Source organism: Heptranchias perlo, chromosome 1 (genome assembly GCF_035084215.1).
Source record: "Heptranchias perlo isolate sHepPer1 chromosome 1, sHepPer1.hap1, whole genome shotgun sequence".
Lineage (NCBI taxonomy): Eukaryota > Metazoa > Chordata > Chondrichthyes > Hexanchiformes > Hexanchidae > Heptranchias > Heptranchias perlo.
In genome coordinates, this window is record NC_090325.1 from 102,225,478 (window position 1) to 102,474,050 (window position 248,573).

The following is a 248,573-nucleotide window of genomic DNA, read 5'->3' on the forward strand; positions in this document are numbered from 1 at the left end:
GGGCTTAGCACATCGGCTTTAGCGAGGCAGTACAGCACTTGAATGAATAAATGCAGACTAATTGATTCTATCCTTTCACCAACATGATCTAGCCACGAGCACAGACTGTTTTGGATTTTCTTTGATTTAGTTGTTCTTGGGTGGCTTTGGAATGCTAAACTCAGTAAAAAGGGAGGGGGAGGTGCAGTGATAACACCATCTCACCACTACCAGTAAAAAATTACACCAGAATTCTCCTCCAGAAATAGCACTATACTAGTTTAAAGCCCATCTGGAGCCGTGCAACCACATTTAAATAATCAAGTGTCCATGGCCAACTCCATTTTCTGCAACTTCTGCCCCAATCCTAACCAATACCGCCACTATATGGGGTAGGTTTTCATCTTCACTACCTGGATGATAATCTGGAAGAGTATAAAAACTGCAAATACTGGAAATCAGAAACAAAAACAGAAAACTCTGGTCAGTCAGCAGCTGTGGTGAGAAGAGACAAGTTAACGTTTTTGGGCTACAACCATTCATCAGAACTGAAAAATGAATAAGCATTTAAGCAGAATCAGAACAAAGGGGAGGGGGAGGCAAAAAAAGTATCAGTGGATGGATCTATAATCGGCTTAAAAGAAAAAATGAGATTGTTATCATAGCCCTGGCGATATTTTTCCTGGATTCCCCCCCTGAAGGTATGATGCCCTTCACAACTGTACAAGGCATTCTTCACTCTTGATAACTCCACCATGGCAAAACTGACAATATAACCTTCCTTGCTCATTATTGCCTGATTAAACAACAGTGGAGATTGATGATGCATAAGAAACAAAACTACAGGAACAAAATAAGCTGTTCTGTTATCACTGCTGTAGCAATAATGACTTAGATTAGGTGGAACTGAGATTAATTAAAGTGGGTTTGGTTCACTGACAGCTACACATTAACCAATTTCTGGAAACCAGTATATACACGATACAGAGCTCAAAATTATTTGACCTGTGTTACAAATTGATTTCGTTCTAAGTCTGAGAAAACAATATAGATGCTGGTCCAAAATTATAATGCACCAATTCTGGAAAACAAAGGAGGGGCAACATTATTGGAACAAGAAGAGACTGGCCTAGGAATTCGATCGCATCCAAAAATGGTCGTGCAGGGGCGGGGCGCCCGCTGCACATGTCTGTTCACGTAGTTGCAGGGACCACATGCAATTGGTGCTGGAATCTCATTATACTGAGCCTGGCTTGCAGCCATCTCTACCTATGCCGCGTATTGGCTGCGCGCCCATTTTGGTGGGGGGGGGGCAGGAAATCGAGCGTCACTGACGACACTTAAAGGCAGCCAGCACCTTTGAAAGCAGAGAAGCACTGTGGCTGCAGGCAGCAGGAAATGCTGGAAACTGGCGGACATTGCTTCAGGAACTGCAGAAAGGACAGCCAGATTCTCCAATGCTGCTTTGGAGGCCCTTATGCAGGCAGTTGACAGGAGGAGGGAGATCCTGGCCGAGAAATTCAATCACACCGGAAAACGGGAGTGCAGGGGTCGAGATGCATGCTACATGCACCTGTTCACATTTGTATAAGGACCACGTGCAATTGGTGCTGTCTGCTCATTATAACGAGTCATGCGCGCCAGCATTACCCACATTATTCATTGCCTGCGTGGCTGTTTGGGGGCCGTGGGAAATTGGGCTTGACTGATGCCACTCTAGAGACCATGGTCATGGCCGGGAATGCTTCTGAAGAGAGAAATGACCTGCTGATCGGACCCTCAGATTCTCTGATGCCGCTTTGGAGGCCCTGGTCCAGGCAGTGGACTGGAGAAGGGAGATCTTGGACTCTTACATGCCCATTTCACGCCTGAAAAACACGCGAGCGCTATCCAATTTCTAGGCCATTGTGTTTATTCTTATTTTTCATTGTTTTTCCCTTTTAATTTTTCTGTATATTTGTTTTTTTGTCCCTTTTTCCTGTTTTTACAGTGCCCTTGTTTTTAATTTTCCTTTTTTGCATTTTTTTCTACTGCTGGTAACCTTTATTTTTTTCTAATGTTCTCTCATTTTCACATTTGTTCTCCCCTTTATACTCTTCTAATTCTTTTACGTGATATTTCCAGCTTCACTCCCTGTAAGTTTCTTTAGATTTACATCCTGAGGATAATAACTCAAAAGTAGTTGCAGTATGTTCTTCAAAAGTTCAGTTATTTTGTTTGTTGACTAGTGTTGGCCAGGTAAGTTTAGTTAATACAATGGCCATGGTCTCTGGAGTAAAGTGATAACGCCAGTGAGAATTGCCTCTATTTCATTGAATACTTCTGATTGTTGGACTACTTCACACTACTGCTATCACCTTTTCCTGGAATTAAAATAACTAAAATACACAGATTGGGGCTTGCTTGATAGTTCAGTAGGTAAATGCATTCCCAGTCATAAGGGCCAGTTGGGTCCTAAGTTTGATCCCTGTCTGTGCTCAATTAGCTAATCTGAGACAAACTGTAGTGTCACATATAAAACTGTGCTTGCTGATGCTCAGGTTCATTGACTAGACACACATGAAGGATGATCATTTGGGAGGGGGGCTGCCGACATCCATGGAACAGCATCCAGCGTTGGAGTCAGCACCTTCAGGAGAGGTAAGGACAGGAAAAATAGTTAGATCAAAAATTTTCCAAACTAAGTTTAACCAAGCGTATTGAAAAAATTGTCAGTGAAATGAATACAGAGCTCAATTGTCTAAATTTTAAACAGCTCAAATTGTTTAAGACATTTACTTCAGCAAAAGAAATCTCTCAAATCTTCCATGACCTAAACAAGTTAAAGATGTTTAAAGTCGTTTCAGAAAGCCACTAAAGACTTCTTCATGAAGACCTAAATTGTAAACACAGCTAAAACAAAAACATTTTACTTCAGGAAAAAAAAATCTAATGGTAAACAGCTTAAAATGTTTTAGGCAACTTAGCTCAGAAAATTCTATATTTCTTAGATTTTAAAGAACTTTACCTCAGAAAAAACAATCTCAGAACACAGACATCCGCACACCACAAGGAACTGACTCCAACTATCACTGCACAGTCCTAATCACTGTGCACAACTTCTGTATTTCTCAGCAGTGACATGGACTATTATGAGGTAATTCCATAAACAAATGTTTTAACTAAAGTAATTGAAATTACTTACCCATTTTAGAAACATAGAAAATAGGAGCAGGAGTAGGCCATTTGGCCCTTCGAGCCTGCTCCGCCATTCAATATGAACGTGGCTGATCCTCTATCTCGATACCATATTCCCGCTCTCTCCCCATACCTCTTGATGCCTTTTGTGTCAAGAAATCTATCTCCTTCTTAAATATATTCAGTGACTTGGCCTCCACAGCCTCCTGTGGTAGAGAATTCCACAGGTTCACCACCCTCTGAGTGAAGAAATTTCTCCTCATCTCAGTCCTAAATGTCCTACCCTGTATCATTAGACTGTGACCCCTCGTTCTGGACCCCCCAGCCAGGGGAAACATCCTCCCTGCATCTAGTCTATCTAGCCCTGTCAGAATTTTGTAAGTTTCAATGAGATCCCCTCTCATTCTTCTAAACTCTAGTGAATACAGGCTGAGTCGACCCAATCTCTCCTCATACGACAGTCCTGCCATCCCAGGAATCAGTCTGGTGAACCTTTGCTGCACTCCCTCTATGGCAAGTATATCCTTTCTTAGTTAAGGAGACCAAAACTGCATTAATACTCCAGGTGTAGTCTCACCAAGGCTCTGTATAACTGCAGTAAGACATCCTTGCACCTGTAATCAAATCCTCTTGCAATGAAGTCCAACATACCATCTGCCTTCCTAACTGCTTGCTGCACCTGCATGTTTGCTTTCAGTGACTAGTGTACAAGGACACCCAGGTTCCTTTGTACATCAACATTTCCCAATCTATCACCATTTAAATAATACTCTGCCTTTCTGTTTTTCCTTCCGAAGTGGATAACTTCACATTTATCCACATTATACCGCATCTGCCATGTATTTGCCCACTCACTCAACTTGTCTAAATCGCCTAAATCCTCCTCACAACTCACGATCCCACCTAGTTTTGTGTAGTAAGCAAACTTGGAAATGTTACATTTGGTTCCCTCATCCAAATCATTGATACATATTGTGAATAGCTGGGTCCCAAGCACGATCCCTGCCGTACCCCACTAGTCACCACCTGCCACCCCAAAAACAACCCATTTATTCCTACTCTGCTTCCTGACTGTTAACCAATTCTCAATCCATGCCAGTATATTCCCCCCAATCCCATATGCTTTAATTTTGCACACTAACCTCTTGTGTGGGAACTTAACAAAAGCCTTCTGAAAATCAAAGTACACCACATCCACTGGTTCTCCCCTATCTATTCTACTAGTTACCTCCTCAAAAAACTCCAGTAGATTTGTTAAGCATGATTTCCCTTTCATAAACCCATGCTGACTTTGTCCAATCCCGTTAATGCCTTCCAAGTGTTCTGTTATAACATCCTTTATAATAGACTCTAGCATTTTCCCCACTACTGATGTTAGGCTAACTGGTCTGTAATTCCCTATTTTTTTCTCTCCCTCCTTTTTTAAATAGTGGGGTTACATTTGCCACCCTCCAATCTGTAGGAACTATTCCAGGGTCTATAGAATTTTGGAAGATGACCACCAATGCATCCACTATTTCCAGGGCCACTTCCTTTAGTACTCTGGGATGTAGATTATAAGGCCTGGGGATTTGTCAGCCTTTAGCCCCATTAATTTCTCTAGCACTTTTTTTTACTAATACTGATTTCCTTCAGTTCCTCCCTCTCACTAGACCCTTGGTTCCCTAACATTTCCGGGAGGTTATTTGTGAAGACAGAACCAAAGTATGTGTTTAATTGTTCTGCCATTTCCCTGTTCCCCATTATAATTTCCCCCATTTCTGACTGTAAGGGACCTACATTTGTCTTCACTAATCTTTTTCTCTTGACATATTAATAGAAATTTTTACAGTCAGTTTTTATGTTCCCTGCTAGTTTACTCTCATACTCTACTTTTCCCCTCTTAATCAATCTCTTTGTTCTCCTTTGCTGAATTCTAAACTGCTCTCAATCCTCAGGCTTGCCACTTTTTCTGGCAATTTTATATGTCTCCTTGGGACTATCTTAGTGGTATAAACTGGGCGACATGGACATGTTGGGCCGAAGGGCCTGTTTCCATGTTGTAAACTTCTATGATTCTATGATTCTAACGCTATCCCTACTTTCTTTTGTAAGCCACGGTTGAGCCACCTTTCCTGTTTTATTTTTGCGGCAGACAGGAATGAATAATTGTTGTAATTCCTGCACACGTTCTTTAAATATTAGCTATTGCCTATCCACCATCATCCCTTTTAGTAAAGTTCCTCAATCTATCCTAGCCAACTCACACCTCATACTTTCGTAAATTCCTTTTAGATTCAGGACCCTAGTTTCAGATTCAACTACTTCACTCTCCATCTTAATGAGGAATTCCATCATGCTATGGTCGCTCTTCCCTAAGGGACCCCGCACAACAAGATTGTTAATTAATCCTTTCTCATTGCACAATATCCAGTCTAGGATCGCCTGTTCTCTAGTTGGTTCCTCAACGTATTGGTCTAGAAATCTATCACATACACACTCCAGGAATTCCTCCCCCACAGTATTATTGTTAATTTGGTTTGACCAATCTAATGTAGATTAAAGTCTCCCATGATTATAGTTGTACCCTTCTTGCAAGCGTCTCTAATTTCTTGTTTAATGCTCTCCCCTACATCTCCACTACTGTTTGGGGGCCTATAGACAACCCTCTCCAACGTTTTCTGCCCCTTCTCTTAGCTCCACCCATACAGATTCCACATTGTGATTTTCCGAGCCAATATCCTTCCTCGCTATTGCATTGATTTCCTCCTTTACTAGCAACGCTACCCCATCTCCTTTCCCTTTTTGCCTGTCCTTCCTAAATATTGAATACCCCTGGATGTTCAGTTCCCATCCTTGGTCACCCTGCAGCCGTGTCTCCGTAATCGCCACAAAATCGTACCCGTTAATATTTATCTGCGCTGTTAATTCATCTACCTTATTGTGAATGCTTCGCGCATTAAGACACAATGGGCTCGATATTGCCAGGGCTGCGGGTTCGCGGTGGGGGGGCTATGGGCGAAATCAGTCTGCCCTGCGCGCGATCGCAGCCTAATTGGATCCACTTACCTGGTCTTCCGGGTTCCCCACTGCTGAGCTGTGCAACGGGCGAACTGCACATGCGCAGTAAGGTCTGTCAGCTGGAGGAGCTCTATTTAAAGGGGCAGTTCTCCACTGACAGATGCTGCAACAAATAGGAAAAAATACAGCATGGAGCAGCCCAGGGGGAAGGGTGCTTCTAGTTTTAATGATGCCTCATTCCAGGTATCATTGGATGGGGTGAGGAGGAGGGGGAGGACAGAGATCTTCCCCCCGGCGGGCGGGAGGAAGCGGCCTGCCTCTGCCACCAGGAAGGCCTGGCTCGAGGTGGCAGAGAAGGTCACCTGCACCGCCAACATATCGCCCACCTGCATACAGTGCAGGAGGCGCTGCAATGACCTAAGTAGGTCAGCCAAAGTGAGTACACTTACTCATTCCCCTACACTCCGTCTGCCACATCACTGCCCCCACCCCACATCTGCTTCTGCACTGCCAACACTACTCTGTCACATCACCCCTCACACCCACTCAAACCTCAGCCTCATCTTACCTGCACTTACTCACCTCGCCAGTACTCATCCCGCCACTACCACTCAACCCAATCCTCATACAATCTCATGGCTCTATCTCATACTCACCCTCTCATGCATCTCTTTCACAGTCAGCCTCACTCAACCTGCCACTACCTGTGCTGCAGCCACAGGGCATGCATCACATATGTGCAGTAGGAAGCGTAAGGCAAACGTGTTGTGAGCATGAAGGGGATGCACAAGGGTATTTGAGGGTTCGTCATGGTTTTTACTTATATTTAATTTCTGACCAACTCACATCACATATTATATTGTCACCACTACTGCCACGTCTTTGCGAATCTTGTCTGGTTTGTGCAATAATGTCCTTTCCTGAGGATCACTATGAAGACCCACACCTGATGCCACCCATTGTGTCACTGCAGAGTGGGTGTAGGTGTATTTGCAGGGCTCTTTTGTGCAGACGACTGAGAGACGTCGGCGATGTCCCCGGTGGCACCCTGGAAGGATGCGGAGGAGAAGTTGTTGAGGGCAGTGGTGACTTTGACAGCGACAGGTAAGAAGATGGTGCTCGGGCCAGCCGGGAGCAGCTCGGCATGAAGGAGGCTGCAGATGTCCACGACTACATGTCGAGTGACTCTGAGCCTCTGTGTGCACTGCTGCTCAGAGAGGTGCAGGAAGCTGAGCCTCGGTCTGTGGACCCTGTGGAGAGGGTAGTGCCCCCTGCGACGCATCTCTTTCTGCTGTTGCCTTCCCTCCTGCTGTGCAGGTGGATGTGTCACAGCACTGTGTTGTGGGGCTCCACGTGTCAGAGGTGGACGGGCGTGGCCGGCGAGGCTGGTGATGCTGTTCGCCCTCCGAGGAGGTCATGACTGCAGCTACGGCGGCCCCCATCCGGAAGATGTACATCTGAGGGGGTCCGCAAGGTAGGTACATGTCTCTGGACCCCGGGGTAAGTGTGTAAGTTGGTGAATTTGATTGTCAGGAGGAGGGTGGTGGAGGCCAAACTTTGTCCTAAGTGACAGAGTGGCCTCCTGCAATGGGTGAGGGTCTCCCCCCCCCCCACCCCCCCCCACCACACCTGTCAAATGGACCTTTGCAGCTGCCACAGGCTGATAGCTGCAACACGTCCATTTGAACTGGGAGTGTTTCCCCCAGTATGGGAAACAGTCCCAGTTGTTTCTAAAATCCTGAAATATTCCCTTAATCAGGTCTGTTAATGATCTGAAATAGCAAGGTAAATACTCTTAAGTGACACCCCGCTGGCTTTAATTGCCTGCGGGAGTCCCACATGTGGGGGCTGCGTGCGCGCGTCTGTGGGGAACCCAGAAGTGGAGCTGGGCTCCCGACCCGCTCCAGGATTCCCCGATTTTTGGAGCCCCCCCCCGCCAGGAACGCACCTGATAGCAGGTGCTAAAATAGAGCCCCATGCCTTTAGACTTGTCTTTTTAAGATTGCTAGTCATCTTAGTATTATTTTGCACTATGGCCCTATTTATTTTTCGCCCTTGTTTTCTCTGCCTTTCACTATTGCTTCTTCCCTTTCTGTCTTTTGTTTCTATCCCTGTTACCCCCTCCTCTGTCTCCCTGCTCAGGTTCCCATCCCCCTGCCATTCTAGTTTAAACCGTCCCCAATAGCACTAGCTAATACACCCGCGAGGACATTGGTCCCGGTCCTGCTCGGATGTAACCTGTCCCGCGTGTACAGGTCCCACCATCCCCAGAACCGGTCCCAGTGTCCCAGGAATCTAAATCCCTCCCTCCTACACCATCCCTGCAGCCACACATTCATCTGGTCTATTCTCCTGTTCCTATACTCACTAGCACGTGGCACTGGTAGTAATCCTGAGAGCACTACCTTTGAGGTCCTGCTTTTTAATTTATCTCCTAACTCCTTAAATTCACCTTGCAGGACCTCATCCCTTTTTTTACCTGTGTTGGTACCGATACGGACCACGACTACTGGCTGTTCACCCTCCCCCTCCAGAATGCTCTGCAGCCGCTCCGTGACATCCTTGACCCGAGCACCGTGGAGGCAACATACCATCCTGGAGTCACGTCTGCGGCCGCAGAAACGCCTATCTGTTCCCCTTACAATTGAATCCCCTATCACTATAGCCCTGCCACTCTTATTCCTCCCCTCCTGTGCAGCAGAGCCACCCGTGGTGCCCCGAACTTGGCTCTTGCTGCTTTCCCCTGATAAGCCATCTCCCCCAACAGTATCCAAAGCGGTTGAGAGGGAGATGGCCCCAGGGGACTCCTGCTCTATCTGCCTAGTCCTTTTACTCTGCCTGACGGTCACCCATTTCCTTTCTGCCTGTGTAATCTTTACCTGCGGTGTGACCACCTCACTGAACGTGCTATCCATGATAGTCTCAGCATCGCGGTTGCTCCACAGTGAATCCACATGCTTCAATCTGATTAGTTAATGGGATACACAGCTGCTTGCCCTGTTCACACAGGTCCCAGATGCCCGGGAGAGGGCACCGTGCTGGATTGAGGGTCCCATGAGAGGAACTTGCCGTGAAAAAGCCCATGAAAAGTCTACGGGCAAGTGCAAGTCCATCGAACGGCGGGCGCCATTTGTTCGCCGCTCAGAGCAAAATCCAGCCCAATAACTTCTGGAGGGAGCACATATATCATTAAATTTCTTATGTCTGTGCACACTTCCTCTAAGCTTATTATAAATTCCCATGTCCACATTTATATTAGAAACTGCCAATGAAAAGATGTCACGCTGTGATTGCACCCCCTTCCATTACAAATGTAGACGTCAAAATTAAAGTGGGAATACATAAAAGTAAGGATAGAATGTGAAACTTTAAATGGAGAATGAGTTATGTCTCCACACCCTGGTAGAATTATCCCCCACCTTGTAATCCCACTTCACCTGACGACTATACTTGCTTGATTCCCCCTGCGCAATGTTATGCGAGATTAATTAGTATATATAATATATAAGCACAGAACCAGTGAAGATCTCTAATCCCACTGCCCTGTTCTCTCCCCATAGCCCCTGTATCTCTATGCTACACATCTTTATCCAATCAATCCCTGCGGCACAGTATTCAATGCTCCAAGAAATTTCTTCTAACCTCTCGCCTCACTCTTAGTGATAATTTTAAATTAATGACTCCAAAAACAAATCACCTCACATTTATCTGCATTAGATTGCATCTGCTATCTGTGTTCCCATTCTGATAACCTATTTGCCAAATCCCGTACTTTTGTGTTATCAGCAAATTTTGAGATTTTATTCCCTATACCCATTGGAAAATCAGCTACATATACCAAAAACAAAAGAGGACCAAACACTAACTCCTGGGAACTGTTCACTTCCAACAGTTCTCCAATCCAAGTAATACCCAATTACCCAATTGTGTGCCTTCTGTATGCGCCCCGCTACTAAATGTCTTTGTTTCCTGCATGATGTCACCTCTCTCCCCTGGTAAAGCACAGTGAAACATTTGTCTTTGTGAAGAGCCCTACAAATGTAAGTTGTTCCTGTATCCTCCATGAGTAAGTTTCATTATTTTCTGTTACAAGTCAGAAGATCTTGCAGTGGTGGTGTATTTCAATACAGAGGGGGGAAACATTGGCGTCTACATTTGTCCCATCCCAACAAGCATGTTTTTTTGCCAGTGTCAATTGGAGCCATGGAGAGGTTTCCAGGTGAGACCCTTTCCATTCAGAGATGCAGATAGGGAGCGACTATGGAGAATAAAATTAGGATCAATTAATTTAAAACAAAATGCACATGCAGGTACATGCAGTACAAGATCCATACCTATGGGTATGGTAGCATAGTGGTTATGTTACTGGACTAGTAATCCAGAGTTATGAGTTCAAATCATGCTATGGCAGCTGGCAAATTTAAACAAATTTAAATTCAATTAATTAAATAAAATTCTAGAATCAAAAAAAAACTAGTATCAGTAACGGTGGCCGTGAAACTACCGGATTGTAGTAAAAACCCATCTGGTTCACTAATGTCCTTTAGGGCAGGAAACATGCCGTCCTTACCCAGTCTGGCCTATATGTAACTCCAGACCCACAGCAATGTGGTTGATTCTTAATTGCCCTCTGAAATGGCCTAGCAAGCCACTCCGTTGTAAAATCTCGCGACAAAAAGTCATAATAAGAATAAAACCAGACGGACCACCCGGCATCGGACCATCTAGGCACCGGACACGACAAAGACAAACCAAGCCCAGTCGACCCTGCAAAGTCCTCCTCACTAACATCTGGGGACTTGTGCCAAAATTGGGAGAGCTGTCCCACAGACTAGTCAAGCAACGGCCTGACATAGCCATACTCACAGAATCATACCTTTCAGCCAACCTCCCAGACTCTTCCATCACCATGCCTGGGTACATTCTGTCCCACCGGCAGGACAGACCCACCAGAGGTGGCTGTACATTGATACACAGTCAGGAGGGAGTGGCCCTGGGATTCCTCAACATTGACTCCAGACCCCATGAAATCTCATGGCATCAGGTCAAACATGGGCAAGGAAACCTCCTGCTGATTACCACCTACCGTCCTCCCTCAGCTGATGAATCAGTCCTCCTCCAGGTTGAACACCACTTGGAGGAAGCACTGAGGGTAGCAAGGGCACAGAATTTACTCTAGGTGGGGGACTTCAATGTCCATCACCAAGAGCGGCTCGGTAGCACCACAATTGACTGAGCTGGCCAAGTCCTGAAGGACACAGCTGCCAGACTGAGCCTGCGGCAGGTGGTGAGCGAAACAACACGAGGGAAAAACATACTTGACCTCGTCCTCGCCAATCTACTTGTCGCAGATGCATCTGTCCTGGACAGTGTTGGTAGGACTAACCACCGCACAGTCCTTGTGGAGACCAAGTCCCGTCTTTGCACTGAGGACACTATCCAACATGTTGTGTGGCACTACCACCGTGCTAAATGGGATAGATTCAGAACAGATCTAGCAGCTCAAAACTGAACATCCATGAGGCGCTGTGGGCCATCAGCAGCAGCAGATTTGTATTCCAGCACAATCTGTAACCTCATGGCCCGGCATATTCCTCGCTCTACCATTACCAACAAGCCAGGGGATCAACCCTGGTTCAATGAGGAGTGTAGAAGAGCATGCCAGGAGCAGCACCAGGTGTACCTAAAAAGGAGGTGCCAACCTGGTGAAGCTACAACGCAGGACTACATGCATGCTAAACAGCGGTAGCAACATGCTATAGACAGAGCTAAGCAATTCCACAACCAATGGATCAGATCAAAGCTCTGCAGTCCTGCCACATCCAGTCATGAATGGTGGTGGACAGTTAAACAACTAATGGAAGGAGGAGGCTCTGTAAACATCCCCATCCTCAATGATGGCAGAGTCCAGCACGTGAGTGCAAAAGACAAGGCTAAAGCGTTTGCAACCATCTTCAGCCAGAAGTGCCAAGTAGATGATCCATCTCTGCCTCCTCCCGATATCCCCACCATCACGGAAGCCAGTCTTCAGCCAGTTCGATTCACTCCACGTGATATCAAGAAACGGCTGAGTATACTGGATACAGCAAAGGCAATGGGCCCCGACAAACATCCCGGCTGAAGCCTTGTGCTCCAGAACTAGCCGCGCCTGTAGTCAAACTGTTCCAGTACAGCTACAACACTGGCATCTACCCGACAATGTGAAAAATTGCCCAGGTATGTCCTGTCCACAAAAAGCAGGACAAATCCAATCCGGCCAATTATCGCCCCATCAGTCTACTCTCAATCATCAGCAAAATGATGGGAAGTGTCGTCGACAGTGCTATCAAGCGGCACTTACTCACCAATAATCTGCTCCCCGACGCTCAGTTTGGGTTCCGCCAGGATCACTCAGCTCCAGACCTCATTACCAAACATGGACAAAAGAGCTGAACTCCAGAGGGGAGGTGAGAGTGACACTCTTGACATCAAGGCAGCATTTGACCGAGTGTGGCACCAAGGAGCCCTAGTAAAATTGAAGTCAATGGGAATCAGGGGGAAAACTCTCCAGTGGTCGGAGTCATACCTAGCACAAAGGAAAATAGTAGTGGTTGTCGGAGGCCAATCATCTCAGCCCCAGGACATTGCTGCAGGAGTTCCACAGGGCAGTGTCCTCGGCCCAACCATCTTCAGCTGCTTCATCAATGACCTTCCCTCCATCATAAGGTCAGAAATGGGGATGTTCGCTGATGATTGCACAGTGTTCAGTTCCATTCACAACCCCACAGATAATGAAGCAGTCCGAGCCTGCATGCAGCAAGACCTGGACAACATCCAGGCATAGGCTGATAAGTGGCAAGTAACATTCACGCCAGACTAGTGCCAGGCAATGACCATCTCCAACAAGAGAGAATCTAACCACCTCCCCTTGACATTACCATTGCCGAATCCCCCACATCAACATCCTGGGGGTCACCAATGACCAGAAACTTAACTGGACCAGCCACATAAATACTGTGGCTACAAGAACAGGTCAGAGGCTGGGTATTCTGCGGCAAGTGACTCACCTCCTGACTCCCCAAAGCCTTTCCACCATCTACAAGGCACAAGTCAGGAGTGTGAAGGAATACTCTCCACTTGCCTGGATGAGTGCAGCTCCAACAACACTCAAGAAGCTCAACACCATCCAGGACAAAGCAGCCCGCTTGATTGGTACCCCATCCACCACCCTAGAAATTCACTCCCTCCAACACCGGTGCACTGTGGCTGCACTGTGCACCATCCACAGGATGCATTGCAGCAACTCGCCAAGGCTTCATCGACAGCACCTCCCAAACCCGCGACCTCTACCACCTAGAAGGACAAGGGCAGCAAGCACATGGGAACAACACCACCTGCACGTTCCCCTCCAAGTCACTCACCATCCCGACTTGGAAATATATCGCCGTTCCTTTATCGTCACTGGGTCAAAATCCTGGAACTCCCTACCTAACAGCACTGTGGGAGAACCTTCACCACATGGACTGCAGCAGTTCAAGAAGGTGGCTCACCACCACCTTCTCAAGGGCAATTAGGGAAGGGCAATAAATGCTGGCCACGCCAGGGACGCCCACATCCCATGAACGAATAATATAAAAATGATTCACCTCAAGGTGCCATTTGCAGGAGTTGTCGAGCAGAGCTAAGGCACTGCCTCACAGGAAGGGACGCAGGGCTGGGTCACCTTGGGCCCATTTCACGCATCTGCTGATAGCCTGGGAACCTGCCTTATTGGGCAGGGAATTACATTGCACAAAAAAGATGCAAATGAAGCTAATAATGGAAGATGGGTGAATTAAATAAAACAAAACTTTAAAAAGGGTCTATATTTCTTATTATCCCATCTACCCTTTCAGGGAAATAATTGTACTAAAGGGGTTTTCCTGAATAGTTCGACATTGTCCACACTCACTTTAAAATGAACAGCAATCTGAAAATAAAAACAGCAAAATAATCACTTTTAAAATAAAGTTGAAAATAGTGTAAAACAAGTATTGATACAAGTAAGATAGATAAGAAACAGCAAGAAAAATAAAACAAAGAAGTTCCTGCCATGCTAATGTGTTATTGGAAGCATTTAAAGGAACAATGTATTTTCCATAACATACATTCAATGAACTTTTCTAAATTATAATTTTGAAATACATTTTTTTTAAATTAAGAGGCTCCATCTAGCGGGTGCTGAATCATTTCACTTTCTTCTTACACTTAACAATGGCATAAAACTTCAATTATATAAGCTTTCCATTGAAATTAAGACAACAGGAAGGCCTTGATTTTTACCGGGGAGAGGGTGCGGGAAGGGCGTACGGGAGCCCACTACTGGGCAGCGCAACCGGACAGGTCGGGGACATGGCGGCCTGCTGATCTTAATGGTTAGGCCTCATTTAAATAGAACTGCCTGGAGTATTGCCCAATACCTGGACAGATTCACTACCTGGCTGGAGGGCGGGAGCGGGAAGTTAGCCGCAGGGGGCCGCAGTCGGGGACCCATTATTTTAAAGACCTCTATCAGTTCTCCTCTTAGCCTTTTCTTTTCCAGAGAAAACAGCCCCAGCCTGCTTAATCTTTCCTGATAGTTGCATCCTCTCAATTCTGGTAACATCCTTGTAAATCTTTTCCACCCTTTCTCCAGTGCTTCAATATCCTTTTTATAGTATGGAGACTGGAACTGTACACAGTACTCTAAATGCGATCTAACCAACGTTACCTCCCTGCTAAATTTAACATTACCTCCCTGTTTTGGTATTTTATTCCTCTAGAAATGAACCCCAGTACTTTGTTTGCATTCTTTATGGCCGTATCAACTTCCGTTGCTACTTATAGCGATTTATGTGCCTGTATTCCCAGATCCCTCTGCTCCTCTATCACATTTAATTTCTTAACTTCCAAGGAATAGGTGACCTCCTTATTTCTCCTACCAAAATGAACCACCTCACACATCGCTATATTGAATTTCATTTATCATTTATCCACCACTTTGCAAGCCCATCTATGTCTTCCTGTATTTTGGTACAGTCCACCACGTTATTAGTTATGCCCACCCCCACCCCCACCCCCAATTTGGTATCATCTGCAAATATCAGCACCAAGGGGGCTAAATTGAGCCGCGTAGTGCTCATTGTGTAGGCATTACGCGGACTCTTAAGTACCGAAAATGGCGTCCGAGATGCGTGCGCAGGACGCCATATTGGTAAAGACGTTTATGCACGCGGACCTAACGAACACCGGCAGCATGTAAAGTGGGGAGATTATGCGGTAGATCAGTGTGCAACACTGATTTAAAGGGACAGATGCGATTTTGGAACTCCATGCTCCAGCCAGTGCACTGTCTTAATCTCGCACAGCTGAACAGGCCTTAAACGGAATGGAGGACCCCCACCAGCGCTATTTAAAGGGATCATGCAGGAGTTACAGGTTTGTTGCTGGATTATTGCTTCTGGCTGCTGATGCATTTGTACCTGTTTTTGGAGGTCTCCAATACTTGAATACTAGGACAAAGGGACATAGCCTAAAAATTAGAGCCAGGACTTTCAGGAGTGAAGTTAGGAAACGCTTCTACATGCAAAGGGTGGGAGAAGGTGCAACTCTCTTCCGCAAATGGCAGTTGATGCTAGCTCAGCTGTTAATTTTAAATCTGAGATTGATAGAATTTTGTTCACCAAAGGTATTAAGGGATATATGGAGTTAGGTCACAGATCAGCCATGATTTCATTGAATGGTGGAACAGGCTTGAGGGGCTAAATGGCCTATTCCTTTCCTATCATCCTATGTTCTGATAATAAAGTTTCAATAGTCTACAGGTGGGCTGGCTAGCTGACAGGCAACAGCAAGGGCACTGGTAGAGTGGTAGGGGTGGGACAGGAATGCGGTCATCCTGAGAGAGGACAGCAGGTTCATGTTCCATGGAGCCACTGACACTTGCTGCCTCCTGTTTTGCACCACCTTTTCTTGCAAGAAAGCAGGAAGTGTGTTGATGAGCGTTCTGCAAGATGTTTGGGTGATGTGGGTGTCATGGTTGAATAGCTGCCAGTGTGTGTGACCTGTGAGTTGTGGGTGCGTGGTTTGCAATAGTGGTAATGTGTGAGGGTGAGATGCAGCATCTGATTGGAAGAGTTGAGTACTGATTGAAAGAGTTTGTTGGTAGGTGGGTGATGGGGGGTGTAGTGTGTGGAGCAGTGGATGCGGCTAATGGTGCAGTTGGTCGGATATGCCACTTGACAGTTGAACTCACGCACCTTGACCACTCGTGTCAAATCATTGAACTTCTTCCTGCACTGCATCCATGTTCGTGGTGCTATGCTCCTGGCATTGACCTCATCCACTACTGCCTCCCATTGCCTTGGGAGCATATCTCTGGAGACCCTCTTGCCCCTCTGCGGATATAGGATACCCTTCCTTCTGTCCACCTCTTGCACCAAGGTCTCTAGTGCATCATCAGAGAAGCTTGGTACACGCTCTCTCGCAGCCCGGTACACACTCAGATCCGCAGATTGGTGGGGTCTGGCATACAGATTGGAGGATGTAGGATGTTGTAGTGCACAACCTTTATTCAATGTTTTGAAAGAACTCAACAGTTTGTAAACATAAGGACGGGACCTGCATCTGTGTTTTATGTGTGCGATTTCTGATCTCCATTCAGACCCTTATATTTTGAAAATATAAGAGTCCCGCAAACTTTGAGCAGCCAAGTTGTTGCTCATTAAAAATTCCAGAGTTCCCATCATCTCCATGCTTCACTATATTGCAGCACAGATTCACTTCACCATTGACTTCCACCACTTCATGAAGCCACAGTGCACCTCTCCTTTAAGAGGTGCAGGCTGCCTTTAAGTGGTGCTAGCCACTCGCGATACCTGGGCCCCCAGCTGATGAGCAGTCAATCAACAGCGCAGGTAGTGCTGGCTGCATGCAGCAATCATGTAAAACAGCAGGCAGCGCCAATATTACGTTCTGCCTGCATCTCAACGACCGGGAGCGGGTTCATCACGCACTGCGATCCCAACAGCCATTTTCGGGGGTTGACTAATTTAACCCCCATATCTCCAATTCCCAAGTCCAAATCATTCCAGTTGTGAGCCTTCGCTCAGTGGTGGCACTCTTGCCTGAGCCCATAGGTTGTGGGTTCAAGCCCAACTCCAGGGGGCAAATTTTAACCCCACGAACGGGTGAGTTGGAGACGGGTGGGAAGGTAAAAATTGTAAAAAACTAAAACTCGACCCCAACCTGCCCACTTTCAGTTTTAACAGAGCGGGAGGGGTTGGCGGGGGGGGGTGGTTGAGGGGCGGGAGATCAACCTATTCAGGTCCTGCGGGCCTCCATTTTGACAGCTTTTTTATTTTTAGCTCCTGGAGGCTGGGATTCCTGGGCCTACTGCTTCACACCACATAAGAGGAAGCGAGAAGGCTTGGATCAGCAGGTAAGTGCCTTTATTGCACTGCTTGTGGGCCAGGAGGAGCAGGAGTGCTGCCTTCAGGCCCATCAAGCCTACCTGCCCAAATCCCACACACGCAATCGACCGACCCCTCCCTCCCATGTCCGACCCCCCCCCACCACCCGATGACTCCCCCTGATGACTGAACCCTCCCCCGATGATTCCCCCCGATGACTGGCCACACCCCCACCCCATCATTTAAGACTTACCTGCTGGCATCCGCTCCCTGGCTGATCTCCCATCCAACTGATGACCAGCCTATCAATCTGGCTGGCCTGTCATGCAGGAAACCTACAAAAAAAATGAAAGGCGTCCCTACATCTCATCCCCTTCCCAGCTCCCAGTTAAAATTTACCCCCAGAAATCTGAGCACATAATCTAGGCTGGCACTTCTGTGAAGTATTGAGGGAGTACTGCACCATCCGGAGGTGCCGTCTTTCCGACGATACAGAATGGTAGAAGATCTTCCGGCAGTATTCCAAGAAAAGCAGATGAGTTCTCCTGATGTCCTGGCCAACTTATATCCCTCAACCAATACCTAAAATAGATAGTCCGGTTATCTATTTCATTGTTGTTTGTGGGAGCTTGCTGTGTGCAAATTGGCTGCCGGAATTCCTACATTACAACAGTGACATTATTTCAAAAGTACTTTGTTGGCTGTAAAGTACTTTGGGATGTCCTGAGGTCATGAAAGGTGCTGTATAAATCAAAGTCTTTCAAGTCTTTCTATTTACGTACATGGTGAACAACAGCAGTCCCTGCACAGATCTCTGCGGGACACCACTTTCTACTTTCTGGCAGTCCCAGAAACTTCCCTTAATTCCTGACATACATAAATTTAACACTTAAAAATATTTTAAACATACTCTTTTCCATCTGCACCTCATCAGGTGGATGTATATATTGGGCCAGATTTTGCCGTAGCAGGGATTCTAAAGGCACGTGCCGTTAGTTAAGCTTGCCCTTCCACATTTAGGTTTTTAATTTTTTTTGTGTGGCAAGTTGCTGAAAGTACGAGGTGATAACGGGGCAGTGACGGAAACAGGGCATCTGGGACCTGAGTGAACAGGGCAAGCAACTATGTATCTCCTTAACCAATCAGATTGTGCAATTAACAAACAGCGCAAGGACTGAGAAGGAAGTGTAAATTAGAGTGGGTGAATTCAACGTCAAATCAGGTACAGAAAGAGAAATAAAGAGAGGGAAAGACTGGATTAAGAGTCAGAAAAGAGACAGAAAGGAAGTTAAAAAAATTAATTTTAAGTATTTAAAATCTCCAACAATACCTGAAGCAATGAGACTCCACACTTGTAATAGTTAATTTTCAAGCCAGAGAGGTTGATTGGCAGTGATTAACACTTATCATGTCATTAAAAGGGTACTTGACACTTGAAATGACAAGACTTAACTTTCTGTGGCCAGTTTAGTGCGTACCTATTGCGAAAATACAGCACCTTCATCCCATTTAATTCATTTCAATGGTGAGGCAGTCAGCCAGATGCCATTTTCCTGAAGCTAAAGGTGGAGCGGGACAACACAGAAAGCAAACTTTTGGATATCTGTGTTTGACCATGCATCTGCCCCTCACCTGAAGTTGCTGCACCATTTGCGCATAAATAACAGAGCGCCATTAGCCTCATGGTTAGTTTGACAGCAAATTGTGGCCCATACATTAATTTTAAAACCTTAAACAATTTTTTTTATCAGTGACAAAGGCAACAGAAGTAAGGCTGCGATGCATCCGCCACCTTGTCTGATGTTGGACCTTTTAGCCTTGTGTTGGCTGCACAGAGTTGCCACAATGAACCGCACCGTGAGCGCCCGCAGCCGCGCGCCCCTGAGACCGCGTTCAATGCGCAGGCGCAGATGTGCCTCGCTCGCGGCGGGCCGCCGCCGCCAAGGAAGGTGTGCGCATGTGCGGGAGCGCCAGTTGCGGATTTAAAAGTGATCGGCGGTGAGCGGCGCTCGAGTTGAGAGCAGGGCCCAGGTAAAGAGCAGCGATAGGCGGCCGGAGTGCTTCACCATCCCCAGGCCAGGCCAGGCGAGGCGCCTTCCTCTCTACCCGTTGTTGTCGTCCTGTTCGAGCTGTCGGTCGGACAGAGGACCGCCCCCCCCCCCCCCCCCCGAGCGAGGAGCTGTCAGCTGCTCATCTCCTGTCCCAGCCTTGCAGGCCTGACCTGACCCGACCCGACTTGTAGCAGCTTGTCCCCAATACGGCGGATTCAGGCCGCAAACGGACAGAAACCGGCGGACAAACCCCTCCCCTCGAGCCGGCGTGCAGAGGTCAAGCTTTGCCTGCCGCCCCCCCCCCCCCCCCCCCGACTGAATCCCTCCTGCTGCAACAGTCCTCCATTCACTAGGAGGGGCGCTCAGTTGCTTTTCTTTAAATATAGAATCATAGAAAGGTTACAGCACGGAAAGAGGCCATTCGGCCCATCGAGTCCATGCTGGCTCTATGCAAGAGCAATCCAGTTAGTCCCACTCTCCCCCACCCCCCGCGACCCCTTTCCCCCTGACACTGTATTTTTTTTCTTTCAAGTACTTATCCAGCTCCTTTTTGAAGGCCATGATTGAATCTGCCTCCATGTCCACTGTGTGATCTGTTTGTTTATGTACATAGCAGAATGAATACCTTTTTATAATCAGTGGTAATGTTGCAAATATATTATAAAGCAGGGTAGTTACAGATCCTGTAATAAGAAATTGCCCCCATTTGTTGGTTTTGTGCAGCTGCATCAGATCCACGTGTAAACACAGTTGTTTTAAAGTTGCTTTTTGTGAAAGCACTGTAGTATTTAAAGAATGAAACAGCTTTGCTAGACTGTAGCCTGGGTATGAATGGTTCAGTGTTTGCAGCCAATAAAATGCAGCTGCTGCTTTGCCAAGCTGTTAGAGATGTGGGCAAATGCCACTTCTGTTGTTGGTCTGTATTGCTTCTAGTGGCACTAGCTCTGCCTCATTGTTTTTAGACTTTAAGGCAGTTGTTGGTAGCAAAGTGAATGGGATATAAGAGTGACACATGTTGCACACACCTTTAAATGTATTTAATGTGTTACTTAGGTGTCAATTGTAAACAATTTTACAACACCAAGTTATAGTCCAACAATTTTATTTGAAATTCACAAGCTTTCGAAGGCTTCCTCCTTCCTCAGGTGAATGTGGAAATGAAATCCTTGAACCCTTCGCATTTATAAATCACAGAACTATACCTGGTGATTACAGAGTCTTTCCAACTGCCCGTTGCCAAGGCAATCACAGTACGCAGACAGAGAGGTGTTACCTACAGGGCCACCGAATATACAAACAACCAAAAAAAAAAAAGAGAGAGAGAGGCAGAAACATCCGGAAGGAAGAGAAAGATAGCAAATGACCTGTTATATTAAAAACAGATAACTTTTGTTCGCTGGTGGGGTTACGTGTAGCGTGGCATGAACCCAAGATCCAGGTTGAGGCCGTCCTCATGGGTGCGGAACTTGGCTATCAATTTCTGCTCGACGATTTTGCGTTGTCGTGTGTCTTGAAGGCCGCCTTGGAGTACGCTTACCCGAAGGTCGGTGGCTGAATGTCCTTGACTGCTGAAGTGTTCCCCGACTGGGAGGGAACCCTCCTGTCTGGCGATTGTTGCGCGGTGTCCGTTCATCCGTTGTCACAACGTCTGCATGGTCTCGCCAATGTACCATGCTCTGGGGCATCCTTTCCTGCAACGTATGAGGTAGACAACGTTGGCCGAGTCACAGGAGTATTTCAGGAGAACAGCGTCCACGACACCACACAACCCTGCCACGGTAACCTCTGCAAGACATGCCAGATCATCGACACAGATACCACCATCACACGAGAGGACACCACCCACCAGGTGCATGGTTCATACTCCTGTGACTCGGCCAACGTTGTCTACCTCATACGTTGCAGGAAAGGATGCCCCAGAGCATGGTACATTGGCGAGACCATGCAGATGCTGCGACAATGGATGAACGGACACCGCGCAACAATCGCCAGACAGGAGGGTTCCCTCCCAGTCGGGGAACACTTCAGCAGTCAGGGACATTCAGCCACCGACCTTCGGGTAAGCATACTCCAAGGCGGCCTTCGAGACACACGACAACGCAAAATCGTCGAGCAGAAATTGATAGCCAAGTTCCGCACCCATGAGGACGGCCTCAACCGGGATCTTGGGTTCATGTCACGCTACACGTAACCCCACCAGCGAACAAAAGTTATCTTTTTAATATAACGGGTCATTTGCTGTCTTTCTCTTCCTTCTGGATGTTTCTATGTTTCTGCCTCTCTCTGTTTTTTTTTGGTTGTTTGTATGTTCGGTGGCCCTGTAGGTAACACCTCTCTGTCTGCACACTGTGATTGCCTTGGCAACGGGCAGTTGGAAAGACTTTCTGTAATCACCAGGTATTGTTCTGTGATTTATAAATGCGAAGGGTTCAAGGATTTCATTTCCACATTCACCTGAGGAACGAGGAAGCCTCTGAAAGCTTGTGAATTTCAAATAAAATTGTTGGACTATAACTTGGTGTTGTAAAATTGTTTACAATTGTCAACCCCAGTCCATCACCGGCATTTCCACATCATTACTTAGGTGTCAACCATGGTTTAGTGATAGCACTCTAGCCTTTGAGTCAGAAGGTTGTGGGTTCAAGCCCCACTCCAGAGACTTGAGCACAAAATCTAGGCTGACACTCCCAGTGCTGTCTTTCGGATGAGATATTAAACCAGGTGCTCTCTGAGGTGGGCATAAAAGATCCCATGGCATTATTTTGAAGAAGAGCAGTGGAGTTCTCCCTTTTGTCCTGGCCAATATTTATCCCTCAACCAACATCACTAAAAACAGATGATCTGGTCATTATCACATTGTTGTTTGTGGGATTTTGCTGTGTGCAAATTGGCTGCTGCGTTTCCTACATTACAACAGTGACTTCACTTCAAAAGTAAAGTGCTTTGGGATGTCCTGAGTTTGTGAAAGGTGCTATATAAATGCAAGTTTCATTGTTCTTTCCAGGTACATCAAATAATTCACTTTGATACCAATATGCTTTATAAAATCTATTTTATTTAAAGAAATAAATGCATATGCATTGCAAATAAAGTCACTACACAGTCTTTCTTACTTATAGGGAATACAATGGCAAAATGGGGTTGTTGATACAGTTCAGCACATACTGAAAGTCCCATGCTTCTGGAGGACAATATAACAGCATCCCTTGGGCTTAGTTAGATTAGGAAGGATTAAAGATAATACCTGTGCAGAAAGGGGTCTTGTGGGTTTGGGATGTTGCCCCAAAGCCCAGTCAGATGGAAGACAATTTATTTTCCTTACAGATATTCTGATGAAGGGCATACATGCAAAATGTTATCTTGTCTTTTCTCTTTACAGATGTTGACGAACCTGTATATTTTCAGCATTTCTGTTTGTATTTAAAAAGTCTCTGTTTTTAGGTTTAAAAATGTGCTATTTAGGACTTGAAGTTGCAGGTGAAGTTCATACATTACCAGTTCTGACTGGTGCATGTCTGTACAGATGTTTCACCAGCATACTTATCATGGAAAGGAATGCTTCTTGTAATTAACAGTGATAGATGTGCAAGATTACATAATGTCAGTGGGCATCGTTCTTCAATAGGGAGGCCCAATAGACACAGGTCTGGATCTTCAGGAATTGAGAGTCTCTGACCTCCTAGACAACTATCCATAATGACTGGATGCGGGGGCATAACAAGCATATTCAATGATGCTCGCAGAAGAATTTTGTGCAATATTTTGGAGATGTGCAGTACAGGTGATTTGTTATCCTGAGCTGGCCTTATTTCATTCTGCTGAAGGTGGTAGTTGTAAAGATTTGTTTTCATGTTGTCTTTTGATCCGGAGTAAAACATCAAGCATGGGTGGAAATGTGTTTGAGGGTGTTGATTGGGTATTTTGGGTACAGTTCTGGTGAATCAACTCTTGGAGCTTTTGCAGCAGTGCGAGTTTAATTTGGAGGTAGCAGTATTAGTCATATGGGTAAGGTGGAATTCTCCATCCCTTATCATGAGCCTATTTAGTGGTACCTTTAACAAATTTGTTTTGAAAATTCATGTAAACCATATTTCCACCATCCTTTGTGCTGGTCTGGATAAAAGGAAAGAGATATCTGAGGTTAGAGCCCTTGCTCATCAGTGTTGCCATACTGGCTGAAGACTAACAAAGGGCTTCGTGTAGTGTCTTTCTCCCACAAAAGTTCAAATAACATGGTCCCAAGTTCCTAAATTACTCAAGAACTGATGAGGCTTCTTGAAATTATTATTTTGGAACTGCTTTAAAGAAAGAACTTCCATTTATATAGTGCCTTATTATGCCTCAAAAATATCTGTAAGCGCTTCGCACTATGAATTGCTGTGATTTGCAGTCATTGTTATGCAGGTGGAAGTGCTGGTAAGAAATCAAGTATTGCACTACTGTACTCGTTCTGCTGATTGATCCATTTTGCTTCTGTGTTATTTCTGTGAGTTACAACTATCTGTAGGTATGGGATGCCCCAGGCAAGACTTATGCCCTCAGTTTTGGAATAATTAAACTACTGTACTGAAAGTCAGCAACTCTTTGAATTTTTGGGGGGAGGAAATTGGGTAGTGAGGCAGAATGATTAGTTATCTAGAGTAGAGTGTAATTGGCATTTAGCAATATTTTGTGTTTGGCTCCTCCAAGCGGAGATGTGGGTGTGAAGGATGCGGACGATGTGGGTATGGTTCTTAATGAATACTTTGCATCTGTCTTCACAAAAGAGGGGGACGATGCAGAGTTTCTAGTTGAGGAGGAGTGTGAAATATTAGATGGGATAAACATAGTGAGAGAGGAAGTATTAAAGGGTTTAGCATCTTTGAAAGTAAAGAAATCGGCAGGCTCAGATGAAATGTATCCCAGGCTGTTAAGAGAAGCAAGGGAGGAAATAGCGGAGGTTCCGACCATCATTTTCCAATCCTCCCTGGCTACAGGCGTGGTGCCGGAGGATTGGAAGACTGCTAACGTTGTACCACTGTTTAAAAAGGGAGAAAAAAAAGAGGCCGAGTAGTTACAGGCCAGTCAGTCTAACCTCGGTGGTGGGCAAATTATTGGAATTAATTCTGAGGGATAGCATAAATCGTCATTTAAAAAGGCACAGGTTAATCAAAGACAGTCAGCATGGATTTGTTAAGGGAAGGTCGTGTCTGACTAACTTGATTGAATTTTTTTGAGGCGGTCACACGGAGGGTCGATGAGGGTAATGCGTTTGATGTAGTGTACATGGATTTTAGCAAGGCTTTTGACGAGGTCCTACGTGGTATACTAGTCAAAAAAGTAGAAGCCCATGGGATCCAAGGGAAAGTGGCAAGTTGGATCCAAAATTGGCTCAGTGGCAGGAAGCAAAGGGTAATGGTTGACGGGTGTTTTTGCGACTGGAAGGCTGTTTCCAGTGGGGTTCTGCAAGGCTCAGTACTAGGTCCCTTGCTTTTTGTGGTATATATTAATGATTTGGACTTGAATGTGGGGGGCTTGATCAAGAAGTTTGCAGGTGATACAAAAATTGGCTATGTAGTTGATAGTAAGAAGGAAAGCTGTAGACTGCAGGAAGATATCAATGGATGGTCAGGTGGGCAGAAAAGTGGCAAATGGAATTCAATCCAGAGAAGTGTGAGGTAATGCATTTGGGGAGGGCAAACAAGACAAAAGAAAGGAGTACACAATAAATGGGAAGATACTGAGAGGTGTAGAGGAAGAGAGGGACCTTGGAGTGCATGTCCACAGATCCCTGAAGGTAGCAGGACAGTTAGATAGGTGGTTAAAAAGGCATAGGGGATACTTTCCTTTATTAGCCGAGGCATAGAATATAAGTGTACGGAGTCGTACAACACCAGGTTATAATCCAACAGCTTTATTTGAAATCACAAGCTTTCGGAGCTTTGCTCCTTCGTCAGGTCAGACTCACCTGACGAAGGAGCAAAGCTCCGAAAGCTTGTGATTTCAAATAAAGCTGTTGGACTATAACCTGGTGTTGTACGACTCTGTACATTTGTCCACCCCGGTCCATCACCGGCATCTCCACATCATAGAATATAAGAGCAGGGAGGTTATGCTAAAACTGTATGAAACATTGGTTAGGCCACAGCTTGAATAACGTATACAGTTCTGGTCACCACATTACAGGAAAGATGTGATTGCACTAGAGAGGGTACAGAGGAGATTTTTGAGGATGTTGCCAGGGCTGGAGAATTTTAGCTATGAGAAAAGATTGGATAGGCTGGGGTTGTTTTCTTTGGAACTAAGGAGGCTGAGGGGAGATTTAATTGAGGTACATAAAATTATGATGGGACTAGATAGAATGGATAGGAAGGACCTATTTCCCTTAGCAGAGAGGTCAGTGACCAGGGGGCATAGATTTAAAGTAATTAGTAGAAGGATTAGAGGGGAGCTGAGGAGAATTTTTTTCACCCAGAGGGTGGTGGGGGGCCTGGAACTCACTCCCTGAAAGGGTGGTAGAGGCAGGAACCCTCAACTCATTTAAAAAGTACTTGGATGTACACTTGAAGTGCCGTAACCTACAGGGCTGCGGCCAAGTGCTGGAAAGTGGGATTAGGCTGGGTAGCTCTATTTTGTCCGGCACGGACACGATGGGCTGAATGGCCTCCTTCTGTGCCTTAACTTTCTATGATTCTATGATTCCATAGATGTCTGAGTTCACACACTTGCTTGCAGCTAGAAGCACAATGTTGAGGACTTAGAAGAGGGGTGTATGAGGGCATCCTTGTCTGGGCCCTCACTGGAGCCATTAATGTGGGTGAGTCTAATCCATTTCCTAAGCATGTGATTAGGGCAATTCACCTGATTACAATGAGAAGGAATTCTACCTGGTTGAATGTTTTCTTTGCTTCCAGAGAGGATACAAAGTAGAGAGGGAAGTTGTTGCTTTTGCAATGGTGCACAACAATGAGTAGACATCTGGTTTTGCCTCTGTAATGATAGTCCCTGTATAAAGTCAGTGTGGACTAAATTGAGATGGCTGTAGCCAATCTAGTGGCTAGGATCATTTTTAAGCATGGACATGGGCTTATAGGATGAACAGAGGATGGGGTCCGTGGCCTTTTGGTATAATTTTAGTTTTCTCAAGTGTCTGGGAGAATGTCTATCTGTTTGACGTGGTGGAAAGGTTTCAGTAGGAAGCATGCTAGTTTGGGGAACATCAGAGTTTCCTGAGTAGTTATCGCCTCCAGGAACTATCTCGGACAGGAGGTTTTGTATTCCACTTGGATTGCCTTGGCTCAGATTAGAGAGTCCGTTATCTGTGCCTTCTATTGGGAGAGGGGGAAGGTTGACAAGATAGTGGGTTAATGCCTAGGGATTGATCTGGTACTCTGAGGTCTATAGCGAGGTATAGACATCCACCAACTCTTTCTTTATTTCACTTAGTTAACCCTCTGTGTTAATTGATGCACTTGCTGTAGATTGTATGCTAGTATCCCTGTCTTGCCACAATGAGGGATTGTCCATCCTAATGGTTGGCACACGGACAACCTGGAAGGTGTCATTATGAAAAGGCAAACACAGTATCATGTTTGCAATCTGTGTCATTCTTGCTGAATATGTCACTCTTTACATTTCTGCTGTTTACATTTCTATGCTGTGTTTAATTTCATGGACTGGTGCTGACTCACTTATTTTTTACTGACAGAATCATTGTCATGCCAGCATTTCGACAAGTTGGAGAGAAGCAACTTCCGAATGAAATACTTTACATGGTGTGGTCCCCTAAGCGGGACCTCATTGCCCTTGCTAACAAAGCTGGAGAGGTAACTGATTTCTTGTGTTATTATTGTACCAGCAAATTGAATCATAATTGTGATATGAATATAATCATACATTTAAATACAGTATTAGGATTACTTAAAACATTAGTACAAGTCTAGATCATAAACAAAATGGGATAATCATTGTTAGTGGGCATTCGCCATTTTTTACACGGTAACGTGTCTGGCAATGATAATTCACAATCTCCCACGTCACTTCTTCAGGTAACTTAGATGATTGGATGTTTTATAAGAACAGGAGTGTTATATCATGTAATGCATAATGTAGTACTCTGCCATGAAGGTGGAGATTATCCTTCTAAGGCTACAAAGTCTGATTGATGTTAAGTAAACACAGACTCAGTTCGGGGAATTTTGAGAATTAGAAAATGTTTCTAAGTTTCAGGCCCCAGATCAATGACTGGCTTTCTTTAACGATTGTTTTACCCCTGCAGCAAATTGTGATGCTTGGAATGTAATGGATGTGTAAAACACGTCAATACTACATAGTTAAAGATACAGAAGAGTAATAAAATCCACAATGAAAATCTTTGTATTTCAGCAGTTACGATATATTTTACTGCACATACTATTTGGTGTTTTAGCAGAGTTTTTGTTATTGGCTTACCCAGAAATTAACAACTTCTGAATATGATGTTAACACACTCTGAAGCATTTGATTACTGTTTGCTTCACTTTTAGTGCTGAACATTATAAAGTAGGATGAGAGTAATATTCTGTGCCGATGGAGGAAAGGCACGTTTAAGATTTTTCTTAACTTTGGTTTACAAAATTTCAGGGTAGTTCATTTAATTAAGCTGTATACTTTAATATGGAACTGGTGATGGACAGCTAATATTGAAATTCTGCAACAAATAATCAGTCGTATTTGTATAGCTTTTAAACTGTATGCCGTTTTAGTAATTAGAAGAGCATGGCAGATATATTGGCGTGGTTGATAGAAACGCACAATTTTAGTTCTCCTAGTTGCAATTTGACTCAGTTTTCCAGACAGTATGAGATACAAGAAGAGATGCAATAGCAAATGTTACAGTGTATGACCTAGAGATAGCACAGAGGTTGACGGAACAAGTGGCCTGAGGATGTATTTCCACAATTTCCTATGTAGCACATTGTGAATGGTTAGAAATAACTAGTTGGTAATTAGATTGTGCTTTATTCTGGGGTTCAGTTGCGACCATAAACCACAGGGGAGAAGCTCCAGTGAAGATATTCTATGAACCCTGAGGTTAAATTTGAACAAGGCTGGCTAAGAAGACGGCAGTGAGTTTGTGGAAAAATTGGAGGAGAAAAATAAAATCTATTGCGAGCCTTTTAAAACCTACTATAGCTGTATTCCCGTGATCCTAATGGAAATTGGATTTTTTTTAAATGTCAAATACTTGGAAGTGCATAGAGGTTCAGTAATGCACTGAGTTAGCACACTGCCCTTTAATCACTGCTAGGTGGATTTGATGGTCCTACTCGTCTGCACCTTGGTTAATTCATGATGTTGTGGTTCGGTAATTAGACAGCAGACTAGTATAAATAAGTCTTATGGTTCCTAGTGAAACCTGAAAACTAATGTTCACAATGTGCAAAGCTTGTGGTTTGACAATGACATCTGTATTGTACAGAGGTACAGTAGTTATTTTGGTCACTAGAAGTATAGAAACTTATGAAAATAAACTCTGTTGCAATCTGTGGGAAGCACAATAAAATAATCTAGTGTCAATAAAATTGATATAGCTATTTTCTCTAACCTTTTGTACTGCTTTTTTATGAACGGTATACATGATAGCCCTTAGAATTTCAACACTGAATTAAATTTTCTTCTGCAGCTCAAACACCAGTAGTGGTGAGGTAACCTTAATGTGAAAGTATCAACAACAAACATGTTGCACCATTTTCCTACTTACATTATAAGAATTGACTGTGCTAATTAGTTTAGAGGGAACTAAATTTGTGCAAAATGAACAAAGCTCTTTCAAAGAGCCAGCACAGACACGATGGGCCGAATGGCCACCTCCAGTGCTGTATTATTCTATGATTCTAAACTGGATAGTAATGTTGCGATAGTGAAGGAAAGGAAATGAACATCTTATAACATATACATGAAAACACTTCAGGATTGCAGTGATTCCTTGTGGCTGATTAATAGACTTCACCTCATCCAAAACTCTGTTACCCATATCCTATCCTGCACTAAGCCCCGCTTGAATCCCAGAACTTATGTTATTTGTCCAACAAAAAAAAAAATTCTTGATTTGGTCCTGGGCAATGAAGCGGGGTGAAACGCTTATCTGAGAGTACGAGAATATTTGAGAAAGAGCAACCACAATGTAAAAATAGAAGATTATGATGAAAAGTCACAGCGTGCTAGATTGGAAAAGGCAATGTTCAGTGAGATAAGAAGGGATCATGTTCAAGTTAAATGGGCAGAAAAGTTAACAAACAGGTTGATGGATCAGCAGTGGGGAATCTTCAAACATGAGATGGATAGATTACAACATAAATATATTCATACAAGGCAAAGAGCAGGTACATCAAAGAATAGATTGAAACTAAACTGAAACTTAAAAAGAAAACATCTGATAAATGTAGCACTAACAATGCTAAAGAAAATCATGAGGTTAAATCTAAAAACTGGATGAGACACTCATAGTATATTAGAACAGAGTACCATAGAAAATTTTTGTTTCATTTTTAGGTTTTGCTTCATCGTCTAGCCCACTTTCAGCGTGTGTGGAGCTTGGCACCTAATGAAAACACAGGGAAAGAAGTAACATCATTAGCATGGAGGCCAGATGGAAAAGGTAAAATACCAAATGCACCAGATTTCATGACCTCATATACTGTAGTTGTTAAATTGTGTAAGTTGGTAATAAACCCATTTTTGTTTTTCTAATAGTTTTAGCCTTTAGTCTCGCAGACACTCGGCGAATTGTTCTATGTGACGTGGAAAAAGCAGAGATCCTACATTTTTTCACCTTGGAAAACATAGTCACCTGCATGCACTGGACTGAGGTGACCGATCAAAAAAGGTAACCAAGAACATAAGCTCAGTCCTCAATGCAATTATGTTGATTCAATTTATTTTTATAACTTGTTTTTGCAAAAGTAAAATCCAATGTCTGATATTTTGAGGCATTCAGGACTAAAATGCTACTTTATGAGGGAAAATTGGATAGGTTCTATTATTGGGCGGGGGTAGCACGATCCACTATTACCCCGCACCCAATAGCCCATGCACAGGCAGGATGAGACTTTCGTCATGCAAGCAGCGTTCCGAATCAGCGTTAAACGAGCATTCAATGCAATTTGCACTTTCCACCAGCAGGAGGTGCTCCAATCTCTTAAAGGAAGGCTGTCTCTTAAAAATCTCTTAAATAACAGGTACCAGCTACCTTTGCTGAAAATAACAGTCTGAACGGAGATCAGACATTGCACACGTAAAACACAGATGCAGGTCCCGTCCCTATGTTTACAAACTGATGAGTTATGTTAAAACATTGAATAAAGGTTGCGTGCTACTAAATCCCACATCCACCAATCTGCATGCCAGACCTCACCAATCTGTCGATCTGAGTTTCTACCAGGCCTGCGAGAGTGCGTGCACCAAGGTTCTCTGCTGATGCTCTAGAGGCCTTAGTGCAAGAGGTGGACAGGAGGAAGGACATGCTATATCGGGGGGGGGGGGGGGGGAGGGGGTGAGGGGTGCAAGAGGCCCTCCAGATATATGCCCAAAAGGTAGTGGGAGGCAGCAGGGGACGAAGTCAATGCCAGGCGCATGGCATCATGAACATGGATGCAGTGCAGGAAGAAGTTCAATGCTTTGACAAGAGTGGTCAAGGTGAGTGAGGTCATGTGGCATCTCCTACCGACTGCACCACTAGCCGCAACCACTGGTCCATGCAATACACCCCCATCCCCAAATACCAACAAACTCTTTCCATCAGTACTCAACTCTTCCAACCGGATGCTTCCTATAACCCTTACACATTACCACTGTTGCAAGCCGCCCACCCACAACTCACAGACCACACACACTGGCAGCCATTCAACCATGACAAGCACACCACCCAGGCACACGTCCCATTTTCTTTCATGAGAAGGTGGCGCATATCAGGAGGTAGCAAGTGGCAGTGGCATTTAGCCTCTCAAACCTGTTCCACCATTCAGTGAGATCATGGTGGACCTATCACCTCACTGCATATACCTGCCGTAGCCCCATATCCCTTAATTTGGTTGACATACAGGAAACAGAGAGTAGGAATAAACGGATCTTTTTCCGGGTGGCAGGCAGCAACTAATGGGGTACCGCAGGGATCAGTGCTTGGGCCCCAGCTATTCACGATATATATCAATGATTTGGATGAGGGAACTAAATGTAACATTTCCAAGTTTGCAGACGACACAAAGCTGGGGTGGAATGTGAGCTATGAGGAGGATGCAAAGAGGCTCCAATGTGATTTAGACAAGTTGGGTGAGTGGGCAAGAACATGGCAGACGCAGTATAACGTGGATAAATGTGAGGTTATCCACTTTGGTTGTAAAAACAGAAAGGCAGATTATTATCTGAATGGTGATAGATTGGGAAAAGAAGAAATGCAACGAGACCTTGGTGTCCTTGTACACCAGTCGCTGAAAGTGAGCATTCAGGTGCAGCGAGCAGTTAGGAGGGCGAATGGTATGTTGGCCTTCATTGCAAGAGGATTTGAGTACAGGAGCAGGGATGTCTTACTGCAGTTATACAGGGCCTTGGTGAGACCACATCTGGAGTATTGTGTGCAGTTTTGGTCTCCTTATCTGAGGAAGGATGTCCTTACCATGGAGCGAGTGCAACGAAGGTTTACCAGACTGATTCCTGGGATGGCAGGACTGACGTATGAAGAGAGATTGGGTCGACTAGGCCTATATTCACTAGAGTTTAGAAGAATGAGAGGCGATCTCATCGAAACATATAAAATTCTAACAGGACTAGACAGACTAGATACAGGGAGGATGTTCCCGATGGATGGGGAGTCCATAACCAGGGGTCACAGTCTCAGGATAAGGGGTATGCCATTTAGAACCGAGATGAGGAAAAATTTCTTCACTCAGTGGGTGGTGAACCTGTGGAATTCTCTACCACAGAAGGCAGTGGAGGCCAAGTCATTAAATATATTCAAGAAGGAGATAGATATATTTCTTAATGCTAAAGTGATCAAGGGATATGGGGAAAAAGCAGGAACAGGGTACTGAGTTAGACAATCAGCCATGATCATTTTGAATGGCGGAGCAGGGCCGAATGGCCTAATCTTGCCCCTATTTTCTATGATTCTATGATTAATACCCTTGGTTCACAGAAATCTCTCAATCTCAGATTTAGAATTCACAATTGAGCTAGCGTCAACTGCCGTTTGCAGAGTTGTGTTCCAAACTTCTCCCACCCTTTTTGTGTAGAAGCATTTCCTAACTTCACTCCTGCACGTCCTGGCTCTAAATGTTAGGCTATGTCCCCTCGTCCTAGTATTCAAGTATAGGAGACCTCCAAAAACAGTTACAAATGTCTCGGCAGCCCAAAGCAATAATCCAGCCACTAACCTGTAAATCCTGCATGGTCACTTTAAATAGCGCTGGTGGAGATCCTCCAGGCACTCTGAGACGCATTCAGATGGTTGGGGTTAAGACTGTGCGTGAGTTGAATCCCAAAATGGTGTCTATCACTTTAAATCAGCGATTGTATCCATTTTCTTCTTACTTTACATGCTTCTGGTGTTCGGTATTTGCACATGTGCTAACTCCTATACCAAGATGGCGTCCGGCGCACGTCATCTTTGAAACGTGAGTGCGCAGCCCATATGCCATCTTGGATGTTGGAGAGGCCGTGTAGCGCTGAAACAACGGGTGCTACAAGGCCCAATTTAATTCCCTATATGTCTTCAAAGTGGACAGCATTTTTAAAAAGTTTTGCTAATTGGTTGGAAGGGAGCATATTTTATCTTGAAAGCGCTCTCCCAATATTTTTGTTGAACAGATATTTTTGTTTTTGATTACAGTAAGAATTGTTGGGGATAAGGAAAGGCCAATTGGTCCATTGATATTTAACCCTTCATTGTTCTGACTTTGCCAGCTTAGCATCCAGCTTTATTTTAAACGTTCCTTATGCTTTTATCTTATTGTAGGAAGAAGGTGAGTGAAGTCTTATGTTGGGGAAGATTTCCTATGTGCAACAAAATCATAAACCCATTCGTTATAATCAGGTTTACATATAATGCACTGAGAAAACTTTCCCCCATGGTGGAAAAATCCTAGACCACTGCTGTCTGTATCATAATGAGTGGTCAGAGAATAATGTTTTTTTATTCTGTCAGTGCAGTATGACTGCAAGTAACATTAATAAATCATATGATCATTTGGGCAGACATGCTGTGAAGAGACCAATAAAAATATATAGGAATAAAATATAAGCTCCCAGAGGGACTCCTCTCTAAAGAAGGGGGAAAAAGTAGATGTAGCTATTTCAGGTTGGCCTTTAATATTTACTGTTTTTAACACTTCTTTCCAGTGCCACTCCCTCAATCAGTTTAATAGACGAGGAAGGAAGCCTTTTCTTGCCCAAGTTGCCTGCACTCCCAAAAAGGTAAATTTAATGAGATGTGACTAAAATTTATGAGACCAATGAAATGCCATTATCATACTAGTGTTTGAATAGTAAGGTGAATTTACTTGTCAATGCTATTCTACAATTTTATTTTGTTGTGAATAGCTGAATAAAAATTGCTATACTTGAAATGCTTTCAAAGATTTATTGTGGAAGTAATACAACTAATGCACAATTACATCTTGGGCTTCTGCAATCAAGATAACTAATTTTGGACTGTCTTGCTTCCTGGGGTGCCCAAAAGTATCTCATTGAGTGTTTGGAGCACTCAAGCAAAAAAAAAAGTTTGATCTGATTGCTCTAATTGTAGCCACAGAAACTTCAATATTGTGGTTCACTACAGCTGAAAAACTGACCCTATATAGTGTTGCTCAACCAAACGAAGAGCAGCTTTTACTGATGTGGATCTCGGCACTAAAATGAATAATTTTTTTTATTCGTTCATGGGATGTGGGCGTCGCTGGCGAGGCCGGCATTTATTGCCCATCCCCAATTGCCCTTGAGAAGGAGCCTGTATGTATAGGAGAAAAGTTAAGTTTATCATTTAAACATATCTAAGAAAATACATAAAATAAGAGATAAATACAGATAAGAAATAATATAAAATCCAATTTAAAATAGAAAGTATAGAAAAAAGAAACGGGAAAAATCAAGATGGTAGGGCAGAGTAAATTTTTGATATTTTAATAAAAGTATACAATTTAGTGCTGGTCATTAGCAAAGGAATAAAGCAATTTAGGAATCTCAGCAGTATTACTGTAACATTTGATTCTTCAGGGTCATTGTACGAGCTGGAGTGTTTTTTTTAAATAGCCAGCTCAAGGACTACAGAATTCCCTGGAGCTCTTGGAAGTCTATTTGTTTGAGTAGATTAAATAAGTCACAAGTGAGATCCAAGTGGTGCTATGGTGATGCTTTGTGTTTAGTGTCATGATCTAATTCTTAAGTATTTCAGCTGTATGATTGTTACACCTATAAGTATTCAAATGAATTTAAATTTTAAAAAATGATTGTGATTTTTATCAGTGCTACTCCCATTCTGTGAAGGTTAGAAATATAGATGGATGGTGCTGAGATGGATTTAAAATTGGCTGATCATTCTCCTTGAAGAATGATGAGAGAGGAGTCTTGCAGGGCTTGGTATTGGGACAGATATTCTTCAACATTTTTATAAATGACCCAGAAGAGGATACCAGTAGCTTCATCTCAAAGCTTGTGGATGGCATAGGACAAATGTAATGTTATTGGGGCTGTATTTGCTCCTAAATTTTAATTTAGCTATTTACTTAGAGCATTTATGAAATTGAGTATCTTAGTGAAAGGCTGCTCAAATTATATAATAGGAAAGAATCAAAGTACCTCTATAATTCCAGTTATAAAGAATAGTTTTTAAAGTTAGTTTGTGATATAAAAATAAGACTGAGTTGGGTGGGGAAGGGAAGGGGCTTCCTGATCTACTTCTGGAAAATGTTTCAGATTAACTCTTTATTTCGCTGCTCCGTCACATTTTCACTTATTTTAAATGATTATTATAATTGTAAAATTATTTTAAGGATTTGAAATACTGCAGTCAAGGTACTTTATATTATTTTTTTCTAATGTATATGTATTTTGTTTTTCCTTTATCTTAACAGTTACAGTACCTCTGCAAAGATTTTCAGGTATGTCTAGATGTACCTTTGAATTACATTGTTTTTTTTAAAAAATAAGCTTTAGCTGTTTAACTGGATACTAACATGCATTTTCTCTTTTTATTTTTAGTGAAGAAAAATCAGATGAAGTCACTAAGCTTTTAGGTGACAAAAGGTATTTTTCTTTCCCATCCCCAAAAAGAGATTTCTTAATAATGTGTGTAATTTGACTGCTGAAAAGAACGTGACCAAACTGTTAATGTATTCTGTTTGATGCAGCATGTAACAATAACAAAATTGCACTCTCAGAAATTACATGTTCCAAAGCTGTGCAATTACTTAATTTCATTAGTTGCCATTATGTAACCTGCTACTTGCCAAACCAAGCCTGGATGTTGTCCAGGTACTATGCTGGCCTGGGCTACATCACCAGTGGAGGTGCTGAACACTGTAGAATCATCAGCGAACAACCCCACTTATGATGAAGAGAAGTTCATTGATCAAGTAGCTGAAGATGATTGGGCAAGGAAACTGCCCTGAGGAACTCCTACAGCGATGTCCTGGGGCTGTGATGTTTGGCTTTGACAACCACAACCATTTTCCTTTGTGTCAACTATGACTACAGCCACTAGATCATTTTCCCTTTGACCCCCATTGACCTCAGTTTTGCTAGGGCTTCTTGGTGTTAGACTCAGTCGAATGCTACCGTGACTTCGTGGACAGCTACTGTCACCTCTCCTCTGGCATTTAGCTCCATGTATGGTTCCAGACTGTGATGAAGTCTGGAGTCGAGGGTCCTCCTGATAGCATGGCCAAGATTAGGAATGCAGTACATGAAGAATCATGGAACAAATCTATTTTTTTTTATTCGTTCATGGGATGTGGCCGTCGCTGGCAAGGCCAGCATTTATTGCCCATCCCTAATTGCCCTTGAGAAGGTGGTGGTGAGCCGCCTTCTTGAACCGCTGCAGTCTGTCTGGTGAAGGTTCTCCCACAGTGCTGTTAGGAAGGGAGTTCCAGGATTTTGACCCAGTGACGATGAAGGAACGGCAATATATTTCCAAGTCGGGATGGTGTGTGACTTGGAGGGGAATGTGCAGGTGGTGTTGTTCCCATGTGCCTGCTGCTCTTGTCCTTCTAGGCGGTAGAGGTCGCGGGTTTGGGAGGTGCTGTCGAAGAAGCCTTGGTGAGTTGCTGCAGTGCATCCTGTGGATGGTACACATGGCAGCCACAGTGCGCCGGTGGTGAAGGGAGTGAATGTTTAGGGTGGTGATGGAATCATACCGAGCACAAAGGAAAATGTAGTGGTTGTTGGAGGCCAATCGTCTCAGCCCCAGGACATTGCTGCAGGAGTTCCTCAGGGCAGTGTCCCAGGCCCAGCCATCTTCAGCTGCTTCATCTATGACCTTCCCTCCATCATAAGATCAGAAATGGTGATGTTCGCTGATGGTTGCACAGTGTTCAGTTCCATTCGCAACCCTTCAAATAATGAAGCAGTCCGAGCCCGCATGCCGCAAGACCTGGACAACATCCAGGCTTGGGCTGATAAGTGGCAAGTAACATTCGTGCCAGGCAATGACCATCTCCAACAAGAGAGAGTCTAACCACCACCCCTTGACATTCAACGGCATTACCATCGCCAAATCCCCCACCATCAACATCCTGGGGATCACCATTGACCAGAAACTTAACTGGACCAGCCATATAAATACTGCGGCTACAAGAGCAGGTCAGAGGCTGGGTATTCTGCGGCGAGTGACTCACCTCCTGACTCCCCAAAGCCTTTCCACCATCTACAAGGCGCAAGTCAGGAGTGTGATGGAATACTCTCCACTTGCCTGGATGAGTGCAGCTCCAACAACACTCAAGAAGCTCAACACCATCCAGGACAAAGCAGCCCGCTTGATTGGCACCCCATCCACCACCCTAAACATTCACTCCCTTCACCACCGGCGCACAGTGGCTGCAGTGTGTACCATCCAAAGGATGCACTGCAGCAACTCGCCAAGGCTTCTTCGACAGCACCTCCCAAACCTGCGACCTCTACCACTTAGAAGGACAAGGGCAGCAGGCACATGGGAACGACACCACCTGCACATTCCCCTCCAAGTCACACACCATCCCGACTTGGAAATATATCGTCGTTGGGTCAAAATCCTGGAGCTCCTTTCCTAACAGCACTATGGGAGAACCTTCACCACACGGACTGCAGCGGTTCAAGAAGGCGGCTCACCACGACCTTCTTAAGGGCAATTAGGGATGGGCAATAAATGCCGGCCTTGCCAGTGACGCCCACATCCCATGAACAAATTAAAAAAAAGAATACCCAGCCTATGACCTGCTCTTGTAGCCACAGTATTTATATGGCTGGTCCAGTTAAGTTTCTGGTCAATGGTGACCCCCAGGACGTTGATGGTGGGGGATTCGGCGATGGTAATGCCGTTGAATGTCAAGGGGAGGTGGTTAGACTCTCTCTTGTTGGGGATGGTCATTGCCTGGCACTTGTCTGGCGCGAATGTTACTTGCCACATATCAGCCCAAGCCTGGATGTTGTCCAGGTCTTGCTGCATGCAGACTCGGACTGCTTCATTATCTGAGGGGTTGCGAATGGAGCTGAACACTGTGCAATCATCAGCAAACATCCCCATTTCTGACCTTATGATGGAGGGAAGGTCATTGATGAAGCAGCTGAAGATGGTTGGGCCAAGGACACTGCCCTGAGGAACTCCTGCAGCAATGTCCTGGGGCTGAGATGATTGTCCTCCAACAACCACTACCATCTTCCTTTGTGTTTGGTACGACTCCAGCCACTGGAGAGTTTTCCCCCTGATTCCCATTGACTTCAATTTTACTAGGGCTCCTTGGTGCCACACTCAGTCAAATGCTGCCTTGATGTCAAGGGCAGTCACTCTCACCTCACCTCTGGAATTCAGCTCTTTTGTCCATGTTTGAACCAAGGCTGTAATGAGGTCTGGCGCTGAGTGGTCCTGGCGGAACCCAAACTGAGCACTGGTGAGCAGGTTATTGCCGCTTGATATCACTGTCGACGGCACCTTCCATCACTTTGCTGATAATTGAGAGTAGACTGATGGGGCGATAATTGGCCATATTGGATTTGTCCTGCTTTTTGTGGACAGGACATACCTGGGCAATTTTCCACATTGTTGGGTAGATGCCAGTGTTGTAGCTGTACTGGAACAGCTTGGCTAGAGGCAAGGCTAGTTCTGGAGCGCAAGTCTTCTGCACTACAGCCGGATGCTGTTGGGGCCCATAGCCTTTGCTGTACCCAGTGCACTCAGCCGTTTCTTGATATCACATGGAGTGAATCGAATTGGCTGAAGACTGGCTTCTGTGATGATGGGGATATCGGGAGGAGGCCGAGATGGATCATCCACTTGGCACTTACTGGCTGAAGATGGTTGCAAACGCATCAGCCTTGTCTTTTGCACTCATGTGCTGGGCTCTGCCATCATAGAGGATGGGGATGTTTACAGAGCCTCCTCCTCCCGTTAGTTGTTTAATTGTCCACCACCATTCATGACTGGATGTGGCAGAGCTGCAGAGCTTTGATCTGATCCGTTGGTTGTGGAATCACTTAGCTCTGTCTATAGCATGTTGCTTCCACTGTTTAGCATGCATGTAGTCCTGAGTTGTAGCTTCTACCATTCTTGTATAAATCGTATGTACACCAGTGTATTACGTACGCCATTGCAATGTTTTTTTCTCTACTTCCTCCACTTCCCAGTCTTCCTTATATATAATTCTTGATAGATTCAGGAGTCAGAAGGCACTTAGTAACAGAAGGCCAGGACTATCTGCACGTTTTGCTCTAGGGAAAGAGTTTCTGTTCATTCCTAAATTGTGTTATGTGAAGAGTGCATTTTTCATTGAAATAGCTTGCTGGTGTATAAGCAGCTACAGTGGAGCAGTATATGATACAGAAATATTGTCCAAAATACAGAATTGTAATTGAACAACCTAGTGTCATTCATGGACTAGCAGAATTTATCTTTGGAGACTCTTTCTCACATTGTCTTATTGAAAAATGTTTGTTACTGCCATATTATTAGAAAGAATTAACTGGTTACTGAAGAAAATGAATAGTACCCTTCGAATAGATTTGGTACAATTTTAATTTTCTGTTCTTTTCCTACCAGGCTAAATGCCCTTGTTCTTGGGGGAGATTCTGGATTCATTGAATTGTATGCATATGGAATGTACAAGATTGCAACAGTAACACAGGTATGACAGCTTTTGCACGCAGTTTATTTTGTGAAAATAGTAGAGCCGAGTGTCTTGTGGCCCCAAAGCCTGGATGTTAGTTAGGTGCAATGCACCTGACATGTACCACGCCTCACCAAACCAGATTTGTGTGTTAGGTCATTTCCATGGCCTCGAGGTTCCCTTGATAGGGCTTAGCGCCTGAAATCGTGGAAGGAAAGTCTTCTGCTGCTGCAGGCCTAATCACCATGGTCAGTGTCTTTTGGCACAATCTTTTCAGCAGCCAAAAAGCCTCCAGCACTGATCCCTGACCCAGTTGCCTCAATATTAGCGGGAAGGCGGGTTGGCAGCGGGGGGGGGGGGGGGGGCGGTGATTGGGCGCGTGGCAAACCTGCATGAACCAAACTTACCGTTTCCCACGCGATCGCATGTTGATTGATGGTGGTTATCGTCCTTTCCGGGTTTCGCGCCCGGCAGTTAGCCTGATTGACAGGAGCTGCAATGTTTGGGGGGGCGGCGGGAAAGAGAGAGAGCCAGATGTTATCTGGCGCTGGAACGGAAGACTGAGGCGGGGGTGAGGGTTCGGGAGGGGAGAGGGGGAAGATCAGGAGGGTGAGATCGGGAGGGTGAAGAGGGGGACATCGGAGCGGAAGACATCGGACATCAGAGCAGGTTTCAAAGGTAGGTGCATTCAGTGTTTTCACTTCATTGCATGGTTTTTTATTTAATTAATTTTGTTTCTTTTTCCCTGATCCGGCCCTTCATGCCTGCTTTCAAATGAGGTACATTTGGCTCTTTAACTGTCATCTTGCTGGCTTTAATTGCCGGAGGCCCCCCCCTGCCCCCAACGCACCGGATTTGCCTCCTAAAATCACCGCCAGTGTCTCTGTATAGAAACAAAGGGACTTGCTTTTTGGTCCTGCCTTTTGGCTGCCTGCCCCTGCCCTATCTACTTGCAGTGTCTAAGACTCATTTTTTCTGGGTGCCCCTCAAAATGTACACTAGCAATACAAGAGAAGAATGAGGTGGGAAGGCCAGGGCCCCTCTCTTTCACCACCCCCCCGCCCCCCCACATATCATTTACTGGCAACCCTTTGTGCCCACTGGGTCTCTGTCCCCTCTTCCTGTGTTTTTCACCCAAGGAATAAGCATCCCTCAGGCACGAATGATAGGCAACAGCCATATAGCTTCTTAGTTGCTTACATAAGTGCTATTATTTTATGAAACATTTGTGATGTTTTTGCATTTTTGACATTAATTTGCAAGCTCCTATTTTCCATCTGTGGCTTGTTACCAGCTGTAATTTCAAGTTGCTCCAACTACAATTCTGGAGATGAACATCTCGCTGGGTATATCTCCCTATTTAGTGACTTTGGAGAAGGATTTGAGGGGGATGTTTACATCCTGAGTTGGTCTTGTTGCACTCATCCTTATCCAACTATCCATGTATACAGACCAAATCACATCTACCTAGATGCGACTAAGGAGATCTGCCTTCGCTACTTGCGATTCACTGGAGAGGTAATCACAGAAATATGCTGTCTCCTAGAGCCAGACCTTCAAGTTCTGCTAGTGGCTGTCCAGGTTGCCTCTGCCTTGAATGTTTACACAGCTGGTTCCGTTCAAGCAACAGCAGGGGATATCTGCCAAATTTCACAAATAGTAGAGCACTGATACATAAAGCAAGTGACAGGTGCTCTGTTTAGCATGGCTAACTCCTTCATTACTTTTCTGATGGAAATCAGCCTACAAGGACAACAGAGCCCTGGTCTTGTATTGTGTAGCACATTTCCCCAAGGGTATTATTGATCGTGCGCGTGCATCTGTACAATCCCCACACCCCCATCCCACAGATTTCATGACCAGAGAGGGGTTCCATCAATTAATGTGCAGCTAGTCTGATTATAGGCACACAATTATGCAGGTCATTGTTTGCTAAAATGGTAAGACTGTTGACGCCCTTATTGTTTTCTAAAATCTATGGTGCCACCATTATTTGAATGTGTAGGATGACTGGATGGATTGCTCCTCAGGGAACAAGGATATCATCCAGCCTTGACTCATGACCCCCTTGAGACTGTCATGATCAACAGCAGTATAGTGAATTATATAATCAATATAATGAAGCACACGCAGACCCTAGAATCATGGTGAAGCATATCTCAGGAGTGTCGAAACAAAGATTCAGCTGCTTGGACAGATCATCAATAACAACAGCTAGCATTTATATAGTACCATTAACATGGAAAAGCATCCCAAAGCATTTCACAGTGGTGTAATCGGACAAAAATAGATGCCGAGCCAAAGAATGGAGGGGTGACCAAAAGCTTAGCTAGGCTTTAAGGAGCATCTCAAAGGAGGAGAGGGAGGTGCAGAGGTGAAGGAGTTTAGGGAGGGAATCCCAGAGCATGGGGGTTAGATGGCTGAAAGCACTGCACCAATGGTGAGACAAAGGGAGTGGGAGATCAGGGAGTGTTGCAGTGTAGCACAACTAAGTTCTCAAAGATCATAAGAACATAAGAAATAGGAGCACAAGTAGGCCATCCAGCCTCTCAAGCCTGCTCTGCCATTCAACAAGATCATAGCTGATCTTCTACCTCAATGCCATATCCCCATATCCCTTGATGCCTTTAATATCTAGAAATCTATCGATCTCTCTTTTGAATGTACTCAATGACTGAGCCCCCACAGGCCTCTGGGGTAGAGAATTCCAAAGATTCACCACCCTCTGAGTGAAGAAATTTCTCCTCATTTCAGTCCTAAATGGCCTATCCCTTATTCTGAGAATGTGACTGCTGGTTCTAGATTCCCCAGTCAGGGGAAACATCCTCCTTGCATCTACTCTGTCGAGCCCTGTAAGAATTTTGTATGTTTCAATGAGATCACCTCTCATTCTTCTAAACTCTAGAGAATACAGGCCTAGTCTACTCCATTTCTCCTCATACGACAATCCCTCCATCCCAGGAATCAGTCTGGTGAGCCTTCGTTGCACTCTATGGCAAGTATATCCTTCCTTAGATATGGAGACCAAAATTGTACACAATACTCCAGGTGCGGTCTCACCAAGGCCCTATATAATTGCAGTAAGACATCTTTACTCCTGTACTCAAATCCTCTTGTAATAAAGGCCAACATACCATTTGCCTTCCTAATTGCTTGCTGCACCTGCATGTTAGCTTTCAGTGACTCATGTACAAGGACACCCAGGTCCCTTTGAATATTAACATTTCCCAATTTCTCACCATTTAAAAAATACACTGCATTTTTTTTTCCTACCAAAGTGGATAACTCCACATTTTTCCACATTATATTCCATCTGCCATGTTCTTGCCCATTCACTTAGCCTGTCTATATCCTCTTGAAACCTCTTTGCATCCTCTTCACAACTCACATTCCCACCTTTGTATCATTACCAAACTTGGAAATATTACATTTGGTCCCCTCATCCAAATCATTGATATAGATTGTGAATAGCTGGGGCCCAAGCACCGATCCCTGCAGTACCCCACTAGTCACAGTCTGCCAACTTGAAAAAGACCCGTTTCTTCCTACTCTCTGTTTTCTGTCTGTAAACCAATTCTCAATCCATGCCAATTCTCAATCAGTATATTACCCCCAATTCCATATGCTCTAACTTTGTTCACCAACCTCATGTGTGGGACCTTATCGAAAGCCTTCTGAAAATACAAATACACAACATCCACTGATTACCCCTTATCTATTCTACTAGTTACATCCTCAAAGAACTCCAATAGGTTTGTCAAACATGATTTCCCTTTCATAAATTCATGTTGACTCTGCCAAATCCTATTATTATTTTCTAAGTGTCCTGTTATCACATCCTTTATAATAGATTCTAGCATTTTCCCTACTACTGATGTCTGTAGTTCCCTGTTTTCTCTCTCCCTCCTCTCTTTAATAGTGGGGTTACATTTGCTACCCTCCAATGGCAGGAACCGTTCCAGAATCTATCGAATTTTGGAAGACGACAACCAATGCATCCACTATCTCTATAGCCACCTCTTTCAAAACCATGGGATATAGATCATCAGGTCCTTGGGATTTATCGACTTTCAGTCCCATTAATTTCTCTAGTACTATCTTTTCACTAATACTAATTTCTTTCAATTCCTCATTCTCGCCAGACCCTTGGTTCTCTATTATTTCTGGGAGATTTTTTGTGTCTTCTTCCGTGAAGACAGACACATAGGGCCCGATTTTAGCAGGCCTGCGGGTTCCCAGCGGGTGGTCCTTCAGGAGCGTGGAAAACGCGGACGACTAATTGAGTGCGCCCCCCGCGCGATCGCGGGATAATTGATCACATTAAGCCGTGGTTCCGGGTTCTCCGCTCCCCAGCTGCGTGCCGGCGGGCTGCGCATGCGCAATACCGTTTTCGCGATGGAGGAGCTCCACTTAAAGGGGCAGTCCCCCAAAGCCCCTCCTGCTGCAAGCAAGAGGCAACACAGGATAGCGCAACCCAGGGGCAAGGCTGCGCCACGCTTCTCCGACCTCGCGCTGCAGCTGCTGCTGGAGGGTGTGAGGAGGAGGAGGGACACGCTGTTGCCGGCGGACGGACGCAAGTGCCCTGGCTCCATCACCAGGAAGGCATGGGCAGAGGTGGCGGCGGAGGTCAGCAGCAGGGCCAACACCCCCAGGACATGGGAGCAGTGCCGCAAGCGGTTCAATGACCTCACTAGGTCCGGCAAGGTGAGTACACCAACGCACCCTCCCACAACCCGTCCCCACCATCACGCCAAACATATCACAACCCCTCCTGCAGAGCCACCACAGCGCTCCCGCAGCAATCCTCACAGCCACTCACTCACCATCCTCGCCGTGCCCGCAAGTACCCACCGTCCCTGTCCCCACCCGAACACTACCACACACCCCAATCCCCATGCAATGGGATGGGCATGTGGCACATGCATCCTCCCATCCATCTGCCCCACGCTCAACCCACCCACACCGATGCTCGATGCGTCTCACTATGCAATATGCACTCACTCACGCATCTGTGTTTTGCCTTGACAGGAGAAGAGATGCAAGAACAACCGAGAAAGGGCCCGCACCGGAGGGGACCCGCCGCACGTGGTCGAACTGACGGATGCAGAGGTGGAGGCACTCGACCTCACCGGCACGCAACATTGCCTCTCTGTTGCGGATGGCGAGTCTGGCGCTGCAGAAACGGCCGGTAAGGGAAAGCTGACACTCAACACTCATGATCGCGAGTGACCGTATCATCACCTGGCATCAGGCGCACCGTAACGTTTGTGCAAATGCCTCATAGTGCCCTCTGTTCTCTTGCAGGGCCGTCTGCGAGCGCTGTGTGCGAGGAGGGCGATTCCTCAGAGGACATGCCGGTCTCTGAGGGTGCATCGTCACATATGAGCCAACCATCCACCAGCGCAGAGACACGCACCTCGGTGGGTCCCCCTCGCCAACTAGTTGGGGTTGCACTTGGTGATTCACCGCGCACGTGTGAGCATGAGCAGACCCTGGTGGCAGGGGCAGCCGCGGAGGGTCCGCGTCGGTGGGAGCACTCATCTCCAGGCTCTGCTCAGCCAGACCCAGATGCTGAACCCAGGGGGCCACCAGTCAAAAGGAGAGTCGTCGAGGGGCACCAGCTAATTGCCGAGGTACTGGGAGAGGTGCCGCGCGCATTGTCCACAATTGCGCAGGTGATGGAGGAGTCCAACTCCTGCATGCGGGTATTGGTGGCGCAGGTACAGGAGGGTACCGGCGACACAGTGTCGCGGGTAGGTGTGGGAGCGTCTGCGGTGGAGGACAGGCTAGCCTCCCTCGAGCGTCACGCACAGCTCCACATCGAGTCCGTGCAGGCCCTGACAACGGCTGTACGGATTCAGGGTGAGCAACATTCCGCCGCCATAAACAGGCTGACGGATACACTTGCAAGGCCTCACACATGCCACCCAAACTGTCGTCCAGCAGGGTGGAAGGGGTGATGTGGGCCGAGGCCACGAGAGGGATGATGGTGAACGGGGACATGGAAGCGGGGACGCTTCTTAAGGTGCCCCCACGTCCCACCTGTTGCCCCCCTCTCAACCAGTACCCGCAATGGTGCCTCCTCTCCAGGTGGCCGAGTCTGCCCCTGCACAGGTGCAGGAGGAGCAGTCTATGGAGGTGCCCTCACGGGCACCGAAACCCAGGGGCCGTCGGCCCAAAGCATCTACCCGGTCAGGGCAAGAACAGGAGCAACCTGCCACTACCTCTGCTGGAGCCACAGGGGTAGCACCACGTAGGGGTACCCGGAAACGAAAGCCAAAGGCGTTATAATCACAAAGGGAATGCACCAGGGTGTCTGTTAATTTGTACACTTTTTGTTTATAGTATTGCACCATGTACATATTAAACACTATCGTTCTCACCACTCCTGCCACCTCTCGTCCATTCTTCTGCGGCCTGTGCAATAGGTGCGTTCCGTGCAGCCCATCATGACGGCGAACACCTGCTGCCGCCCATTGGGCACACTGCTGTGGGTGCAGGAGTACTGGCAACACTCTTCAGTGGAGGGGGCTGGTATGGCCCCTCGCATGTGCAGGTGAGGAGATGCGAACGCCTCGCACTGTCTGACTCTAGGAGAACCGTTGACATATGAGTGCCTCCCTGGCCTGGCGAGCATCCCGGAGAGCCGGTGTTCGGCGCATGGGTCGTACATCATCCTCTGGCGCGTCCTCCTCCTCCCCCCCCCCCCCCTCCTCCTCCTCCTCCACCTCCACCTCCTCATCGCCGTCCTCAATGTGGGTGGCGGGTGTGGATGGGGCCTCCTCCAGCGGCACCCCTCTCTGTTGGGCCATGTTGTGCAGGGCACAGCAGACAACTATGATTCGTCCCACTCTGAATGGTGTGTATTGGAGCGCTCCCCCAGAACGATCAAGGCACCCGAAGCGCATCTTGAGCAGCCCTATGGTCTGCTCAATTGTAGACCTGGTAGCAGTGTGGCTGTCATTGTACCGACGCTCCAGCTCGGTGATGGGGTTCCTCAGAGGTGTCATGAGCCACGTGTGTAGGGGATACCCCTTGTCGCCGAGGAGCCAGCCGTTGCCGGTGTTGGGTGCGTGGAAGAGGGGCGGGACGGTGGACTCCCTGAGGACGAAGGCATCGTGGCAGCTGCCGGGGTATCTGCCGCACACGTGTAGGAATCTCTGGCGGTGGTCACAGATGAGCTGCGCGTTCATGGAGTGATACCCCTTCCTGTTGATGAACAGCCCTGGCTCATGCGGAGGTGCCCGTATTGCGATGTGGGTGCAGTCGATTACACCCTGTACCCGTGGGAAGCCAGCCATGGCATGGAATCCAACCGCCCTCTCCATCTGGCTGCGCTCGTCCATGGCGAAGTTGATGTAGTGCGAGGCCCTGCGGAACAACCCATCGGTGACCTGCCTTATGCACTTGTGTGCAGACGACTGACAGACCCCGGTGATGTCCCCGGTGGCACCCTGGAAGGATCCGGATGCGAAGAAGTTGAGGGCAGTGGTGACTTTGACGGCGACAGGTAAGAAGATGTTGCTTGGTTCATCCGGGCGCAGCTCGTCGTTAAGGAGGCTGCAGATGTCACCGACTACCTGGCAATTGACTCTGAGCCGCCGTATCCACTGCTCCTCGGAGAGGTTCATGAAGCTGAGCCTCAGTCTGTCGACCCTGTGTGGAGGGTAGTGCCTCCTGCGACGCATCTCTCTCTGCGGTTGCCCTCCCTCCTGCTGTGCAGGTGGGTGTGCCACAGCACCGTGTTGGGGGGCTCCACGTCGCTGAGGCGGACTGCGTGGACTGTGGGGCTGCTGGGGCTGGTCATGCTGTTCGTCCTCCGAGGATGTCAACGCACCACCCATCTGGCAGGTGTTGGTCTGAGGGGTTGTGCAGGGTAGGTAGGTGTTTCCTCGCACTGGGGCTGCGGTTTCACGTCGGTGTTTCCTCTGGCTTGGAGGGGGGTGGTGGAGGGCAGGGGTTGCCCTATGTGACGCGGTGGCCTCCTACGTGGGCGAGGGCTCCCCCCCCCCCCCCCCCCCTTGTGGAGTGCACCTTGGCAGCTGCCACAGACTGCTGGCTGCAACACGTCCGGTTGGAGTGAGACTGTTTCCCCCAGTGTGGGAAACAGTCTCGGTTGAAGGTAAAATCCCACACTTCCTATTAAGACAGCTGAATCAGGTCATTTAATGACCTCAACAAGCAAGGTAAATACACTCAAGTGGCATCCCGCTGGCTTTAATTGCCTGCGGGATTCCCACCAGCGGGGGCTGCGCACGCACCCCCGCACGTCAGCGCGGAACCCGGAAGTGGGCGGGATTGAGGCGCGATCTGGTGATGCACCTGGATATCGCGATTTTCGACGCCCCCCCGCCGGGAACGCACCCGGAACCCGCTGGTAAAATCGAGCCCAAAGTATTTGTTTAATTTCTCTGTCATTTCCTTATTCCCATCTCTGTCTATAAGGGACCCACATTTGCCTTCGCCAGTCTTTTCCTTTTTACATACCTATAGAAGCTTTTACAGTCCGTCTTTATGTTTCTCACTAGTTTGCTCTCATATTCTGTTTTCCCTTTATCAATTTCTTGGTCCTCCTTTGCTGAATTCTAAAATTCTAAAATGCTCCCAATCTTCAGGCTTACTGCTTTTTACGGCGACTTTATATGCCTCTTCCTTTGATTTAATACTATCTTTAATTTCTCTTGTTAGCCATGGTTGGACCACTTTTCCTGTTGGGTTTTTGTGCCTTAAAGGAATATATATTTGTTGCAAATTATGTATTCTTTAAATGCTTACCATTGCCTGTCTACCGTCATACCTTTTAATGTAGTTCCCCAATCAACCACAGCCAACTTGCGCTTCATACCTTTGTCGTTTCCTTTGTTTAGATTTAAGACCCGAGTTTCAGATTGAACTACATCACTTTCAAACTTAATGAAGAATTCTATCATATTATGGTCACTCTTCCCTAAGGCTTCCTTTACAACAAAATTATTAATTAACCCTTTCTCATTGCACAATACCAGGTCTAAAATAGCCTGATCCCAAGTTGGTTCTTCAACATACTGATCTAGAAAACCATCTTGTATACATTCCAAGAATTGGTCCTCCACAGTGTTAGTGCTAATTTGGTTTGCCCAATCTATATGTAGATGAAAGTCCCCCATGATTACTGTATTACCTGTGTTACATGCACTTCCAATTTCCTGCTTTATACCGTGCCCTACATTACCATTACTGTTTGGTGGCCTATAAACGACTCCCACCAATATTTTCTGCCCCTTGATGTTTCTTAGCTCCATCCAAACTGATTCTACATCTTGATCGTCTGAGCCAATATCCTTTCTCACTTTCGTACTGATCTCTTCCTTTATTAACAGTGCTACCCCACCTCCTTTTCCTTTTTGCCTGTCCTTCCAAAATGTTGAATATCCTTGAATATTCAGTTCCCAGCCTTGGTCAGCCTGCAGCCACGTCTCCGTAATGGCAATTAGATCATACCCATTTACTTCTATTTGTGCGATCAATTCATCTACCTTGTTGCAAATGCTGCGTGCATTCAGATAAAATGCCTTTAATTTTGCCTTTTTAACATTTTTTCCTATTTTGAACTTATTTCCTGCTGGCCGTTGTTTCTGCTGCCTTCCAATTTCACTTACTACTTTTCTGCCTTCCACTTCCAGCTTTGTTATTCTCTCTTCTGAATCACCCCCCTGCAATGTTAGTTTAAACCCTCCCCAACAGCAGTAGCAAACCTCCCCGCAAGGATATTGGTCCCGGTCCTGTTGAAGTGCAACCCGTCCGGCTTGTATAGGTCCCACCTCCCCCAGAACCGTCCCCAATGCCCCAGGAATCTAAAGCCCTCACTCTTGCACCATCTCTCCAGCCACGCATTCATCTGCTCTATCCTCCTAGTTCTGTGCTCACTAGCACGTGGCACTGGGATCATAGTTAACCTTTTGTGTATTTCACAACTTTCGTCAGTCAAAAAAATAATACGGGATCTTGATAAATTGGGCCAGTGGGCCGATGAATGGCAGATGGAGTTTAATTTAGATAAATGTGAGGTGATGCATTTTGGTAGATCAAATCGGGCCAGGACCTACTCCGTTAATGGTAGGGTGTTGGGGAGAGTTATAGAACAAAGAGATCTAGGAGTACAGGTTCATAGCTCCTTGAAAGTGGAGTCACAGGTGGATAGGGTGGTGAAGAAGGCATTCAGCATGCTTGGTTTCATTGGTCAGAACATTGAATACAGGAGTTGGGATGTCTTGTTGAAGTTGTACAAGACATTAGTTAGGCCACACTTGGAATACTGTGTACAGTTCTGGTCACCCTATTATAGAAAGGATATTATTAAACTAGAAAGAGTGCAGAAAAGATTTACTAGGATGCTACCGGGACTTGATGGTTTGACTTATAGGGAGAGGTTGGACAGACTGAGACTTTTTTCCCTGGAGAGTAGGAGGTTTAGGGGTGATCTTATAGAAGTCTATAAAATAATGAGGGGCATAGATAAGGTAGATAGTCAAAATCTTTTCCCAAAGGCAGGGGAGTCTATAACGAGGGGGCATAGATTTAAGGTGAGAGGGGAGAGATACAAAAGGGTCCAGAGGGGCAATTTTTTCACTCAAAGGGTGGTGAGTGTCTGGAACGAGCTGCCAGAGGCAGTAGTAGAGGCGGGTACAATTTTGTCTTTTAAAAAGCATTTGGACAGTTACATGAGTAAGATGGGTATAGAGGGATATGGGCCAAGTGCAGGCAATTGGGACTAGCTTAGTGGTATAAACTGGGCGACATGGACATGTTGGGCCGAAGGGCCTGTTTCCATGTTGTAAACTTCTATGATTCTATGTTTCGGTTGGACGAGGGGGACACAGACTGAGAATGAAGATGTGCCTACTGAATCAGGCATTGGTGCAAACTGAGCATTAGAAGTATTTCACATTTACTTCTGGTCACATGGAGCTTCTGCCGAAAGTAGTCAGGAGCTTCATTTTAATGCTAAAATGACATTTAAATTAATAATCAAAGCACTCAATTTTCCATATTTCACGCTGTAAATTGGACATTCAAGGTTGCTAGGCTCTGTTCTGATAATTCACTCTTAAATCATAATTTCTACCATTTGTGGATTCAGAATCTTTGAGCCTGCACTATAAGATTATTGGCATTTTCTTCCTGTTCTTTAGTTTGGACCCCACTTTATTTTCTTACTATTTCTGCCAAGGATTTTGACGCTATCATTTTCATATGTTGCCATTTAAATTTTTAAAGTGTGTGATTTCCAATGAGAATACCTCTTGTGGCACCAAATACCTCTACAAGAGGTAGTACAATTGGAGGAAGAAGAGGTGGCCCAAATAAAGGATGCCAGGCAGATGAGATTACACCAGTGGTGGACTTGCCACACTAGCCATTAACTCGCCAACCCACATATATCAACAGAGGTGGACTTACCTGGATTTGTCTGAGGAACTGTGTCTTCGTAGGCTGTAGCACATAAGCATAGGCTGCAGTTCATAGGCGAGGCTATGATAGGGTTATGCTGAATTTTGCGATCTGACCTCCAGCCCAAACTCCACCGCCAGCATGGCACTGGCAGTGGTTATTAGGGTGTCCACAGTCCTCAATTTTTTACATATTGGGCTCTTTCTAGGGAGTCACAAGTAACATTCAGAAACATGCCAGTCAGCAGAATACAGATGCGTATAGCAGGTGGTTGATGCATTGTTTGCAAGTCCATTGCACTTCCTATGTATGAACATCCAGCAGCAACAGCATGAAAGTGCTCTGCATTTTTCTAAATGGCAGAATTCTCCAGAGTCCGGGGCGTAACTGACATTGCTCATGTGGCTCAATGAGCTGTGGCCCGCAATTCAAATGTATTGATGAACTGCTCGGTCTACCACCCATTCAACATGGAGCTTATTTGTGATCATCAACATAGAATCCAGTGCAAGTCAATGCTCCATTTCTAGGCAGCAGTCATGATGTGTTTGTCTTGATGCCATTCACAGCGCCTCCAGTATTTCAGACAGACAGAAGAATGCTAGCATAGGCTCCTGGGTGGCCAAGGGTATCCCCTAAAATCTTGCCTTATGGGGCATGATTTTAAATGGGGAAGAACGGGTGGGTTGGGGGCAGGTAGTAAAATATTTCTAAAACCCGCTCCCCAACCCACCTCCAACGCACCCATTTCTGGTTTTAACAGAGGCAGGAAGAGAGACGGGCAACCGACCCGCTCTCAGGAGGCGGGTCAGTCAGTAAAAGTTTTCAAGGAGACAGCGGGCCTCCATTTTTTACAGATTTTTTTGTTTTTTAACCCCTGAGGGTCGGGATTCCCGGGCCTTCTACTTCATGCCACGTGAGAGGAGGTAAGAAGGCTCAGAACTGCAGGTAAGTTCATTTATAGCACAACTTGTGGGTCCAGAAGAGCAGGAGTACCTCCCCCAGGCCCAACAAGCCTACCTGCAGCGACCCCGCCCCCGGCGATCTCCGACCGCCCCCGCGCCGCCCCCGGCGAACTCCACGCCCAATGACCCCTGAGGACTGATCCACCCAACCCCCATGTAACACTTACCTCTTTACGTCTTCCCACTGGCTGCTCTCCCCTTCAACTGAGACCAGCCTGTTGTCCGGGAATCATACAAAAAAAATTAAAAGACGTCTTCACGTCAAAATGGTACGGATGTCCGGGAAACCGTATTTCCAGGTTTCCCGTCAGGAATTCCGCCAGCATCCTTGATATAATCATGCCCGTGACACTTCTGAAATAGCTGCGAACATCGGCAGAGTGCTGATACAGTGAGGTACATGCAGCCATAAGTATTATTGTCTGTTAGCATCTTGAAGCAGCGGTTGACAGGCTTGCTTCAATACAGTTTGACAAAAGTATCTAGCATCAGAATCATCTACATACAATGAGTTATAGTCCAGCAATTTTATTTTAAATTCACAAGCTTTCGGAGATTTTCTCCTTCCTCAGGCAAACATTTGCCTGAGGAAGGAGAAAATCTCCGAAAGCTTGTGAATTTAAAATAAAATTGCTGGACTATAACTTGGTGTTGTAAAATTGTTTACAATTGTCAACCCCAGTCCATCACCGGCATCTCCACATCATACATACAATGAGGCAGAAGCAACACAGAGCTGCGGGAAGACGAGGACAGCCAGGAAGTGGGCACCATGATCAGGAATCTGCCTGAAGGCTACTAGACTCTTGGATGCCACCTTCTCATAAGTATCCAATCCATCCAAAGCATCAGCAATTCACAGTGGCCAAATTCACCCTTGCCTACATTACCAGTTGCAACATTTAAACTGCTGTGGATCCTATTCCTTCTGAATGCTAAAACATTATCCAACAATATACGAAGAACACTCTGAACAGAGTATTGGAGGAGGCTTTTGAAGCCAATAGTACAATTATGTTCAAGAGGCAACAAATAGTTTCTTAAGAAAGGGAAGGGACTGAGTGCTATGGTGAAGTTGTAAGTTGTGGGATTCAGATTAGCCAAAAATGGCCTGTTCCAAAAAATTCTTATGTTTTGCCATGTTTTTTTGAGAGAACATTTTGTGTCTTTATTTAGAAAATGGATAGTGAAACATATTTCAGTGTTGTACTAAAAATTATTTCCTCCTGCAGATTGCAGGCCGTTGTCTGGATCTTTGCTTGTCTAGTGACCTGAAAGCGTTATCTGTAATCACAGAAGTTCAACTATCCAAGGAACCGGAGCCAATTATCAGTTATTTTCAGGTAGGATTCCTGACCTTTGTTCAGAAATGTATGACTTATCTAATCAACTTGGTTTAGGCTTGTATAATTAACAAAATGTATTTGTGCTAATGGCCATGTCCTTGTAGCTATGCAAATCTGAAGGCTGTTACACTTAATGTGCCAGTATGGTTGGTTAGGATATCAAATTTAGTGAGTTGCTGAAGCTTGCATTAAGCTGTAATTATTTTGTTGAGCCTCGGTTATCAATTATGAGTATTGTGTGGAATTCAAGAGGTTATTTCAACAAAAGTAGTCATTTTGAAACAGAATGTTGACTTTCTTTTATATGATCTTATCATTTGTTTACACAGTTGGATACCACTTTGCTCTCAGATTGTTTGCCTGAGGTAACTCGGATGGCCCGGAAGTTCACTCATATTTCAACACTCCTCCAGGTACAGTCCAAAGTCGCCAATCTGAACTGGTTGTGATCAACACCTTGAAGATTAATTGTTCAGAGTATTGAACTTGTCTGCCTTTCCATATAATTTCTTGTGTCTGAAGCCTTACACGGGAACTTTTTTAATTGGCAACAATCTGTCACGTATATTAAGGATTTTATTTTGGCTTCCCTTTCTGACTGGTTCAGTGAACCAATTAGATTATACTAGGCGCAAAAAATAGTTCAGCTTGCATTCAGCCACTAATACACCTTGTCACTTAACGAAGTACAATCACCTACCAAACATTGAAGAACAAAACAGGTAAGTTGTAACCTCTTTAACACCTCTAGCACACTGTGGACCCCATAGCCACGAGCATTGACTGTTGCTACTTCCTTACTTGCCAGGCCTTTTTTCCTTCAGGAGGAGGAGCCCAACAGGATCAGCCTCTGTTTGCTACTCAAAGCATGTTGTGAAATAGTTTAGCATGTCCACCTCTTCATTGTGACTAGACCAAGTCTTGATTGGTGATGCAATATTATCATCCTCTGCATCAATAGGTGTGTTTTCGTTTTGAATAATTCCATGGTGTTTATCATTAATTATGATTTGATACTCTGGTTCACCAGCATCACAAGTCTCAGCATTCCTGCAGGCCACCTTGGATGGTAGAGTCTATGTCCTGAAACTCCTGTTCCAGGTGGAGCAACTCATACCATTGCTTTGGTGTGCACCTGTCTCCTGGTCAAGATCAACAAGCTTCTTCCACCATTTAGCAATAGCGACTTTCTCAACATTTTCCAGATACTACTAATTATATGAACAGCATTCTGCAAGATGTAATGTGATGTTATAGAGTGCTTTATTTGCAATAGCATTGCAGTAATGTGAGAGAGTAGGATCATCATGTTCTAAAATCTTGTATTGGGAATCAAAATGCAGCACTGATTTTTTTTTAGTTTAACTGTAGAAGTTTTTCATTCTATTGTATATAGCTCTTAATTTAACCTCCAGAATGCTGCCAATTTTAGAAACTTGTTTCAGCAGAGCCCACTGTGGTATGCGCTGACAAGTTATCTCCTTGAGTAGCTGGGGTGCTTGATGTTGCATTCAAAAAGATGAAAGACTGACTTAATCCAGTCAATGATGTGACAAGATAAATTTTCAGTGTCCAAAGCCAGTGTGAATAATTTCTGAAAATGTGGGTCCCAGCTCCAATATTCTGGGTGGAGACTTAGAGCATGATTTTTACATGGAGCTGGGAACTCAGCGGATGGGTAGATAATTGCGTGGGAAACCCGGAAGTAATTTGAGTGCGTCTGAATCTACAATTGCAACAAAATTGAAGGCACTTACTTTTACTTCTGGGTTTCGAGTCTCCAAGCTGTGCAGCGGGTGTACTACGCACCCACGTGACATGATCTGAAGTCCACTATTTAAAGGGCCAATGCAAAAATGAATTTTGGAGCAGAAAGGAGGAAATAAAGGTATGGAAGCACATAAGGGAAAGGCAGCACCCAGGTTCTTGGATGCATCCCTTGAAGTACTGCTGGGTGCTGTGAGAAGCAGGAGGGAGGTCTTGTACCCAAGTGATCAGAGGAAGAAACTTGGTTCTGCCACCAAGAAGGCATGGCTGGAGGTGGCAGAAGACGTCAGCAGCAGGAGCATGGTGCCCAGGTCTTGGCTGCAGTGCAGGAAGCGTTTTAATGGCCTAACCAGGTCAGGAAAAGTGAGTGCATTTGCTGAATCATCCACGTCCTGTGTTGTGCACCGCCCCCCCCACTCTGTGTTGGAATGCCTATTCCATCACATCATTCCTCACACCCACTTAAGTTTCAACATCAACTATCCTTCACTTTCTATGTACTTCCTCACCTCTCCATTTGTGCACCCACCACTGGCACTTCCCCCATCCTGATGCAGTGTGATGCATCTGTCTGATAGTCACCCTCTGGTGCATCGGTTTCATAGTCAGCCTCACCCAAAGCAATGCATCCATCGGGTGAATGCGACACCTTCAGTCACTCACAGGTCTGTTCTTTCTACCCTTGTAGGAAAAGAGAGCACAAAACGCAAGGGAGAAGACTAGGACTAGAGGTGGACCTCCACAAATGGAGGCCATGGAAATAAGTGGGACAGTTACATCACTATCCATCGGAGATGGAGAGACTAGAAACCCGCAGATGGCTGATGACAGGACTTTAACATCTTTCACACACAAGATGAATTTATTTCATTAATGACCGAAATATAACAGACATAAGAACATAAGAAATAGGAGCAGGAGTAGGCCATACGGCCCCTCGAGCCTGCTCCGTCATTCAATCAGATCGTGGCTGATCTTCGACCTCAACTCCACTTTCCCGCCTGATCCCCATATGCCTTGATTTCCCTAGAAATCCATCTCAGCCTTGAATATATTCAATGACTCAGCATTGACAGCTCTTTGGAGTAGAGAATTCCAAAGATTCACAACCCTCTGCGTGAAGAAATTCCTCCTCATCTCATGGCCGACCCCTTATCCTGTGACTATGCCCCCTAGTTCCAGACTCTCCAGCCAGGGGAAACAATCTCTCAGCATCTACCCTGTCAAACCCCCTCATAATCTTATATGTTTCAATGAGATCACCTCTCATTCTTCTGAACTTCAAAGAGTATAGGCCCATTCTACTCAACCTCTCTTCAGAGGACAACCCTCTCATCCCAGGAATTAATCTAGTGAACCTCCGTTGCACCGCCTCTAAGGCAAGTATATCCTTCCTTTGGAGACCAAAACTGTACGCAGTACTCCAGGTGAGGTCTCACCAATGCCCTGTACAACTGTAGTAAAATTTCCTTACTCTTGTCCCTCAACCCACTTGTAATAAAGGCCAACATGCCATTTGCTTTCCTAATTGCCTGCTGTGCTTGCATACTAACTTTTTGTGTTTCTTGTACAAGGACACCCAAGTCTCTCTGGACACCAACATTTAATAGTTTCTCACCATTTTAAAAAAATATTCTGTTTTTCTATTCTTCCTACCAAAGTGAATAACCTCACATTTCCCCACATTATACTCCATCTGCCACCTTGTTGCCCACTCACTTAACCAGTCTATATCCCTTTGCAGACCCTTTGTGTCCTCCTCACAGCTTACTTTCCCTCAGTATGGTGATTGGAAAGATTGTCACTTTGCCATTGAATAATTAATATTGCTTTCTGTTGTCATCCAGGACCGTCACAAATTCAAGAAGAATGTGGTGAGATGGAAAACATAGATTCCTCAGAGGACCTCATTCCTTCTGAGGGTGCATCATCACAGGACATACAGCCATGCACCAAGCAGATACTGGCATTTCAGTGGGCCCTATTAGCCAGATAGTTGGTTTGTCACCTGTTGATGCACCACTCAAGTGAGCACGAGCTGACACTGGTGGCAGGGGTAGCTGTGGAGAGTCTGCATCGGAGGATGCACTCCTCTCCAAGGTCTGCTCAGCTGGACACAGATGCTGAACCCCGGGGCCATTGTTGAGAAGGAGAATGATTGAGGTACAGATTAATTTTGCGATGTACTGGAAAAAGTGCCATGCACACTATCCACAATAGCGGAGCGGGTGGAAGAGTCCAACTCCAACACTAGTGGATTGGTGATGCAGGTAAGTGCGAGAATATAATGGAGAGAGTGGCAGCCTCCATTGAGCTTCAAGCACGGCTCTCAAATGAGCCTATGCAGGCCATGACAACGGCTGTGCAGACTTTGGACGCCAACATGTCTACCGCCTTAAGCAGGCTGACAGATACCTTATCTGTGGCCTCACAACGTGGCACAATTGTTCACCAAACTGTTAACCAGCAGTTTGGCGCTGGCCCGGGAGAGGGACGATGGCGAAAGCGGATATGGAAGTGGAGACTCTACTCAAAGCGCTCCCATGTCTCACCCATTGCCCCCCCCCACCTTCAACCAGTACCCGAAATGTTGCCTCCTCTCCCGATGGCCGAGTCTGTCCCTGTACAGGTACAGGTGGAGCAGTCTTTGGCGGGGCCATAACGGGCTCCAAAACCCAAAGGCCATAGGTCAAGAGCATCTCAGCAGTCAGGGCAGTATTTGATAAGCCTTCCACTACCTCCACAGGGGATGCACCATGTAAAAGAGGTGGAAAGCATACATTTAAGCAATTGTAGTTCACCAAGGATATGCACAAGGGTGTGTGAAGAAATGTTATGTTGCTAATTTATCTTTTTTTTAAATATTGGTGCAATAAATATTTTGATTATCAGCACTTCCAAGTCTTGGACATTATTGCGTCCCAAATGTGAAGTCGCCCTTTCATTTGCTTCGTTATGAATGCCAATACATGTCAGGACCCATTGGACGGGTTGAAGGGCTGTTTTGTGCAAAGGGTGGGTGGGGAGGGGATTGATTGTAGCGTTGGTGGTGGTTGTTCCAGGTGGCCTGAGTATCTCAATTTCTTTATTTTGCAACTCTCGTTATGAGAATCTGTTAGAGAAGAGGACATCCCTGGCATCATGGGCAGCCATGTGCATGGCGGGTCTGGCTATGGGTGCCCCCTCTTCATTTTCCTCCTTCTCATTGTCCTCGTCCTCCTCATCCGCTTCCTCCTCTTCAGTGTTGCCACCAGCGGAGGATGTTTGACGAACTCCGTCGTCGTCCTCCACCTGTAAACCTCTCTGTTGCGCTATGTTGTGCGGGACGCAGCACACCACTATGATTCTGGACACCTTCGCTGGTGAGCACTGAAGGGCTCCACCAGATCTATCCAGGCACCCGAAGCACAAGATCAACATGCCTATGACTTGCTCAGTGACACACCTGGTGGTCCACTGTTGTGCCTTGTTGGTGGGGTTCCTCACGCAGTTGTCATGATCTACGTCTGCAGGGGATATCCCATGTCTCCAATGAGCCAGCCCTTAAGTCTGTCCCCTGTCTGGAAGAGGTCTAGAATGTTGGACTGGCGCAAAATGAATGAATCATGACAGCTGCCAGGGAATCTGGCACACACCTGCAGAAATCTCTTCTTGTGGTTCCACACCAGCTGCACTGGTGGAGTGATAGCCCTTTCGGTTTATGAAGATCCTGGCTCATGTGGTGGTCCTCAGATTGCTACGCATGTGCAATCGATTGCGCCCTGCACCTGTGGGAAGCCAGCCAGAGAGATGAAAACCACTGCCCACTCAGTCTGGATGATGTCGTCGCAGGGGAATTTCACGTAGTCGGATGCCTTGGCAAACAAGCCATCCGTCACCTGCCTTATACATTTATGTACAGACAATTGACACACCCTGGAGATGTCACCGGTGACACCCTGGAAGGTTCCGGAAGCGAAGAAATTGAGGGCAGTGATGACTTTAACTGTGACTGGCAATGCGTGGCCATCAGGTCCAGCCGGGAGCAGCTCTTCCTGAAGGAGGCTCCAGATGTCCACGACCACCTGCCAACTCAATCTGAACCTGCGTAGGCACTGATCCTCAGAGGCCCAGGAAGATCAGCCCCTGCCTGAATACCCTGTCACGTGGGTAGTGCCTCCTGCACATCGACCCCTCTGCTGGTCCCCTCACTGCTGTTCTCCAGGTCCTTATTGCACACCTCTGTCTTGTGCACCAGCAGATCCCACCACAGCACGACAAGGCTGACTTGGATGTTCATTTTCCTCCTCCTCAGATGTCCTTTGGTATACATCCATTGCACCCCCATCCTGATCTTGTCAGTCTGAGAGGCTCTAACGTCTTCCTAAAGCTGCCTCATCAAAGAACTCTCAGCCTCAACACGAGAAGAACTCTCAGCCAAACGTTTGCCTGAGTGTACTGAGAGACCAGCGGAAATCCTTGAACTTTTATTGAGATGTGTCAATCACAGGTTTAAAGGACCAAATCAACTTCAGCATGAACCTTGCCTCCGTTTCACTGGTGAGTTTGAGAAGCCATGGGAAACCCGTGCAGGTAAGGTAAAATTAGTTTCAGGTTCAGAATCCACAAAAAATTACCTACCGTAAGTATTTGAAGTAGGTAAATTGCCCCTTTATCCGCCCACCGGCATTTACAGGGAACCTGACTTCTGGATTTCGGATGTGCGCACACATCCAAACATCCCTGGGTTAAACCCAGAAGTGGGCATGTTGGAGCCGGGTTGCGGTCCCGCTGTTGAAATTTACAATTTTGACTACCCACCCGCCCCCAGTCCACCTGTTTTTGGGGGTTAAAATTACCCCCTTAGCAGCAGTGGGGGAGGGGAGGCAAGTAAACCATTTAAACATTAAAAAACACACAAAACTGTAGAAATTTTAAGATCTATAAATATAAGATTGCTTTTGCAGTACGTACTTGTAAGTGAAGTTAAAATCTTAAAAATGGAAAGAGAAAGGGTAAAAGAGAAGACCATATTGCTTAAAACTTCATTTTAGAATTATAAAGTTTATTATATTAATAAAGCTACTCCTAGAGAATCCATAATGGCCCAATAGATAAATTCATTATTTGTGTAGTACTGAACCTTACAGACCATACAGACCAGGGTTCAATTCCTGGTCTGTGCTGAAAAGCCACTGCAATTGGCCTCCGTGCTTCTGGCCCACGGACGAGGCAAAAAAACCATCAGCTGGGATTACTGCTCCAGATCAGTATCCATTCAGTCTTTCTGAAAAGTGCAATGTATGTATGTCTGGTTACAACAGGATTGGGTTCTGCAATGATAGCTTCCCACTGTTAAGTAGCCTCCTTACATACAATGCCAAGGTTAATGCATATATAATGATCACTTGGATGAGGTAACATTCAGGAAGCTACTCCTAACATCAGAGCAGCTTTATTACTGTAATATTAGGATATGTTCATATTTATACAGCACAAGTTAAAATCCTGAAAAAATGATCAACATGCTGGCAGTATAAGGGTCAAGTGCTGTATAATTTACTTAATGTAATTGTGTTTTGGACACCTGTTAGAATTAGCACCATTTGCTTAAGAAATAGTTAATCTTGACAGGCTTTTTAATGGAGGTGGAGAGGTGAAACTAGATCCAAAGTTTTTGCCTTGGTAAAATGCAGGTCATGGCATAGACTGTAATTTCAACACTGGAACTAGAAGATATCATTGTGAATACAAGCCTCAGCTTGCCTTTGTTCAGAGTCTTTTTGGTCATCTGTGAGTGGGAGTTTCTGGCAAGGAAATCAAAGAGCAATATTAAGAAAATACACAGAGTAACCCAGTGGATGACCTGCACTGGCCCCTGGACAGGCAATATAATGGCAAAAAATGTAAAAGTTACTAGATTGGATATTTTAATAAAGTGATAAACTGTTATTAAAAAAAGTTAACCTTGGTGGTGTTCACCATCATTTCTTTATAGTTATCTTTTTTGTTCTTTTTTTTTAAACTGATAGTACCAAAAGCTGTCTTTGGCCTGCATGTGTGAAGCCTGGGAGGATATTTTAATGCAAATGGACTTAAGACTGACAAAGTTTGTACAGGTCAGTAGTGGTGTAAATAATAATTATATTTTAGTTGTGCTATGTATTAAATTTTGTTTCTAAAATTTTCTGTAGTACCTACAGTGAAAATCATGTCCTTTAACAGTTTTAAGAACATAAGGAATAGGAGCAAGAGCAGGAGTAGGCCATACAGCCCCTCGAGCCTGCTCCTCCATTCAATAAAATCATGGCTGATCTTTGACCTCAACTCCCCTTTCCCGCCCGATCCCCATATCCCTTGATTCCCTTAGAGTCCAAAAATTTTCAGATTTTAAAATGCATTAATTAACTCTAGGACTAGCCTTGCATTTTTGCTTCATGTCCAGTTTTTCAATGTATGCAAAAGTGCTTACATCTTTGCTAAGACTGCCTTCTACTTTGCTACAACACTGCACATTTCTGTTGCATTGGTACAAGACAAGACAGCAATTTTGATGCTGAAGGGAGTACCTTTATGTACTATTATATAGAATAATGGAGGAGAGTATTTGCAAGGAAAATAATTTCATCAAAGGGAGTTCAGATAGCATAAATTGAGAAAGAGAAGCTTAATATAGACTGGGCAAATCAAATTGGCAAAAGTAGATTGGAGGACGAGTTCATGGAATGCATTCAAGACAGTTTTCTAGAACAACATGTTGAGGAACCAACTAGGGAACAGGTCATTTTAGATCTAGTATTGTGTAATGAGACAGGGTTAATTAATAATCTTATAGTTGAGGATCCTCTGGGGAAGAGCGATCATAATATGGTAGAATTTTATGTTAATTCCGAAACTAGGGTCTTAAATTTAAACAAAGCCAATTACGTAGGTCTGAGGGGTGAGTTGGCTAAGGTAGATTGGGAAATTAGATTAAAAGATATGGTAAATAAGCAATGGTGAACATTTAAAGAAATAGTTCATAATTCTCAACAAATATACATTCCATTGAGGAATTAAAAACACCATGGAGAAAATGATCCATCCGTGGCTAACTAAAGAAGTTAAGGATAATATTAGATTAAAAGAAGAGGCTTATAGTGTTGCCAAGAAATGTAGTAAGCCTGAGGATTGAGAAAGCTTTAGAAACCAGGAAAGGATGACCAAAAAATTGATAAAGAGGGAGAAAATAGAGTGTGAGAGTAAACTAGCAAGAAATATAAAAACAGATTACAAGAGCTTCTACAAGTATGTGAAAAGGAAGAAAGTAGCGAAAGTAAAAGTGGGTCCCTTAGAGGCTGAGACAGGAGAAATTATAATGGAGAATAAGGAAATGGCAGAGACGTTAAACAAATATTTTGTATCTGCAAGTAGGAGACACAAAATACATAACCAGAAATAGTGGGGAACCAAGGGTCCAACGAGAGCGAGGATCTTAAAGTAATTAATATTAGTAACGATAAAGTACTAGAGAAATTAATGGTACTAAAAGCCGACAAATCCCCTGGACCTGATGGCCTACATCCCAGGGTTCTAAAAGAGGTGGCTACAGAGATGGTTGAAGCATTGGTTGTGATCTTCCAAAATTCCCTAGATTCTAGAATGGTCCCAGTGGATTGGAAGGTAGCAAATGTAACGCTGCTATTCGAGAAAGGAGAGAGAGAAAAAACAGGGAACTAAAGGCCAGTTAGCCTGACATCAGTCATCGGGAAAATGCTGGAATCCATTATTAAGGATGTGGTAACGGCACGTAGAAAATCAAAGTATGATTATGCAGAGTAAGCATGGTTTTATGGATGGGAAGTCGTGTTTGACAAATCTATTAGAGTTTTTGAGGGTGTAACTAGCAGGGTAGACAAAGGGGAACCAATGGATGTAATATATTTCGATTTTCAAAAGGAATTCGATAAGGTGTGACACAAAAGGTTGTTACACAAGATAAGGACTCATGGGGTTGGGGGTAACATATTAGCATGGATAAAGGATTGGTTAACGGACAGAAAACAGAGAGTAGAAATAAATGGGTCATTTTCAGGTTGGCAGGTTGTAACTAGTGGGGTGCCACAAGGATCAGTGCTTGGGCCTCAGCTATTTACAATCTATACTAATAACTTAGATGAAGGGACCAAGTATAATGTATCCCAGTTTGCTGATGATACAAAGCTAGATGGGAAAGTAAGCTGTGTGGAGGACACAGAGTCTCCAAAGGGATATAGACAGGTTAAGTGAGTGGGCAAGAAGGTGGCAGGTAGAGTATAGTGTGGAGAAAAGTGAGGTCATTCACTTTGGTAGGAAGAATAGAAAAACATAATATTTTTTAAATGGTGAGAAACTATTAAATGTTGGTGTTCAGAGGGATTTGGGTGTCCTTGTACACGAAACACAGAAAGCTAACAAGCAGGTACAACAAACAATTAGGAAGGCAAATGGTGTGTTGGCCTTTATTGCAAGGGGTTTGGAGAACAAGAGTAAGGAAGTCTTGCTGCAATTGTACAGGGCTTTGGTGACACCACACCTGGAGTACTGTGTACAGTTTTGGTCTCTTTACCTAAGGAAGGATATACTTGCTTTAGAGGTGGTGCAACAAAGGTTCACCATATTGATTCCTTGGATGAGAGGGTTGTTCTGTGAGGAGAGATTGAGTAAAATGGGCCTATACTGTCTGGAGTTTAGAAGAATGATCTCATTAAAACATAAGATTTTAACAGGGTAGATGCTTGAGAGGCTGTTTTCGCTGGCTGGAGAGTCTAGAACTAGGGGGCATATTGTCAGGACAAGCGGTCGGCCATTTAATACTGAGATGAGGAAAAGTTTCTTCATTCAGAGGGTTGTGAATCTTTGTAATTCTCTACCCCAGAGGGCTTTGGATACTGAGTCATTGAGCATATTCAAGACAGAGATCGATAGATTTTTGAACTCTAGGGGAATCAAGGGATTTGGGGATGGGCGGGAAAGTGGAGTTGAGATAGAAGATCAGCCATGATCTTATTGAATGGCGGAGCAGGCTCAAGGGGCTTTATGGCCTACTCCTGCTCCTATTTCTTCTTATCTTCCTAATGGAAGAGCTTTTCATTATAACAGCATTGTTGCCCTGTATCTCCAAGGCATTCAAAGACTAAGTCATTGCACCCACTTACTATTGTAGATGGTCATGTAGAATACCTGCACTGTGACATCAAAACATGATGTGTCAGCTTGCCAAATATGCCTTGGCCTGCACCTATAAAGACCGTTTGAATTGAATGTTTTGTTTCCTCCTGTAAAATAAAATTAAGGAAAATAAATCCTGAGAAAAAAAATCTTGGAAATGCTTCTGAAAGACTAGGAGAAAGGCATTGATTTACTGGAGAAGTGTCCCCTTAATCAGAATATTCGAGCTTCTGGAGGCATTCAATACTCAGATTGCCCAGAGCTTGAACACAGTAGCTCCGGATGTCCCTGCATCCAGGATGGAGCCTTTTTTCTGAATCTTGGAAAGCCCCTACAACATGGCTTTCATTGGATTTGCTAAGTCCACCTCCCTGTGGACCACTGCCCAAGGAGTTTGAGATGAATTGTGAAAGCAATATGGAACTAGGGCCAAAGTAATTAGAATTTAGTGATTCTGCTGCATCTCTACAGAGACCCTGTTTACTAATTCAGCAGTCATGTTTCAGGTTCTCTCCCGTCATAGTAAGGTGACTATGCAGGACATGAATTCTGTATTGTTCAAATGTGAGTCCAAGCATTTGAACTTCCTGGGCAAGCAAGAATTTCTGTTTATCAAGTCCATTGGGTTGGGTTCGCTCATCAGCAAATATCACAGCTTCAGGCTATGTTGAAAATGCTGCAAGATCTTCTTGACAACTAAATCCTACACAAACTCCATTCCCTCGCCACTGATTCCATTTGCCTCCCCAGCCACAATCTCAGGCTTAACCAGACTGTAATGACCATATACTCCCTCACAAAGACCGTCTATATCCACCTCTGTAATATAAACAGGAACTGCTGGAAATACTCAGTAGGTCAGGCAGTATCTATGGAGAGGAAAACCAAGTTAAAGTTTCAGGTTGATGACCTTTTGTCAGAACTCACCTCCGTAACATTGCTCGTCTCTGCTCCTACCTCAGTCCATCTGTTGCTGAAACCCTCAGCCATGCTTTTGTCACCTCCAGACCGTACTATTCCAATGCTGTCCTGGACTCCACTCTACATTGGCTCCTGTTTGACCAAACCTGCATTTTAAAATTCTCATCCTCGTGTTCAAATCCCTCAAGACCTCGCCCCTCCCTGTCTCTGTAATCTCCTCCAGCCCTACAACTTTTTAAGAACTTACTTTCTCCAATTCTGGCCTTTTACACAACCCCCACTCCCTTCGCCCCACCAGTGGGGATAATCCTTCAGCCATCTAGGCCCTAAACTCTGGAATTTCCTCCCTAAACCTCTCTGCCTCTCCATCTCTCTCCTCCTTTAAGACCCTCCTTAAAACATACCTTTTTAATTAAGCTTTTAGTCACCCCTCCTAATTTCTTCTTTGGCTCAGTATCAATTTTTGTGTGGTTATGTTCCTGTGAAGCATCTTGGGATGTTTTCCTATGTTAAAGGCGCTATATAAATGCTAGTTCCATTGATTGAGGACCGTTGGGAATTTGCAGCTTTTCCAACTTCCTTTAACAAGGATGGTACTTTTGTCTTGTAACTGCTGGAAGCCTTTAAAGAACACCAACAGTGGTTAAAGGTGATTACTATGACCAACATGTGCCAGTCTGCCCATCTGATTACTGCAAAGTTTCTATTGCTGTGTAATAGCCTATACTGCAGGCGGTCCATCAACAGGACTTGAGGACTGCTGTGGTCGGATTTTTAAAAGGAATGAGACTGGAACCACTTGCATGATTGAGAGTATAAAGGTCTTGAGAGTAGGACAATTTCAGTGATTTTAAGCCCACCCCCCCCTCCTCCCCGCTGGATGATGGAGCTAAGGTACAGAGAAGGGGAGTAGGGAAAAACCAGGGAACTACAGGCCAGTGAGCCTAACATCAGTGGTAGGAAAATTATTGGAAAAAATTCTGAAGGACAAAATTAGTCTCCACTTGGAGAAGCAAGGATTAATCAGGGATAGTCAACATGGCTTTGTCAAGGGAAGATCATGTCTGACTAATTTGATTGAATTTTTTGAGGGGGTGACTCGGCGTGTGGATGAGGGTAACGCAGTGGATGTGGTATACATGGATTTCAGTAAGGCCTTCGATAAAGTCCCCCACAGGAGACTGGTCAAGAAGGTACGAGCCCATGGAATCCAGGGTGCCTTGGCACTTTGGATACAAAACTGGCTTAGTGGCAGATCGTTCACCTGAGGAAGGAGGTAGCCTCCGAAAGCTTGTGAATTTAAAATAAAATTGCTGGACTATAACTTGGTGTTGTAAAATTGTTTACAATTAGTGGCAGAAGGCAGAGGGTGATGGTCGAAGGTTGTTTTTGTGACTGGAAGCCTGTGGCCAGTGGGGTACCACAGGGATCGGTGCTGGGTCCCTTGCTGTTTGTGGTCTACATTAATGACTTGGATATGAATGTAAAAGGTATGATCAGTAAGTTCGCTGATGATACAAAAATTGGTAGGGTGGTAAATAGTGAGGAGGATAGCCTCAGTCTGCAGGACGATATAGATGGGTTGGTCAGATGGGCGGAACAGTGGCAAATGGAATTTAACCCGGAAAAGTGCGAGGTGATGAACTTTGGAGGGACTAACAAGGCAAGGGAATACACAATGAATGGGAGGACCCTAGGCAAGACAGAGGGTCAGAGGGATCTTGGTGTGCAAGTTCACAGATCCCTGAAGGCGGCGGAACAGGTAGATAAGGTGGTAAAGAAGGCATATGGGATACTTGCCTTTATTAGCCGAGGCATAGAATATAAGAGCAAGGAGGTTATGATGGAGCTGTATAAAACACTGGTTAGGCCACAGCTGGAGTACTGTGTGCAGTTCTGGTCGCCACACTACAGGAAGGATGTGATCGCTTTGGAGAGGGTGCAGAGGAGATTCACCAGGATGTTACCAGAGCTGGAGCGCTTCAGCTATGAAGAGAGACTGGGAAGATTGGGTTTGTTTTCCTTGGAGCAGAGGAGGCTGAGGGGGGACATGATTGAGGTGTACAAAATTATGAGGGGCACAGATAGGATGGATACTAAGGAGCTTTTTCCCTTCGTTGAGGGTTCTATAACAAGGGGACATAGATTCAAGGTAAAAGGCGGGAGGTTTAGAGGGGATTTGAGAAAGAACTTTTTCACCCAGAGGGTGGTTGGAGTCTGGAACTCACTGCCTGAAAGGGTTGTGGAGGCAGGAACCCTCACAACATTCAAGAAGCATTTGGATGAGCACTTGAAATGCCATAGCATACAAGGCTACGGACCAAATGCTGGAATATGGGATTAGAGTAGACAGGGCTGATGGCCGGCGCGGACACGATGGGCCGAAGGGCCTCTATCCGTACTCTATGACTCTATGACTCTCTATGAGAAGCAATCTTCATCCAAAGAGAAAGCAAAGCTATATGAAAGGTCAGTAGTTTTTAATATGACTTTCTACTTAGAAAGTCTGGGCGCTACATTGGGCCACGTACCGCCCCTTGTGTACTCCCAAGCCCTGAAAATGGCGTCCGAGATTCATGCGCACACTTCCAGCGTGACGTGTGCAGGATGCCATATTGGTAAAGGCGTTTGCGCAGGTGCACCTAACAAACACTGGCAGCAAGTAAAGTAGGGAGATTATGACCTAAATCAGTGTGCAACGCTGATTTAAAGGACCATGATGTGGAGATGCCGGTGATGGACTGGGGTGGACAAATGTAAGGAGTCTTACAACACCAGGTTAGAGTCCAACAGCTGTATTTAAAATCACAAGCTTTCGGAGGCTTTCTCCTTCGTCAGGTGAGAAGGAGAAAGCCTCCGAAAGCTTGTGATTTTAAATACAGCTGTTGGACTATAACCTGGTGTTGTAAGACTCCTTATATTTGATTTAAAGGGACCACTGCTATATTGGAACTCCTCACTCCAGCCAATGTCCTGTCTTTACCTCGGACAGCTGAACAGATCATAAATGCCATGGAGGACCCCCCACCAGCACTATTTAAAGGGATCATGCAGGAGTTACAGGTTTGTTGCTGGATTATTGCTTCTGGCTGCTGATGCATTAGCACTTATTTTTGGAGGTCTCCTATACTTGAATACTAGGACTAGGGGACATAGCCTAAAAATTAGAGCCAGGACCTTCAGGAGTGAAGTTAGGAAACACTTCTACATGCAAATGCTGGTAGACATTTGGAACTCTCGTCTGTAAATGGCAGTTGATGCTAGCTCAATTGTTAATTTGAAGTCTGAGATTGATGGATTTTTGATAACCAAAGGTATTAAGGGATATGGGGCTAAGGTGGGTATATGGAGTTAGGTCACAGATCAACCATGATCTCAGTGAGTGGCAGAACAGGCCTGAAGGGCTAAATGGCCTACTCCTGTTCCTATCTTCCTATGTTCTGATAATAAAGTTTCATTACTCTGCAGGGCTTAGGCTGGCTAGTGGACAGGCAACACCAAGGGCACTGGCGGAGTGGAAGGGGTGGGACAGAAATGCTGTCATCCTGAGAGTGGACAGCAGATTCATGTTCCATGGAGCCACTGCCACTTGCTGCCTCCTGTTATGCGCCACCTTCTCCTGCATGAAAGCAGGAAGTGTGTCTCTGGGTGTCCTGCCAGATGTTTGGGTGATGTGGTTGTCATGGTTGAATAGCTGCCGGTGTTTGTGAGTTGTGGGTGTGCGGCTTGCAACAGTGGTAATGTGTGAAGGTGAGATGAAGCATCTGATTGGAAGAATTGAGTACTGGTTGAAAGAGTTTGTTGGTAGGTGGGTGATGGCGGGTGTAGTGTGTGGAGCAGTGGATGCAGCTAGTGGTACAATCAGTCGGATATGCCACTTAACAGTTGAATTCGTGTCAAACCATTGAACTGCATCCATGTTCGTGGTGCTATGCTGCTGGCATTGACCTCGTCCCCTAAGGCCTTCCGCTGTCTCGGGACCATATGTCTGTAGAGGTCTCTTGCCCCCTTGCAGATAAAGGATGTCCCGCCTTCTGTCCACCTCTGGCACCAAGACTTCTAATGCATCACCAGAGGATCTTGGTGCATGCTTTCTCGCAGGCCCGGTACACACTCAGATCGCAAATTGGTGGGGTCTGGTGTGTAGATTGGAGGATGTGGGATGTAGTTGTGAGCAACCTTTAATCAATATTTTAAAATAAATCAAGTTTTTAAACATAAGGAAGGGACCTGCATCTGTGTTTTACATGTGCGATGTCTGATCTCTGTTCAGACCCTTATCTTATATTTTGAAAATATAAGAGTCCTGCAAATTTTGATTAGCCAAGTTGTTGCTCATTAACAATTCTAGAGTTCCTATCATCTCCATGCTTCACTGTATTGCAGCACAGATTCACTTCATCATTGACTTCCACCACTTCCTGTAGCCACAGTGCACCTCCCCTTTAAGAGATGCAGGCTGCCTTTAAGTGGTGCTAGCCACTCCCGATATCTGGGCCCTCTGCTGGTGCTTGCAGCCACTCAACAACAGAACTAGTGTTGGCTGCACCTCAACGACGGATGCGGGTTAATAGTGCACCACGATCCCAGCGCCCATTTTCGGGGGTTAACTAACTTAACCCCCTGTGAGTTTATCGCAGACATACTTTGGGTAATTTGTTGAATAACATCCAAAATGTGTGTTTTAATATTATCTTCCATTATTTTGAGCTCAGAGGTGGGGGGCGGGGGGTAGGGAGGGAGTCTCTGGTGTGAAATTATATATCACAGAATCTTCAATTTTATATTTTTGTTTCAGGAAAAAAATACAAAAACTTCAGTGCAGGAAGAATTCATGCAACTGCTGATGTGGGGTAAAGCTAGGTAGGTTTGTTGTGGCAATTTGCCTCATGAACATTTTAACAAACTCTCTTATAATGGCACATGAATGTTCATGACAATTTGGTTGCCAGCCACATTAATATTAAGATTGAGTACATGTGGAACAATCTTGTGATTTTTAAAAAAGATGATTAGATAAACCACTGTTTCAGTATCTTTTGTATGTAAAGGTTTTGTGTATAGCATGTCCATTTCAATACATGACTTGCTATGTCTATTTCCATCATGGGTGGGTGTCAAAGCTCTTAAAATTACTTGTCTTCATTGTTTTATAGCTTCTTTGTTTATAGCTTTTATTTGTATATTTTCTTTTGATTTGCCTATTCTGCCCAAGTGATCCCATTGACATATATAAGTGACCTGGACTTGGGTATAGAGGCTATAATTTCAAAGTTTGCAGATGGCACAAAACTCAGAAATGTAGTAAACAACATGGAGGATAGTAATAGACTTCAGGAGGACATAAACAGACTAGTGAAATGGGCAGACACATGGCAGATGAAATTTAATGCAGAGAAATGTGAAGTGATGCATTTTGGTAAGAATGAGGAGGCAATATAAACTAAATGGTACAGTTTTAAAGAGGGTGCATGAACAGAGAGACCTGGAGATAAACGCACACAAACCTTTGAAGGTGACTGGACAAGTAGAGAAGGCTGTTTTTAAAAAAAAAAGCATACATGATCCTGAGCTTTATAAACAGAGGCATAGAGTACAAAAGCAAGGAAGTTATGCTAAACCTTTATAAAACACTGATTAGGCCTCAGCTGGAGTATTGTGTCCAATTCTGGGCACCACATTTTAGGAAGGATGTCAAGAGGGTGCAGAAGAGATTTACTGGAATGGTACCAGGGATGAGGGACTTCAGTTATGTGGAGAGACTGGAGAAGCTGGGGTTGTTCTCCTTGGAGCAAAGAAGGTTAAGAGAAGATTTGATGGAGGTGTTCAAAATCACGAAGGTTTTTTTTTATTCGTTCATGGGATGTGGGCGTCGCTGGCGAGGCCGGCATTTATTGCCCATCCCTAATCGCCCTTGAGAAGGTGGTGGTGAGCCGCCTTCTTGAACCACTGCAGTCTGTGTGGTGAAGGTTCTCGCACAGTGCTGTTAGGAAGGGAGCTCCAGGATTTTGACCCAGCGACGATGAAGGAACGGCGATATCGTTCCAAGTCGGGATGGTGTGTGACTTGGAGGGGAATGTGCAGGTGGTGTTTTTCCCATGTACCTGCTGCTCTTGTCCTTCTAGGTGGTAGAGGTCGCGGGTTTGGGAGGTGCCGTCGAAGAAGCCTTGGCGACTTGCTGCAGTGCATCCTGTGGATGGTACACACTGCAGCCACAGTGCGCCGGTGGTGGAAGGGGTGCCAGTCAAGCAGGCTGCTTTGTCCTGGATTGTGTTGAGCTTCTTGAGTGTTGTTGGAGCTGCACTCATCCAGGCAAGTGGAGAGTATTCCATCACACTCCTGACTTGTGCCTTGTAGATAGTGGAAAGACTTTGGGGAGTCAGGAGGTGAGTCACTCGCCGCAAAATACCCAGCCTCTGACCTGCTCTTGTAGCCACAGTATTTATGTGGCTGGTCCAGTTAAGTTTCTGGTCAATGGTGACCCCCAGGATGTTGATGGTGGGGGATTCGGCGATGGTAATGCCGTTGAATGTCAAGGGGAGGTGGTTAGACACTCTCTTGTTGGAGATGGTCATTGCCTGGCACTTGTCTGGCACGAATGTTACTTGCCACTTATCAGCCCAAGCCTGGATGTTGTCCAGGTCTTGCTGTATGCGGGCTCGGACTGCTTCATTATTTGAGGGATTGCGAATGGAACGGAACACTGTGCAATCATCAGCGAACACCCCCATTTCTGACCTAATGAAGGAGGGAAGGTCATTGATGAAGCAGCTGAAGATGATTGGGCCTAGGAAACTGCCCTGAGGAACTCCTGCAGCAATGCCCTGGGGCTGAGATGATTGGCCTCCAACAACCACTATCATCTTCCTTTGTGCTAGCTTTGACTCCAGTCACTGGAGAGTTTTCCCCCGATTCCCACTGACTTCAATTTTACTAGGGCTCCTTGGTGCCACACTCGGTCAAATGCTGCCTTGATGTCAAGGGCAGTCACTCACCTCACCTCTAGAATTCAGCTCTTTTGTCCATGTCCGGACCAAGGCTGTGATGAGGTCTGGAGCCAAGAGTAAATAAGGACAAACTGTTTCCAGTGGCAGAAGGATCGATAACCAGAGGTCACAGATTTAAGGTAATTGGCAAAAGAACCAGACGCAACATGAGGAAGCATTTTTTTTCGCAGTGAGTTGTAATGATCTGGAATTCACTGCCTGAATGGGTGATGGAAGCAGATTTAATAACTTTCAAAAGGGAATCAGATAAATACTTGAAGGGAAAATATTACAGGGCTATGGGGAAAGAGCCGGGGAGTGGGACTAATTGGATGGCTCCACCAAAGAGTCCTCACAATGAGCTGAATGGCCTCTTTCTGTGCTGTATCATTCCAGGATACTAAATCCCTCCTGATCGTCCTAACTCCATCTACAGCCCTGCCACCAACTTTATGCTGTTTCGTAATCTTTTAATCCAACTTTGATTCTTTTTCTTTTACTTATAGTTTCCTCTATTTAAGCTCCCAATTAACCAATTCATTAATTGCCTCACGTCTGCTCTGTTGATGCTGGTTTTATTTAATTTATTTTGGGAAAGCCTGTTCCCCGAGGCCGAAGATCAATTTTATTTAATTAAGTTGGAAAGATGCTTACTGTTTCCCTGAAGGCCAAATTAATTAACTAATTAATTTGGGAGATTCCTGCCAAAGTCCAATTTGATTTAATGAATTGGGAGGGGGGGGGCCTCCTTCTCTCACCCTTACTTTTAAATGGTCAACCTACCAAAGGCTCATTTTATTTAATTTTAGAAATACATGTTTGCAGAGTCTTTTGTTGTAAGTCAGCAACCCGACAAAAGCTGTTATTTAATGAATTAATTTGAGTGAGGCCATTCTCTAAGGCCACTTTTCCACTTCCTCGCTGATCTTACTCCATTCTTTATCTCCATACCTCTTCATTTCCATTTATTTATTTAATCTGATGGCCTTCATCCCCCTTTTCTTCACATTTATTTTACTTAGCTCCATTGTTTCCATTTATGTACTTATTTCCATATGTTTGAGCTCTGCCCTCTCCCTGTTCCTCTGTGGCTACCTATGTCCACTTTAAGCCAGTTCCTCCCTCTGTTTCCATGTGGCTCCCTATCCACTATTTCTCTCTGGTCCTCTATACCCATTCTTCCATTGATATGTACCCCTCTCCAACTGTATTTATTGCAAACTGCAATCCTTACCTGTGTCCCAACCTACACTCTGCCTTTCCCCAAATGCCAGTACCACACTGATGCCCACTACAACTTCAGATACCCACTGTCTACCCAGTATATATTGCCTTTCTCCAAACTATTCCCTTCCCCCTCTTTCTTACTGACCCCAACTATCATTACCCACCTAATACCCACTATGCATCATCAAAACTTCTTAGTTCTCCCTTTCCCAGTCCTCACTATCCTTCTACATCAACTACTCATTATGCCCATTTGCACTTTGTAACTACTTCCTTCGCAATTACTCACTTCGCCCAACTTAATTCTTAAGTCCATGCCACTCACCTTAATTATTCATTACTACAATCTCTAGCAAATACTCCCTAACCACAGTGCTCCCTATCATGCCCCTTCTTACCCTTTCACTATTTAGGGTACTGTACTCTTTCCCCCTCCCCCCCACTTAATCTTCACTGCTTTCGTCCTCAACTACTCATTAACCTTCAGTGGTCCTCATTTCCTCAGTCACTTAAGCTACTCCCATATCATCTCCCAAAATGTGAAAAGACCAAAAGCTCCTCCCCAAACCCTATATTCTCTCATTTAATGTCACCAACAACACATCATGTCCATGTAATTATAAAACACTTTATTCTCTGACCTCCCATCAGCAACATTATGTGATAGATATATAAAATGTTGTTTTGAGCAAGATGCTGACCTAAATTTGAAAAGGAAATAACTCAGTGTTTGCAACCGTTACTTGATTTTGAAAACGCATCTGGGGGTGGGGGGAAGAGATTTCTGCTGTTAGCTATTTATAGCAAAATTGTAAATATATTCTCCATACACACATTTGCAATTTTGCTGTAGCGAGCAGTGAAAATCTTCTCTCTTGGTGACTAAACCATATTGATGCTTATGGGCTTAGGGCTCAAAATTGATTATCATGTAGCTTGCAGTTGAGCAGTTTATTACAAAGTATTGGGTAGAAATGGACAAGTAATCAAGACTTTTCCATTTTCTGGCAGTAACTCATACTTTTTGTTTTGTTTATAGTCCAGAGTTGCAGTCTTTGTTAATGAACCAGCTAACAGTTAAGGTGAGTGTATTGAAGGATCTAATTACAGAATGAGGAGAAATTCTCTGAATAAATTTTCTTGTAGTGATTTTGAATGTGCCGTTGTAAATGTCTATGGTACGGATTTCATGTCTTCATCCTAATTTCTTGATCCTTCCATTTGTGATAGGTAGAGTTGGTGGTTACTTTTTTGCCTAAACAAACATTTTGCTTTCTTTAAAACTAACAGGGTTTAAAGAAGCTTGGCCAGTCCATAGAGTCATCTTATTCTAGTATTCAAAAACTGGTTATTAGTCATTTACAAAGGTAGGGTATCATTATCCTTTTTTAATTGAGGAAGTGGGACTGTGTATATAGTTTGGGGTTATTTATTAGACTAAATTACATTTCCACGCCTTTACACTAGGTAATAGCTGTAACATATGCTTTGTCTTAACTTAAATGGTTTGTTCACATCACATTGCAATTCGCGTGAATTCTTAAGCAAATATTTTGAATATTTCCTGTGTTATTGCCAGTTTTAAAAAAACAAAGAATGCCATACTCAAAATGTTGGCTGTAAGTTTGTCAACTGAATGATATCTCGAGGAAAGATCAAAAAAATATATTTTGGAATGGAATGTAACAATGAACGGTTTGCTGCTGCATTCATACTACAGGTTATCATTGGTGTGTAGTGATTTCAGCTTTGCACTGACACTAAACTTATGGGTCAGGATTTTCCAGTTGTTCTTGCTTGGGGGTCATTTTTCTTGGGACCGTAACTCCATCTACCATAGAAATGCACTCTTGATCCCAACCAAATTTCTAGCCCCAGGGTCATTTACACGATGGAGGTGGGCTCCACAGCCTCCACTAGGAATTCAATTGAAATTGAAGTGAATCATTGCAGGGGCAGACCTCCGAGGCTTGCAGCACCGGAAGGATGAGCTGCCGGTGAAATGGTAGAAATGTTTTGAAAAATTTTCACCCTCGTGCCCTGTGCAGAGCCACACTCTTACCCTCATATTTGCAACATATTCTGCGCTGCTGAGCCAGGCCTGACCACTGGGAAATGGGAGCAATTTTCAAATCTGCTAAATAATCAATGGATAGCAGATTTAAAAATCCAAGTCATTTGGTGTAAATCAGGTGCCAAGGTCCCAAACTGACTGAAACAAAGTGGAGTGAGCTTCCTCCTCCACGGTGTCCCCTCCACTTCGCCCCAGGGTTGGCTAACCGGTCGGCAACTGACTATGGATACAGACTGACTATGGATACAGATTGCACGCATCAATGCAGGCACCGGAATGGAATACACCCAAAAAAGGAAGCCTAGGAATTTGGCTGTTAAAACAATCAGACCTCCAGGAGGGAAGGCATTCAAATTCAATAGTGGTACAGAACATGCCACTTCGTAGAAACAATGTTAAAAGTTAATCATTAAACTGGGGTGAACTATTTGTTAAGTCTGTACAACACTGCTAACATATTTAAAACTAAATGAAAGCAGTTTTGTTACAAACAGTCAACTTGCACTGAGAGTTTCTTGTTTCAACATGCAGTAGGGTGGATTTTCCGATCGGCCAATTAACAGACATAAAGCTGACGTAACTAGTTGGAAAAACAAGATGAGATCCATTGTAAATCTGAGAAGCATGACTGCTCTTGGACTGTTGGGGTATAGCTTTATTTACCCCAGTTATAATTTAACCTGTCACAGTCATTCACTAAAATTAAATACCAGACTGCACAATTGGATTGATTACTTCATTGGCAAAATTTCAAATGAGTAATAAAACCAATTGCTACTCCAGCTTGTGATCTAGTTTTAAATCAAATGTATGTACTTGTCCAGGAATACTTTGACCCATGTAGGAAAGGAAGACAAGTAATTGGAAATATATCGCCGTTCCTTCATTGTCGCTGGGTCAAAATCCTGGAACTCCCTACTGTGGGAGAACCTTCACCACACGGACTGCAGCGGTTCAAGAAGGGGCTCACCACCACCTTCTCAAGGGCAAATAGGGATGGGCAATAAATGCTGGCCTCACCAGCGACGCCCACATCCCATGAACGAATAAAAAAGAAAATTACATTGACCCTATTTTTCACTACCAACATGAAAAAAACATTTGCTACAATGCAGTTTTTTTTATTGATGTGGGCGACACTGGAAAGCAGTATTTACTGCCCGTCCCTGGGTGGCAGGTTTCTCTCCCTAAAGGACAGAAGCGAGCCAGTTGAGTTTTTACAACAATCTGGTAGCTTTCATATTCATTCATTCTGGTACTGGCCCACAAAATACAAGATTTATAGAAATTGGTTTCACAATTTGCTAGGGTGGGATTTAAACTCACGACCTGAGCGTGAGTTTAAATCCCACCCTAGCAAATTGTCCTGCACCATATACTACCATAACTTATTACACCAATTGGAAAAATTATCCATCTTGGTCCTAAATGACCTCATTACGTCAAATTTACAGAAGGCAATTCAGTCCATGTGACCTTTTGCACATAACTTTTTATTTTTACACACAGTAGGTTTTCCCTGGTTGACCACTAAACAGGTGTAAAGCAGATAGACAAAAGGGGGTTAATTTTAAACCTCAAGAACGGGGGTGGGGGCGGGAGGGGGGGTTGCTGGTGGTCAGTATAAATTGTTGCTTTCATCAGCGGGACCGCAACCCGGCTCCAAAGCGCCACTTCCAGGTTTAACCCAGGGTGTCTGGATGCACGCGCGAGCGCAGCCGAAACTCAGAAGTCGTGTTCCCTGTTAATGCCGATGGGCGGATCGTTAAAGGGACAATTTACCTACTTCAAATACTTACGGTAGGTAAGTTTTTGTCGATTCTGAACCTGAAACTAATTTTACCTTACTACACGGGTTACCCATGGCTTCTCAAACTCGCCAGTGAAACGGAGGCGAGATTCATGAAGAAGTTGATTTGGCCCTTCAAACCCATGATTGATACATCCCATGAAAAGCTCAGGGATTGCAGCTGGTCTCTCAGTTCTCTCAGGCAAATGTTTGACTGAGAGTTTTTTCTGTTGGGTTTCTATTCACTTTTCCAACCGTCACGCAATTAAATTTTAAAAACTGAAGATAATCACTTGTTAACATCCTGAATCAATGGTGAGTGTGAGCATAAGCTTATACTTCATCCCTTTCTCTGATTTTCTCCTTCTCTATCATATCTGCTGTCATAAATCTATTTTCCACACCAGAGTTCCTAAAGGTCCTTCTTTTTCCTCAGTTGAGTCTTCCCTCAGCAGTGGTTGACATGCCCTTTGATTGAATCCACCATAATACCCATATGCAGCGGAATATAACTGCCAGGGACATCCGTCATGGTTTTCACCCTTTAATGCTAATGCTAGTGCTGTATGGAAGTTCAAAATATGAAAGTTACTTATATTGCACTGATCATGAAATCCCTTTTCTTCTCTCCCTCTCCCATTCTCCCTCTCTCTTTCTCCCCATCTCTTTCATTTTCCCTCTCTCCTCTCCCTTGACATCCTCCTCTCCCCTAATCTCTCCCTCACCTCACCCTCTATCTGCCCTCTTTTGCCTCTCCCTCACTGCCTCTCCCTTCCCTACCTTTCTTCTCCCCCTCACTCAGTCTGCCTTCACTATTTTCACCCTTTCCCTTTCTCTTACCCCTCCCCTCCCTGCCTTGGTTCAAATATCTCCCTTGGTTGACGTGAAAAGTTGCATTGGTTTTGACTCCCCGTGTGCAATGCCATGGGAAATCAACTAGCAAAAACTGCAACCAATGAAAACAAATCTCTCCCCTGCAGCACCACCATTGCATCACTTTCTACATCCCCTGGTAGAATAATAAACGTTGCCTCCACACAACTGAGCAAAAAAAATAAAAATAAAAACCCACCCACTGAGCAAAGATTGGGAATCAAGCCAATGAGTATATATCCAGAAATGACCATACGGCCAAATGGATCTCCACATCATACGACCACAAGCACATAACAGAAATTCCAGGTTAGGACAACAAACCTTCTCCTCTCTGCCACTAAGCAGAAATTCTGGCATAGGATCACTAACTCTCATTCACCCCCATCTCAGAAATTTCTGGTTAGGATATTAAATCAGTCTTCATGTCGAGACCCCTCCCCCCACCGTGGTCGAGACCCCTCCCCATGTCCTCCACAGTCCACGATCTCTCCCTCCTCTCCGATTCCCAGCTGCTTTCCCTCACGACAGCCTGTCAATCTGGTTGGCTGGCTGGCCCACGGAAAACCCAAAAGAGAAATCAATTGCCTTCAATTGAGTTGCGAACGCAGAATCCAGCGCGCTCACTTTTTAAAAATTCGTTCATGGGATGTGGGCGTCGCTGGCAAGGCCAGCATTTATTGCCCATCTCTAATTGCCCTTGAGAAGGTGGTGGTGAACCGCCTTCTTGAACCGCTGCAGTTGGTGTGGTGAAGGTTCTCCTACAGTGCTGTTAGGTAGGGAGTTCCAGGATTTTGACCCAGCGATGATGAAGGAACAGCGATATATTTCCAAGTCGGGATGGTGTGTGTCTTGGAGGATAACGTGCAGGTGGTGTTTGCCCTTGTCCTTCGAGGTGGTAGAGGTCGTGGGTTTGGGAGGTGCTGTCGAAGAAGTCTTGGCGCATTGCTGCAGTGCATCCTGTAGATGGTACGCACTGTAGCCACGGTGCGCCAGGTTGACTTGCGGGGTAATCTGCCTACCCACTCAGTTCCCAGCTCCATGCTAAAATCATGCCCAAGGTGATTGAAAAATGAGCCGAATTCCATTACAATAGATTTCCACCCATTTAACATTCATTCCAGTTTTCTGGTGAGGTTTTATATTGGTGGCAGAAGTTTAACCAGTTTGCAGTTAATTATGTTCTAAATGGTGTCACTGACGCCTAATTATAAGTCCATTCCAGGCGTACTTCATTGTCCCAGAGCGCTTTACAGTCATTCTTAAAGTCATGAAAGGCACTATAGCAATGCAAGTTCTTTCTTTAGTAAGGCTGTAGGTATAAGTGTGGGGGTCTGGAGTTTATGAAGTTCCATTTAGTGGTAGACGTATGAAGCTACTGGTGTGATTGTTACATAATGATGATGCCCAAATAATGAGTGTGTGATGTACACAAAATTTAATGTCGATGGAGATAATAGGTTTTTAGAATTGTAACAGTTTATTTTCACAGTAGCTTAAGTATCCTACTACATACGAATTAAGAGCAGGAGTAAGCTATTCGGCCCCTCGAGCCTGCTCTGCCATTTGATAAGATCATGGCTGATCTGATTGTGACCTCAACCCTACTTTCCCGTCTACCTACTATAACCTTTGACTCCCTTGTTAATCAGGAATCTATCTAACTCAGCCTTAAAAATATTCAATGACCCTGCCTCTCTGGGGAAGGGAGTTCCACAGACTCACGACCCTCTGAGAGAAAAAATTTCTCATAACCTCCGTCTTAAATGGGAGACCCCTTATTTTTAAACTGTGGCCCACAAGGGGAAACATCCCCTCAACATCTACTCCTTCTAGTCCCCTCAGGATCTTATGTTTCAATAAGATCACCTCTCATTCTTCTAAACTCCAGTGTATACAGGCCCAACTTGTCCAACCTTTCCTCATAAGATAACCCCCTCATCCCAGGAATCAGTCAAGTAAACCTTCTCTGAACCGCTTCTAAAGCACTTATGTCCTTTCTTAAATAAGGAGACCAAAACTGCACACAGTATTCTAGATGTGGTCTCACCAATGCCCTGTACAAATGTAGCAAAACATCTCTACTTTTATATTCCATTCCCCTTGCAATAAATTACAACATTCCATTTGCCTTCCTAATCACTTGCTGTACCTGCATACTAACTTTTTGTGATTCATGTACGAGGACATCCAGATCCCTCTGTACCTCAGAGTTCTGAAATCTCTCTCCATTTAAATAAGATACTGCTTTTCTATTCCCCCTGCCAAAGTGGACACGTTCACATTTTCCCACATTATACTCCATCTGCCAAATTTTTGCTTACTCACTTAACCTATCTTTATCCCTTTGCAGACTCCTTGGGCTCGATATTACCAGGGCGGCGGGTTTGCGGCGGGGAGGTCTATTGGGCGCGTGGGTAACGCATCCGGTGAAATCAGTCAGCCCCGCGCGCAATCGCAGGCTGATTGGATCCACTTACCTGGTCTTCCGGGTTCCCCGCTGCTGAGCTGTGCGTCGGGCGGACTGCGCATGCACAGTAAGGTCTGTCAGCTGGAGGAGCTCTATTTAAAGGGGCAGTCCTCCACTGACTGATGCTGCAAGAAATAGGAAACATTACAGCATGGAGCAGCCCAGGGGGAAGGCTGGTCCCAGGTTTAATGATGCCTCACTCCAGGTATCATTAGATGGGGTGAGGAGGAGGGGGAGGACAGAGATTTCCCCCCCCCCCCAAGCGGGGCGGGAGGAAGTGGCCTGCCTCTGCCACCCAGAAGGCCTGGCTCGAGGTGGCAGAGGAGGTCACCTGCACCACTAACATATCGCCCACCTGCAAAAAGTGCAGGAGGCGCTTCAATGACCTAAGTAGGTCAGCGAAAGTGAGTACACTTACTCATTCCTTTACACTCCGTCTGCCACATCACCGCCCCCACCCCACACCTCCTTCTGCACTGCCAACATTACTCTGTCACATCACCCCTCACACCCACTCAAAGCTCATCCTCATCTTACCTGCACTTACTCATCTCGCCAGTACTCATCCCGTCACTACCACTCAACCCAATCCTCATACAATCTCATGGCTCTATCTCAAACTCACCTGCCACTACCGTGCTGCAGCCACAGGGCATGCATCACATGTGCAGTAGGCAGCGTAAGGCAAACGTGTCATGAGCATGAAGGGGATGCACGAGGGTGTTTGAGGGTTTGTCATGGTTTTTACTTATATTTAATTTCCGATCAACCACATCACATATTGGCACCACTACTGCCACGTCTTTGTGAATCTTGTCTGGTTTGTGCAATAATGCCCTTTCCTGGGGATCACAATGAAGACCCACAACTGATGCCACCCATTGTGTCACTGCAGAATGGGTGTAGGTGTATTTGCAGGGCTCTTTTGTGCAGACGACTGAGAGACGTCGGCGATGTCCCCGGTGGCACCCTGGAAGGATGCGGAGGAGAAGTTGTTGAGGGCAGTGATGACTTTGACAGCGACAGGTAAGAAGATGGTGCTCGGGCCAGCCGGGAGCAGCTTGGCATGAAGGAGGCTGCAGATGTCCACGACATCATGTCGAGTGACTCTGAGCCTCCGTGTGCACTGCTGCTCAGAGAGGTCCAGGAAGCTGAGCCTCGGTCTGTGGACCCTGTGGCGAGGGTAGTGCCCTCTGCGACGCATCTCTCTCTGCGGTTGCCCTCCCTCCTGCTGTACAGGTGGATGTGTCACAGCACTGTGTTGTGGAGCTCCACGTGTCAGAGGTGGCCGGCGAGGCTGGTGATGCTGTTCGCCCTCCGAGGAGGTCATGACTGCAGCTACGCCGGCCCCCATCCGGAAGATGTACATCTGAGGGGGGGTCCGCAAGGTAGGTACATGTGTCTGGACACCAGGGTAAGTGTGCAAGTTGGTGAATTTTGTTGTTAGGAGGAGGGTGGTGTGGAGGCCAAACTTTGTCCAAAGAGACAGAGTGGCCTCCTGCAATGAGTGAGGGTCTCCCCGCTCCCCCCCCCCACCCCAGCTGCCACAGGCTGATGGCTGTAACACGTCCATTTGAACTGGGAGTGTTTCCCCCAGTATGGGAAACAGTCCCAGTTGTTTGCAAAATCCCACCCCATGTAAAATATCTCCTTAATCAAGTCTCTAAACGACCTGAAATACCTAAATAAATAGCTTAAGTGGCACCCCGCTGGCTTTAATTGCCTGCGGGAGTCCCACAGCGGGGGCTGCACGCACACGTCAGCGCATCCGTGGGAAACCCGGAAGTGGGCGGGTTGGAGCCGGGCTCCCGACCCGCCCCGGGAATCCCCAATTTTTGGAGCCCCCCCCCCCCACCCCGCCTGGAACGCACCCGATAGCGGGTGCTAAAATCGACCCCCTTATGTCCTCTTCAGAACTTACTTTCCTACCTACTGTATCTGTTAATAATTTCAGGATGCAGAATTAAGTTATGATTTGCAATCTTTTCTTTTATCTTGTTAAGCTGATTTTCTTATTTTGTCTTTCTGTCTTGCTGTCACACACAGTGGTTCGGAGGCTCTCCTGTACCATTTAAATGAGCTAAAGGGAATGGCTATGTGGAAACAGAAATACCAACCTTTAGGGTTAGATGTGCCAGCCATAGAAGGTACATTCTAAATGTTTTTAAGCCTTTAAATGCTGAATACTATTTCAGTTTTACAAAGTATCTGACCTTTATGGTAAAACAATAAAAAAAATAACTTTGTGAGTATTAAGGAACTGTAGAAGTCTTTATTCTCGGTGTTGTTTAAATTACTTGTTTTACTTCTGTGCAGAATTCTGTTGTTTAAAATAGATATTCTTGATATTTTAAACATTTGTTTGTGAACTACAAAGTGCGAGGATTGCACTAATGACATTAATTTCTTTTTTTAAAGGAATGCGCTCAAGGTGCTCTATCCTTGAATTTTACAAATTCTCCTTTCTTTTTGTTTACTATTCACACACTGGCTGACCTCTTTATTGGAGCTATTATTGATTAATTCCTGGCTTGTATTGAGGTATTATGTGCCAACATAACACACACCATTTTTTTGGCTGATGAGACACAGAGGCAGCCTGCTCCCAGGACTTATTCAGTGCTTCTCTGTTTGACCTAGGTATTATCACATGTTACAATTACAGGTGTAAACGCAATCCAGGGTCACTTGCAGTCCAATTACAATCTCCATTACACTCCCCAAGCACTTAATGTTAAGACACGGAAACTTGCAGTTTAGGAATCAAGGCCATAACACTGTCTTACCACTCATTGATGTGCATATTGGAACACCACCAAATCACCACATTTTGTTGTTTTATTTGTCAGTACTTGTCCTAAGCAAATTATTTGTTCTCTTTCAAAGATGCCATAAATGCTGTGGGAACATTTATCCTGAAAGCAAATGAGCTGTTACAGTAAGTACAAATGAAAGAAGGTGAGATGTATGTGCGTGCTTCTTTGTATACAGAAGCTGGTTCACCAGTAGCAAGTGAAAAGTGCAATTGGGCAGCCAGTATTACCTTAGCTGTAACAACAGTGAATGATGAGAAATGAGTGCCTTGCAAAGATAGGTAGGTACCTGTGGTTACTCCTGTGGAATGGCCTACTCCTGCTCCTATCTGTTATGGTCTTATGGTTGAAACCCATAGTTCAGGGTGTGACAAATTCTGTAATGTATGGCATACTAAAGGATTATAGGTCGAAGTACATTTAAATAAGTACTCTTATTATTCCTACATATGTAGCTATTTTCTTAAAAAAAAACTTCCACCTGTTAAAAATATTGTCCTGCACGGCACCCCCGAGAAATTCTGACATTTCAAGTTGAGTGAAGACATTGATTCCTTCTCTCTGTTGTCAATGAAAAGGTAATCTGAAAGGATGTAGAGCAGCATATTTTTGGTAATGCATCTAACTTATATGAATAATATTTTAGTATTAAATATGAACTTTTCATAAGAGTTAGCAGTTGAGGGCATTTGCTTGAAAACCCAAATGAGGTTAGGTTTCAAAATTGTCAATGGATTTTCAAAGAAAATGGCAGAGGAAGAGGGAAAATAGGCATTAAAGGAGAAGTTGGGACGTAAATTCAAAGGACTTATCGATAAAAGATGAAGTGTAGCAGGAGGGAAGATATTAGGGGCATACTTGGAAATGAGGGAAATTAATTTTTTCTATGTGTACTTCAATATTTGGGTGCTATCGTATAGACTGTTTAGAATAACGCTTATAAATGGTGAAAGCAAAATTGGCAAAAGTCAAATGCGTGCACACATTTTCAGGCACCTCTTTTGTCCTCCTACTGGGAAGTGTCCCAAGTTGTAAAGGGGGTGGCTTTACCAGCAGAAAGATGAACAATCTCTCCTCCCCCTTGAAAGAGGAGGCCTGAACCTTAGTCCACTCCCCGGTGCAATGAGTGAAGGAAAGTGCCGTAGTAAGCTAAGAGCCTCCACACCATTGAGCCTAGTGTGAATTCTTATCTAAATTAGACTGAACCCCCCCACCCCCCTCATAACGCAGCTGGAGCACTTGAGCAGCTTTTCAGTCACAGCAAGAGTGTTAGGAACAGCCTTAAAAAGAAATGTTAATTGTCCTCCTGGGTGGCCCTTTCTTTCCAACAGGGCCAGCCTTTGTCATTCCACTTCCATTTGTTTGGCCTCCAAAGAACTAATCAGAAGGGCTGTTTTGCCCAACTGATTTTACTACTAAAAAAGCCAACCATCTAAGTGCAGCCAGCAGTCCTTTACTTGTTCCTGGCACCTGATGATATGACCCGACATTTGTGGCGCTCCCAGTGCACCATGTGCTAAACCCCAGGAGTGGCACAGAAATATTTCGCTGAGTTGACCCCTTGTTACTATCATGGTCAAATCATTTATAAAATAATTCCAAGAGTTCTTAATGTGTATGTATATATATTGAACCTGATTTTATACAATTCCTCCCCCTCCCCTCTACCTAATGGTCCATCTTTTATTAAATGGAAGTGTGGAAAATTTGTCACTGTCTCCTATAAACTTGAATCTTCATTGCTGCTTTCCCTGCTGGGTGGTGCTACACCATATCAGAAACCAAGAAATATTGGTTGGAACTGAAAATTAGTCACAAGTGAAAAAGATAATGGAACTAAATGTAGAATTCCATAGAATTTACCAAAGTAATTTAATGACCAATTCCAAAATACTATCTTTAATACAGGATTTGAATGCAACCATTAATAAGAAATTTGATTATAATATTAAGATGTCCTGTTCTCTTTCAGGGTTATAGACAGTAGTATGAAAAGCTTCAAGGCATTTTTCCGATGGCTATATGCAGGTGAAGAAAAACTCATTTACTTCCACATTCTATTTAACACTGCAGTTCTATCATAGTGTCATTTTTAATGTTGCATCATTTGTGGGCCCTTGACTTAGATCCAGCTAGCAAGATGGAATGAAAGATGAGCTGTTAAGCAGAAGAGTCTAATTCAGCATTATTAGTACTACTTTGGACAAGGTTTAAGCACATTATGCGCATTGTCAGCATGATTTAAGAGGAGCTGCACCAGAAATGGATATGTTTGACGTTACTGAATGCAGAGTTGGAAAAATGTTCACTGCATTATCATCTTTCACTGATAGAAATTGTCAACAAAAGTAAAGCATGGTCAGAGGTTGGTAGCGGACTTGTTTTTAAAACCGATTTTGTGCAGTTCCATATTGTCAGTTAAGTAAATATTTAACCAATCAATCATCATGAAAAAACTTGATTCTGGTCATCACTAACCAAAAAATGAATAAATATAGTGAGCCAGCTTTAGAGCAATTGTTTTCCAGGAAAAAGCTGATTGCAAACAATCTTGAAATTAATGAAAAGCTCTGATTTAATGAAGAAATTGTATTTTATATCTGCATTCTGTTATATATTTCTCATATACTTTCAAAAATTTGTTCTCAAGATATGGGGGACACTGGCAAGACTGCATTTATTGCCCGTCTCTAGTTGCCCTGAGAAGGTGGTGGTGGGCCTTCTTGAACCGCTGCAGTCCTTGCAGTGATGGTGCATCCATGATATTGACCCAGGAATGATGAAGGAACAGCGATATATGTCTAAGTCAGGATGGTGTGTGACTTGAAGGGAACTTTAAGGTGATGGTGTTCCCGCAGTGTTGCTGCTCTTGGTGGCTGAAGTTTAAGTGGGGGAGGTGTGTAGATGTAACCTTGGTGAGTTGCTGCAGTGCATCCTGTAAAAAAATACATACTGCAGTCACAATGTGCCAGTGATGAAGGGGATAGATATCGAGTCCAGTGGCAGGGCTACCGATCAAGCAAACTACTCTATGCTGGATGCTGTCAAGTTTCTTGAGTGTACTCATCCATGTAAGCTTCTAATCAATGGTAACCCCAAGATGTTGATGATGGGAGCTTTGGCAGTGGTGATGCTAAGTACTGCTGTAGGTGAACTGAACTGAATACTATGGAATCATCAGTGAACAGCTCAACTCCTGACATGATGAAGGTGAAGATGGTTGGGCTGAAGACATTTTCCTGAGGAGCTCCTGCAGCAATGGCCTAGGGCTTCGATGTCTTGCCTCCAACGACCACAACCAATTTCCTTCATTGTCAGATATTACTCCAACCACAGAAGGGTTTTCCCATTTACCTCAGTTTTACTAGGGTTCCTTAGTGCCATACTTGGTCAAATACTGCCATGATGTCAAAGTCAGTCACTCTGGAATTCAGTAAGTACTATACATTGAGCACCTCAGTCTCATTCCCATTAGAGTCTCATTCCTTCAGGTATTAATGAAGATTTAAAAAATCTTCATTAATACCTCTGGAATTCAGTAAGTACTATACATTGAGCACCTCAGCGTCATTTTCTGCAACAAGCCCATCAAATTCTGCATGAGAATGTAAATTGTGTTTCACGTCTGTCCAGAGTTAATGACAGAAACTGCTAGAAAGCACTCAGCAGGTCAGACAGCAATTTCTATTTTTGTTTCAGATTTCCACCATCCGCATTATTTGCTTTTGCTTCAGGGTTAAAGACAACTCAATATAATAAATATTTTTAAAATACCACCTCAATATAGTACGTTTTTAAAAATATATACACAACTTTTTTTTAGCTAAAAAATCAATTATTTTAAACTATTCTAGGTTCCAGTAAGTAGCCCATGAGCTTCTCAGATGTTTACAATAATGGCTGCCCCTTAACCTCTAGTTGTCTAAGTTGATTTTTCACCTAACAACGTGAGGTTAAGTAGCAGCTTGCTAAACTGATCATTTTGTTTCAAGTGGCAGTAAGTGCAGCATTGTGTCTCATAATAGTGTGAGTAGATAAGTATTATCTGAACATTTTAATGAAAAAAAGATACAATATTGCTACAAATGCTAATCGTATGTGGTAATCAGACTCATTTTGTTTTTCAGCAATGTTGAGGATGTCTGATGATCATGTTTTGCCAGAGCTAAACAAGGTAAATTGCAGGAGTTCATTCAAAGCTGCAGAGTTGCATTGTGATTTGTAATATCAACAACAGCTAAAACAACCTGCATTTTTACAGGGCCAGATTTTGCTGCATCAGCCATTAGTTAGACCTGCCCTTGCACCCATCAGCTCAAAACACTTTTGCTTACAAAGTTGCTGAAAGTGTGAGCTGATAACAGCGGAGCAAGGGAAACAGGGCATCTTGGACCTGAGTGGTTAAGGAGATACACAGTTGCTTGCCCTATTCAATCAGATTGAAGGATTGAGGAATGAACAGCGGAAGGACTGAAAAGGAAGTAAATTATAGTGCATTAATTCAATGTGAAATCAGGTACAGAAAGAGAAATAGAGAGGGAAAGAAAGATTGGATTAAGAGAGAAAAAGGAGACAGAAAGGAAACGTTAAAAACATTTTTTACATTTTTTTAAATCTTCATTAATACCTGAAGGAATGAGACTCTAAATTTGTAATAGTTAATTTTCAGTGCCAGAGAGGTTGACTGGCAGTAATTAACACTTGTCACGTTGTCAAAAGGGTACTTAGACTTGAAATGGCAAGACTTAACTTTCTGTGGCGAATTTAGTTCGAATCTACCAGGCAAATACAGCAACTTCATGACGTTCAGTGCATGTCAATGACGAGGCAGACAGTGAAATACCGTTTTTGCGAAGCTAACAGCAGAGCAGCACAACTCGGACAGCAACTTTTGAATATTGGCATTTAACTGCGTATCTACTCCTCGCCTAAAATTGCTGTACCATTTACACTTAAATGACGGCAAACACCATTAGCCACACCATTAATTTGACAGCAAAATCTGGTTCATAGTATTGTTAACAGAGGAATCTTCCAAGGTGCTTCCAAGACGCGGATGGCAAAAAAAATGACACCTAAACCAAAAGAGATACTAGGAGGAGTGACCAAAAACCTAGTCATATAAGTGTGTTTTGAAGGAGGAGAGGGAGATGGAGACGCAGAGGGCTTTAGGGAGGAAATTCCAAAGAGTAGGGCTTAGGCAGCTGAAGGCGTAGCCGCCAATGGTGGGTTGAAAGGGATGGGGAGATGCACAAGAGGCCAGTCAAAGGAACAGAGAGTTTAGGGAGGATATTATAGGGCTGGAGAAGTTTAGAGATGAGAAGTGAAGCCAAGGTGAGATTTAAACACGAGCATAAGTGATGCTGCTTTGCGGCCTAGCAGTAAGGAAGGCCTAACCTGGCAGGTCTCAGTACAGGTAGGAAAATTGAAGATTTTTTCCCAAGAATTTTATTTTGAAGTAAGTGGGAGTTAAATTGGTTGACCCCCGAAAACAGGCGCTGGGATCAGGGTGCGCAATTAACTCACGTGTGGTCGTTGAGATGCAGGCAGCACGTAACATTCGTGTTGCCTGTGGTTTTACATGATTGCTGCGTGCAGCCAGCACAGCTATTGAGTGGCTGTTCACCAGCAGGGAGCCCAGACATCACAAGAGGCTACCACTTAAAGGCGGCTAGCACCACTTAAAGGCAGCCTGCACCTCTTAAAGGGGTGGTGCACTATGGCTGGTAGAAGTCAATGATGAAGTCAATCTGTGCTGCAAGATAGTGAAGCATGGTAATGAAGGGAATTATGGAATTTTTAATGAGCAGCAACTTGGCTGCTCAAAGTTTGCGGGACTCTTATATTTTCAAAGTATAAGATATGGGTCTGAACGGAGATCAGACATCGCACATGTAAAACACAGATACAGGTCCTGTCCTTAAGTTTACAAATTGTTGAGTTCCTTCAAAACAGTGAATAAAGGTTGCTCACAACTACATCCCATATCCTCCAATCTGCACACCAGACCCCGCCGATCTGAGTTTGTACTGGGCCGGCGAGAGAGCGTGCACCAAGGTTCTCTGATGATACATTAGAGGCCTTGGTGCAAGAGGTGGACAGAAGGAGGGGCATCCTATGTCCACAGTGGAGCAAGAGGCTCTCCAGACATATGCTCCCGAGGCAGTAGGGGACAAGGTCAATGCCAGGAGCATAGCACCACGAACATGGATGCAGTGCAGGAAGAAGTGCAGTGATTTGACATGAGTGGTCAAGGACCGTGAGTTCAACTGTCAAGTGGCATATCCGACCAACTGCACCACTAGCTGCATCCACTGCGCCACACACTACACCCACCTACCAACAAACTCTTTCAATCAGTACTCAATATTTCCAATCAGATGCTTCATCTCACCTTCACACATTACCACTGTTGCAAGCTGCACACCCACAACAAACAGGTCACACACATTGGGAGCTATTCAACCATGACAGCCATGTCACCCAAACATCTTGCAGGATGCTCACCGACACACTTCCTGCTTTCTTGCAGGAGAAGGTGGCGCATAACAGGAGGCAGCAAGTGGCAGTGGCTCCATGGAACATGAACCTGCTGTCCTCTCTCAGGATGACAGCATTCCTGTGCCACTCTGCCAGTGCCCTTGCTATTGCCTATCAGCAGACCACTCCCTGTAGAATATTGAAACTATATTATAGGAACAGGAGTAGGGCATTTAGCCCCTCAAGCCTGTTCTACCATTCAAGGAGAGCATGGCTGTTCTGTGCACTAACTCCATATTCCTGCCTTAGCCCCATATCCCTTAATATCTGTGGTTAACAAAAAGCTATCAATCTCAGATTTAAAATTAACAATTGAGCTAGCATCAACTGCCATTTGCAGAAGATAGTTCCAAACTTCTACCACCCTTTGCATGTAGATGCGTTTTCTAACATCACACCTGAAAGTCCTGGCTCTAATTTCTAGTCTATGTCCCTTCGTCCTAGTATTCATATTTTGGAGAACTCCAAAAACAGGTGCAAATGCAACAGCATCCAGAAGCAATAATCCAGCAACGAACCTGTAACTCCTGTATGATCCCTTTAAATAACTCGGTGGCGTTTAAGACCTGTTCAGCTGTGCAAGGTTAAGACAGTGGAATTCCAAAATCGCATCTGTCCCTTTAAATCAGCGTTGCACACTGATCTACCGCATAATCTTCCAACTTTACATGCTGCCGGTGTTTGTTAAGTGCGGGTGCGCAATCACCCTTACCAATATGACATCCTGCGCACATCATGCCGGAAGTGTACGTGCACATCTCGGATGTCACTTTCGGTGCTTGGGAGTCCGCGTAGCACCTACACAACAGGCGCTATGTGGCCCAATTTAGCCCTCTATAAAATGGGGAAGTACATGGAATAAAAAAGGCACTACTTCGCCTCCTCAAAATTTTCTTCCATTTTAAGACTTGGTCCTTGAAAGGTGGACAAAATAACCAAATGTGAAACACTGCCTATCATTGACCAACTGTCTCTTGTACAGATTTAACCAAGCTACACCTATACTGTAAGAAAAAGAAAACATCTAGAAGTCTGAAACAAAAACAAAATGCTGAAAATACACAGCAAGCCAGTGAGCCTGTAAAGATAAAAGACAGGTTAACATTTCGGGTGTGTAACCCTTCAACGGAACAGAACTATGGTGTAATTTGTTGCTTCCAAAGAATGCTGAACTTTATTAAGTAAAATTAGTCTTTGTTTTTGGAAGAAAGTTAAATGGCAAATCAGTGTAAACCATATCATTAGACACCAACTTAAAAGTGTAAATCCAGGATGGTGGAACTATTGAAGACTATTCAATCGAAAGGAAACTTAGTTGTTTACTATTTACATCAATCCCTTGATTTTAATTTTCTTTTTTTGAAAACACAGATGACACATAGAGATGTAGCCTTTGTTGCTGACTTCCTGTCTGAACACTTTAAAGAGGTACATTTTTAAGTGTAATTATTCCTCATTCATTCAGTTTCCATACAAAGCTAGGATTTACAATTATCCATTGGAGGAAAGGGGGAAGTGCCAAAGAACTCTACTCCTTTAGGAAATTCATGACCTTCCAGAGCCTTGCTGTAAAATCATGTATCTACAACATTCTCTGTAGTAATTCAGTAAGGACTTTTTGGTAGTTTTGATATTTTTTGACAGTTTCATTCAAAGGTTACCAATGCCACCTTGTTGGCCAATGATTGTTCTTGGAATTTCCATTCCTAGGAAAAGGACTCTTTTTGGTAAGCAAATTGAAGCTACCTTGGAGGGCTTCTAAAAGCACCAATGACGCTATTCCCAATATGGCTTCTCAAATATGTAGCCTGTCCATTTCAGCAAACAGTCCTCCTAATTGTCTTTGAGGGCAAGCACCCATCCTTTCAGGCCAAAAGAAACTTTCTGACAGCGTTCAAATAATCCATTTAATGTGGACAGCAAGGATCATCATTTATCTTCCTGTGTCATTCAATGACAGGGCAGAAGCTGGCAGGGAAAGTTAGAGTTCATTCTACTTGCATTCCATAGGCCAACTTATTGAGGACTTTTTCTCTACTATCTGTAAGTCAGTTAACAGGAGTACACTTTCAACAAGCATTATTGTCTTAAGTTGACAACTCAAGGTAATGGAGCATTAAAGCAATATGGTGCTTTAAGGCAGCCGTAACATTTAGATCCACTGCCTGTTTCTGTCCTCCTTTACATAAGAACATAAGAAATAGGAGCAGGAGTAGGCCAATCGGCCCCTTGAGCCTGCTCCGCCATTCAATAAGATCATGGCTGATCTGATCCTAACCTCAAATCTAAATTCATGTCCAATTTCCTGCCCGCTCCCCGTAACCCCTAATTCCCTTTACTTCTACATGATTTGGTATGATCCTAATTGTGTGTGAAAACAGAAGATGCGGAGACTTCTGGATTACCTACTAGATAGGTCTGGTCTTCCCCTTTCATCTGAATGTTCACCCTCTTGACCTGGCTACACCTTGATTCTTCTCTTCATGTGGTGCTGTTTGGAGCTGTTGGGTTTATTTTGTGTTATATTGCTCACACTGTCACTTGAGGTCAGTACTGCCTCCTTCAGCCAAAAACGTAAAGGTATAGTTCAGAATGAGGCTTTGTATACAATGGTGTGGAGAAAAATCACCTTAATAACAAGACTAAAACATGAATCTCTGAAAGGTCATTGATTTCTTTTCCCTCTGAATAATAGTAAATCCTAATTCTCATTAGAGATTGAACAGCTGTCAAATAATGAGGAAGGGCATACCTATTAGGTAATCTCAGATTTTCAAGAAGTGCAGTTCAGTTTATTTAGATAAATTATGCTAGTGATTTTCAGTATACTGATGCTTATATAATTGTGGGAATATAAACTGAGGGAATGCAACCTTTTCATGTTGGATAAAAGTACAATTTTGATTATAATCTATACCACAGTTGTTCTTGTAGATTATTTAGCAGAAAATGTCACTGTGCTGATTTTCAATCAAGTTTTGTCTCTTATTTCTTGAAGGCACCAGAGCTTTATGATCAAAAGGGTCAATATTTTAATGTGGAGAGAGTTGGCCAGGTATGCCATTTTTCTAATAATTAAGCTTTGTCTGGCTTAATATTTGGTGATACTGATTTTCAAAATACTGAAGTATTTTAAATCATGTATTTTTAATTTACATCAATAGTGTGTCTTAAGTGTCTTACTTTCTGTTTACAACTTGAGAATGATGTGCTGAATTTTTATTCAAGTTTACAAGTCAATAGGAGAAAAAGGACTGGTATTTCCCATAATTATTTTACAATGTTTAGCATACTGTATACATTGTAGTTGAAGCCTGAAGAAATTTTAGATAACTTATGTATTCTTGTAAGTGTGCAATTGAACTTTGATTGATTTTGATTAAGCTGCAAAAGAATAAATGTTATTTGCATCTATTATATTTCACTCCTCTCCAGAAAGTCATGCCTTCTGGGTATTTCAGTATTGAATTGGACATTGTTTAACTCTGCACAGTTGCAATTTATGTTTTTGCAGTATTTAAAAGATGAGGATGATGACTTAGTAACTCCTCCAGAGACTGAAGGAAATCCATGGTTTTCCTTCTTACAAAACAGTGTCCATCTTAAAGGTACAAATATTGTTTAGTACTTCTAATTCAAAGTTTGTGTTAAAAGGGAGACTAAACTCTAGGACTTGGGGGTTAAAATCTAGATCAGACTGTTTTATGGGTTGATAGTTTTCTCTGCTAGCAGTTTGAATAGCCACAAATAAGTTTCTAATGCCATGGTCCTAATTTAGCACAAATTGACAATTCTACTAAGGCTAATGTTAACTGGAAAATATCCTACTTCTGCTTCAAGGGTTACAAAATGACACAAAATTAATTTAAAACAGAAGTTTATTGTATTAGTATGCTGTTTTATAATTGGTTTCTGTTACAAATTCCCGGTCTGTACTCTTGAGTTCAACATCACTGATGTAAGCAGACTCCGCGTTCCCTATGAACAGGAGTGTAGCTTTACTACCCAGTATCGAGTTACCTGGGAAGCATAACAATAAGATCCCTCATTGTTTGTATTGGATGCTGTGATTTTGCTTGTGCTGCCACATGCATTTCTTCTACCTTTCAGCAAGTAGACTGAAAAACACTCTAGTGGAACAAAGCCAATTGTAAACCAACTAATTTATTCTACATATACTGTATGATGAACAAAATACCGTTTTCACAGCATGATTTGCCAATTTCCTATTGCTCCCCATAACAGCAAAATAATAAATTAGGTGAACTTTGCCCATTTGATATGGCCCTTCCTCACTTTATAACTCAGCATTGCTGAGCTACCTGGCAATAACTTTAGAAAGTGAGGTGCCTCTTCCTCTCTCTATGTTCCAGACTCAAACTGAACCAGAGAGAGAGAGAGAGACTGACCCACAAAAGTGAACCTTTCACCCATCCCTCAGCTATCTTGGTCGAGAAACCTCCCCCATTGGTATCAGGGTTCTGTGGTATAAGTTTTTAGTCTTTCTTTCCCTCTGATATTCTTTTCAGACTCCTGACATACAAAATACTAAATTTAACTTCCAATACAGATATTTAATTTGTATTTGTATTTTAATCTAATAATCATGTATTTTGCTCCCAATTGTTAGCTCATTAGTGATATAGTACCAGGATAGTTAACATAATTTTTAAATTTTGTTTGCAGAAAGCCCCTTGCTTTTTCCATATTTTCCCAAGAAATCACTACATTATGTTAAAAGGCTAGTGGAAGGACAGATTGATAGTTGCCTACAAAAACCAGCTGTAAGTAGTCCATCATAAACTCAACTTTTTTTTACAATGAAACCATGACAAAATTAGTTTCAAAATTTTCCTTTTAAATTTTTTTGGTTTCTTTCATAGGAAGTGATTGGAAATTCTGTACGTCAGGTTGTCTACATGCCTCTGTATAAGCTACATCCAAGGTAAAACTTCATTTTTATGTTTGCTACAAGAAAAGGAGCAATTTAATTTTTGAACTGTATTAAATGCCAAAAAGTATAATTATTGAAATTGAAACAAAGCCCTTACTGTATAGTAACTTTGAGTCCCAGCACAACTAGCTACTATTTTAATGGAGTGGTTTCCATTCTTTGTTGAAATTAACAGTATGTTCTTGTTAATATACTTGTGTTTCTGTTTAATTTCAGTGAGGGTGTTGTGCCCAGATTTTCAATGCCTTCGTTGTAAGTTCACTGGTATATTTAACTGTTAAGTGTTCATTTTCATTCAACCATTTATGGAATTGAGATATAAAAGTTTCCTCTGTAGCTTTGGTTTTTCCACTTTTTCTGGCAGCCAAACTGAAACCTGCTGTATGTTTCCTTTATAGTTGGAATGATAAGTCTTCAAATCTACAGTATGTAGTGTTTACAATGCACAGCATTGAATCCTCTAGAATCTACATTATGCGAAGACCCACAGACCTTTCAAGGTGAGAATTGCTGCAAAATGTGATATTTGCAACTCATGCATTCTGTAATTTCCATGAATTATTTTTCTGATTCTATGGAAATTGCATGGGAATGTTTTTTTTTATTCATTCATGGGATATGGGCATTGCTGGTAAGGCCAGCATTTATTGCCCATCCCTAATTGCCCTTGAGAAGGTGGTGGTGAGCTGCCTTCTTGAACTGCTGCAGTTCGTGTGGTGAAGGTTATCCCACAGTGCTGTTAGGAAGGGAGTTCCAGGATTTTGACCCAGCGACGATGAAGGAACGGCGATATATTTCCAAGTCGGGACGGTGTGCGACTTGGGGAATGTGCAAGTGGTGTTGTTCCCATATGGCTGCAGCCCTTGCCCTCTAGGTGGTAGAGGTCGCGGGTTTGGGAGGGGCTGTCGAAGAAGCCTTCGCGAGTTGCTGCAGTGCATCCTGTAGATGGTACACACTGCAGCCATGGTGCGCCGGTGGTGAAGGGAGTGAATGTTTAGGGTGGTGAATGGGGTGCCAATCAAGCGGGCTGCTTTGTCCTGGATGGTGTTGAGCTTCTTGAGTGTTGTTGGAGCTGCACTCATCCAGGCAAGTGGAGAGTATTCCATCACACTCCTGACTTGTGCCTTGTAGATGATGGAAAGACTTTGGGGAATCAGGAGGTGAGTCACTTGCTGTAGAATACCCAGCCTCTGACCTGCTCTTGTAGCCACAGTATTTATGTGGCTGGTCCAGTTAAGTTTCTGGTCAATGGTGACCCCCCAGGATGTTGATGGTGGGGGATTTGGCGATGGTAATCCCGTTGTATGTCAAAGGGGAGGTGGTTAGACTCTCTCTTGTTGGAGATGATCATTGTCTGGCGCGAATATTACTTGCCACTTATCAGCCCAAGCCTGGATGTTGTCCAGGTCTTGCTGCATGCGGGCACGGACTGCTTCATTATCTGTTTTTTTAAATAAACATTTTAAACCCAAAACATGAAGCAACAGTGTATGATTAAATATGTAATTATCTTTATCTAATTAACTTGCCACTTTTGAGATATGTAGCCCACTTGTTTATAAATCACATCCTACAGATCTGTACAGCGTAATACATGTGCTCAACTGCCCATGATCAGCAGAGAAATTCTGTTGATCTCTAGATATATGTGTAAAAAAGTTAGAAAACATCCAGCTTTAGCTGCCAAAACAGTCCCCAAGATTGTCTAGTCATTCTGCGTGGTGATCTAAAAATAACTGTAAAACATAAATAATCACTGTGCCACTCGTTCTGTAGCAACTTTGCACCATAATGTATTCAAGGTAACAGCTGCTCGTCCATTAGCCCACCATCTAATTTACTAAATGTCCATTGCTAAGAAATGCTATTTTTAAAAGCTGTTCAGTTCACCAAGCCCACTTCTATTTTGTTTTTGCTATTTTTTCTGCCAGTTCTTGAAACCCTGCTGAAGGCATTGCATGTGGTTTGATTAGCGCTAAGCACTCTCAGTACCTTGCCCAAGTGATTGTTGTTTATGTGTGAGCTTTAGCGAGTGTTGACCAGCTATTTAACTGCAGGAACATCACAGTTGAGCCCAATCCTATCCGCAGACACACATTTTCAACAGAGATCACTGAGTAGTCATCAGGAGATCTGGCTGATTTCCCTTTCACCAATCCAGGTGTGCTGGGGCCAGTTGTAGTGCCCCTAATGGAAGCCAGTGAAATGAGCTTGGATAATTTCAACCCAATAACTGGTGTGCATACATCCATGGCACAAAACTGCTCACACTCTGGCACAAATTACACTAAATTTGCCATCCCTAAAAGGCCCAAAGATGGATATTGTAGAAATTAGAATTTTTTTTATTGATGCAGTGGAAGATGCTCTTCTGAAGTTGAGTTTAAGGCTTATGTTTTCCCATATTAGGAAGGACTGCACTTGTCTGTGGTATACGTGGCCTGGGAGTACTCAATGTTAGCGCTAAGTTCCAGAAATGGAAAAGTATTACCACAGACACCCCTCACTTTAGTGAGCATAAATTTAGTTTCATTAGAAAATATTCTTTGAAGTTCTAAACATTTTATGTCTATCTTAATAATGTTTTAATGAAATGTTCTGACTAGATTGGATTTCAGCCATAGTTTAACTTAAACATTTCATGGTAAGGGAGAGATTTTTAATTTCAGAAATGTGAAGATTGTCTTGAATACTGATCTGAATAAAGAAATATTTGGATTTTTTAATACAATATATTAATGTTCACCCAGGTAAATTCTTAAGGACTTTAGCTTAAATTTAAATTTTCCTATTTGTGATGGTTTTTACAGATCTGTTTCTAACTCGCTGCTTGCTATAGAGTTTGGAGATTTTTTATGTAGCAGCAGAAATGAGAGTAACAAGGAAAGGTGAGTTTCCTATTATGTTTTACTATGTTCTGCTTGTTCATATTTTCTAACATGAGACCTAGAGGAACTTTGGCTGTAAATATTTGGACTTGTAAAATCATTTTGAATTATTCTAAGATATGATGTACCGAAATGATTTAGTAAGGGAGGTATTTGTGTATGCAGCTTTACCGCGCACACTTTGAAGGGTAACTGTTCACCCACTTCTGCTTCTGCTTTAGTGCCAACTGCTGAGCATGTATGTTACAAATTGAGCAGGCTAATAAAAAGAAAAAAAAGTCAAATGCTGGAAATCTGAAATAAATACAGAAAATGCTGGAAATAAAGAGTAGGTCTGTAGGCATCTGTAAAGAGATTGTGATGTTTCGGGTGTGTACACTTTATCAGAGCAAATTGAGCAAGGCATACAATATATCCAGACAGGAGCTGATGTTTGATAAGATAAAACGTGTTAGTGAAAGAAGGCCAAGTATTCATATTCTGTATGTGGTCATATAAACAGTTTACCTTTCTGACCAAAATGAGTACAACTTCTAGTGTGATGCACCAGTGTTGTCTTTAGCATTATGGGACAGGAACTCACCATAAGTAATGTAAGCAAATTAACAGTAATGAAGAAAATAATGGCACTAAAGAGTGACAAATCCCCAGGACCAGATAGTTTCCATCCCAGAGTTTTAAAGGAAATAGGTGAGAACATTGCAGAAGCCCTAACTATAATCTTCCAAAGTTCTCTCGATTCAGGAACCGTTCCTTTGGGTTGGAAAATTGCATATATCACTCCGCTATTTAAGAAAGGTGAGAGATGGAAACCAGGGAATTATAGACCAGTTAGCCTAACATCGTCAGGAAATTACTAGCGTCTATAATTAAGGATAGAGTGACTGAACACCTTGAAAATTTTCAGCTGATCAGAGAGAGCCAGCATGGATTTGTAAAGGGTAGGTCATGCTTGATGAACCTGATTAAATTTTTTGAAGAGGTGACTAAATAGTGGACAGGGGAATGTCTATGGATGTTATTTATGAGGACTTCCAGAAGGCATTCGATAAAATCCTTCATAAGAGACTGTTAGCTAAAGTTGAAGCTCATGGAATTGAGGGCAAATTATTGACCTGGTTAGAAAATTGACTGAGTGGCAGGAGACAGAGAGTAGGTATAATGGACAGGTACCCAAATTGGTAGGATGTGACTAGTGGTGTCTCACAGTGATCTGTGTTGTGTCCTCAGCTATTCACTATATTTATTAATGACTTAGATGATGGGATAGAGAGCCACATATCCAAGTTTGCCAGTGTCACAAAGATAGGCAGCATTGTAAGCAGTGTATAGGTGGAAGCATAAAATTACAGCGAGATATTAATAGATTAAGTGAATGGGCAAAACTGTGGCAAATGGATTTCACTGTAGGCAAGTGTGAGGTCATCCAATTTGGACCTAAAAAGGATAGATCAGAGTACTTCCTAAATGGTGAAAAGCTCGAAACAGTGGAAATCCAAAGAAGCTTTGGTGTCCATGTACATAAATCATTAAAATGTCATGGATGGGTACAGAAAATAATCAAAAAAGCTAATGGAATGCTGGCCTTTATATCTAGAGGACTAGGATACAAGGGGGTAGAAGTTATGCTACGGATATACAAAGCCCTGGTTAGACCACACCTGGAGTACTATGTTCCGTTCTGGGCACTGCACCTTAGGAAGGATATATTGGCCTTGGAGGCAGTGCAGCGTAGATTACAAGAATGATACCTGGACTCCAAGGTTTAAATTATGAGGAGAGATTACACAAACAAGGGTTGTATTTCCTGGAATTTAGAAGATTAAGAGATGATTTGATGGGAATTTTCAAGATATTATGGGGAACTGATGGGATAGATAGAGAGAAACTATTTCTGCTGGTTGGGGAGTCTAGGACTAGGGGACATAGCCTAAAAATTAGAGCCAGGACTTTCAGGAGTGAAGTTAGGAAACAAGTCTACATGCAGAAGGCAGTAGAAGTTTGGAACTCTTTTCCGCAAATGGCAGTTGATACTAGCTCAGTTATCAATTTTAAATCTGAGATTGATAGATTTTTGTTAACCAAAGGTATTAAGGGAAATGGGCTACGGCGCATATATGGAGTTAGGTCACAGAGCAGCCATGATCTCATTGAATGGTGGAACAGGCTTAAGGGGCTAAATGACCTACTCCTGCTCCTATGTGTACTGAGGCTATTGATTGTACACTGTGGAATCCACATAGCGCATGAAAGAAGCACAATGCAAGTAAATGCCAAAATACCATGAAATATTTTAAATTTGTTTTTTCCACCGTATAATTACTTGCATATACTGTAAGATCCATTTAGGTTACTCAGTTTAAAAAAAAACTAACATGGATGTGGTCTGACATTTTAATTACAAAGAAATGGTGCAGTTTTATTTACTCTGATGTTGAATTGAAGTAAAACCTCTTGTCTTTGGACACAAACTATTTGTTGGGAGGTTTACAGCATCACTGAATATGGAACTTCACTTAGTTTACTGAGGTAAAGAAAAATTCATTGTCTGTCTACATGTGAACTGAACAGGTGCATGAGTATAACTGCCAGTGCAAATCGATTTGTATACTCATACAGGGTTGTTGTAATGTAAATGTAGCTAAAGAGGAGTTTGTTTATTTTTCTTTTTGAAATAAAAACTAGCAATCTTTTGTTTTTTCATATAGTTTTGTTGTACATACAAATCAAGTCTGCTGGTACATTAAAAATCTATATCTGTCAAATGGACCAATATAAACATAGGATTTTAATCTATTCCCTTCAACCGTAGAGATTCCAGATAAGTATAACACTTTTTGGCAAATCAGTTAGGTTAACGGGATTTGATAGAACTGAATTCCACAGGCCATTGTAATCTTGAACTGAGCATCAAGACAGAAGAAACCCTGGGAGCTCTTTATTGATGGGCATTTCAAATCAAACTAGAATATGCATGGTCACCCACAAGTCATAACGTGGTTAGAATATAATACTGTACTTTTAAAAGGTCTAATCCAGTACAAGTAGTACTTTTTCTGTTACACTGTGCCTGTGTACATGTTTTTGTAAACCTGGGATTTTAGAATTTATAAAAGTAACATTAAAAATGTGTTTCCTTTACAATACAAAAGCAAACTAGCATTTAAAGATATTTTCAAATCTTGGTCTTGAGTGTTTTTTTAAGATCTAAACATCCTTCAAATTGAAATCTAACCTGAATAAATGCAATCTGCCTGACTGAATTATCAGCTGTAAGAACATAAGAAATAGGAGCAGGAATAGGCCATACAACCCCTCGAGCCTGCTCCACCATTCAATCAGACCATGGCTGATCTTCGACCTCAACGATCCCCATGTCCCTTGATTCCCCTAGAGTCCAAAAACCTATCCATCTCAGCCTTGAATACATTCAGTGACTCAGCATCCACAGCCCTCTGGGGTAGAGAATTCCAAAGATTCACAACCCTCTCCATAAAGAAATTCCTCCTCATCTCAGTCTTGAATGACCGACCCCTTATCCTGCGACTATGCCCCTTAGTTCAAGACTCTCTAGCCAGAAGAAATGTTTGTTGATTGTTTTGAGTCTATTTTGTGTTGCTATATAGGTTTGATACTAGATCCATAACAACATGCAGTCATGCAAGTAATGATAAACAAGTGAAGATAACTATTGTCAGCTTACACTTTTTAATTAGTGTTGGCTTTGAACAAGCTTAATTAATTCTAATTCATCTGAAACCAGTTGGTGCAGATCATGTTTACTCTTCCTAATTATTTTAAATCAGTCTTCAAATATTTTCTTTTGTCTGATTTCTTCTCATACTATTTTTCTGTTTATTCCTATACATTGTCCTTTTGTCTTTATTTTTGTTTCTCTTTGCTTTTTTCCTTTTGTTTTCAATGCTTTTGTCTGATTTTTTTTAGTTTATTATCACTATTTTTGTTTCTTTCCCTTCTAGTTTTTCTCCATTCTTCCTTTTAGTGTATAAGCCAACCCAAATCAGTAAAAATTTGCCAACCCTCTTGGTTTAGACTGTGACTTGTCCTTGTCCTAGAAGATTTCCACAATCTCCTAAAACATTCTTCCTGAATGCACCCAAACCTCCTTGATTGCAGGCAAGGAACACTGCATGAGGCATCTAAGTGATGTACATGCTGACCAAATGAGCTATCAAAGCAACTGTTCCATTTAAATCCAGGAATGTTAGTGTGTAAACCTGTCATATCCACTGTGCCAGGCATTCCCCAGCTCTATCCCTGTAATCTCTAAAGCTTAGAACAGTCTGTCAACCAGACACATGCCACTGATGCTTCCTTTAACACTGTCAACCATGACTCAGTGGTAGCATCTTGCCTCTGAATCAGAAGGGCGTTAAACTAGACTGACACTTCATTGCAGTACTGAGGGAGTACCGCACTGTTGGAAATGCTGTCTTTGAGATGACATGTTAAATCAAGGTCCCACCTGCCAGCTCAGATGAATGTGAAAGATCCCATAGCACTATTTGAAAAAGAGCAGGGAAGTTCTGCCGGTGTCCTGGCCAAAATTTATCTCTCAACCAACATAATTTAAAAAAAACAGATTATCTGGTTATCTGTCTCATTGTTGTTTGCAGAGCTTTGCTGTGTGAAAATTGGCAGTTGCCTACATTACAACAGTGACTACACTTCAAAAGTACTTAATTGACTCTGGGACTTTGGGGCATGTGAAAGGTGTTATATAAATGCAAGTTTTTTCTTTAATACAGTGGCCCATCCATTATCTGACTTCTTGATTATCTGCCAGTGTTGTTATGGATCGACCTTCTACATTAAATATCAATGCAAAATGCACTTTAAAATAGCCTATAAAATTCAAGAATTTTTTGCATGACAAAAGTCTTGTGTGCGACGTCACCTCAATACACAGCATGTTAGCACCATTCTTCAGTTAGACATAAATTAACCTCACAGCCTAAGATTGAATTCAGTTTGTTGCTTGTCTACATTCCCTTGAATAGAATATTACCAAATGGGTTTTAAATATTTCTTCTGAGTATACTGTAAATAGAGTTCTGTGTTTCCACAGTCTTCTCCATTTCTACTTTATAACACTGAGGAAAGCTGTAGTAGTTGAAAGACTAAGACTAACGCAGGCAGTACAGACTAGGGCTTAGGGAATGATATAGCTGGGTTTTTCAGTTCTGAAAAGTCGGATTATTTGCTTTCTTTTAGTCAGTTCAGTTTTTTGGACGTTGGTTTTTATGATGATGAAATGCTGACAGTACTATTGAAGGGGCACATAGACAAAGAAGAAAAAGGTCGAATCTTGACACAGCTACCACTATCGTCAATTTACATCAATGAAGAAACTGAGGACGAATTGTGCTTGGATACTGGTAAAAGGTAATACTTGAACTATATCAATGCCAGGCTTGACATTCAAATCCTGCATGTTTTGTACTAAGCTCAAAAATTTAGATATCTTATCTCTGTGTCAGTGTGTAATGCTGTAATGTTATAGTGGCTGCTCAACCAATCAGATCTCTAAAACATAAATCAATTGGATCCCATAACTGTATGACCAGCGACCATTCAAACTCTAGAACCAGTTCTGGTATCATTTTTGTGACTAATCCAATCACCTTGCAACAACAACAAAAAATCTGTGGTATACAGCTGCAATAACCATTCCTCACCCATGCCCTATATACCGCTAAAATAAAAATTGCAACATAATAAACACACAAAATTCAACAGATCTGAAAGAATACAAACTTACCCAGCGTAACTTTTGATTGCTCTAACAATTTTGCACCGTATGACCTGTAGCACTCCACCACACCTCATGAATGCCCCCAACTTTGAGAACACCCTCACCTAATATTTAATGATCCATCCCAGCTCCTTCAGCTGTAGCATGGAATTCCCCTGAAGAAAAATAAGTAAATTTGGGAGCTTGCTGAAGAACAATAATTAAATAAAGTCACAAGAGCCTTGTAGCTCCAGATGAATTCCTGACCAGTTATTCTTGAGGAAAACAGATATATCAACCAGGGTAGATGAAGTACAATTGTACAGCAAATCAAATCTTAATGCAACCGTGGATGGAGAGGAACAATAATGAACTAAAGTAATATCAGACACAGGGAGGGCAAGGATTTAGTGCTTAAAGAGACAAAGTTTGGAGGCGGAGAGAGCAAGGAACAATGTCTGAGCATGGCTCTGAGCATGGCATGCTGGAGCATTTACCAGCTACAGCAGTATGAGGTAAGAACTCAATCTATATCAATTCATTTAGACAGGCTGGGTGAGTGGGCGGAGATTTGGCAGATGCAATACAATATTGGAAAATGTGAGGTTATGCACTTTGGCAGGAAAAATCAGAGAGCAAGTTATTATATTAATGGCAAGAAACTGGAAAGTACTGCAGTACAAAGGGATCTGGGGGTCCTAGTGCAAGAAAATCAAAAAGTTAGTATGCAGGTGCAGCAGGTGATCAAGAAGGCCAACGGAATGTTGGCGTTTATTGCTAGGGGGATAGAATATAAAAACAGGGAGGTATTGCTGCAGTTATATAAGGTATTGGTGAGACCGCACCTGGAATACTGCATACAGTTTTGGTGTCCATACTTAAGAAAATACATACTTGCTCTCGAGGCAGTACAAAGAAGGTTCACTCGGTTAATCCCGGGGATAAGGGGGCGGACATATGAGGAGAGGTTGAGTAGATTGGGACTCTACTCATTGGAGTTCAGAAGAATGAGAGGCGATCTTATTGAAACATATAAGATTGTGAAGGGGCTTGATCGGGTGGATGCGGTGAGGATGTTCCCAGGGATGGGTGAAACTAGAACTAGGGGGCATAATCTTAGAATAAGGGGCTGCTCTTTCAAAACTGAGATGAGGAGAAACTTCTTCACTCAGAGGGTAGTAGGTCTGTGGAATTTGCTGCCCCAGGAAGCTGTGGAAGCTACATCATTGAATAAATTTAAAGCAGAAATAGACAGTTCCCTAGAAGTAAAGGGAATTAGGGGTTACGGGGAGCGGGCAGGAAATTGGACATGAATTTAGATTTGAGGTTAGGATCAGATCAGCCATGATCTTATTGAATGGCGGAGCAGGCTCGAAGGGCCGATTGGCCTACTCCTGCTCCTATTTCTTATGTTCTTATGAGCCACACCTTGGAAGAGTAACTGGTTTAATCTAAAATGGAGTTGTAATACTGTAACATTTGACTGATTATCTGTTAAATATTTATCTTCATGGTGTATCTTATCAAAATAATCTATTTAATCACAGAAATATGTTTGCTGTAAAAAATTAGATGGTAAAAGGGAGATTTACAGTTGTTGCACTTGTAATTTTACACAAAAGCTTTTGTAACTTGCAACCTCAAAGTAGTTTCACTTTCTTCTCATTCCACTTTCTCTGATATCTGTATCCTACTTTTACTTAGTACTTTCTGAAAAACAAGCCTAAATAGAATAAGAATCGAGAATAAAGGTAAAATGTCTGTTGCCCAAACTATTCAGCCAGAGGTTGAATATTACAAGACATTGCTACCTAAAACATTTTGTTCTTGTGCTGACAGAAATTATCTAAACCAAAAGGTTTTTTTTCCACAAAATCTGCAAAATATATGTCCTATAAACAATTTACATAATCAGAGGCTGTTATTTATAGATGAACAAAAAGCCTGAATATTATTTCCCATCGAAAGGTCATGTTGCCTTTTAATTTAAAAAAGGCGGGGGGGGGGGGGGGCATTTTCTGTCATGTAAATTTTCTGCCAGCACAGTTGTGCTTCATGACATTATATATAAAATTATTCAGTGAAGTTTAAAAATGTTGTATACGAGAGCAGTATGCTGATATTTCTCGTACCTGTTTTTAAATTATTATTTTTTATTCTTAACCTTGTCATTGCTTTACAACAGAATAACCAGGCAGTAGTGTTATTGTAAAATCTCCCACGAATCACATTTTATAATTGGATTACCTTAATGTATTTCATTAGTTTCAAGTGGTAGATATAACAATGTTTTTAAAATTTTAATAAATGAGTCTATAATGTACATCCATATAATATGAAGAAAGTTTTTAAAGAGCCACAGTCCCTGTGAGTTTCCTCAATTTTAAAGTGACTGATCTTTTTTTTTATTCGTTCACGGGATGTGGGCGTCGCTGGCAAGGCCGGCATTTATTGCCCATCCCTAATTGCCCTCGAGAAGGTGGTGGTGAGCCGCCTTGTTGAACCGCTGCAGTCTGTGTGGTGACGGTTCTCCCACAGTGCTGTTAGGAAGGGAGTTCCAGGATTTTGACCCAGCGACAATGAAGGAACGGCGATATATTTCCAAGTCGGGATGGTGTGTGACTTGGAGGGGAACGTGCAGGTGGTGTTGTTCCCATGCGCCTGCTGCCCTTGTCCTTCTAGGTGATAGAGGTCGCGGGTTTGGGAGGTGCTGTCGAAGAAGCCTTGGCGAGTTGCTGCAGTGCATCCTGTGGATGGTGCACACTGCAGCCACAGTGCGCCGGTGGTGAAGGGAGTGAATGTTTAGGGTGGTGGATGGGGTGCCAATCAAGCGGGCTGCTTTATCTTGGATGGTGTCGAGCTTCTTGAGTGTTGTTGGAGCTGCACTCATCCAGGCAAGTGGAGATTATTCCATCACACTCCTGACTTGTGCCTTGTAGATGGTGGAAAGGCTTTGGGGAGTCAGGAGGTGAGTCACTCGCCGCAGAATACCCAGCCTTAATATATGTAAACTACAATTAAAGAGTGAGGAAGGAAAAGGAATGTCACTTCAGTCATGGTTTGATCGTATAACTCCCGCTCCAACTCCCAACAAAATAATTTTTGTGTAGCTCTCAAAGACAGCAGTTTGCAATAGGATCTACGGGATAAACCAAAAGTTTGAAAATGAGTAAATGAATACTCTGTTCTCCCTTTTTACACATTTGTGTATCCTACTTTTACTTCAAGAGAAGTACTTTCAGAAAAGCAAATCTAAATTAAAGGCAACATGCCCTTTCAATGGGAAAGAACATTCAGTCTTTTTGTTCATCCATAACCAACAGCCTCCAATTATGTAAATTGTTTATAGGACATATATTTTGCAGATTTTGTGGGCAAAAAACCTTTTAATTCAGATAATTTCTGGCAGCATTTTGTCTCCAGAACAAAATGTTTTAGGTTGCAATGTCTTGTAATATTCAACCTTTAACCGAATTTTTTTTTTACTCATTAATGGGATGTGGGCATCGCTGGCAAGGCCAGCATTTATTGCCCATCCCTAATTGCCCTTGAACCGCTGCAGTCCATGTGGTGAAGGTTCTCCACATTGCTGTTAGGTAGGGAGTTCCAGGACTTTGACCCAGCAACGATGAAGGAACAGCAGTATATTTCCAAGTTCAGTAGCTTGGGCAACAGACATTTTATCTTTATTCTCTATTCTTATTCTATTTAGGCTTTCTTTTCTTGAAGTAAAAGCAGGATACATAAAGTGAAAATGATAAACAATGTTTTCAATTCCCATCTATCTAAACCATAAAAGAAATCATAAAGGCCCTACTAAACAAAAGCGTCAGTCCTAGATGTTATTGTTTGTGATGCCATGTCGAGTTTCAGTACAGTATTCTGAATTGATTTTTGGTTTTATTTACAGGCTGGATGAGCAGACCGATCAAATTCCTGTTCAAACAGTAACTGTTGAAAATCAATCTCGGACTTTAGAGAATATGAAAGCGCAGTATGTTGCTGTAAATGGTATTCGTAAGGTGTCCTGTGTGGTAAGAGGCTCTTCAACAAACCTATACTTATATTTCAACTTTAACTTTGTCCTCTAGCCTTAAAGGCCTGGTATCTGGAGGCTGATTGGTACGAGTGGCTGTGAATGAGGATGGAAACTCCCTATTGTACTTTTCCAGTCCCTGAGATGGCAGTCTTGTACAAATGTGCCTAAAGGTTTTTTTTATTTGTTACGTTATTAGAAAACCACAGGAACTTTGCTAGGGACTGAAAATGTACTACAATGATCTTGTCAGACATTCTAGAGCCAATAAAGTTGAAAATTCAGCAAACTTGCCAGTACCTGAGGTTCTAGGTGTGCTGAGGACTCCAAATTAGTTCTAACTGGGAACTCACGCTATTCCAGTTGTCCATTGACCGATCATTCTAACTACACACTATAGCTGTCAGGAACAAAGAGTTCATGAGTTAACTCGTTTTATAATTTAACAGTTGCATCTAGACTTCATCTTGTGCCTAATCAAGCATTATTGTTATTTAAAGTAGTTCCTGTTGTGGGTGCCAGGTGAAAAGATTAAAGGGCAAAGTTACTCTACATTTTCCAGTTTTCTCCTCTTCTCATCGAAAGATGATGATTCATCCTGTAGGACAGGTACTCTTTCCTCATCAAAGTAACTGTCTTCCATAAGTAAACCTAGACAGTGAGTTCGATGGGCTGTTAGTCCATGGAGTGCTTGCAGATTGTAACCAGTAACTTCGATGATAATGATGGCGACTTCTGCAATACTTCATCTGTTTTAGAAATCTACAGCCACGATGTGTCTGAAACTTTTCTCAATCACTGGTTAATCTACAGTACTTGAAATTGTCTTTTAAATAGCTATGTAGATGTTATGACATTTAACTGGGGTTGTATTTGATAAATATTTATTTGAAAAAAGCTTCTTCCCAAGGATTAAAATACTACCACATGGTATAGAATGTAATGAGTATGCACACATGATCTCCCACGGACTGTTGGGGCAAAGTGTAAATCAGAAGTAGTGTTCTTATCCATGGCAAGGCAGGGAAAACTGACGGCAAGTTGAGCCCCAAAACATGATGCCTGCATACCCTGCAAATTTAAAGATATTACAGGGGAACTTAAAGAAGAGGAGAGAGAAAAAAATTATTTAAATTAAAGGATTACGGTGATGAAGGAGAACGAGGGTTTCATTATATAGCCATATAGGGCCACTGCTCCAATTTGATAAATATTAATGACCTGGACTTAGATGTACAGGACATAATTTCATAATTTGCAGATGACACGACACTCAGAAATGTAATAAACAGTGCGGACGATATTAACAGACTTCAGGAGGACATAAACAGACTGGTGAAATGGGCAGACACATGGCAGAAGCAATTGAACGCAGAGAAGTGTGAAGTGGTGTATTTTGGTAGGAAGAATGAGGAGAGGCAATATAAACTAAATGGTACAGTTTTAAAGAGGGTGCAGGAACAGAGAGACTGGGAGGTACATGTACACAAATCTTTGAAGGTGGCTGGACAAGTAGAGACGGCTGTTTTTTTTTTAAAAAGCATATGGGATCGTTGGCTTTATAAAGAGAGACATTGGGCTCAATTTTGAAATGGTGGCGGGTTGGCGGGAGGGGGCGTGAAGGTGCGCGTGACGAACCCAAATTTAAAAAAAAATCTTCACTTTTCCAACGCGATCGAGATGTAATTGAAGTTGATTAAAGTTGTTTCCGGGTTTCGCGCCTGATTGACAGGCTGGCTGCCGACAGGAGCTGCAACGCGGAGGGGGGTAGAGAGAGAGACATCATCCGGCACTGGAACAGAGTGTGGAGGGCGCTGAAGATCGGGGTGGGGGGGGGGTGGTGGGGGAGATCGGGGAGGGGGAGATCGGAGAGGGAGACATCGGGGGCGGAGAAGGACATCGGAGCAGGGTGAAAAGGTAGGTTTATTTTGTTTTTTTAACTTTGAGCAATGGTTTTTTATTTAATTTATTTCATTTATTTTTGCCTTATCCGGCCTTTCATGTCTGGTTTCACCAGTCGTGAATCGGAAGCCATGGGAAAGCCGCCCAGGTAAGTTGAAAATCGTTTTAACTTTCTACTATTCAGAAATAAAGTACCTTAAGTACCTCAATGAGGTACATTTGGTTCTTTAACTATCGTCCCGCCAACTTTAATTGCCGGCGGGACTTCCGGATTCGTGAATCGTGCGCACACGGGTGCGTCTGTGGCAACCCCGGAAATCGGCGGGCTGGAGCCGGCTTCCGAACCCACTCGGGATTTTCGCAGCCCCCAACGCACCCGCAATTTGATTTTAAAATTGAGCCCATAGAGTACAAAAGCAAGGAAGTTATGCTAAACCTTTATAAATCACTGGTTAAGCCCTAGCTGGAGTATTGTCAGTTCTGAGCACCACACCTTAGGAAGGATGTTAAGGCCTTAGAAAGGGTGCAGTGGAGATTTACTAGAATGGTACCAGGGATGTGGGACTTCAGTTATGTGGAGAGACTAGAGAAGCTGGGGTTGTTCTCCTTAGAACAGAGAAGGTTAGGGGAAGATTTAATAGAGTGTTCAAAATCATGAAGGGCTTTGATAGAGTAAATAAGGAGAAACTGTTTCTAGTGGCAAAAGGACTGGTGACCAGAGGATACAGATTTAAAATAATTGCCAAAAGAACCAGAGGCAAGATGAGGAGAATTTTTTTAAACGGCGAGTTGTAATGATCTGGAATGCAATGCTGGAAAGGCTGGTGGAAGCAGACTCAATAATAACTTTCAAAAGGGAATTGAATAAATACTTGAAAGGGAAAAATTTGCAGGGCTTTGGGGTAAGGGCAGGGGAATGGGACTAATTGGATAGCTCCTTTAAAAGAGCAGGCACAGGCACAATGGGCCAAATGGCCTCCATATGTGCTGTATCATTCTATGATTCTGTATGATATAGCCACTTTTAGCTATTGTATTTCACGGTACATGCAGCTATTACAGTAATATACGTTGAGATCTCCATACTTGTGCTGATCCAGCATAAAACCAGCACAGATCCCAGGACAGGGAGTATTTATACCAGGTTTGAAGTAGGGTTTAATCCTGAGGGCTTTCACTGAAGTTTTAAATGTATAAGGTTATAAATGTATTAGCTGCCAGACTGAGCCTGCGGCAGGTGGTGAGCGAACCAACACGAGGGAAAAACCTACTTGACCTCGTCCTCACCAATCTACCTGTCGCAGATGCATCTGTCCATGACTGTATTAGTAGGAGTGACCACCGCACTGTCCTCGTGGAGACGAAGTCCCGTCTTCGCACTGAGGACACCATCTAACGTGTTGTGTGGCATTATCACTGTGCTAAATGGGATAGACTCAGAACTGATGTGGCAGCTCAAAACTGGATATCCATGAGGCACTGTGGGCCATCAATAGCAGCAAAATTGTATTCCAGCACAATCTGTAACCTCATGGCCCCGCATATTCCTCACTCTACCATTATCAGGGGATCAATCCTGGTTCAATGAGGAGTGTAGAAGAGCATGCCAGGAGCAACACCAGGCGTACCTAAAAATGAGGTGCCAACCTGGTGAAGCTACAACACAGGACTACATGCATGCTAAACAGCGGAAGCAACATGCTATACACAGAGCTAAGCGAGTCCACAACCAACGGATCAGATCAAAGCTCTGCAGTCCTGCCACGTCCAGTCGTGAATAGTGGTGGACAATTAAACAACTAACGAGGGGAGGAGGCTCTGTAAACATACCCGTCCTCAATGATGGCGGAGTCCAGCACGTGAGTGCAAAAGACAAGGCTGAAGCATTTGCAACCATCTTCAGCCAGTAGTGCCGAGTGGATGATCCATCTCTGCCTCCTCCCGATATTCCCACCATCACAGAAGCCAGTCTTCAGCCAATTCGATTCATTCCACGTGTTATCAAGAAACGGCTGAGTGCACCGGATTCAGTAAAGGCTATAGTGCTGAAGACTTGTGCTCCAGAACTAGCCGTGCCTCGAGCCAAATTGTTCCAGTACAGCTACAACACTGGCATCTACCCGACAATGTGGAAAATTGTCCAGGTATGTCCTGTCCACAAAAAGCAGGACAAATTAAATCCGGCCAATTACCGCTCCATCAGCCTACTTTCAATCATCAGCAAAGCGATGGAAGGTGTCGTCGACAGTGTTATCAAGCGGCACTTACTCACCAATAACTCGCTCACCGATGCTGAGTTTGGGTTCTGCCAGGACCACTCAACTCCAGACCTCATTACAGCCTTGGTCCAAACATGGACAAAAGAGCTCAATATCAGAGGTGAGGTGAGAGTGACTGCCCTTGACATCAAGGCAGCATTTGACCGAATGTGGCACCAAGGAGCCCGAGTAAAATTGAAGTCAATGGGAATCAGGGGGAAAACTCTCCAGTGGCTGGAGTCATACCTAGCACAAAGGAAGATGGTAGTGCTTGTTGGAGGACAATCATCTCAGCGCCAGGACATTTCTGCAGGAGTTCCTCAGGGCAGTGTCCTTGGCCCAACCATCTTCAGCTGCTTCATCAATGACCTTCCCTCCATCATAAGGTCAGAAATGGGGATGTTCGTTGATGATTGCACAGTGTTCAGTTCCATTCACAACCCTTCAGATAATGAAGCAGTCCGAGCCCGCATGCAGCAAGACCTGGACAATATCCAGACGTGGGCTGATAAGTGGCAAGTAACATTCGCGCCAGACAAGTGCCAGGCAATGACCATCTCCAACAAGAGAGAGTCTAACCACCTCCCCTTGACATTCAACGGCATTACCATCGCCGAATCCCCCACCATCAACATCCTGGGGGGTCACCATTGACCCGAAACTTAACTGGACCAGCCATATAAATACTGTGGCTACAAGAGCAGGTCAGAGACTGGGTATTCTGCGGCAAGTGACTCTCCTCCTGACTCCCCAAAGCCTTTCCACCATCTACAAGGCACGGATCAGGAGTGTGATGGAATACTCTCCACTTGCCTGGATGAGTGCAGCTCCAACAACACTCAAGAAGCTCGACACCATCCAGGACAAAGCAGCCCGCTTGATTGGCACCCCATCCATCACCCTAAACATTCACTCCCTTCACCACCGGCGCACCGTGGCTGCAGTGTGTACCATCCTGCAGCAACTTGCCAAGGCTTCTTCGACAGCACCTCCCAAACCCGCGACCTCTACCCACCTAGAAGGACAAAGGCAGCAGGCACATGGGAACAACAACACCTGCACGTTCCCCTCCAAGTCACACACCATCCCAACTTGGAAATATATCGCCGTTCCTTCATCATCGCTTGGTCAAAATTCTGGAACTCCCTTCCTAACAGTACTTATGAGAGAACCTTCACCACACGGACTGCAGCAGTTCAAGAAGGCAGCTCACCACCACCTTCTCAAGGGCAATTAGGGATGGACAATAAATGCTGGCCGTACCAGCGATGCCCACATGCCAGGAACGAATAGAAAAAAGGTTTGTGCCAGCACACTGTAAATGGGACGAACGATGTGGTAAGCTTCGGGTAAATATATATATTTTTTTTAAAAAAACCTTTTGACTTTTGCCTTCATGTTTGAGTAAAACCGGAAATAGAGCAGCCACATAATTTAAAAATACTCTAATGCCAAAAATTCTTTGTTTTAGAATTTTGTTACTCTCTCGCTTTTCTTAGTGTATCCATGTGCATGTTTCTAAACTTTTTGTATCTATGTAAATCTGAATTTCTTAAATATGATATGATTCCTAACTGACACAGCCATGTTTTTTTTTCATTTTTTTTAATAGGTACCCTCACATTGTACCCACTCTGTAATTACTAATGGCCCAGATTTTGCTGTCAAAATAATGGTGAAGCTAATGGCACCCACTATTATTTATGCGCAAATGGTTCAGCAGCTTCAGGCAAAGGGCAGATGCACGGTTAAACTCAAATATCCAAAAGCTGCTGTCTAAGTTGTGCTGCTCCGCCGTTAGCTTTGCGAAATCGGCATCTCACTGTCGGCATCACCATTGAAATGCATTGAACAGCGTGAAGTTGCTGTATTTGCGCGGTAGATACAAACTAAACTCGCTGCAGAAAGTTAGGGCTGGTTTGAAGTGACACAAGGAGCCATTAAAGGTCCATGTATATTTTATTTAGCCTGGATTCAGACAAAGGGAACTTTTTAGCTGTCAGCACGTAGTTAAAAGAACTTATGTGTTAATTACTGCCAATCAACCTCTCTAAGTGAAAATTAACCATTGCAAGTGTGGAGTCTCATTCTTTCAGGTTTTAATTGTTGCTGGAGATTTTAAATTGTGAAATTCTAAATTTAAAAAATGTTTTTTTTACTTTTCCTTTCTGTCTCTTCTTCCTCAAACCAATCTTTCTTTCCTGCTCTTTATATCTCTTTCTGTATCTGATTTGACATTGAATTCACCTACTCTAATTTACACTTCCTTCTCTGTCCCTGCGCTGTTAATTTCATAATCCTTCAATCTGATTGGTTAAGGAGATACACAGTTGCTTGACCTGTTCACTCAGGTCCTAGATGCGACATTATCAGTTCACACTTTCAGCAACTTGCCACATAAAAAAATTAAAAACCTAAACAGGCAAGGGCAAGTCTAACTAATGGCAGACGCCATTAGATGCCCTGGCACTGCAAATTATGGCCCGTTATGTACCTAAACATTTAATGAAAAATTAAGCATTTCTATTTGCATGTATATAAAACATCATCAAGTTTCTATGATTTTCTGAACTAGGTACATAGAATGGCTGTGTTCATTAACTAACCCTGTATTTAACATAATTCCACAGCTCAGTTCAAACTTGCGACATGTGCGTGTTTTTGAAATGGATGTAGAAGATGATGGAGAGGTGGATGAGGAGGAGGAAGAACCAGAGTCTCAAGATGTCAGTGGGACGAAGGAAGAGATGGAAGAGACGGTGAATGCTCGAGATGATTCTGATGTCAATGAAGCTGCCAGTGTCGAGAACCCAGTGTTGCCTGAGGATGATGCATCCAGCCTGGAGTCTGTACCTGGAACCTGGAGTTAGTTTGTTATATGTAAACTGCTGTCAAGTTTCAATCCGCAGTGAAAAAGACTGCACGAGCCTGCCCAGTACTGACCCAGTTTATGCTTTTTACACATTAGAGGTGAATATATACTTTGTCAATACTGGCTGGTGCAATTTGCAGTGCACTCTTTGCACAGTTTATATTACATTGCATGTACTGTGAACGTCAATAATTTAAAAAATAAATTTCAGCTGCAGCAGTGAAATTGAGACTGTTCTTCACTTTTGGAAGTTATTTGAATCCACCCTGACTGATCAGATGAAAGTAAAGGTGCTATGCGAATTCAGTTTGCACTGTTTGAGCCTAGTTTCTAGTGGGTGTGACCCCCAAGAGGGGCCAAAATGATGAGTATGGAAAATGGAAATGTTGCCCAGGTACAGTAGAGGGCGCTGTTCAAATTTGGAGCGAAGCAGCACTTGGGGAGGTTTTCGTGTGTGCACGTGCTCGGTGTAGTGAGATCGTAAGCCCGTTCTTTATAAATGCATTTATAATTTCACTAAAGCTAGCACACAGAGGAAATATTCCCCTCCATTGTTAGAGAGAACAGAGTACGATTTATTCTGCAGCTGTCTGTGACACTGGGTACTTGAAAAGGCAAAGTGCTCCACTAATATATTTCACCTTAATAAGCACAAAAAGTTATAAGGAGGGAGTATAATTCTATCAGAATGGTGTAGGCCTTTCTGACTAATTATTCTTCTGTTGTACAGATAAAAAAACAAACACGCAGAATAATCCATTTATGTGCTGCTGAAATTTTGACATTACCATATGAATGAATCTAATGTTTTGCTGCAGTATTTTCTGTATGATTATTTAAAAACTTTTAATTAAATTGGAGTATAGAATCAGTCTTCTCAGCCATCTGAATTGTGTTGCCTTGTGCACAGTCATTAAATACAGCACAGGAAATATTTTGTAATAAATGTTAGGACACACTGGTTTCCAAGTGATGCAGTTTATTATTCTGTGCAATATGAATGTTCTCAGGATTTTATCTCATTTATTGTTTACTTCTATGTAATTGTAAATGCATCCAAGTGGAAACTTTTAAGATCCTGTATATGATTTGATTTTATTTCCTTCTTACATCAAATGAGTTTATCTTATTAGATATTGACTATATGTGTGTGTCGTTGCCAACATTCAGAACTGATTTGTCACATATATAAGTTTTACATATCCTTAAATGGGGGGTGCAGGTAAAAAGGTATATGGAATTCTGGGTTTTATACCTAAGGGCATTGAACATAAGAGCAAGAAAGCAATGTTGAATTTGTACAAGAGTAGGCCACAATTGGAGTCATGTGTTTAGTTCTGGGCATCCATTATAAAAAGGATATTAGAGACTTGGAAAGTGTACAGCACAGATTCAGTAGAATGATACCAGACATGAGAGGTATAGATTTAAAGAAAGGCTCAAAAAATTGGGTTGTTTTTCACAGAGTTGAGAAGGTTAAGGGAGTTTCTATTGGAGATTTTAAAATTATGAAAAGTTTTAAAGGATAAGTAGTAAAAGATTTTTTCCACTGGTTAGCAGATTGGTAACAATGGGGCATACACTAAAGACCATCACTAGATGAACAAAGGGAGAAGTTGGGAGACATTGTCACAGATTACTAGAATATGGAATGCTTGCTACAAGTGGTTATTGAGACAAAGACGATGCTGTAAGGTCTGGAAAAATGTGGCCATTGAACGAGGGGGGTAGGGGTACTCCTTGTCCTCTCCTGATTTTCCTGTAGTTTCACTGGCTGGGTGTTAAAGTCAATTTTTTTAATCCATGTATCACTATATCCAAATCACTGATAGCTGAGTTAAATTAACACAGTAATTAAACAGACATTTTAATTTGCTGTTTTACTTTTTAAATTGTCCAAAACAGGTTTTTAAAAAAGATGAGTCTTATAGCAGAGGACAAGGAAGGGACTCCAAGTTGCAAGAATGAGACAATAAGGAATACATATGGCAGTGTTATATTCTAACACCTAAAACATCTGACCACAATTTATTCCCAAAATGTTTGACCAGAGTCACAGTCTTCATCACAACACCAGCAGAAACCTGAGGGGCAAATTCCATATTAAACTGGTGTGTAAGAACATAATTTAGGATATTAAGTTTACCAGAAGAATCCAATTTGTGGGCTCTTTAACAGATTCTTTTCTAATATTGGCTGTAGTTCTTAGGCCGAGATCCCATGACAAAATAGTTTGGAACCCCAGGAGAACATCACCTCCCAAGGTAAGTTGATATCATTAAAGGTAAACTGTCATTTGATGATTTTTTTTTATTCGTTCATGGGCTGTGGGCGAGGCTGGCATTTATTGCCCATCCCTAATTGCCCTTGAGAAGATGGTGGTGAGCCGCCTTCTTGAACCGCTGCAGTCCGTGTGGTGAAGGTTCTCCCACAGTGCTGTTAGGAAGGGAGTTCCAGGATTTTGACCCAGCTACGATGAAGGAACGGCAATATATTTCCAAGTCGGGATGGTGTGTGACTTGGAGGGGAACGTGCAGGTGGTGGTGTTCCCATGTGCTTGCTGCCCTTGTCCTTCTAGGTGGTAGAGGTCGCGGGTTTGGGAGGTGCTGTCGAAGAAGCCTTGGCAAGTTGCTGCAGTGCATCCTGTGGATGGTACACACTGCAGCCACTGTGCGCCGGTGGTGAAGGGAGTGAATGTTTAGGGTGGTGGATGTCCTGGATGGTGTCGAGCTTCTTGAGTGTTGTTGGAGCTGCACTCATCCAGGCAAGTGGAGAGTATTCCATCACACTCCTGACTTGTGCCTTATAGATGGTGGAAAGGCTTTGGGGAGTCAGGAGGTGAGTCACTCGCCGCAGAATACCCAGCCTCTGACCTGCTCTTGTAGCCACAGTATTTATATGGCTGGTCCAGTTAAGTTTCTGGTCAATGGTGACCCCCAGGATGTTGATGGTGGGGGATTCGGCGATGGTAATGCCGTTGAATGTCAAGGGGAGGTGGTCATTGCCTGGCACTTGTCTGGCGCGAATGTTACTTGCCACTTATGAGCCCAAGCCTGGATGTTGTCCAGGTCTTGCTGTATGCGGGCTCGGACTGCTTCATTATTTGAGGGGTTGCGAATGGAACTGAACACTGTGCAATCATCAGCGAACATCCCCATTTCTGACCTTATGATGGAGGGAAGGTCATTGATGAAGCAGCTGAAGATGGTTGGGCCAAGGACACTGCCCTGAGGAACTCCTGCAGCAATGCCCTGGCGCTGAGATGATTGTCCTCCAACAACCACTACCATCTTCCTTTGTGCTAGGTATGACTCCAGCCACTGGAGAGTTTTCCCCCTGATTCCCATTGACTTCAATTTTACTCGGGCTCCTTGGTGCCACACTTGGTCAAATGCTGCCTTGATGTCAAGGGCAGTCACTCTCACCTCACCTCTGGAATTCAGCTCTTTTGTCCACGTTTGGACTAAGGCTGTAATGAGGTCTCGTGCTGAGTGGTCCTGGCGGAACCCAAGCTGAGCATCGGTGAGCAGGTTATTGGTGAGTAAGTGCCGCTTGATAGCACTGTCAACGACACCTTCCAGCACTTTGCTGATGATTGAGAGTAGACTGATGGGGCGGTAATTGGCCGGATTGGATTTGTCCTGCTTTTTGTGGACAGGACATACCTGGGCAATTTTCCACATTGTCGGGTAGATGCCAGTGTTGTAGCTGTACTGGAACAGATAGAACTGTAATAAATAGGGAGCAGGTGAAATTTGAACCCACAGCAATAGCCTACACAGAACAATGGGTTTGTAAGTATCTGAAGATTTGACTGACAGGGAATGATAGAAATCGTGGAGCCATCTAAGAGTAGAACATGCTCCCCAAGAAAGCTCAAAAATGCATTTAATACCCACATCTAACCAACCTGGAAACTCAGTATAGAGTTCCAACCAATTCTTAGGAGCATAGGAATTGCTAGACGATAAAAAGACCAAGGTCCATTAAGTTCGCTTATTACCATTTATGGTAGCTGCATGATACAATAATAGTTGTTAACTAATCAAAGCAATCAATCTTTTATCAATTAGTCTACAACAGATCCAGACATGAGGTGAGAAAAACCTCAGTGGTGGAGAGCTTTGGGAACCACAGCTCTAAAGTCACCTATTCCTCCCAAGCATAACGATTACCACATGTCTCAAATTACTCATATACTTACCAACATTGCCTTAAATTGAAGTATCATATGACACACTGGCGTGATAAACAACCAGATACAAGTCTTACTGAAGAAAACATATGAAGACAAGGGCTAGAAACACCATCAGACTGATCGAGCCCACCCTATCCGGTTACTGGTGCAACATCCACCCACTAACAATGCTGTCTCCTGGGTTTAAAGAACAAAACCTGCAGCCAGTTCAAGAAAAACTTTAGGGAATCAGACAGGAATTCTCCAAGGAAATCAAGCTAGCTCCAAGAGATTGTTATTGTTCTTATGAGGAATTTATTGACTATGAACTATTAACTTACTCTCTACAACTAGAACTCTCTTTTCTCTCAGAAGCTTATCACATTCCCTTGTAAAGGACGATAGTGCCTCCTTACCCACCGTATGTTTTAGCAGTTTGTTCTAGAGGGTGTTCACTCCCTGCTAAAATGTTTCCTGGCATTAAACCTAAGTCTTTGCCTGTGGATTTTATAGGAATGACCTCTAGTCCTGTTATCCATCTAAAATAATTTATCTAACTGGATTGAGTACAATCCCTTCATATTTCAATAACTTCAATCATATCCTCTCTATAGCCACAGTTCTCCAACGTAAATAACCCTAAGTCTTAAAGCTTTTCCTCATAATGAAGGGTTCAAAGGTCATCATCCTGGCCTCCCTCCTCTGCACCTTCCCCAGCGGCTTCTTACCCATCATCGTGTGTGGGGACCAAAAGTGGGTGCAGATGTCCCAAAGCTTCACGTGGCCTAAGTACCATACTCTCTGTTTTGTACTCGATACTCCTAGCAATACAACCTAAAGCCCTGGTTGCTTTCCCTATAGCCACCTCACACTGCTTGTGCACCTTTGACAAATTATCAGCTGTTACCTGCAGGTACTATTGCAAGGTATAAATGTGCCTGGAGTTTTCTAACCCCAAGTGCATAACATTAGTACCAAATTTTTTAAAGCAAAATTCAGACCAATCCAATAAACTAACCGCTCTTTAGACTAGCTTAACTTTCTCATACAAAATCAAACAGCTCACCAATACCTTTCCAGTATACACCAGGTATTAGGATATTTGATAAGACCCACTAGTGATTTTCTGTTATTTGATGATACTACAATGATTCGTTGTATCTGCAGTTTTTATGACTTAGTGATACTGCTACAACCAGCTGTCTGGTGCTACAGTACCTGGATCATAGAACAATAGATTTTACAGGACAGGAGGCAGCCATTTGGCCCATTGCACCTGAAAGCACTATCCACTTGGTCCCATATCCCCACCCATTCCTAATGCCGTTTTATTTTTTTCATATATTGATTCACTTCCCTTTTAAAAAGTATTATAGATTCTACTTCCACCACTATTTCTAGCAGGCCATTTCATGACCCAACATCCCCCGCTTTAAAAGAACTCCTAACCTCTTTGTTGTTTTGGTGCTGGTCTTAAATATATGCTCTCTAGTTACTGACTCGCTGACCAGTGGAAATCGTTTGTCCCAATTTTACTTCATCAAAACCTCATAATTTTGAACAGCTCTATTAGATCACTTCTTAATCTGTGTTCCAATGGAAAGAGTTCCAGTTTCTCCAGTCTCTCTTCATAACTAAAACCTCTCATGCCTGGTAACATCTTAATGAATCTCTCCTGCACCCTCTCCATAGCCTTGATATCCTTCCTAATGGTGCCCAAATCTGAGTTAATTCGCATTCAAATGCAATAGCTCTTTTGGCACAACATCCCAATACTAAAACTGCTCTTGCTCACCAGCATTCATTAGTTGATAAGTAGATACTCCACATATTTCTAATAAAATATTATCTGAGATTGTCCTTGAAGTTGTTTGATGGTTGCTTAAGTGAGTAATCATGATTTATTGATCGAGGCTACTTGCATTGCTGTGATTGGGTCTGCCCTGGTTTAGGCACACTGTGGGGTGGACTCTGCCATTTATTCCTGACAGAATGAAGGTTGAACAAAATGTGTGAGTTGGAGAAGTGTTAAAGAGGAGATTGGCCAGTACCCAGAAATATTACAAACATCAAGAACCAGAGTAATGATAAACTCCGCAATTAAAAGAACAGATGGCAACCAAGTTTCAAAGCTGTTATCAGGAACTTTTGAAATTAAATAAAATCAGACTTATTGGTATTAATGCTTAAACACATCCCACGTTTCTTGGACTTGTAGAAGGTCAACAGCTGAGCTTCAAATAGTATAGCTTTGTTCCTGAGCAGTGGATTTTAACAAATGAGACTTACTTATCAAGTTGTGCAGCCTCAGCTGCAGCTGCTGTTGAAAACCTAATTTGATATTTTACTTGTACAGAGTTTTTATACAGGACTGTTGGTATCACAGGCCAGGATAAGACAGCTGTTACATTCAACAAGCTGCTAACATTTTACAGGGTATCAATCCATCCAGAACATCAAAAACTATGGCCAAGTAAATAGGTTACAGTTGAGTCAAAGCTGATAAAGCCAGAGTTATAACAAAAAAACTGGACAAATCTTTAGTGCCCCCAATTTGTTTTTACAAAACCAGCTGATGGTTTAAACCGGTGATCTGAAAAGACAGACTGAAAAGAACATGGGTTCTCCTCTCATTTTCTGTGCAGTTGCCTGTTTTTCATATGTTGCCTCATTGGAAACCTTAGTAACATATTCAACACAATGTCCACCAGAACTGAATGAATTCATTGCAAAAAATGTCTGTTCTGAACCTCAGTGGCCTCAAACTCAGAAGAAGCTACCATGACTGCCTTAGGCACTACAACCGACTACAGGTGAGAAGCTGGAGTTTCTTCATCTTAAAATAATAGTTGATTATAAACTATAGACTTATTGAAGAAAATATCTAATTTTCTTACAGTAAATTTTGAGATTTTAAAAAATAACAGGGTACTTTTGTAATCTTACAATTATGGGAACTAATTGTAAGTGCCATTGGAAGTTAATCCTCTGTATTTGGAATACTGTTGTGCTATTTTTTTTTCCAAAGTTCAGGCAGCAGGTGTTCTTTTACTAGAAATAATTGGAATAAACATTAGAAAGTTTTGGTCCAAAATATGATTGTATTATTACCTATAGACGTAGAGTCATAAATTATAATGTACTAATACGAACTACCAAAATGCTGTGTTCAGAAAATGATCCATCTTCCCGAAATATTGCAAGAACAAAATGTGTATGTGTGTGGGGGTCCGGCTGTGTTACGAAGCTTAAACCTAAGCTACTTTTGCTACTATTGCTCAAAATGAGAGAAAGTGACAACTGAACTACTGTAGTATCCAACGTAAATCAGACCCTATTTTTAATTCCTACAGGATGTAATTGCACTGAGTAGTGTTAGTATACAAACGCCGATCATGTTCACATGGAATTGTTTTGCTCGTTATTTTAATGGATGCATTAATCCATTTAAAATAAACAGGATAATGCCTTCGCGAAAAGAGGGGACAAAAGCATTTCATGCAAACGTGTTATGTAGTCAAATGGATTTTTGAATTTTCCACAGGATAAAAGTTGAGGTTACCTTTCAGTAAAATTCCTATAACACGCTGGTTTATAAACTGCACATCTAAATTAGAAGACAATAATGAAGATGTAACCCGTGCATCAAGTTTTACAAGCCTAACGATTAATGCAAATCTACTTGACATATGAGAGTAGATTTTACACGTTCGCACGCTGGCAATAAAGGTCTGTGTGCGCCGGGAGCACATATCAGAAATTCGGGCGCAGAGGTGCATTCACACTATTGGAAAGAGAATTTTGCACACATTGCACTCACCCACTGAGCCACCGAGGTAACCCCAGGCTTCTTTAGTTTATTCAGTGTTTATTTTCCTGTGTATAGCAATGGCGATAAATGACTGCATCAAAATTTTGCCATGACAGTTTATCATTGAGATCAAGAAGCAAAATGATAACTCACGCTGTGATCCGGAAGGTAAAGGCTATCAATAGTTCTCCTGACAAAACACTAAAGATCAAACATGGTGTTAGAAATGTTCATCAGGCTTATATTTAACATGAAATGAATTTGGTTAACGTGCGTCTTTTATGTTTGGCTCCAGGTCCTACTTCTGAACAGTTCTAATTTAGAGGCTGTAGAGGACACAGCATTTTCAAACATATTCAGTCTTAAGCAGCTCTATCTACATGACAACAGGTTAATGGAGTTTCCATCCAAACCAATGGCTGCACTCACTCTGCTTCAAGTCCTGGTTATCAGCAACAATTACATCAAGGAAATTAAATCAGGTATGTCCTTTTGCCCATCTACATTAACAAATAGTTTATATCCCATGACATAACTGACAGGCACTTGGACAAACATTTCTCCATCAACCAACACCACCAAAAATAGATTAACTGATCATTCACTTTCATGCTGTTTGTGGGATATTGCTGATAGAGTATGACTTGTGCATTTGCCTCCATTACAGTTATTACACTTGAAAAAGTAACTGATTGAAATAGGGATTCCCTGCAAAGAGATATAGAGAGGTTAGGCGAGGGGGCAAGGTGTCAGATGGAGTATAATATGGGGAAATGTGAGGTTATTCATTTTGGTAGGAAGAATAGAAAAACAGAATTTTTTTAAATGGTGAGAAACTATTAAATGTTGGTGTTCAGAGAGATGTGGGTGTCCTCGTACAAGAAACACAAAACGTTAGCATGCAGGTACAGCAAGCAATTAGGGAAGGCAAATGGCATGTTGGCCTTTATTGCAAGGCGGTTGGAGTACAAGAGTAAGGAAGTCATACTACAATTGTACAGGGCTTTGGTGAGATCTCACTTGGAGTATTGCGTAGTTTTGGTCGTCTTATTTAAGGAAGGATATACTTGCCTTAGAAATAGTGCTACGAAGGTTCACTAGATTGATTCCTGGGATGAGAGAGTTGTCCTATGAGGAGAGATTAAGTAGAATGGGCCTATACTCTCTGGAGTTTAGAAGAATGAGAGGTGATCTCATTGAAACATACAAGATTCTGAGGGAGCGTGACAGGGTAGATGTTGAGAGGTTGTTTCCCCTGGCTGGAGAGTCTAGAACTAGGGGTCATGGTCTCAGACTAAGGGGTCGGCCATTTAATACTGAGATGTAGAGGAATTTCTTCACTCATAGGGTTGTGCATCTTTGGAATTCTCTGCCCCAGACGGCTGTGGATGCTGAGCCATTGAATATATTTAAGGGTGAGATCGATGGATTTTTGGACTCTAGGGGAATCAAGGGATATGGGGATCGGGCAGGAAAGTGGAGTTGAGGGCGATGATCAGCCATGATCTTATTGAATGGTGGAGCAGGCTTGAAGGGCCGTATAGCCTACTCCTGCTCCTATTTCTAATGTTATAATGTTCTTAATATTGGTGTGAACTGCTTCAAAATAGTCCAATGTGTTAAAGCAAGTATTATGATATTGAAATTTCAACAAATTAATCTTTCTTTAGCCATTGAGCGAAATGCTTATTCATAGTAACTGGATTTACTTTATTTGTTTCAAAAGAAGATTTGCATTTATATAGCACCTTTCTTGACCTCAGAATGTCCCAAAGCACTTTACAGCCAATAAATTACTTTTGAAGTGTAGTCACTGTTGTAATGTAGGGAAACTACATTAAAAGGACTACAGTAGATTCAAATATTTATAAAAATATGGTACATAGTTTGATACAGGTTTAATATACTTATAGTTACATGCTTACAAATTCCAAGACTAGAGCAACCTATGATTTTCAGATTCTGAGAGAGATGCAAGTTGAATTGGGACATTTCATGTGAAATTTGCCCATTTAGGACAAGGTTGAGTTCAAGTTGACCTACAGCTTTAACAAATGACAATGCCCATTCTGTATGGGTAAGCCAAATGGTTTGTTATTGCTCAGATACAATCAGAAAACAGCATTTTGCACACTCCGCAACTTCCTACACAAAGTTGCAATCCTTGGGCAACAAATACACTACATCTGATGAGAAAACTGATTGATTTGTGATTGGATGTCATACTGCGACAAATCAGTTGCTCAGGTGATGATTAACTTGTACTGGCACTTGAATTTAATGGATTTATACGGAATACTAGTAAGTGACACATTCTTTGGCAGGAATCATTCTAAAATAGTTCTGGATGTACAGCCAATATATCAATCATGTGACATTCATTAATTTGGGATATACTAAAAAAAACCTTCTTCAAAATGTATATATTTTAGAGAATTATGCTGGTTTTGTACTCATCAAGGTGAGGCAGGTCAGTGCTGTGGAATGGAACACCTCCGCCAGTATTATGGGGAAAGGGTGGGGAAATTAGATTAGAGCAGACAGCTCCGGTTGAAGAGCTAGCACCGGCACCAGCATTGGCACAATGGGCTGAATGGTTTTCTTCTGTGCTGTAATTTTATAATTCAATTATTTGTCACCAATATCAATATCAAGAACTTTCAGCCCTGAATAGCATGGGACACATGTAGAGCAAAGAGTGTGAACACGGCATCAATATGAAGTTTACCACTTTTGTGCGTGATAAAAATGGCCATATCAACTAGAAAAATCCAGGTATAAATTCTTAATTCTGTGAGTTATTAATAATTTGTTCAATCCACTGTCATGATGGCAAATATGGTTTTAACAAGAACTTCAAAAATACAGATTTCTGAATAATAAAAATCTATTTTGTTGTACTTCCTGACACCAGGGGAAAATGTCTCTGTTCCTGGGCCTGGGAGTATTGGATCACATAGAGGAAAGTCAGGTGGGGAGGATCGTACACCCGGCTTGATTTTCTGCCCATAGATGAAAAATCCTGTGAGATCCACTGACCTCCATGCCCAAACCTCTGATATGCACCCCTGGAATGCAAAGGTCCATTGTAGGAGCACAAATTTGTAAAATCTACCTTTACAAGATACACCACATTAATAAGTATCAGGTATTTGTTTCAAACTCACTGACAATGGGCTAAATTTTTGTCTTCATGAACTGGGAATGAAAATTGGGCGGTTTCTATAGTGGGTGGACAATCCGTTCTGTCAGATTAACGTCCAGGTGTGAAGACGAAATTCTACCCAATGTAATTCAAAATGTTACATGTTGGTATTAAAGGAATATTTTTATAATGAACTCTGTTTTTGAATAGGTGCTTTTCAGAATTTGCAGGAGCTCAGAGAGCTGTACTTGGGGCCCCAACTGCAGTTTCCAGGCTTTCAATATCAAGCACTCCTCCCTCTGAAAAAAATTAAGGTAAGAGTAAAGCTTTATTGGGGAAGAATAACTTGACAAGATGGGAAGGTAGATGCAGATATTTGAGGCCATTCGATCAATCTTAGCTCATTCATCTATAATAAAAAAAACTTGCAGTCCTCCATCATGCATTATAACTGTCTCTTGAGTGAGTCTAAAACCTTTGCTTCCACTCCCCTATCAGGAAAACCATTCCAAGTGTTGACCACATTTTGCATCAAGAAATTCTTCCTGGCATCTTTCCTAAACATTCATTTCACTATTTTTAATCTAAACTCCCTTGTTCTAGTAACCTGGCATAGCTTGAAATGTTACTCCAGGTTTATATTATCTATGCTGTTTAATACCTTGTGTACTTAGAGTCATAGAGTCATAGAGTGATACAGCACGGATAGAGGCCCTTCGGCCCATCGTGTCCGCGCCGGCCATCAAGCCCTGTCTACTCTAATCCCATATTCCAGCATTTGGTCCGTAGCCTTGTATGCTATGGCATTTCAAGTGCTCATCCAAATGCTTCTTGAATGTTGTGAGGGTTCCTGCCTCCACAACCCTTTCAGGCAGTGAGTTCCAGACTCCAACCACCCTCTGGGTGAAAAAGTTCTTTCTCAAATCCCCTCTAAACCTCCCGCCTTTTACCTTGAATCTATGTCCCCTTGTTATAGAACCCTCAACGAAGGGAAAAAGCTCCTTAGTATCCATCCTATCTGTGCCCCTCATAATTTTGTACACCTCAATCATGTCCCCCCTCAGCCTCCTCTGCTCCAAGGAAAACAAACCCAATCTTCCCAGTCTCTCTTCATAGCTGAAGCGCTCCAGCTCTGGTAACATCCTGGTGAATCTCCTCTGCACCCTCTCCAAAGCGATCACATCCTTCCTGTAGTGTGGCGACCAGAACTGCACACAGTACTCCAGCTGTGGCCTAACCAGTGTTTTATACAGCTCCATCATAACCTCCTTGCTCTTATATTCTATGCCTCGGCTAATAAAGGCAAGTATCCCATATGCCTTCTTTACCACCTTATCTACCTGTTCCGCCGCCTTCAGGGATCTGTGAACTTGCACACCAAGATCCCTCTGACCCTCTGTCTTGCCTAGGGTCCTCCCATTCATTGTGTATTCCCTTGCCTTGTTAGTCCCTCCAAAGTGCATCACCTCGCACTTTTCCGGGTTAAATTCCATTTGCCACTGTTCCGCCCATCTGACCAACCCATCTATATCGTCCTGCAGACTGAGGCTATCCTCCTCGCTATTTACCACCCTACCAATTTTTGTATCATCAGCGAACTTACTGATCATACCTTTTACATTCATATCCAAGTCATTAATGTAGACCACAAACAGCAAGGGACCCAGCACCGATCCCTGTGGTACCCCACTGGCCACAGGCTTCCAGTCACAAAAACAACCTTCGACCATCACCCTCTGCCTTCTGCCACTAAGCCAGTTTTGTATCCAAAGTGCCAAGGCACCCTGGATTCCATGGGCTCGTACCTTCTTGACCAGTCTCCTGTGGGGGACTTTATCGAAGGCCTTACTGAAATCCATGTATACCACATCCACTGCGTTACCCTCATCCACACGCCCAGTCACCCCCTCAAAAAACTCAATCAAATTAGTCAGACATGATCTTCCCTTGACAAAGCCATGTTGACTATCCCTGATTAATCCTTGCTTCTCCAAGTGGAGACTAATTTTGTCCTTCAGAATTTTTTCCAATAATTTTCCTACCACTGATGTTAGGCTCACTGGCCTGTAGTTCCCCGGTTTTTCCCTACTCCCCTTCTTGAATAATGGTACTACATTAGCGGTTCTCCAGTCCTCTGGCACATCCCCTGTGGCCAGAGAGGTTCTGAATATATGTGTCAGAGCCCCCGCAATCTCTTCCTTTGCCTCACACAGTAGCCTGGGATACATTTCGTCCGGGCCTGGGGATTTATCCATTTTTAGGCCTGCTAAAACCGCCAATACCTCCTCCCGCTCGATGTTAATATGTTCGAGTATATCACAGTCCCCCTGCCGTATTTCTATGTCTACATCGTCCTTCTCCATAGTGAAAACAGATGCAAAAAATTCATTTAGAACCCCTCCTACATCTGCCGGCTCCACACACAGATTGCCATTTTTGTCCCTAATGGGCCCTATTTTTTCCCTAGTCATCCTCTTACCCTTAATATACTTATAAAACATCTTAGGATTTTCCTTTATTTTGCTCGCCAGTGTTATTTCATGGCCCCTCCTTGATCTTTAATTTCTTTTTTAAGTATCCCCCTGCACTTTTTGTACTCCTCTAGGGCTTCCTCCGTCTTTAGCCTTTTGTATCTGCCAAAAGCCCTCCTTTATTTCCTAATCCATTCTCGTATATCCCCTGACATCCAAGGTTCCCTGGAGTTCTTGGAACCACCCTTGACCTTTACGGGAACATGTTGCCATTGTATGGTCTCAATCTCCCTTCTGAAAGACTCCCATTGCTCCGATGCGGATTTTCCTACAAGCAGCTGATCCCAGTCCATTTTGGCCAGATCCTGCCTTATCCTATTAAAATCGGCCTTCCCCCAATTTAGAACCTTTATTTCCGGCCCCTCCCTATCCTTTTCCATGACCGCCTTAAATCTCACCGAATTATGGTCACTGTCACCAAAGTGCTCACCTACTAGCACTTCTTCCACTTGGCCGGCCACATTCCCTAGAATTAGGTCCAGTACCGCCCCCTCTCTTGTAGGACTTTCCACATGCTGGCTCAAAAAGCTCTCCTGGATGCACGTTAAGAATTTTGTACCCTCTAAGCCTTTTACACTCTGAGTATCCCAGTTAATATTGGGGAAGTTGAAATCCCCCACTATTATTACCCTATTATTTGCACAATTTTCTGAGATTTGCCTACATATCTGTTCCTCTATCTCCCCCTGACTGTTTGGGGGCCTATAGTACACTCCCATCAAAGTGCTTGCCCCCTTTTTGTTTTCAAGCTCCACCCATATGGCCTCATTAGAGGAACCTGCTAATATATCATCCCTCCTTATGGCAGTAATTGATTCTTTAATTAATATTGCGACCCCCCCTCCTCTTATACCTCCCCCTCTGTCTCGCCTGAAGATTCTGTACCCCGGAATATTGAGCTGCCAGTCTTGCCCCTCCCTCAACCATGTCTCTGTGACAGCAACAATATCATACTCCCATGTGTTTATCAACACCTTCAGTTCATCCACCTTATTCGCAAGACTCCTTGCATTAAAATAGATGCCATCCAGCCTTGCCCTCACATATTTGCCCTGTCTTCCAAGCTGACTTGTTTTTTTCTCTATATTTGGCTACACATCACCCCCTATTGTAGCTCCACTCTGTATCCCATCCCCCTGCCAAGTTAGTTTAAACCCCCTCCAACAGTGCTAGCAAACCTCCCCGCAAGGATATTTGTCCCGCTCTGGTTCAGGTGCAACCCGTCCGACTTGTATAAGTCCCACCTTCCCCAGAAGCAGGCCCAGTGATCCAGGAAACTGAAACCCTCCCTCCTGCACCAACTCTTTAGCCACGCATTCATCTGTTCTATCCTCCTATTTCTATACTCACTAGCCCGTGGCACTGGGAGTAATCCAGAGATTACAACCTTTGAGGTCCTGCTCTTTAATAAGAACATAAGAACATAAGAAATTGGAGCAGGAGTAGGCCAATCGGCCCCTCGAGCCTGCTCCGCCATTCAATAAGATCATGGCTGATCTGATCCCAACCACAAATCTAAAGAACACAAGAAGTCGGAGCAGGACCCGGCCACATAGCCCCTGGGCCCTCTCCGCCACCCACAGGGCATTGACCGATCCGAACTCAGCTTCATGTCCAATTTCCTGCCCGCTCCCCATAACCCCTAATTCCCTTTACTTCTAGGAAACTGTCTATTTCTGTTTTAAATTTATCTAATGATGTAGCTTCCACAGCTTCCTGGGGCAGCAAATTCCACAGACCTACCACCCTCTGAGTGAAGAAGTTTCTCCTCATCTCAGTTTTGAAAGAGCAGCCCCTTATTCTAAGATTATGCCCCCTAGTTCTAGTTTCACCCATCTTTGGGAACATCCTTACTGCATCCACCCGATCAAGACCCTTCACAATCTTATATGTTTCAATAAGATCGCCTCTCATTCTTCTGAACTCCAATGAGTAGAGTCCCAATCTACTCAACCTCTCCTCATATGTCCGCCCCCTCATCCCCGGGATTAACCGAGTGAACCTTCTTTGTACTGCCTCGAGAGCAAGTATGTCTTTTCTTAAGTATGGAGACCAAAACTGTATGCAGTATTCCAGGTGCGGTCTCACCAATACCTTATATAACTGCAGCAATACCTCCTTGTTTTTATATTCTATCCCCCTAGCAATAAAAGCCAACATTCCGTTGGCTTTCTTGATCACCTGCTGCACCTGCATACCAACTTTTTGATTTTCTTGCACTAGGACCCCCAGATCCCTTTGTACTGCAGTACTTTCCAGTCTCTCGCCATTAAGAAAATAACTTGCTCTCTGATTTTTCCTGCCAAAGTGCATAACCTCACATTTTCCAATATTATATTGCATCTGCCAAATCTCCGCCCACTCACCCAGCCTGTCTATATCCCCTTGCAGGTTTTTTATGTCCTCCTCACTCTCTACTTTCCCTCTACCTAGCTCCCTAAATTCTTGATGCAGGACCTCATCTCCCTTCCTACCTATGTCGTTGGTTCCAATGTGGACCACGACCTCTGCCTGCTCACCCTCCCCCTTGAGAATGCCCTGTAGCCGCTCAGTGACATCCATGACCCTGGCACCAGGGAGGCAACAAACCATCCTGGAGTCACGTTTACGGCCACAGAAACGCCTGTCTGTTCCCCTTACGATAGAATCCCCTACCACTATAGCTCTTCCACTCTTTTTCCTCCCAGCCTGTGCAGCAGAGCTACCCCTGGTGCCAGGAAGTTGGCTGCTGCTGCCTTCCCCTGATAAGTCATCCCCCTCAACAATATTCAAAGCGGTATATTTGTTTGAGAGGGGGACGGCCACAGGGGACCCCTGCACTGCCTGCCTGCTCCTCTTACTCTGCCTGGTGGTCACCCAATTACTTCCTGCCTGTACAACCTTTACCTGCGGTGTGACCATCTCACTAAACGTGCTATCCACGACGTTCTCAGCATCGCGAATGCTCCTTAATGAATCCATCCGCAGCTCCAGTGCCGCAATGCGGTTTGTCAGTAGCTGCAGCTGGATACATTTCCCGCACACATGGTCGCCAGGGACACCGGAAGGGTCCCTGATTTCCCACATAGAGCAGGAAGAGCATAACACGGGGCTGGGCTGTCCTGACATGACTTACCCTTTAACTAATTAATTCAAATGAAATGAATCCCACCAATTTCACTTCAATTAAAAGGTATACTCAAGGGCCCTTGCTGAACAGCAGTCCCCCACTACACAACAGAGACCCGAGAATCCACAAACTCTAACCTTAGACAAATTCAGCAGGAAAATACTCACCAGAACTTCTTTAAGTTCCCCTCTCAGTGAGCTCCATCAAAGCTAGAGAGCTTGATTTCTCCGGTCTATTCTTACAACTCAGAGCTGTGACACGAAAGAGCCTCATGGCTCTTTTCTGCACCACCTCCATGGCTTAAACTTCTATGTCTCAATGACTAAAACTGAAAACAGTACTCAAGGTGAGCTCTGACCAGGTCACTGCACAATTTAACATGACTTCTTCCAACTTATAGTCAAACTCAACTAGCATTCTGTTTGGTTTGTTTATTGCTGCCGTAGTGATTTGACATGTTAAGGGTTGAATCCAGTATCGCTGCCAGATCCCTTTCCACTTCAGCGCAATTGACGTAGTCTACATAGATTTTAGCAAGACTTTGTGACAAGGTCCCACATGGCAGATTGGTCAAAAAAGTAAAGGCCCATGGGATCCAAGGTAATGTGGCAAATTGGATCCAAAATTGGCTCAGTGGCAGAAAGCAAAGAGTAATGATCGACGGATGTTTTTGCGACTGGAAGGCTGTTTCTAATGGAGTGCCACAGGGCTCGGTACTAGGTCCTTTGCTTTTTGTGGTATACGTTAATGATTTGGACTTAAACATAGGGGGCATGATTAAGGAATTTGTGGATGACACAAAGATAGGTCGTGTGGTTGATAGTGAGGAGGAAAGCTGTAGACTGCAGGAAGATATCAATGGACTGGTCAGATGGGCAGAAAAGTGGCAAATGGAGTTCAATCCGGAGAAGTGTGAGGTAATGCATTTGGGGAGAGCAAACAAGGCAAGGGAATACACAATAAATGGGAGGATACTGAGGGGTGTAGAGGAAGTGAGGGACCTTGGAGTGTATGTCCACATATCTCTGAAGGTAGCAGGACAGGTAGATTAGATGGTTAAGAAGCATGTGGAATGCTTTCCTTTATTAGCCAAGGTACAGAATATAAAAGCAGGGATGTTATGCTGGAACTGTATAAAACACTGGTAAGGCCACAGCTTGAGTACTGCGCACAGTCCTGGTCACATTACAGGAAGGATGTAATTGCACTACAGAGGGTGCAGAGGAGATTTACGAGGATGTTGCCAGGATTGGAGAATATTAGCTATGATGACAGATTGGATAGGTTGGGGTTGTTTTCCTTGGAACAGAGGAGGCTGAGGGGAGATTTGATTGAGGTGTACATAATTATGAGGGGCCTGGATAGAGTGGATAGGAAGGACCTATTTCCCTTAGCGGAGGGGTCAATAACCAGGGGGCATAGATTGAAAGTGATTGGTAGAAAGATTAGACTGGAAATAAGGAAAAATGTTTTCACCAAGAGGGTGGTGGGGGTCTGGAACTCACTGCCTTGGAGGGTGGTAGAGGCAGAAACCTTCAACTCATTTAAAAAATACTTGGATGTGCACCTGAAGAGCTGTGACCTGCAGGGCTACGGAGCAAATGCGGGAAAGTGGGATTAGGCTGGGTGGCTCGTTTCTCAGCCGGCGTGGACACGATGGGCCGAATGGCCTCCTTCTGTGCCGTAAATTTTCTATGATTCTATGATTGATTCAACGTTAGCTATTTCCACACCGTGCACTAATGACATCTGTTTTTCTTCCAATATGGAATACCTGGCACTTGTCTGTACTGAGTTTCATCTGCCACTAATGTGCCCATTTGCAGATTGTATCCAACTCCTTTTGTAGGTTCCTGCCCACTTTCTCTGACTTGGCTGTCCCTCGTTTAGTGTCATCTGCGACTTTGAACAGTTTGCATTGGATTTTTATATTGAAACCATTAATATAGATTATGAACAGTAAGGACCTCAGGACTGATTCCTGGGATATTCGACTGAGTACCCCCTCCCCCAACCTGACCATCACTCCCTTACAAGTACTCTACCTGCTGCTTTCTTTTCTTCAGCCAATTCCTTATCCCACTGCTTTGAATTTCAGTAGTAGCCTTTCATAAAGAACTTTATCAAAGGCATTTTGGAAATCTAAATGTACATATGGTTTTCCGCTCTCCACTTCTTCCAAAAGGTTATTCAGACAGAAACTTCCCCCTCTAAAGCCACATAATCCATTAGATAATTCTCATACAAATAGTTCTCAAGTTTGATCCTAATAATCAATATCATTATTTAATCAGATTTTGATGTAAGACTGCTGGGCCTGTAGTTGCCCAGGTTGCATTTGTCTCCTTATTGAATATAGGTACCATGTTTCCAATCTAAGGACACCTTCCCAACATTTGGTGATTCCTTGTGATGATTGCCAGCATTTCACAAATTTCATCCTGGTCTCTCAGTGATTTAGGATGGATACCATCCCTTCCCAGGGGGTTGGGATGTTAATAAACAACTTCTCCCAATCAATCTGTTTCAGCTCTTCACTCAAATTCTAATCGCCAGCTCTTATAAAATTGCACACACCTAGGTTTTAGTTGTGGGCAGTGTTGAATCCGATAGTTATACTGAAATTAATCATGTTATGGTCTCTATCATTAACTGGTGCCTCAAATTCCCCTTTCTGTCTGCTGCCAGGTCACTTACCGTCAATAAGTCGGGCTAAGAATTGCCTTTTGTGGCTTCCCTGATGCACCGGGCCATGAAGCAATCATGCATTACACTTACCGGTTCTTATTCTTAACCACTTCAGCATTCCCAGTTTATATTTAGTCAGTTGAAATCACCCACTAACCTTCCTCTGTTCACATATGCTCCTTATCTCTTCGTGAAGTATCCTGTCCTCCCTCATTCTGAATAGTTGGTGTGTAGTAAATCTCTGGTGTTACTTTAGCTCTGTGCTAGAAACCTCCAGCTGCAGTATTGCACTGAGTAGTTTTTCCCTTTTCACATAGTCTAATTCCTTTACCCCCAAGTGTCTTTGATATATAATACAACAACCCTCCTTTCCCATCTATTCTAAGAATGTTGGTCTTTACCTCAAGGGGGTTGAAATTCAAAAATAAGCAATTGATGCTTCAGTTGTACAGAACCTTGGTCAGATCCCATCTGGAGTAGTGTGTTCCGTTTTGGGCACCGAACCTCAGGAAAGATTTATTGGCCTTGGAAGGGGTACAGTTCAGGTTCACCAGAATTATACCAGGGTTTAAAGGGTTAAATTATGAGGCCAGGTTGCATAAACTTGGCTTGTATTCCCTTGATTTTAGATGGTTGAGAGGTGATCTAATTGAGGTGTTTAAAATGATTTTGGGATTCAACAGGGTAGATGCAGACTGAAGTCAGTCAATTCTATTTTAGGGAAGGTCGGGAGCTAAGAACCATACACAGATATAGCCAGACACATGTACAGGCAGATATGAAGGAAGGCAGAGACCAGGCCTCTAGAATCTCCTCAGAGGAGCTGGTAAAGGTTTTGGGCTGAAAAGTGTTGATGTGAATATCTCCATGTGTACAGAGCACAAAAAGATCCTGACTGAAGTTAAATTATTTCCTTCAGGTGCTGATTCTCAGAGGCCTCAATCTTACATTTGTACCAGTCATTAATCAAATGCAACTGCTTCAGAACCTGGACTTATCTGATAATAAGTTGGTAGAGTATTATCGCAGTACTTTTATGAACTGACCAAACTACAGACACTGCGGTTGTCAGGTAACAGTGGACACTGGCTAGTGTTTTTATTGGATGTTAAAGTTTACTTCTAACAGTTATTCAAGAGATGCTTTAGTGCTTCTAATTTACCTGCAGTTCATTGACATTATTTGATTGCAATTTCTTCCAACAGGAAGGCAATTATTTTGTCACATAGCCTGAGTATAGATTGACAAGCATATAGGGAAATTAGAAATAAAAACAGAAGATGTTGGAAATACAAAACAGGCTCATTAAGAGAAAAGTCAGGTTCAGGTTTTGAATAGAATTAAGAACTGAAAACTGGAACAAAAAAACAAGCATTCTTTTTCTTTAGTTAAGGTTTCCCCTCAACAGTCGTTGACGGGATGCTTGACTGTGTCTATTCTATTTCCTGTACCTCTACTCTCACCCTCACCCCCTCCTCTCTCAACAACTAGGTGCCCTCTTGTTCTCACCTTCTGTCCTACCAACCTTTGTATTCAGCAGATCATCATGTACCACCTACATGATCCCATCACATCTTCTCCTACCCTCACCCCTCTATGTTCCAGAAGGACTGGTCCCTCTAGAATACCTTCTTCACTCTTAATCCACCTCTACTTCGAGTGGCTCTTCCGCTGACAATTTTGCATGCGGCTGCAACAGGTACAACACGTCCATTCATAGCACGGTCCAGGGTCCCAAACTCTCCTTCCATGTCAGGCAACAATTTGCACATAGGGGTCAATTTTAACTGTTATCACCAGGCGCGAAACCGATTTAAACCCTGCTCGATTTTCCTTTCCATTGACTTCACTTCCCAGTCCTACGCCGCTCTCTCTTTGGTCTTCTACACTAATCCAACTAGCTGCAAGCAGTTCTCAACCCAACCGTCAGGAACAGCAGAGATTATAATTGATGGATGGAAAACCACAGGCTGGGTGTCCAATTGCCAATTTGCATTCCTGGTTTATACTGAGTGTAGCAAAGTGGAAAATCTCTCCTACTGACATATTTTTCCAGGAACTCTGCAGCCCCCTGGTTGAACACTGATATTAGTGACATCAGACTTCAGCTATTGCCCACATGTTGGTTTCATTTTAGTCCTGCATTCAGGCTTCATTCCAAATACCCCCAGTTTTCCCTTGGTTGGGCCTCTCACTGTCTTAGTTGTTTGCATATTCCTTTGTTTTTAAAAAAAATGTCTTTCATTCCCTCACTGAGATGATCTTAACTTCCTGCTTTCCTTTAAGCAGGTATCAGGTCACTTAACCCATTAGCTTCTCCTCTGATTGCAATATCTAATGTTGATTTGTTGTTTCTATCTCCTTTTTCCTATTTTACTAAAATGCTTGTTTATCTTTTTGTTTTCAATTCTGAAGAGTTCTGCTCAAAACACTAACTTGTTTTTCCTCTCCTCAGTCCTTGATGTATATTTTCAGCATTTGTCGTTTTTTTATTTTTTAGTTGTAAAGTTTTACAGTTCTGAACATGTAGTAATGCAGAGGAACCCCATCGACACAAGCAATGGACTGTATTTTGTGTAGAAAGACATGGATTGAAACAACAAATTTAAGAGACACATGTCCCATTGAAAACAATGGCTAGATCTGACTGCATGCAGCTAGTTCTGTCCACTGGTCACCACATATAACTCTGCTGTAAAACCGTAGGATCTGTATTGACCTAACAGAGCCATAACTTCACTGAAACCAATTTTTTTAAATATCAAATTTTCCTCATCTAAAATCACAAGGACAGAAATTTACATTTCCATTATAGGCAGCTCCCTTAAGTCACAAAATGTAGGAATATTGAGAAACCATGGACAGCGTTAGGACCATACAACCAAAGCAAATGCACTGGGCTCCGAGAGGAACCAGTATGTATAAACATAAAATAAAATATGCACAAATCTCAATGCTTTCATTATCGTTTTAAAAACATCAAAATATGAATTATTTTGTTTTCATTCAGTGATATACTTCCTGAGGGGTTTACAATTTGAGTTGGGTTTGAAATCAGGTAAATATGCACAAACTGTCTCCCTTTTCCTTAACTCTACTCAATTTCAAACATGAACTCATTTTTGCAAATCAAAATAATATTTTTTCGTGTCTCAAAACAACAATAACATGCTACTTAGAACAAATAAAAATTAAGTAAGTCATGGACACCCATCTTGTCTGATAATAAAGTAGGTTTGTACCTAATTATTTCCCTAACTCAGTACATTTTCTCTGAATGAATCAACGCCCTTCAATGTATGGTCATAGTGAGGGAATCACTGTGCTCCTGACAATAGCCATCCTCTCTCAATCATGTTTAAAGTTCTACTGGGGGTTTCTACAATTCTGTGTCCATCTCCCTCCCACACCCTGTGCCGTCCAGTCCGACTTTCAATCATAGACCATGTATGCTCTGATCTTAATATTCTTATATTTAATTCTGTTATCCAGCTCGCTTTTTGGAAGAAGAAGATCCTTTCTCTGATGCCACTCCTTTCACAAAGGCGACTCTCAAGAGCAAATACCTCTCCCAGTTCCATCTTATTTTTTTTAATTCTAATATCTTGCCATTAGTGTAATTAGTTGCCCAGTGCATTTACTGCCGCCTCCGACCTGTTAACTAATATTTCCCCATAAAATGTCAAAGTGATTCTACACATTGGGAAATGAGTCGCACTTCCCAGGTGCTGAATAAGAGTGTGGAAGTCCCTACAGTAAAGATAACAGCACGTGAAACAAAGAGAATTACAAATTAAATCGCATCTGTTGCAGAGACAGATCTAGGTCATTGTTTCACTCTAATTATTCTTTTCTTTTAGCTCATCTGATTGTCTTTATTTTTTTTAAAAGTTGGCAAATAAACTGTGAATTGTTCTTGCAGGATCGGGAATTACATTCATCAGCAAATCAGCCTTCAACTCTCAGAAGAATCTGAGGCTGTTGGACTTATCCAGGAATGAGCTGGTCATCCTTTCCAAAGATTCACTCAATCCCATTGTTTGGTCAGTAGGTGGTGCTGTGGGCATTAAACTGGCCCAGAACCCATTTCACTGTGATGCCAGCATGTGCTCTATGAAGAAATGGTTGGACATTGTAAAGGTACAAGCCTGCTAGCTGCCTTTGAAATTAATAGAAATGCATTTACACTTAATTTGTAAGGAACTGTTGAAATTGATGTCATCTTTTCAAAAATAAAACCACTAAAGGCTATCCAGAAAGTAAATATGTTAAAAATTACAATGTATGACTCCTCCCCCCAGTCTTCCCTTTAAAGTGCAAATGTGCCTCTCCCTACAAATAAAGAATTCTAACTTTAAATACTATACCTGTAAGAACATGTCCTCTCCCTGTAACTGGCAGTGACTCAGTCACCATGCTCCAGTTGGAAACCCCCCCACCACCAAATGCTAATCTCTCACTTACAGCCAACATCACTCACAGCCTAAAATACTTACTGAAAATAGTGCACATACACATAGGCAGCCTGCCACTGTACACTTTTTCAAACCTTCCTTCTCCAGGCATATGAACATTTGTGATTCGCCTGCGAGTGATTTCAAGGCAATAACCTATAAGAAATAGGAGCAGGAGTAGGCCAATCGGCCCCTCGAGCCTGCTCCGCCATTCAATAAGATCATGGCTGATCTGGTCCTAACCTCAAATCTAAAATCATGTCCAATTTCCTGCCCGCTCCCCGTAACCCCTAATTCCCTTTACTTCTAGGAAACTGTCTATTTCTGTTTTAAATTTATTTAATGATGTAGCTTCCACAGCTTCCTGGGGCAGCAAATTCCACAGACATCTCAGGGTTCACATGATGGTTATAAGCCGCTCCAACTTCACTCTTTACTCTCACTGCTCATACAATCGATAAGATTATTACCCTAAATCAGTGCTGGGGATCTATCCATTCATCTATATAATGTCTGAAGTGACATCCTGGGTGTAGTGTCTGATATGAATATGCCAGTTCTCTCTTTCCTCATCAATTAAGTTTACTTGCTGCCGTTTTCTGCTTTCCAACTGGTTATTTTTTTTACTTTTATTATCTCTCTAGTCATATTGCACAAAACCATTCTACTCCCAAAATTTGTCTCCAATCAGATTACACACTGTAATAAACATTCATCTGTGAGGAAACCTTCTGACAGCGACTCACTTGCCCCACTATAGACCTCTAAAAATATTTATACCACAATACATTGAAAATTCAAAAAAAACAAATTCACTCATCCAACCAACCAATCGTCGTAACAACTCCCCCTTCCTGTATGATCCAATGCATCTGCAGGACCTCATCGACAGCCTCAAACTCAAGAACACCCTTCAGAGCACCAGATCAACTCACACCCCTGTACTCCACAACCTGGCCCAGCTGAGACCTGAATTTCTGAGGCCTGACAACTTGACCCTGCTCACACCCTCACAGCCCATCCTGAGTGCATTGGCTCCAGTCCACTCCAGGCCCTCCCTCTCAGACCCAGAGTAATTCAGCTCTGCCCCCTTCCTCCCAGACTGACCAAAGTGCTGAAAAAGGATAACCAAAACGTGACAAAGCTAAATGGCAGATAAATTGTTACAGGAAACTGTCTGCAGACATTAGGAGTGTGAGAGAGACAGCAAACGAGAGGGAAACTGACCATAATAAAGACTTAATCACTGATTCATTTTCTGTACTGACACTTTTAAAATAGATTTTAAATAGTATTCCAGAATTATATTTAGGTTATAGTATTTCAGACCTGCGAGGTACTGGAACTGGAGCACTTGGGGCAGACCTGAAAGGCAGGTAGTGAGCAAGGATGGGCCTGGAGCATTCACAGGCACCCCTGAGTATTGTAAATCGTTCCATTCGCTCCCTTCCTCTCGGACCCACCCCCAGTGCACCGACTGATTCAGCTCAGCGATTTCCCTCTCGGGCCTGCCTGAGGAGATGGGGGAAAGCACAGACTTAGAGAAAATGACAGCGAGAAGAAGTGACGAAAAGGGTTTGAGACTAACAGGGATGACAAAGTATGTGAGAGGCATAGAGAATCATTCTCATGATTTTAATTAAATAATAATCTATAGTATTTCTCTCGGTAAGGTGTTAGGAACAGTATACTAAAACGTACACCATGTATAGTCCAGATTTCATACAGGCTGTAATATTGGGCTCTTGTTTTTCACAGTTGCAGGTACAGCTGGACAGGTTGTGTAACAGTCCTGACAGCCTCAGAGGACTCTGGATGAGCCAGCTTTCACTCACTTGTTTTAACTGCTCAAAAGAGCCTAGTTTGGGATTTTTACCGACAGCATCTCATGTAAACAAAACTGACATTGTGAATTCATTTCTTGGAAAAGGTAACATGCAAATGTTATTGAGTATTCTAGTTATTAAGTTGTGGATTTTTACTTTATTTTCATGACCGCTTTTATCGCCCCAATTGGTGACTATTTTTTGCATTTTATCATAATTGTTGCTGCAGCTGTACCTTTCCTTCTCATCATCTCCATAATATACTTATTATCAGTGAAGTCAATTCAACAGTCATTTCTCATGAGACACTGTGGTTGTAACAGTGTAGAATCTGCTCAGCAAGAGAGAGAGAAGAGACAGACACAAAGGGCTCGATTTTGGGATCGTGTTTCCAGCGGGGGGGCCCGAAAATCCCGATATCCGGTCACGTGACCGGATCGCGACGAAATCCCGGCCACTTCCGGGTACCGCGCTGACGTGCGGGGCTGCGCGCGCAAGCCCCGCTGGTGGGAATCCCGCAGGCAATTAAAGCCAGCGGGGTTCCACTTGAGAGTACTTACCTTGCTCGTTGTGGTCAGTTAATGAGCTGAAGCAGCTGTCAAAAGAGGAAGTGTGGGATTTTCGGTTCAAGGCAGTGAGTTTCCCACACTGGGGGAAACAGTCCCTCCTCAACCAGGCGTGTTGCAGCCAGCAGCCTGTGGCAGGTGCCAAGGTGCGCTCCACGGGGGAGAGCCCTCACCCACGCAGGAGGCCACCGCGTCACATAGGGCAACCCCTGCCCTCCACCACCCCCCACCAAGCCAGAGGACAGACCGACACGAAACCGCAGCCCCAGTCCGAGGAAACACCCACCTACCCTGCACAACCCCTCAGACCAACACCTGCCAGATGGGTGGTGCGTTGACATCGTCGGAGGACGAACAGCATGACCAGCCCCAGCAGCCTCGCAGTCCACGCCGTCCGCCTCGGAGACGTGGGGCCCCCCAACACGGTGCTGCGGCACACCCACCTGCACAGAGAGATGCGTCGCAGGAGGCACTACCCTCCGCACAGGGTGTACAGAGCGAGGCTCAGCTTCATGGACCTCTCCGAGGAGCAGTGCATACGTCGGCTCAGAGTCAATCGCCAGGTAGTCGCCGACATCTGCAGCCTCCTTAACGACGAGCTGCTCCCTGATGGACCAAGCAGCATCTTCTTACCTGTCGCCGTCAAAGTCACCACTGCCCTCAACTTCTTCGCATCCGGTTCCTTCCAGGGTGCCACCGGGGACATCACCGGGGTCTGTCAGTCCTCTGCACACAAGTGCATAAGGCAGGTCACCGATGGGTTGTTCCGCAGGGCCTCGCACTACATCAACTTCGCCATGGACGAGCGCAGCCAGATGGAGAGGGCGGTTGGATTCCATGCCATGGCCGGCTTCCCACGGGTGCAGGATGTAATCGACTGCACCCACATCGCAATACGGGCACCTCCGCATGAGCCAGGGCTGTTCATCAACAGGAAGGGGTATCACTCCATGAACGCGCAGCTCATCTGTGACCACCGCCAGAGATTCCTACACGTGTGCGGCAGATACCCCGGCAGCTGCCACGATGCCTTCGTCCTCAGGGAGTCCGCCGTCCCGCCCATCCTGCAGGCACCCAACGCCAGGCACCCAACGCCGGCAACGGCTGGCTCCTCGGCGACAAGGGGTATCCCCTACACACGTGGCTCATGACACCTCTGAGGAACCCCATCACCAAGCCGGAGCGTCGGTACAATGACAGCCACACTGCTACCAGGTCTACAATTGAGCAGACCATAGGGCTTCTCAAGATGCGCTTCAGGTGCCTTGATCGTTCTGGGGGAGCGCTCCAATACACACCATTCAGAGTGGGACGAATCATAGTTGTCTGCTGTGCCCTGCACAACATGGCCCAACAGAGAGGGGTGCCGCTGGAGGAGGCCCCATCCACACCCGCCACCCACATTGAGGAAGGCGAGGGCGAGGAGGAGGAGGAGGAGCAGGAGGCGGAGGAGGAGGATGCGCCAGAGGATAGTGGACGACCCATGCGCCGAACCACGACTCACCGGGATGGTCGCCGGGCCAGGGAGGCACTCATACGTCAACGGTTCTCCTAGAGTCAGACACTGCGAGGCGCTCGCATCTCCTCACCTGCACATGCGAGCGGCCATACCAGCCCCCTCCACTGAAGAGTGTTGCCAGTAATCCTGCACCCACAGCAGTGTGCCCAATGGGTGGCAGCAGGTGTTCGCCGTCATGATGGCCTCCACGGAACGCACCTATTGCACAGGCCGCGGAAGAATGGACGAGAGGTGGCAGGAGTGGTGAGAATAGAGTATTTAATATCTCCAATGTGACATTATATTAAAAAAAAATGTACAAATTAATAGACACCCTGGTGTATTCCCTTTGTGATTATAACGCCTTTGCATTTCTTTTCCGGGTACCCCTACGTGGTGCTACCCCTGTGGCTCCAGCAGAGGTAGTGGCAGGTTGCTCGTGTTCTCGCCTTGACCGGGTAGATGCTTTTGGCGGACGGCCCCTGGGTTTCGGTGCCCGTGAGGGCACCTCCACAGACTGCTCCTCCTGCACCGGGGCAGGGGCAGACTCGGCCACCTGGAGAGGAGGCACCATTGCGGGTACTGGTTGAGAGGTGGGCGATGGGTGGGACGTGGGGGCGCCTTGAGAAGCGTCCCCGCTTCCATGTCCCCGGTCACCATCATCCCTCTCTTGGCCACGGCCCACATCACCCCTTCCACCCTGCTGGACGGCAGTTTGGATGGCATGTGTGAGGCCTTGCAAGGCCACCCCTAGTGTATCCGTCAGCCTGTTGATGGCGGCGGAATGTTGCTCACCCTGAATCCGTACAGACGTTGTCAGGGCCTGCAAGGACTCGATCTGGAGCTGTGCGTGACGCTCGAGGGAGGCCAGCCTGTCCTCCACCGCAGACAGTCCCGCACCTACCCGCGACACTGTGTCGCCGGTACCCTCCTGTGCCTGCGCCACCAATGCCCGCATGCAGGAGTTGGACTCCTCCATCGCCTGCGCTATTGTGGACAATGCGCGCGGCACCTCTGCCAGTACCTCAGCAATTAGCTGGTGCCCCTCGACGACTCTCCTTTTCACTGGTGGCCCCTGGGTTCAGCATCTGGGTCCGGCTGAGCAGAGCCTGGAGATGAGTGCTCCCTCCGTCGCGGACCCTCCGCGGCTGCCCCTGCCACCAGGGTCTGCTCATGCTCACTCGTGCACGGTGACTCACCAAGTGCTACCCCAACTAGTTGGCGAGGGGGACCCACCGAGGTGCGTGTCTCTGCGCTGGTGGATGGTTGGCTCTGATGTGACGATGCACCCTCAGAGACCGCCATGTCCTCTGAGGAATCGCCCTCCTTGAGCGCTTCACACACAGACGGACCTGCAAGAGAACAGAGGGCACTTTGAGGCATGTGGACCAACTTGACAGTGCGCCTGATGGCAGGTGATGATACGGTCACTCGCGATCATGGGTGTTGAGTGTCAGCTTTCCCTTACCGGCTGTTTCGGCAGCGACACACTCGCCATCAGCCACCGACAGGCAATGTCGCGTGCGGGCGAGGTCCAGCGCCTCCACCTCGGCGTCGGTCAGCTCCACCACTTGCGGCGGCCCACCTCCGGTGCGTGCCCTTTCGCGATTGTTCTTGCTTCTCTTCTGTGAAGGCAAAACACAGATGTGTGAGTGGGTGCGTATTGCATCGTGAGACGCATCGAGCATCGGTGTGGTTGGGTTGAGCGTGGCGCGGAACGGATGGGAGGATGCGTGGGCCACGTGCCCATCCCATTGCATGGGGATTGGGGTGTGTGGTAGTGTTCGGGTGGGGTCAGGGACGGTGGGTACTTGCGTGCACGGCGAGGATGGTGAATGAGTGGCTGTGAGGATTGCTGATGGAGCGCAGTGGTGGCTGTGCAGGAGGGGTTGTGATCTGTTTGGCGTGATGGTGGGGACGGGATGTGGGAGGGTGCGTTGGTGTACTCACCTTGCCAGACCTAGTCAGGTCATTGAAGCGCTTGCGGCACTGCTCCCAAGTCCTTGGGGTGTTGCCCCTGCTGCTCACCTCCGCCGCCACCTCTGCCTATGCCTTCCTGGTGGCGGCGGCAGGGAACTTGCGTCCATCTTCTGGGAAGAGCGTTTCCCTCCTCCTCCTCACGCCCTCCAGCATCAGCTGCAGTGCTAGGTCTGAAAAACGGGGCGCAGCCTTTCCCCTTGGCTGAGCCATCGTCTCAAACCTCTTGATTGCAGCAGGAGGGGCTTTGGGAGACTGCCCCTTTAAGTGGAGCTCCTACATTGCGTCGACGGTACTGCGCATGCGCAGCCGGCCGGCACGCAGCTGGGGAGCGGAGAACCCGGAAGCAGGCCTTAATGGGTCCAATTATCCCGCGATCGCGTGGGGGACGCACACGATTAGCCGTCCGCGTTTTCGACGCTCCCGGAGGACCACCCGCTGGGAACCCGCAGGCCTGCTAAATTCGAGCCCAAACAGTTTTCTTATATAAGCTGCATTTTCAAATCCTGTGTCTACAACACTTAAACGAACATAAACAGATGCCACTCCACCCTCCTCTGTAAAACTCAGACATATGATCCCAAAGTCTTCCAGTTTTTGATTCTTGGTCTGTATTAATATTCTCTGCCTCCAATATGGTGAATGAAGATTTGGAAAGAATGAAAAAAACTTGCATTTATAAAGCACCTGTCCTGACCTCAGGATGTCCCAAAGCGTTTTACAGCCAACAAAGTACTATTTTTACAGCCAATGATTTACTAAAACTTTCAGCTGTGTTTGCCAATGCAATGAATGGAACAACACGAGCCCAAGATATTGTAACACTTTTAGCAGGTGAGTAAGTGTTTGGATTCAATAGCTCTTTTGGGACACAGCCTTTTTAGCTTTGCTTCCTGTTGATTGCTACAGACTTAGAAAATTCTTCCCATTGATTTTCGCTACTCATACACTTAAAATAGGATGCAATTTAAATATGATGATTCTTAAATTGTAGCATTTACAATGTGGCGCAATAGTTTTATATTTGTTTACAAAGATTTTACTTTTAATCTTTAGTGTCTCCGGGTATCTGGTTTATTTACGTTTGAAATTGCCCATGCTATCCTTCCAAGTGATAGTGTTTTGAGAGAATGAGAAGCATCCTTAGGATATACACCAGGGACAACCTGATTATTAATATCTTTAGGGACCGATCAATGTTGTTTCTTACCTATTCCATAGTAGAATTTCTATTGCTACAATTTGAAGACTGCCCGTAGAAATTTTATTTAAGGTTTACTGAAAAGGGGGCGGGGGGGGGGGGAAAGAGGGTGAGAGCAACAAATGTAATCTGGACAGCCAGTAATATAGGCAATGATCACACAATGAAGAAAACAAGTCAAAGCTAAATAAACTTCAGACGCTTCAAATTAGGCCATGATGGAGGGTGGTGTAGACAGATCATAATTCAGTTATTACTCTCCTAATGTCACAGAAAGGGCTTCAATTACTGCATGTAATTAACAGTCAAGCATTTTCCTTTTGATTTAAATACCAACTTTTATGGAAGTAAAGCCATAAGCATTATGTTTGACCGTTGAAGGCAATTACTGATAGAGGGTAAAATGTGAGAAGAATGCATGGCAACAACACAGTACGACACGGCGTTACTCTGTACCTAACTCAAAGACTTCCCAATTCACGCGCAAAATGATTAAAGTAAAAAATATTGTAAATCACAAGCTTAACCCTAATAAATCACAGCCAGATATTTCACATACATCATAACTGGTCCGATAGTTTGTACGTTTAGTAATATTCCTAATGGAGAGACCAGCATCCTGCTATTGTTTTTTTAATTAACAAGTTCCTCAGTTGTAACAATAAATGATTTACAGCTCAGAAAAGAAAAGAACAAAGCAGTGATTTCCAATCCACAGGATATATCGTCTGTTAGAAAGAAGTATTTTCTATTTGCAATTTAAGATGTCTCTTAAGCACTGAGTGAGCAACTTAGATTCCATTTACCTTTAAGTTGATGTGGTCGCTTTGATATTTTTCAAGTGAGTTATTTTGTTTAAACTTGAAACAGTACTACACAGGGTCAAATATTTGAACGCAACATTAATATCTAAAGAAAAAAACATGAAAGCAATTTGTCTGCTCCTCCTCCAAAGTCAAATGCAATCTCGCCAAACTCAAATTAATTGAATAGACCAAGTACAAACAAAATCTATGAATATTTGGCCTCAGTATCCTCTTAGGATAGTGAGTTAGGGAGTACACGACAATGTCAATTACTATTCAACCTGCCCTATTTACAGTGAAGCCAAAACTAAAAAAATAAAATGAATGTTTTATTGATAACTCTGCTTATGGACAAATAGTTGAAAAGATCACACTTACTTCAAAGAATTTTCCATTCAAATTAAATTAAAATATAAATTTAGAAAAATATGCTTCTAATCTAAAAGTGACATTTCAGAGCTGTTGTATTAGTAAAGTAAGAACTGTTACATTCAGATATTTTACAATCTAGACTTGAAGCCACTCAGATTTTTACACCAATGGAAGAACATAATAAATGATGGTAATTTTAGATCTCTGCTAGCATTTCCAAGGTCTTTTAAATTATTTTTACACAAGTGCTCTCAGGCATGTTTATGCAGTACCACTTCCAGATTCGCTGTGACCGAGTATTGTGTCCGACATTTATAGCAAACAAGGCACTAACAAGGGAAAGAACTGTGGGGAAAGTAGTGTTGGAGGTGCTGTGCAAAGATGCACCTCACCGACAATCTCAATGATTTAAAAGATTCACCATGAAAAAGGTTTACTGTTCTAGCAAAGTCAGAAACTAGGCAGTGTTCATCCAGGAAATTCTCATCATCTAGCACTGCACAAAGTTTGTCCCCTACGTTGCCGTTTGTTCTTTCGCTTCAGTTTTCTTTTTGATTTCCCGGTTGCCCATTTGATAGTTTCCTTCTTTCCTGTACTCGTTTTTTGGGCTTGTTTTTTAGATTTTTTTACAGCGGTCCTTTTATCCATCTCTGAAATTTTTCGTTTACGTGGTTTTGCCTTTTCACTGCATAGAGAAAATAAATCATAAATTATCTAATAGCTTTAATAAATTCTAAATTGTAGTACTTGGCATGGTGCTTAGGAAATCCAACACGCTGTGCCACATGATGGTAGGGTGCATGTCTGCAGTTGTTAGTGCACCCAAGGTGAATCAAGAGGAAGTTGTTAAGCACATATCAGATACTTTCTATAGAGAGGGAGAAGGCAGGTGAACCACCTTGCACCAGCTGCACAACGGCAACACTGGCAAAGCCATGGGAGAAAGTCATCTGCCAGCTTTCTCAGTCATACAATGGCACACTTGCTGAAAATCAAAAAGTTGCTTTTTTAAAAAAAAATATTTTCACCTGAATTGGCTTTATACTGGTTATATACATTTCTTTACTCAGTTCTAACCAATCAAAGAAAACATAGAATTACATAGAAATAGGTCATTTGGCCCAACAGGTCCATGCCATAGTTGATGCTCCACACGAGCCTCCTCCCTCCCTTTTTCATCTAACCCCATCAACATATCCTTCTATTTCTTTCTCCCTCATGTGTTTATCTAGCTTCCCCTTAAACACATCTATGCTGGTCAACTACTCCTTGTGGTAGCGAGTTCCACATTCTAACCACTCTCTGGGTAAAGAAGTTTCTCCTGAATTACCTATTGGATTTATTAGTGACTATCTTATATTTATGGCCCCTATTTCTGGTCTTCCCCGCAAGTGGAAACATCTTCTCTACATCCACCCTGTCAAACCCTTTCATAATCTTAAAGATCTCGATCAGGTCACCCTCAGTCTTCTCTTTTCTAGAGAAAAGAGCCTTTCCTGATAGGTATAACCTCTCAGCTCTGGTATCATCCTAGTAAATCTTTTTAGCACCTTCTCCAGTGCCTCTAGATCCTCTTTATAATATGTAGACCAGATCTGTGCACAGTACTCCCAAGTGTGGTCTAACCAAGGTTCTCTACAAGTTTAACATAACTTCCCTGCTAGTCAATTCTATCCCTCTAGAAATGAACCCAAGCGCTTTGATTACTTTTTTTTGTGTAGCCTTATTAACCTGCGTTGCTACTTTTAGTGATTTGTGTATCTGTACCCCCAGCTCCCTCTGTTCCTCTATCCCATTTAGACTCTTATTTTCCAAGGAGTATGTGGCCTCCTTATTCTTCCTACTAAAATGTACCACTTCAACACTTATCTATATTGAAATTTATTTGTCAATTACACACCTATTCTGCGAGTTTAATAATGTTTTCCTGTATTGTGTCGTAGTCCTCCTCAACTATACCCCCAATTAGGTGTCATCTGCAAATTTTGAAATTGTACTTCCAGTTCCCAAGTCCAAATCGTTTATGAAAATCGTTAACAACAGTGGAACACCACTTCCCACTTCATCACGTTTAGGTGTCCATTATTATAACTCAGTAGTAACAGGGTTTTAATAATGAAGAATTTTAACAATCCTAAGTCACAATGGGATAAGATATGTAGGAAAAATTGAGGATGAGATTTATAGACAATTTAGAGAGGTTTGCAGTAGTAACAGAATTGTAATAATGCGGGAAATTAACTGTGCTAAGGTAGACTGCAATAAGGAAAAGTTTGTGGTCAAAATGGGGAAGGATTTCTAGAATGGACCCAGGACTTCCTAGATCAGTATGTTGCATGTCCAAGTGCTAGATCTGAATCTGGGTAACAAAGCAGAATAAGTAAGCAATCTGAAAGCAGAGCACTTGGGAACTAGCTCAGAGTTGAAAGAAGACTGGTGGATAAAAGGATATATAAAGAATGGGTAAGATTACCTAGAGACTAAGGTGGCCATCTTGTACTTGAGCATGGTGAATAGTGGAGAATAGTGGAGATGATTAATAAGTATTTCATGTTAGGTTTGTCTGTATTTTTTTTAGAAAAAGAACGTGGGCCTATAGGACTAACCGAAGAGGATGTGGAAGAACCACTACTGGAGATAAATATTCAGAAGGAAACTTCATTAAAAAATTAAATTAATGGAACTAAAAAAAAGTCTCCCGGTTCTGATGGAAGCATTAAACATAATTTTCCAAAAATCCTTGGAGACTGGGATTGTGTCAAAAGTGGCAACTGTTACAACCCTGTTCAGGAAATCTAAAAGTGATAAACCCAAGAAATTAAAAGCCAGTTGTGGTTAGTGGACATTTAGAAATTATGGGTTAATCAGGGATAGTCAACACGGATTTGTAAAGGGCAGATAGTGTTTGACTAATTTCACAGATAAAGGATAGTGTATGAATGGATTTTCAGAAGGTACTTGATAAATGGTCACGTAAGGAACTTGTTATAAAAATGAAGGTATGTTGTATTAAAGGAAATTACATGCATGGATAAAAGAAAAGATAGGGGATAGAAAGCCAGAAGTAGGGATAAATGGGTATTCATCGGATTGATTGGACGCGGATAGTGTTGTGTCCCGGACATTTCTTGGGTCCTCTTTTGTTTTCCGTTTATATAAATAATTTAGAATTAGGAACAAGGAGAAGGATATAGACGTTTGCTGATTAAAGTAAATTACAAGATATGACAAACTGCGAGGAAGAATGAAGGACATTAGAGGAGGACAGACACAGACATAGGTTAGTGGAGTGGGTCTAATAAGCAGCAAAGATATTGGGATTAGTAAACCATATGCTCAAATTGTTGCTGCAAGTTGCCAAATTCTTTTTTAAAAAAGAGACAACACTTGATGATTTCCCACATCCCAATCAGGCCTTGTCATTTGATTGTGGTGACTGGGACAACAGGGAAGAATTTAACATAAATGGTTCAAAATGGTGATTGACATTCATTTAAATAGTTAAGCTTTTATATCAAATGATAACTCACATGATGGCCCTGTTTGGGAACGCTGTGTTAGGACACTCTCTGCGCTTGTGCTCAGTGCTGCCGCAGGTAAAGCATCCGCCTCCAGCCGTCCCACAAGAGTGCTCCCGCAGGGCACAACGACCGCAGATGTCACAGTGAACCCAGGCTGGAAAAACAAAATTGTTTGTTAGATCAATATCATTCTATACTTTAATGGCTTTAAAATAGAAAGTGGCATTGTTTTGACAGCACAGACAATGCCATGTTTTAATTTTGAAACAATTATAAACAAATGTTAATGGGAATCAGGGGGAAAACTCTCCAGTGGCTGGAGACATAGCTAGCACAAAGGAAGATGGTAGTGATTGTTGGAGGCCAATCATCTCAGCCCCAGGGCATTGCTGCAGGAGTTCCTCAGGGCAGTGTCCTAGGCCCAACCATCTTTAGCTGCTTCATCAATGACCTTCCCTCCATCATAAGGTCAGAAATGGGGATGTTCGCTGATGATTGCACAGTGTTCAGTTCCATTCACAACCCCTCAAATAATGAAGCAGTCCGAGCCCACATGCAGCAAGACCTGGACAACACCTGGCTCATAAGTGGCAAGTAACATTTGTGCCAGACAAGTGCCAGGCAATGACCATCTCCAACAAAAGAGAGTCTAACCACCTCCCCTTGACATTCAACAGCATTACCATCGCCGAATCCCCCACCATCAACATCTTGGGGGGGTCACCATTGACCAGAAACTTAACTGGACAAGCCATATAAATACTGTGGCTACAAGAGCAGGTCAGAGGCTGGGTATTCTGCGGCGAGTGACTCACCTCCTGACTCCCCAAAGCCTTTCCACCATCTACAAGGCACAAGTCAGGAGTGTGATGGAATACTCTCCACTTGCCTGGATGAGTGCAGCTCCAACAACACTCAAGAAGCTCAACACCATCCAGGACAAAGCAGCCCGCTTGATTGGCACCCCATCCACCACCCTAAACATTCACTCCCTTCACCACCGGCGCACTGTGACTGCAGTGTGTACCATCCACAGGATGCACTGCAGCAACTCGCCAAGGCTTCTTTGACAGCACCTCCCAAACCCGCGACCTCTACCACCTAGAAGGACGAGCAGCAGGTACATGGGAACAACACCACCTGCACGTTCCCCTCCAAGTCACACACCATCCAGACTTGGAAATATATCGCCGTTCCTTCATCGTGGCTGGGTCAAAATCCTGGAACTCCCTTCCTCACAGCACTGTGGGAGAACCTTCACCACATGGACTGCAGCGGTTCAAGAAGGTGCCACACCACCACCTTCTCAAGAGCAATTAGGGATGGGCAATAAATGCCAGCCTCACCAGCGACGCCCACATCCCATGAACGAATATAAAAAAAAATAATAGATGCAAACTAGTTTAATAAGTTCCTGCTTTTCACAATGGAAATTGTTTTAATGTAGGAAGCCAAACTCTGTGGGCATAATTATAGCCCGGGGACGGGGGTGGAATTCCTGTCAGGAAACCCGGAAGGTTGGCTGGCTCTCAGTCGGACAGGAGAAGTGCCAGGAAGAGGACGCGATCAGGTAAGTGTTAGACTGGGGATTGGGGGTAGTGGTCAGTCATTGGGGGACCGGTTATTGGGTGGGGGGGGGGGGGCGAGGAGATGGAGTGTCAGTTATCGGAGGGTGGGGGGTGGAATATCAGGGGTCGCTGCAGGTACGCTTGTTGGGCCTGGGGGAAGCACTCCTGATCCTCCAGGCCCACAAGCTGTGCTATAAAGGCACTCACCTGCAGTTTCGGGTCTTCTCGCCTCCTCTCACGTGGCATGAAGGAGAAGGCCCGGGAATCCCGGCCCCCAGGGGCTAAAATCAAAAAAGCTTTGAAAATGGAGGCCCGCAGCCTCTTTAAAAGCTTTTAATGCCTGACCTGGCTCCTGGGAGTGGGTTGGTTGCCAGTCCCTCGTCCCACCCCGAGAAAACCAGAAATGAGCAGGTTGAGGGCAGGTTTTAGATTTTTGCCATTTTTGCTGCCCCCCCCCCCCCCCCATCCACCCGTTTTTCCAGGCTAAAATCATGCCCTGTATTTGTAACTTTCATCTGTGGTAATAGCATGAAAAACATTAACCTGGGACTTTCCTTTGCAAATTTCAAAATAGATACATTTGTCATTATAACATTTAATTTGTAAATAAAACTCTTTATAAGTATTATATTGAAAATAAAGTGTTTGCAACACCAATGGCCTCCACTCCAAAGTATCCTTTTACATTAATTCCAGCTAGCAATACCACGGTCTTGGTTTTTAACTGAATCAAACCCAACATTTAAAGGAAAATTGGCTCTCAAACAAGAATATCCCTAGCATGATTTCATTTGTCATTTTGGGCTAGGATAGACCATCACAATCCGCCACTTTCCACTCGCATCACAATATTCCACATCCTACTGATTGGAATAATTAGAGAAGACTCTAATTACTCACATTCAGTTTGAGAGTGATGTACTTAAGTCCAAAACTAGAGTCTTAAACTTAAATAAAGTCAATTACATAGGTATGAGGGGATTGTTGGCTAAGGTAGATTGGGAAATTAAATTAAAGGGTATGATGGTTGAAAAGCAATGGCAAACATTTAAAGAAATATTTCAATATTCTCAACAAATATACATTCCATTGAGAAATAAAAACTCCACGGGAAAAGTGATCCATCCGTGGCTAACTAAAGAAGTTAAGGATAGAATCAGATTAAAAGAAGAGGCCTATTATGTTGTGAAGAAAAATAGTAAGCCTGAGGATTGGGAGAGTTTTAGAAACCAGCAAAGGACGACCAAAAAATTGATATAAAGAGAGAAAATAGAATATGAAAGTAAACTAGCAAGAAATATAAAAACAGATTGTAAGAGCTTCTATAAGTATGTAAAAAGGAAGAGAGTAGCAAAAATTAAAGGCTGAGACAGGAGAAATTATAATGGGGAATCAGGAAATGGAAGATGCAATAAACAAATATTTTGTATCGATCTTCACAGTAGAAGACACAAAAAACATATCAGAAATAGTGAGGAACCAAGGGGTCAATGAGAGTGAGGAACTTAAAGTAATTATCAGTAGAGAAAAAGTACTCGAGAAACTAATGGGACTAAAAGCCGATAAATCCCCTGGACCTGATGGCCTACATCCGAGGGTTCTAAAAGAGATGGCTGCAGAGATAGTGGATGCATTGGTTTTGATCTTCCAAAATTCCCTAGATTCTAGAACAGTCCCCTCCAAGTCATACACCATCGTGATTTGAACATATATTGCCATTCCTTCATTGTCACTGGGTCAAAATCTCAGGACTCCCCACGTAACAGCATTGTGGGAGCACCTTTACCACAAGGACTGCAGCGGTTCAAGGAGAAGGCCCACCACCACTTTCTCGGGGCAACTAAGGAGGGACAATAAATATCACCTTGCCAGCGTCACCCACATCCCAAAGACAAATAAGTTAAAAAGATAAACCTACAAGGATTGATTAAAAAAAGGTCAAAATTTAGTCTGAAACAATATCAAACCACTTAATAAAAAGAAACAAACTGAGCAGAATTATTCTTAGCAGAAGTCAAACAATTTCTTCCTGAGCCAGACAATACCTAACTTGCTAGTATCGTCACTTTTGTAGATTAAACATTCTTCTGCTTGGACGGACAGTAAACCTATTAAATAGACTCAGTGAACATTAATACACTAGAACTGGTTAATGGGTTCTACTCACATGGTTTTACACACTTGTTGCAGGTCTGACAGTGTTTCCACTGCCTGCCATCCTATTAGGAATATAAAACAGTGTTAATCCAAATCAGAAACTTTAGAAAAATAAATTCTAGAACATATTATTAGAGGTTATCATTTAAGTTGAAGAGCTGATTTTCCCCACCTACAGAATTGACAGAGATGATAAAATAACATGACTAAGTATGGTCCTTCAAGTGCACTAGTTCCATGCTAGATCTCTACTTGGTAATAAAGGCATTGTTCCAACCACAGCCAACTAAAGACCATGCCATCCACATTTCTGTTGTTTTGAGGAATTTTTTTGGAGGCGATTCCTTATCCTACGAGCCCCAATCAAAGTGACTGCCAACTATTCCAAAACTTCTCCTGTGCCATTCTGTAGACAGGAGCTAGAAGGGAGACAACTGTGTCATAGAGTGACTTTCCTGATTTTCTCTCCCTTTTACGATTAAAATCACTCAAGAGATGGTACTCAGTAAAATAATGGGACTCAAGGCGGATAAATCCCCTGGACCTGATGGCTTACATCCTAGGGTCTTGAGGGAAGTGGCAGTAGGGATTGTGGATGCTTTGGTAATAATTTTCCAAAATTCTCTGGACTCAGCAAAGGTCCCGGCAGATTGGAAAATTGCTAATGTAACACCCTTATTTAAAAATAGTAGGCAGAAGGCTGGAAATTATAGACCAGTTAGCCTAACATCTGTGATGGGTAAAATTTTGGAGTCTATAATTAAGGAGACAGTAACGGGACATTTAGATAAACATAATTTAGTAGGACAAAGTCAGCATGGCTTTATGAAGGGGAAGTCATGTCTGACAAATTTGCTTGAGTTCTTTGAGGACATAACGTACAGGGTGGATAAAGGGGAACCAGTGGACGTAGTGTATTTAGACTTCCAGAAGGCAATCGACAAGGTGCCACATAAAAGATTATTGCTCAAGATAAAGAATCACTGGATTGGAGGTAATATTCTGGCATGGGTGGAGGATTGGTTATCTAACAGGAAGCAGAGAGTTGGGATAAATGGTTCATTCTCGGACTGGCAACCAGTAGCCAGTGGTGTTCCGCAGGGGTCGGTGCTGGGTCCCCAACTCTTTACAATCTATATTAACGATTTGGAGGAGGGGACCGAGTGTAACATTTCAAAGTTTGCAGATGATACAAAGATGGGAGGGAAAGTGGAGAGCGAGGAGGACATAAAAAACCTACAAGGGGATATAGACAGGCTGGGTGAGTGGGCGGAGATTTGGCAGATGCAATACAATATTGGAAAATATGAGGTTATGCACTTTGGCAGGAGAAATCAGAGAGCAAGTTATTATCTTAATGGCGAGAAACTGGAAAGTGCTGCAGTACAAAGGGATCTGGGGGTCCTAGTGCAAGAAAATCAAAAAGTTAGTATGCAGATGCAGCAGGTGATCAAGAAGGCTAACGGAATGTTGGCTTTTATTGCTAGGGGGATAGAATATAAAAACAGGGAGGTATTGCTGCAGTTATATAAGGTATTGGTGAGACCGCACCTGGAATACTGCATACAGTTTTGGTGTCCATACTTAAGAAAAGACATACTTGCTCTCGAGGCAGTACAAAGAAGGTTCACTCGGCTAATCCCAGGGATGAGGGGGTGGACATATGAGGAGAGGTTGAGTAGATTGGGACTCTACTCATTGGAGTTCAGAAGAATGAGAGGCGATCTTATTGAAACATATAAGATTGTGAAGGGGCTTGATCGGGTGGATGCGGTAAGGATGTTCCCAAGGATGGGTGAAACTAGAACTAGGGGGCATAATCTTAGAATAAGGGGCTGCTCTTTCAAAACTGAGATGAGGAGAAACTTCTTCACTCAGAGAGTAGTAGGTCTGTGGAATTTACTGCCCCAGGAAGCTGTGGAAGCTACATCATTAAATAAATTTAAAACAGAAACAGACAGTTTCCTAGAAGTAAAGGGAATTAGGGGTTACAGGGAGCGGGCAGGAAATTGGACATGAAGCTGAGTTCGAATCAGTCAAGGCCCTGTGGGTGGCGGAGCGGGCCCAGAGGCTGAGTGGCCGGGTCCTGCTCCTACTTCTTGTGTTCTTTAGATTTGAGGTTAGGATCAGATCAGCCATGATCTTATTGAATGGCGGAGCAGTCTCGAGGGGCCGATTGGCCTACTCCTGCTCCTATTTCTTATGTTCTTATGTTCTTTTTATGGAAAGCTGCTGCTTTCTGTGGTCTTTGGTGCAATCCCGATGGCAGCACTTCCAAGATGGGGAACCGAGTGTGTGGAAGATGGCAAGTACAAGTCCACAAAGGCATGGCCTGGTTGTGAGGCTATTGTGAAGTAATCTCTGCAGTGAAGAGGAACATCTCACCAGTAAGCAGAAGTAACAGTTGGCATGGAAAGCAATTTCCCAGGTTGTAAAAGTGGGGTCATGTACTCAAAGAAGCTAAAGGGTATCTGCAAAAGAGGTATCTGCCCTAAAGAAAAATTCCATGCAAATGTTAAATGGGGACTGTGGTTGACCATGATTAAACAGAGATAGTCATATATGTAGGAAGCCATTTATACCAACCAAAGTAAGCTCCAGGTATCAGATATATTTGCTTGAGTAGCTTAGTATACTTAATCAGCATGGATCCAGTAACATTTTAAGTAAATAATGAAGACTGGTCATAACTAGTTGAGCAAGCAAAAAAATGAAACATAGAAAGATCTAGGTAAAAATGATTGAAGGCTGCCCATTATTAATCATGTAACTGGCACCCTGTACCCTGGGAATGTCGAACCTTTCGTAAAACTCTGTTAACTTATCCTGCTGCATCCCAGTGCTGAATTTACCAACATGTCAAATTAGCAACCAGTTAGTGCTAGCACACAAAACTAATGCACTCACCCTTTCACTAGCTCTAATGCACAGAATTTCAGTCCCTGGTTTGTATTAACAGATTACTTTGTAAACAGTGGTGTTCAAGTGCTTAAAATTCAATAGAAATATTTGTTCTGTGGATTGTATTCTTTAAACTTGGCAAGAATAATTCAACACTGAAGAGAAGAGTATAGTGAAAGTGATGAAAACATTTTCATGGAACTGTATTGAATGAATGACTCTCCCATTTAAAGACATCACTACCCACCTATAAACACATTGCACGTAGTCAGAATGAGCAGTGAAATCCATCACACAGATCAAATGTACTAGTATCCCTTTAGAAAGCATTTAATCTCTGCATACTGGCGGCATTCATCTAGTTCAGCAGCAGGAAAACAGTTTTAGTACCGGAATCTATTTAGTGACTCATGCAGTGGGTTTCAGGTCAGGATTTGAACCTGAAGCAGTATTTGAATCACTCTTTCAAGCTGTGTTGCGGTGCAAGAATTTCAACCTGAACTAATGATTTACTCAACTTTCTCCCATTTTAAACTGTTCAGTCAAAAATGTTCTATTAGCTGACTCCCCAAGAGTGAAACTTTGTTGTTACAAACATGACTTCATTATATAAAAAGGACCAAAGTACTAAAGTGTCTAAAGTTGCTGCAAGTCAGTACTGTAACTTGCATCTAATGGCTTTTCCAAGGCAGTTATCAAAGCACATTTTAGGCACTCCTCCTGCACCATTTTGCTGAACTTACTGGAATATTTTACCAAAATTACATAAAATGTTAAATCATAAAGAAAAACAAAAATTGTCTCCAATCTGTTGTGGTGTAGGTAAAAACTTGCTTACTTTAGATGTGCAGGCCTGGCATATCTCACAGTGCCTGTTTGTTGACGATATATATCGCTGACAAAGTGAACAAAACCTAGGGGAAAACACTGGAATTTGTAAAAATGCAACTTAAAGCCAGACAAGGTGCATACATGTTTTTAAATATGAAGCTATTGCATCACCAAAACTACAAAGATTTAGTTTCTTGATTAAAGTTAACAACCAACCCATAACATAAGTAAAGACAGAAGACACAGTAACTGAAGTATATACAAAAAATGACATGTGACAGACCCAAAATCTATCCCGTTTAATCTTGTATTTTTATTATTAATTTAAGAAATAAAGCTTCCCTTCTGCTCGTTGGTTTGTTTCCCAATTATATCAGTTCAGATCAGGCCATGGTCACGTGGTACATGAGATAACGAGAACTTTTCTCTGTGAGGTTCGGAAGCTGCCGTCCTGATATTCATTACTTTGTATGGAACATAAAACACTTAAACTGCATTCCCTGATTACTCATTGGGTAAATGCCCCACAGGGTGTGGTACTACACCATTTTTTAAAATTTCAAAATACACTTTATTTCATAAAATTTAAGGATAAACACAGTTCAATGTAGATATCACAATTACAGTTCAAAGCAATACAAAACAGATCGTACACAATACGATTCCATTAGTAGAATTCAAAACACAGTACATGTCTTTTAATACACGGTGAACAATACAAGGTGGGATGGCCTTACACGGTGGTCTTTCCCCATAGAGCCTTTGTGTAGGCCGCACTTCATTTCAGTGCAGCACGTACTCCTGGACCTTGGAGTGTGCCAGTCGGCAATACTCGATTGTGGACAGCTCCTTCAGCTGGAAGACCAGCAGGTTTTGGATGGATCAAAGGGCCTCTTTCACCGAGTTGATGGTCTTCCAGCAGTAGTTGCTATCTTTTTTTTTTATTTGTTCATGGGAAGTGGGCGTCACTGGCAACGCCAGCATTTATTGCCCATCCCTAATTACCCTTGAGAAGGTGGTGGTGAGCCGCCTTTTTGAATCACTGCAGTCCATGTGGTGAAGGTTCTCCCACAGTGCTGTTAGGTAGGGAGTTCCAGGATTTTGACCCAGCAACGATGAAAGAACAGCGATATATTTCCAAGTCAGGATGGTGTGTGACTTGGAGGGGAACGTGTAGGTGGTGTTGTTCCTATGTGCCTGCTGCCCTTGTCCTTCTAGGAGGTAGAGGTCGCGGGTTTGGGAGGTGCTGTTGAAAAAGCCTTGGCGAGTTGCTGCAGTGCATCCTGTGGATGGTACACACAGCAGCCACGGTGCGCCAGTGGTGAAGGGAGTGAATGTTTAGAGTGGTGGATGGGGTACCAATCAAGCAGGCTGCTTTGTCCTGGACGGTGTCGAACTTCTTGAGTGTTGTTGGAGCTGCACTCATCCAGGCAAGTGGAGACTATTCCATCACACTCCTGACTTGCGCCTTGTAGATGGTGGAAAGGCTTTGGGGAGTTAGGAGGTGAGTCACTTGCCACAGATTACCCAGCCTCTGACCTGCTCTTGTAGCCACAGTATTTATATGGCTGGTCCAGTTAAGTTTCTGGTCAATGGTGACCCCCAGGATGTTGATGGTGGGGGATTCGGCGATGGTAATGCCGTTGAATGTCGTGGGGAGGTGGTAGACTCTCTCTTGTTGCAGATGGTCATTGCCTGGCACTTGTCTGGCGCGAATGTTACTTGCCACTTATCAGCTCAAGCCTGGATGTTGTCCAGGTCTTGCTGCATGCGGGCACGGACTGCTTCATTATCTGAGGGGTTGCGAATGGAACTGAACACTGTGCAATAATCAGCGAGCATCCCCATTTTTGACCTTATGATGGAGAGAAGGTCATTGATGAAGCAGCTGAAGATGGTTGAGTTTAGGACACTGCCCTGAGGAACTCCTGCAGCAATGTCCTGGGGCTGAGATGATTGGCCTCCAACAACCACTACCATCTTCCTTTGTGCTAGGTATGACTCCAGCCACTGGAGAGTTTTCCCCCTGATTCCCATTGACTTCAATTTTACTCGAGCTCCTTGGTGCCACACTCGGTCAAATGCTGCCTTGATGTCAAGGGCAGTCACTCTCGCCTCACCTCTGGAATTCAGCTCTTTTGTCCATGTTTGGACCAAGGCTGTAATGAGGTCAAGAGCCGAGTGGTCCTGGCAGATCCCAAACTGACCATCGGTGAGCAGGTTATTGCTGAGTAAGTGCCACTTGATAGCACTGTCGACGACACCTTCCATCACTTTGCTGATGATTGAAAGTAGACTGATGGGGCGGTAATTGGTCAGATTGGATTTGTCCTGCTTTTTGTGGACAGGACATATCTGGGCAATTTTCCACATTGTCAGGTAAATGCCAGATATGCAGCTGTACTGAAACAGTTTGGCTAGCGGCAGGGCTAGTTCTGGAACACAAGTCTTCAGCAGTACAGCCGGGATTTTGTCGGGGCCCATAGCTTTTGCTGTATCCAGTGCACTCAGCCATTTCTTGATATCACATGGAGTGAATCGAATTGGCTGAAGACTGGCTTCTGTGATGGTGGGGATAACGTGAGGAGGCCAAGATGGATCATCCACTCGGCACCTCTGGCGAAGATGGTTGCAAACGCTTCAGCCTTGTCTTTTGCACTCATGTGCTGGATTCTGCCATCATTTAGGATGGGGTTTTTTTACAGAGCCTCCTCCTCCCGTTAGTTGTTTAATTGTCCACCACCATTCACGACTGGATGTGGTAACTGCACAGCTTTGATCTGATCCGTTGGTTGTGGAATCGCTTAGCTCTATCTATAGCATGTTGCTTCCGCTGTTTAGCATGCATGTAGTCCTGTGTTGTACCACCAGGTTGGCACCTCATTTTTAGGTATGCCTGGTGCTGCTTCTGGCATGCTCTTCTACACTCCTCATTGAACCTGGGTTGATCCCCTGGCTTGTTGGTAATGGTACAATGAGGAATATGCCAGGCCATGAGATAGCAGTTTGTGCTGGAATACAATTCTGCTGCTGCTGATGGCCCTCAGCACCTCATGGATACCCAGTTTTGAGCTGCTAGATCTGTTCTGAATCTATCCCATTTAGCACGGTGATAGTGCCACACAACACGTTGGATGATGTCCTCAGTGTGAAGACGGGACTTCGTCTCCACGAGGACTGTGCGGTGGTCACTCCTACCAATACTGTCATGGACAGATGCATCTGCGACAAGTAGATTGGTGAGAACAAGGTCAAGTAGGTTTTTCCCTCGTGTTGGTTCGCTCAACACCTGCCCAGTCTGGCAGCTATGTCCTTCAGGACTCGGCCAGCTCGGTCAGTAGTGGTGCTACCGAGCCACTCTTGGTGATGGACATTGAAGTCCCCCACCCAGAGTACATTCTGTGTCCTTGCTATCCTCGGTGCTTCCTCCAAGTGGCGCTCAACATGGAGAAGGACTGATTCATCAGCTGAGGGAGGGCGGTAAGTGGTAATCGGCAGGAGGTTTCCTTGCCCATGTTTAATCTGATGCCATGTGATTTCATGGGGCCCGGAGTCAATGTTGAGGACTCCCAGGGCCACTCCCTCCTGACTGTATATCACTATACCTACATCTGTCTATATCTGTCTCGGTGTGCGTCCCGGGGAACAGCCTGTAGAGCACAGCGTCCTGTGTTACTGAGCTGTTGGTATCTGTACCGGTTCATGCCCAACGTATCTCTCGCCACACCTTCTGCACGAAGGGGCAATCCACCAGGAGTTGGATGATGGTCTCGTCCCTGTGCAGCCTTGAGGGCAGTTCGCGGTAGTGCTAAGATTCCGTGCGTGTTGGAAGGACTGCACTGGGAGGGCTCCTCTCACCACCATCTAGGTTACATCCTGGCGCCTGTTGGTCAGTTCCGGCAACGAGACGGTCTGCCAAATAGCTTCGACCGCTTCGTTAGGGAACTGCACAATCGGATCCACCCTCTCCTTTCCCTGCAGGACCCCCAGAACGTTCCGTGCTGACCACTGTCTGACGGCCATGTGATCAAAGGGGTTCCCCCTCAGGAACTTCTCCACCCGGAATAGGTGGTGGGGTGCGGTCCAACTGGAGGGGGTGTCACGGGATGTCCTGCGTCTGCTCGGCCAGCGTGGCCAGACCCAATTTTCTCAGTGTGGTGGACAGGTAGAAACACAGCACGTAGTGTTGGTGTTTGCATATCGGGGCTCTACACACATCCTGAGGCAGCCACACACAAAACTGGGATCAGGATCAGGACGGCATTGGGGACCCCTTCCCTGCCTAGTCAGGGGGCTTGTATATGGTATCCCTGCGGATGTGGTCCATCTTGGACCTCCAGACAAAGTGGAAGATAGCTCAGGTGACTGACAGAGGAACAGCGGAGAATGGGCCAGAACTGGGCCACGTGGAGCAACATTGCGAGCACCTCACACCTTTTTACCAGGTTCCTGCCGGTCACGGAGAGGGTGGGAACCCCCCCCCCCCCCCCCACACCGCCCCCGCCCCCAACCACACATACCAAGCTTCTGTTTGGCCTTGGCGACCAGCTCCTCATAGTTCTTGGTGCAGGCCTGGGGCCCCCCCGAACCAGATTCCCCAGCACCTTCAGGTAGCCGGACCTGACGGTGAAGGGAACAAAGAATCAGGTGCCACACTGACTGCCAAAGAACATGGCCTTGCTCTTACTGCAGTTCACTCTGGCCCCCGACGCCAGCTCGAACTGGTCGCAGATGCCTATCAGTCTGTGGACCAACCACTGATCGGAGCAAAAGATGTTCGTTATTCACGAACAGGGAGGCCTTTACCTGAGAGCCTCCGCTGCCTGGGATTGTCACCCCCGATACCTGCGCCCTTTCTGATGGACGTGGCAAATGGCTCGATACAATACACGAACAAGACCGCTGAGAGAAGGCAGCCCTGCCTGTCTCCAGATCTGATCAGAAAGCTCTGACTCCCACCTGTTGATTAGAGCTGCGTTACTAATGTCCGTGTAGAGCATCGGATCCAATCGCGGATTCCCTCCCAAAATGCGGTTTGGAGAGCACGTCCATCATGTACGTGTGGGATATTCTGTCGAAGGCCTTCTGGTCCAAGCTGAAGAGGCAGGTGTTCACCCCCGTCCTGCACATAGGCGATCGTATTCATGAGCAACGCAAGATTATCAAGAGATCTTCCTGCCGGGTACAGCACGGGTCTGAGCAGGGTGGATCACCCACTCCAGAGCAGACTTGAGCCTGTTGGCAGTGACTTTAGATAGAATCTTGGAGTCGCCATTTAGAAGGGAAGTGAGTCGCCAATTTCTGATTTCTTCCCTCTCCCCCTTCCACTTGTAGATGATGCCTTTCCTCATGGACTCTGACATGTTGCCTGTCAGAAGCATACCTCCATACACTTCCAGCAGGTTCTACAACATACAGACCAGGTTTGATCAGTGGTTTATAATGAGTTAGTTAATCTCAGCTAGAGAAGCAGTTGAGAGTGATACAATTGGCCTAAGCACCTCTGGGCCATGGAGAGGGAAAATAATAGCCAGGCATCCCATTCCTGATCAGTATTCAGTGACTATTGCTGGAAAGCATGAGTGTGGATGTTGGGAAAAGGCAGGATTTGGATTGGCTTTGATGCTCTCCAATCAGTTTTTTTTTATTGAATAATAAGTGGCACCTCTTAAAAGTCTCAACAGTAACCTTTGTACACTATTGTCAAAATGTTTATTTTAATAACCATTTTACTTAGTTTGTTTCTCTGATTCAGGATATTTGCAGTTAAAGGTATTTTATTAGAACACTAAAATATTTGCACCAGGTGACATTTTTGAATCTGGGACTTACCTGTAGCCTTCTTCTGCAGGCAAAATAATGTCTTTAGGAGGAAGGTTGGTAAATATGCGCACTGGAGATTGTTTTCGGCCACTGTTCCCGTGCTTGTATAATGCATGGTTATCGTAATCTACCTAAAATTAAAATCATCATTATTGACTGTTGGCTTTATTACTGCCTTTGAGGTACCTTCTATTCTTTCAGTTTATCTGAAGTGAGTTCCTCCACCTCTCTAGTCTAGATGTGCACTAGTTACAGACTATAAATACCTCATTATCAAATCTGTAAATGTACTATTTGTACATCCCTGGTTCCTTGAAAAAATATTTCACACACACTTAATCTCATGTTTCAGCATCTGTGGTTTAAGCTTCGCTTTGTTGCTTTTAATGCCTTCGAAAGAGATCTCCACTTCTGGAGAACTCCACTCATAATCTACATAAATTAGATTCTAAGAGGACAACAAATCATCCACACTGCAAATGGTGAGCTCTACATGGCTGAGTTTTTACCAGCAAGCCGACTCCTGCAAAAGAATGCTGAAGTGCAACATTCTTCTGTCTTAGGTTACCGATTATCTCTTACACTGTGAAGAAATTCCAGTTCTTCCACACACCCTGAAAGGCGACATGTTAAGTTGCCTAACCTAAACTAAGAGCATTCGAGCAGCTACTCAGCCTCAAGCTTCACAGATGAAGAATAGCTATTCGGGCAAAGCAGTGGAGGAGAGGGTGGCCAGCAAAGAGACAATATTTTCAGGAGAGGAGAGAGGAGAAAATTGGCATGAAAAAAAAATATTCCTCCTACATTAAACTACATGTGAGCCCCCAGCACAGAACAGTTCTTAATTCAGCAGAAATTGGGAATTTCACTTGGAGGCCAAAAAGGCAATTGATTATGGGGAATGGAAAATTTAACACCTCAGCCCCGATTCTATAATTTCAGCAAGAACGGGTTGAGCTGGCTCATAGCGCAGGTACCCCTTACACTCAAAGCAGAGGTGACGCCCAATTCTGCAATATATTTTGAATTTGTTACAGGCAAAGGAAAAACTTGCCCACCTAAGGGCACACTTGGCTGGGGATTGCAAAACATGATGCAGAAGCAGCTTTTAAAAGACTGTAGTGTGGGCCTAAAAGGGGAAGCTGTGGTGGGAAACAGAAAAGTTGACTAATTGCTTAAAATAGCACAGCAAGACATATGGGCAGCACTGCGACTTCTGACACTTAAGGGTTGGAGATCCTGATGCAGGTGGTACACCAAAGGAGGGTGGTCCTATTTGTGGCTGAAGGCCACCCTCCAGTAAAAACACAGGTACCAGCTGCATGGATGTTGACCGAGTCGATGCATTCACTTGTACCTGGCTACAAATAAAGAAGAAATTTGATGGAACCCGGAGAAAGACAAAAGTAACTGTACTCAATTTTCCTCACATTTCTTGGCGGGCCCATCAATCACGGCATAAACCTAATTGGTTAACTTTCAGCCCTCTGGGAGGTATCATTTTAAACATCGTGCACAACCATTGCCCTTTTTCCTTCATTGTGCCAAAGCTTGATGGCACTTTTGTCTTGAAAGTGGAATTGGTAACCGAGGAGCAGCGAACAGAAGCAGGGGCATCCAGGTCAAGGTGCATCTCAGCTTTTGGGGGATTTCTCAGTGGAATCTGCAGCCGTGGATGCACTGGATAGCCCAGTTCTCCTGACAGCCATTTACCTCATGTTGTTCCTACTTCAAGTAATTAAGACACTGTTGAACACCCGCAGAATGAAGGCACCATGGCTGCTTTCTGGATATCAGCCAGTGACATGCAGTACGATAGCTCTGAATTTAACTCGGGCCGCAAGGACAACATGCGCGGGGAGGGGGGAGCGAGTGATAAGCTGGCACAGCTGCACTAGTCTGAGGCCCGAGCTATTTTATCCCTCGGGCCTCATTATAGTTTTCCAAGAGAGTCTCCTGCCCAAACCAGACGTGGAGACCAGCAGGGGGCAGTAGGATTTCAGACAGCAGGAGGCCAACCCCCGGGATCTGTGGGAAAGGTCATGGGGACAAAGGTAAGTGTTCGGGGTGGAAGGTAAACAGCTGATCACAGTTGGGGGAGGGGATAAAGCTCGGGACAGGGTGGGCCCAAGGTTTCCTTGTTGGGCCTGGAGGAGATCATGTGCTCCTCCTGGCCCACAAGGAAACCATTAAAAATTTACAAAAACTTTCCTTGCTTGACCTCTTCTGGCATTGGATCATTCTGATGTCAGCTTACCCAGGCGCGATTGGCACTGTGCATAGCCCGGGGTTAAAACAGCGTCAGGGGCCGAACAAACGTCCTCAGACCCCCACTTTTGAATATTTTCAAGGCCCTCGCCTGCCTGGGGTAAGGGCCTCTGGTGCTGACCAAAACGTGCCTGTTAAAATGGTGCGGAGTGAGAGCGTGGCACGAACAGGTTGAATACCATGCTGCTCAAAAAGACCCTGGTGCACCTTGCTTTTATGGGAGAAACTCACACTGTGGCCAGTGCCTCAACTAAACTTATAAAATTGGACCAGAGCTGTTTAAAGTTCTATTAACATATTCTAAATGATGCATACCTGGATTGCAGATCTCAAAAATCCCCCAAAAGTATAGTTGTAAAATTTAGTACGTCAGGACTTGGGCACACAATGTCCTGGACCAGAATTTGTAAACTTTGCTGGCTGTGTGCAAATTGGGACTTAGAGGTGTTCTTTAGAGGTCGGTGCAGAGCATAGTTCCAGTGCAAGTTGAGCCTGTGACGTACAAAACATGTGTCCAAACAGTTCTCCTTCATGGCTCAGAACTCCTAGGCTAGCAACAGGAGAGCTGCAGGGCTAATCTATGAGGCAGATATGTAGTAAAAAGGGGAAGCAGTTGCAGGGAGGGAGGCACAGCTGCCGTCCAGAGACCAATTACCCAGATTGAATACGAGCATAGCAGCATCAGACTACACCGCACATCACGTAGGCCTCTGTTAGCTGCCCATTCACAATGATCAGGGCAGTGGGCCGGGGTAGAGTTTGTCATTTGCTGGTTCTGCTGTTTAGTAGTCCAACAAATTAATTTCAAACTCCTCTGTTCTGGAAGATTCATCAGTTTTTCAACCAGACATCACCTAAAAGAATAAATACATTTAAAACTCGGCCAATGTTTACTACCGACTGCCTTAGCTCCTAGGTCCATATCACAAAATACTAGCTGAAGATTAAGTCATGTTGCAACCTGTGCCACTAATCTAAAATTTAAGCTTGTATTGGATTTTAATGAAACATGACCTTTGCGGAGGGTTTGAAAGCAACACATACTGAGAAGCTCCTCACCTGGTAATCCAACATGCTGAATGTTGGGAAACATTGCAGAATGCGAGGTTCAAAAAAGTATGGAAAAATCCAAAATATTGGTAACTCTTCATCATCAGCTGAATTAAGACAAAACATAATTAGAAGACAATGAAGTGCCGAGTTCCTCAGAAATATCTTATCTATCTGTCTGACTATCATCTCCATACCTGGCTGGTGGTTTTAAAAAAGTGACACTTCCTTGCTCATAGAAACATAGGAACCATTGTACTCTATGGAGTTGTTGATTAGCTCTGGTTGTGCTCACCTACCTGCAGGAGATTCCACTGCAGATCTGCAAACAATTTTGCTGTGAAGGCTCTCTTTTTAAAAAAAATATGCTCATATTTCAAGTAACAAAACAATGTTAATTTTAGCTGCTTTTACACTGGGGCTGATTTTGTTCTGATCCCAGAAGACAGGCATCCTGGAGCACCGCGGTGCACGGCATTTAAACTGCAAAATTCTCTTTTCTTATCCTGGTGGCAGACTCGCAGACCCATGAAAAACTGGGTCGACAAGTCTACCATCTAGAATAAGGAAGCAGGATTGAGAAGTGTAAATGAATGAAGGCAACTCCCAAAATCACAACTAAAACATCGGCAGTATAAAAACAACTTTTGATATTATAAATGAAACTAACTGATCTGAATCTACATCCAGATCGAGGCCCATCCAGAACAGTATAAATTGGCAGGTTCTCTTCTCTTCAATCACCACCTCTCCTACTCAGTAATTTCCCCTTATTCGTCAGCTCATTCTTTTTTACAATGGCTGCATTAAATTTAAAAATGAAATACATCACACATTGTGAAAAGATATTATTCATGCACTTTGCTTACACATGTAACGATATTTTAAAATTTGCATCCAGATACCCTTTGATGCATCTTAACAATGAGCCATACAAACCAGGTTCAAACCCTGCCTTGTGTTGAGTTATGCCAATTTCAACCATGCCAACGTTCAAGGTGGCTTCAGTAAAACTGTGATCTATTAATGCCTGCAGGTAATGTGCATGTGACAGGATTGTGATGGCCCATCAGTACTTACTGTCCAGACTCGGGCATGTAAATAGCTTACTGGCCAAGATACCAGAGGCTTGCTGATTGCTGTGGATGTACTACAGAAAAGTCAGTGTTGTCATGAGAGGTGAGGAGAGAAAACTGAAGGAAAAAGCAGGGAAGAAAAACTATTTATGTGCTTTATTTTGCTTTTAAATTCAGTGTGGTGGCAGAGCCTGAAATGCCACAAAACATTTGGCAAAAGGGTGAACTGGCAATGAGATAGCTTGTGCAGTGAGAGCAGCTATGTGTACAGTCGTTCTTGAAGTGCCCCCTGTTTCATGGAACTATCCTGAAGTATAAATAGGTCAGGTCCAGTAAACTGAAGGCAGCATAATCTAATACTGAGCTTTGATTGTGGCTCCCAGACTCAACTATAAACAAGTTATTCATCAACCAGAATCTGGAGTGTTCAGTATGATGAGGCAAATTCTTTTAAGCTGACAGCTCCTATTCACACTGCATTTTATCAATGCTCTGTTTTCATAGTTTTTGAAAGCATTTAACTCTGGGTTTAAGCAAGTGTATACTTGTTGTCTCAAGGGGGCTGGATAGAGCCTTTGTCAGACCTCATCTGGAGTACTGCGTTCAGTTTTGGCCTTGGAGGGGGTGCAGTGCAGATTCACCAGAATGATTCTGGGGCTTAGGGGGTTAAATTATAAGGACAGATTGCATAAACATGGCTTGTGTTCCCTTGAGTATAGAAGACTGAGGGGTGATCTGATCGAAGTGTTTAAAATATTAAAAGGATTTGATAGGGTAAAAGAAAAAAAATGTGCATTTATATAGCACATTTTCCAACTCAGGATGTCTCATAGTGCTTTACAGCCAATGAAATATTTCTGAAGTGTAATTACTGTTGTAAAGTATGAAACGCGGCAGTTAACTTGCACACAGCAAGGTCCCACAACAATAAATGACCAGATGATCTGTTTTAGTGACGTTGGTTGAGGATAAATATTGGCCAGTGTACTGGGGAGAACGCCTCTGCTCTTCTTCAAAATAATGCCTCGGTTTAACATCTAATCCGAAAGACAACATCTCCGACAGAGGAGTACCTCCGACAGTGCAGCACTCCCTCAGTACTGCATTGGAGTGTCAGCCTAGATTTTGCGCTCAAGTCTCTGGAGTGGAACTTGAACCCACGACCTCTGACTCAGAGGCGAGAGTGCCACAGCTGATACCTGTATGGAGAAATTATTTCCGCTGCTGGGGGAGTCAAGAACAAGGGGATGTAATCTTAAAATTAGAGCTAAGCCATTCAGGACCAAAATCAGGAAGCACTCTTTCACACAAAGGGTGGTAGAAATTTGGAACTCTCTCCCCAATAGGGTATAGATGCTGGGACAATTGGAGCTTTCAAGACTGAGATAGATAGACTTTTGTTAGGTAAGGGTATGAAGCGATATGGAGCAAAGGCAGCTAAATGGAGTTGAGGTGCAGATCAGCCATAATCTAATTGAATGGCGGAGCAGGCTCAAGAGGTTGAATGGCCTACCCCTGTTCCTAAGTACAAAGTATTCTTCTTCCACACATTTGAATACACATCATACAGATATTCCGTACCTTCATTCCGTGAAGTCTTCCACATACTAACATTTTTTTTGAAGCTGTGAGCTAGGGCCTCCACCAGGCCCCCAAATGGTGGGTCAGTCACCATAATAACAGACTCTCCGTTGTCTTGACACAAGAATGTTTGACATGCTTCAGAGGCAGACTATAAAAAGTTAATAAAGTGAATTAGTGTCCAGGTCACATAAGCAATTTTCAAACAATTTCTACAGCTTTTCTGATAACTACATTTAAAAAATAATATACATGAAACAAGTATTAAATACATTAACAATTTGTTCTACAACATTGGGAATTGTATGACCATTGCTTTGCCTTTTAACTGTGCAGCACCACATCATTTTAAAATCTGTAATGGGAATAAAAGATTTTCTCATTACTTGGAAAAATAATTGTAAATGATGAGAAGATCCAGATAAAGTGCATTTGTTTTTGGAAACAATGTAGCGATATTGAATTATACAGTACAAAATGCAAATGAAGTCATGATAAAAAGGATACCTGAATCTATGACTTTGTTTACAAACAGATATTTTAAAACTTGCAGACATGGTTGAGAGGGAGCGCCAGGACATATTTAACAATAACAACACACATTGCCCCCGATAGAATTCAATTCACATCCAGTTGAATTGTGCTGCTTTAATTCCTCCCTCATTTTTATAGTTGGAGGCAGATGGGAACGGGGAACTTCTACTGCAAAGCGGCGACGTGATACAGGACAAGTTCTATCGACGCACCGCTTTATTGCCATCTACTCAAGCCTCATGACGCTACATTTGGTTATAACTGTGCGAAGATGATGAAAAAGCAAGAAAGGGAGCAATGCAGCAATGAGGAGGAAGTCAGGAACATTACTTCAGTTATGTGGAGAGACTGGAGAAGCAGGGATTGTTGTCCTCAGCACAGAGAAGATTATGGCAAGATTTAATAGTACTCAAAATTACGAAGGGTTTTGATAGAGTAGTTAGGGAGAAACTGTTTCCTCTGGCAGGAGGGTCGGTAACTAGAGGACACAGATTTAAGGTAATTGGTAAAAGAACCAGAGGGGAGATGAGGAGACATTTTTTTTACGCAGCGAGTTGTTATGATCTGGAATGCACTGTCTGAAAGCGTGGAGGAAGCAGATTCAATAGTAACTTTCAAAAGGGAATTGGATAAATACTTGAAAAGGAAAAACTTGCAGGGCTACGGGGAAAGAGAAAGGGACTGCGACTAATTGGATAGTTCTTTCAAACAGCCGGCACAGGCATGAAGAGCCGAATGGCCTCCTTCTTTACTGTATGATTCTATGAGCACATTGAGGGACCCAGCTGGAGCAAAGAAACATTATTGGTAGATGACTTGGCTGGGCCCATCTAATAATATTAAATAATGAAGCCGCAAGTTGTGAAAACATTTGCTTTTAAATTTTGTAATGCAGCAGAAAAATGAAGACATTGCAAATTATAAAACTGAATTAAAGGCAATGTGAGGGAAAGAGAGAAAGAGAGAGAGAGAGAAATTGTTAGAAATAGAACTGCATTCTTTAACAGGTTAAGCAGTATTGGTGCAATGGTAAATTGTGAAGTCTGAAAATGATAATTAGGTAAAGTGATTTATGGTGGCACGTTACATACAAAGAATTTTAAAACACGGAAACAGGCCCTTTGACTCAACCAATCCACTTTGGTGTTTACCCCCCACACAAGCAATAGTCCCAATCCCACATGCCTGCCCTGTTCCCATATCCCTTTATTCCCTTTTCCTTAAACCACCTATCTAACCTATTCTTAAATGGTGACATGGTCTCTGCTTCAATCACTAACTCTGGTAATACATTCCACAGCCTCACAACCCTCTGTGCAAAAATGTTTCTCCTGCTCTTTGGCCTAAATCTCTTACAATTAATCTAATATCTATTCCTTCATAATTTTAAACATTTCTATCAAATCACCCTGTGATCTCTTCTGTTCTAATGAAAACAACCCCAATTTTTCAAGTCTTTCTTTATTTTTTTTTATTCGTTCATGGGATGTGGGCGGCGCTGGCGAGGCCAGCATTTATTGCCCATCCCATATTTATATGTCCTCACACCAGGCAGCACCCTAGGGAACCTAAACTGTACCCTCTCTATTACCTCAACATCCTTCCTGTAATGTGGAGCCCAAAACTGCACACAGTACTCCAACTGTTGTCTTACTAAAGTTTTAAATAGATTCAACATTACATCTCCACTTTTATATTCTATACCTCTTGCCATAAAATCCAATAGTCCATTAGCTTTTTTTATAGCCCTATCCACATGAGGTGCTACTTTTAAGGTCTTGTGAACCTGAACCCTCAAATTCCTCTGCTCTTCCACAATATCCATTCATCCCCATTCAAAGTATAATTACTACTTTTTTTAATCAAAAAGTACCATCTCACATTTACCCTTCTAACCAGTTTTAAATCCAAATTGCTACCCTACATCTAATTTCATACCCCTTAATCTTCTCCAGTCATCTCCTGTGTGGTACATTGTTATAGGCTTTATGAAAGTCCACGTTTACCACATCCACTGTATTTCCTCCCTAACAGTACAGAGCCAGGGGGAGGGGGGAGGGGGGAGGAAAGAACAAAAGGTAAGGTCTGTGATAGGGTTAAGGGCAAGAGTGATTAAATGACAAAAGGGATGGAGGGTAGTAATGGGACAGGCTGGTGAAATGGGCGGACACATGACAGATGAAATTTAACGCAGAAAAATCCAAAGTGATACATTTTGATAGGAAGAACGAGGAGAGGCAATATAAACTAGAGGGCACAATTCTAAAAGGGGTACAGGAACAGAGATCTGGGGGTATATATGCACAAATCATTGAAAGTGGCAGGCAGGTTGAGAACGGTTAAAAACGGGATCCTGGGCTTTATAAATAGAGGCATAGAGTACAAAAGCAAGGAATTCATGATAAAGCTTTATAAAACACTGGTTCGACCACAACTGGAGTATTGCGTCCAGTTCTGGGCACTGCACTTTAGGAAAGATGTGAAGGCCTTAGAGAGGGTGCAGAAAAGATTTACTAGCATGATTCCAGGGATGAATGACTTTAGTTACATGGTTGGACTGAAGAAGCTGAGGCTGTTCTCCTTGGAACAGAGAAGGTTGCGAGGAGATTTGATAGAAGTATTTAAAATCATGAAGGGTCTAGACGGAATAGATAGAGAGAAACTGTTCCCATCGGCGGAAGGGTCAAAACTAGAGGACATAGTTTTAAGGTGACTGGCAAAAGAACCAAAGGTGAAATGAGGAAAAACTTTTTTACGCAGTGAGTGGTTAGGATCTGGAATGCATTGCCTGAGGGGGCGGTGGAGGCAGATTCAATCATGGCCTTCAAAAGGGAACTGGATAAGTACTTGAAAGGAAAAAATTTGCAGGTCTACAGGGATAGAGCGGGGGATTGGGACTATCTGGATTGCTCGTGCATAGAGCCGGCATGGACTCGGGGGGGCAAATGGCCTCCTTCTGTGCTGTAACCTTTCTATGATTCTATGAACAGCACTGCGGGAGCACCTTCACCACATGGACTGCAGCAGTTCAAGAAGATGGCTCACCACCACCTTCTCGAGGGCAATTAGGGATGGGCAATAAATGCTGGCCTTGCTAGCGGCGACCATATCCCGAGAATGATTTTTTTAAAAAATCCACCATATCTGATTTGTTCTTGCTCAGAAACTGGCATCTTTACAGCCTCTGGGATTTTAATACAAAACTGTGGTACTCAGGCAGCAAACTGCACGATGCAGAGCAAGTGTAGAAATTTACAGCATTTATCATGGGATGTCACAGCAAACCAAATCACATTTTAATTATAAGATACTATAAATATGAGAGAAAGTAAGTGATCACTGAGGTCATAAAGAGAAGTATCTAAATCAAAACTGGAATTACCAGAGGTTTTTTTTATATAGTCAATGCTATGAAATCAGAACTGTTATATCTGTCATTTTCATAGCAATGTTTCAACTTTGTTTTGTGCTGTTAAAATCACCTGAATCAAGATGTATGAATTCTCTAGCAGCTAGTCTATTAACTTGCTTAGTCACCAATTTCATCAACAGCAAGAAATCAAGCCAATTCTGTTCAGCCAATCCTGGGCAGCAACACGTGAAGTATTGTCAAGAGAAAAAAATGAGAAAATATGTTGCTAGTTTTACACTGCCAATTGTAAAAGGCCAAATAAAATATTGCTGAAAAGTTTTTAATCAACTAAAACCTGCACCTCCAGCAGTTTCAACACTAAATTTCCTTCACACAATTTCAATATATTCATCTTCATATTGCTTACCATATGCATTTGATTTTAATTGTAATGAAATTTAAATATTTCACTTAGGAACTCCTCCACAGTTTAACCCTCAGGAGTGCTTGGATCAGCAGAATGGAAAACATGTAAGTATACAGGTATAAAAAGCTGCAATCTTTGTATCATGTGCTTTATAGTCTAAGAATGGCAAGAGAACAGAGACGGGTATGAAAGGTTTACGGATAGGACTCGAGACCAACAGAACTGAGGAAACAAAAAAGAGCTCTGAATCTCTGAAAATCAGATAAAGACCAGGGGAAACTGGTAAGATGAAGTTTTAAATTGGACACTACACAAAAAAAGTAAATGTTTACACCTCTAATAACATCAAATTATCGGTGAAAAATGATTAGTTATTACTGGTGCTGTAACTAATAGAAGTATACAAACAGAATCGATGTAGTGCTCAATTTTGTTTCTAATTAAGTCAAGGACTGAATAGCTACAATAGCAATACCATGCACCTAGCTTAATCAGCAGTTCACCCAGCTTCTAAGTGATGTCACAACAAGGATCTATATTACATTTTTTTGGAGATAAACGTACATGATAAACTAGGTTAAAGGATGGATACTGCTCGAAGCATAGAAACAATACATTCGATAAGATAATGTATGTGCTTGAATAGATAGATAATTAAAATTACTTATGAGGCAAGAGAGAGAGAGAGAGAGAGAGCCAGTATAACAAGGGCAAGGAATCAAGAAATAGGGGATGGAATTTAAAAATTAGGAGTAAGCATGGAATTGAGATGGAATGACTACGCACATAGTGAAGCATGTGTATGGAATGTAGAGAATGAATTGTCAGCAAAGGCTTTAAAGCAAACAATATAAATGGACTCAAAAAAAAACTAGAAATGTCCATGAAGAATAAGAGGTTTGAAAAACATGGTGTGTTGGCACCTGACATTTACACTGCTAAATCCAGCGCCTTGATCCCAGCAGTAGAATCAAAGACCCATGAGAAACAGGGTCTGCGAGTCTGCCTCTAGAATTCAGAAGTTGGATTTATCTGTGTAAATGTAGGGAGCTGGCTCATGGATACTCATCTCTCAGAATCCAAACTAAAACATGCACCAGTGTAAAAGCGGTTTTAAAGAGATGCGCAGAACTGAGCTAGTTTTCATTGGAGTAAAAAAAGGATAAGAGATTCAGCTCATTAAAATTCAGAAAGGAAATGCAGATGGAAGCAGACTATTTAATCTGGACTCTGACCATAGAATTAGAAGGCAGATGTACAAAATTAACAAACCTCAAGTGAAACTACACATCAGAAGGTTCCCAGCAAAAACAGTTATTGATTTGCTAATTTAAAAAAGAGCTGCATAAATGCAAGCCTCTTCAACAGGATGGAATATCAGGAGAAGTACCTTTGCTTTAAAGTCTTCCCCCACTGCCTATTGAAAAGAAGAGTCAACCTATTATACAGTAAATTGCAAAATGTTGTGCAAAAAACTTGTTCCAGGGTACTTGTTTGTTCTGTGCGCGCAGTATTATGTGGGGTTACAATGGGTACAGATTGAGAAATTTGGATCTGTACTTGGGGATTTGTTGAAAATGAGTAGATAGGCAGTGAGGTTGGCTGCACTTAAAAGTATTCTTTAATTCTTGACTGCCATGGGGGCAAGTTGTTGGCTGACTTGATTGAAAACTTTCCTGGGATCAGGCAGCTTTGGCTCAGCTGTCAGGCCCCAATGCAATTAACGGTGGCACTCCAGGATTCCTCCCCTTCACTTGGACGACTGACCGGCAAGGAGACACAACATACTGAATTTCCAAATGGTTAAGAAATGACTTTGTTTTTAAATCAAAGAATATTTTATAAGTACTGTACACTTTCTTGACATAGACAATGGGGTAACTACTTTGAACAAAAGGTACTTCCCATTTGACTTTCCTTGTTCTTTAAGGAAACTTTACATTAGCAATGCACCAATATAATCAGATACCACATCTCATACATGCTGGCACCTACCTTTCCCCCAAAGAAATAATGATTAAACATGTTGTAGTGGCAGAACTCCTCCTCTGAATAAAACTGGGAATACCTAACGACAAAGCACATTTATTATTACAGGGATCCTCACGAAACATACATATGGGCTCTGGAACCTGAAAATTAAATAGAGCAACTGTTAAAAATGGACATCTTTTTTGGAGGGTGAGTTTTTGTATGCATCAAGGTGAGAGAGAGATAGATATGTCAGAACAGGGACCGGGATATTTTCTCACATTTTACACTGACTGTCCCTAGTAATCTAATAATGAAATGTGAAACCAAGGCCCCATCTACCTGTTCAGTGGCACAATCTGTAGGACAACACAGAGGTAGCTCTTCCTTGCCACAAATTGCTGGACGATTTACACACTAATAACGGCATGCGCATTAAACTCGCTGTTATTGTGCCAGCACATTCTGGCCCAATATATCACTTATGAAGTTACTTTATTTCTCTGAAGGTTGTTCAATATTAAATTAAATAATGCAACATTAGTATGCACAACCTTTATATAAGCAGTAAACCCTTATTTCCCCCAAATTGGCAGAGGGAGCACAACAGGGCAACTGGTGGACAATATGTACTTTTCTGGTGGTAATGTGGTATTTGCATCTCCCACATCAATAAATCTTTTGGCTTCTCTGTGAGAAAATGTTAAGTGTTGCATTATAACAATAACAACATACATTTATATAGCGTCTTTAATGCAGGAGAACATCGCATATGCTTCACAGATGGTTAGTTTATGCTGTTCATTCACTAGGAGTTGGACTGAAACTGCTCAAACTCCTCTCAATTAAGATCCCTACAGTCAGCAGAAAGAGGAGACTTCCATTCCATCAGCTTGGATTGCATTTGATCCTAGGTCCCAGGATCAATGGAGAGTATTCCAGGTCACTGCACCAGCAGTGTTTAGACATCAGATTGATACAAAAATTGAAAAAATATTTCGAATAGAACACATTAAGTTTCTGTATCAGCGATGCTGAATTGGTAAAGGGCTCAAAGTCATCAGCAATTTGCACAGACGCACTGTTGATTTTTGATGTAGATCATAGTCATACAGGAGGGGCTTTGTTGGGTAACGGTAGTGGTAAGGGAGGGGAGAATAATGGCATGGAGGCAGGACTGGTCGGGAGATATAGCACATTTTATTTATGGTGAATGTTTTACAGATCAATTGGGTAAACCACACAAATCACAGCCGCTCAAACCAAACACAGCCACACAGATATTTTTCTTTAGTTCAGACATGATTACTGGTTTTTCCAGATAATCTTCTTTCCTCTGCCCGACTCTTGATCTGTCCCTCTCCCTCCGCTTCATGCCCTGCTCTCTCCAGCTCTTGGTCCCAGTTTCTTGGTCTCTCCCTGTTTTCTCTGAGAAGGAGAGAGACCAGGACCCACAGCCAAAGTCCTACTGCTCCTGTCTATGTCTTTATCTCGCTCCCGTGTGATTTCTAACCCAGTTGTGCCACTGCTTCCGAAACACCAGGAAATGGGGGAAAAAACTAAACAAATTTGACCTATTTGTCTGGTTTTGACAGACACCACGTAAATCGTGTCCACAGAGATCTTTAAGTAACTTACATTGTATTACTGTCTGACCCAATTACAATTAGCTTGAGAGCAGTAACAGAACTGTATCACATTTTAAAATAATTTTCACCAAAGTTGCATTAGTCGATTAGGTTAAAGGCTCATAATTAGGGAAAAAAATGATTTGCTATATCACAATACAATCAAAAGAACTAGCCACAGTAGATTATTTTATTTAACTTCTAATGCACACTAGCCTTAAGTGGGACTGAATACTCTGGATTACATCTCATGCAAAATGATCCAATAGTAAAGTCACATCTGAGTGTTAAAGCAGGGAGATCCCAGATTCGGTACTCATGCAAGACTGAGTTAGTGATCTCATCCAATGTGCTGGTGGGAGTGCTACAGTTGGCCTCAGAGCTCTTGCATTAAGTAATAGAAAATCAACCAGGATTCTGACTCCAGATTACTATCCAGTCACTCCTGTTAGAAGTACAAGTGTACGGATAGTGAATGAAGACAGAACTGGGGTCAGCTGGAATGCTCTCCCCTCTTTACCCCCATGTTTGAATGTTCTGTTGATGCTCACTTGTCAAGGCTCACACATGGATAAAGGTCACTTGGTTCAGTGGTGGCACTCTTGCATCAGAAGAGTGTAGATTGAAGCCCCACTCAGAACAAAACATGTATCTGAAACTAGAAAGAAAGATAGCTTAATGTTTTGGGTAGAGATTCTTTGTTAGAACTCTGTTGAAAAATCTTTACCCAAAAGATTAACTTTTTTTCCCCCTTTCAGACCTACTGTCTGCAGCTATTTCTTTTCATTACCATTATACAGAAAGCTCTAGCTGTTAAGAGCCAAACAAAAATCAGGGCTTACCTGGCAACCATATGCATATAGGTGCCTAGCCTATCCTCAGCTGCTCCCGGTAAGGGAAAGAATAACATCTCCATTCCCCTCTCCGCCCATCATCCCACACTTCTACCCATCTGCAATTTATTGCAGCTCCTTATGTTAGTTAAGAATTTGGAATGCATAAACTTGGCACCCAGCCCAAGCAACCTGAAACTGGTATTTCAATTATATGCAGCACTGTTTTACCTAGCTTAAGCAAAGAATGTGTTTACAACTGATTTTCAGTCCCAGAAACGAGTACGGGAGCATAGTGGTTATGTTACTGGACTAGTAAGCCAGAGGCCTGAATTTGTGAATTTCAATTCAGTTCAAAAAATCTTGAAATAAAAAGCTGGTATCAGTAAAAATGGCCATGAAGCTGTCAGATTGTTGTAAAAACCCAACTGGTTCATTAATGTCCTTTAGGGAAGGAAACTTGCCATCCTTACTTGGCCTATACCACACCAACATGGATGTTCCAACTCCTCTCTGAAGTGGTCTAGCATGCCAATAAGTTGTATCAAAAAACTCGTTCAAGAAATTGGTCAACTAGGGATAGGCAATAAAAATGTCAGCCTTGCTTGCAAGAATAAATTAGGATAAAAGAGAGGGAGAAGCATTTTTTAGTTTTACGATAGTACGGGAAAAAGACTTACCTGGAAAAGAAAACACAAAAGCATTACTCTTTTACAAAGCAGTGCTCAGTGGTACTGATTATTTAAATGCTAGCCACTTTCAAATCAGCACAGAGCCCAAAGGCACCCAAGTCCTCATTGAAGTGCCACAAAGCAAGTAATATTTATAACACAACCTGGGATAAGAAAGGCAATTCGGTCCCTCAGACTATCCCTTCCACAGACTATGTACACTTACTCTATTGTGAACTGTATACCACCCTACATACTGAAATATTCCAAAGATGTCACACCACCGGCACAGCCTCGCATACAGCAGGTGGCTTATCAGAAAATCACGGGTACACTGCATATTTATGTCCATTACTGCTGCATGCGAGGCCCCACAGGCGGTACGGGATTTTGGAAAATATCGCCCTTACCTTAGTCTTGTATAAATATGTCCTGATGCCTGAAGCTGATCAAGCAATACCCCAGAGCATTCATCCATCCTCAAACTTGCACTATTCAATCCTGGCCTGCTGTCCTCAGAGCAACATCATCCAACCCTAACCCTCCTAATGTTTAAGAGTTTTATTTAATACTATTGGGTTGTAGGTACTGACCAAAAGACCATCACACCCCTTCATCTGATAAAGAGATTAGACAGGCTAAGGGGAGGTATAAAGAAAGATTGGTAAATAACGTAAAGGGAAATCGTAAAGGATTTTATAAACATATAACAAATAAAGTAGGTAAAGAAAAGGTAGGGCTGATATGAGATGAAAAAGAATAATGGCGGAGGTATTGTCCCCTTGTACCCTCTTTTTCCCACTACTGCACTCGCCGCATTTTTCATCGACGAGTGCAGTAGTGGGAAAAAGAGGGTACAAGGGGATGAGGTGGAGCAGCTTGAAAGATTAACTACAGACAAGGAAGTAGCACTACAAAAACTGATGAAACTCATGGTAGAAAAGACAATGTGTCCTGATGACATGCCTCCTAGAATGCTGAGGGAAGTAAAAGTTAGAAGTTCTGATCACAATCTTTCAAATATCCTTAGAAATGGAAGCTGTGTCAGACAGACGCCTGGAGGGTTGCCAATGTAGCACCTCTGTTCAAAAGGGGAGAAAGGGATAAACCAGGTAACTATAGACCAGTTAGCCTAACTTCGGTAGTGGATAAGCTTCTGTAAGCCATAATACGAGATAAAATTAAAACTTGCCTTGAAAGAAAAAACAGCTTAAGTAAGGTCAGACAGCACAGATTTGAGGAAATACTGGAGTATATTTATAAAAGAAATGGAGTAGATATTGTGCATATGGATTTTCAAAAGGCTTTTGAAAAGATCCATGTAGGAAGCTTGTTGATAAAATGAAATCACACTGTATTAAAGAGTATGTGGCGGCATAGATAGGCAGTTAGTTAAAGACAGAAAACAGAGCAGTGCCTAATGGATATATTTCAGATTAGAGGGATTTCCCTGTGGAAAAAAAGGGTGGGTTTTATTAATAGAAGTATAGAGCACAAAAAGCAAAGAGGTAATGCTAAATCAGTACAAATCATTGGTTAGGCCACAGTTAGAATGATGTGTCTTGTTTTGAGCGCCCTACTTTAGGAAGAATTTCAAGGCTATGGTCTGGGTATAGAGCGATGAGAAGCTTTAGATTAGAAGGAGGAATGAGAAAAATTGGCACTCTTTTTTAGATCAAAGGAGGTTAAATAGAGATTGATCAGACGCGGTCAAAATTATGAGATTCTGATAAAGTAAAATATGGAAATACTACTTCTACTGCTTGGTAAGTTTATAACTAGAAGCCATAAATTTAAAGTCACCACAAAAAGATCGAAGGTTAGGAGATTTTATTTTTTTTTATGCAGATTGGTTGGGAGATGGAATGCCCTACCAGAAACAGTGGTGGAAGCAGAATCCATAATAGCTTTTAAAAAGGGAAGTGGATAAATATTTGAAAGGAAAGATTGACACGGGTATGAGGAAACGGCAAGGGAAAGGGACTAAGCAGAAAGCTCTTTTAATGTTGGGATCAGCATGATAGCCAAATGGCTTCTCTTCTGTGCTGTAAAATTCTATGGTTTTATTTAACTTTCCACTCAAGCACAGAAGAATAGTAATATTAAATCACAAACATACTTTAATTAATTATCACCTGTGAAGCAGCAGGAACAAAATCAACTATACTCATTCTAAAGAATCTACTGACAATTATTCCAGATTCAAAGACCTCCCCAGTCTATATTTGGGATTTTGATCTTCGGACTTGCTTGATTAACTGCTATCAATGAAATAACAGCAAGTGGTTGGCATAGCAGTTAGAAGTCCCAAATATATGTTTTGGATCTAGAATGTATGGAAGTAGGTGAACTGTATAGAGATGATAGAATATTAATATTAATTTTAACATATTAACACCTGTCTCCTAAACCTTTTAATTTTTTGACTTGGCTGAGAAATAGGGAGTAAATTGATCTTGTGAAAAAACTATACCAGTTGACCTCATTCATATTAAAGTAAAATCAGATGACATTTGTCCACAAATCTGCAAAAATCTGTTCAAACGTGACCATCTCAAACCTGATTTAATGTCTTGAAATTTGAGTCTCTGGACAAGTAAAACCAACCTTACATTGGAATTATTTGTTGGAAGCATGGAATCATTTCAGTGCACCAGATTAAAAAGAACTCTCAACCCTATAACCCAGCAGGTGTATTATACACAACAGGTTAAACAATTACAGCAGAAATATATCTGAAAAGTTGTTCAGTAACCTGTGAACGGCAATCATAATTGGTCTCACTCTTTACTCTGACGTCACAGTATTTATGCTAGAACATTCTTTCAATTGCATGGAATTATGTTCCAGCAAATATGTTGCCAGTCACCTGACACCTGAAGGGTTCAATTTGGATCAGTCCACTTTTACCAAGGGGTAATGTATTCTTTAGGGAAGGGGTGGAAAACACACATATACAACTAAATTATCGAACACAAATGCAGGTCATATTTATTCAGTAAACTGCTGATAAAGAATTAAGATACAGACCCTGAAGAAAGACATTACAAAGAAATAGAGTGAAGTTAGATTTGCTTATTCTGCCACACCTCATACACAAACCAGTCCAACAGTAGCTGCGAGTGTTTACTTTCTTTCTATTCAAATTCTGCAGGTTTTCATTTGTTCCCCTGCACTTAGTCTGGTACCAATGGCAGAAAACGCAGAGCTCTTTTCTTCTAATCCTGCACAACAGCAACATGCTATCTGTTCAAAAGTTACTGCGGAACTGGATGCTGACACACGTGCAACCAAGGTGCAAAAGGAAAGGAGTGGGCCTCCAGTCCATTCGCAACTACTGAGCCACCAAGACTCGAGTGACAAAAAACTGAACAAATCCACAAGCTCAGCAATATCCTGGAATGTAGCAGAAAGGAGCACAGAGCAGCTATTACCACAGGTACTGTCTCCTCTGAAAAGATCCCTGTTTCGTAGGGTGGGTAGTAATGAAACCCACAGCAACTCTTTATATCCCTTTGTCAATAACTGTCATTTTTGCTCTGCTTTTGTTCAAGTGATGCAGAAACAGTCAAGTAAATTTATTTTTCAAGAGGCATTATCTTCATGAAAAAGTGAAAGATTTTTTGGAAGAGTGAAAAAAGTGCATAATTTTTGACATGATGTCACATGCAAGTGATGCGTTGATGTTAGTGAGATTTATTTTACTGTGTCACGTTGTTTGTAAACAGGAGGCTTGCCAAATTCAAAAGAGAACAAGTGCCACTTTAAATTATTGCAGGAACAAAAATCTTATGGCGATCACACACCAAACACACAAGTAGTGTTTTCTATTATAAATGCAGTACTGTATTTTGTACATGTGACATTATACATTTTCCTTAATTCTTTGCATAAATATGAAGTGGAGGAATATTTGCTTTAGAACACCTGTTTTAAGCTGTTAACTGACATGGAAGTGGAGTTGCACCAACTTACAGCTATATTGTGAGAAAGATCTGGACAGGACTAGTTCTGTGCTCATATGTGCACAATCAGACACAATGGGCTCGATATTAGCACCCGCTATCGGGTGCATTCCTGGCGGATGTGGTGTGGGGGCGGTGATGTGGCCCGGCTCCAACCCGCCCACTTCCGGGTTCTCCACAGACGCGCTGACGTGCGCACGCAGCCCCTGCATGTGGGACTCCCGCAGGCAATTAAAGCCGGCGGGGTGCCACTTAACAGTATTTATTCTGTTATTTCAGATCATTAACAGACCTGATTAAGGGAATATTTCAAGAGGGGTGGAATTTTAGAAACAACTGGGACTGTTTCCTGTACTGGGGGAAGCACTCCCAGTTGAAATGGACGTGTTGCAGCTATCAGCCTGTGGCAGCTGCAAAGGTCCATTTGACAGGTGGGGTGGGGGGGGAGGGGAGACCCTCACTCATTGCAGGAGGCCACTCTGTCACTTTGGACAAAGTTTGGCCTCCACCACCCTCCTCCTAACAATCAAATTCACCAACTTGCACACTTACCCCGGTGTCCAGACACATGTACCTACCTTGCGGACCCCCTCAGATGTACATCTTCTGGATGGGAGCCGCCGTAGCTGCAGCCATGACCTCCTCGGAGGGCGAACAGCATCACCAGCCTCGCCGGCCAGGCCGTCCACCTCTGACACGTGGAGCTCCACAACACAGTGCTGTGACACATCCACCTGCACAGCAGGAGGGAGGGCAACCGCAGAGAGAGATGCTTCGCAGAGGGCACTACCCTCGCCACAGGGTCCACAGACCAAGGCTCAGCTTCCTGGACCTCTCTGAGCAGCAGTGCACACGGAGGCTCAGAGTCACTCGACATGTAGTCATGGACATCTGCAGCCTCATTGTGATCCTCAGGAAAGGGCATTATTGTACAAACCAGACAAGATTCGCAAAGACGTGGCAGTAGTGGTGCCAATATAATATGTAATGTGAGTTGGTCAGAAATCAAATATAAGTAAAAACCATGACAAATCCTCAAACACCCTTGTGCATCCCCTTCATGCTCACAACACGTTTGCCTTACGCTTCCTACTGCACATATGTGATGTATGCCCTGTGGCTGCAGCACAGGTAGTGGCAGGTTGAGTGAGGCTGACCGTGAAAGAGATACATGAGAGAGTGAGTGTGAGATAGAGCCATGAGACTGTATGAGGATTGGGTTGAGTGGTAGTGGCAGGATGAGTACTGACGAGGTGAATAAGTTCAGGTAAGATGAGGCTGAGGTTTGAGTGGGTGTGAGGGGTGATGTGACAGAGTAGTGTTGGCAGTGCAGAAGGAGATGTGGGGTGGGGACGGTGATGTGGCAGACGGAGTATAGGGGAATGAGCAAGTGTACTCACTTTGGCTGACCTACTTAGGTCACTGAAGTGCCTCCTACACTGTATGCAGGTGGACGATATGTTGGTGGTGCAGGTGACCTCCTCTGCCATCTCAAGCCAGGCCTTCTTGGTGGCAGAGGCAGGCCGCTTCCTCCCGCCCGCCGGGGGGAAGATCTCTGTCCTCCCCCTCCTCCTCACCCCATCCAATGATACCTGGAGTGAGGCATCATTAAACCTGGGAGCAGCCTTCCCCCTGGGCTGCTCCATGCTGTAATTTTTCCTGTTTCTTGCAGCATCAGTCAGTGGAGGACTGCCCCTTTAAATAGAGCTCCTCCAGCTGACAGACCTTACTGCGCATGTGCAGTCCGCCCAGCTCAGCAGCGGGGAACCCGGAAGACCAGGTAAGTGGATCCAATTCGGCTGCGATCGCACGCGGGGCAGACTGATTTCACCGGGCGCGTGACCCACGCGCCCAATGGACCCCCCCCCGCCGCGAACCCGCCATCCTGCTAATATGGAGCCCAATGTGTAAAATAAATGCTCTCTTTTGTTAGAGCTGGAATGTGATTGAGCAGCTACTATTTAAAATGTGGTGTCAGAAATGAAGTCTGGGTGTTTAAAGGCACCTGGTGTAGCCACACAGACTAGAAGATCCCAGGCTTGATTCTTATTTGTAATGAATTAGCTCGTCTCAGCCAAGCAGCAGTTCTCACGCTGCAATTGAACGCAGAGTTCCAGGGCTGGGAAAAAGAAATAAAAAGAAAATATAGCCAGGATTCCGCTCCCGGTTGTTATTTTGTGATCTCAGTGTGTGAAAAGAATTTGTTTCTTCTTTGGTGCCCTCCACGATCAAATAGCCGACTGAAACTTACAGTCTAGGTTCAGACATGACAAATGGTCACAGGTAAAGACGCAGGAAGTGCTTCCAGCACCCAGGAAACCAGACTGCAGTGTGTACCAACACCTCCATGAAAAAATGGGAGTGGGGTGAAAAATGCTCTTTGGGTGTGTTTGCTATTCTGCTTCATAATACTTCAAGGTCAAGTCTGAGGGCTGCATGCTACTTGAATCAATCTGTTGTGGCTGAAATGCACTTGTTAGTTCTCAGTGGTTGCTAGCTGGAGTACGCTACTGAAGTGTTCAATGTTCGTGCAGGGTAGGGGGGAAGAGTGCAAATCAGGGAAGGCTGACGAGATTCTATTGCCCCAATTGGACTACAGGTGCCAACTATTTATTTAAATGCAAGTTATCTGTATGGCCCTATTAATCAAATGGACCGTTGCAATGCCCTGCATATATCTATTTATTTGTGTGCACATCAGTTCCCAGGCCAAATTAGTATAATTTAATGTAGCACAACACTGAAATTATTACAGTTACCCAAATTATTGACTTATCTATTTTTCCCTAGCTGTTTGGATACATAGTGATTGACTGTATGAACCTGAACAATGAGCATTGGCAGGCTGATCAATAGTGGGAGACATCAAGTCTAGCCCAGTCTCGTCTTCATTTAATGTCGATATGTGCAGTCGAGATGGCTGTAAGCTGCAGCTTCAGTTTAAATTCTGTCCTCCAGGGAAACCTGTCTCTTCAGCTCCCAGACTCAGCAGAGAGCACTCAGCTGGAGATAACTCAGTAATGAACCTCATAGGGATCAGATTGATGAAAATGTTTAATGCACAGGTAGTCCAACAAATGATATTGCTTCTTTAAATCTCTGTGATAATACATTAATTTATCTAAGTGTTATATAAAAATAAAGGACAGAATGTTATGACTTTAAAATGGGGACTGAATTACATCTGCATATTCTGGTCCAATTATTCCCTGTCCCCTAACCCTGCTTCACCTGAATAGGACACTTGATCTTGTCTCCCCGTTTGCAACATCACAGGAGTCGACACGTAGATTTAAAAATTTTATACCTCTTCCAAAAGCATGTCCAGACACAGGAAATTCTAACCAAATTAATACTGTCAAACACACATGCTGACTAGTGCAGACATGTAACACTGGTAAATGTAAATAGAAACTAATGAACTCCCTTTGTAGCCATTAAAATTCTGCAAAAAACAGAAACTGCTATGATTTCAACTTCAAAACCTTTTATCACATTAATTTTTCTTATTCTTGAGATTATGGGCATCGCTGAAAAGGACAGAATGCAGAAGGCGATGGTGGACATCCTTCTGTCACTGCTGCAGTCTGTGTGGTGAAGGTACTCCCATACTGCTGTTAGGGAGGGAGATCCAGGATTTTGATCCAGCGATGATGAAAGAATGCCGATATATGTCCAAGTTAGGATGGTGTGTGACTTGAAGGGGATGGTGTTCCCATGCACCTGCTGCCCGAGTCCTTCTAGGTGGGGGAGGTTGCAGGTTTGGGAGATGCTGCTGAAGAAACTTTGGTGACTTGCTGCAGTGCATCCAGTAGATAGTACTCACTGCAGCCATGGTACACTGGTGGTGGAGGGAGAAGATGTTTAAGCTATGGACAGGGTGCTGATCAAGCAGACTGTTCTGTACTGGATAGTGTAAGAACAGGGAGGCTATGTTAGAACTGTATAAAACATTGGTTAGGCCACAGCTTGAGTACTGCATACAGTCCTGATCAACAGGAAAGATGTGATTGCACTAGAGTGGGTACAGAGGAGATTTACAAGGATAGGCTGGGGTTGTTTTCTTTGGAACAAAGGAGATTTAATTGAGGTGTATAAAATTATGACGCCCCTAGATAGAGTGGATAGTAAGGACCTATTTCCCTTACCAGAGGGGTCAGTGACCAGGGGGCATAGATTTAAAGTCATTGGTAGAAGGATTAGAGGGGAGCTGAGGAGAATATTTTTCACCCAGAGGGTGGTGGGGGTCTGGAACTCACTGCCTGAAAGGGTGGTAGAGGCAGAAACCCTCAACTCATTTAAATAGTACTTGGATGTGCACTTGAAGTTCCGTAACCTACAGGGCTACGGACCAAGTGCTAGAAAGTGGGATTAAGCTGGACAGCTCTTTTTCAGCCATATGGACACGATGGCCTCCTTCTGTGCTGTAACTTTCTATGATTCTATAGTGGCGATATATGTCCAAGTCGGGATGGTGTGTGATTTGGAGGGAAACTTGGAGGTGATGGTGTTCCCATGTACTTGCTGCCCTTGTCCTACTAGGTGGTAGAGGTCGCGGGTTTGGGAGGTGCTGTCGAAGAAGCCTCGGAGGGTTGCTGCAGTGCATCCTGTAAATAGTACAACCATGGTGTGCCGGTAGTGGAGGGAGTAGATGTTTAAGGTGGTGGATGGGCTGCCGATCAAGTGGCCTGGACGGTGTTGAGCTTCTTGAGTGTTGTTGGAGCTGCACTCATCCAGGCAAGTGGAGAGTATTCCATCACACTCCTGACTTGTGCCTTGTAGATGGTGGAGAGACTTTGGATAGTCAGGAGGTGAGCCACTCACTACAAAAAACGCAGCCTCTGACCTGCTGTAGTACCCAAACCATTTATGAGGTTGGTCCAGTTGAGTTTCTGATCAACGGTGACCCCCCAGGATGTTGATGGTGGGAGATTCGGCAATGGTAATGCCATTGAATGTCAAGGTTAGACTCTGTCTTGGTGTAGATGGTCATTGCCTGGCACTTGTGTGGCCCAAATGTTAGTTGCCACTTATCAGCTTAAGCCTGGACACAGTCCAGATCTTGCTGCATGCAGACATGGACTACTTCATTATCTGAGGAATGGAGGTGAACACTGTGCAATCATCAGCAAACAGCCCCACTTCTGACCTTATGATGGAGGGAAGATAATTGATGAAGCAGCTGAAGATAGTTGGGCCTAAGGATGCTGCCCGGAGTAACTCCTGCAGCGATGTCCTGGGGCATTAATATTTTGTCGTTCTTTTCAAAACAAAAAAATATTTGAAAAAAAGTCGGTTGAGCATATCATATCAGATACTGGCACAAGCAGCAATTTTCTATATTACTAACCACTGGTAAGCAAAATTTATTCTGCATCACTGAAATAGTTCTTACTACTCTCACCTCAGTCAGAAGGTTGTAGGTTCAATCCCCATTCCAGGATATGAACACTGAATCAGTACATACTAAGGGACTGTTGCATTATTGGAGGCAGTGTCTTTCAGATGAGACATTAAATCAAGGCTCCATCTGCCTATTGAGATGGACATAAAGATCCCAAGGCATTGTTTGAAGAGGAATTATCTCAGTATCTTGACAGCATTCCTCCCACAAGCAACACAACTAAAAACTAATTATCTGGTCATTCATCTCATTTACTTGCTGCGTGTAAATTGGCTGCTATGTTTGCCGACGTAACAACAATGGCTGCATTTCAAAAAGTCATTCATTTGATGTGAAGCACTTTGGGACGTACCAAGAAAGTTTTTTTTTTACTACTGAACTTGCCACACCTCAGTGAACACCAGCTCACATGGTAAAAACTGTATAATATTTTTAAATCACCCAACAACAATTACTGAGCACTTCATCTTCAAATCACGCACTATCCGGAAATAAATTTTTAAACATTTCCACAAATATTAGCAAAAAAACAGCAGAATTTTAAAACACATTATTTTGAAGATGTCGGGCTAGAAGTTGGGCTATGTAGCGCCTGTAGTTTCAGCGCTATGCGGCCTCTTGAAGTGTCAAGATGGCGTCTTGGCTGCACACACACGTTTCTAGTGTGATGTGCGCCGGACGCCATCTTGGTATAGGTAGTAGCGCATGCGCAAATACCGAATGCCGGCAGCATGTAAAGGAGAAAATGGATACAATCAGTGTGCAACACTAATTTAAAGTGATAGACACCATTTTGGAACTTAATGCTCAACTCAATGCAGTCTTAACCACGACCATCTAAACATGTCTTAGAGTGCCTGGAGGACCCCCACCAGCTCTATTTAAAGGGACCATGCAGGATTTACAGGTTAGTGGCTGGATTATTGCTTCTGGCTGATGATGCATTTGTAACTGCTTCGGGAGGTCTCCTATACTTGAATGCTAAGACGCGGGGACATAGCCTAACATTTAGAGCCAAGACGTGCAGGAGTGAAGTTAGGAAACACTTCTACACGCAAAGGGTGAGAGAAGATTGGAACACTCTTCTGCAAATTAACCCCCGTAAACTTTTATTTTATTTTAGCCAATGATAATCCTACATATTGGATAGCAAGCTACCTTGACATGGGAGGGGATAAAGAAATGCATCACAGATTGAAAGGTTTTTAAAAAAAATATATTTATAAAACAACATGGCCCTTTTCCCCTTCCATATTCTTTTTTCCTTCTAGGTCACTACTGGTCACACACATTCCCCAAACAACTAGATAGGCAGGCAGGAGACCTCTAGATCTGTGCAAAGAGAACTCTTGCACAGAACTATCTTCTCATTCGTACTTTTTCCTATCTCCTTCTGTTCCGATTGGTCAATTCACATCACTGACGAAGCGGGCGTTTTGCACCAATCAGGAAACGGTCTCTACCAGTTCTCCAGCCCTGGGATGTTTAAAGAGGCTGAAGCTTCCAAGAAATGACTGCTGCAAATTGCAGAATATCTGATACAAAAATGATGTGAAAAGAGTAATGTCCCCTGAGCCATCCTTAGCAAGCGCCCAATATTACTAGGGAAGCTGTAAACGTCACATCAGACCTAGTGGCTAATGATAGATAGATTGTGGCAATGTCAACAGGTCCAGCAAGAGTGGCAATGGTAGCAGAGATAAACAAAAAGGCAGAAAAATGAATAGCTCGGTGCAGTGGACCATAGAGAGCAGATAGATAGCAGGACGTCGAGAGCAAAAAGGTAAGTGAGGTACAGATTCTGTGTGTGTGGATAGGGGAGGGCACTTGGATTTTTAGTCCACAGATGTAAAATGGGAACAATGAACATTGTTGCCAACGCAATAAAACCCTGTGACTTTTGGAAATATTTTGTCTAAAAGTTTGAGTCACATTTTTTTTATTCGTTCATGGGATGTGGGCATCGCTGGCGAGGCAGGCATTTATTGCCCATCCCTAATTGCCCTTGAGAAGGTGGTGGTGAGCCGCCTTCTTGAACCGCTGCAGTCAGTGTGGTGACGGTTCTCCCACAATGCTGTTAGGAAGGGAGTTCCAGGATTTTGACCCAGCGACAATGAAGGAACGGCGATATATTTCCAAGTCGGGATGGTGTGTGACTTGGAGGGGAACGTGCAGGTGGTGTTGTTCCCATGTGCCTGCTGTTCTTGTCCTTCTAGGTGGTAGAGGTCGCGGGTTTGGGAGGAGCTGTCGAAGAAGCCTTGGCGAGTTGCTGCAGTGCATCCTGTAGATGGTACACACTGCAGCCACGGTGCACCAGTGGTGAAGGGAGTGAATGTTTAGGGTGGTGGATGGGGTGCCAATCAAGCGGGCTGCTTGTCCTGGATGGTGTCGAGCTTCTTGAGTGTTGTTGGAGCTGCACTCATCCAGGCAAGTGGAGAGTATTCAATCACACTCCTGACTTGTGCCTTATAGATGGTGGAAAGGCTTTGGGGAGTCAGGTCATGAGGAAACCTAAAAAGTTTTCTACATGTTTAAATTTCTTGTGTGAATCATGAGAATGCTAATGAAGCAAAATGCAATAATCACAGAATACAAATGTGAATCTTATGTGCTGGTAACGAGTTATGAGTGGTTCCAAGTTTGCATGTTACAAAATACAAAATTTGAATGGCTGATTTATTCACTGTGCATTGTAAATCTCTCAGCACTGAAAAAAAATAATTTTGCTACATTACAAAAGCCCCCAAATTACCTACTTCCATTTTTTAAAGCTATCTTGTTAGATTTAAATGGCAGGTAGGGACACCAAGAAAAGGAAAAAATACATTTTTGAGGGTCGTATCTTTCCAGAACACAGCAGCAAGGGTCTTTGTGTCATGTGCTGTATGGTGTTAAGAGGACAACTTGGGGCAGGAACTGTCTAAGAATGTCACAACACAACTGATTAAAAAGGCTCAGAATTTTGTGTGGTATAGCCAGCCTGAAAGCACTGACAACATGGACACCGTCTAGCTGTGCATCTCTTTTATGAGAGGAGTTGACTACTTCTTCAATGCGATCGAAGAACTTGCTACTTTGGAGAGCATGCAGGGAAGCACAAAAAGGTATAAATAAATCAAAATGTGTTTATAATTTCCACGTTGAAAATTAATTCATTGCATTTCTACTAACGGAAATTGCTTTGTTGGCAGAATCTGATCTCCTGCACCCAGAAAGGATGGTTGCACACTTAATATTGTCATGAGGCAAGTGTATTGGCCTGGCCATTTATGACGCTGCAGCTATGCTTGGGAAGAGACATGGAGTCAAGACCTTTGTCAGGAAGATGACCAATGAAAGTATGTACTGTCTTTTGCTGTTTTCTGTGCTACCATTGGAGGCCAATCATCTCAGCCCCAGGACATTGCTGCAGGAGTTCCTCAGGGCAGTGTCCTAGGCCCAACCATCTCAGCTGCTTCATCAATGACCTTCCCTCCATCATAAGGTCAGAAATGGGGATGTTCGCTGATAACTGCACAGTGTTCAGTTCCATTCGCTACCTCTCAGGTAACGAAGCAGTCCGTGCCTGCAAGCAGCAAGTCCTGGACAACATCCAGGCTTGGGCTGATAATTAGCAAGTAACATTCGCGCCAGACAAGTGCCAGGCAATGACCATCTCCAACAAGAGAGAGTCTAACCACCTCCCCTTGACATTCAACGGCATTACCATCGCCGAATCCCCGATCATCAACATCCTGGGGATCACCAATGACCAGAAACTTAACTGGAACAGCCACATAAATACTGTGGCTACAAAAGCAGGTCAGTGGCTGGATATTCTGCGGCGAGTGACTCACCTCCTGACTCCCCAAAGCCTTTCCACCATCTACAAGGCACAAGTCAGGAGTGGAATACTCTCCACTTGCCTGGATGAGTGCAGCTCCAACGACACTCAAGAAGCTCGACACCATTCAGGACAAAGCAGCCCGCTTGATTGGCACCCCCATCCACCACCCTAAACATTCATTCCCTTCACCACCGCGCACCGTGGCTGCAGTGTGTACCATCTACAGGATGCACTGCAGCAACTCGCCAAGGCTTCTTCGACAGCACCTCCCAAACCCACGACCTCTACCACCTAGAAGAACAAGGGCAGCAGGCACCTGCATATTCCCCTCAAGTCACACACCATCCTGACTTGGAAATATATCGCCATTCCTTCATCGTCGCTGTGCCAAAATCCTGGAACTCCCTACCTAACAGCACTGTGGGAGAACCTACACCACACGGACGCAGCGGTTCAAGAAGGTGGCTCACCACCACCTTCTCAAGGGCAATTAGGGATGGGCAATAAATGCTGGCCTTGCCAGCGACGCCCACATCCCATGAACAAATTTTTAAAAAGTGGATACAACATTGAATATATTGTTTACCATTTATGTTGCCGGTGTATTGGGCCAACTCATCCGTTAGCACTGCATTGTATACCAAATGGCTCTGGTCAATTGCAGAGTGGTCAATCTGCAGCCAGATGTAGATAGGGTCAAGGCAATCAACTTCATTTCATCAAGATCTACCACCAGTTTCAAAATCTATTGTTGTAGATGAATTATACAAGGACTTGCTGTGCCACGATGATATAGGCTGCCTCAGCCATAGCGCAATACTCATCAGTTATTTGGGCCACATCATGAAAAGCATCTCTTTATAGAACAGAAGAAAAGACCTCTGCCAGAACTCTACGCTGATGCATTTCTATTAGACTTCTCTTAAATAACCTCAATTAGAGGCTTCAAGTGGCTTATTGAGTTGAGAACTGTTTAGCCATGCGCATGCTTTTGAAAGTAAGCTCCGCCTGTTCATAAGTCAGCTAGCTTGTGGCATTAGTAGCAATTCCCTTCATGCGCTGCAATTCAGAAAGAACTGCACAAGCCTACTGACTGCGGCTGTTACACATTAAGGGTGTGAAATGTGGTACACGAGTTTACCAGCCACAAGTAAGACTTCCACAGCAGATCGGCAGTGTGACAGGTGTTTGGAAATCTTTTCACAGTCAACGTTGAGAATGCCCCACTGGATATTAAAATGAAACTACTTGAACTCCAATGTAATTACCGGTTGAAGAGCAAGTTTGAAGGGGTGGGAGTTTGAAGGTCTGCAATGTCAAGACCAGTTTATGCTGCACTATTAAGCAGCATTGTGTGTGAACAAACATTTTCAGAAATTAATCTGCAGCAGTTCCACTTGTGCTCAAGGCTCACTGATGAACATCTGCAGGATGTCCTTCAGTCGTGCACAACAAAGGTGGCACCACGAATGAAACATCTGGTGAGACATAAGCAAGCCCAGATCCTGCATTGAGAGACTGGCCGATAGTGTTGTGCAACAAATAGTTTTTCATTAAATGTAAATATGTTTTGTTGTAAATATAAAGCTCAGATCTTGCATACAAATCTGGCATCCTGAAGGTGTGTGCAAATTTTTATTCAATCAATAGGCGAGTGCTCATTCGGAAAGAATGTGACTACATTGGACATGGTGGTTAATTGGGATTTTACTTGACCCCAAAGTGTTTTAATCATATGGTTATGGCATGGGGTCAAGTCCTTTGCTCCAAAAGATTGGGCAGCCCTACCCTGGTATACTTATTATAAGTGAAATGCAGTATTGCAAAATTGACCATTAGCTCAGCAGTGTGGACCTGGCCTGATATTCGACGGTGCAATAAATGGAAATGTTTGGTACATTTTTGATCAGACGAGTCAAGTAGATTCTACTACTTTTAATTTGAAGTCATTTAATATAAAATTAACCATTAATTCAAACTTTTTTCAAGCACAAAAAGGTAAATGTATTTAGGTTGATTAATTACTGAATAATTCAATTTTCATTTCATGTATTTTACAGGTGACTCCAAAGCAGTCCCTTCAAGATCTCTGTACTAAAAGAGATAAAATAGAAGCACACCTCCAGTCCCTGAAGAACAGGGACACTGTTCTTACAGTAAGAGCACATAGATATTATGCATACTTATAAAACTACTAGTAGGCAAGCAACCCACCAGTGGAGGCTTAACAGCACTGAAAAATATTAACCAAAATTGTAACTGATCCATTTTAATCAAAATGATTCCAAAAAAATCTGCAGTAACACTATTTCAAAATCAAAAATCTGCCACACACATTTAGTCTATCCATTTATCACAAGAGAAATCTAGAGTATGTGAGCTGTATGGCAACCTTTGATAGGCAGCGATTATGATAAATTATTAAATGATAAAAAGAAGCCTTACCTAGGTGTGGCAATTGTAAACAATTTTACAACACCAAGTTATAGTCCAGCAATTTTATTTTAAATTCACAAGCTTAGGTGTGGCATCATTGAACTATAAAAACAGCCACTGTAATTCAAGTGTAGTACCACTGAGAGAAAAGTCAACCCTTGATACCTCCAGTGTAGGAGTATGGGGCTAAAGACCAGTCCCCAAAACTCCACTGGTACACTGGAGCAAAGGTCGACCTGGATAACTTCAGTGTGACAGCAATGGTGCAAAGACAAATCCCAGTGAAGCACCAATGGGACAAAGGTCAATTCCAGTAACTTCAGCACGGTACCACGGAGACAAAAGACCAATCCCAATAATTATAGTGCAGTACTACTGAGACAAAGGCCAACCCTAATAACTCCAAGGTGGTGCCAATAGAACAAAGTCCAATCCTTGCAGGTAAGTAATACAACCCAACAGTAAAACTATATCCATCAGTGTTGCTGGATTCATATAATGAACAAATATGGAAAACAAAATACAAACTCTCCTTTTCTACTATTATTCCTGTGTTAGTTAGTGCATCTACTTAAAACACAAAAAATGTAAGTACATGAAAACACCATTAGGTCTAATTAGTCTGTCTCTTTTTCAGAGATTAACCCTGTCTTTTCATCATATCTGTCAATCTCTTCTCTCTCCAAGGATGCATCCAATTACATCTTGAATCCATTTATGCTATCCACTACAATAGTCCTCCCAGGTAACTTACTCCACAACTCCATTACCCAGTGGTTGAAAAAGTCCACCTAACTTCTCTTCTTACTCCTAACCTTCTAATTTTATGTCACTTGAACAATTTGTCTCGACCAATTTTGTCAATTCCTTTATAATCTTGAAAACTACAATTAGATCATCTCAAAGTCTCCTCTTTCCTAAGGAAACAAACCCGGTCTTCTTAACCTTTTACACTTCAAACTTACACTTCTAATACCCTGAATCATCTTTGTTACTTAATTCTGTACCCTTTGATGAACAATGTTGGGCCGGATTTTGCTGTGAGCGACGAACGAATGGCACTAGCCGTTGGTTGGACTTTCACTCGCCCATAGACTTTCTATGGAGTTTTGCTCTGCGAGTTACTGTGAATTCGAGATCCAAACCGCGTGGTGCCCTCTACAGGGCATCTGGGATCTCCTTAACCAATCAGATTGAAAAATCATAAATGAGCAGCACAGAGTCTGAACCAGGAAGTGTAAGTTAGAATAGTGAATTCAATGTCAAATCAAGTACAGAAAGTGAAATAAAGAGAGAGAAAGAAAGATTGGATTAAGAGGAGAGAGATAAACGCGACAGAAAGAAAAAGTTAAAAAAATGTTTTTTTATATATATATACTGCCAATAATAATTAAAAGCTGAAGGAATGAGACCACACTTGTAAAAGTTAATTTTCAGTACTAGAGAGGTTGTTTGGCAGTAATTAAGACTTAGCACGCCGTTAAAAGGGTGCTTAGACTGGAATGGACAAACCCTAACTTTTTGTGATGAGTTTGGTCTGTATCTACGACGTCAGTACAGGAACTTCACACCGTTCAATACATTTGGATGGGGAGCCAGACGGCGAGATGCCGTTTTCGCACAGCTTATGGAGGGACAGCGCATCTTGGACAGCAGCTTCCGGATTTCCACGTCTAACTGCACATGTGCGCTCACCGGAAGTTACTGTCCGATTTGCAAATAAGTAACAGTGAGCGCTGTTAGCCTCACCATTATTTTCACAGCAAAATCCAGACCAATATCTTCCTGTGATTAGGTGGCCAGAACTGCATGCAGTATTCCTGATGGGGTCTGACCAACACCTGTACAGGGACAGTACAACCTGATTTGATTTGTACTCTATCGCTAAGTTAATACAATTCAAGATCTTCTTTACTGCAGCTAAGCAATGTGCTGGCAGTTTCATAAACAGCTTTTATATTAGTGCTTTTTAATTTGGGTTCTGGAAACCAGGCTCCTGGAATCCAACTGAAACAGCACCAATATAAAAGTAGCTTTAGATTTGCCCGCTTTAACCCCAGAATCTTTTTTTCCCGTTCAGCAGACTGTACTACTGTCCCATTTAACACACACTCCATCTTCGCCCTCATAAGAGTTATTTACACTTATCCTAATTGGATTGTATTCGACAGGTATTAGAATAGTTCGTAAAAGATCCAAAGAATGTATTTACACTATAACTTCTGTGTTGTTGCGAACCAGTTTCTGCTTTGCACTAACATCAAAATCTGGAGTCAAAGCCGGATCTGACACTGGAGCGAAAATTCCTGGAGGACGGAATCTCCTGTTGTTTCTGGCACTGAATACAGTGTAAATCCAGTGTGGTGTCAAACCAGGTGTATAAAGTGCCTGGGGTGGGTAACCCTGGATACCATGAGCACTTTTTAAACCTATCTAGAATTAATTTTAATGTTTAGGGAATTGGTCGCTGTTGCCCGAACTTCCTAAGCATTTAAAAGTTGACTGCTGGGAGACAAGCTCTGCGCGTGCATGTCAGCACACATGCACAAAGCGCTCTCCCAGGCAGTAGAAGTCAAGCTTCACCTAGGCAATGTAAGCAGAGTACTGCCCAGCTGAAACTCAGACTGCAGCTACCAATCACAGACCTTTAGCTGCAGTATAATTGCACCCTTAACCCTTCTGAATCTGATTATATTGTGGTTCATTATTTACCCTTCTTTCTATTTTGGTGTTTCTAACTAACATTCCTGTCATTGTGCAGAGCTCAGCAGAACACCTCATAGAACGGATTTCCAACCAATATGAAACAATAAGAAAAATCCTGAACAGTGATGAAAAAGCCACCCTGGAACTCATTGAAGTTGACAAGAGGGTTGCTTTGGGAAAACTCCAAAAGATCATCAAGGAATGGACCAACAACTTAGATCAAATAAATAAATCCATCAAAGCAACACAAAAAGTCATTGACCAAGAAGAAAGCAAAGTGCAGTCAAGTCAAGCTCAAGCTCAAGTAGGTCCCATTTTTGATGTTTTTCTTGTGCTTCTCCTTATCCTTCATAAGGGTGCTCCAATGAATTATGTTAGTAACTCAATATTTTAATCACTATTGTAATGTCTAAATAAATAGGAAACTACATTAAACTATGAGTCATTTGGTCAAAATGAAAGTTCCTTGTTTAAGTTCATTAAGTGTCTTGCACAGCAATGTCTTATGTATCTCACTGAACAAAGACCAAAGACATACGTTTTTCAGCCAACATAAATATATACACTGCCCAGCTAATAAAACGAAAGACCGCACATACAATTCAGAGTTTGTTAGTGCTTTACTATAGAAGTTGAACACGTGCAAGACAGAATGAATCCAAAGTCTCCGTGTGACGATAACATACTGCTGCTATTCTTACTGACCATCTTTCAAAGCATCAAAGAATTTGGACGACTTGCCAGTTACAAACTCAAATATTCTAAACCATAAGGCATGTCCCTCAAGTAGGATATCCCCACACAAATATAGAAGTCCTCTCCCATAGTTAGGGTATGGCTTTTGGATAACTTGGTGTACATGTCACACTGAAACTCACCAACCTATATGTGGATTCAGAGCCTCGCATAAGAAAGGGATCACCAGATTAGGCCGGCTCCTCCATGAGGGCCAGATTATGCCCTTTCACCAGTTAGCTGGCGAAGTTCATCATTCCCAGCGTGTCCATTCCTGTATCCCCAGATGAAGTACTACTGCAAGAACCCTGCAATATTAAGCAGATTTCAGTTTTAGCTAACCCCCCACCCCCATCCCCAGAACTTTTCCTACATTCCCCAAGAGATTCCTATAGAAGCATCCCCACCCTGTGCAACATGCTCACCTTCACAACCTAAAACGGGACAGAAAACCTGAGGGAAGTTTGGGGTTAGACCTAGGCAATCAGTTAAGAAAGCAAAATACAGTCTGGCCAGTGTAAGATCACATATCCCACCCCATACAAGCTCCACAAATTTAATCCCTTCATAACAGAAGACTGCTGGACAGAGGTGCACCTCCCTAAACATATTCTGGTCATTTCCCACATTCAGCTTTTTCTTCCCCAGGGGAAAATTAAGTACACTATAGACTACATGTTATAAAAATGTATTTCAACATTTCTATATCTTTGTTTTTTCTTTGCAGGATATCAAACTTACTGAATACTGGTAAGGTTCCACATTTAGCCTGTTTTTTAAAATGTTACTGATTGAAATATTTATTAATTCACAACTTCTAGTTTCAGCATTCATCAGGAACGTTAATTATTAATGTGGATCACATAATTCTGTGCAGTACCTGTTATGCCTGTAGGTGACGCCGTAATTGTTGTTTTTAATAGGACAACATATGCTTATTCACATTACATTTATAAGTATCCAAGCCATATCACACCCCACCACAGGTGGCTCTGCAATAATCAACGTTTCAGCAAAGCAATAGCTTGATTACAAGTCAGATCTTTAACATTTGTGTGAGGTAGTTCCCCTGCCTTTGTTCCCCCGTCCCCATCTTTCTCCTCCACCTCCCCGTCCCCTCCTCTACACCCTCCCCCATTCTCCTCCTCCCCTTCTCTTTCTCCCTCTCCCCCCTTGGACTAATTATCCTACCCACCTCTAATCCTACTGGACCTGGATCTGAATACTGCACTTGATCTTGATTGCCATATGCAATGCTACAGAAGATCAACTAATATATTTTAAAGCTGTGCCAATCCACCATTTTGACAGTCAAATATCAAATTGATGCATTAAAAGTCACTGGGTACACTGAGCTATTACAAAACAAGTTATAAGACCTGGATAAATCCATATTTGTGTTGTCCTGTAAGGTGGACAGTGAACACATAAGCCTAGGTTTTCCAGTCCATGTACAGTTTAATCACAAATGGCTAGAAATAAGTGAAAATCTCACGAGGTGCGGTGCGTTGATTGCACACAATTTCTCGTGGTCAGCTCGCTATTATAATTATTCATAGCTCTAGGTGTGACTTTGGACATGCTCAGGGAGGTACCCTATTAGTAATTCAGATGAAATTTAAAGCGATATGGCCACTTAAAGGGACTTGGCGGAATAGGGGAACAAAAATTCTTACAGTCTTTGGAAAAGCTGAACAGACATTTCAACCCCCAGGCAGCCTTTGCCAAAACTTAAGGAGAAAGGAGTAACAAGTGTGGGCAAGTTATAGAGCAGGTAAAACAACAACTTTCATTTATATAACACCTTTAGCATAGATAAACACCCCAACATGCTTCACAGAGCCTTTAAGAGAAAAAACCAAATGCTGATCTAAAGGAGGAGATATTAGGAGCGGTGACCAAACGAGGAAGCTCTTAAAAGGAGTCGGAGGTGGAGGGTTCTAGGATGGGATTTTTGAGGTGGTAGGTGATGAAAGAAGTTTTGAAAGGGAGGAGGACAGTACCGGAGAAGAGGGAACTATTTACAATTTCAGCTAGCATGGAGCCCAGGAAGGGAAGTTGGGTGGTCAGTAGTTTCATGGGAATGGGGTCAAGGGAGCAGCAGGTGGGTCTCATGGATGAAATGATGTGGCATAGGGATTGGGGGGGGGGGGGGGGGGGGGGAGGGGGGGGGCAGGGAGATAATCTAGAGAGAGACAAGAATAGGTTGGAGCTAGAGGAGGTTTGACTTGTTGGGCAAGGGGAAAGCAGCACAGGCCGCTGAATGGATGGTCCCGATCTTGGTGCGAAAGATGTCAATGAATTCCTTGCACTTATTGTTAGAGGTGAGGGTGAGAATGGTTTACGGAGATGGCTGGTTCTGGAGAAAAGAAGCCAAGGAGTATCTTTGTTCCCCAGAATGATTCTAGAGTAGTGGGCAGCTACGGGAAAAGAGAGCAAGACCCAGCAGAGTTTGATATAGACCAGTGCGATCTGGTGATGGATGTATTATTATTGATTGTTGGAAGTTATGCTAAATCTTTATAAATCATTGGTTAGGCCCCAGATGGAGTATTGTGTCCAATTCTGGGCACCACACTTTAGGAAGGATGTTAAGGCCTTAGAGAGTGTGCAGAGGAGATTTACTAGAATGGTGCCAGGGATGTGGGTCTTCAGTTATGTGGAGAGACTAGAGAAGTTGGGGTTGTTCTCCTCAGAGCAGAAAAGGTTAAGGGGAGATTTAGTAGAGGTGTTCAAAATCATGAAGGGTTTGATGGAGTAAATAAGGAGACACTTTATCCAGTGGTAGAAAGGTTGGTAACCAGAGGACACAGATTTAAGGTAATTGAAAAAAAAACCAGAGGCGAGATGAGGAGAATTTTTTTTACGCAGCGAGTTATGATGATCTGAAATACACTGCCTAAAAGGGTGATGGAAGCAGATTCAATAATAACTTTCAAAAGGGAACTGGATAAATACTTGAATGGGAAAAATTTGCAGGGCTTTGGGGAAAGAGCAGGGGAATGGGACTAATTGGATAGCTCTTTCAAAGAGCTGGCACGATGGACCGAATGGCCTCCTTCTGTGCTGTACCATTCAATGATTCTATGATTAGCACCCTTTGTACTTGAAAGATGGAGGCTGCACCAGGGGTGTAGTTGAGGGAGTGGTTGAGCAAATCAACAGTTGATATGCTGTGGAGAACGGAGGGCCAATGGCTAGGCAGTTGGGAGTTTAAAAATGCAGTTGTAAGCGATTTGGAGGAACAGTTTTTTCTTTCCGGGGCAAACACAGAAGGAAGTAGGGTTGGTAGAGGTTAGGGAGATGTGGGTGAGAGGCATACAAGGAAGAGGTCAAAGATGGCTTTGTCAGTGAACTAGATCACAGGAATGGAGAGGCCATGGGAGACAGCAAGGTTGAGCAGGTGGCCATAAATTTGGGTAGAAGAGTTTATATGGAGGAATAGGTTTAGGGAGAAGAGGAGGGCAGTGACTTCCAAGGGGAGAGAGCAAAGGGAGCTGAGTTTGAGACTGAAATCCTCAAACATGAGAAGTCGCTCAGTGCAGTGGCAGAGGGAGGAAAGAAGGAAGCATATCTCAGGGAGAAACTCAGGATTGAGTTTGGGAGGTAGTAAACAATGAGGATTTTAAAGAAGAGGCAAGTGAGATAGAACAGGGTATGGCGCTTGAAGGAGGAGAAATTGCCAGAGGAGTGGAGGGAGAAACCAAAGTGTGACTTGATAAGGTCAATGTCGCCGGCGTGGGGCAGATGATGGAAACAGCAGCTATGCGGGGAGGCTTCAGTAAGGGGCAAGGTGTCACCACCCATGAGCCAAGTTTTAGTCAGAGGCAGGATGTTAATAAAATCATCCATAATGAGGTTATGGGTGGCAAGGGTCTTATTTGCAAGTGAATGGAGGGAAATCCAAAGAGGGACAGTGATTGTTGATCCGCTGGGGGAGTCCAAGAGATCAGTGGTGGGTAGGGTGAGCAGGATGGGAGGGAGGTTGGTGAGGTTAACCGTCAGCAGGTATGCTGGGTGGGAAGGTCAACAAAGAGCAGTTGGGGTTGCTACTCAAAGAGGCAGTGATAGGTGCTTCAATGAGCCCTTCAGAGAATGCCAAGAGTGGCATAGAGGGTAACCATGGGCTTATTCTGGAGTCATGATGTGGAGATGCCGGTGATGGACTGGGGTTGACAATTGTAAACAATTTTACAACACCAAGTTATAGTCCTGAGGAAGGAGAAAATCTCCGAAAGCTTGTGAATTTAAAATAAAATTGCTGGACTATAACTTGGTGTTGTAAAATTGTTTACAATTATTCTGGAGTGGCAGCCAAAATGTGCACATGAATGAACACAAAAGGAATTCAGGCTACATAGGCATGGTAGAGATTAAACAAAACATGTTGTGGTTGTAAACAGAGGACAAAGAGGAGACGATATGAAGAAGTAACAAAGTTAAAGTCTGAGGCCCTGCAGTGGGACAAAGTCAAGTTTTAGACAGGGTGGAGTTGCCTTGGAGCATCAATGTACCAAGGTCCAGGTTTGGAGTCAGTTGTGGAGAGGGGTTGCAGGAGTAACAGCTGAGGTGCTGAAGGTTGTCCAGTGGAATCAGAGGGCCTTGGAAGATGGGAGAGTGCCCCATGTCAGCAGAGTTTGATCCTGAGGTCTAGCAAAGGTTTGCTCGATTTACACCCACTTACTGATATCAGATACACTGGTCAGTTGTCAAGCTGATAAACTAAAGAAGATAGAAACTCTTTAGTGTTTATCATATAATCAGTGGGTAATGATCTGTAAAGTTAAATCTTCTCCTCCACCTTTTGGCTATAAAGGTCCTCCATAAAATGTATTTGGCCAATCTCAATTTAATACCAAATGGTCACAGCTGATGGTACAAAACTGCCCATAATTGATCACTAATAGGCAATCTCTCTCAGACATGAATAAGGATGGCTGATGTGGGAAGTGGAAAAATTCACACAGTTGAAGTAAAGACTGCTCATTTGAGGAATTGTTTGGGAAGAGCAAAGAGAGCTTGGCTCTACATTTGGCCAACCTATACCTGACCTGGAAGCACTAGATACTGATATTGACTGACAAAATTGAAAAATCATATTCTATTCACCATCAGCACTGAAATACTCAACTTGATGAGTATATAAATAATATGCATAACTTAACCGTGCATTTTTAAATATGCATTTTTAAAACATTTTTTCTTTATTGAATGTAAAATATATTCAAAATAAAGAGAATCTCTCAGTGATGGTAGAGAGATATCGGTGTTCTTTCAGAACAATGAAAGGCACAAACTTAAACGTTCTGCTGACGTGAGTACTTTACAAGCAGCTTTTGTGAAGCATAGGTTTATTTGAGACAGAAAACATCATGCATCTCCCTCGTTTGGCTGACGGGAAGACAGATGATGTAGTGTTGTATACGGAAGTGGACCTAGTGTAGTGCTGGTGACAATAAGTCAGAGGATTTGTTTGGGAGGAGTTGTGGGTTTTGTGATGATGTGGGAGTAGTTACGGTTCTGGTGAAATGAGATGCATGTGAGGTAGTGAGTATTTTGGAGAGTAGTGATTATATGGCAGAGAAAATAATTGAGGATTTGGGGTATTGAGGTACAGCACTGGGTAGTAGAGAGGGTTGGGAGGACTGTGGGCAGTGTGTATTTGGGGCAACTGGGGTAAGTCAGTAATCAAGATGTGTATGACAGTGCCTAGCATTGGGAGGCCTGCAAAATAAGTATATTTCCCATTTAAAAGTAATTCTTTCTGTTACACCCAGGCATGACAAAATTGAGACAGAAGTAGAAAAACAGGAAATAAGCACTTTTAATTTGTTATAGATAGATATATGCACATCAATTGTGGCCAGGAGATTAGCTTTTTTTAAAAAAACGATGAAACATGTTTTAAGAGAATTTAAAAGCAATTATGGTTTCAATTTAACACTGATAAATTGTCAACTGGAATCTATGTATGCTTTTTCCAAGTTATTCAAAGAAAACTGAGAATGAAATACAGTCCATTAAAATGGATGAAGCCAGATTTCAGAAATTATCGAAGCTCATACGGAACATTTCAACCAATCTATATTCACAATTGCAAAGGAAGACATTCTTATTAGGTACAGTGTACTATATCTTAATTGTTCACACACCCTTCACCGCTTGTATTCTCTATGGTCATATCTATCATATGTGTGAGTCAGCTCAAACATTTTGTTAGCCTAATCAATCAGTAAAGAGAGCTGGAAGGAACAGAGAAAAAGAATATTTTTCCAGGGATCATATTGGACAACCGGGAGCCAATTCAGCCAACACCAGATGTGAACATGGGTGTCTGTTACATTTCCAGCACTCTGTAATAAAAATGGAAGGTAGTAGCCATTTTATAATAAAGTGTGAAGTGACGCATTTTGGTAGGAAGAATGAGAGGCAATATAAACGAAATGGTACAATTTTAAAGGGGGTGCAGAAACAGAGACCAGGGGGTGCACATACAAAAAGGTGGCAGGACAAGTTGAGAAGGCTGTTAAAAAAGCATCTGGGATCTTGGGCTTTATTAGAGCCATAGAGTACAAAAGCAAGGAAGTTATGCTAAACCTTTATAAAACACTGGTTAGGCTTCAGCTGGAGTATTGTGTTCAATTTTGGGCACCACATTTTGGGAAGGATGTCAAGGCCTTAGAGAGGGTGCAGAGAAGGTTTACTAGAATGGCGCCAGGGATGATGGAATTCGGTTATGTGGAGAGACTGGAGAAGCTGGGGTTGTTCTCCTCAGAACAGAGATGGTTAAGGGGAGATTTGATGGAGGTGTTCAAAATCATGAATGGTTTTGACAGTAAGTAAGGAGAAACTGCTTCCAGTGGCAGAAGGGTCGGTAACCAGAGGACACAGATTTAAGATGATTGGCAAAAGAGCCAGAAGCGACCCAAGGAAACTTTTTTCTTTACGCAGCGAGTTGTAATGATCTGGAATGCACTGCCTGAAAGAGTGGTGGAAGCAGATTCAAAAGTAACTTTCAAAAGGGAATTGGATAAATACTTGAAGGGAAAAAATTTACAGGGCTATGGGGCATGAGCAGAGGAATGGGAGTAATTGGATAGCTCTTTCAAGGAGCCAGCACAGGCACAATGGCCTCCTCCTGTGCTGTACCTACTATGATACAATGATTGTATGGTTTGTCTATTTAGTAAATGAGCTATCAATATGTACAAATGGTAATGTTACCATAATGTGTTAGCATGATGGGCTACAGTATTCTAAAAGAAAACTGCTGTGTTCCATAAACTGTCTTTCAAAAATAAGATTTTGCAGTGGCCTTATTAAATTTTCAAGATTATGAAGGGATCTGACAAAATTGATCAAGGCAAATCATTCATTCTTTAGGGCAAAAGATTCAAACACCACAAGACAAGTTAAAAATGAGGAAATCAGGAGTAAGGGAAGTCAGCTGGAACTTTCTCACCCAACAACTAACAGCCTGTGCAATAATTTACCCATTAAAGGTCAAAGGACAATTACATATGATTCTGCAGCGATAAGGCGAGAAGATAGGTAATGTGGAGTTGATTTCTGAAAGACACAGGGTGTTGCGCCTAATAGCCATTTCCTGATCCTAAAATTTTTACGCTCTTATAAATTGATTTTTTTAATAAACAAAAAGCTTAGCATAAAATATTAATGTGGCAATAAAAAACACAGTAATAATATAATCTTTATCAGGGTTGTTTTATATTTCCATACAGAAAACGAGATTGACCTCTCTCATGCACATGCACTTTACAATTGCGCTGACATCAATTCTCGGTACCAGTTTTCCCAGGAGTACAGGATCAAGGATTTATATTGCAAACATTGTGTATTTTATCTTGATCTTGCACAAAAAAAAAAATTTAGTGTCTTTTTACCAGACTGCAAATCGGAGTATTTTATTTCCCTCAACTTTAAATCTACAAAGAATTTGCATCAAGTGGCCCTGGAACGCGAAAGACGTTTAACATCTTAAACAACAACAACAACAACTTGCATTTATATAACACCTTTAACGTATGTAAGGAATCTTACACCAGGTTATAGTCCAACAATTTTATTTTAAAATCACAAGCTTTCGGATATTATCCCCTTCGTCAGGTGAATGAGTGAAAGGTTCTCAAATCGCATATCTTATATTAGGCTGGGACAGCATCACACCAATCAAAAGGCGTCGTTGTTGTTCAAACAGGCCAGTCACGGAGAACAGCACGTCCCAGTACACTGGATATACATTGTGTCAATTACACAGACAGAAAGAAAGAAACCCAAATGGCAGTGAGAGAGAGAGAATATTAAAACACATAACTTTTTTTTCCCTTTTTGCTGGTGGGGTTACGTGTAGCGTGACATGAACCCAAGATCCCGGTTGAGGCCGTCCTCATGGGTGCGGAACTTGGCCAATATAAGATATGCGATTTGAGAACCTTTCACTCATTCACCTGACGAAGGGGGATAATCTCCGAAAGCTTGTGATTTTAAAATAAAATTGTTGGACTATAACCTGGTGTTGTAAGATTCCTTACATTTGTCCACCCCAGTCCATCACCGGCATCTCCACATCATGACCTTTAACGTAGTAAAACGTCCCAAGGCGCTTCACAGGAGCGATTATCAAACAAAATCTGACACCGAGCCACACAAGAAGATATTAGGACAGGTGACCAAAAGCTTGGTCAAAGAGGTAGGTTTTAAGGAGCATCTTAAAGGAGGAGAGAGAGGTAGAGAGCCAGAGAGGTTTAGAGAGGGAATTCCAGAGCTTAGGATCTAGGCAGCTGAAGACATGGCCGCCAATGGTGGAGTGATTAAAATCGGGAATGCACAAGAGGCAAGAATTGGACGAGCACAGAGATCTCAGAGGATTGTAGAGCTGGAGGAGATCACAGAGATAGGGAGGGGCAAGGCCATGGACGGATTTGAAAACAAGGATGACAATTTTAAAAATCGAGGCATTGCTGGACCAGGAGCCAATGTAGGTCAGCGAGCATAGGAGTAATGGGTGAACGGAACCTGGTGCGAGTTAGGATACGGGCAGCAGAGTTTTGGATGAGCTCAAGTTTATGGAGGATGGAAGATGGGAGGCCAGCCAGGAGAGCATTAGAATAATCGAGTCTAGAGGTAACAAAGGCATGGATAAATAAAGACGTAGTAAATGTAACCAAGGAATGACAGAATATCACAGCCCCTAGATTTTTCCACTCTGAAACTTAAAATAAAACTGTAGCTATTATATTATTAAAATGAGCATATTTTGATAATGCCAAATTAATTCAGTATAGCACTCAAAAAGTAATGCCCAGATTATCTGGTAGATTCATCACAAATAAAATGCTGAGTTTTTTAACCATTACTTTTACAAATATTAAAGTATCAGACACTGTGAAAGGACTGTTACAACAGGCACACTTATTTGCTACGGATTATGTCACACCAGTTACTTCAAATACAGAAAACGATGAGGCTTATTTTTAAGCAATTTACCAGATGCCTCCTCTTTCTGGGAATGCTGACTGTAACTTCTTTCCTTCCTCCCCAGAATATTCACCAGTTATCCTCGACAGGGCATCAGCACATAAAAATGTGCTGGTTTCAAAGGATCAAACTAGCATATCCGTAGCTAGTGAGGCATTGAGTACTCCCGAGAGCCCTTTGCGATTTGACAAGATCTACAGCATCTTAGCTGCCAAAGGTCTGATGAGAGGAAAGCATTACTGGGAGGTGGATGTCAAGCCTGCCGTACAATGGTGCGTTGGAATTGCGTACGGATCCATAGAGCGGAAAGGAAAGCACAAATCCACAAAACTTGGAAGAAACAGACAGTCCTGGTGTATTGAACTCAAGACTAGCCAGCTTTTAGCTTGGCATAATGATAGAAATATCAACTGCAGCATGAAACCCTCAAAGTTGGAAAAAGTAGGGGTATACATCGACTACGAGAAAGGACTCGCTGCATTTTACGATGCTGATAGCATGAAGTTGATACAAGAATTCTCCAGTATCACATCAAGTCTTTTCGACAGAATGCACCATCATTTCACTGAGCCAATCTATCCTGCTTTTCGCCTCTTTCCATTAGCTGCTGCTTCTATCCACTCTGATAAATTGGAGATATGCAAACTAGATATTTAGAAAGCATGTTGCTGTGCCAACATCTTGTGCCATGGTTGTAGGGTTTGTAGTGATTCTCACCACAGATTCACAAGTTTCAAATTTTGACCAGGTCATCCGGGGAGGCACCTAATGCAGGCAAAGTGCTATACCACACAGGATGATGAAAAAAAAACTGACTAGCAATTCATTCCAGGCCATTCTTACTCAAATTCCAGTTGTACATCATTACTTACAAAAGTGAACATTGAACAGAAAAAAAGATCACAAATAAATAGTAAATGTGAGAAATAATATATAAATTACTAGCAATATACTCAAGCAGGGAATTCTTAGGAGAGGCGTATGAAACATGGTACACGCATTTTCAGGCTGGATATCGACTACGGGCACTAATGTGCTGATCTACATTAAACCCTGAATATATCGATCACTGATTATTCCTGTGGAAAGATCAATGCTTCAATGAGCATTTTTGAAGACAAGATCATTTCCCATTATATTGCTGTCATGCTAATCTCTCAAAAAACTGTTAGGAGCTTTTCAGTATCGATCCAATATAAAATCTATGGTTCAGTCAGAATTATTTTTTTTAAATAAAATCTTTCGACCAAAGTGCTGGGAGTATCTTACCAGCTGGTGCATCAGGCTTTAGGTTACAATTGTAATTGAACAGTCTTCAATTTCAGAAATGATGCAGCACTAAAATCATATTAACAAAATCTCTGTGTGCTTGTACAACTAAGTATATATAACTTGTGTGCTTACACCTGAGCTGCCCGACTTTAAAACATGCAGCTTTTTAACCTTTATGTCTTTTTTTGTGGTTCTGAAGATCTCTTCGCTTCATCTTCTATTGATGAAGTACTTCTAAGTATGCCTCACCCAATAGAACGATGGTCATTCTTGAGGACCTGATCAACCTAGGCAATAACTGAGTTGATTCAGTCTGTTTTTGTGACTTCTAGCTCCGGGTTTTCTTCTATTTCTACTTTAGAATTTCTCAGTGCTGTTTTAATTTGGTTTTTAATTTTAATTTGCTAAGTATTATACTCTTTTTTTTTTGCATTGGTTAAAATTAGTAAACAAGAGAAAGCAGATGAATGACTGTTTTCTGCATCAAAACTAATGCAACTTATGAAGCTAAGCAAATATTCTCCTCACAGACCAGTGCTGTTAACTTGCATTATGTAAAAATAGAGATTATTCTAGTTGATGAGATTTGTTTACTAAATTCTGAAAGCAATTCTGCTTCCTACATTTTGTCTCTTTAATAAATTCAGTATGATTTTTAAAAATTCTTGTAGCTTTAACATTTAGACATTGTATTTGAAATGTCGGAGACAAGAATAGTACCCAAGCAATCTTTACGTACTGAAGATAACAAAAGGCAAATCCTGAAATGTTTGCTTTTATACAATGAAACATGAATAAATAATTTTGGATTTTATACACTACTAACTGTAACCTCTGACAACCAACTCAAACTCTTTTTTCACAAATCCCTGCAGAATTTTCAAAGTATGCTCACAGGAGTTTGTTCCTTTTATTTGCAGCCAAAATGTACTGAATTGCAATATTGTATATTCAAACCTAAGAGGCTGATGTACAATGGGTTACCGTATTGCCCTTTCAACTCTGACCTGAGGTCAGATCCAGCCTAGACGCAGGATAAAAATCATCATCCTTCTCTCCTGTTTGTTAACATTTCCTGTATCAAATAATCTTGGGCATTCTCAACACAATTCCTAGTGGGTAGGGACCCTCAACATAAAACTACACTCAATTCAACAAAATTGTTAATTGCATTCTGAGGGTTGCCTGGTATGGAAAGCCAATCATTTCAGTTAAAGCACGTTGGGTTCAGCAAAAGGAACTTTACTTTGCATCTGCAAGTGCTACATCTGAACTGGGAGTGCTCGATGCACACAGTGGGTGACAACAGCAGAAAAAGTGTTGATTTCCCCAGCACAGACATACCTCAACTTGGTGAGCATACAAATTAACTCTAAACATTATAAAAAAAGGAAGTGAACGAAAATAACTTTACCTGAAATCAATATCCAGCAGCTGACTCTTTATAACCGGTTCCTTCTTTTCAGACTGTCTCACCCTTATCAGCTCATGGAGCCTGAAAGTTAATCCAAAGAATTACCATTAACTTTATAGAGCAAGAAGTATGTCATATAGTAACTAGTCCACCTGGTCTGACACTTTTCTCCATCAGTGGAATTAAGTCACCTAGTGAATTATAGCAGAACTGCTCAAACTAGTCACCAAGATGAAAAAGCCCAAATTTCAAAATTCTCTACTAGCCTAAGTTACAATGCACTATGTAAATGCACGGATCCAGTGTAACACAACACTACTGCAAGTATCATATCTACAGCAATTTTGATGGCATAAAGGAATTGCATCATGTCACACTGCCACATCAATAATTATGATAGCAATACTTTTCCTGTAAATGCTCTGTCATTTGACAAAACTACACATTTTATATATTCTAATAAAATAAAAATCAATGGCCTATCCTCAAACTTCTAAGCACCCTTCTTCCCTTTTCATATAAATCCACACAGCAAGGCTTTCTGGCCATAACAGCAGCAACAAGGGAACTTTGCTAATAGAAAACATGAAATTCAAAAGCAACAGCTTACTTAAATGAAAAGCAAAACACAAAATAGCCTTCCTCTGAGATTAAACTAATATAAAAACAACTGGAAGTGTATAAAAGGGTCTACTATACACCCAACTATTTACATTTACACATTTGTGATATCAGACATATGCTGAAGGAATTAAACTTCACATTAGAAATTTCACTGCAGTGTAAGGATAATTACATCTGGGAAAAATGAAAAGAATTTACACGTGCAAATTATTACGACAGAACAGAACTGTTGAAGTTAAAGACAAGGTATCATTTCAGGAATTGCTCGCTTCCTCTGGGTGAAGACTTCAAGTCTTCCCCTTATTCATGCCAGCATAACATATACATGCACACTATGCGTTCCAATTTTTTTTTTAAACCAGGTCTTCATGGTGGACAGTCTTAGCAAATCCAACACATTAGGGTTACCATTAAGTGTGTGAAATTTGCACATCAGGAACTGGTGGCGCAAGCACCCTTCTAACGCTAACGTGAAAGTAGCTTTGTGACACCAGGAGTCGATCCACCAATACTGCTGTGTCACTGCCATCACACCATGAGCTCGGGGTCTTTCACATTTAAATGGAAGGTTGTCACACCCGTTATTACACAATGGTAATCAGCAAAGACCCACATTTGCCAGCCATAAAATGAAGACCAGATCGAACACATCCTACAACTGTCAAGATGTGGAGATGCCGGTGATGGCTTCCTCCTTCCTCAGGTGAATTTTCCACACCATTCACCTGAGGAAGGAGGAAGCCTCCGAAAGCTTGTGGAATTTAAAATAAATTTGTTGGACTATAACTTGGTGTTGTAAAATTGTTTACAACTGTCAAGGAATTGAGGGGGGAAACAAGCCACAACGTGGTTAATATCTTTAAGAACTCCACATATACAGCAGCCATAGATTTAGAGTATCACTTAGGGTCCGCATCCTTCTTGTTCCTCTATAACCAGTCCAGGTAACAGGAACTGTTTTAGAGTAGGTGGGTTGGAGTTGCAATTTTAATTAAAAAATGGGTTCATAATGGCGAGACTCCCTCTTAAAAATTATTCTGCTAAAATCTTTACTGAAGTCCATTAGATTTGTGTGTCATTTATCTCTGGAATGCTGCACAGATGTGAAGTTTGTGGTTCTGTCTGAGCTAAGGTTACGAGTTCATAAAATCCAAAATATAAAGTCAGAAAGATATCAGGGAAATTGTCAGCACACTGATTGGGTTCAGCATGTTGTAGTGCAGGGAGCTAAAAGAACTGCAGCTAGAAAGACTTCATTAATACTGACGTTTGACGGATGAACATACCGTGGTGTTCCAATGCACAGCACTCTTCTAAATCCCAACAAAACAATTAAATCCAACAAGAATTGGCAAGTGCGGTCAGCAAACAGGTACTGAGCATTGGTCTTTTTGTTCTCGAGTGGGAGCAGCAAATGGCTGGGTCTTTTCAGCTGACGGAGAGAGACATCGCCCAGCTGGTGGTGGGACCTGTGCTGATCCCACTCCTCAGGAAGCAACAAAAGCTGACAGTCCGTACAGAACATTCTGTTTGCCAAGGGTAAAGACACAAACCGCTGATATCTGCAGGGAAAAAAATATATAAACAAGTCATGCAACTTAATTTCTTCAAAAAAAAGCTGGCATCTTTCCAATTGGAAGAAAGTAACAGTTAAAAAATCCTATCGGTAAGGATAGGATACCTTTCAGGTCCAAAAATAAAGATAACAATTTATTCACCGATTATGCATATAGAATCACTCTACACTTCCTGTTATGTCCTTTAGTTCTACTTTAAAATATTCATCATTCATAGTTCATTGAAATCAGATGTGTAAGGTCTTGAAGAAACTATATCTATTCTGAAATTTGCTAAAGACATACTGTACTCAAATTATTAACCTTTACTCTGCTAACTTAAAAACCCTATAGAGTTCACAGAAGATATGTTACTGCTGCTTTAGTGTATGATAGCACATCCCAGGAATAACATCATTGGAATTTTATTGCTGAGGAAAAGACCATTTGGCCCATCAAGTCACCACTGGTGCTTTTCTCCACGGGCCATCTAGGCTCATTCTCCTGCTGGTTCCCCATACTCTTTAATATCCCTCTTTTTCAAAGAACTATCTAATTCCCTTTTAAAAGAATTTATTGACTCTATTTCAACAATGGTTTGAGACACGAGTTCGTTATGCCACAGTTCTAAACTATTACAGTAAGCACCAGAACTTAATGGAGTCTGGATTGCACTTACTAGCAGCAATTTTATAATTTCATTAGGTCAGAAAACCATAGGCAGTGCATGCCTGAACTTCCAACTTGTGGTAGACAACACTCCCCACAATACCACGGACTTGTCAAATTCTCCCCACTGTGTAAACAAAATATCGTGCACAATATTTCAAATATTCCGCACACTATTTCAAATATTCCTATGGACATTAAAATACCTTTTAGTTGTTTAAAACCTCTGGAAAGAATTAGCTTAGGTACTCCATACTTTCAGAATCCAAGACAAGAGTTAAACCAGTTTTTGAACTTCTCACATGACGGGACACTGTAGCAGCTTCATGGCACATCCCATCCCACTTAACAGAATTTAAATAAATGGCAACATCTCGTCAGATAGATGAGCTAAATGTGGGTGAGCATTTTGGAAGTAGTGATCACAATATGATAAGGTTTAAGATTCAACTAGAAAGGGAAAATGTAAGTAAAAAAAAATCTAGAACATCAGATTGGATTAGAGCAGAATTTTAGAAAGATGTGGGGTGAACTAGCTAAGGTGAGGTAGGAGGAGAAATTGGTACACAGGACTGTAGAGAGACAGTGGGATGTTTCAAAAAAATAGATTACAAAAGATACAGAATGAGTATTCTCCATTACAAATCCACTGGGTGGCAGTGAAGAACAAATGTTGATTTAGAAAAGACTCTCTTAATGACGTCAGGAATGCTGCCTCCCTAAACCTATACCCATGCCAAAATGAAGAAAGGAGTCAGCTGCCAGACAGTAAACCATCCCTTAGGCACCCAATGCCATTCCATGCCCATTCCAAGTCAGCTCCCCCCTCTCATCTATCAATTTGCAGACCCATCCCCCCAATTTACTGCTACGTTTTATCCAATGAACCATCTAAGTTTTGAATCTTCACTGGATACACCTTCAGCCTCAGACAGCCTTTGCCGTTCATCTCCTCACTCCTTCGCTCCCCGCTCAGAGCAGTCACCAACTTCAAATGTACAACGGCCCAGTTTAGATGCCACATTTCCACCCAACAGGCCTGGTGCTTTCCGCTCGCTCTCTTTCACTCTCCGACACACTTAACCTAAGGACGCAATGCTTACCTCCTGCAGAGGTACTCCTCAGAACAGGAACCTCCCCCACCAAAAGCATTTTTTAGAGCAGTCCACCCCCTGCCAACTCATGCATTTTCTGGGCTCCCTTCCCTCCACCCCCACCCAAGGACTTTTCAGGACCTTCCCCACTCGTCCCCCTTTCAAGTCCTCTTTTGCATGTTCTCCTCCTCTCCCCCCTCATCTTTTCTTCCACCTTCTTGCTTCCCCCTCCCTTTCCATGTTCTATTCCCCACACCCCCCCCCACCCCGCACCTCATCCCTCCCATCCCTTCCCCAGTTCAGTTGGTGAAAGAATAGCAGCTGCACTTTCACTGTAGAAGGACAAACAGGGAAGGCTTACTGCCACTTGTGTCAATGTAACTGACTCAAAAATAACACAAAGGGGAGTTTACCAGCTGGGCTGAGGATGCACTAAATGTTTTGTTCCTTCAACTTTCTTTTTTAAATTTCCCCCTTTTTTTCCCACTTCAGCAACTTTTATGTTTTAAATTTCTCTACCTCAATTTGATAATCCCTCCTGATTCCCTCCTAAACTCACAATTTGAGCAAAGATGGGCCAAGATCAGGTTTGAATGAGGGTTAACTGCAAAGCTAACTCATCAGGATTTGCATTCACCTGGTTCTTGCACCCTAACTACATTAATTCAAGTAAAATGAAAACATCCAGCAAGGCACTTATTTTTTTCTGGGGGGAGGGGTCGGGGAAGAGGACAAGAGTCTGCTAGCCAGTAGAAAAAGTGACAGATATTATCCAATGTGAGGCAGCGTGCCTAATAAACAATGATCTGCCAACAACACTGTCACAATGTTTTGCTACCTATGTGCAATACTAATTTACCACCAATATAATAAATGCACAGAGTTTTGCCACATAGAATCCTTAAATTCCTACACTCGACAATTTTTATTGTTGGATACAGTATCGAGCCATCAAGCTTGTCTACCATGCAGCAATCTAATATAAGGTACTAGTTCATTACCTCTCCACATATTGCTTGTGAGTAAACGGTGGTTGTCGACTTCGATTAAAGTCTTCTCTTGCTAATTGCCGGGCCACTGACACCTGAAAATGACAGTGAGATGCATGTACTGGTTAATGTCACACTTAAAACAAAGCACGAACCAGTCTTAGCCAAGCTGAATGCCAACGGTAAATATACTGCTCTGACTCAAAGAATGGTGGGTGGCCAAGCAGACCTGGGAAGGAAGGAACGTACTTTATTTTTCGATATCAAATGTTATAAATATATAGCGCAGTCAGAGGCCATTGGAACAAGGACAGATGTTGCACCAAATTGATCCTGATAATTGATAGCAGCAAAAAGTCTCGAGAGAAAATCTCCTGCAATACCAGAGGCAAAAAGTGCATTTGTCCTGGTTTAATCCACACCCACCGCAACCCCAGCTCAGTGACTAATGGCTAACTATAAATAAACTTGTGTACAAGGAACAGAGTTCTGGTATTCTGTGTTGATTTGTTTACGACGGACACAAAAGGTTGAGGCTGCAGCATGTTCCAACTCTGGCACATGTGCTAACAACTCGTGTTGCTGCTTTTGTCATAATGTTAGGACTGACAGCCCAGCCATAACCCATTGATGTTGGAGAGGGTCGACACTAGCATATAGTAAACCATACTCATCAAACTGCTGGCTTTAGACTGTACTGAAACAATACAACACAACATTTCATGGTTTAATCAATTGATTAAGCATTCTTACATTAAATAATGAAGTTTGTACATGCCAGCAATAAAAACAGAAAAAGTTGGAAACACCCAGCAGGTCAGGCAGCATCTCTGGAGAAAGAAACAGAGTTAACATTTCAGGTCAATGACCTTCATCAGAATTAGTTATCATTTATATTATAAAAATGTTCTGATGAAAGGTCATCGAACTGAAATACTGGGGTCGATTTTAGCACCCGCGATGGGGTGCATTCCTGGCAGGGGGGGGCTCCGAAAATCGGGAATTCCCGGGGCGGGGCGGGAGCCCGGCTCCAACTCGCCCACTTCCGGGTTTCCCACTGACGCACTGACATGAGCGCGCAGCCCCCGCATGTGGGACCACATTGGGGGGGGGGGGTGGAGACCCTCACTCATTGCAGGAGGCCACTCTGTCACTTGGGACAAAGTTTGGCCTCCATCACCCTCCTCCTAACAACAAAATCCACCAACTTGCACACTTACCGGGATGTCCAGACACATTTACCTACCTTGCGGACCCCCTCAGATGTACATCTTCCGGATGGGCGAACAGCATCACCAGCCTCGCCGGCCACACCGTCCACCTCTGACACGTGGAGCTCCACAACACAGTGCTGTGACACATCCACCTGCACAGCAGGAGGGAGGGCAACCGCAGAGAGAGATGCTTCGCAGAGGGCACTACCCTCGCCAGAGGATCCACAGACCGAGGCTCAGCTTCCTGGACCTCTCTGAGCAGCAGTGCACACGGAGGCTCAGAGTCACTCGACATGTAGTCGTGGACATCTGCAGCCTCCTTCATGCCGAGCTGCTCCCAGTGGGCCCGAGCACCATCTTCTTACCTGTCGCTGTCAAAGTCACCACTGCCCTCAACAACTACTTCTCTGCATCCTTCCAGGGTGCCACCGGGGACATTGCCGACGTCTCTCAGTCGTCTGCACAAAAGAGCCCTGCAAATACACCTACACCCACTCTGCAGTGACACAATGGGTGGCATCAGTTGTGGGTCTTCATTGTGATCCTCAGGAAAGGGCATTATTGCACAAACCAGACAAGATTTGCAAAGACGTGGCAGTAGTGGTGCCAATATAATATGTGATGTGAGTTGGTCAGAAATTAAATATAAGTAAAAACCATGACGAACCCTCAAACACCCTTGTGCATCCCCTTCATGCTCACAACACGTTTGCCTTACGCTTCCTACTGCACATATGTGATGCATGCCCTGAGGCTGTAGCACAGGTAGTGGCAGGTTGAGTGAGGCTGACTGTGAAAGAGATGCATGAGAGGGTGAGTATGAGATAGAGCCATGAGATTATATGAGGATTGGGTTGAGTGGTAGTGGCGGGATGAGTACTGGCGAGGTGAGTAAGTGCAGGTAAGATGAGGATGAGGTTTGAGTGGGTGTGAGGGGTGATGTGACAGAGTAGTGTTGGCAGTGCAGAAGATGTGGGGTGGGGGCGGTGACGTGGCAGACGGAGTATAGGGGAATGAGTAAGTGTACTCACTTTGGCTGACCTACTTAGGTCATTGCAGCGCCTCCTGCACTGTATGCAGGTGGGCGATATGTTAGTGGTGCAGGTGACCTCCTCTGCCATCTCAAGCCAGGCCTTCCTGGTGGCAGAGGCAGGCCACTTCCTCCCGCCCGCCGGGGGGAAGATCTCTGTCCTCCCCCTCCTCCTCACCCCATCCAATGATACCTGGAGTAAGGCATCATTAAACCTGGGAGCAGCCTTCCCCCTGGGCTGCTCCATGCTGTAATTTTTCCTATTTCTTGCAGCATCAGTCAGTGGAGGACTGCCCCTTTAAATAGAGCTCCTTCAGCTGACAGACCTTACTGTGCATGCGCAGTCCGCCCGACGCGCAGCTCAGCAGCAGGGAACCCGGAACAACAGGTAAGTGGATCCAGTCAGCCTGCAATTGCGCGCGGGGCAGACTGATTTCACCGGGCGCGTTACCCACGTGCCCAATTGCCCCCCCCCCCCCCCGCTGCCCTGGTAATATCGGGCCCATTAACTCAGTTTCTCTCGCCACAGATGCTGCCTGACCTGCTGGGTGTTACCAGCATTTTCTGTTTTTATTTCAGATTTCCAGCATCTGCCGTATTTTGCTTTTATACAAGCCAGTGTTTGTAACAGGAACAGCCTATGCTTGGTGCCAATCTTCTATCAAAGTAAAGGCTCAAAGCAACATGATAAAGAAATAAAGTTTTTACCATTTAATTAATCTCTCTCAACTCACCAAGAATTTGTTAAAGGTGTCAGCCTTCGCTCAGTGGTAGCACTCTCGCTTCCGAGTCAGAAGGTTGTGGGTTCAAATCCCACACCAGAGACTTGAACACAAAACCCAGGCTCATACTCCAGTGCAGTACTGATGGAGTGCTGCACTGCCGTACTGCAGATGAGATATTAAACAGACAGCTCTCTCAGTTGGGGGTAAAGGACCCCATGGCATTATTCAAAGAAGAGCAGGGGAGTTCTCCTGGTGCTCTGGCCAACATTTATCCCTCAACCAACATCACTAAAACAGATTATCTGGTCATTTATCTCATTGCTGTTATTGATACCTTGCTGAGCACAAATTGGCGACCATATGTCCCTATATTACAACAGTGACAGTACTCCATACGGACTTCCTAAGGGAAAGTTACGAGGAGAGATTACACAAATTGGGGTTGTATTCTCTGGAGTTTCGAAGGTTAAGGGGTGATCTGTTCGAAGTTTATAAGATATTAAGGGGAACAGATAGGGTGAATAGAGAGAAACTATTTCCGATGGTTGGGGATTCTAGGAGTGGGGGCACAGTCTAAAAATTAGAGCCAGACCTTTCAGGAGTGAGATTAGAAAACATTTCTACACACAAAGGGTGGTAGAAGTTTGGAACTCTCTTCCGCAAACGGCAATTGATGCTAGCTCAATTGCTAAATTTAAATCTGAGATAGATATCTTTTTGGCAAGCAAGGGTATTAAGGGATATGGGCCAAAGGCGGGTATATGGAGTTAGATCACAGATCAGCCATGATCTTATCAAATGGCAGAGCAGGCACGAGGGGCTGAATGGCCTACTCCTGTTCCTATGTTCCTATGAAACAGCAGAGGCAGCTGAATGGATGGTCTCACTCTTAGTGATAAAGAAGTCCTTGACCTCCTCACATTTGTTGTTGGAGTTTAGGGTGGAGGGTGCAGGGGAGAGGAGTTTAAAGAAACAGTTGGTGGTGGACAAAAGAATCCTGGGGTTATCTTTGCTCTGCAGGATAATTTTGAAATAGTGGGTGGTTATGGCAAAGGAGAGTGAAGCCCAATAGCACTTGATCTGGTCCAGTCAGATTGGCAATGGATGGCTCAAGTTTGTGCCCTTGAACTTGAGGAAGCATAGATGGAAGCCATACCAGGGGAATCAACCTGACAGGAGAGTGTAAAGGTTTTGCTGGGGACAAGAGCATCAAAGGTGGACATGAGGGAGTGATTGAGCAAATCGACGGCTGCAGAAGTATTCAGATGAATGGAGGGCCAAAGGCTAGGTGGATGGGATTTAGAAAGGGTTCGGTTGAGAGGGTGGCCATGAATATGGGTAGGAATGTTTATCTAGAGAGAGGGGTTTAGGGAGGACAGGATGTCAGTGAATTCAGAAGATGGAGGGCTAGGAGAGCTGAGATGAAGATTTAAATCACTGAAAATGAGTCGCTCAGTGCGGAGCCTGAGTAGGAATATCTTGATGAGAAACTCAGGGTGGGGTGTTGGACAATGAGGACATTAAAGGAGGTGGGAGGGATGGAACAAGGTGAGGTGATCAAAAGAGAAGAAAGTACCATAGGAGTAGGGGGAGAATCCAAGGTGTGATTCGCTGATAAGGGCCACACTGCCGCGCGACAGTTTAGGCAGGGCAGGTGATGGAAAGCATAGCTAGGCAAGGATGCTTCAGTAAGAGACAAGGTGTCGCCATCAGTTAAAGCCATGATGTCAATGCGATAATCAACAATAAGGTCAGGGATGGCAAGGGCCTTGTTGGCGATGGAATGGACATTCTGGAAAGAAATGCAAAGATGGCTGCTGATTGTTGATCAGTTGAATCTGATTGGCAGAGTTCAGGTCAACAGCAGTGGGTGGGGTGAGCAGAACAGGAAGGAGGTAGGCGAGGTTAGCATCCAGCAGGCACTTTGGAAAGGAAGGTCAACAAGAGAGGAGGATGGGGAAATGTGGGTTTCTGCTCATAAGAATGCAGTGATGGATACCTCAATGGGTTCTTTGTAGAATGCCAAGAGTCACAGACGGTATCAGTAGACTTATCCAAGGGGGATTCAAGCTTGGAACGACAGCAGGAGATAGAAAGCAGAGGAGTAGTGACAAATTAGGATAGGAACTGGGGGGAGAAACTACCCCAAGAGGGGAGAAATGTAAAGTGGCATGACTGGGCAACAGAAAGGGGAGGAGAGCCCGATAGGGGCCAAGAGAGAAAAAGAGAGATAGAAGTAGTTGGGTTGGGTCCAGAACGGTAGCCAAAGTGCACATGTGAACGGACGTGTTTGTATTTTCTAACTTCTCAGCAGTACATATCACCCCGACTGAAAAAAAACAGATGAGCAATCTGGTCCTAAGGTACCAATAATTTGCATTTATATAATGCCTTTAACATAGGAAATATGTCAGGAAGCTTTACAAGGATGGGGGGGTGGGGGAACAAAAGAAAAAATATTTAAAAAGCGAGAGTGCTATCAACTGAGCCACAGCTGACACCCTAGGCTAATAAACAGTGAGGAGGATAATGATAGATTTCAAGAGGATATAGACAGGCTGGTGGCATGGGTGGACATGTGGCAGATGAAATTTGACACAGAAAAATGCAAAGTAATACATTTTGGTAGGAAGAACAAGGAGAGGCAATATAAACTAGAGGGCACAACTCTAAAAGGGGTACAGGAACAGAGAGATCTGGGGGTATGTGTGCACAAATTGTTGAAGGTGGCAGGGCAGTTTGAGAAAGCGGTTAAAAAAGCATATGGGATGCTGGGCTTTATAAATAGAGGCATAGAGTGCAAAAGTATGGAAGTCATGATGAACCTTTATAAAACACTGGTTCGGCCAAAACTGGAGTATTGTGTCCAATTCTGGGCACCGCACTTTAGGAAAGATGTGAAGGCCTTAGAGAGGGTGCAGAAGGGATTTACTAGAATGATTCCAGGGATGAGGGACTTTAGTTACATGGATAGACAGGAGAAACTGGGGTTGTTCTCCTTGGAACAGAGACAGTTGTGAGGAGATTTGATAGAAGTATTCAAAATCAGAGTAGATAGAGAGAAACTGTTCCCATTGGCGGAAGGGTCAAGAACCAGAGGACATAGATTTAAAGTGATTGGTAAAAGAACCAAAAGGTGACATGAGGAAAAACTTTTTTTTAACACAACGATTGGTTAGGATCTGGAATGCACTGCCCAAGGGGGTGGTGAAGGAAGATTCAATCATGGCCTTCAAAAGGGAATTGGCTAAGTACTTGAAGGGAAAAAATTTGCAGGGCTACGGGGAAAGGGCAGGGGAGTGGGACTAGCTGGATTGCTCTTGCATAGAGCCAGCGCAGACTCGATGGGCCAAATGGCCTCCTTCCGTGCTGTAACCGTTCTATGATGCTATGGGAGGGTGGGCTGAGGAGGCTGAAGACTCTGTCATCAATCGTGAGACAAAGAGGAGGAAGGTACACCAAAGGCCAAAAGGAGGACTGAATAGTGTAGGAAGGGATACAAGGCTGGAGGAGGTTGCAGAAATACAGTCGGGCAAGGCCATGAGAGATTTGAGGACAAGGATTTTAAACTTAATGGGCACGATTTTAAAAGGGCCGTGGCAGCAGGGGGGAGGGGGGTTGAATGGGCGCGTGGGTAACCCGAATAATAAAACCTTAACGCAACTTAATTGGTGGCATTAACCTAGTTTCCGGGTTTGCCGTCCGAAAGCTGCGCAGATGGCAGACTTCACACCCACATGACCTGCTGTCAGCTGGACCGTCGAGATTTAAAGGGCCATTGCTCCAATGGCTTTTGTGAAGCAAGGAACAAGGAGACAGAATGGAGCAGCAGAGGAGCAAGGTAGCTCCAAGATTCAGTTATGCCTCACTTGAGATGCTGGCCAGCATGAGGAGGAGGAGGGAACTATTTTACCCGGCCGACAGGAGGAAGCGCCCTGCCTCTGCCACCAAGAAGGCCTGGCTCGAGCTGGCAGAGGAGGTCACGAGCAGGTGCAACATCTCCTGCACTTGGGTCCAGTGCAGGAAGCATTTCAATGACCTAATTAGGTCAGCAAAGGTGAGTACACTTACTGATTCTCCTGCGTTACGTGTTCCACATCACCGCTCCCCCAATCCCCCAGCAACTCATTCTGCACTGGCAAGGCTACTCCAACACATCACTCCTCACACCCACTTAAGGCTCATCCTCAGCTGACCTTCACTTCCTGAGTACTTCCTCACCTCCCCATTTGTGACCCCACCACTACCACTCACCCTGATCCAACGTGATGTCTCTGATACTCACCCTGACGCACTTCTTTCATGGTCAGCCTCATACAAACAAATGAATTCATCCGCTGACCACTTCACCACCACTCACTCACATGTCTGTACTTTCTCCCCTTGTATAAGAGAGCGCAAAATGCACGCGAGAGGGTGAGGACTGGAGGGGGGGCCACGACAACTAGTGGTCCTCACAAAGGTGGAGGAGGAGGCCCTGGAGATCAGCAGCACCCTCGAGTGCCTGTCTGTTGGGGACGCCGAGACTGGCACCCCACAAATGTCTGGTGACACAACTTTAACATTCATCACACACAACTTGAATTGATGTTAAGAATGATTGGCACGTTGAACATCTCCGTACACTCATCGCAACATGACACATCTGTAATGCTGCATAATATTGCCTTCTGTTCTCTTCCAGGCCCTTCAACGATCGCAGTGACGGGAAAGGGCGATTCCTCAGAGGACCTGCCTGCCTGTGAGGGTGCACCGTCACATCATAGCGAGCCATCCACCAGTGCAGATACTCACACCTCGGTGGGTCCTAGTAGTCAGATAGTTGGGTTGGCATCTGGTAAGTCACCACACACGAGCAGACACTGGTGGCAGGGGCAGCTATGGAGAGTCCGCGTCGGTGGGCGCACTCCTCTCCAGGCTCTGCTCAGCTGGATGCAGATGCTAAACCCCGGGGGCCATCCTTTAAAAGGAGAATGATCGAGGGACAGGTGCCACGCACACTCGCCACAATAGCGGAGAGGATGGAGGAGTCCAACTCCTGCATTAGTGGAAAGGTGGCGCAGGTAAGCGCGGGAATGTCTGCGATGGAGAGAAGGCTAGCCTCCATTGAGCTTCAAGCACAGCTATCAAATGAGTCCATTCACGTAGAAGTAGTAGGAAGGGAAAGGCTAAGGTTTTGTGATCATGAAAGGCATGCACAAGTTGTTTGACAGACTGTCATGTTTTTTATTTATATTTGTTTTTTTGTTAAAGTCACATTAAATGTTTTCATTCTCACCGCTACTGCCATGTCTTACCCATTCTTGACTGCCTTTTGTGCTTCATCATGAATGGCGACACTTGATGCCACCAAGTGGGTGACTTTACAGTGGGTGAATGTGTAGTTGCAGGACTGTTTGGTGCGGGGGGGGGGGGGGGGGGGGGAATGGTGTTGGCGCTGCTCTTTCCAGGTGGTGTGAGGATTGCACTATTCTTACTTTGTGGTCTGCTTATGAAAAACGTTCAAATATTAGTGACTCCCTGGCCTCGCGAGCAGTCGGGTGAGCCGCTGCTCTGCCCAGGGGTTCCTCCTCCTCCTCCTCAATGTTCATGGCAGATGTGGATGCTGGATGAGGGCATGGGGCCTCATCAACCGGTACCACTCTCTGTTGTGCAGGGCACAACACACTACTGTAACGCGACCCACTCTCGCTGGTGCGTATTGAAGCGCTTCCCCAGAACGATGGAGGCATCGAAATCACATCTTCAGCAGTCATATTGCATGTTCAATTATAGACCTGGTGGCAACACGGCTGTCATTGTAGCGACTCTGTTCTTCGCTGATGGGGTTCCTCAGAGGCATCATGAGCCACGTGTACAGAGGGTATCCCTTGTCCCCAAGGAGCCAGCCCTTAAGGCTGTTTGGTGCGTGGAAGAGGGCCAGGATGTTGGATTCCCTCAGAAAGAATAAATCATGGCAACTGCCAGGGAATCTCACACACAAGTGAAGAAATCTTTTGCGGTGGTCACAAACGAGCTGTGCGTTGATGGAGTGAGATCCCTTTCTGTTGATGAACAGTCTTGGCTCACGTGGAGGTGCTCGGATTGCTATATGGGTGCAATCAATTGCACCCTGTACACATGAGAAGCCAGCCACAGAACGGAATCCCACTGCCCTCTCCATCCGGCTGAGGTCGTCCATGGGGAAGTTGACGTGCTGCGAGGCCCTGCGAAACAAACCGTCAGTGACCTGTCTTAAGCACTTGTGTGCAGATGACAGAGACCTCGGCGATGTCCCCGGTGGCACCCTGGAATTATCCGGAGGCGAAGAAGTTGAGGGCATCGGTCACTTTAACTGCAACGGTCAATGAGATGCCGCCAGGCCCAGCCGGGAGCAGCTCAGCACGAAGAAGGCTGCAGATGTCTGCGACCACCTGGCGACTCACTCTCAGCATCTGTACTCACTGCTCCTCAGAGAGGTCCAGGAAGCCCAGCCTCGGTCCATAGACCCGCACTTTCGTTTAAAATCGTGCCCAATGTGTTGGGGGACATGAAGTCAGTATAGGTCAGCAAGATGGGAATGATGGGCGAGTGGGACTTAGTGCGGGGCAGAACTCAGACAGTTTTGGAAAAGTTGGAGTTTATGGAAAATGGAAGGCTGCAAGGAGGACATTGAAGAAATTGAGCCTAGAGATGTTAACTGCACAGATTAGGGTTTCAGTGACAGTGGGAGTGAAGTAGAAGTGGAAGTGGGTGATATTGCAGGAGTGGATGCAAATGATTTTAGTGATGAACATGATGTGAGGTTTGAAGCTCAGCTGTGGGTTGAACAGGATTCTGAGAATTCACACAGTCCTGTACAACCTAATCAGGTGCCCAAGAGGGGGATAGAATCAATGGCAAAGGAACAGAGTTCATGGTGGGAGTGCAAAATTATGTCTTGGTCTTCCCTATATTCAGTTGGAGAAAATTTTGATTCATCCACAACTATTAGACAGGCAGTCTCATAGGGAATCATGGGATCAAGGGAAGTGGTGAAGAGGTAGAACTGGGCTTCCTCAACAACAACTACAACTTGCATTTATATAGCGCTTTTAACGTAGTAAAACTTCCCAAGGCCTTCACAGGAGCGATTATCAAACTAAATTTGACTCCGAGCCACATAAGGAGATATTAGGACAGGTGACCAAAAGCTTGGTCAAAGAGGTAGGTTTTAAGGAGCGTTTTAAAAGAGGAGAGAGATAGAAAGGCGGAGAGATTTAGGGAGGGAATTCCAGAGCCTAGGCAACTGAAGGCCCGTCGCCAATGGTGGAGCGATTAAAATCGGAGATGCGCAAGAGGCAAGAATTGGAGGAGCACAGAGATCTCGGAAGGTTTTAGGGCTGAAGGAGATTACAGAGATAGGGAGAGGCGAGGCCATGGAGGGATTTAAAAACAAGGATGAGAATTTTAAAATCGAGGCATTCCCAGACCGGGAGCCAATGTAGGTCAGTGAGCACAGGGTTGATGGGTGAACGGGACCTGGTGCGAGTTAGGATAAGGGCAGCAGAGTTTTGGATGAGCTCAATTTATGGAGGGTGCAACATGGGAGGCCAACCAGGAGAGTATTGGCATAGTCAAATCTAGAGTAACAAAGGCATAAATGAGGGTTTCAGCAGCAGCAAATGACCTGAGGAAGTGGTGGAGACACACGATGTTACAGAGGTGGAAGTAGGTGGTCTTGGTGACGGATCAGATATGTGGTCGGAAGCTCATCTCAGGGTCAAATAGGACGGCAAAGTTGCCAACGGTCTGGTTCAGCCTCAGACAGTGGCCAGGGAGAGGAATGGAGTTGGTGGCTGGGGAACAGAGTTTGCAGCGGGGACCAAAGACAGCGGCTTCGGTCTTCCCAATATTTAGTTGGAGGAAATTTTTGCTCATCCGGTATGGAAACCAATGCTGCTCTGTGACTAACCGGTAAGAAGTGCATAAGAACACCTTTAGTCATCTCCCTCCAATTTTCTGTCCCCTTCTGTGGGAAGTACCTGGTCTGCACTTAGTGCTTTCCCACAAGTGTACAGCGGAGATCAGCACATCACTGTATGTGGACTAGCAGGATTAACACTGCATTACATAGCACGTACTGCATCACTCAACTTTGTGTTCTCAAGATGGGGGACTTTTGGGTAAGGGAGAAAAAAGGCACTATATTTTACAGGGTTAGGGAAAATTAACTATTTCCACAGTAAATAGGGCAATGTTGTTCTAAAATCACAGAAAAGTTTATTATTCTTTCCTACCTTTTCATCTTCCCACTGGAAGAAATTACAGTCCTTTCGGTCTCTACAGGCTGCACAGGCATAAAACCGCCTGGCTTCTTGTTCTTTGCGGTTTACCTTTACAAACAACAAAGTTGGACCTAGAACAAAACAGAGAAAAAACCTACTAAGTGACAGTAAGGTTGATACTGTACTTCTCCCTTAGTAAAATGTGTTAATTAGAAAATTAAATCTGTAGCAGTTTGGTGGCATGTTAGCGAAACAATGCACCGTGTAATGGAATAGTTGGAGGAGAGCCTACACCATCGTTCTCACTAGAATAAATTTGATAAACTTGGGGAAGACTAGTGAGACATAGCATATTGTCACTGAGACAGGGAAAAAATTGGAAGTTAACTCAATTCAGTGCTTTCACACATTTTCTTTGTTACTTGAATACATATTGGGCTACACAAAATTCTGAGCTGTTGGGGAATCCATTACAGGGGCAAAACTCTGTCCAAAGAAAGAAGAACTTGCATTTATATAGTGCCTTATCAGATCCTCAGGATGATCTAAAAGTGCTTTATATCCAATGGATTACTTTTGAAGTCACTGTTGTTATGTAGGCAACACAGCACACAAACCCACTGGCATTTAGGGGGAAATAATATGTAGGAAACTGCAATATCCAGACATTAATATCTCAGCTCACAAGGTGTAAGAGTTGTCAAACTTTTTTTGTTTACTTGAATAGAATTTGCCATAACACAAAAGAAGCAACATTGCATAAATCACAGCTCAAGTGCTTTAGTTCTGGCAAATGCATTAGAACTTCATGGATGAACTAGAATTCACATCATCCACATATAAAATTTCAGCATGAAGGTGTACCAACAGGCTGCTTCCTCCAGAAAACCTATTACTTATCAGACTAAACCTTGTTCTAAAAGGGGTCAGCTGACCCCCTGTGACATTGCTTATTACAAGTTAGAGGATTATTTTATAACAATAATACACAATTGGTTCTGCAATTTATTTTATAGGTTAAATCGGACCAAGTAGTTTTAACCTATAGACACTGGTCTGATGATGTGTTATTTTCTGCCTTCTGAAGGAACAGGAGAACATGTATTCTCCAGTGAGCAGTATTTCACGATTAATTATTAAATCTTTGCATGCTAACCCATAAAAGGGTGCAGATTTCAGATCACAGAAGACTCAGGCTGCTTATGCAAACTCCCACTGAGAGATGAACACAAGATAAAACTGCTGGGGAAAAGCCTGCACTGTACAGCAACTGCAGCTGAAATAGTCTTTTCCATTGTGTCAGATAATTCCTGAGCTGTTCAGGACATGTAATTCACAACACAATTCACACCAAACTTTTAAAAAGGAATCATCAGCCTTCCAGGCTCTTCAATTTCTTGACAGACTTCAAAAACTCATTCCAGTAGATTTTCATTGCACCAGTGATGTATCGGTGAGACACACCAAGTCCAACACCCTTTTGTACCTCCAAGCAACTGACCAAAGGCAGTTTTAGTTTTGGTCTACAAAGTCATCCATCTTACCCTCCTGAATACAGGGAATATGGCTCGGGGAAGATGCAGGTGGGGCTGGTCAACCGTAAGAGGAGAAGGAAAAATAAAAGGAGCAACATCCTGAAATAAATAGTCTCAAATTTGTTACTTGCATTCATTTGTTTATGCTGTGTTCTGCTGTTTGGATGGGGACAATATAGTGACACGAACACTAATGGCATTGTGACAGGAATGGTTTATTTTTTTTGCATAAGTCCTACTCTGCTAGTAACATTGGGAGATTGTTGAGGATGGCCCAGGTTTATTACCCTTTCCACACCCTTTTTATTTTTGTATGTGCATTGTTACACGGTGGAGCAAATGAGGAAGACATCCTCAAAAATTATGATCCCCTCTCCACTCCAAATCCAAATCCAAGAATTGTCCCTGATGCCAATTTTTACACTGCTTTCCTGCATTACAGTTTCATAACACGTTAAAAAAAACAAAATCAGTCTTTAATGCTCAACTTTAACAAAAGAATGGGTCTGATTTCTTAGTTTACAGTTGGGTCTGATGTTCATGACTGAGACAGATGGCTAATCTCTACAGGAAATCTTCCCAGACTTCTTGTGCCTCAGTCACTTGCAGTGAGATGCCCCCGTCTCGGTTTTAAAATGCAGTAGCTCACTTATTTCTGTTCATCCTTCACATAAATGGCACTCCCAACATTTCTCTGATGATGCTGACAGCTCTGCCTTAAAGCACAAGCTGTCAGCCACACATTGACTACCTCCTGGAAGCGAGCCAAGCGGCTGCTTTCAAATTAAATAAAAAACAGAGAATGCCGGAAAGTCAGCAGGTCGGGCAGCATCTGTGGAGGGAAACGTATTGGTAACGTTCAAGGGCCATGACCTTTGGTCAGAACTGGAAGATGGTACACATGAACTCATTTGTAACAACTTCCAGTTCTGACCAAAGGTCATCCACCTGAAAGGTTAACCCCACATTTCTCTCTCACCACAGATATGAGAGTGACTGCCCTTGACATCAAGGCAGCATTTGACCAAGTGTGGCACCAAGGAGCCCTAGTAAAATTGAAGTCAATGGGAATCAGGGGGAAAACTCTCCAGTGGCTGGAGTCATACCTAGCACAAAGGAAGATAGTAGTGGTTGTTGGAGGCCAATCATCTCAGCCCCAGGGCATTGCTGCAGGAGTTCTTCAGGGCAGTGTCCGAGGCCCAACCATCTTCAGCTGCTTCATCAATGACCTTCCCTCCATCATAAGGTCAGAAATGGGGATGTTCGCTGATGATTGCACAGTGTTCAGTTCCATTCGCAACCCCTCAAATAATGAAATAGTCCGTGCCCGCATGCAGCAAGACCTGGACAACATCCAGGCTTGGGCTCATAAGTGGCAAGTAACATTCGTGCCAGACAAGTGCCAGGCAATGACTATCTCCAACAATGTGGAGATGCCGGTGATGGACTGGGGTTGACAATTGTAAACAATTTTACAACACCAAGTTATAGTCCAACTATTTTATTTGAAAATCACAAGCTTTCGGAGGCTTCCTCCTTCCTGAGGAAGGAGGAAGCCTCCGAAAGCTTGTGATTTTCAAATAAAATAGTTGGACTATAACTTGGTGTTGTAAAATTGTTTACAATTATCTCCAACAAGAGAGAGTCTAACCACCTCCCCTTGACATTCAACAGCATTACCATTGCCAAATCCCCCACCATCAACATCCTGGGGGTCACCATTGACCAGAAACTTAACTGGACCAGCTATATAAATACTGTGGCTACAAGAGCAGGTCAGAGGCTGGGTATTCTGCGGCGAGTGACTCACCTTCTGACTCCCCAAAGCCTTTCCACCATCTACAAGGCACAAGTCAGGAGTGTGATGGAATACTCTCCACTTGCCTGGATGAGTGCAGCTCCAACAACACTCAAGAAGTTCGACACCGTCCAGGACAAAGCAGCCCACTTGATTGGCACCCCATCCACCACCCTAAACATTCACTCCCTTCACCACTGGCGCACTGTGGCTGCAGTGTGTACCATCCACAGGATGCACTGCAGCAACTCGCCAAGGCTTCTTTGACAGCACCTCCCAAACCAACGACCTCTACCACCTAGAAGGACAAGAGCAGCAGGCACATGGGAACAACACCACCTGCACGTCCCCCTCCAAGTCACACACCATCCCGACTTGGAAATATATCACCGTTCCTTCATCGTCGCTGGGTCAAAATCCTGGAACTCCCTTCCTAACAGCACTGTGGGAGAACCGTCACCACACGGACTGCAGCGGTTCAATGAGGCGGCTCACCACCACCTTCTCGAGGCCAATTAGGGATGGGCAATAAATGCCTGCCTCGCCAGCCGCGCCCACATCCCACGAACGAATTTTAAAAATGCTGCCTGACTTGCTGAGTGTTTGCAGGAGTTTCTGTTTTTAATTCAGATTCCCAGCATCTGCAATTTTTTTGCTTTTTGCTTCCAGGTGAGCTTGTGTTTTTAAACAATAAAAGCTGCACCGCTTCCCCCGCCTGCTGTGTGCACGAAGCCAGCACTGGGCCGAGCTCTGGGGCTCCGCTGCACCGCCCGCCTTACCCGCCGCCCTCTGTCCTTACCATGTGGGCACATGGGGGCTTTGGACTCCGCATCCTGGTTGATGATCAGCTCGATTCCCGCAGCCTCCGACATTCCCATTCATTCATTCCGTCAGCACAACGCCCGGGGCCCGCCAACTGCCACAACAAAGGCACGTGACCCTCCGCCGACGTCACTCGCGCGACGACATCTTACCAAACCCCTCCCCCTCATTAACATAAAAAAACCGTTAAATGGAGAGTGGGTTCGAAATGAAAACTCTACCGAGAGAAAGCGCGCGCCCTGCCCAAAAAACAAAACACGCCACAACAGCGCGAGGTGCAGAAGTCGTGACGCCGTTTTCTGATCCGTCATCAGCGGCGTTTGGAGCGCGGGTGACGTTTGAACGGGCAGCTGAGATCACAATGGTTTCTGGGTGTTGATTCTCCGTTCTATTTTAATCCGCTCGCGAGCTGTGCTGCAGGGCCCCGCCTGTCCACGTGTTCCTTTATGCACAGACCTGACCTGTGTGACTCTTTGATTAAAGTATACATAGAAATCACAGCTCTGTATCTCTAAATATGTTTGTCTGTATCAATGATCATTAATGTCACTTTTCGCAAACATTTCCCCAATGTTGACTGTCATAGAATGCTTCTTTTAATAAACCAATTGTAAACAATTTTACAACACCAAGTTATAGTCCAGCAATTTTATTTTAAATTCACAAGCTTTCGGAGATTTTCTCCTTCCTCAGGCAAATGTTTTGCCTGACGAAGGAAAAAACATTTGCCTGAGGAAGGAGAAAATCTCCGAAAGCTTGTGAATTTAAAATAAAATTGCTGGACTATAACTTGGTGTTGTAAAATTGTTTACAATTGTCAACCCCAGTCCATCACCGGCATCTCCACATCTTTAATAAACCAGTTAGGAGACACTGGGTTGCCCCAGTGTCATCAACCCAAATTGTGCCCTCTTAATCAACTAATAAACACGCAAATCATACAAAAGAAAAGGGAAACTTGTCAAATTAAATAATAATATTAACTCGATGTTTAGCCTATCTGGGACTCTACTCATTGGAGTTCAGAAGAATGAGAGGCGATCTTATTGAAACATATAAGATTGTGAAGGGGCTTGATCGGGTGGATGCGGTAAGGATGTTCCCAAGGATGGGTGAAACTAGAACTAGGGGGCATAATCTTAGAATAAGGGGCTGCTCTTTCAAAACTGAGATGAGGAGAAACTTCTTCACTCAGAGAGTAGTGGGTCTGTGGAATTTGCTGCCCCAGGAAGCTGTGGAAGCTACATCATTAAATAAATTTAAAACAGAAATAGACAGTTTCCTAGAAGTAAAGGGAATTAGGGGTAACGGAGAGCGGGCAGGAAATTGGACATGAATTTAGATTTGAGGTTAGGATCAGATCAGCCACGGTCTTATTGAATGGCGGAGCAGGCTCGAGGGGCTGATTGGCCTACTCCTGCTCCTATTTCTTATGTTCTTAGTCTGTGCTAGTGTTAGCGAAGAGATAATGCTAAACCTATATAAATCATTGGCTACTCTGCAGTTAGAATATTGCATTCAGTTTTTGATTGCCTCATTTTAGGATGTCAAGGCCATGAAGAGGCTGCAAAAGAGATTCATTAAGCTGATACCAAAGATGAGGGCTGGTTTCATTAGAACAGATTAAGAAGAGAACCGATAGAGGTGTTCAAAATGATAAAAGAGTTTTGATAAAGTTAATAAGGAAAAACAATTTCCACTGGTCAATGTGTCGGTGACTATTTAAGAGTATCATCAAAATAATGAAGGGAGAGATTGGGAGAATTGTTTTTACACAGACTGATTTTAGTACATGGAATGCTCTACCAGAAACAATGGTGGAAGTAGAATGAATAATAGCTTTTCAAAGGGAAGTGGATAGATATTTGAAAAATACCAAGAATTTTAAGTTTTGGAGGTAGCACTTTGTATATGCACTGGGTTCCTTACACTACAAATCAATGCAACTGATACAAATTGGTCAAAAGCAAAATACTGCAGATGCTGGAAATCTGAAATAAAAACAGAATGATCACCTTTCATCAGAAGTGAAACGACCTGAAACGTTAACTCTGTTTCTTTCTCCACAGATGTTGCCTAACTTGCTGAGTATTCCCAGCATTTTCTGCTGATACAAGTTGGTATCATTTTGGATTCCCCATGCAATTTTTCAGTACAGGTCTTGATTTGCTGAGTACCTGCAAAAAACAGGTGCTTGAAGGTCTGCAAGCTGTTCATTGCAAAACGCTACCACTTAAAGCTAGGTTGCCATATTACTGAGACCTGCGTTGATTGCTGCATTTTGGCTTGAAGAAGTAAACTTTGTGCATTAGAGCTTCTCTTTTTTTTCTTGCCACCTGTTGTCATTTTTCTTCAATTCTGCACTTCTTCCACTGCCACCATTTCACCCCTGCTAACCATGGGCATTCCATTAGACTGGCAAAAGGCTTGTTTGGATTTAGAGGAGGAAGAAAAATTCCTGAAGAAGGAGGAGAGGCTGGTGCACTGGCACAGCAGGCATCTGGCACCCATTTGTAGGCAGCCCAGGAATTACATCATACAATCCAAACACAACTACTTGGGCATTGTCAGAAAAGACCTGCCTTCATTTCTACACTTCAGCAGACAGTTAGTCACTGAGTGTACCCGTATACTACATCTAGCAGTGGGACAGCCCTGCCTGCCACTGGGCTTTTCGCCAGTTGATTGGAACAATCCCAGACCCTAGTGAGCTGTTATATAAGATAGGGGATTGCTGAGCACAGCTCCCATTTATTTGCGCACCCTCGGTGAATGCCCTCAGGAGCAGTAGGCTGATCTGTTTTGAGACCCCTTATTCTATCCAGGACTATATCAGATCCACTTTGACACAATTTCAGAGTCAATTGTGCATTGCAATATTGGTAACTGAGCATCATCTATTGGAGGGAAGACTGATGCAAAGTAGCCATTTAAAACCTCTACCATATCGTGGGAGTTCTCCTGAATCTGCCTTCAGGAATCCTTCAACAACCCTGTGCAGTCCTTAATAGCCTCTGACTCCTAACATAGCGAAAAAGATGTTACTATTGCTACCACAGTTATCCACTATCATCTTCTCCAGTGACCTTTTGGCTGCTCTGTTAGCTTGTGTTGCCTTGCGCTGAGTTCGACGCTTACTCCTGTTCTCCTGGGAGCTATTTTCTTTTAGTCTTTTTGTTTAAGTCTCATTTGTCCTTGCACATGACCAGTTAGCCCTTTGGCTTTGGCCCTTCTTTTGCCTTTAGGGACATATGCGGCTTCCTTTTGCATTAGGATGGTTTCTCCTGCGTTGGTAATATCCGTCTAGTAGGGTTGCTCAATCGACCCGATTCAAATCTTCTGCCATTTTTGCAAATCTAGCCCTCCTGAAATTTAGAACCAGCATTAAATTCTCTTCAACTTTGGTTTGTCTGATCAAGTTGAATCTAATAATACTGTTGCCCAGATGTTCCCTACACGGAGGTCTGATACAGAATCAGGATCACTACGACAACCTAAATCAAGTAACCGATTACTCCTAGTTTCCTCACTAGCATGCTGTGTTAGGAAACAATCGTTTATGATACTTACAAATCTTTTAGCTGCCCTGTCCTCTCCTGCAGGAGGTTCATTCCGACAATCTCACTGAACCTGACAAACAGGCAGTTGCGCCCGTTGGCCTGATAGTGAGTAAAATCAGTCAGAAAGGGATCCTAGATTGAGATAAACGATAGATTCATCATTAGACTATTGAACGCCTAGGAAATTAAAGACCCCCATTACACAAACATTACCTGATTAAGGTGCCTTTATAATTTGAGCCCAGATGCCTTGTCTGTAATGCCCTTCATAGTTGCATAGTCGGCCAATACTTACTGTCTAGGCTCACATGAAGGACAGCAACTTGAGTGAGTTTCTGCAGAGCTATAAGGGACCCACTGAATCATACCCCAATAGGTAAGGGGCGAGAGAAGAAAAACCGATGTGGAGGGGATAAATCCAGTGAAAATATTCAAACTACAGCAGTAGTGACTGTGAGTCATTCAAGAGTCCCATGATTTATAGAAGCTTTTTTAATGTACACGATTCATGTGGAAAACTAAATATAGTTTTCTATAGGTTTAAATTTCCAGTGTGAATTGTGAGTATCAAAAAAATGCTACAAATCACATGACTCGCAAATGAGGGCAACGCTTAAACAACAAACTCCATCTGGAAACATGGGTTAGTAAAATTTCAGAGGTAGATAACTGGAAGGTTTGAACCTGGAACCTTTGTGGTCTCTATGGCTCAGTACCACACTAGAGATTGTATTTACCAGACATCTACCAGAATTTTTAAATCAGTTTGTTGAGATAACTCAAAATAAATGCCTTTTTTTGTTATCTCCAGACTACCTTCTGACCGTAACAAAAGATATATAAGGATGAAAGTCAGTGGACATGAAGACATTATCCCAAATACAAGGAAATAAATATCCCCTATACATAGGAACAAGATTAGGCTATTCAGTCCCTCGAGCTTGTTCCGCCATTCAGTTAGATCATGGCTGATCCGTACCTCAACTCCATTTACCCGCCTTTGTCCCAAATCCCTTGATACCTTTACCTAACAAAATCTATCGATCTCACTTTTCAAAATTTCATTTGACCCAGCATCCACTGCCTTCTAGGGGAGCGGGTTCCAGATTTCCACTACACTTTGTGTGAAAAAGTGTTGCCTGATTTCACTCCTAAATGGCCTAGCTCTAATTTTAAGATTATGCCCATTGTTCCGGATTCTCCCACCAGAGGAAATGGTTTCCCTGTATCTACCCTTTATCATTTTAAATATCTCAATTAGATCACCCGTCAACCTTCTAAACGTAAGGGAATACAAGCCAAGTTTATGCAACCTGTCCTCATAATTTAACCCTTTAAGCCCTGGTATCATTCTGGTGTATCTTCTTGTTTGGACCTAATGAGCAAACTTGTTGATTGCACAAATAAGCAATCCATACAATATTTGCATTGTTTGTCATCACTAAAGCTCTGTGACTAAGACTATTACCATGATAATTTGATGTCACATTTTAATTTCACCTTCCTTGCCTGACTTATCTCTCTCCTGCTCTCCTAGATTATTTTGTCTTCCCCCGCTACCCATGATTATATTTCCAGCATGATCACTCAGCCTGATGGTGGACACTGTCGTGCTCGTCTCTCTAGTGGTATTGAAGTTGTGAGGTACTCTCCAGAAAATTCAGCAGTGGCCAAACTGAAAATACTACATTTAGAATAGGAAATGGAGATCACTCAGGCCCAATGGCTTTTGCTAGGAATATTTGCTGCTGTGGGGAGTGATAAATGATTTCTTCTACCAATTGGCACATACTGCCATTGACATGAGTGACCGCCAGGTGCTCCTGCGCTACTCCGAACATACCACTAGTAGAGAGCATCGCCTCATGATGTCCATTTATTTTTGTGAGCATAAAAAGTAGGTGAGCATCTATGAGATTTTGAAATCCCCACCTTAGTTACCTGAAACCATTCTCCAATTGAGCTAGAGCCAACCATGACTGCAGTTTGAAGGTTGGGCCCCAAAGCTTCCAAAGCAGCAATGGAAGCATTCATGAAAGAGATGCTCCCACCATGCCCATGGCCTCTGTAACTGAGGTTTCCACTGCAGGTGGCATTGATTTTACCATGTGCTCACTGGGAGATTACAAGGCAGACAATTGTTGGTCCAATCAAAACATACCACCATCTAATGGTGTGGGTATGGAGGTAAGTGACTGTTCAACATAGGCCCTATGTTTATCTTGAATGCAGGCCTACTATGTGTTTCCAAGCAACTCAGTAGGAGCAGTCAGCATGCTGGGTCTCAGCTCTGCATCAACTGCTCCCTCATTGTAATGGTTTGTAGTCTATTTTAACAGAAACACTCAGAAGATTTTTGATGGTGGAGGGAGATATAACTTATTGCTGGGGTTAGGGGAGGGGGTTCCAAATGGCAAGGCGGGATAGCTGAAGGCTTTGCCAATGATGACAAAGCGGAGGGATAGGGGATGCACAGTAGGCTAGAACTAGAAGAGCAGAGGCTGTGAACTGTGTTATAGAGCTAGAGGCAGTTGCAGAGGTAGAGTGGGCTAAGGCTGTGCAGGGAGATGTAAATGTGGATGAAGATGTTGAAATTAAGTGTGTACAGAAATGGGGAACCAATGGAGGTCAGTGATGACTGGGGTGGCAGTAGTACTTAGTGTGGGCTAAGGTCCAGGCATAGAGTTTTCAAAATTTTTGGGTGGAACTTGGGAAACTGGCAAGGAGAGCTGGAGAAAGCTTTTATATAAAAAGCTTTTATATAGCTTTGAGAGCCTGGAGGAGAAACTGAGTCTGACCTGGGCATACATGATGCTAAATGTAGTACCGTCCTTTCTATATCATGTTATTTAACACATCTTAACTGACATGAACCTTAGACAAGAATAATATTTGGTAAACATGCCATTACCTATAATTACATGCTTTAGGTTCAATTTCTGCACATAATGTGTGAGTGTACACCATCTTCTACCATTTCTCTTCCCACAGAATGATTGGGACTGTCTGCACTGCAAAGCATTGATGCATTACATAGGGCAAGTTATTTGCTATCACTCTATTCATACCTTTGACGCAGCTACTACAAATTATTTACCGTCATGGCGCACAAAACATAGTCCTCTAGGCAGTAACTTCCTGAATATATCACCAATAATTATAATTTTTTATTGGTTACAGTAAAGCTCTCTGAAGGTATTAGTCATCATTGTTCTTTTAAAAAAGTGTTCAATAAAAAAGAAATTCCTACCTGTAAAGTGTATAAATTTACAGGATTTGGCCTGGGATATCATATTGTGACAAATCATAGCCCTAACCACACCACTCCCTGGAAGCCACTCACACAACCACCACTCACACAATCACCACTACTGACCAGGCCATGGCGGATACAGAGCCATTTGTATGTAGAACCATATCAACCACTTAAGCTCTACAAGTTACTGAATCACCAGCGTGTTAACAGTCACCAAAGAGAATGCAGCATTTGCACTGATTGAGGGTCTATTAGAAAGGCCAATGAGAAGTCACAGACCTCCTTGATCCAAGGCCTAAAGGAAAGAACAGATATTATCAGGGCTGCCTTCAGCAAGATATCTACAATGTTGTGATACACACTGTGAAGGACAATAGACTGGAAAGAATAGCGTTCTTCACTTCAGTTGCTAAATACCTCCAAACATACAGTGACTGGCTACATTGCAGTTCTCCACAAAAGAACAAAATTGAGTGTCAGCCTTGGCTCAGTGGTAGCATTCTCACCTCAGATTCAGAGGTTATGGGTTCAAGCCACACTCCAGAGATTTGAGCACATAAACCAGGCTGACAACTGAATGCTGAACTGAGGGAGTGCTGCACTATTGGAGGTGCTGTCTTTCAGCATGAGACTTTAAACCAAGGCCCCATCTGCCTTTTCAGGTGGACATAAAAGATCCCATGGCACTATTTGAAGAAGAGCAAGGGGAGTCCTGTCCAATTTTCATCCTCAACCGACATCACTAAAAAAAGTTTTTACCAGTATTACTATTAGTTATCAGTGCAATTTCAGTGAGTTACTATTAATTACTGGAGAAATTAAAGTTCCTCCCATCTCTGGTTACCCCTCTGCAAATTGCTCCCCCGCCTTCAGATTCCTTTCTTCCCAGCCCTTGGTTTCCTATCTTCGCCTGTTCACATGGCTCCCTGGTTTTTGGAACTTCTCACACAACAGCTGTTGGCTCAGAACCATGAGAGAAGATACTCAATGAGAAGATACTCAACTACAGGGAGACCCAACCTTTATAAGATAAATAAAATAACATTTGCAGGGGTCACGTGGTCAGACATCACATGGTCAGAACGCTATGTTATCAAACCTCCGGGAATACCTCCAACCAGAGTTGGCAACCCTAATTTTTTTTAAATTCGTTCATGGGATGTGGGAGTCGCTGGCGAGGCCGGCATTTATTGCCCATCCCTAATTGCCCTTGAGAAGGTGGTGGTGAGCCGCCTTCTTGAACCGCTGCAGTCCGTGTGGTGACGGTTCTCCCACTGTGCTGTTAGGAAGGGAGTTCCAGGATTTTGACCCAGCGACGATGAAGGAACAGCGATATATTTCCAAGTCAGGATGGTGTGTGACTTGGAGGGGAACGTGCAGGTGGTGTTTTTCCCATGTGCCTGCTGCCCTTGTCCTTCTAGGTGGTAGAGGTCGTGGGTTTGGGAGGTGCTGTCGAAGAAGCCTTGGCGAGTTGCTGCAGTGCATCCTGTGGATGGTACACACTGCAGCCAATGTGCGCCGATGGTGAAGGGAGTAAATGTTTAGGGTGGTGGATGGGGTACCAATCAAGCGGGCTGCTTTATCTTGGATGGTGTCGAGCTTCTTGAGTGTTGTTGGAGCTGTATTCCATCACACTCCTGACTTGTGCCTTGTAGATGGTGGAAAGGCTTTGGGGAGTCAGGCGGTGAGTCACTTGCCGCAGAATACCCAGCCTCTGACCTGCTCTTTTAGCCACAGTATTTATATGGCTGGTCCAGTTAAGTTTCTGGTCAATGGTGACCCCCAGGATGTTGATGGTGGGGGATTCGGCGATGGTAATGCCGTTGAATGTCATGGGGAGGTGGTTAGACTCTCTCTTGTTGGAGATGGTCATTGCCTGGCACTTATCTGGTGCGAATGTTACTTGCCACTTATGAGCCCAAGCCTGGATGTTGTCCAGGTCTTGCTGCATGCGGGCTCGGACTGCTTCATTATTTGAGGGGTTGCGAATGGAACTGAACACTGTGTAATCATCAGCGAACATCCCCATTTCTGACCTTATGATGGAGGGAAGGTCATTAATGAAGCAGCTGAAGATGGTTGGGCCAAGGACACTGCCCTGAGGAACTCCTGCAGCAATGCCCTGGGGCTGAGATGATTGGCCTCCAACAACCACTACCATCTTCCTTTGTGCTAGCTATGACTCCAGCCACTGGAGAGTTTTCCCCCTGATTCCCATTCACATCAATTTTACTAGGGCTCCTTGGTGCCACACTCGGTCAAATGCTGCCTTGATGTCAAGGGCAGTCACTCTCACCTCACCTCTGGAATTCAACTCTTTTGTCCATGTTTGGACCAAGGCTGTAATGAGGTCTGGAGCCGAGTGGTCATGGCGGAACCCAAGCTGAGCATTGGTGAGCAGGTTATTGGTGAGTAAGTGCCACTTGATAGCACTGTCGACGACACCTTCCATCACTTTGCTGATGATTGGGAGTAGTTCTGGAGCACAAGTCTTCAGCACCACAGCTGGGATGTTGTCGGGGCCCATAGCCTTTGCTGTATCCAGTGCACTCAGCCGTTTCTTGATACCACGTGGAGTGAATCGAATTGGCTGAAGACTGACTTCTATGATGGTGGGGATTTCGGGAGGAGGCCGAGATGGATCATCTACTCGGCACTTCTGGCTGAAGATGGTTGCAAACGCTTCAGCCTTGTCTTTTGCACTCACGTGCTGGACTCCGCCATCATTGAGGACGGGGATGTTTGCAGAGCCTCCTCCTCCCGTTAGTTGTTTAATTGCCCACCACCATTCATGACTGGATGTGGCAGGACTGCAGAGCTTTGATCTGATCCATATGGCGTGGAGCTTTCAATTAAGAGAGTGCTTTGCAACTCATTGCAAGATATTCAACAATTCAACAGAGGTGGCATGTTGGGTGAGACAAGTGAGGCACTGACTCCCCTAGAATTTTTTGCACATGTGTGAGCAGGGAGTCGGTGTTGCTGTTGAGTGAACAAGGTGGAGCAGAGCAGTGGGGCTGTGCTTCACATCGTGGTGGTGTGATTTCAGAAGAAGGGCTGCCAAGTGAGCAGTGAGCTGGCTCAGAGCCGGAGCCCATGGGTGGGAGAGGGATAGAGAAACCTGGGCTGTGAGATTAGAGGAAGGGATGGAGTTCAAGAAAAGGAGTTGGCTTTGTCAAAGTGATTATTGGCTTCCTCTCCTTATAATAAAATATAGCCATGGACAAGAAAATAAAAAGCATTGCGCATGCACGAGAGGTCCATTGTCATGGTGACACGGTGGCTTGGTTAGGAATGTACAGCTGTGCCTCCCCTGTCAAAAAGGTCACCAGCCGTCACTGCTATTTAATACATGAATTATACATGAAGATAAAGGGGAAATGCTGGAAATACACAGCAGGTCAGAAGGAGAAAGGGTTACATTTTGGGTGGGACTCTTCATCAAACCTATAATGATGAAGCATCCCAACCAAAATGTTAACCTGTCTTTCTCCTTCTAAGTTGCTGCATATTTTCAGCATATCCTGTTTTTATTTCAGGCTTGAAGCATTCACAAATTTTCCTATTATTCAAAAAAAATCAGCATAAATCTTCAGTTGGATTCAAATCACATAACTGATCAAATAATTTTTCTGTTTTTATTTCTATTTTTTAAGACATGCAGTCAATTTCTTGTTTTCATAAAATTATCAGTGTAGCCTAGACCAGCGAAGAGCCAGGTTTCTGTTGGTAGGTGTGTTTAATGCAGTATAAGGAGTGATATCCTTTTCTGTTGATGAACAGTCCTGGCTCATGTGGAGGTGCTTGGATTGCTACATGTGTGTAATAAATTGCACCCTGCACCTGTGGTAAGCCAGCCAGAGAGTAGAAACCCACTGCCCTCTCAGTCTGGCTGATGTCTTTGATGGGGAAGTTGACAATCACAAAAAGAATTAAAGGGCAGATTAGAAAATGTCCTTACACAAAGGGTGGTTAGAATGTGGAATTATCTGCCAAAAGCTGTTGTTGAAGCAGAGTCCATTAACGCTTTTAAAAGAAAGTTAGATAGTTACTTGAAAAAGATTAATAGTAAAGGTTAAAAATAGAAGAGTGGGATTAGAGTAGGGGCTCATGTGGAGAAAACCACCAGCACAAACGTGATGGGCCAAATGACCTGTTACTTTGCTCTAGTATTCTATGGTTCATATATGAACCTAGACATTAGGGCCTGGATTCTCCTCTGAAATACTACACACGCTGGGGTTGATTAGGAGTGGTAAGCAGAGTAAAATGCTTAAAGGTTACTACCTCAAATCTGCCACAAAATAAAACTGCACTTGTCTCACTTCCCAAAAAAATGCCAGTTCCCTTTAAGACCCACCAGAGGTCCATTCTATTACATTTAAATCAGGTCAAGAGGCCATTGATAACACCTCCGTCTCATTCCCCTCCATTTCTACCCAAATAATTACTGTCACTATATCATTGGTGGTAAGAGCTGTTGCAAAGTATACCAGAGGTGGATACCACACTGAAGAGGCCATTATGTATGCTGCTACTGAAGGTTGGTATTACTATGACTGCATAGCGATCTTTTTAGTACCTGAGGGGTTCAGTCAGCACTTTTGCTCCTAACTTTACTCAGCTCTGGACATGGATTTCTCAATGAGAGTACCTTTATTTTGATGTTATGAAGAGATAGAGCCAGTGGGGGGGTGGCAGGGGTCATGTCACCACCCCCCACCAAACATTTTGCGGTCGGCCAATGTGATTTTAGGGGACCACTTCCATTTCATTCCCAGGAATGTCTGTCACCTCTATTCGGCGTCCAGATTCGGCCTGTAAATCTGTGCATTCCCGGCTCAGCCTTCGAACTAGGTATGTCGGCATTTTCCAGTTTCCAGTTCAGTCCCCATCCTGCCAAGTCAGCCAAATCTAGGCTGCTCAGCCAACGGTGGTCATTTCTTCTCCCTCCATGGAGGAAAGGCACTCTCTCTCTCTCTCTCTCTTCCACTCCCAAGTCCTCATTCTCACTACTGCTCAATGACTCACTGAATGACGAACCTTCTGTCTGTCTAATTCTTCAAGAGTGGGTTTCTCTGTACTGGTTGTTGTGCAGGTAAGATGTCAGGACAGAGTTGGTGAGGACGTGGTAGCAGATGGCAGAACCTATGTTAACATTCAAAATTGGATTGGATAGGTGGATGAAAGAAAAGGGGTTGAAGGGATATAGGAACAAGGTGGGTAAATGTGATTAGAACTATTTGTTCATATGCAAGAAAAATGCCATTGACCGGTTGGGCCAAATGGCTAGTTTCTGTGCTTTAACTTCCATGTATTTCTATGTACCATATAATGTAGGGAAATATACGTTACAAGTACATTCCTGCAGGTGAGGAATATTAATAGCTGTTCCGGTAAAAAAAAAATTGCATGAGTAGTTTGCTTAAGATATTCAATATGCTATTTAATTACTCTTTTTTTAAGAGTACTATTCAAGGCCTTTTATTTGCATCTAATGAGTTTTTCCCTAGGTACAACGACTTAGCCATGGCTCAGTAATAACACTCTCGCCTCTGAGTCAGAAGGTTGTGGGTTAAAGTCCCACTCCAGAGACTTGAGCACAAAATCTGGGCTGACACTCCAGTGCTGCATTGTCGGTCGTGCTGTCGTTCGGATGAGACGTTAAACCTAGGTGGATATAAAAAATCCCATTGCACTGTTCAGAGAGGAGCAGGGGAGTTCTCCCCGGTGTCCTGGCCAATATTTATCCCTCAACCAACATCACTAAAACAGATTGTCTGGTCATTATCACATTGCTGTTCGTGGGACCTTGCTGTGCGCAAATTGGCTGCCATGTTTCCTACAACAGTGACTACACTTCAAAAGTACTACATTGGCTGTACAGTGCTTTGGGACATCTGAGGTCGTGAAAGGCGTCATATAAATTTCTTTCTTTTTTCTTTCGTCAACTGGAGTGACTAGAGAAACTGGGATTGTTCTCCTTAGAAGAGAGAAAATTAAGGGGTGATTTAATAAAGGTGTTTACAATTATGACGGGTTTTGATAGAGTAAATAAGGAGAAACTGTTTCCATTGGCAGGATGGTCAGTAACCAGAGGATACAGATTTAAGGTAAATGGTAAAAGAACCAGGGGGGAGATGAGGAAAATCGTTTTATGCAGCGAGTTGTTACGATCTGGAATGCACCACCTGAAAGGGTGGTGGAAGCAGATTCAATACTATTTTTCAAAAGGGAATTGGATATGTACTTGTAAAGGAAAAATTTGCAGGGCTATGGGGAAAGAGCAGGGGAGTGGGACTAATCGGATAGCTTTTTCAAATAGCAGACATAGATACAATGGGCCAAATGGTTTCCTTCTGTGCTGTAAGATTCTATGATTCTATGAACAGTAGTTTTGACCAAATACTGGAAAGTCCATCCCTGAGACTATTAAAACCTTTCTTGGGTGTGTGTAGACTAACAAAACAATGGAAGGATTTGCTTGAAGTCATTCAGCTCTTTAAATTTGATTTCTTTTTTTGCAAACTTCCTCAATTAGACACTCAACTGTACAATATTATTCCACCGTCAGTGTTATGATTCCCATAGGGGGCCATTTAACTGTTGCTAAATAAATATTCTATCCCATAACCTCTGCTGAAAGTGAACTTGTGTGGCTAAGATGGGGCTCAGCTGTAATGTTCCCAATAATTAAATGACCTCCTGATACTCACTGTCAAAGCTCACACATAAATAATGGCACTTAGGCGAAGCACATGGATGCCTGGTACGCATGAAATCTGACCCTAGCAAAGTGTCAAAGCCCTCTAAGGAAAAGGGTGGGGTGAAAAAAAAGTTAATTTTTAAACTTACAGCTATGAGCAAAGTGCTGACAGCTCACATTACAATATTTAAAAATATCTAAAATGTATTAAAAGTTTTGCATCTCGTACACATTCCCTTTAATTGTCAACTTACTTTGTATCATTGTTTTGTCATACCTGGCAGTTGTGACAGGGTATAAGGCCTAGTATTCCTTTTAAATCTAACTGTAAGACTTGTATAGGTTTCTCTACTTACTGTGACTTAATTTTCAGGCCTTCCAATGGCAGGTGGCACAGCTAATCCCCAAGGTCCGTCTCCCATATCAACTCATCCCGGTGGCACTGCAGGTCAGTTTTAAGATAAGATTTTTGCTTGAATTTAAAAGTTTGAAAATTTTAATTTTCCTTTTTGTTATGTTTTAAAGCCCAGTGCTGGTGCCTCCTCTCCCAATTGTGCTGCCGCCTGCCATAGGGCCCACTGTATCCCTTTCCCAGGTCCATGGTTTTCCACCTCATGTCTGCTTCAACTCTTTGCTGGGCGCACTCCCTGCCCCCATACCTACTTCATGTCTGTCCCAAGCTTACTGCTTCCCACCTCTGTGCCTGGCCACTGCCTCTCGCCTCCACAGCCAAAGAGCTAACAAATAAATCATAAACACTCATGGCATTTTGAAAATCAAAGTGCCGGTGAAATGCACAAAGATTAGGCAGCAGCCATGGGGCAGCAACTTATCACTTGTAAAAGCTTTGGAGTGACATTGGTGGGGAGATAGGAATGAGAAGGGGACAGGAATTTTAGACGAAAAGCAGGACAAGGCAAATTGGAAATGGATGAAGAACAGCAGCAGGGAAGAAAAGCAAGAAAGTAGACAGGAAATGGGAGATAACAAAGGATATCGGAAGAGGAGGAATGGGAAGGCTATAGGGAGAGGCAGAAAGCTCTCCCCATAGCCTTCCCATTCCTACACCTTCCGAGATTTCTGCGTTCCTCCAGTTCTGGCCTCTTGCGCATCCCCGATTTTCTTCCCTCCACCATTGGCAGCCGTGCCTTCAGCTGCCTAGGCCCTAAACTCGTGAATTCCCTCCTAACCCTCTCTGCCTCCTTCCTCCTTAAGATGCTCCTTAAAACCTACCTATTTGGCCAAGCTTTTGGTCACCTGACCTAATATCTTCTTATGTGGCTCAGTGTCAAATTTTATTTGATAATCGCTCCTGTGAAGCACATTGGGGTGTTTTACTATGTTAAAGGCGCTATATAAATGCAAGTTGTTGTTTTTGTTGTTGTAGATGGTAGAACGGCTTTGGGGAGTCCGGATGTGTGTCCACATGCCACAGAATATCCAGCCTTTGTCCTGCTCTAGTGGCCATGGTGTTTATGTGGCTGGTCCCATTCAGTTTCTGGTCAATGGTAACCCCCCAGGATGTTGATGGTGGTGGATTCGGGCATCATAATGCTAGTGGATGTCAAGGGGCAGTACCTTTTTTTTGCTTATGGGTCAGGCACATAATTATACCTCACCCATAAGCAATAGAATCAAATATATGGTCCTTTCTTTAGTTAAGGCACATGGATCCAGCCTCTACTCCAAAAGGTTGAACCATGCTTCTTTGAAGTATTTTGGGTTGTCCTTGTTTATACCATATATTAGATTATGTATCTTAAATAAGGTCCTCCTTAACTTCTTTCTTTTTAAGATTGTAGAGCTTGACCTTCTCTAATATTTCGTTATAGCTCATTTCCGTGGCGCTTGGGATCAATCTTCTCTGCAGTCTCTTTAACATATGTAAATGTATTTATGGCATATTGACCAGAATTTAACATAGAAATCCAAGGTTGGTCTGTCAAGTGCACCCTAATGCCTTCACTCTAATCTCTGCAGATTTGTGCTCTACAGTTTAGATTACATATCCCAACAATCTAATAGGCTTTCTTAATTGATTAGCCACCATTCACACTTTCCGGCAGCAATTCAATTCCAGGTGATACCTTTCCAACCAATGAGCAAAACCATAAATTAATCAGTATTAAAATTAATTTGCCTGCTCAATTCCATAGCTAATCCAAATTCGACAAATCTTTTGCTAAAATCCTATCTCCACTGGTCTCCCTATTTTAATGTCTCAAACAAATTTGAAGACAAAAATAGATTTGATTTCCATATCCAGCTCATTAATGTAGAATAACAAATCCAATGTAAGTTTTCATTCTCATATTATGCATTTTTATAATGTAGTTTTAAGATTATGGACCAGAAATCGTGCAGAGCGACGAGGCAAAGCTCACCACAGCTCTTGCGAATTTAATTAACAAAATTACTTACTGCGGGATCTGTGGCATTCAGTTGCTTCAATTTGAACTTTAAACAAAATGTGCGCTATCAATCCAGCGTGAGTTGCCATGGAAACGTCTATGAGGAGAAGACACGCCTACAAAATCTGTCAGGAAGAGAAGTCACGTCCATAGAATCAGGTTTTTCTTTGTTTTTTTATTCTTTATTTTGTGTTTTCGGCCCCCCTTTTATAAGAAGGGGGGGTTAGGGTGTGTTCATGTGCAGTAAACCAATAAACCCAAAATAAGTGTTCAAATTATAATTTTATTATCTCGGTCCAGGATGCACTCCAGTCCCTGCAGTGCCCACCGGTCACAGCATCAGGTTGCATTGCTCAAGCTGGCAAGCAGACTTCATTCATTTAAAGTTAGTATTCTGGATGTCATTGTAAATAAAAATGTTAATTTTTTAAAATAAAAAGCCAAAGAAATAATTGAATTAAATTACAGAGACAGAAGGGAAAAACAAAAATGTTTTTTTTAATTTTTAACTTTTTTTTCAACAACCATAAACGATTAAAATAAGGAGTGATATGTGACTCCACCTTTTGAAAAGTTAATTTTTAGTTGTTTGGCAGTCATCAAGACTACCCGCACGTTTAAAACAGAGTTTAGAATCATAGAAAGTTACGGCACAGAAGGAGGCCATTCGGCCCATCATATCTGTGCCGGCTGAAAAAGAGCTATCCAGCTCCCAGCTTTTGGTATGTGACCCTGAGGTTACGGCACTTCAAGTGCATATCCAAGTACTTTTAAAATGTGATGAGGGTTTCTGCCTCTACCACCCTTTCAGGCAGTGAGTTCCAGATCCCTACCACCCTCTGGGTAAAAAAATTTCTCCTCAGCTCCCCTCTAATCCTTCTACTAATTACTTTAAATCTATGCCACCTGGTTATTGACTAAGGGAAATAGGTCCTTCTTACCCACTCTGTCTGGGCCCCTCATAATTTTATATACCTCAATTAAATCTCCCCTGAGCCTCCACTGTTCCAATGAAAACAACTCCAGCATATCCAATCTTTCCTCATAACTAAAATTCACCGGTCCTGGCAACATCCTTGTGAATTTCCTCTGTACCCTCTCTAGTGCAATTACATCTTTCCTGTAATGTGGTGACCAGAACTGTACACAGTACTCAAGCTGTGGCCTAACTAGTTTTTTATACAGTTCTAGCATAACCTCCCTGCTCTTATAGTCTATGTCTCGGCTAATAAAGGAAAATATCCCATATGCCTTCTTAACCACCTTATCTCTCTGTCATGCTACTTTCAGGGATCTGTGGACATGCACTCCAAGGTCCCTTTGTTCCTCTACACCTCTCAGTATCCTCCCATTTATTGTGTATTCCCTTGCCTTGTTTGCCCTCCCCATATGCATTACCTCACACTTTTCCAGACTGAATTCCATTTGCCACTTTTCTGCCTACCTGACCAGGCTATTGATATCTTCCTGCAGTCTACAGCTTTCCTCCTCATTATCAACCACGCGGCCAATTTTTGTATCATCTGCAAACTTCTTAATCATGCCCCCTATATTTAGACCTGGTATTTTTAAGCATATCTGTTTGGTGGCGTAATTAGTTACTTTTCAGCTGCGCAGATAAGCAAGTTTGCGCTTTTTCAATGATTTCTCTGATTGCATCGTGTGACGGCCCTTTAATTCGAAGCTGTCATACCGTCGACAAACCAGTAGCAGCAAGTTCACGATTTCCGTGTTTCACTGCGCGGTGTGCAAACGCGGGAACTTGGTCCTTCAATTC

The 248,573-nt window shown here is 43.5% G+C and overlaps 3 protein-coding genes and 1 pseudogene across 7 annotated transcripts; 3 read left to right on the forward strand and 1 right to left on the reverse strand.

Moving 5' to 3' along the window:
- The first annotated feature begins 19,497 nt into the window (after nt 1–19,497).
- anapc4 (anaphase promoting complex subunit 4) lies at nt 19,498–115,177 on the forward strand. 3 transcript variants are annotated; one of them, XM_067989108.1, is made up of 29 exons: nt 19,498–19,595; nt 27,303–27,420; nt 30,128–30,233; nt 30,329–30,461; nt 33,968–34,042; nt 35,698–35,724; nt 35,825–35,869; nt 39,852–39,936; nt 53,546–53,656; nt 53,989–54,072; nt 61,438–61,524; nt 70,314–70,378; nt 74,768–74,810; nt 75,019–75,095; nt 82,981–83,081; nt 83,821–83,872; nt 85,720–85,775; nt 87,875–87,921; nt 91,659–91,715; nt 93,286–93,342; nt 93,802–93,895; nt 94,974–95,071; nt 95,171–95,232; nt 95,458–95,493; nt 95,640–95,741; nt 98,052–98,129; nt 103,365–103,535; nt 107,795–107,918; nt 114,711–115,177. In XM_067989108.1, the coding sequence occupies exons 2-29, from the start codon at nt 27,313–27,315 to the stop codon at nt 114,948–114,950; spliced, it is 2,421 nt and encodes an 806-aa protein (XP_067845209.1). In that variant the 5' UTR covers nt 19,498–19,595; nt 27,303–27,312; the 3' UTR covers nt 114,951–115,177. The 3 variants fall into 3 exon arrangements, with proteins under 3 accessions (XP_067845209.1, XP_067845228.1, XP_067845219.1); XM_067989118.1 differs by lacking the exon at nt 19,498–19,595 and adding an exon at nt 26,390–26,411; XM_067989127.1 differs by lacking the exon at nt 103,365–103,535.
- Nucleotides 115,178–121,746: 6,569 nt separating this feature from the next.
- On the forward strand, nt 121,747–145,868 carry LOC137303977 (leucine-rich repeat-containing protein 4B-like; annotated as a pseudogene).
- A 123-nt stretch (nt 145,869–145,991) lies between these two features.
- zcchc4 (zinc finger, CCHC domain containing 4) lies at nt 145,992–231,147 on the reverse strand. Of its 3 annotated transcripts, XM_068001105.1 has the most exons (13): nt 230,841–231,082; nt 226,721–226,839; nt 215,506–215,588; nt 212,472–212,747; nt 210,562–210,642; nt 176,198–176,270; nt 169,890–170,040; nt 167,242–167,339; nt 163,924–164,045; nt 158,099–158,174; nt 154,370–154,421; nt 150,644–150,788; nt 145,992–147,798 (listed from the first exon to the last, which is right to left on the reverse strand). In XM_068001105.1, exons 1-13 carry the CDS (start codon nt 230,917–230,919, stop codon nt 147,600–147,602), a joined length of 1,554 nt encoding a protein of 517 aa, XP_067857206.1. In that variant the 5' UTR covers nt 230,920–231,082; the 3' UTR covers nt 145,992–147,599. The 3 variants fall into 3 exon arrangements, with proteins under 3 accessions (XP_067857206.1, XP_067857381.1, XP_067857299.1); XM_068001280.1 differs by lacking the exons at nt 145,992–147,798; nt 154,370–154,421; nt 158,099–158,174 and having other exon boundaries at nt 150,690–150,788; nt 230,841–231,137; XM_068001198.1 differs by lacking the exons at nt 145,992–147,798; nt 150,644–150,788; nt 154,370–154,421; nt 158,099–158,174 and adding an exon at nt 163,055–163,213 and having other exon boundaries at nt 230,841–231,147.
- Nucleotides 182,387–209,670, forward strand: si:dkey-219e21.4 (nuclear factor 7, brain). The gene is made up of 6 exons (XM_067989141.1): nt 182,387–182,744; nt 194,561–194,656; nt 197,698–197,946; nt 199,105–199,127; nt 204,363–204,496; nt 207,940–209,670. Exons 1-6 carry the CDS (start codon nt 182,496–182,498, stop codon nt 208,530–208,532), a joined length of 1,344 nt encoding a protein of 447 aa, XP_067845242.1. The 5' UTR covers nt 182,387–182,495; the 3' UTR covers nt 208,533–209,670.
- Nucleotides 231,148–248,573: the final 17,426 nt, after the last annotated feature.

Coding starts and splice junctions, on each gene's coding strand:
- anapc4 (XM_067989108.1), top strand. CDS start 27,313: ATGCCAGCATTTCGACAAGTTGGAGAGAAGCAACTTCCGAATGAAATA. Junction 87,922..91,658: donor TTTTGCCAGAGCTAAACAAG/GTAAATTGCAGG, acceptor TTGAAAACACAG/ATGACACATAGAGATGTAGC. Junction 93,896..94,973: donor AAACAGTGTCCATCTTAAAG/GTACAAATATTG, acceptor TTTTGTTTGCAG/AAAGCCCCTTGCTTTTTCCA.
- si:dkey-219e21.4 (XM_067989141.1), top strand. CDS start 182,496: ATGGCAGAAAACGCAGAGCTCTTTTCTTCTAATCCTGCACAACAGCAA. Junction 182,745..194,560: donor CAGAGCAGCTATTACCACAG/GTACTGTCTCCT, acceptor TGTATTTTACAG/GTGACTCCAAAGCAGTCCCT. Junction 194,657..197,697: donor ACAGGGACACTGTTCTTACA/GTAAGAGCACAT, acceptor GTCATTGTGCAG/AGCTCAGCAGAACACCTCAT.
- zcchc4 (XM_068001105.1), bottom strand. CDS start 230,919: ATGGGAATGTCGGAGGCTGCGGGAATCGAGCTGATCATCAACCAGGAT. Junction 226,840..230,840: donor AGCCCCCATGTGCCCACATG/GTAAGGACAGAG, acceptor GTTTTGTTCTAG/GTCCAACTTTGTTGTTTGTA. Junction 164,046..167,241: donor TCAGCATGTTGGATTACCAG/GTGAGGAGCTTC, acceptor TTTTAATTTTAG/GTAGATTACGATAACCATGC.